This window comes from Pithys albifrons, chromosome 9, assembly GCF_047495875.1.
Source record: "Pithys albifrons albifrons isolate INPA30051 chromosome 9, PitAlb_v1, whole genome shotgun sequence".
Taxonomy (NCBI): domain Eukaryota; kingdom Metazoa; phylum Chordata; class Aves; order Passeriformes; family Thamnophilidae; genus Pithys; species Pithys albifrons.
This window is the reverse complement of record NC_092466.1, coordinates 639297-921979: the sequence shown is the minus strand read 5'-3', so window position 1 is coordinate 921979 and position 282683 is coordinate 639297. Positions and strand designations below refer to the sequence as shown.

Genomic DNA, 282683 nt, shown 5'->3' with positions numbered 1-282683 from the left:
TCCCATACTCAGGAGAAGGGCAGTACAGCCCAGGTGGCCTCTTGGAGTGAGGAGAATATCCTGCAACACACCCAATATGCCCAGTAGAAAAATATCCCAAAGAATTCCAGGTGGTACATGAAGCTCTAAACCATTGTAGTGGCATTGGATTTGTCAGTTATCCATCTTCCCATCAATGGTTTACTGAAATTCATTTTTTCCAGCAAATGCAAACACCATGTGCACTGCAAAGCCTATTTTGTTTTCTCGTTTGAAAAAGAAATCCTCAGTTTTAGGGGAAATTGTATTGTGCAAATGGGGGAAATGAGTATTACTGAAAAGCTTTCCATTCTCACTTCTCTGGTTTTCAACAGCAGCTTCTGGCAGGTGCCCAGGGATCACTCTCAAATCCAAGGTGTTGGCTCAGTCCTGGGAATGCCTCGGGTTCCACCAAAGCTCTAATCACATTGGATGCAAACTGCACATTGGAGCTGCCCAGCCAAGCCCTCAGTGGGGGGAAATATGGGTATTAGCACAGCCTGTGGCATTTCTAAATCCCCATTTGCATGAAGGAGGGCTGATCCCAGGGAGAGGAGGGCACTGATGGGCACAGGCTGGGCAGGGACGGGGGCAGGAGGCTGGAGAGGGAAACCTTGGGATCAGCTCCCACCACTGTCTGGGAGCACCGAGCTTTGCAAGAGGCCAGTTCTGATTTAACTGCCTGGAGCTGGATGGGCCGTGAGGTGCCTCCAAACCAAACCATTCTGGGATTCTCTGGTTCTGTGGAATCCTCCAGAGCTCTGCTAACATCTTTGCAATGCTGTGACCACAACACCAAAGCCACACAGGCTGTTGGAGCCGCTGATGTGCCAAAGCTGTGCCCACCACAGCCCAGGAGCTCTGCTCAGAAGCTTCCCCAGGCAGGACAGATGCAGTAAATGCCCTTCCCAGCTGCGTGTTCGTGTGAGATTCTACAGAAGCAAACCAGCCCATCAGCAAAAACAAACCCAGTGCTGTGGAACAGCAACAGCAGAGACTTTCTGAAAGCCTTTGAATCCTCTTGTTTCCATGGAAACAGAACCCAAACGCTGCCAGAAGCAAAGAAACTAAAGAGAGGGTTCTTTTTGGTCCTTCACCCCCTATCCAATCATGTGAAATAAGTCACAGAATCACAGAATTGCTGAGGCTGGAAAAGCCCTCTCAGACCATCAAGTCCAATCATCCCCAGCACTGCCAAGGCCACCACTGTCCCATGTCCCCAAATGTCACTTCCACAAGGCTTTTAAACCCCTCCAGGGATGGGGACTCCCCCCTGCCCTGGGCAGCTGTGCCAGGAATGGACAATCTTTTCCATACAGGAATTTCCCCAGTGTCCCCCCTGCCCCTGCCCTGGCCCAGCCTGAGGCCGTGCCCTCTCCTCCTGTCCCTGTGCCCTGGGGCACAGCCCGACCCCCTGTCCTAGCTCCCCCCTCCTGGCAGGGCTTGCAGAGCCAGAAGGTGCCCCCTGAGCCTCCTTTTCTCCAGGCTCAGCCCCCCCAGCTCCCTCAGCCCCTCCTGCTGCTCCAGCCCCTTCCCAGCTCTGCTCCCTGCCCTGGGCAGGTTCTCCCTCCCTCTTACATGGGCTCTGCTCTGCCAAGTGGCCACGGGGCTCCTGCTTCAACCACCCAGCAAGTACCACCCACACTCCCCAGTGAACACCAGTGAGACCCCTGGGGTTCCACCACCATCCTTGCCCCAGCAATGTCCTGTGTTCTGCACATGCCTAAGTCGTGGGATGCCTTTTTCTTGGATAAAGTGACTTCTGGGCGGGGAAGGAGAAGAGGAAAAGCCTGAGTAAACCTGGCCTCCAAATGTTGGAAAAAAAGTAAATAATTGTACCTATGAAAGACTAAGGGTAGATTCTGTATCAGCTCTTTGTCTCTGCCACAGGACAGGGCACCTTCTGATTTTTGGTTTTATTCATGGGGTTATTTTCTGTCTGAAGGAGTAACTTCATTTCCAACATGAGAAAAAGGATTTAGAACTTCTGTATTTAAGTAGCCAGCCTGATAAAAACCTTATTTTGCATTTGCAGCGTGTTTTGTTCTACATAAACCAAGTTCAGGAGCAGAGGTTCAGCAGCAGGTGCCCTTCACCTGCCCTTCCCCAGCCCCAGGGGCTTCTTCACAGCCTGCTGAGCAGAGCCCTCCGGGCATGGGTTGGAGGACAAAGCAGCTCAAAGGCTGAGCTGCTTTCTGGTGTCCTCTCTCCTGCTTTTGATGCTCCTGAAGTGGCAGCTGGCACTGACTGCAGGAGCTGGGAGTTCCCAGTCCTGCCAAGCCTGGTGCTCCTCTAGCCAAGGCCATCCAGCTGCCCTTCTTCTGCTCCTGAGGCACCAAGGGGTGAACCCTGAGGGGGTGGGCAGGATCGATGCACTGGGGGCAGACACACCTTCTGGCCCTTCAGTGCGAGGGGGATGTGGGGCCGTGTCCCTTCCCCAGGCCATGCCATGCCCTGCACTCCTCCCAGGAGCTCAGAGCTGCCTGCAGCTCCTCAGGCCAGCCCAGCCCAACCTCCAGCCCGGGGACACACAACTGACTCCTCCCTCACCTGGATACTTTAATCACAGAATCGTGGAATGGTTTGGGTTGGAAGGGACAGTACAGGTCATGCCACTCCAACCCCCTGCCATGGGCACCAACACCTTCCACTAACCCAGGTTGCTCAGAGAACAATTTCACTTCATTTTCATGAACATTTTCTCTCAGTTTATCACCCAGACCTCCTTATTACAGCCTATTATGATCTGAGCTCCTTATAATTAGCAGTGTTTAAGTACAGTTCTGTCTCCTTTCCCCCAGCTCAGACACCGACTGTCCTCCCTGCAGCAGGAGGGGAATGTCCCTGCCCAGACCCGGTGCCCAGCCCAGGCTCAGGGTGCCAGCCCAGGTACAGCCCACAGCCTCCAGACCAGGCCCACGACGTCCTGCTCTCCTCTCCAGAGTGTCACCTCCACCTGGAGCTGCTTTTCTCAGTCCCTCCTCATTTCCAGCCTGTTCACTGTCTCCATCTCAGTCCTGCTCCCTCCCTTGTTTCTCCTCAGAGCAGCTCGATGGACCTTTTTACCACTCCCCAAACTTGCACCTCTTTCCCTCCTTTGGTTCTTCACCTTCACCCACAAACTTCACCCTGTGCACCCCAAAAGGAGCCCCTCAGCCCTTGCAGGTCTGTGCTCCTCCCCTACTCCCCTCCAGCTCCAGCTCCCACAGGGAGAGTTTTGGCCCCCAAAATCTGCCTGTGGCTCCCACTGGCCCCAAACCCTCCACCCCAAAGCAGCAGCAACCTCAGCTCCCATTCCCACATCCAGTGATGGGAGATGCTCAATCCCTGTGATGTCACAGCTCCCTGTGCTGCCCTGTCCAGTTACTTCTGCTTGTTAAATTATAATCCTTTGCTTTTCACACTCATAATTCTACAGACTCTGCAAAAAAGGTTACTGGTGTGGGTAAATTATTTTCCTCAGAAAATAACTGGATCCCACTGTTCCCTGTGCTGCTTTTTCCATCTCCCTCCACAGAGGTTCTCAAGGGCTGCAGCAGATTTGGTCACTTCTTGGCTTGTTCTTCAGTCTGACGTTCTGTACCTTTAAGGGCTTGTACAAACTGAGGTTGGATTGTGCTGATACACAAAGTACACACAACAGTCACAGGAAAACCTGTAAAAGTGGGAGTTCACAAAAGCCAAACAAATACAGCCCGGGCAGAGCAAGGTCAGAATCAGCACTTCAGGTAAACCTGGGAAAAGATGAGATTTGAGATGGATTTTTGAAAAGGGCAAACTCTGAAATGGCAGGAGCTGGTGGAGGGAGGAAATTGTTGTGCTCACTCCCAGCGTCACCTTCCAAAGGAAACAGGGAGGTTTCACTTGAGTTTTTTAACCAAGGGAACCTTTTCCTCCATTCAGCAGTTTAATGCCAACTGTGAAAGCCCAAGAGTCACTCAGGCTTTTCACAGGTTGTGACTCAAAAAGGCAATTGGGATCACAAAACGTGTTTGGAGCTGCTTCAGGATGCAGATTTACTAACACCCGGGGAACAGACACAATTAGGAAGGAATTCCTGGCTGGGAGGGTGGGCAGGCCCTGGCACAGGTGCCCAGAGAAGCTGTGGCTGCCCCAGCCCTGGGAGTGTCCCAGGCCAGGCTGGACAGGGCTTGGAGCAGCCTGGGCTGGTGGGAGGTGTCCCTGCCATGGCAGGGCTGGCACTGGGTGGGCTTTGGGGTCTCTCCAACCCAAACCCTCTGCAATCCTGTGCCCATCACCAGGGAAGCCCTGGCACCACAGCAGGTGCAGTGCCCCATGCCCACCCTGCAGCCTGTCCTGAGCCCCCAGCCCAGTGAGACCCCCAGAATTCCCCACTGAGGTCGGGAGGGACCCTCAGGATCCAAGGACAGATCCCCAGAATCCAAGGACAGACCCCCAAGCTCCCTGGGCAGCTGGGCCAGCAGTGCCACCCCAGCAGCTCCTGCAGGGCACCAGCTGCACTCCGGGTGTGCAGCTCTGCCCTCCCTTCAGAAAACACTCCTGAAATTCCTGACAGCTCCCTCTGGCTCCTCCTCTCTCTCCTCCACCACAGCCACACATTTAATCAAAAGAGGCTTTTTTCATGTGTTCAAACTGTTAAAGCAGCTCTGAATTTTATTCCACTTTTGAAACTGTATGGTAGGATCAGCTTTATTGGCTTGTCTTTGCTATTTTAAAATTAGATTTGTTTTCCACAAACCCTCTGAGCCTTCAGAGTTTGTTCTGAAGTGTAACAAGTTAAACCTTTCAAGAGAAAACCTTCTTGTTACTCAATTCTGTTACCTCTCGTTGCTTTGGTGTTTGGGCACTTTTAATCCACAATGAAGGACCTTAACTCCAATATCCTTATTTCCTCCTCAGTCAATCCTGTTAGCCAGGAGGAAGGGGAGAGCACTGAGTTTCTACATCACCCTGGAAATTGAGCAACCAGTTGGCAGAAATCCCTTGTTAAAAGGCACAGCAAACGGCCCAGGCTGCCCTGCCTTCAGTGCCCCTCCTTCCCCACAGGTACCAGCTCCCTGCACAGCCATCCCAGACCTCCTGGCCACATTCCCCCCACTTTCCACTGTGCAAAGCTGAAATTTCACTTCAAGATCCCTTTTAATGAGCTGATGATCTTTACTAATATTTCTCTGCAAGTTATTTTTGCTGTGAGTTTCAAGACATCTTTTATTTTTAATGCCTCTGCAATTCCCAATCTGTTCCCTGGCATTTAAACTTTGAAAAGCCACTGGGAAAACAAGATGTTCATTCAGTGAGGCAGCTCTGGCCATCTGGGCTTGGGGGTTTGTTTTCAAACAGCAGCTCCCTTGGCTTGGGGTGGTTCAACAACTGCCTGGAGCCAAGAGGAGCCTCGGTGGGGTTTGTTCTGCCCAGCCTGGGGGCAGATACCAGGGGGCAGATCCCCTGGGGGCAATACCCTGGGACAGATCCCCTGGGGCAGATACCAGGGGGCAGGTACCCTGGGACAGATCCCCTGGGGCAGATCCCCTGGGGGCAGGTACTCTGGGGACAGGTACCCTGGGGCAGATCCCCTGGGGGCAGGTCCCCTGGGGCAGATCCCCTGGGGGCAGATACCCTGGGGCAGATACCAGGGGGCAGATCCCCTGGGGGCAGATAACCTGGGGCAGATACCCTGGAGGCAGATACCAGAGGGCAGGTACCCTGGGGCAGATAGCAGGGGGCAGGTACCCTGGGGGCAATACCCTGGGACAGATCCCCTGGGGGCAGATCCCCTGGGGGCAGATCCCCTGGGGGCAGATAACCTGGGGCAGATACCCTGGGGCAGATCCCCTGGGGGCAGATGCCCTGGGACAGATCCCCTGGGGGCAGATCCCCTGGGGGCAGATAACCTGGGGCAGATACCAGGGGGCAGATCCCCTGGGGGCAGATCCCCCGGGGGCAGATACCCTGGGGCGGATACCCTGGGGGCAGATGCCCTGGGGCAGATCCCCCGGGGGCAGATACCCTAAGGCAGATACCCTGGGTGCAGATACTCTGGGGCAGATCCCCTGGGTGCAGATACTCTGGGGCAGATACCATGGGTCAGATACCAGGGGGCAGATCCCCTGGGGGCAGATCCCCCGGGGGCAGATACCCTGGGGCAGATACCCTGGGGCAGATGCCCTGGGGCAGATACCCTGGGTGCAGATACTCTGGGGCAGATCCCCTGGGTGCAGATACTCCGGGGCAGATACCCTGGGGCAGATACCAGGGGGCAGATTCCCTGAGGCAGATACCAGGAGGCAGATACCCTGGGGCAGATACCCTGGGGGCAGATGCCCTGGGGCAGATACACTGGGGCAGATCCCCTGGGTGCAGATACTCTGGGGCAGATACCATGGGTCAGATACCAGGGGGCAGATGCCCTGGGGGCAATACCCTGGAGCCCCTGGCAGTGACAGCAGCAGACAATTCAGACAAATTCAGCTTTAACCAAGTGCTGGCTGGGAACTGTTCCCCAAACCAAGGCCTCAGGTTTGGTCACTCCCTGAGCAAAGGGTCCATCTCAGCCTGCTGGGTCTCTCCAGTCCTTCCCATCATTTTCATCCAGCACCCACAGGTTTTGTGGGTTTTTTTTCAGGTGAATTCCTAATGACCTGAAGAAAATCCAGGGGCATCATCTTGAAGTAGGATTCTAAAATAAATCAGATATCTGCATTTTTTTGGTAGCTTAACACCATCCCTTTCTCCATTCTTCACACTGAACTGTCCAAATATATCACATCATCTATACCAATATATGTCATATAAATATCATATCAATCATATATTCATATTAATATATGCATATATATCAAATATATCATATCAAAATAGCTGATTTGGGCTTTGCTCTCATGAGAGCCATGAAAGGAAAGATGGATTTGGGAAGAAATGGCTGAATCACCTCCAGTGATGTGTGAAAGTCCCAGAGTTTGGCTGAATCAGGAGCTGCTGGAATGAGGCCAGTTTAGAAAAACAAGGAATTTAGGGAGGAAAAGGTCCAACCCCCCTTAAGAGGTTATTCCCTGGCCCCAGTTCCCCTGGCAGAGCTCGGCCCAGCCCAGCAGGGGCACCTGGGCAGGGGGGGCTGAGGATGCCCCATTGTTGTGTCACACGGAGTGATGTCAGATGTGCCAGCTCAGTGAACCCTCAGCTCTTACAATAAAGGAGCAGTTTATTGACCTTTCAGTGATGGAGACAAAACCAAGAGCCAGAAATACCTCAGTAGGCAGGGGGTGAGCCCTCCAAAGTGCCCCTGTGGGGCACAGCCCTGAAGGTCACCAGGAGTAACAGGGGTCACAGGGATTTGTCAGAAACTCCTGCTCAGCACAGCAGAGATTCTGCCCTTACACTCCCTCCACTCCTCACCAGTTTTGTTACAACCATATGGATCTGCTCCTTTGTTCTCTGCAATACACCAAGACTGCAGGAATTTTGGGAGACAAAAACAAAGGCCATGGATTACCTTCCCCTCTTGGTAGTATTTCCATTCTGCTGAATGTCTCAGCTGTGCTCTCTGTTTCGTGCCATCAGAGCTCCTCAGGGTCAGAGCTCCAGAAGGTGAACGGCTGCCCAGGGCACTGGTGGAGTCTCCACCCCTGGAAGTGTTCCAAAAACGTGCAGGTGGCTCTCGAGGACGTGGTTTAGTGGTGAGTGTGGTGGTGCTGCTGGTTGATGGTTGGACTTGGTGATCTGAAAGGTCTTTTCCAACCTTAACAATCCTGTGATTCTGAAGTGCCTAAATCAGAGAGTGAGGAAAACACCAGTGGCAGCACCTTTGGCATTCCCACATCCACATTATGAGCAAATGAGACACAGGGGAAAGAACTGCTTGAAACAGTCCCTTTCTCTGGAGAACAGCTGGGCCCAGGCCAGAACTGTTGGATTCCTGCTGTGCTGGACTGAGTTAGTAGCTGAACACACAAAATGTGTGAATACACCTGGATGTACATTGTGTAACACACATAAGGAGTTTAAGACTGATTCAGAAGCTGCACCAAGACAACACCTGCTGCTTCTTTGGTTTTCACTGAGAGGGAGAGAGAAGCCAAGCTGGAATCCCCTGCTGGCATCAGTGCCCAGCAGAGGAGAAAACCCTGGTCTGCTTTAGTGTGTGAACTCTGCAGAAAACTCCCAACCCACTGGCATCAACTCTCCTGGGAGCTGCTCCACTCACACCATCCATCCCTTGTGTTCAGCCAAAGCACTGACTCCACAGCCCAGGGCTGAGGTTCATGGTGGGTTCCCAGTCCATGTCCTCTCTCCCCACAGACCAGCTCAGTTCTAATTCCTGACTTGGTTTTGGCTCAGGATTCAGATTTTCCACCAGCTGAGCCACCCAGGCTTCAGGGAGCAACACCAGACAGTCTCTCCCTTTGCCCCAGGGAGGCCAGAATGGGGCTCAGGAGGGAAAGTCCTTGCACAAGAGGTGTCTAAATCCTCCCATTCCCAACCACAGCCCCCTGGCTACTGCATTGCCGTAGGTCTTTCCACAAGCAACATCTGTTTTGGATCCAAGGTGCCCCACACCACAGGCAAGACCTTCCAGTCTGAGCTTCTTCCTCGGGCTCTTCCATGAGCTCTGCCTGCTGTAGCCACCTTCAGGAGACCAGAAGGAATTCCCCTTGGAGACCAGAAGGAATTTCCCTTGGGAACCCACATTCCTGGAGTCCAGACACAACTTTTGCCCTTGGAGAGAAAACAGCACTTTGTGTTTCCTCCCTGCCCTCAGGACACCTCACTTTGTGCTTCAGAGCCCCCCAGCTCCTCCTCTGCACTGCCAGGACTTTGGCACTGCCATGGGGAGAGCTCTGCCCCTTGTCCAGGGCCAGAGTGGTTCCAAAGTCCATTCTGAGCACCTGGACAACGTTTCAAGGAGGTGAGGGCAGATGTTGGGCAACCATTAATGCAAATGGGCAAACAAACAATGGTCATTTGTGTCTGATGAACAACAACAGAGAGGAAAATGCTTCATAATTTGTAAATCAAAAATCAAAACAGAAGGGGGAGGGAAGGAAGATAAGGATGTCTCATAAGAGCAGCACAGAAACCAAGTTGTGATAACGACCCTGATTTGCATTCAGGAACACACAGCACTAATCCTGCAATTTAAATATATTAAATCTTATTCATGACCTTGCCCTTACCATAGTTTGGGACTCAACACCTGCTCTCACCCCACGCTCAGGTAACTTTGCAGGAGGGATGGAAACGATTTGCTGTGTGTGACATGAAAATCCCACCTGAGGGTTGGAGTAACTGCTCACCTGGTGACTCAGGTACCTGCCAGGCAAGGTCCTGACCTGCTGCCAGGGGTGCAGAGCTGGAAGGGTTGGTGCTCCAGACTGAGAGGGAACTCAGATGGTGCTCCAGACTGAGAGGGAACTCAGATGGTGTTCCAGACTGAGAGGGAACTCAGATGGTGCTCCAGACTGAGAGGGAACTCAGATGGTGTTCCAGATGTAAAGGGAGCTCAGAGATGGGAAGCTGCAGCAATCCCTGAGGGACCCATGAGGAGCTGCAGCAATCCCTGTGCTCCCTGAGGGATCCATGAAGAGCTGCAGCAATCCCTGTGCTCCCTGAGGGATCCATGAGGAGCTGCAGCAATCCCTGTGCTCCCTGAGGGATCCATGAGGAGCTGCAGCAATCCCTGTGCTCCCTGAGGGATCCATGAGGAGCTGCAGCAATCCCTGAGGGATCCATGAGGAGCTGCAGCAATCCCTGTGCTCCCTGAGGGATCCATGAGGAGCTGCAGCAATCCCTGTGCTCCCTGAGGGATCCATGAGGAGCTGCAGCAATCCCTGTGCTCCCTAAGGGATCCATAAGGAGCTGCAGCAATCCCTGTGCTGCCTGAGGGATCCATGAGGAGCTGCAGCAATCCCTGTGCTCCCTGAGGAATCCATGAGGAGATGCAGGAATCCCTGAGGGAGGGATGAGGAGCTGCAGGAATCCCTCCGTGTGGTTCAGAGTGGCCATTGAAGAGTCTGGGATCACCAGCAGAGGAGTCCATTCCATTTAATGTCTTATACTGCCACCACCTGAGAGCTTCTCCATGAACAAACTCCTCCACCCTCCCACGGCACCGAGGGAATTTGAGACGAGGCAATAAAGGCAAATGCAGAGGAAATAAAGCCAAGGGAAGCAGAAGAGATGAGCTGAATCTGAGCTGCAAAGGGCAGTTCCCTGGAGTGGGACATCAGGACCTGTCACTGGCCCAAGCACCCTTGGGTGTGTTTCCATGGAATCAGAGAATCAACTGAGTTGGAGGGACCTTAAAGCTCATCCAGTGCCAGCCCCCACCAGCCCAGGCTGCTCCAAGCCCTGTCCAGCCTGGCCTGGGACACTCCCAGGGATGGGGCAGCCACAGCTTCTCTGGGCACCTGTGCCAGGGCCTGCCCACCCTCCCAGGGAAGGATTTCCTTCCAAAAGCCAACCCAGATCTCCCCTCCTGCAGCTCAAAGCTGTTCCCTCTTCTCCTGGCCCTGGCTGGCACCCAAACACAGCCCTGAAGGTGCCAGCTTTGCCCCAGCAGTGCCACCTCCCAGCCCACAGTCACTGCTTTGATTGCCAATGTCACCTTAATTTCTTTCCCAACACGAGTCTCTCTTGCTTGGGGATGTTTCAAGATTGCCTTCAATAAATATGAATGCAAATTTATTCATTCATGATTTGTCATTCACTGCATTACCAGTGCCATGGAGCAAGAGAGACCTTCATCTACAAACTCCTTGATAGGGATCTCTCCAAAGACAGATACTTGATTTTCCACTACACCTTTTTGGCTTTTATAAAATAAACACATGAAAGAAAATATCATTCAGGCTTATTTTATGTTCAGGGAGAAGTCACCCACAGCACAGGAAGGTGGGAGCCACCAACCTGCCTCCTTGGTCTCCAGGAGGAATTAAACCCTCATTCCCAGCAATCCTTTCAAAGTTCATTTGCAAACCTGATGCCCTCAGGGCCCTTTCCCCAGTCCCCTGCTCCCATCTTAGAGGCCACAAATCTACACATTTATTCTACTGAATTCCAGCTCTCTGCCCTTCTGAAGGCCCCACTCCAAATCCTGCCCTCAGAGGGGACTCTTACCCACTTTTGGGGCAGCCCAAATGCTCCTTAAACAGGGAACTCACCCAAACCAGGGCAAGTGGCCACAGCCTTGGCTGCCAACACTTACTGGACTGATTCCTCCAAGTTTTTCCACAAATATTGGGAAACATCCATAGTTTATACTAAGCAAAGTCATTGTGTGTTGAGCGTCCAGGATAACACAGAAATTCAGGGTATCAGGAGGTGTCACTTCTGCATCCATCACACTGATTTTCTGAAGATAACCTACTTCCTCTGAGTGGCTGGAGAAGGCCTGAAATTTGGCTGGAGCCGAGGAAGGAGGAAAGCCCAGGAAGGATGGCACATTTGTGCACTACAGCCCTTATGAATATTAATGAGCCCATCACAAAAGAAGCTGCAGCATTAATATGAGGAGCAGATAAAACAGGCCTGAGCTTATGGCATGTTCAGTCGCTCATTTAATTTTTATAGGAGTTGATTAAGATGCCTTTGCTTGAATTTTTATACTGTTTACTATAAAACATTATCATTTTCTTCAAAATCTATCGAGACAGACAAACCACACATTTGCTAAGCTGTTAAATAAATAGTATTAAATCAACAATACCCAGGGTCCCCAAATGCAAGTCATTTCCATGTATATTGATTTTAGTTCCATTTGCTGCAATGAAAGTTTTGTCTCGAAGCAAGAGGAAAAAACAAAAAGCTATTTTATCAAATTGTTTGGGGTTTAGTTCTTGGAATGAAGTAGCTCTGGAGTCACCACACAGGGCAAGCTGGCCCTGAGTGCTCTGAGAGAGAGCCCAGAGCTCAGGGCATTCAGGTGGGGGCACTGCCAGGCTGGAGGGGCTCCTGCCCAGGGACAGCAGGAGAAAGGGGCAGAGCCACAGCAGGGAGGTCCAGGAGGGGATTCTCCTCCTCTGCTCAGACCTCACCTGAGCTCTGCATCCAGGTCTGGTGCCCCCAAAATAAGGACATGGAACTGTTGGGGAGAGTCCAGAGTAGACCCTGAGGTTGGTGAGGGGACTGGAGCACCTCTCTGGGACACACTGAGGGTTGGGAATGGTCAGCCTGGAGAGGAAAAGGCTGAGTGGACATCTCAGAGCACCTTCCAGGTCTGAAGGGGCTACAAGAAACCTGGAGAGAGAGGGAGTGCTGGCCAGGAATGGAGTGACAGGACAGGGAGTGATGGACACAAACTGAGAGGGGAATTTGGGTGGGTTATACAGAACAAACTGTTCCCTGGGAGGGTGGGCAGGCCCTGGCACAGGTGCCCAGAGCAGCTGTGGCTGCCCCAGCCCTGGGAGTGTCCCAGGCCAGGTTGGACAGGGCTTGGAGCAGCCTGGGCTGGTGGGAGGTGTCCCTGCCCATGGCAGGGGTGGCACTGGGTGGGCTTTGGGGTCCCTCCACCCCAGGCCATTCCCAGCTGATTCCAGGACTCCCAGGAGGAGCTGCTGCTGCTGGAGCAGCTGACAGGGACCAGAGTGTTTGCCTCCCCAGGGTGACATTCCAAACTCCACGTTTTAGCAGTTTAATTCTGGCACAGCAAATCTGCAGCATATTTTACAGGAGGAGCAAAGTGTAACTCAATACAGGAACCAGCACCAAAGCTGTGAAAGGGGAAGGAAAGCACAGACTCTGAAAGGATCAACTGGGAAGCAGCTCCTGGGGCTGAGGAGGGGGCAAGAGGCAGAGCCCACCCTGCCCAGCACTAACCACAGTGGATGCCCAGGGGCAGCTGGAGGAATTGTTTTGTTGGGAAATGAAATAATTACACAGAAACGCAGATTCATCATGAATCAGATAAACCAGAAAATCAGATTCAACTATGGAGTCTTTGGTGTGTTCTAAATACAAACAAGTGAGGAAAACCAAAATATTTTTCTTGCATTTTCCCATTTTCACAAGGCAGGTTTTCAAAAAACGTTTGTCTGGGGAAGAAGTAAAATGCCCACCTTCAGATTTACAGCTGAGAGAGAACCCCCCCCCAACTCCATGTGCTTAAGGAGCACACAGGTGTTTTCCAACACGCTGGAGTTCTTGTTTCCAGCCTGGAAATAACACCCAGTGAGAGCAGCCCGGGCGGGAGGGTCCCTGAGGTGATGACCCACACACGGTGCCTTCCAAAGCCTCTCCAGCTCTACTTAATGGGGAGATCCCAATCTAATGAAGGGCGAGCAGCCTCTGGCACAGCTCGGCTCCACCTGCCCAGCTCAGCTCCACCTGGGCACTCACTGCCCCACCCCGGGGGCACAGGCAGAGCCTTTCACCATTAACTCCTCACTTACAGGGTATGGGTTGGGTCGTGCATCACTGTGTGCCCTGGGAGCCACCAACCCCCAGTGAGGGCAAGAGCTGCCAGTGCAGGGCTGGGCTCAGCAGAGGGTTCTCTTTAACCAAACCAAACCTGTGGTGCTTTTACACCTTTGTGTGTGACTGTGATACATGAACGTTGCTGCACACAAAAAGGGAAGAGGGTTTGAGAGAAACAAAGTTTGTCTTGTTAAAACTCCACTCCTCAGAGAGGCTCCCACATCCCCACATCCATCCCTGTGTCAGGCTCAGGCAGGTGGGAGCTCAGCAGTCAGGAGATAGGAGAGAACAGTGGCCCAGACTCCTCCTGTTCAGAGCAAAACTAACCCAGATACATCACCCCGTGAGAGTGCCAGGGATGTGCCCAAGGGAAAGGGCTCCTGCCAGACTCCCCCAGCCTCTGGTTTGGCATCTGTGTCCATGTCCATATCCACACCCACAGGGCATCTCCCTGCCCCTCTCACCCACCTGCTGAGAGCCCCCTGAGCACCCCCAGGGAGCTCCAGCTGCACCTGATTCCAGACTTGATCCAAAATGCCTGTGCCTGCTTCCTGCCACACTCATCCCACTGTATCCCACCAAACCTACCCCAGCCTGGCAGTCCTGACCCAGACATAATCCTCTCTTAGTTCTAGTCTCCCCCCAAAGCCAGACCTTACTACAACCCAGCCCATCGGAGTCTCGCTCCAGCCCCACCCTGAGTGCCTTAAACAGTTCTCCAAACACAATCCAGCTGGAGCAGTGTGGGCACCAGCACCAGCACCAGCACCAGCACCAGCACCAGCACTGGTGAAGGGGCTACTGAGAAATCCTTGAGTCCTTCCCTGCTCATAAAATCACAGAATCATAGAATCGATTGGGTTGGAAAAGACCTCCAAGATCATCGAGTCCAACCCTTGGTCCAACTCCAGTCCCTTTACCAGATCATGGCACTCAGTGCCACAGCCAAGCTCAGCTGAAAAACCTCCAGGGATGGGGAATCCACCCCCTCTCTGGGCAGCCCATTCCAATCCCTGAGCACTCTCTCTGCAAAGAATTTTTTCCTGATCTCCAACTTCAATTTCCCCTGGCAGAGCTTGAGCCCATCGTGCCCCCTTGTCCTATTGCTGAGTGCCTGGGAGGAGAGACCAACCCCCACCTGGCCAGAACTTCCCTTCAGGCAGTTCCAGACAGTGCTGAGGTCACCTCTGAGCCTCCTCTTCTCCAGGCTGAACACCCCCAGCTCCCTCAGCCTCTCCCCACAGCACTTGTGCTCCAGTCCCTTCTCCAGCCTCGTTGCTCTTCTCAGATGGGTTGGAAGAGACCTCCGAGATCATCAAGTCCAACTCTTGATCCAACCCCACTGTGATCACCAGCCCAGGGCACAGAGTGCACAGAGTGCCCTGGGCTGGTGATCACAGTGGGGTTGGATCAAGACATGTTGGATTCTCTTTCCCTGGAGGTGTTTCAGAGGACACTCAGAGCCACATCCAGTCCCTTCTCCAGCCTCGTTGATCTTCTCTGGACTCGCTCCAGCGCCTCAATATCCTTTCTGAACTGAGGGGCCCAGAACTGAACACAACACTCAAGGTACACAGAACTCATAGCCCTGCACAGAGAAGTGTTAAATCCAAGGAGAACATCAGTAATTCCTGCTGGCTGTAACCAAGCCCCTCTAAATCCAGGGGAGCAACCTGCCTCCCCTGGGCCTGGCAATATCTACGTGCCTCTTCTCTGCCATATGGAAGCAAATTGCTGCTATTTTCCATGTCAGCAGTTTGGTTCCCCCTTGTTCTCACCCCTGTCACTGTGGGCCAGGATTTCACATGTCAGGAAGGGGCTCATTATCGAAGGTGCCACCAAGTTCCCTGTTTCTCACCCTGTGACAGTGCCTGGAAGCTTCACAAGTCTTTTCCTCAGTTGCCTTTCACAGATTGTCACAGGCTCTTGTGAAGCTGAGGTGGAGCAGAAAAGCAGCTCCTGGCCTGGCACAAAGGGACAGCCCAAATCCACGTGGCAGTGCCCCCAGAGCTGCACAGCCTGCCCAAAGCTTCCTGGGGGCACAGCCCAGAGTGGGGCAGGTGTTGGGGTGGGAGGGAGGGCACAGGGAGCTGAGGAGGGGTGGCAGTGCCCCTGCCCTGTCCCTGTGCCAGCAGTGCCCCTGCGCTGTCCCTGTGCCAGCAGTGCCACTGCCCTGTCCCTGTGCCAGCCATGCCCCTGCCGTGCCCCTGTGCCAGCAGTGCCCCTGCCGTGCCCCTGTGCCAGCAGTGCCCCTGCTCTGTCTCTGTGCCAGCAGTGCCACTGCCCTGTCCCTGTGCCAGCAGTGCCACCGCCCTGTTCCTGCGCCAGCCGTGCCACTGCCCTGCCCCTGTGCCAGCAGTGCCCCTGCCCTGTCTCTGTGCCAGCCATGCCACCGCTCTGCCCCTGTGCCAGCAGTGCCCCTGCCCTGCCCCTGTGCCAGCAGTGCCACCACCCTGTCCCTGTGCCAGCCATGCCACTGCTCTGCCCCCGTGCCAGCAGTGCAGCCACAAACCATCATTCCCAGCACTGCCAGTGGGGGATGGAAAAGCTTTATTTAAAATCTGGGGGAAACAGCCAAAAAGCAGAAGAGTCCAAGTTCCCAGCAGGTGCAGGAGGTGTGAGCTGCCAGCCCCAGCCACCCCAGGCTCTGCAGGGCTGAGCTGAGCCCAGGCTGAGCTGCAAAGCCCTGCTCAGAGCACGGCAGGAGAGGCCAGTCCTGCCCCATCCCAACACTGCCTGGGGCATCCCCACCCTGCACTGCCTGGACCATTCCCATTCTCACCCTGCACTACCTCAGCATTCCCATTCCCACCCTGCACTGCTTGGGGCATTCCCACCCTGCACTGCTTGGGGCATTCCCACCCTGCACTACCTCAGCATTCCCATTCCCACCCTGCACTGCCTGGGCATTCCCACCCTGCACTGGAGCATTCCCACCCTGCACTGGAGCATTCCCCCCCTGCACTGCCTGGGCATTCCCATACCCACCCTGCACTGCTTGGAGCATCCCCACTCTGCACTGGAGCATCCCCACCCTGCTCTGGAACATTCCCACCCTGCACTGCCTGGGCATTCCCACCCTGCACTGGAGCATTCCCACCCTGCACTGGAGCATTCCCACCCTGCTCTGGAACATTCCCACCCTGCACTGCCTGGGCATTCCCACCCTGCACTGCCTCAGCATTCCCATACCCACCCTGCACTGCCTGGGGCATTCCCACCCTGCACTGCCTCAGCATTCCCATACCCACCCTGCACTGCATGGGGCACTCCCACCCTGCACTGCCTCTGCCCTGGCACAGGGCAGCATCCAGCTCTGCTGGGAGCTCAGGCTGAACTTTGCTCCTAAATTGCATTTCACAGACTCACAGAATTGCTGAGGTTGGAAAAGCCCCCTCAGACCATCAGGTCCAACCATCCCCAGCCCTGCCAAGGCCACCACTGCCCCATGTCCAAGTGCAACATCCACATGGCTTTTAAACCCCTCCAGGGATGGGCACTCCCCCCATGCCCTGGGCAGCTGTGCCAGGGGTGGACAGCCCTTTCCAGGAAGGGATTCTCCCCATTATCCAACCTAAACCTTCGCTGGTGCAACTGGAGGCCATTTCCTCCCATCCTGTCCCTGTTCCCTGGGACAGAGCCCGACCCCCCCCTGCCCACACCCTCCTTTCATTGGTTCTTCCTCACCCCAAATCCAGAGGGTTCCAGCTGGGATGTACAAGGTGTAAAACACAACAGAAACAGCATTTTCTTCTCCACCTACAAGCCATAAAGCTCATCTGCAGCTTTTCAAGGAAAGCACAGGATGGAGATTATGAGGTTTTAAGTAGGGACGGTGGTTTATTACAAATTTATCTTTACCCATAAAATGTCCCACTAGTAATAATCCTGTCTGAAGTAGGGAATGAGATATCAAATTAAGACCCAAATACTTCAGTACAGTGTAACCACTTTGACAAAGTGATCTGATATAATTCATTCCTTTTAATAAAACAAAGTGAATCTTTCAATAACACTGGATCACCCCACCAGGCACGTTGGAGACCCTCAAGGTGCTGTGACAGGTGTGTCGTGACTGAGGTGTGGCACTACTAGAGTTTTGCTATCAATATATAAAGTGTGAGGATGGATTTCCAGTTGCTCTGGGTGACAAGGTGGGGGTCACTTACAGGGTGGGCTCAAAGGTCTTGAAGTTCTTTTCCAACCTAAATGATTCTATGATTCCATATAACTGAAATACAGGAGAAATAAAAGTCAGGTATGAGCAAGACAAGGGACTCCAAATGTCCCAAATCACCCATTCTCTCAGTGGGATCACACAGATGTGGGCCATCCCCCCAGATGTTGGCCAGCACCCTCACACCTCTCTGGGCCACCTGTCCCGTGCCCAGGAGCTCTTTCACTTGGCAGAGAACATTTATTGGCACCTGGAGAGTGCCCCTTCCCTGGGCCTGACCCCTGTGCCCCCCCTGCCCCCAGTGGAAAGGGCTCCTGGACAGTGCCCCTTCCCTGGGCCTGACCCCTGTCCCCCCTGTGGCAAAGGCTCCTGCTCTGGCTGTGCCAGGTGCTCTGCCATCATTAAGGGCCTCCCTGGGGATTCCTGTCTCCTGCACTCCTTCCCCTCATTAACATGGACAGGCATTTCCTGGCACTGTCTGCAATAATCCTGCTCTTCTGCATGGCTGCCTGGGCTATTAAGGGAAGTGTGGAAAGCAGAATTGCTCTCCCAGCACTCCACAAAGCCTTGCAGGGTTAAGCCCTCCCCAGGGTAAATGGTCTTATGAGATGGAGAGTAAATACTACAAGGATTAGACTCAAAATGCCTCTCAACTTTGAAAACTTACAGGAGTCCAAATCAGTCATAGCCATGCTTAGCCTGGGGAAGTCTCCGGGTTTAACCAGGCACTTCCCCACAGGAAATGATTTCCAGGAATAAGGGTTTGTCCAAATGTTCCTCTCTTATGTGAGGAATGAGCTTAAAATTTGAATAAACAGACTTGGTCCTTCCTGAGTATAAGATTATTTTGTGGCACTGTGACAGACCTGAGGGCCTGGAGCTGATCAAACAGGGACCTGGGTCCTGGGCTGGATAAAGGATTCCAGGAAAGGAGGAGGGTGGAGGAGGAGTTTTGTTTCTGTGCAGTCATTGCTTGAGATTTCTCATTGGATGGAAACCCCCTTTGAGTAAATCAAATGATTATCAAATCATAGAACCACAGAATCCCAGACTGGTTTGGGTTGGAAGGGACCCCAAAGCCCACCCAGTGCCACCCCTGCCATGGCAGGGACACCTCCCACCAGCCCAGGGTGCTCCAAGCCCTGTCCAACCTGGCCTGGGACACTCCCAGGGATGGGGCAGCCACAGCTTCTCTGGGCACCTGTGCCAGGGCCTGCCCACCCTCCCAGCCGGGAATTCCTTCCCAGTATCCATCTATCCCTGCCCTCTGGCAGTGGGAAGCCATTCCCTGTGTCCTGTCCCTCCAGGCCCTTGTCCCAAGTCCATCCCCATCTTTCCTGTCAGCTCCTTCAGGTCCTGGAAGGCCACACTTAGTTCCCCTCAAAGCTTCTCCTCTCCAGGCTGGACAATCCCAGCTGTCCCAGCCTTTCCTCCCAGCAGAGCTGCTCCATCCTCTGCCCATCCTGGTGTCCCCTCTGGACTCTCCAGCAGCTCCATGTCCTTGCTGTGCTGGCCCCAAGGCTGGACCAAATTGGTCAAGGTTCCCAAAGAGGACACAGGAACTTTTAAACTGTCTTGTCAAAATGCCTTTTCCCTTCCATGTCCATGAAGTGCCCAAAGCTGACAGTCCCAAACTCTGCACAAATGTCCCAAGCCACAAACCAACCCTGGCAATGGGTGGCTCCAGAGGTGGCTGAGCAGGAGGCAGAGCCTCTGCAGACCTTTCTGGACACCTGATTTCCTTCTGTGCTGGAAATTAGTTTGGGCTCTTCTAAAGCTGTGTCCTGCTTCGTGTCCATGTGCAGATGAGGAGATGGTGGAGCAGCAGCAATTGGACTTCCCTGCTCCATGACCTCACATTCATGGTGTTCATGAACTCACCTGGTTCCCTTTAGCTCCTCCAAGCCTGGGAATTAAAGTGCCACCCCGAGGGGACACGCAGTGCTGACCAACCCCAGCAGCAACAAGAACACTTGACTTTCAGAGCAGAGATTAATGCATGTTCCCCTTAGCTGGAATTGCCCTTCTGACCAATTTTCTCTAGTTATTTTTTCACTCCTGTATTGCCTTTTTCTGAAGATTTAAGAGTCTTTCCTCATTATTCTAAGAAATCTTATAATATATTGATCTGGAGCCACAAGGAATAAAAGCTCCCTGGAATGAATGGCTGTTCCCCTGGGACAGCAGCAAAGAGGAGGGTTTGCCATCCAACAGATGGGAGAATAAAGACAAGTTTTTACACTCTGATTTAGCACACTGTGCTAGAAGGATGCTCAGTGTTATCTTCACTCTGTAGAGTCTTTGTTTTCTTTTTAAGTTTAGTTTTAGAACAAGGAAGAAATGAAAAATTGAATGTTTGCAAAAGAAAATTACATTAATCTAAACACAGGTACTCTGCATGTATTTGCATAATCACCACATTGTGTTGTAAAATGTCTAATCAACAGAACTTCTCTAAATAAAAGAGCAAACCCACCTGTACAAAGATCACAAAGGAAGAAGGGCCTGACCTCAGTTCACCAGACAGGCTGGGTTTATAATCAGCTGAAATTCAGGTTTCCCAGGCACTCAGTGCCCACCTGCCCAGGACCTTCCTCTTCATCACCTCCCAAGGCCTCCCTGTCCCTGAGCAGTGACACAACGACCACAGGACCCTCCACCTTCCAATTCCTGCTCCAGATTGAAATCTCTTACTCTTTTTCAGATGCCCCTGAACTAGAAAAGCAGGAAGGAATTAACAGGGAAAGAAAAGAGTTTCCTCACCTGGGCTGACCCCAACTCAGGCCCTGCCCCAGGAGTCCAACAGAGAAAAGCCTGTTGGTCCCACTGTTCCACCACCCAAACTGCAGAGCCAGCACTCAGCCAGCTCCAAAAAATGCCACACACAAAAATTCCACTCCTGCTCTGAGATGGGAATGATGGAATGACAGAAACATTGAGAATGGAAAAGACCCCCAAGATCCTCCAATTCAGCCATTGCCCCAAGGGACAGACAGAGCCTGACCTGATAAAACTGCACAACATCTCCTGCTGCTCAACGGGGGCAAACTGGCCACACTGGGCAGGTACCAAGGCTGGGAGGGGCAAACCAAGGGGCAAGTCTTGTCTCCATCCAAAGGACCTGTAACACACCTGTGCCCCTGCAGAGACCAGAGACTGCCCCTCTGCTGGGGCTGGGGCTGGGGCTGTCCCAACCAAAGGTGCCTCCAGCAAGACCAGTTCCTGGGGTTTGGAGGCATGTGCAGGGACAGGTGGGGAATAATTGAAGGAGGAAACCTGGCAAAGTCTTCTTTACAAGCCTGTTATCCAGAAATGTGTTTCCCACTTGAAAACCAGCTCTTTCAACTTCTTTTGAAAGTCTTGTCTGTATTTCTTTAATTTCTTTGTTGTTCATTTCTCTGGACTGAACCCTTGTATGGTCCATGTGAACATCCCCTACATTACTGAGCCCTGCTGAGGCCTCACCTGTGATGGGGCTGGGCCTTCCATGGAAAGGTATTTCAGCTTGACACAGGTTTGATGGAGCTCCCAGGGGGACCTTTACCACTCACTTCTCATTTTACAAGAAGGACTTTTTTTTTTGTTTATTTTCAGGACAAAATACCCCACAAGAGCCAGTTTGGTGCAGCCCTATCAGAAGCTGCCACAGCAGGAACAGTGTCTGTGTGTCAGTGCCAGCACTGAGGGCACCCGGGCACGTGGAGGGTTCAAAGCCTCTCTGACTGAGCTGCTCCTCAGCCACTTGGCATCCCTCTGAGATGGAGCTGAACAACCATCTGCAGCACCAACTGCCTGAAAGGGGAACTCGAGTGAGCTGGAGTGACAGCAAATCTGCAAGAAATCTGTGAGGGTTTTACAATGCACCACCACGTGCTGGGTCATCTGAGGATTCATCTGACTGAGGGTGCCCTGTGCCCCTGCCTGGGGGGCCTGCTCTGGGGTCAGACCCCACACAGCATTTTTAGTGTCAGTATTATAACCAAGGAGCAGTTTTGGCAGCTGGACTAGAAACATCCTCCTCCCCCCACAATAAAGGGGCTTTGTGGGGAGACAAGCCCAGCTCTGCAGGGCATGGATTAAACACAGGAAGGTCTGGCTGAACCCAAACCCACCTTTGCACAGTGAGGATGGCTGGGCACAGGGGGTTGTGGGGCTCCATCCTTGGAGATGCTCCACCTGCACAGGTCCCTGTGTGACCTGCTGGAGCAGGTGGGACAGAGGCTCCAGCTCCTGCCAACCCCACCCCCGGGGCTCTGTGGCTCTGGGGGAGGTGCCAGTGGGTTTCACCTGGCCCAGGGTCGCATTCCAGGACAATCCATGCAGCACTTCACTATATAGTTTCGGGAAGAGAAACAGAATCACCAAGGACTCGAGAAGGAAACACCCACATTTTAATTAACAAAAAAATAGGGCAGCCACACTCCCACTGACATTCCTTTTTCAGATCCTTTATCGACCAGCCTTACTCAGCTATTTTTATCCTCAGGATGTAAAGGCAACACTGGAGGTGCAAAGTGGATGGGCAAGGATGGATAATTTATACAAATAACAGGGAAAAAAGAGTGAGTGCTCACACAAAGGAGAAAAATCTTCTCTGTTCCTCTCACAATTACCTTTTTCCCTTCTCCCCCCTGTGACAGAAGTCTCTGCATCTCCTGGAACAAATAGGAGGTGAGGGAAGAGAAGGATGGAGCTGTCAGTGCGGCGGCCCCGGGAGCTGGAGCGCAGGGGGGAGAGGCTCTGCACGGGGAGAGATAAAGTCAGGATGAGGAACAGCCTGGCAGCCAGAGCAGACATTTGCTTTGTGCAGCCTGCAAAAGGATCAGGCAGGGAAGGAGACACTGAGAGTCTTGTGACGGTTTTTTTGTTCAGTTGATGGAAGAGGTGACAAAAGTATTTGTGTGATGTTAGACCCAGGAAGGCTGAGAAGCTGGCCCTGAGTGACAGCAGATCCTGAGATCTCTGGGAAGGGTGAAGGATGGGAACATTACTGCTGCACAGCGGGGCCACAGCACAGCCTCCTTCCCACCTGTGGTATCTGTGGAATGTGCTGGAGTGCTGGTTGTCCATCCCCTCAGCAGGAGCCCTGGGCTAATGTTGGGTTGTGCTGGCAACACAAGAAATGTTCTGTCAGCTCCTCAGACCCCTCAGCAGCACTGCAGGATGCCCTGATGGCTGTGACGTCCCACCTGTGCCACTGGTGATGGTCCCACATCCCTGTGCAAGCACAGAGGGCTGGGAGGGGGGTCCCACAGCCTGGGGGTCTGCAGGAGGCTTTGGCCCAGGGCCCTGGTGGAGCTCAGAGCCCACGGGCACCCCCAGAGCTCAGGACCAAACACTCAGACACTGCTCTGGACAGTCCTACCAATGAGCCAGGCCTGGCAGAGGCACCTGAGCCCAAGAGATTCCTGCCTGTCCCTCAGCAGTGACCAAGGACAGGGGAGGGACAGTGACCATCCAAGTGGCACCTGGGCTGCTGCACTGACATGGTCCTGCCTGTCACCACCTCCCGTTGGGATATGGGACACACCAGAGCAGAACGACCCCAGGGAAGGACCCCTCAGATTTCCAGTGTTCAGGGGAGGCTCAAGCTGGATATTGGGGAAATTCTTTCCTGGAAAAGGCTGTTGGCTGTCCTGCCCTGGCACAGCTGCCCAGGGCAGGGGTGGAGTCCCCATCCCTGGGGGGATTTAAAAGCCATGTGGATGTGGCACCTGGGGACATGGGACAATGGTGGCCTTGGCAGTGCTGGGGGGGCAGGTGGACTGGGGGCTTTTCCATCCAAAATCATTCCATGATTATAACTGTGAGCAGGAAAAAGGTGAGTTTTCTCTGCCACAGCAGCAAAGCACCTGAACAGCATTAAGGACCACGAGCCTGACTCTGATCATGAACTTGGAGCACCTTTGCAGCAACAGAAATCCCCACATTTCAGCCAAGGAATCCATGTCTGAGTCCCCTCACTGCTCCTGGGGGTGACCCACCCCCAGCCTGTGCCTGTCCCCCATGGAGGTCCCACAAACCCTCTGACCAACCAGGTGGCACCTGGGGACGGGCTCCCCTGGGCTGGGCTGCACCCACGGGTGCCACCCCTTCCCTGCCCTCACTCACCTGCCTCAGGTTGGGGCTCTTTCAAACTCTCTTTATGTTTTCTCTCAGCTCCAACTGCACCACAGTCTAAATTAATTGAGATTAAGGACTCAGAGGTATTTCCTGCAGATGTGGCACCATCATCACTCTTTATTTCCAATAAATTCTGCCTCGTATCAGCTGAACCAGAAAACTCTCCAAGTGGATCACAGAAAAACTCCACAACCCCCCAGAAACTGCAATGCCTCATTTCATGCTTTACCTGTGACTCACTGGCAGAGCCTCACACCTGATACTAAAGACTAAACCTGAAAGACTCGTTGCTGAAATTGATTTTTTTAAGTTACAAATTACACTAAACATGGTTTTTAATTGGATGTGCAAGAGAACATTTGCAATAACAACTGAAACTAATAGTGTTTAAAAATAACTTTCCTAAACTGAGCAGTTCCTTTGAAGCAAATTGTCTGAATGTAATGACAGGAATTTTGCATTTATATATTTATTTCTTTATTTGTGTCATGTGCCCCATCCCTGGGAGTGTCCCAGGCCAGCTTGGACAGGGCTTGGAGCAGCCTGGACTGGTGGGAGGTGTCCCTGCCCATGGCAGGGGTGGCACTGGGTGGGCTTTGGGGTCCCTTCCAACCCAAACCATTCCAGGATTCCATGAAACGTGCCCATCCTGCCCACAGGCCAAGCTGAGGGAGATGCCCCGGGCACATCCCCAGGGAAGCTGCTCCATGTAGGACCACGACAGGAATAAAAGGCCCCTGGAGAAGTGGGAATTGCTGATGTTTTGTGTGCAAATATGAATCCCTCTGTCCCTGTCTCTTGGCGGCAGGAGGTGCCGCAGGGACTGGGGGTGACCCTGTCCTGGTCTGAGCTGGCACTGGGCACTCACCGCAGGGATAAGGGCTGGGGAGGAGCAAACCATCCTTCCACAGCTGAAGCAATTAACAGTCGTTAATTAACCATTGAAACTCTCAATCCTGAGGCTCTGTAAGGTTACCTGCAATCAATATTTATCTGATTACTCTAAACAGGGTCAGGAGGCTCAGGGCAGTGTTTGAGGAATTGCCTTGGAAAGAGAAACGGTAAATGCTGGAAAATGCTGGGAGAGGAGAGAGGAGAGGGGAGAGGGGGGGAGAGGGGAGGGGAGGAGAGGAGGGGAGAGGAGGGGAGAGGAGAGGAGAGGAGAGGAGAGGAGAGGAGAGGAGAGGAGAGGAGAGGAGAGGAGAGGAGAGGAGAGGAGAGGAGAGGAGAGGGGAGAGGAGGGGAGAGGGGAGAGGGGGGAGAGGTGGGGGGGGAGAGAAGAGGGGAGGGGAGAGGGGGGAGAGGGGAGGAGAGGGGAGGGGAGGGGAGAGGGGAGGAGAGGAGGGGAGAGGAGAGGGGAGAGGAGGGGAGAGGGGAGAGGGGGGAGAGGTGGGGAGGGGGGGGGGAGAGGAGAGGGGAGGGGAGGGGAGGGGAGGGGAGAAGAGGATTATACAAGTGCACAGTTTTAGCCAAAATACAGTATTTGTACTTTCCATGGCACCCCATCTCAATTTTGCACCACTGGATGAGTTACATTTCCCTCTCCTTTTGGAGGAGTAGAGGTCTCTACACAACACTTGGCATCACAAAAATGAAGATTGTCTCAGAATCCAAAGGGATGTTTAGTCTTTCAATCATTATCACTCCCTTTTAAAAACAAACAAAAACCCCACCTCCCATTTAAGACTGAAATGTGCCTGGACATGGTTTCTACATCATACACAGACACACTGGGGAGTGCTCGGTGTCTCTGAGAACAGGATGGACCGTGGTGAGCAGAGATGATTCTTTCTTCTCAATCAAACCAAACCCAAGCAGCCTGGAAAGGACCTGCTCCACCAAGCTCTGAAGTCAAAAGACAACTCTGCCTGCCTTCAGTGAGGCTGGATCAGGCTCAAAGCCTGCACAGTTCTGCTTTCCTGAGACGTGTAAACTCCATCTGCTCCCAGTCCCTGGGGAAATGCAGCTCTGTGTGCATCTCTGTGTGCATCTCTGTGTGCATCTCTGTGTGCAGGTCTGTGTGCATCTCTGTGTGCATCTCTGTGTGCATCTCTGTGTGCATCTCTGTGTGCATCTCTGTGTGCAGCTCTGTGTGCATCATCTCTGTGTGCATCATCTCTGTGTGCATCTCTGTGTGCATCATCTCTGTGTGCATCATCTCTGTGTGCATCTCTGTGTGCAGCTCTGTGTGCATCTCTGTGTGCATCTCTGTGTGCATCTCTGTGTGCAGCTCTGTGTGCATCATCTCTGTGTGCATCATCTCTGTGTGCATCTCTGTGTGCATCTCTGTGTGCATCATCTCTGTGTGCATCTCTGTGTGCATCTCTGTGTGCAGCTCTGTGTGCATCATCTCTGTGTGCATCATCTCTGTGTGCAGCTCTGTGTGCATCTCTGTGTGCATCTCTGTGTGCAGCTCTGTGTGCATCATCTCTGTGTGCATCTCTGTGTGCATCTCTGTGTGCATCTCTGTGTGCATCTCTGTGTGCAGCTCTGTGTACAGCTCTGTCTGCATCTCTGTGTGCCCTCCCTCCCAGCCTGGAGCAGCTCCAGTGCCACAGAGCAGGAGCCCACCGTGCAGGGCTCAGCTTCCCTCAGAGGCTGCAGGGCCAGGGAGAGCCATGGCTGGCACCAGACCCTTTCTCAGCCACACCAGAGTGCTGGGACAGCACAGCCACCTCCTCTCTGCTGGCTCTGAGGAACCAGAGCCTGGCCAGGGAACACAGCACAGCACAGAGCTCTTGGGATTGCTTTTTCATCTGCTGCCTCCCCACTTTATGCAGGAGACACAGGGATGTGGATTTCCTGGCTCTGGAAGTGTCCCAGGCCAGGTTGGACAGGGCTTAGAGCACCCTGGCACAGTGGGAGGTGTCCCTGCCCATGGCAGGGGTGGCACTGGATGGGTTTAAGGTCCCTTCCAACCCAAACCATTCTGGGACTCCATGCCATGCCCAGGCAGCTCATCTCTCCCTTCCTGCCCCCAGACTGAGCTCAGGGAGGTGTCCCAGGGCACATGCCCATGGAAGCTGTTCCATGTGGGAGCTCTGGTGCCCAGTTGGGGTCCATGCCCACACTGGTGCCTCCACACTCCCCCTCCCAGTGCTCACCAGAATTCCTGCCCAGGGCCACCACAGCAGCTTCTCACCCATCCCCAGATCTCCATACCATGGCCTCAGAAAGCAGGGCTGGATTTGCTCCAGCACCTTTGGAGGAGGGCAGTGAGCACAGCCCTGGGCAGACTGGCAAGGCAAAGCTCCAACAGCTGGAGAACAGCCAAAACCAGAGAATATTGGTGGAGCTGCACCTGGTGTGTGAGAGCTCCAGACAAAACCAGAAAACCCTCACAAGTGACTGTTTGCATCAGTTGTTCCTGGCCAAGATTGATGACAACCGTAACTATGATGAATTGATGCTGTAATTATGGATCTGCGAAGTTCTGTGAGGGGACAACAAATGTGTCACTACTTAGACACAGCTGAACAAGCAGCTCTGTGTTCCCTCAGACTCTGCAGCTCCGAGACCAGCCACTGACACAGCTCTGCCTTTCCAGGACATTCTGCTCCTGCACCTGAAGACCAGCCAGAATTCCTCACTGAAATGAGGTTTAAAGAGCCAAATGTCATTGCAAAGCACCCAAATCCTCTCTCTTGTTTGGTACAAACCATCCTCCAGGAAAAACATCATTCCTATTTTGCAAACTGTTACCTTTGGTTGTGCAGCCCTGAATCTGCCAGGGCTGTAAAGCTGCTCAGAAACACAAATGTGATTTGCTTTTGAAACATGTCCACAACTCAGTAAGAAAGTGCAATGTTTGCTGAGCTGGGGGCTGGGGGCACAGTTTACATACAAATAAATCCTGGGGGTGGTCAGACAGTGCCAGTGCAGATGTTTAAACAGCCCTGCAATTAGGAGGTGTATAAACCCAAGGAACGGGGAGGATCCAAAATTCCTCCCACACCCCAAACTCAGGGACCCTCTGAAGACACCAGGCCTGCCCAGAGCCCCCCAGCAGGGCCTGCCCAGGCAGGGCTGTCATCCCTGGCTTTAACAGATGGCAAGGACACCCTGCAAACAAGGAGCAAACAAATGCTCCCTGACATTCTTTGCAAAGAGAAGTGCCCTTGGGTCAAGTGTTTTAAACCCATTTTTAAACCAGGTGATGAATTTGCTTTGCTCTACAGCCCCATTTCCCTCTCTGTCATGTGCTGTTGACCCAGAGGGGTTGAACTCAGGGCCTCTTTAAGTTGGTTTCTTTAATAAAATCCAGAAAATCAGTAAAAACCAGAATATAAATATCCTTCACAACTTATGGTAATCTCTTTAACTATCCCACCATTCTGTTATTCCTTGAACTTTCACCACCTTGCAGGGAACAACTTGGGAACCAATATTTTATGTTGTTTTCCCTTCCTGATGTTCAGTCCTCCCATATTCAAACTCTGACCCACATTCTCACGGGAACGAGCATCAGTTTGGGAACAGCAGGAATTGTGCCCTGCTCTCTTATCACAGAGCCTCAGAATCCCAGACTGGGTTGGGTTGGAAGGGACCTTAAAGATCATCCTTTTCCACTCCCTGCCATGGGCAGGGACACCTCCCACCAGCCCAGGCTGCTCCAAGCCCTGTCCAACCTGGCCTGGGACACTCCCAGGGATGGGGCAGCCACAGCTTCTCTGGGCACCTGTGCCAGGGCCTGCCCACCCTCCCAGCCAGCAATTCCTTCCCAATATCCCACCTATCCCTGCCCTCTGGCACTGGGAGGCCATTCCCCTTCCTAATGCATATTTCAGCTTATGTACTAATAATTCATTTATAGTTTCAGACAACCAAGTGGATCAGAGAGCAGGGGGGATCAGGAGTTCTGAGCTCTCTCTGCCTTTCAGTTTGCCTTAAGCTTCTACATTTGTCAACATATCCAAGGCTTAATTCCAGCTCTGGTAAATTGGTTCACTAAGCTCTTCTGTAGCTGGTTCACAGGCACAGCCCTCCCTGATGTACAGCGGGGGCAGGCAAAGACTGTCCCCACGTCCCTGCCTGTGGCCACGTGCACAGCGAGCTGGGCACTGAAGTGTGTTCCCAGAGAGGCAGGACGAGCAGGGGCAGGGCAGGACACCGAGGGGCTCTCAGAAATGCTGCACTTCGGGTTTTCCCCAGCAGGGAGGCAGCGAGGAGAGGCTCCAGCAGGGACTCCCGAAGTTAAGACAGAAATGTGCGTTTTTCTGTTCATCAGAAGGACTGATGTAGCTCTGCAAGATAAAGCAGCTCCGGGAAAGTGCTACTGTTTGTCTTTCTTAACCATTTATCAGCAGAGAACAGTTTAATGTTCTGGTAGAAGGCACAAGTGAGTATCTCTTCAGTGATGAAGGAAAATAAGCTTAGTGCTAAGGCAAATAGAAAATATTGATCTATCTTCAGGTACTGCAGCTGAAAATCTTTTGTGAAATTTATCTTGCCTACCCCTCCTGAGCAGTGCTCTTTGTCTCCTACCAACTAATTCTCTCCAGTGAAAGTTTAACCTTGAACACAGAGAAGGGGCAAAAAAGCCAAACCCAAACAAACTGGCACTACAAAGTGTTCAGGTCCTGCAAAGTCACAGCTGGGTTGTGTCCCCATCCCCTCACCCATCCCAGGAAAATTCCTTGGGAAAGCCACATTCTGGGTTTCTCTTCTTGGTCAGATCTCTGAGGCAGTAAAGAAATAAGGGGTAAGGAATAAAAATGAGCTATTAGGTAAAAGCAGCAGGTTCATCAATCTGTCTCTGGGCTCCTGCTTGGCCCTGTCCCCACGGGAGCCGAGTCCCCGTCCTTGGCTCCATCACCCAGCAATGCCAGCCCATCATTCCTGCCCAAAGCCCCAGGGGCTGGTCCTGCCCCAGAGAGCAGAACTCTGCCCAGCCAGGGCTGGCCCCGCTCCTTGTGCCCATCTCAGAGGGCAGTGCCAGCCCTGAGCCCTGGCCCTGCTCCTTGTGCCCATCTCAGAGGGCAGTGCCAGCCCTGAGCCCTGGCCCTGCTCCTTATGCCCATCTCAGAGGGCAGTGCCAGCCCCGAGCCCTGGCCCTGCTCCTTGTGCCCATCTCAGAGGGCAGTGCCAGCCCTGAGCCCTGGCCCTGCTCCTTGTGCCCATCTCAGAGGGCAGTGCCAGCCCCGAGCCCTGGCCCCGCTCCTTGTGCCCATCTCAGAGGGCAGTGCCAGCCCCGAGCCCTGGCCCTGCTCCTTGTGCCCATCTCAGAGGGCAGAGCCAGCCCCGAGCCCTGGCCCTGCTCCTTGTGCCCATCTCAGAGGGCAGTGCCAGCCCCGAGCCCTGCCTGAAGGAGCCCAGGAGAGGTGGGCACACGCTCAGGGGTGGGCTGGTGCTGCTGGGGAACAGCTGGGCTTGGTGGGCCCAGAGGGCTTTGCCAACCTGAACCAGCTGGGATTTTGATTCTGTTGATCCAGATTTCCCTGATCAGTGTGAACACTGACCTGTAAATCACAAAATCACAGAACTGCTTGGGCTGGAGAAGCCTCTTGAGATCATCAAGTCCAGCCATCCCCCAGCACTGCCAAGGCCACCTCTGACCCCGTCCCCAAGTGCCATATCCACGTGGCTTTTAAACCCTTCCAGGGATGGGGACTTCACCTCTGCTCTGGGCAGCTGTGCCAGGCCTGGATAACCCTTTCCATGAAGAAATTTTTCCAGTAGCCAACCTGAGCCTCCCCTGGCACAACCTGAAGCAATTTCTTCTCATTCTGTCCCTTATCACATGGGAGAAGCGTGAGAAGCATGGCTGGTCTCAGTGGGACAATGCCATGAGCCTCCACCTCTTCTAGAATTAAGCCAAGACTAAAATGGAAGGAAAATAAAGGAACTTGAGGGGCCTGCAGACCTCCCCCTGCTGCCAGCACCGTGTCTGGCACTGGGGAGGGTGGGGGTGCTGCAGACCTGCAGAGCCAAGTGTGGCACACACGGGACCATCACCAAAACAGACCCAAAGGGGCACAACAGCCCAAGCAAATGCAACTCTTATTTAAGCAAATGTTCAGTTAGAGCCTGCAGCAGGCAATCAACTCCAATTTAAACCAACACTTGACAAGCTTCCTGTTTATTCCAGCACTCATTATTTGGGATGGGGTTTTCAGGCCAGCCTGTTTGTATCTCCTCTCTGCCTTTATTAAGAGCAGGCCTGTGCCATAATATTATTTTTCGTACTCTCATGCCACTGACAGCACATCCATCATTCCTCATAATTGCATCTAACAAATATTGATTTTGTCTCCAAAAGAGTAAACAGAAATATTAAAGTGCTTTTGCAGAAGGCAAAAACACTCATGGAAAGCACATTTGAACAGGGTGAGGAGGATGAAGCCTGGATGGAGCACATATGGCTGCAGAAAAGCAGCACCAATTTGCACTGGCTTAAAAATGCAGCAAAACAGCCCTGAATTGGGCAGCCGAGCTCTGTGCCAAGGAAGGGCCATCAGTACAAGGGGAACCTTCAGTCCATCCAGTCTCAAACAGAAGTGGCTCCAAACATTCTCCCAGCCCTTCCTGAACAGGAGGAAATGACTGAGCTTGCCCTCAGAGCACTCCCAAGGGCAGTTGGATGCGTTGCTGGCTGTGATTGCTGAGCAGCCACAGCCATGCCCAGCCTGGGCAGCCATGCCAGGGATCCCAACACCCAGGGCTGAGCTGGGAACCACAGCCTGGCCAGGGCTCTGAGCAACCTGCTCTGCTGGAAGGTGTCCCTGCCTGGGGTTCTATGAGCATGTTTGGCTCTACTAATCCTTGGCTTTAATCTTGCCACTGGAAAACCTCTGGGAAGGCACAATTCAGCCAAGGGACACCTCTATGTGTGTGTGTGTGTGTGTGTGTGTGTGTGTGTGTGTGTGTGTGTGTGTGACAGCCTGAGCAGCTGGGGGAGAAGGCAGTGCTAAGGCAAACACCCCACGGGGGGGAGGGAGAGTTTCTGGTGGCTGGACTGGTGTGGGATGGTCCCATCCCTGGGCAGTGCCTGGGAGCAGCTGTGGGAAGGGGCACCTCAGCCCTGATCACACCACTCACACCCAGCTGGGGCACTGGGCAGGCACCTCTGTGTGCCAAAGGGAGCCCAAATCTCCCGTGAGGGCCTGGGCTCAGGACACAAAAAGAGGATTTTCCATAAAAAGAGCTGCTGCCCCAGCAGGGCAGAGCATCTCCAGAGGCTCCTCGGAGCTGCCCCATGGCAGTGCCCAGTGCCCTTGGTTTTCCCAGCCCTGCTCAGTGGATCCACCCTTCCCAGCCCCTCAGGAATACTCAGGTGGCACCCCCTGTCAGGACTGGGCAGGGAGGCATCGTGCTGATCCCTCACCACCAAAGCCACCAGCAAACCCAGCAAGGACAAGGACTGATATTCCTGACCTCACTAAAGGCCAATGTAATTTTTAAAAGAGATGAATCCCAGAAATACTGAGGCCACCTCAATACATCTTCATTAGGGACAAATATGAGATGGAAATTACCACCTCTTACAGTCTCAGGAGCTGAATCCAAGGCAGCTGCCCGTGTTTGTCCCAGCCTTACAACCTCCCTGCTCCCAGGAGAAAGCTCAGGTTATTTCTACATGCCTGTTCCTCTCTCTACTGAAACTGCCACAGAGCAAAAGACCCTCCTAATGAGCCAATGGTTTATTTCTTTTAGGATTTTTCAACACTTCTTCTGCTTAAATTCTCTGGGAGCAGCTCCTTCCAGCAACAGCCCTTTGGGCTACACACTCAGATGTGTATTCAGCAGGGGATGCTCCATTTGGAGAAAAACCCCCAGTCTCTCAGATCAAGCCAGCAGTGTGATGGCATGAAATAAACACCAATTCCTGAGGAAAAAAGTCTTTCTAGAGAAACCTGATCGACTCTCTGACAGCGCTACAGAGCTGGAAGATGAAAAGAAAAATTATACATTGGAGTCGCAGTAAAATATTGGGTTTTGTGTCTTGCTGCATCTTGATTGCAAACAAGGTTTGAATTGTGGTGCATGGAAAACATCAGCACACTGAAGTGAGGAGAGAGTGAAAAAGCAGAGAATGATGGACAAGAATGAATTCCCAGCTCAAGGGTTCCCAGCCACTCGTGATGCCAACAGCAGGGGACAGCCCAGCAAGGCCAGCCCGACCCCTCCCTCCAGCACCCACGGGACAGTCACGACCTGACCACCAAATTAAACCCCAAGTGGGATCTGACCAAGAAATCAAACCCCAGTCACGATCTGACCACAAAATCAAATCCCAATTGCACAAACATTAAGGAGGCAGTGACAGCACGGCAGGAGAACACTGAAGGTTAATACACCCAGTTAATATCAACTAAATTTAAATGTTGGAATGAGATTCTCAACATGAAGCAAATGAACATTAGTAGAAGATTAAAGGAGAAATTCACCAAAAGTCACTCATGAGACAAAAAGTTCCTCCTTAGCAACCAGACCATGGAAAGATCTGACCATGGTTCGCTCAGGCACCTCCAGGAGGGAAGGGCAGTGGGAGGGAGGACTGTCCCTTTTCTGAGCACATCCTCCTTCTCCCAGCAAGGCCAGAGGCTGCAGGCTGAGGAGTACCCGAGGGAAGGGAGCAGAGAGAGGTCTGCAAACACCCAGAGCAGTGGGGAGGGCTGGGGAGGGCAGGGGACACAGAGGGGAGGGCTGGGAGACACAGAAGGGAGGGCTGGGGAGGGCAGGGGGACACAGAGGGGAGGGCAGGGGACACAGAGGGGAGGGCTGGGGGACACAGAGGGGAGGGCAGGGGACACAGAGGGGAGGGCTGGGGGACACAGAGGGGAGGGCAGGGGACACAGAGGGGAGGGCAGGGGGACACAGAGGGGAGGGCTGGGGAGGGCAGGGGGACACAGAGGGGAGGGCAGGGGACACAGAGGGGAGGGCTGGGAGACACAGAAGGGAGGGCTGGGGACACAGAGGGGAGGGCAGGGGGACACAGAGGGGAGGGCTGGGGGACACAGAGGGGAGGGCAGGGGACACAGAGGGGAGGGCTGGGAGACACAGAAGGGAGGGCTGGGGAGGGCAGGGGGACACAGAGGGGAGGGCAGGGGACACAGAGGGGAGGGCTGGGAGACACAGAAGGGAGGGCTGGGGAGGGCAGGGGGACACAGAGGGGAGGGCTGGGGGACACAGAGGGGAGGGCAGGGGACACAGAGGGGAGGGCTGGGGAGGGCAGGGGATACAGTGGGGAGGGCAGGGGGACACAGAGGGGAGGGCAGGGAGACACAGAGGGCTTGGAGCACCCTGGGCTGGTGGGAGGTGTCCCTGCCCATGGCAGGGGGTAGCACTGGATGGGCTTTAAGGTCTCTTCCAACCCAACCCGTTCTCAGATTCCAGGATTTTATGACCTAGAGGTAACTCCTGAACCCTGAGCTGTGCCCCAGCAGAGCTGCAGGCTCTGTGTTGGGCTGTCAGGTCCCAGATGCCCTGAGCACCCCTGGCTCAGCTCGAAGGCAGCTCTGCCCTCGCTGCGAGCTCTGCTGCTGTTATTCTTCAAGTACAGATCCTTCCAGAAAACTCCTAAATTAGAACTGGTGTTTCTCCCCAAGCAGCTCTTACCCCATTAAGAAAACACTGACATAATCCACCTCTCTGAGAGTTGTGAGCTCTCCACCAGTACTGTGGATGCTTTGTGACCTGGAGTGATCCAGAAGGGCTCAAGTTGTAAAGCCAGGGTTAAAACTGCACATGCAGGAACCAAAAGGCTGATTTTCGTGTGTTTCTGTGCTGAAACAAATCAGGAGTGAATTTATGCATTTTTCTGTTGAGAGCAGATGGTACAAAATCCTCCCAAGTTCATTTCATCGTCCAGCACTTCTGCTTTATCACACCCAACCTCTCGCTGATTTGATCTCTCTCCTCTGATTTGTCTTTTGCATTTCCTCTCCTGTTCCACTCCTAATTCTTTCTTAATTCCTCCTATAAATAATGACTGAAGGACCAGTAGGAAATGTCCACAGTGGCACAAAGTCAGGTTCTTATCTGCTCTTACAGAGGCGGGTGAGAACGCTTTCCAGCTATAATATGTTATATTAAAAGGAAAAAAGCTGCTTTAAAAATCTATATTAAAGCTTTTATCCAATTAATATTTCATTACAGCTGCCTGGGAAGACTCGTCACTCCTTGGTCATTTCATTCAAAACAGCTAAAACCTGTTTGTGGAGTTTAAATCTTTATTTTTTAATAAGAAAAAATTTTGTAAGTTTCTAATTAAAAAAATAATTTAGGGAAATGTTTTCCCCTCGTTTGGTTTCTTCTTATTATTGCTTTTTGCAGAGCGAGGAATAAACATTAAACCCACCCCTGCCGGCAGCAGCTCTGGCCGGGGCCGGGCATTTAATGCGCCCCAGACGGTCAGGCAGGAACAGATGGAGGAGAGTCCCGCGCCTTTATTGAAAACCTGAGGAGCACACGATGGCTCAGGAGTGCGGAGGATGCGGGATGTGGGACGCGGGACGTGGGATGTGGGACACGGGATGCAGGTTGTGGGATGCGGGGTGTGGGATGTGGTATGAGGGATGTGGTATGAGGGATGTGGGATACGGGGTGTGGGATGCGGGATGAGGGATGCGGGATGAGGGATGAGGGATGTGGGATGAGGGATGCAGGGTGCGGGATGAGGGATGCAGGGTGCGGGATGCGGAATGCGGGATGCAGGATGTGGGGTGTGGGATGCAGGACGCGGATTCGAAATGCGGGACGCGGGATGCGGGATACGGGACGCGGGATGCGGGACGCGGCTCTCCATCGCTGCGGGAGCACTGCCCTCTGTCGCCGGCACTGCGGGTACCAGTCCCGGCGGGGTGGCACCGACACAGCCCCGCCCCGCCCCCCTGCATCCATTAGCCACAACTTCTGCTGCCCAAATGTACCGAACCGCATTTCCCGGTCACAGCGGAGACGCCGCGCTGGTCCTTCTGTTCCGGGAGCGCAGGATGCGCAGGGAAACCTCCCACTGCCGGCGCTTCCCAAGGGAGGCCGGGCGGGAATGGGGCAGGGACCCCCAAGGCACACAAGGGGCTGCGAACCCCCCACGGTGGCACAGAGGGGCATCACCCCCATCCCCTCGGGGCTGGCCGGGGGCAGCTCCGCAAACAAGCCCAGCGCTCCGCACAGCGCAGCTCAGCTTTGGCTCAGCAAGAAGCAAAACCCCTCTGGAGCGAACAGCCCCAGCCCTGCTCACAAACCCCCGGCCCAGGTGGGAACATCCCCATCCCCTCCTGGGTGGAACGCTGAGGGCCCGGGGGATGGGGGGGGTCACCGCGGGTCGGCCTCTTTCCCCAGGCAACAAGGGACAGGACAAGGAGAAATGGCCTCCAGCTGCACCAGGGCAGGGGCGGGTTGGACCTTGGGAACAAGATTTTCACTAAGTGGTTAAGAATTGAAAGGGGCTGCCCAGGGAGGTTTGGAATGCCCAGTCCTGGAGGTGCCCAAGGCAGGACTGGCTGTGGCACTCAGAGCTCTGGGCTGGGGGACAAGGTGGGCATCGGGCACAGGGTGGGCTCCATGGACTGGCAGGGCTTTGCCAAGGTGGGCATCAGGCACAGGGTGGGCTCCATGGGCTGGGAGGGCTTTGCCAAGGTGGGCATTGGGCACAGGGTGGGCTCCAGGGGCTGGCAGGCCTTTGCCAAGGTGGGCATCGGGCACAGGGTGGGCTCCATGGGCTGGGAGAGCTTTTCCAAGGTGGGCATCGGGCACAGGGTGGGCTCCATGGGCTGGCAGGGCTTGCCAGCCTCAGTGATCCTGGGACTTTGTGGTTGAAAGAGGGAGATGGAAAACTGGGAGAGGGAATACAGTCATAGAACATTCCAAGCCGGAAGGGACCAATAAGATTCATTACGTCCAACTCCTTCTCCTTGCAGGACTACCTAAACCTAAACCACATGGCTGAGAACATCACACAGATGCTCCTGTGCCCTGGGCATGCAGCTGCTTTTCAATCTTTCTACAGCTGGGTCTGTGACTTACGTTTGTCTCCCCAGTGGATGTTCCCAGGCACAGCTCTCCAGGTGCTGTGCCAGGAAGCCCCACAGCCCCTCGGGGCGGGCAAGACAAATACAGTGGGACAGCTGCTGAGAGCACATTGATTCATGCGGTCGATGCTCAGTGTTGAAGGGTCAATCACAGCACGGGGTGGCTCTGGGAAGGATCAGCCCAGTGCTGAACTCATCACCCAGCTCAGTGTCTCCAGCAGCAACAAGTCCTCTGTATCTGTGCAGATCAGACACTTCCCATTCAATACTTAATTAGGGGAGCAAGAACCCAATTTACTCCAGCCAGCTTGGAAGAAAAATGTTAAACTGATGCATTTAAGCAAGATTAACATGTGGGTACCTGCAGCTCCCTACACAGGGTTCCAGAACCAAAGGGATTGATCCCCAGTAACAGGATCCAAGAGAACAGAGCAGTGATTGATCCTGTCCTTGGGCACCTCACCTGAACATCCTCTGTGCCTGTCTGGGACTGTGCACCTTAACCCACCTCACCTCCAGGAAGGGTGATTGGAAAAAGAATCGTCGAATCCTGGGATGGTTTGGGTTGGAAAGGACCCTAAAGCCCACCCAGTGCCACCCCTGCCATGGGCAGGGACACCTCCCACCAGCCCAGGCTGCTCCAAGCCCTGTCCAGCCTGGCCTGGGACACTGCCAGGGATGGGGCAGCCACAGCTGCTCTGGGCAACCTGGTTTGTGCCCACAGAGCACTGAGGGGACAAGGCCTCACTTGGCACACACCGAAACAGGGACACAGGAGAAGGGTCAGGGAGGAAAACAGGAATGTGAATGGATATCGTAGGGAATTTCTGTTTTCAGCCAGCCATGCCTGTCTCCTCTGCCATCCTGTGCTTATTAACCCATCCCTGGATTTTCTGAATTAGCAGGCAGCAATTATGCCTTTACTCTGACAGGGTATCCAAATGAATCCTTTACCTTTCCCTTGTGATGGAGCATTTCCATACGAAACACTCCTCCTCCATCAGTATCCTGCTCACGGACTCAGAGTGTGGGAATGCTTGGAAACGGGTTCAGACACATTTCCCTGTGTTTTACACGTCTTTTGCTTTAAAGAAAGATGAAAAACCATGACCCAGAGCATCTGGTCCAATAGGATGAATCTCCATAATTTTGTAGTCATTTAAAAAAAATCCTACTTGTTCCTCTTTTCGTTCGTGTGTAGAAGATGTTTCTGAGAGACCCCAAAAGTCTGAGCAGTTTCCATTCAAATCCGGTTGTAAGTCTGGGGTAATGAGGAACAACGGTGCCACCAAGTGGGGACGTGCTGCAGGAAAAACGGGATTTCTTTAATTTCCATCTGTCACGGAAGGTCACAGAAAACCAAACCCAGCCATTTCAATGAAGGCCTTACATCGCCTTTCCCCCAGACCTGGAGGGTCTGCATCTGTTATTTATCATTTCAAGCAACAGAGTGTTGAAAAAATAGCAAAAAGTCGAAAGTGTTTGAAAAGATCTTCCCATTCCAAGTGTTTTCTTTCTACACACGGAGCAGCTGTGGCTGCCCCAGCCCTGGGAGTGTCCCAGGCCAGGCTGGACGGGGCTTGGAGCAGCCTGGGCTGGTGGGAGGTGTCCCTGCCCATGGCAGGGGTGGCACTGGGTGGGACGGAGTGTCCCTGTCGCAGTGGTGGCCCAGGCCCGCAGGGAGCGCTGCTCCCACGAGAGCCACCACCGAGGTGTTCCAGCGCTCACAGCCCGGAGACAAGGGCAGCAAACAGGAGAAACCATTCCCGTCTTTTACAAAATAAACAAACAAACAAACCCCCAAACAAACAAAACAAAACCCCCAACAAACTGAAACACTCAATAGTTGAGCACCAACTGTGCCGTGCAATAAAACAAACACTTGCGACACGTTAAAAGTGGCACATCAGGAAAATCCTGTATATTTGAATATTTGAAAGCCCAAGGGCTAAACTTCTCACAAAACTTTGGTGTTTACAGCTACCCTCAGGTCTGACTCCAGAGAGAACAGGGAGCAGGTTGGGTGCAGGAGGCTTTGCTTTAACCAGTGTCCCAGCAGTGCCAAGGGAGCCCCAGAGCTCACAGCCAAAAGTCAGTGGCATACAAATGAAACTACAGCACTGCAAAGAAAAAAAAAAGTTTTTTTAAGCACTGCCTGAGTGTTAAACTTGCTGGATGAACAACAGTGTATTTATGTGAGTTTGTAAGTGTTGAGTAGCTCAAAATAAATCAACATACAAACCTGAAAACTCCAACCAGTATTTAAAACTACCTGACCAGAGCTGTAGGTCTGAGCCGTGTGAGCTTCCCAGATCCCAGAGGGAGCCAGATCTGCCTTATCGGTGTAAACACACAACCTGAAACTCACCGAGTCATTTAGGCTGGAAAAGCCCTCTGAGCCCATCAAGTCCAGCTGCCCCCCAGCACTGCCAAGGCCACCACTGGCCATGTCCCCAGGTGTCACACCCCACGGCTTTTAAATCCCTCCAGGGATGGAGACTCCCCCTCTGCCCTGGGCAGCTGTGCCAGGGATGGACAGCCCTTTCCATTCAGGAATTTCCCCACTATCCCCCCTGCCCTGGCCCAGCCTGAGGCCGTGCCCTCTCCTCCTGTCCCTGTGCCCTGCAGCAGAGCACGACCCCCTGTCCTGGCTCCCCCCTCCTGGCAGGGATTGCAGAGCCAGAAGGTGCCCCCTGAGCCTCCTTTTCTCCAGCTGAGCCCCCCCAGCTCCCTCAGCCCTCCTGCTGCTCCAGCCCCTTCCCAGCTCCGCTCCCTGCCCTGCACACGCTCCAGCCCCTCCGTGTCTCTCCTGTCTGAGGGTCCCAGAACTGCTCCAGCACAGGGACAGTCCCTGCCCTGGGGCTGTGCCCACACTGGGGCTGGCACAGCCCAGGGGCCATTGGCCTCTTGCCCCCCTGGGCACACCTGGGCTTGTGCCCAGCCCCTGTCACAGCCCCCCAGGACCTTTCCCAGCTTTCCAGCCCCTCTGCCCCAGCCTGGAGTGTTCCTGGGGTTGTGGTGACCCAGGGTTTCTGTCCCTCACCCCACTGGCCTTGGCCCATGGACCCACACCAGCAGTGACACACCATCCCCACTGCCCCTGCTCGTGCCACTCTGCAGGGCAAGGTAAGATTTGAGCACGTGGTGCCCACAATTTATCCAGCCTCAGCAATGCTGAATTGATCCAAACTACCCAGACATGCCCCAAACGAGGAGGGATCTGTTGGCATTACCTCCTAATTCCCACAGCCAGCTCCATTTTCCGTGTGGTTGCACACAGGCTCAGGCTGCACATCTCTGCCTGGTCCTGGCAGCATACCCAGCACTTTGGGTATCACCACCACGGCCTCACTGCTGCAGACAAGGACAGGCATAAATCTCCATAGCCACTCCCTGGGAGCTGGGGCAAGGGCAAAGAGCTCAGCAGGATGGGAAAGGTGTGGGGACAAGGTCAGCCCCCTGAGCTGGCAGCAGAACTCAGGCCATCCCAGCAGCACTGACCAGCACATCCACAGTCACAGCCCTCCCCAGGGACAGCCTGGCCCCTCCACACCTCCCCCCAGCAGTGCAGGTATTTGCCAGTTCTGGACATCCTGCTGTGCCCAGACCTGCTCCACTGTCTCCTCCACACCTGTTATCCCTGGGCACCTTCGGGCTGATGAACTAGCAGGGATTTTGTTCTGCCACCTCTACATCTCAGCACACTCTGCTGGCACCCACCAAACAGCCACAGGCTGGAAGGAGCACAGGCAGGAGCTGCTGCTGAGCCATTCCCAGGCAGGTGGCTTCACAGAGAGGCATCAAACTCACCCAGTTTCTCAAAACCAATAAGCTTTCAGTAGCCCAGGTGGGAGATTGCAGCTTTTTCAACCCCCATCCCCCAGTTCCATCTCTCCAGCAGGAACAGGAATTCCCTTCTGATTTCTCAGGCAGAAGCAGCACTGTCAGGTTTGCAGAGAAACCCCTCTCATTCCTGCAAGGTGTCCCTGTAAGCACCCTCTTCCCCAGGTCAGCACATGTTCTGAAATGCATCACATGGCTTCCTATTTCAAAGTTTTCCTTCTCTGACTTTTAAGCAGCTCTACTTCCTATAAAAAATTTTCTGCCATAAAGAGACTTTGGTGTAGGGCTTATTAGTAATCTCAACCCACCCCACTGCCTCCCACGTCTTTAGAATCTCTGGAGAGAACAACTTTCCTTTGATTAGAGGGAAAACACCTTCTCTCTCAGTTTATATCAGAGTGCCTGAAACCCAGTGCTGGATTTGGGATGGGAACTCAGTACTTGTGCACAGAAGTGATTGAGAGGTTTGCAGAGATGGAGAGAAAGCAAAGAGCAACTCCAAATTAAACTGGATTGGCAGCCATCGCTCAGCAACGGGGCTCAGGGCAGGGCTCTCCAGCTCTCCATGGGAAGGTGTTTTCCAGGGCCTTGTAACCGAGATTATTTCCCTGGCTGCTTTTCCCTCCCTCTCTGCTCGCCTGGGGCTGTGCTCAGGGCTGGAGCCCTCCACAGGGATCTGGGGCTTTCTGGGGATGTCTCAAGAATTTATAACATTCCTGAGATAACAAAAGGTTTGTAAACAGAAGATCTGCACAGTGAGGAGTGTGATGGCTGGTTTTGGTGTGCAGAGCAGCTGTGAAGTGCTTGCACACCTTTGCCAGCAGGGCACACCCTGAGCCAGCCCCAGCAGCAGGACAGGGCTGTTTGACACATGCACAGCTCGTCCCACCCCACTGATGGTGCATCAAACACCAAACCAGCCTTCCCTCTCCCTTCACCCCCCAGCCCCTCCACACCAGAGCCCTGGGTGTGCATCAAACACCAAACCAGCCTTCCCCATCCCCTCACCCCACAGCCCCTCCACCCCAGAGCCCTGGGTGTTTGCTTGCCCTTGCCCTTGCCCAAAGGCAAAGGCTCCAGGAGCCCAGACATGAGAAGAGGAGAGTTCTGACAAAACTATGGGCGTGAGGATACAGAGGAAAGGTTAACATTTGGGAACACTGTGGTGCCACACTGCAATAAGTTGAAGGTACAGCTAAAATGTATATCCCATCTGGAGTGTAACCCCATCAGGGTGACAACAAAGCAAACCAGCAAAGAGAGATGAACTGGAACCCAGTGACTCCAGTCACAGCCAAGCTTCAGACTGTGCCTGCCCAGGCAACCAGCCAGGTCTTGTAACACAACTAAACATTGGTAGGGGCTTTTTATGGGTATGCCTGAGCTGGTGGCTTTTATGACACTGAAAGGTAAATGAATCAATGGAAAAGGCTTCACATTGCAATTATGACTTAAAATAGTTTAACAGTAGAGACAACTTGCACTCCTAATAAAACCTGTACTCTTTAGGAGCAGGATGTTCTGTTTCCATCAGTAATCCTAGTTGGGAAGAGGCTGCAAACACTTCATAAGCTTGTGCAAGGAATACAGGGCAGTAGAAATAACTGGCCCAGCCCCTCAGCACACGTGTGTGCTGTTCCCTGCAGTGCTGTTTGCCCTGGCACCCGTCCCAGTGCCAGCCTGTGTGTAACAGCTCGTGCTGTTCCCTGAGGACGCAGCCCCAGCTCCTGCCAGCAGGCAGGACAGGAGCCCATGGACCCTCCTGCAGCTGGGCAGCTCAGGCAGGAACAGGTCAGCAACACTCTCAGTGGCCACCAGGTAACAACACTGCAGTGACAGCCCCCCAGCCCTGCTGAGATTATCGGGGATATTCCCCCTTCTGGCAGATGAACATTTTCGGGCTCCTGCTGTGCAGCTCAGGACCTGTGATGAGCTGTGGGTGTCCTGAGCCAGGACAGCCCCTTCTCCTCCTCCCACCCCTGTGCCTGAGCAGGACACACAGCATTAACTCCTGGGAACACTCCCAGGCTGTCCCACAGCACCTGGAGCCCAGGACACATCTAAAGGCTCGTGAGTTTATTTCCTCTCTTGTTTTGCAGCTCAAATTGTAACTATAAGCAACAACATTCCTGTTCTCTTCTTTCCCAGACACTTGTTTCACATTCTGGAAGACCTGCAGCATGTGTGTGAAGCTCATGGCACACTGCTGCCCAACTGCACACGTATTTGGGATAAAAGGGACTTGTGAGGGCTCCAGGAGGACACACAGCTGTGTCACGACCTCCCTGGCATCACTGGGGGCATTGATGGCTTCAGCTGGTGTGACACCAGCTCACTCACAGGGACAGCAGCTCTCTGTGGGACACGAGACTGGAGCACAAAGCACCCTCAGTGCCACAGCTCTCTGTGTGACAGAACTGTCCCACACAGCCCCCTGCCCCACAGTCTGTCCCACACAGCCCCCTGTCCCACAGCCTGTCCCACAGCCTGTCCCACAGTCTGTCCCACAGCCTGTCCCACACAGCCCCTTGTCCCACAGCCTGTCCCACAGTCTGTCCCACAACCTGTCCCACACAGCCCCCTGTCCCACAGTCTGTCCCACAGTCTGTCCCACACAGCCCCTTGTCCCACAGTCTGTCCCACAGCCTGTCCCACACAGCCCCCTGTCCCACAGTCTGTCCCACAGCCTGTCCCACACAGCCCCCTGTCCCACAGTCTGTCCCACACAGCCCCTTGTCCCACAGTCTGTCCCACAGCCTGTCCCACACAGCCCCCTGTCCCACAGTCTGTCCCACAGTCTGTCCCACACAGCCCCCTGTCCCACACAGCCCCCTGTCCCACACAGCCCCCTGTCCCACAGCCTGTCCCACACAGCCCCCTGTCCCACACAGCCCCCTGTCCCACAGCCTGTCCCACACAGCCCCCTGTCCCACAGTCTGTCCCACAGCCTGTCCCACACAGCCCCCTGTCCCACAGTCTGTCCCACAGCCTGTCCCACACAGCCCCCTGTCCCACAGTCTGTCCCACAGTCTGTCCCACACAGCCCCCTGTCCCACACAGCCCCCTGTCCCACACAGCCCCCCTGTCCCACAGCCTGTCCCACACAGCCCCCTGTCCCACACAGCCCCCTGTCCCACACAGCCCCCTGTCCCACAGTCTGTCCCACACAGCCCGCTGTCCCACAGTCTGTCCCACACAGCCCCCTGTCCCACAGTCTGTCCCACACAGCCCGCTGTCCCACAGTCTGTCCCACACAGCCTGTCCCACACAGTCCCCTGTCCCACACAGCCCCCTGTCCCACAGCCTGTCCCACAGTCTGTCCCACACAGCCCCCTGACCCACAGCCCCTCCCTGTCCCACACAGCCCCCTGTCCCACAGCCTGTCCCACAGTCTGTCCCACACAGCCCCCTGACCCACAGCCCCTCCCTGTCCCACACAGCCCGCTGTCCCACACAGCCCCCTGTCCCACACAGCCCCCTGTCCCACAGTCTGTCCCACACAGCCCCCTGTCCCACACAGCCCCCTGTCCCACACAGCCCCCTGTCCCACAGCCTGTCCCACAGTCTGTCCCACAGCCCCCTGTCCCACACAGCCCCCTGTCCCACACAGCCCCCTGTCCCACAGTCTGTCCCACAGCCCCCTGTCCCACACAGCCCCCTGCCCCACAGCCTGTCCCACACAGCCCCCTGTCCCACAGTCTGTCCCACACAGCCCCCTGTCCCACAGCCTGTCCCACAGCCCCCTGTCCCACAGCCCCCTGTCCCACAGCCTGTCCCACAGTCTGTCCCACAGCCCCCTGTCCCACACAGCCCCCCTGTCCCACACAGCCCCCTGTCCCACACAGCCCCCTGTCCCACACAGCCCCCTGTCCCACAGCCCCTCCCTGTCCATAGCCAATGGTCCTGTCTCCACTGCCCATCCTGGAGTGCCTCAGTGGGGCAATATAAATACCCACAACACAGGCAGTGGCTGCCCCTGGTTTGGAATTCACTCCCCTCACACGCCATTATTGCTACAAGGGGCACAGGTTGGAGATAGAAGTGTTTTACAATCCTTAAAATTTCACTCTATGTGGCCTGTAGTAACATTCTGCTACCAACATCCATCTCAAGGATTCTTTTGGAGCCTTCCAGCCCGATTTAGCTCCACCATATGTTAGTGGTACTTGCTTCAACACTGAGTTTTCTCCATTATTTCACCACAGCCAGAACACTCTTCTGTTATTTCAAATAAACTTTTAAAACTTACTGAAAAAACCCCCAACATTTTAAGAGGATGATGTGTCTGGAATCCAACCAAACTTACCATCCCCCTGCTCAGCAAAGGATAGGGCAGCACACTCACCTGGCTGGGAAAAGGTTTCAACATTTCAGTTATGGAGCCATCAATCCCAGAATGGTTTGGGCTGGAAGGACCACCAAGATCATCCATTTCCACCCCTGCCATGGGCAGGGACACCTCCCACCAGCCCAGGCTGCTCCAAGCCCTGTCCAACCTGGCCTGGGACACTCCCAGGGATGGGGCAGCCACAGCTTCTCTGGGCACCTGTGCCAGGGCCTGCCCACCCTCCCAGCCAGCAATTCCTTCCCAGTATCTACCTAACCCTGCCCTCTTTCAGGCTGAGACATTGCCCCTTGTCCTATTCAGTCCTATCTCCCTTAAACCCTCCCACTGTTTGAGTTCTGCTGAACACTTTTCCCAAGCCAAAGCGTGGCAAGCAGAGCAGCCCAGGGCTCTGCCATGGCCCTGCTGCTGGGACGTGCATTTCCTGCAGCAACCAACAAGAAGGGCTTGTTAATCCTGTTTAGTTTTAAGCCCAGAATCTGGCCCATATGGCCCTTTAGTCCTTTGATGCTGCTGAAATCACAGCCTGCAAGCAGCATGGTAAAACATAGTCTTCACTCAAGCCTTCACTATCTCTAACTAGAAAAGCTGCATCAAGAAAAAATGCCACTTCCCGTGTTGATGTGGATCCCACACACAGGTCTGAGGACCTCTCCAAGCTGAGGGGAGACTCACTGGGGTCTGCAGCTCCTCCCAAGGGGCAGCAGAGGGGCAGCTCCAACCTCTGCTCTGTGTGAGCAGGGACAGCACCCAGGGAATGGCTGGAGCTGTGCCAGGGCAGGGACAGCACCCAGGGAATGGCTAGAGCTGTGCCAGGGCAGGGACAGCACCCAGGGAATGGCAGGAGCTGTGCCAGGGCAGGGACAGCACCCAGGGAATGGCTGGAGCTGTGCCAGGGCAGGGACAGCACCCAGGGAAGGGCTGGAGCTGTGTTGGATCTCAGGGAAAAGTTCCTCCTCCAGAGGGTGGTGGGCACTGACCAGGCTCCCCAGGGCAGAGAGCACAGCCCCAAGGCTGCCAGAGCTCCAGGAGTGCTTGGACAATGGGATAGGGACAGGGTGGGACTGTTGTTGTGTCCTGGGCAGACCCAGGGATTGGACTCGATCCTTGGGGGTCCCTTCAAGCTCTATGAAATAAACAGGTATTTTCCTAACTGGAGTGTTCCCATCAGAATTCAAACATTTCCTTTGCAAAGAGAAGTGTTTCTTTTCCCTTCCATCCCACCTTAGGCACCAACACTGGTTTCAGGCAGGAGGACACAGTGGAGGAACAAGCCCTGGATGCCCACACTGTGCCCGTGGGTGGGTGAGCACAGAGGCAGAGCCCAGGGAGAGCAGTGCCCACACTGTGCCCGTGGGTGAGCAGTGAGGCACAGACCACACTGTGCCCGTGGGTGGGTGAGCACAGAGGCAGAGCCCAGGGAGAGCAGTGCCCACACTGTGCCCGTGGGTGAGCACCGAGGCAGAGACCACACTGTGCCTGTGGGTGGGTGAGGACTTGGGCAGTGCCCACACTGTGCCCATGGGTGAGCACCGAGGCAGAGCCCACACTGTGCCTGTGGGTGGGTGAGCACAGAGGCAGAGCCCAGGGAGAGCAGTGCCCACACTGTGCCCGTGGGTGAGCACCGAGGCAGAGCCCACACTGTGCCTGTGGGTGGGTGAGGACTTGGGCAGTGCCCACACTGTGCCCGTGGGTAACACTGAGGCAGAGCCCAGGGAGCGCAGTGCCCACACTGTGCCCATGGGTGAGCACAGAGGCAGAGCCCACGCTGTGCCCATGGGTGGGTGAGCACCGAGGCAGAGCCCACACTGTGCCCATGGGTGGGTGAGCACAGAGACAGAGCCCACGCTGTGCCCATGGGTGGGTGAGCACAGAAGCAGAGCCCACGCTGTGCCCATGGGTGGGTGAGCACAGAAGCAGAGCCCACACTGTGCCCATGGGTGGGTGAGCACAGAGGCAGAGCCCACACTGTGCCCATGGGTGGGTGAGCACAGAGACAGAGCCCACGCTGTGCCCATGGGTGGGTGAGCACAGAAGCAGAGCCCACGCTGTGCCCATGGGTGGGTGAGGACTCAGGCAGAGCCCACACTGTGCCCGTGGGTGGGTGAGCACCAAGGCAGAGCCCAGGGAGCACAGTGCCCACACCACACCGTGCCAAGGCACTGACTCACAGCTCTGCTGGGACAGGTTTATAACTTTCCTTCTCCAGAGGAAAACGCACAGGTTGCAATTAAAATCTGGGTGAGGCTGGACAAACCCAGAACGTTTGGAATTATTCCGGAGTTTTAATTGAAGTTGGAGAGCAGAGCAGCTGCAGAGGGGTGGGAATGAGACTCTGACATTTAGGGAAGTGTCAGCGAGCAGAAATCTGCTGTCACAGACATGAGTCACCCTCTGCTGTGCCTGACAGCCATTCTGCAGCTCGAGATCGAGATCATGTCACTTTAATCCAAGAGAAGCAGAGGGATGAGCAATTCCATTCATTTATAATACAAGTTTCCTTCAAAGGTAACTGGAAAATGAATCCTTTGGCAAGAGGCTCATAGTTCATCACAGCAAAGGTGTTAAAAAAGCACGAAGGGCTCTCTGGATGGACAGCACGGCACAGAGAAGTGACACTGAGTGTCCCCAAACCAAAGTCTGCTTGGGGAGGAGACACCCGTGTATGGGGGAAGCTGGGAGAAAGTGGGAGAAACCAAAACCAGACAGCACAGCACGTGGCCAGGCACGGAGCTATTGGGGGTCTATTACAGTAACAAGATTGGAAACATTTGACTCCCATTTTAACCTGAAGGATTGCAATGGCACACCTGGTTCCCCCCAATAGCAATTCCCATTGGGAAAGCAGATGGAACCTCTGCAATGCCATGAACCTGCCCTGGGGCAAACTGGCAGGGACTGGGCTGAGCAGGACAACAAACCTGTGAAAAAGGCAGTGATAACCTCAAAGTTGAACTGAGATGAGTCTGGTTGGAAACAAGACAGAATTCCCGGCTTTCAGGCAAGTAAATCACAAACCCCACAGTGCTCAGTAACAGGGAAAGCTGTGCATGGGAAGGGCATGGAGGGGAGCTGTTCTAAGGATGTTACCTGATGGCTTTTCCAACCCAAATGATTCTGTGATTCTATCTCGAGGGTGGCTCTGACTGAAGCCATGACCACCTCAATACATCCAGAGCCAGGCTTCATGTTCTTTATGCCTTAAAATTACTTGTAAAAGCCAAATCAATCAGAAGAAAGAGCAAACCCAGCTGCAAACCCACAAAGAATTGGTGTAAGAAGATGTTGCTAAATGTCCTTGAGTTGTAACCCACCTCCAATGAGAATCCAAAGCAACTGTTGCCCTTCACCATCAACCACAGCATTTCTGTAGAGTCATACTGTGAGCAGGAGCCAGAAAAGAGGATCCAGATGAAGGATTTCATTTTTGAAGGAAGAAGCTGAAAACCAGGTCTCTGTGAAGGGCCCAAACAACCTGTATTGGAGTGATGGGGGAACAGGCAGAGCTTTGACACTGTGGACAGTGGCACGTGGAGAAACCGGGTCATCCACTTTCAGACAAGGGTTTGGCCACCAAGGCACAACCAGAGGCTGTGGGATGAAGGGAGACAGCAGCAGGATTCCATGCAGGAGGAGGAACCTGCTGGAAAGGCAGACTAGGGTGTGCTGGAGGTGGTGCAGAGCTACAGCACACACAGAACAAACAGCCTTGAGCCCACGTGCACGGAAATTACAAGAGAAAGTAAGAAGAGTAAAGCATTAGTTAAAACTCCTGCCAGCAAGGTTGGCAAAGCTGCCTGCAATATGGTAAAGGTGCCCAAGAGAGAAAAGGGAAAGGGAAAGTCACTTGTTATTTTCCCAATCTCCACAAACTGGGTCAAACCAGGAGTAATGTCCAAACTTCACCTCAGTCACCACCAACTCCTGCTGTGTGGAACAGCAACGTACTGCACTGAATGAGATGTGAGCCCTCCCTTGGGCTGAGTGACAGGCCAAACCACTTCCAAACCCACAGCCCTCGTGGCTCCTCAACCAGGCAGATAAAGGGACCATTCCCGAGATCCTCTGCAAGCAGCAACGTTTCTGACACAACTCAAAAAGTGATTTCTACAGAAGTGCTCCCGGAGTGTGGAGAAGTTGCCCGGGGTGTTGGGTGAGCTCAAGATCTTTCCTTATAAAGCCAGAGAGCAATTACTGGATCAGAGTATGGAGAACACAATAGAAGAGACACTTTCTTCAGTCAGGAGGTGATTCAGCTATCAAAGAGTTTCTTTTGTTCCTATTTTGGGAGAAAAAAACCATCACTGCTTTCAGACATCTAAAACTGACGTTCCCATGTTCACCATGGCTGTCAAAGAGCTCTGTGATTCCTCCCTTCCCAAACTCTGGCCTCTCTGACAACTGTGTGGAACACCTGGAAATGCCACCAGGAAAGCAGGACAACAAATGTGTCCAAGAGGGCACTCTGTGCCTCTGCAGCCAGAAATAGAGAGCAGAGCACATGCCCTCATCCCTCCCCCCTGCTCACAGGAGCTCTCCAGAACACACATGGAGAGTGCCAGGAAAAAGGCCCTTCCTGGAAGAGCTCCCTTTCCAGGGTCACGGATCAGCTGGGGCCAGGCTGGCAGAGGTGGCTGCACGTCCCAGGGAGCTCTGCACGGGCCAGGCTGGTGGCAGCCAGGACAGTGACGGCACTGCCAAAGGACTGGCACCTCAGAGAGCAGGGGCCAAGGGAAAAGCTCCACCACGAGGGTAGGGACATTTCTGGGCATGAAAAAGGGATGTTACTGAGGGGCTTGGATGCAAGGAGTCCTTGCTATGGATAAAGGGAGTGTAAAGGACAGTATTCCAGAGGGAGTGGGGTCTGTGCTCTCGGTGCTGGGACAGGTACCACACACCGGGGTGGGGGAAACACAAACTGCAGGGTGTGTTTATGCACCACAGGGCTAAGAACAGGTTACACACCATACAGATCCAATGGCCAAATACAGGGCTAATAAGGCAACCCACTGACTGCCAAACCACAGGTTTTCTCCAAAGTTTGGAAGGCTGACAAAAACTCCATGGGAAAAAAAATCTGTTGCGCTTCTCACTAAGAATAATCAGGTGTTTTGATGTCAATTAGCACGTGATATGCGTGTGATTTGTATCTCTCAATGAAACCTGACTCCGTGTGCCCACCAGCTGTACTTCCCTTCAGGATAAGTGGTATTTCCACTGCTTGCCCCGGGTTTTGCAGCTCCCCTTCCAGCACGCCCTGTTTGCAGAGCAGGAGCAGTGAGAGATCACGGGCAGCGCTCAGGGCTCTGGGAATCCCGAACAGAGAATGCAAAGTGCGCTGAGGAACAAGTGCCGCGGGGCTGGCAGCGCCTCCCCCAGCACAGAGAGGGGCACGGAGCAGCTGCCCGGGGGGATCCTGTGTCCAGGGAACATTGGGAAACTTCGCTCTCGGAACTCTCCTTGCAAAGTGTGGCAAGAGCAGAACGTCACTTTCTTTTAGTGCAACTCCCGAGTACTCAGCACTGACCCACTGAATGAACGGGAACAGCCACTCCGTGCCTCAGTTCTGGGAATTCCAGGAAAGCACCAGACCCATCCCTTGTGCAACACCCTCTCCCTGGGCCCCCCGCGCACCCGGAGCTGAGCAGGGAAAGCTTTGCCAGCATTCCAATGGAAGCTTTCCCAGCACTCCTGTCCCAGAACTCTCCGTGCCCTGGGCTGGTCCCCCAGCGTGGGCAGCAGGGCAGGGGGGGCACTGCCCCTCTGCCGCCCAGGTGAGACCCCCCTGCAGAGCTGCCCCAGCCCTGGGGCCAGCACAGCAAGGACACGGAGCTGCTGGAGCGCCCAGAGGAGGCACCAGGATGGAGCAGAGGATGGAGCAGAGGATGGAGCAGCTCTGCTGGGAGGAAAAGGAAACTGGAACCAGGTTTAGAAACTGCAGAACACCCAGTGGCTTCCACTGGGCTGAATCTTTTTCTATTAACACATTCTTTTGAATTCGAGTTGGAAACCTTAGACAGAATCCCAGACCATTTATCCCAGGCTGCTCCAAGCCCTGTCCAACCTGGCCTGGGACACTCCCAGGGCTGGGGCAGCCACAGCTGCTCTGGGCACCTGTGCCAGGGCCTGCCCACCCTCCCAGCCAGGAATTCCTTCCCAATATCCCATCCAAATACACTAGTTTTTTCACTTTAATTAACCTCTTATTTGAGTATAATCCATGGCAGCAGGTGCATTCTGCATATGAATCCTTTTTTTAAGTGCTTCACAAGAACATAACACTTTAAAAAGATGCTGCTCATAATTGCATATATTACAAAATGCACAAATGCACGTATCCATTTCAAGAGACTAACTTAATTATCAGCTATTTTAATTTCAGGTTCCAAATTAGCAGAATATCCTCAAAACAATTTACCTTTGTCAGCATTTGGATTCTCACTCAGATCATACATGCTCATTCATTTACACGAGTTTATGGCATATAAGGGCATCTGGTTCACTCCAAAAGCACATCAGTGCACAAAAAAAGGAGGAAAAAATCCCTACCCCCAAACCCTCAAAGGTAAGAACTGAGTGTGTATCCCAGACCCCAACCATTCCAGCTGGAGGGACCTGCAGGGCTCAGCTGGCCCTGGCCATGGGCTCACCTGGATGCCCTGGCTGCAGCTCCCATGGACAGACTCCAGCTGTCCCACAGAGCACCAGCTCTGCTCTGCAGCCCCACAGGCACTCCTGGAAGGCTGAAAACACCCAAAACAGACTCAAGAGAGAGACAAGAGTTTTATTTATTTCTCCAACTCTCCCATGACACACAGCTCACCATCACAGCAACACGGCACACACAGAAAAGCTGGTAAGAATATTGGGCTTCCACTGGGTTCTTATTGAACTTGCAAAGTGATGTTTTTGTTAAAGACTCCCTGGAAGTTCCAGGCACAAACCTGATTCACAACCAGGAGCTGTCACCAAAAGTGAAGCCAACACAGGCCACCAGTGTGACACTAAACCTGCCCCTCGTATGGGGACACTGCCAGTGCTGAGCTCAACCCAAATTAAGCTTTCAAGGCACAAGGCCAGGTCTGCAGCTCAGCTACACCTCACAGCACGCATGAACTTAATTATTTTTAATGACTGTCACTAATACAAAGTGATAAAATCTTCAAAAATAAAAACTTCAAGTCTGAGTTCATTTAAAAATAAAATAAATACAGTTTGGATTTCCAGTCGTGAAATACTCTCCATTTTTGGGTCCCCACACAATTATGACACGCATATAACCTGAGGTTTCTAGATGGGTACGGATGGATAATCACTGTGGCTGAATGTGCAAGTCAATCAGATAACAAACAGGACAACTTGCAAGAGGAAAGCTGGAGTTTTCCAAGCACAGAACTTGCTCCTTAAGTTCCCTTAGAAGAGCAGAGAGATGATAACAAATAAAACACAACTGATACCCCCTTGCCTTAAAAGATGTGTAAGAAAGAGGATCTTTTTTGCCCATCTATGTCCAAGACCAGAACTAAGCATGTGTGTTCATCACCCCTCTCCTTGCATTCCCTACAACCAACTCCATTTTGGAACACCTGTACACGGTGTGGGTCTCTGGAACCCCCTTACACACACCTGTACCTGGTGGGGGACCCCCCCGGGACCCCGTTACACACACCTGTACACGGTGTGGGTCTCTGGAACCCCCTTACACACACCTGTACCTGGTGGGGGACCCCCCCGGGACCCCGTTACACACACCTGTACACGGTGTGGGTCTCTGGAACCCCCTTACACACACCTGTACCTGGTGGGGGACCCCCCCCCAGGACCCCGTTACACACACCTGTACCCGGTGTGGGGCCCACAGGACCCTCTTACACACACCTGTACACAGTGTGGGTCCCACAGGACCCCATTACACACACCTGTACCCGGTGTGGGGCCCACAGGACCCCGTTACACACACCTGTACCCGGTGTAGGTCCCTGTTACACACACCTGTACACGGTGTGGGTCCCACAGGACCCCATTACACACACCTGTACATGGTGTGGGTCTCTGGAACCCCCTTACACACACCTGTACCCGGTGTAGGTCCCTGTTACACACACCTGTACACAGTGTGGGTCCCACAGGACCCCATTACACACACCTGTACAAGGTGTGGGTCCCACAGGACCCCCTTACACACACCTGTACCCGGTGGGGGAGCCCCCCAGGACCCCGTTACACACACCTGTACACGGTGTGGGTCTCTGGAACCCCCTTACACACACCTGTACCTGGTGGGGGACCCCCCCCAGGATCCCGTTACACACACCTGTACCCAGTGTGGGGCCCAGAGGACCCCATTACACACACCTGTACACGGTGTGGGTGCCTGTTACACACACCTGTACACGGTGTGGGACCCCATTACACACACCTGTACCCAGTGTAGGTCCCCGTTACACACACCTGTACCCGGGCCGATCCCCCCTCGGTCCCCCCGCCGGTCCCGCCCCGGCCCGGCCCCACCGCCCCGTGTGGAGCTCTCGCTGCCGCCCGGGACGCTCCGCGGCCGCATCGGCACCGCTGCCCCTTCCCGCGGGCGGGACAGCGCGGGGACGGCACCGGACGGCACGGGAACAGCACCGGGACAGCGCAGGGATTGCACCGGGACAGCACCGGGACCCCCTGGGATGGTGTGTGGACAGCCCTGGGACATCACCGGGACAGTGGCAGGGATAGCACCGGGATATCACCGGCACATCGCCGAGACATGGCCGGGACAGCGGCGGGGATAGCACCGGGCCATCGCCGGGATATCACTGGGACAGCCCCGGGATATCGCCAGGCCATCGCCGGGGTATGACGGGGATATCACCGGGACGTCGCCGGGACACGGCCGGGATATCACCGGGCTATCGCCGGGACACGGCCAGGCTGTCGCCGGGCTATCGCCGGGATGTCGCCGGGACACGGCCAGGCTGTCGCCGGGATATCACCGGGCTATCGCCGGGACACGGCCAGGCTGTCGCCGGGCTGTCGCCGGGATGTCGCCGGGATCCCTCCCGTCCATCGCCGCCCCCGCGCTCCCTTCGCTCCCTTCGCTCCCGCCCTCGCGGAGGGCCCGGCGGTGACGTCACGGCGGGGCCGCCCGGCAATGGGCGCCATTTTGAACGCGCGCTGCGCGCCGGGGCTGCGGGCGGTGCTGCCCGACCGGCCCCGCGTCCGGCCCCGCGCCCGGCACCGACATGGCAGGTCCGTGTCCCTGCCCGGGGCCGGGGTTGGTCCCGCCGGCTGCGGCTGCGGGTGCGCTCCGGGCGGGCCGGGCGGCCCCGGGGCGAGGCGGGAGCGCGGCGGCCCTGAGGGCGCCGGGCGGGCCGGGGTCGGCGCGGGCTGCGCTCCCTCCATCCCTCCCTCCCTCCCTCCTCACCGCCATCTCCCCCTTCCCTCCGCAGGGGTGGCGAGAGCTGGAGGCGACGGCGGCGGCAGCAACGAGTTGCAGTGGTGCTTCTCGCAGGTGAAGGGGGCGATCGACGAGGACGTGGCGGAAGGTGAGGGGGGCGCGGACACCCCGAGCGGGCCGGGCCGGGCCGGGCCGTGACTGAGCGAGCCTCCCATCCCACCTGCACAGCATCAAACACAGCTCACGGCCCCTTCCGCCGGGTCTCTGCTGCTAATCCCAGGATAATTAGGGTTGGAAGGGCCCTCTGAGATCCCCCAGTCCGGGCAGGGTCACCTGGGGCAGGTGGCACAGGAGCAGGTCCAGGTGGCGCTGGGATGGCTCCAGGGGACACTCCACTCCCTCCCTGGGCAGCTGTGCCAGGCTCTGGCACCTCCCTGGAAAGAAGTTCTGCCTCGTGCCGAGGTGGAACTTGTTGTGTTTCCCTTTCTGGCCGTTGCTCCTCGTCCTGTCCCTGTCCCTGTCCCTGAGCAGGGCCTGGGCCCACCCTCTGCCACCCCTGGAGACACTTGTGTGCATTGATGGGGTCCCTCTCAGCCTTCCCTGCTCTGCACTGACCAGGCCCAGCTCCCGCAGTCTCTGCTCATCAGGGAGATGCTCCAGAGCCCAAAGCCCCTCTGGGGGCTCTGCTGGACCCTCTGCAGCCCCTCCCTGGCTTTGCTGTCCTGGGGGCCCAGAGCTGGACACAGTTCTGGGCTCAAGAGAGAAGGTACCGACAAAACACGGGGAGAGGAGAGGGGGGAAAAGCCCCAGTGGAGCCTGTCAGGCTTGTCAAGTTCTGCTCTGACGCACAGAGTGCAGCTCTGGCATTTGTGCTGCATTAAAAAGTGCAGTTTAAAGGCCTCCTGCAGCTGTGCAGAGATTTTATTCCCACTTGTTAACGTTTGGGAGCTATAAATAGGGATTTTAAGCAGGGGAGAGGGGCACACCTTCACATTTCTCCAAAACTTTCCAAGCGTGGCATGTTTTGGATGGGGTAGAAAACAAGAAATGTTTTAATTGGGAAAAGCATTTCTCTGTAGTGCTGAACCAAGGTGGAGTTTTGCTTGACTTTGATGAGAAAGTTCCTTTTTGCCCCTGAATTTCCTCTGTTCAGACTGTCCAGGTTGGCTCCTTTCTAAAGAGGGAACAACCTGCAGGGCCGTGTGTGCTCAGCTTGGGGTTTTTTTGTTTCTCTCTTGTTACTGGATGCAGTAAATATTTTTCCCTGCTGTTTGCTACAGGGGAATTCTGCTGACACTGTTTTCACTTTCATTCCACTTGTTTGGCATTCCATTCAAAATAATGGCCATAGGAGGAATTGACTGGAAAACTGCTGGAGAAACTAAACTCACTCAGTTGGTTTCTTCTTTTTTTTCACCCCCAAAGACATCTTGTAGCTTTCACTGTTGGTCTGAAGCTCCCAGAATTCTCATGGGAATGTATGTTAGTAGATTTTCTGTTTGTGAGATGGCCCTTTTTGCTGGGGATGAGTCACCTGTGGGACTGGGAGTGTGTTCTGTGCTGCAGAGGACACCCTGGGGCACACCTGGCTCTGGGGCACTTCCAGGGGCAGTTCCTGAGCAGTTTGTGCAGAGTAGGAGGGCACAGAATTGATACCAGAGTTTGTTTTCCTGTGGGAGTGCCAGAACTATTTACAGTTTTTGTATTCCTTGTTTTTATTTTGGTTTGTGGCCTTTCCCCTCCTTTAACTTTTTGCCTTGAAACTGGAAGTCAGTAATGAAAATACCTGATTTATTTGCTCATAATTGCCTGGGTTGGATCAGCAGGATGCAGTAAGAGTGCAAACACGCTGGTGGAGTTTTGGCCCCAGTTATGCACATGTTTCCTAATGGCTGTTTTTCAGTATTCCCTCACCAAACTGCACCTCCAAACCTGCTTGATGGGAACTGTTGCTGTGAAATAGCCTGGGAATTTCACATAGGTTTTTGTGATAGTGAAACTTGCTATTTCTGTCCCTTTTTTTTAGTTTTTAAACTCCTAGAGGAGAATGGCAGCATGTCCAGCCTGTTCCATGTCGACTCTTCCCACGTTTCCTCGCAGAGGGTTCACTCTGACACCCAGGCAGCTTTGCCCAGACATCCTTCCCTCACACTGCAGCTCTAACATGCTTTACATCGAGTAGTTGTTTTGTTTCTCAGGTGTGTTGCTGGATAAAATCCTGTGACAGGTGGCTGTGTTAGACTGGCAGCTGCCCCCTCCATGCCCGGGGATTGCCTGGCTGGGCCATTAACACAGAAAATCAGCCTCCTCTTTGGCCTCTGTGCATTCCTTTGTTCAGGGGGGGGTCCCTGAGCTCCGGGGGGTCTGTGGCAGGACGGGGTCGGAGCAGGAATGGCCAGCACTTGGTATGGGCTTCCCAAAGTGTTGGCTGAACATTCCAAAGCACAAAAGCTTGGTTGCACTCCAGGAGGAGCACTGGAGGGTGAAACAGATGTTGGGTGAAACGTTTAACGTTGAGGGTGGCAACGAGCATCATTTATAAACAAAGGCAGTTGGAGCTGTGGCAGTGCTGCTGGTGCAGAGCAGTGGCCCCAAAGCCCACACTGGTTGCCTGTGCAGCGTGGGGGCCTTGGGCCACCTCTGTCTGCAGGAAGGGCCTTTCTAAACCCAGAACACAAATGCTGCCTGAGCCCTTATTGCTTTCAGGATTTCAGGGCTGAATTTGGTTTGCATGTTCAAAAATGTTCTGTTTTGGGGGGGGTGTTTGGCAACCAAAAGATAAACCAGTTTATTAAATAATGTACAGGTGTGCCCAAAGTCCCTTGGCCAGATGTGCTGCATCTGATCCATGACCACTTCTGGTTGTGATTCTGTATCTCCAGTTAAAGATGGAAGAAACAGTGGCTGGTAAAGACATCCCTGATCAAGTGGGAGATCCCTGTTACCCCCAGTTCAGCTGAGTCTCCCTCTGCAGCCAGTGTGGGTGGGTTGGGCACCTCAGCCCTTTGCCAGAAAGAGAACACCACGAGCAAAGACAGTCTAACAAAAACTGGCCTGTGATCCTGAACCTGTTCTCAGTGGCAGATACGAGTGGTTTAGAAATGCTCTTAAATTGTCTGTGAAAATCAGTGGTTTGTAATGTTCCCGTGTGTTGTACAGGAATTTCACTGGCCTGTTTCCACTGTTTTTAAAGGAAATTCTGGCATGATGTCTGGCTTTTAGAAAAACTATTCCAATAGAGGTACAGCTCTGTGAGATCTGGGTCTGAGCAGCTTAAACATTTTCCTTTTTCTGTAGGACCTGAAAAGTTTGGGACTGATGACTCCACTCGTGAGCCCTGTTAGTGTTTCCTTTCCCTGTAAATAACTGGTTATCCCTGGAGGTGTCACTGCTGGGGTGGGGCTGAAGGTGGGCAGGGAGCTGTGCTTTGGGGTTGGTTTTTTCCCTGAAAACCAGAGGTTTGCCCTGAGCAGGACTTGAGATGCCTCTTTGCCCTCCCCTTTGCCCTTCCCTCGTGCCCAGAGCAGCTGTGGCTGCCCCATCCCTGCAGTGTCCCAGGCCAGGCTGGACAGGGCTTGGAGCACCCTGGGCTGGTGGGAGGTGTCCCTGCCCATGGCAGGGGTGGCACTGGGTGGGCTTTGGGGTCCCTCCAACCCAGACCTTTCCATGCAGGTGTTTCACAGACTGTTCTGCCCTGAGCAAGTCAGGTCCCAGCTGGAGAGGGCAGGCCCAGGGTTCAGGCAGGCCACGTTATTCCTGTGGTTTCATACAACTCATGGAGCAAGGGTTTGCCTTCACCCCGTGTTCCACAGCACCCTGTTACCCAAAAATGTGCTCAGCCTGGAGTTAATGAGTGTTTAAGAGGAGTTCTTGGGAGTTCCAGCTGTGTCAGAGAACAGGGACCCCGGGGTGCTGTGGCACTGGAGGGTGAATTCCACTGCCTTGCTGTACAACGACATGTCAGTAACTGGGAGTTGTCAGACAGGGTGTTTTTGTGAGCAATGCAACAGGAGGGACCTTTGGGAAGTTTCTGTCCCAGATCTACAAGTGAATAGCTGTGCTGTAAAGAAAAGCTCCAGGTGATCTTCAGGACTTGCAGAAGTGGCCATGTAAGTGCTGTCAGTTTTGTCTGAGGCACCGAGTGTGTCCTGCTGCTCATGGGCAGGGGATTGTCACCGTGAGCTCTGCCCTGGGGTCACAGTTGGGTGTTACTGTTTGTGGTTGTTCTGGCAGGAGGGCCAGGGGGTGGGCACAGGAATGCTCAGCCTGCTGGCAGGTGCAGCCTGTCCCTTTGTAAAGGGAAGAAGGAGGTTGTGGCCCAGGGGAGACCTTGAAGGGTTCAGAAGTGCCTTGTTGGGCTGGTGACTGACACAGTAAAGAGTTAGGACCTTGTCAGAAAAATACACAGTTGGAGGTTTATGGGAATTAAGGGGAAAAAGTCCTCAACACCAGTGGAAGATGGGAGGTGAGACATTAAAGAACAGAGTAAAAGGTGTTTTCAAAGACTGAGCAACCACTGGGCTACGAGAGGAGTGAAATTACTTGACCTTAAACTGACGGAGAGAGTGGGTTTAGATGGGATATTGGGAAGGAATTGCTGGCTGGGAGGGTGGGCAGGCCCTGGCACAGGTGCCCAGAGAAGCTGTGGCTGCCCCATCCCTGGGAGTGTCCCAGGCCAGGCTGGACAGGGCTTGGAGCACCTGGGCTGGTGGGAGGTGTCCCTGCCCATGGCAGGGGGTGGAAATGGGTGATCTTTGAGGTCCCTTCCAACCCAACCCCATCTGTGATTCCATGATTATGTTCTGATGGAAATGCAGAGCCTCAGAACACAGGACTGATGAACACTTGGCAGCAGGATGGGGCCCTGTGCACCCAGGAAATCCTGGATACAGTTCTCATGGCCATCCTCATTCCTGGGACATTTATGGAGTGTTTTAACATCTGAGCAAAAGCTTAATCCAAAAAGACAAGCAGCTTTTTTTAAAGGACAGGAAGGTGGGAAAGCTGCAAGTAGAAGGAAAATTTGATTCTCCCCTCACCTTTCTGAACTCCTACCAGGAGTGCAATGAACAGCATGACAATGAGCTGCTTAGGAAAAACTAACAATAGCATGAATTAATTAAATACACTTCCAGTAGGAGAAAGCTTACTGGAATTGCTATTCCAAAGGTTAAAAAATTATACTGAGGCAACAGAATTGCACAGAGAGTACTGGGTTATGTCATGAATGTTAGAAACAGGCTCCCTAATTTCTCGTGGTTTGTGAGGAAGGCACATCAAGCTCTGCAGGCAGGAAGGGAACACTCCCATGTGTCCCACTGAACTCTGGCTTTCCTGCTGCCTTCCCTTGCTGTGCCACCTTTGTGCTCTCCCTGCTGTCTCTGCACTGACACGTCCGGGCGACTCTGGGCACTCCAGACTCAGGGGAGATGGTGTTTGAGGATAGAAGGGAAAGGAGTTCAGTATCCAGTCCCAGGCTGGTTCCAGGGACAAGAGAACACAAATGTAACTATTGAGGGAGGGGCACTGATTGTCTTTTCCAAGATGGAGCTCTGAGGTTGATGCTCCATCCCCAGAGGAGGGTTTGGGGGGGATATAATGGAAAGGACTTGCAGTGTGAAGTCACAGTCTGGTTCCAGTGACAAGAGAACACAAATATAACTAATGAGGGAGGGGCACTGATTGTCTTTTCCAAGATGGAGCTCTGAGGTTGATGCTCCATCCCCAGAGGAGGGTTTGGGGGGGTTGCTGGGCAGGCTCTGGGCCAGCCCTGGGCACAGTTTGGCTCCTCCTGTGCTCTTTCCCTGTGTGCTCCAGCACTCGGAGCAGAGTGGCCTATGCCCTCCTCGGAGCCAGGTGGCTCTGCTCGGACACCCAGGACACACAGGAGCTGGCAGGCTGTCCCAGAGAGCTCCAGACAAGATATTTGGAGTTTGCCACAGCAGCTCTGCCCTCGGGCAGCTCCAGCCCCCAGGCGGGCTGTGCTGAGGTGCAGCCAGGGGGCCTGCCCTGGCCTGACCCGAGGTCTGTTCAGGGATTTAAGGTAGTTCCAAACCCAGTTATTTTGGACTCAGTTAAACCCTGCCAGGTTCTTAAAGGCAGTTCAAGCCATTTTGTAAGTGCATTGCCTACTAGGGCATAAAACATTGTTAGACCTTATGGATATTTTAGGTTGGCAGAGTGTTTAGTGGTGTAAGTTGGGAGAGGTTTGGTCTGGCAGGAGCCGTGTTTGCTGAGGGCTTTGTTGGCTTTGTTGCCATCTGCCCCAGCCCCGGGACAGGCATTGCAGCTCCTTCTCCTGCCCCTTGCCTGGGGGTTGATTAATGGCCATTAGTGCTTTATTGGCACCTTCTGATTGGCACTGTGGCTGTGGTGGGACAAGCACTGGGTGCTCTCAGGGCCCAGAGCAGGTGGGTAGGGCTGGGGGGCCTGGGGGCTTTGGCTTTGCTCTCCTGGTATCCCTCCTGATGCTCCTGCTGGAGCTGCTTCAGGAGGCTCCTCTGGAAGAATTTTCCATTTCCCACCTGTGAGCTGCCCATTCCAGACCCCCAAAGCTGATTCCCTGCACAGTCAGCTCAGGAGTGCCCCAGCCTTGCCTGGATCAGTGCAGGGACCCCCACACAGCTCCCATTCCAGCCCCCTGAGCTGATTCCTTGCACAGTCAGCCCAGGAGTGCCCCAGCCTTGCCTGGATCAGTGCAGGGACCCCCACACAGGTCCCATTCCAGCCTCCTGAGCTGATTCCCTGCACAGTCAGCCCAGGAGTGCCCCAGCCTTGCCTGGATCAGTGCAGGGACCCCCACACAGGTCCCATTCCAGCCCCCTGAGCACCCAGCTCAGGAGTGCCCCAGCCTTGCCTGGGTCAGTGCAGGGACCCCCACACAGGTCCCATTCCAGCCCCCTGAGCTGATTCCCTGAGCAGTCAGCTCAGGAGTGCCCCAGCCTTGCCTGGATCAGTGCAGGGACCCACACACAGGTCCCATTCCAGCCCCCTGAGCTGATTCCCTGCACAGTCAGCTCAGGAGTGCCCCAGCCTTGCCTGGGTCAGTGCAGGGACCCCCACACAGGTCCCATTCCAGCCCCCTGAGCTGATTCCCTGCACAGTCAGCTCAGGAGTGCCCCAGCCTTGCCTGGGTCAGTGCAGGGACCCCCACCCAGGTTCCACTCTGGAGAGGATTCCCGTTTGGGGAGCTTGGAGCAGGCGTGTGGCCGTGGATGCAGCCGCGTTCCTGTCCGCAGCGGGACACACAGGTCGGGTTCCTGAGCCAGTGGGGAACTGGAGGCCCCAGAGCTTACACTGAGACAGGAGCCAGTGTTTCAGCTTGTCAATAAAATAATGTTTGCAATATGGCTTAATTTAGGGATGTAAATGAAGAATTGTGTCATTGCATTAATAGAAGTTGTAGTTTTGTTTTGTGTTCAAGTCTTGAAACTCCCTGACGTGCTTTCCACATTACAGTGCTGTTCTATTTCTGTTCTCTTTACAGCTGATATAATTTCAACAGTTGAATTTAATTACTCTGGTGATCTTCTTGCAACAGGAGACAAAGGTGGCAGAGTGGTTATATTTCAAAGGGAACAAGAGGTCAGTGACTCAAAAAACAAAAGTGCTGTTACTACACTGTTCTTGAGTTGCACAGTCTCACTTCACCTGTTCATGCCCTGGGGCATAAAGGCTTTAAGTGGAGAGTTTTCTCAGAAAACCCCAAGTTAGCCAAGTTTCTGTGTGCCCTGTGCTGCACTCAGTGGGTTTGTTTGGTGAGGGTTCCCCTCCTTCCTTTGGGAAAAAAAGTCCCAAAATTGCAGGTGGTTCTGTGTATGTGCCTGGTGTGCTCAGTGTCACTGCAGAATTGCCTGTGCACTTTCCCTGAACCTTCCACTGGGTCTGGCTGAGCTGAGATAAATCACAGTGCTTTGGAGAGGATGTAAGAAAAGTTTATAAAATGAGCAGCAAGGACAACAGGAGAAGGTGGTTGAGAATTGTTTAGTGTACTGTGACTGAAACCCAGTGGGAACAGCCACTTCTCCAGAAACACTTGGGCATTTCCCATTGGGAGGATTGTCCCTCCTGCTGTTCCAGCTCCTCGACTGGTCCCTGCATGGGACTGAGCTGTGTGACAGGGCTGTGACATCCCTGTGCCTCCATGCTGCAGCCACATCCTGAGCTGGGATACCCAGAGCAACAGGGGGGTTGGCACATGCACTGAGTGCTGGAAAAGGATTGTTGTGTCTGGGACTGTGCTCCTTAAAGAGTCAGTGTTCAGGTGGCATGGCCAGAGAGCAGGGTTATCCTGACCTCTGATGAGTTGGAGCCTTCGCTTTTGAGCCTTCTCCTGGGCCAGAAATACCAGCATGGATTGTGGGATGTTCCTCAGCCTGTTGGTGCATGAATATTACACACCTTCAGGTGCTGTGGCTTCTCCCAGCAGGATCCCTCTGCCTTCCTTGTGTGGCTCAGGGGATGCTCAGCTCAGGGACACCTGGCCAGTGTTCTGCCTGTCCCGCTCCCTGTGGTGCTGCTCACAGCCCTTTGCCAGAGGAGCTGCACTGGTTGTACTGGGAGGGCTGTGGAGGTGTGAAATGCAAACTGCTGAAACGTGACCCGCTGCCCCAGACAGCTCATCCATCATTTACTGTGGGCACAGGCTCAGCCACGGCCCAGGGGGAGGTCAGGGTGCCCCTGCCCAGGGCTGGTGCTGTGGGGTGGGATATTGCTCTGCTGTTCCACAAAGCAAACCCCACCTGCCACAGCACTTCTCAGAGGGTGGGGACACCCAGAGCCCAGGGCACACAGGGATACTCAGCTGTCCCTTGGGAGCACGTGGAGACTGAGGGGAGAGTGAGGCCTGAAGGACATTGCCCTGGTCATGGGCAAAACTGCAGGAAAAATCTAAAGTAAGTGCATAATTGTTGAATGTAACAACAGTATTACCCAGTGTGGATTTAAGACTGGGTTAACCAGGTTAGTGACACCTTAGTGTGGTTATACAGTTGCCCAGACACTTGGATTTGGGAAGCACACTGGAATGCTGTGCATCATGCCCTGGGCTCACATTACTTGATTTCCCTTGCAAGCAGCCAATTATTGCACCCTGATGTGTGAGCAGAGGGAAGGCACCAGTGCCAGGCAGGGAACTGCTGGGTGGGGTCAGCTGGGACGATCCTGCCCAACATTCTTACAAGTTAAATGGCCTGTAGAAGGTAAAATCACATAAAGTCTCAGAATTAACTGGAACTCCACACTGAAGGAGTGTGGGAACTCCATTCTCATGAGACATTGCAGGGGAAATCTTGGCACTGCTGGGGCTGTTCTCCAGCAGGAACCACTAACGAGCAGTGACTTACCTGAAAAGCCTGATGACAGTTGCCTCAAATCTGATAATGCAAATCTGTGGACACTTGGAACTTTGCTCTCTGTTCTTGCTCCCACATCCACAGACAAGGATAACAGAGCCTGAGGGGTGCACAGATATTCATAGATAAAGCTGCATTTGGAAGAGGAAGGCTGTGTGCACTGTAGTGATGCTAAACTGGCACAGCACCACAGAGTGAGGGTGTCAAATCCATGCTCTGTGTGACAGTGGCCTTTCTGATGGACCGTCTGCAGTCCCCAGCGTGGGGGCAGTTCCTGGTGCAGCAGTGCCAACATCAGCCTCAAGGAGTGCTCTGTTCTCTTGCAGAATAAAGGCCGTCCTCTCTCTCGGGGAGAATACAATGTTTACAGTACCTTCCAGAGTCACGAGCCCGAGTTTGACTACTTGAAAAGTCTAGAAATTGAGGAAAAAATCAATAAAATCAGGTGGTTACCACAACAGAATGCTGCTCACTTCCTGCTGTCCACAAATGGTAAGGACCCTTTCTTTTTGCACAAGGGACTTTGTCATTGGAGTGTTGTCTCACCTGTGATCCACGTGAGGTTTTTCTGAAGTGTTTTGGGGTTGTTTTAATGTTTTTATGAGCAAAATACGGTTTGATGTAATGCTGGGTGTGAGGTCTGTGTAGTGTCAGGTCTGTTTGTTTTGGTGCCTCATGGAGCACCTGTAAATGGAAATGCACAGCTGGGGTCAGGGGGTAGGGCTGGGGGAACAGGTGGACTCCGTGATCTTAAAGGTTTTTCCAACCTAAACTACACCATGGACAAACTTGCTCCTGTTGTCAGAGGAATTTGCCTGTTCCTCGGAGTCCAGGTCCTTTTTTGCCCTGTGTGTAAATGACTTTATGTCAGGTCATGATGAAATTTTAAAACCAGGAGCAACTTCGTTGTGCTGGACTTTGAAATTAAAACCATTTACTTTGATACAAGTCTTCATAAACTCAAACCATTCCTTGAACTTCATCATCTGAAATGCTTCAAAGCTCTGCAGGAGTTTGGGGAGGAGAGATTTGGTTCCAGTTAGCCCAGGATCTCACTCATGGGTGTGCTCACTGCCTGCACTTGGAACTCTTCCCTTAGTAAGGCCTGGGAATACATTCCTTGGGAACCCTCAGTGATGGGGCAGGTCCTGTTCTCTGCCCTTGGCTGGCTCTGAGCAGGCACCTGGGACAAGCTGGGTTTCCTTTAGGACAGTTGGTGTGAGGAGTGCATGGATTTGTTGGATTCTGTCCCTAGCACTGGTCTGTTAATGCACTTTAGATAATCCTACAGGGCTCAGTGGGGCATTAAGGGTAATTGGTGTGTGAAACCCCCTGTGAGGGCCCTTGGGGTGAGTGGGAGGCACAGGCAGAACTCTGGGTTTTATTCAAGCTGCACATCCCATTGGGATAAAGAATCCATCAGGGTAAAGAACTGTCAGGGTCCTTTCTGCTGCCAGCAGTGCAAACCCAGACAGTCAGTTACGTCCACTCTGCTCACTCCCTGTAGGGATTTCATTTTGAATTGAATTCATTCTCAAGCATGTGAATTTTTGGTTTTAGATAAAACTATTAAATTATGGAAAATAAGTGAAAGGGATAAAAGAGCCGAAGGTTATAATTTAAAAGATGAAGATGGAAGACTTAGGGATCCTGTCAGAATCAAAGAACTACGGGTATGTCTCTGACTTTACATATCTCTTTGCATGTACCTCTCTACCTTTGTGCTCCCAAACTGAAATGTGCAGGTTGAAAATGATGTCTGGGTCAGGGTCCTTCAAAACTTTAGGAAAAATGGAGAGACTTCATTTTTTATATATAAAAACAAATAAGGTTCCTCTGCAAAGCTTGAGGGAAACTTTCATGATTATAAAATTGTATTTTGAGGAAAACTCAAGAGTTGGAACAGGGTGCTGGGTATGCTGTGGTTGGGTAGAAGGTGTGTTTGTTAGAGGCAAAGTCAGAGTGTTTGGATAACCTAAAGGGCACTGGAATAGTCTTGGACATGGAGCTGAGGTGGTCAGGGCTCCAGACTTGGGATCCCTTGAGCAGGAGCTCAGGAGGTGAAACATGGGAGTCAGGGTTTATGTTGCTGTCCCCATGAGCAGCACAGACCTGAGGCTCTCACTGCCCTCAGAGCCACCCCTGCACCAGAGTCTGTTCTGGAATTGCTGCTTCCCTGGGACAGAAGGATGGGCTGAGCTGAGCCCTGGGAGAAGGGATGGGGCAGTGAGCACAGGAGGGGTGGGCTGAGCTGAGCCCTGAGAGAAGGGATGGGGCAGTGAGCACAGGAGGGGTGGGCTGAGCTGCAGCCCTGGGAGAAGGGATGGGGCAGTGAGCACAGGAGGGGTGGGCTGAGCTGAGCCCTGAGAGAAGGGATGGGGCAGTGAGCACAGGAGGGGTGGGCTGAGCTGCAGCCCTGGGAGAAGGGATGGGGCAGTGAGCACAGGAGGGGTGGGCTGAGCTGAGCCCTGAGAGAAGGGATGGGGCAGTGAGCACAGGAGGGGTGGGCTGAGCTGCAGCCCTGGGAGAAGGGATGGGGCAGTGAGCACAGGAGGGGTGGGCTGAGCTGAGCCCTGGGAGAAGGGATGGGGCAGTGAGCACAGGAGGGGTGGGCTGAGCTGAGCCCTGGGAGAAGGGATGGGGCAGTGAGCACAGGAGGGGTGGGCTGAGCTGAGCCCTGGGAGAAGGGATGGGGCAGTGAGCACAGGAGGGGTGGGCTGAGCTGCAGCCCTGGCCTGGCACTGCAGCCTGGGAGAAGGGATGGGGCAGTGAGCCAGACCTGAGCAGCAGCTGGGAGAGGAGGAAAAGCTTCACCTAGAGCTGCCTCCAGGGATAAACGCTCAGGATTTAAAGAGCCAGAGTGTCCCTTTTCTTTTTGGGGCTTTGATGGCATGTTTTGTTCCAGAAATACAGTCCCCATATTTTGTGAAGGGGATGTGGAGGAGAAGCAGCACTTTGCCCAGAGACCATGGCATTTCCAAGTACCATCCCTGGGTTTTCCCATTAGTGCCCCTGTGATGTCACAGCCAGGCTGGGAGGTGAGATAGGGACACGGCCTGATAAAGAGGAATGGATTAATTGTAATCATTACTTGTATGTAAACAGCCTGGGAGATACAGACCCAGGGAGAGCAGTGAGGGAGCTCTGGGGTGAATTGGTTCCTTGCTCCAGGAAGACAGGCTGTGCTGGGCACAGTCAGACCTGGTCCTTAGCTGTGTGATGCCAGCTGTGCCACCTTCCCTTGCCCAGTGCTGGGCACTGAGGAGCAGCTCGAGGGCAGCTCAGGCCTGGCCCTGCCAGACCCTGCACCGTGAGCCCAGCTGGCTGTGACAGCAGGACACCCACGTGTCCCTGAATTCCTGCTGACTGCTCAGGAGCAAAGTGGGGATTTCTGTGGGGACTGGTGTTTCCCGGGCACCCCTCTGAGATCTGGGGACATTTCTAAGGGTTTGTTTCTCTCACCTCAGGTGTTGTTACAAACACACCCCATGCCCTGTGGGTGAGGCACACAGGGCTGGGTCTGACAGGTGACTGAGGCAGGAGGCAGTGCCTCAGTTTTCTCTCTGGCAGTGTCCAAGGCAGCATCCACACACTCTTTCATTATTTGTCTCGCTCAGTGGATTTCAAAAGTGTTTAGTCACTAAATCAATACAGAAATCTGGTGTGTGCAATTAACTAATTGCCATCAATTAATTAAACACACCTGTGGGGTTCACAGGGCTCAGTGTTGGGGCCAGTTGTGTTTCAGATCTTTATTGATGATCTGAACAAGGAGATTGAGTGCACTGTCAGTTCAGGGAAGGGCCCGGGGCGGGGGGCTGTGACAGGGGCTGGGCACAAGCCCAGGTGTGCCCAGGGGGGCAAAAGGCCAATGGCCCCTGGGCTGTGCCAGCCCCAGTGTGGGCACAGCCCCAGGGCAGGGACTGTCCCTGTGCTGGGGCAGTTCTGGGACCCTCAGACAGGAGAGACAGGGAGGGGCTGGAGGGTGTGCAGGGCAGGGAGTGGAGCTGGGAAGGGACTGGAGCAGCAGGAGGGGCTGAGGGAGCTGGGGGGGCTCAGCTGGAGAAAAGGAGGCTCAGGGGGCACCTTCTGGCTCTGCAATCCCTGCCAGGAGGGGGGAGCCAGGACAGGGGGTTGGGCTGTGCCCAAGGGCACAGGGACAGGAGGAGAGGGCACGGCCTCAGGCTGGGCCAGGGGAAGGGGGATAGTGGGGAAATTCCTGAGTGGAAAGGGCTGTCCATCCCTGGCACAGCTGCCCAGGGCAGGGGTGGAGTCTGCATCCCTGGAGGGGTTTAAAAGCCCTGTGCATGTGACACCTGGGGACATGGTCAGTGGTGGCCTTGGCAGTGCTGGGGGAATGGACTAAAGATCTTCTCTAACCTGACCGATTCTGTGCCTCTCATTAATCTCCTGAGGAATGAGTTCCTTGCCCAGAGTGAGTGCCCTTGTCCCGTGCAGGTGCCCACCCTGAAGCCCATGGACCTGATGGTGGAGGCGAGCCCGCGCCGCATCTTCGCCAACGCGCACACGTACCACATCAACTCCATCTCGGTCAACAGCGACTGCGCCACGTACCTGTCTGCCGACGACCTCCGCATCAACCTCTGGCACCTGGAGGTCACCAACAGGAGCTTCAGTATCCTTTGTGCAGCTGGGGGGATCACTCTGATGGCACTGATTAGGGTGGGTGTTTGAACCCAGGGATTCAAACAGAGCGTTGTGGAGTGTGGGGGTGCAATGCAGTGCCAGCAGCCCTTGGGGTGCTCTGTCATTCCTGAGGGAAAGCAGCTTCCAATCACTGAAATACCACAGACTGCTTGCAAAGGAGAAGTTAAGGAACTGTGGGAGCATCCTTAATTTGAGATCTGTCAACTTAAATCAGAGTGGCCAGATTTGAAAGGCAGATCTTTGTTCCTGTGTTACTTCCTCCCAAAGCTTAAGGCCTCTTAAACAAGAGACACTTCTCTTAAAGAAACTAAATTTCAAATTTTTTTCTTGTCACATGATCTCATCTGCAGAATTTTCAGATCGTTTTGCAGACCTGTGTATCCAGAACTAACAGTGTGTCCTACATAGACAAACCTGCAGTAAAACAGGGGTTGCAGAAGTACTGACTCCTAAACAGGTCAAGTTTTCTGAAGTTTTAGGTAAATAGTTGAGGCATGTTTGGTGTTCAACAGGAAGCATTAAGGAGGCTTGAGAGGTCTTGTCAGACTTCAGTGATCCTTGTGGGATATTCTGTGATTTCAAGAGCCTAAAGTTGTTCAGCATTTGTAGATTCCAGATGGAGAAGGACAGAGAGGGACTTTTTACAGGAATGTGTAGTGACAGACACAAGGGGAATGGCTTCCCACTGCCAGAGGGCAGGAATAAATGGGATACTGGGAGGAGATTCTCCCCTATGAGGGTGGGGAGACCCATCCCTGGAAGTGTTCACAGCCAGCTTGGACAGGGCTTGGAGTAACGTGGTCCCCCTTCCAAACCAAACCATTCTGGGATTCTGAGGTTTGTCAAATCCAGACTTCTTTAGGCTCCACTTTACTCTGTGTGCCTTGCCCAGGGCAGAAATCAGAGCTCCTACTCTGGATTTCCACATGGCATTTCTAACACGTGCCAGTTGTTCCCTGCCAGAAGGGGTCAAACACGAGCCGTTCCCTGCCAGAAGGAGTCAAACATGGCATTTCTAACACGTGCCAGCCGTTCCCTGCGGGAGGGGGCCCAACAGGAGCCGTTCCCTGCGGGAGGGGGCCCAACAGGAGCCGTTCCCTGCGGGAGGGGGCCCAACAGGAGCCGTTCCCTGCGGGAGGGGGCCCAACAGGAGCCGTTCCCTGCGGGAGGGGGCCCAACAGGAGCCGTTCCCTGCGGGAGGGGGCCCAACAGGAGCCGTTCCCTGCGGGAGGGGGCCCAACAGGAGCCGTTCCCTGCGGGAGGGGGCCCAACAGGAGCCGTTCCCTGCGGGAGGGGGCCCAACAGGAGCCGTTCCCTGCGGGAGGGGGCCCAACAGGAGCCGTTGGCTGCGGGAGGGGGCCCAACAGGAGCCGTTCCCTGCGGGAAGGGGCCCAGCACTGCCGTTGCCTGCCTTTACCAGCCGTGCAGACATCGTGGACATCAAGCCTGCCAACATGGAGGAGCTGACGGAGGTGATCACGGCGGCCGAGTTCCACCCTCAGCAGTGCAATGTGTTCGTGTACAGCAGCAGCAAGGGCACCATCCGCCTGTGCGACATGCGCTCCTCAGCACTGTGTGACCGCCACTCCAAGTGTGAGTGCCAGGGACACTGCCCTGCTGTTCTGGGGGTGGGAGCACAGTCACTGTGCCCTGTGTGCTCCTCAGCACTGTGTGACCGCCACTCCAAGTGTGAGTGCCAGGGTGGGGACACTGCCCTGCTGTTCTGGGGGTGGGAGCACAGTCACTGTGCCCTGTGTGCTCCTCGGCGCTGTGCGACCGCCACTCCAAGTGTGAGTGCCAGGGTGGGGACACTGCCCTGCTGTTCTGGGGGTGGGAGCACAGTCACTGTGCCCTGTGTGCTCCTCGGCGCTGTGTGACCGCCACTCCAAGTGTGAGTGCCAGGGTGGGGACACTGCCCTGCTGTTCTGGGGGTGGGAGCACAGTCACTGCCCCTCTGTGCCCATTGGTGCCCCATAAACTGATGGCAACAAGTGCCATGGGCAGCAGTGGCACCTCCCTGCTGGCCACACCCGGGCTTGGTGCCTCTCAGGGTGTCTGCTCATCGTGGGCTGGTTCAGGGCTGTTCATGCACTTTGTGTGTTAGAAACTGGGCCCATGCCACCAGAATCCTTTCCCTTGAGGGCAGTGCAGCTCCTGGGGCAGGATTAGTCCTTAGGAATACGCTCTGCAGGTGTCCAGGGGTGCAAGGTGAATGCTCCATGAAACGCTCCATGAAAACTCATGTAGGTGAGGAAGGACAGTGTTGGTGTGAAGTCCTGAGGATCCCTGTGCCCTGCTCTGTGCCCAGCTATGTGTGCCCTGTGCCCTGCTCTGTGCCCAGCTGTGTGTGCCCTGCCCTGTGCCCAGCTGTGTGTTCCCAGTTCCCTGCCCTGTGCCCAGCTGTGTGTTCCCAGTTCCCTGCCCTGTGCCCAGCTGTGTGTTCCCAGTTCCCTGCCCTGTGCCCAGCTGTGTGTTCCCAGTTCCCTGCCCTGTGCCCAGCTGTGTGTTCCCTGTTCCCTGCCCTGTGCCCAGCTGTGTGTTCCCTGTTCCCTGCCCTGTGCCCAGCTGTGTGTTCCCTGTTCCCTGCCCTGTGCCCAGCTGTGTGTTCCCTGTTCCCTGCCCTGTGCCCAGCTCTGTATGCCCTGTTCCCTGCCCTAGGAGCTGTGCTCTATCAGTGTTCCCAGCCCTGTGCCCACCTGCCACACTGACAGTTCCAGGGCAGCTTCCTGCAGTGCAGAGCGGGGTTTCTTGGTGCTGGAAGGGAATATTTGTGCAATGGGAAGTGGAGAATGTGAGGCCACTTCATTGATTTGGTTCAGTGTTGCGTTAAATCACTTAAAAGTACTTTATTTTTAGCTGCTGGTGACTGAGTCACCTCCTGTTACAAGGGGTCTGTTAAAGAGGACGAGTTCTGGGTAGTCTGGGTCAGGAAATGCTGGTTCTAGAGGTTGACTCTTGGGTTCAAATAACACGTCTTGATCTGGTGTCTAAACCCACACAAACTGTATTCCAGGCATAGCTGCTCACAGTTCAGTGGGGTGTTTAGTACAGCATTGATTCAGATACAGAGAGAACATTTGTCCATGCTCTCCCTGTGTTTGGGATGCTGCAGTTCCATCTGCCACCTTCCATGGGTGTGCAGGTCAGGTGTGGTGTTTACTGGACCCACATGCTGGTTTTAACTTTTTCCTCTGACTGATCCCCAAGACATGTGATTGTGCTTTGCTGGGGCTGTGCTCCAGTTGGGTGTTGGAGATGGACATCTGCTGAGCACAGCACTGCTGAAAGAAAGATTATTTCTGAAAAGTATCCAACAGCAACTTCCTTCAGAAAGAAACTAGTTACTCATTGAAAATTTTCCAATACTGAAGAACGTTGGAAGCTCTAAGCCCTGGTGTTGGTTTCACCTGGAACTGTGTCTTCTCTCTGCAGTTTTTGAGGAACCTGAAGATCCTAGCAGCAGGTCATTTTTTTCAGAAATAATATCTTCGATATCTGATGTGAAATTCAGCCACAACGGGCGATACATGATGACAAGGGACTACCTGTCTGTCAAGGTGTGGGACCTCAACATGGAGAACAGGCCCGTGGAGACCTACCAGGTAGGAGCCCCCCCCTCTCAGCCAGCCCTTTCTTTGCCCTGTGCCCTCTCCGTGTCCGACGCGGTGTCCGTGTCCGCAGGTGCACGAGTACCTGCGCAGCAAGCTGTGCTCCCTCTACGAGAACGACTGCATCTTCGACAAGTTCGAGTGCTGCTGGAACGGCCTGGACAGGTGAGGGCAGCACCTGGGGCTCCACGGGGGCTTCCTCTGAGCAGGAGCTGCAGGTGGCTCCGGGTTACTGAGGGCACACAGCCCACCCGAGCACTTGGTTCACACAGACAGAGTGGGCAGTGGGATTCTGCCCCCCAGGTGACACCCTCCTGCAGAGCTCCAGCCCTGGGGGCAGCACAGCAAGGACATGGAGCTGCTGGAGAGTCCAGAGGGGACACCAGGATGGGCAGAGGATGGAGCAGCTCTGCTGGGAGGAAAGGCTGGGACAGCTGGGATTGTCCAGTCTGGAGAGGAGAAGCTTTGGGGTGACCTCATTGTGGCCTTCCAGGACCTGAAGGAGCTGACAGGAAAGATGGAGAGGGACTTGGGACAAGGGGTGGAGGGACAGGACAGAGGGAATGGCTTCCCACTGCCAGAGGGCAGGGTTAGATGGATATTGGGAAGGAATTGCTGGCTGGGAGGGTGGGCAGGCCCTGGCACAGGTGCCCAGAGAAGCTGTGGCTGCCCCATCTCTGGGAGTGTCCCAGGCCAGGTTGGACAGGGCTTGGAGCAGCCTGGGCTGGTGGGAGGTGTCCCTGCCCATGGCAGGGGTGGCACTGGGTGGGCTTTGAGGTCCCTTCCAGCCCAAACCAGTCTGTGGCTTTTGTTGCCACAGGATAAAGTAGCACCAGGAAAAGCTGCTTTGCTCCTGTAGAGATGAACAAAGCATTAAACTGCAACCAAGTTCCAGAGGGGCAGGATGGGGGACCAGGAGGACACCTGGAAGAAGAAGTGGTGCAGTGGGAGCAGTCCCAGGGGAGCTGAGCCAAGGTGTCCATCAGGGAGGAATGGAGTGTCATGGACTGGTCCTGAGCATGGCCTGGCAGTCACCTCGTGTGTGAGAGAGAGGAGAGGAGGGGGGTTATTTCTGGAGACCTAACGAGATCTGCTTTCTCTGCCCTTCCCCAGTACAATCATGACTGGATCTTACAACAACTTCTTCAGGATGTTTGAGCGGAACACGCGCCGGGACACCACTCTGGAGGCGTCCAGGGAGAGCAGCAAATCCCGTGCCATCCTAAAGCCACGCAAGGTGTGCACAGGGGGCAAGAGGAAGAAGGACGAGATCAGCGTTGACAGTCTGGACTTCAACAAGAAGATCCTGCACACAGCATGGCACCCCACGGAGAACTTCATCGCTGTAGCTGCCACCAATAACTTGTATTTATTCCAGGACAAGGTTAACTAGGGAAGGCTGCCCGTGGACAGAGTCTCGTCTCGCATAGTTCAGCTCAGTTGTTTATCTGTAACAGAAGGCCTTGTTGTCCTACCAGTGAAGAACATTGATGCACTTACTTCCCTTGAGCTAACGGAGAGGATCTGGCCTGGCCTTGAGTCCCTGGAGCGGTTCTGCTTCGGCGGGGGGAGCACCCCCAGGCAGCATTGATGGACAGTGCTCAGAGAGGCCAACACTCAAATGTATTTATTGACGTCTGAGCCTTCCTTTCCAGTTTATAGACCAAAAAGTTTAACACCTGAGAAGAAAAGGTTGTCATAAAAGTGTAATTTCTCTCTCTCGCTCTCTCTGCTGTAATATTTGGGCCTTTCAGAACATTTCTTGTGCTTGATGCCTGTACACATTCCTCAGGCCTGGAGCCAGCGCAGGGCCTGACCTTGGAGCACACTTAGGTAGGGCTTGAGTTGGGTTCTAGGCAGGTGTCCGTGACTATTTACTCACCAACTGTATCTATAACCACACCTTCTGGTGTAAACCACTTAATAAATAACAGCCTATCAAACGTGTTTTTAAAGCTGAAGGGATGTATTCAGTCTTCTTTTTGTACTGCATGTCTTGAGCTGGTGCAGAGCAGTCCTGCTGGCACCTCTCACAGGGTTTGCCCCAAAACACCCACTTTTTGGCAGACCAATACGAACTTTTTTGTGTAGTATTTCAGATTCTAAATTTAGTTTCCATGGCATTGTCATAGAGTTGGAGTTGCACTGGATTTGTTGTCAAAGGCTCTCTGTGTGCTGAGTAGATGGAAAGGGTCCTAGAAACATCCACAGCCTTAACCAAGTGTCGGCCTTGCACGGAGGGAACCAAAACAGCGGCACCTTCTCTGCCCTGAGGACAAAACTGCAGCTTCTGTGGTGCATCTGCCCCTCAGCCAGAGGAGACCTGACGTGCATTACGGTTTTTAACCTTTTTAGTACTTGTCACGAAGGGAACAGTTTGTTTTGTGTTTGGCACAGTCCCTTGTCTGTCCCTGCAGTCCCAGACTGAGCCCTGGGTTGTGCCCGGGGAGCTGTTGGACACCCCGAGCCACAGCAGCTGCTGGGGCTCCTGTCTGACTTGTTTTAAGCCTTAGGTACTTTCTTTTTTTTGTTTTCTTTCTTCCAAAGAGGCCTAAATCACATCCCCCTGCAGCAGCCCCCAGGGGCCAGAGCCTGCCCTCGCCATGTGCCTGCAGCCTGGGAATGCCTGCCCGGAGCCCCGGCTGCCCCCGGGAGCCCCAGGGCGGGTCACACTCCCGTGTCCTGAACGAAGGGGTGTGACGCTCCCGGAGTGAACAGTGGCCGTCCCGCCCCTCCCGGTGCCGCCCCCAGCTGGGGGGCCCGGGAAGGTTCCACAGAGAGAGGTTCAGTTCGTTCATCCTAAACTGTGTTTGGTTGTGACGCTTTGGAACTCCTGGGATGTGGAACTGGGGGCTGAGCTGGTACCCAACGCGTTCCCAGCGCCTGCTCGAGCCGATCCGTGGGGTTGTACATAATTGTTCAGTTCTTTTGACCAAAAAGTTTAATAAATTTTAAATGTTTACCTGGCCATGCTCCCTGTGTTTGGCACCAGGGGAGGGAATGGGCCACACGAGGGTGTGTTTCCAGTTGGGGGGGTGGGTGTGGAGGGGCTGGGGCTGCTCCCCCTGCTCAGGACACAGCAGGGCTGGGCTGGGTCCGTTTCTCAGCAAGTAGAAGTGGAACATGAGTAAAGGGAAGGAGGATAGGATGGAATCTCCTATTTCAATTCTATTTGCTTGAGACACTTCCAATTAAATAGTTTTTGACTGTTCATGGAAGTTTTATCCTTTTCATTTTACCTTAAGCCAGATTTCAGTGTCAGTTTGATAAGACTTTTGCTGCCCAGTGAGCAGTGGGTCCAGTGAAGGTGTCCCTGCCCAGGGCAGAGATGGGAAGTGGATGGGCTTTAAGGTCCCTTCCAGCCCAGGCTGGGGTTGTGGCACAGCCCCACACCAAGGCCCTTGGAACTACACGGGGTTAGGGGTGCAGGATGGGGGCTCAGCCTCTCAGTGCCAATTGTGCCATGAAATCCCCAATTAAAATCAAGCTAAAATGAAGGATGAGTGAGCACAAAATGTGTAAGTGCCACTGAGCTCTGTGCCTGAGCAGGGGGGAGCCCACCTGGGGGGGTCTGGGGGTCCCAAGTGCCCGCTGCCAGCAGGGCCTCCTGTGCCACTGCTTTGGGGCTGTTCCTACAGAAACTTCTGGGGTTTGGGTCAGTTGTGAAGTGACCACTGTGAAACGTGTCTGGGGGCCACGAGCCTCCTCAGCCCCTTTCAACCACTGCTAGATAAAAAGGAAAGAGGAAACTCTGAGTTCACCAGGAACCTTTTTATTTAAATATATAAAACATGGTATTTTGGCAAACATTCATTTTCTCATTAAATACAGTAAAATCACTGAAGGAAAAGGCATTGCATCAGTAAAAACCAAGGAGAAGCCACCCTGGGAACATCAGCCCAGGGCTGGGTGTCGGGTGCAATTTGCTACTTGACAGATAAAGCCCGTGCAGTGGGTACAGCTGAGAACTAGTGATGGGGTTAAATAAATGTCCTGGCAAAAGCAGCTCTGAATTAGGCACTAAATCCAAATTCTACCTCTGAACTAGGACAAACTGATGGAGTTTTACCCATGTGCTCATCTCTTCCCTCTGTGTCTCAACATGTCACACCTCACAGCAAAGTGAACTAACTAAGCAACACCTACCTGAGGAGAGGCTGCCCCAGGGCAGGAACAGCTCCCCGGAATTCCCGTATCAGTCCATAAGGCCACACGTTGTTTGGGCTGATCCCTCCCCGTCAGGACTGCAGGAGCAGTGACAACATTCCCACCTACGGGCACGGGATGGGCGGGACGGACACTCGCCCCTCACAAGGGCTGGTTAAAGCTGGGATTGATTTAAACACTGAGTAGCTCTAATTCTCAGGTACTTCACTACAAAGCACTAAGGGACGTTACAGCATCTGCCACGTGCTGGAGGGATTGATCCAGAAGGGATTGATCCAGGCGGCTCTATGTGACACGGGAGCCCTTCCCACTCGTTAGACTAAACTAAACAGACACGGACAGGACACACACGGCGGCGGCGCCGCGACCAGCTCCCCCTCCCGGCTCTGCACCTCCTGCGCTCCAGGTGAGTCTGCTCCGCTCCGATCCCAGCATCCCGCCGGCCCTGAAGCCTAAAACGTGCTGCTGGAAGCCGTGGTGGTCAGGCGCCTCCCGATGTAAATCCTGCGGGACGGACACGGGGAGCTCAGACCGACAGCACAGCACAGCACAGCAGGGACACTCCTCACCAGGGGCCTGGCCCGGAATTCCCACAGGGCAGCCCTGCCAGCCGTGGTTAGGCAGGAAAATCAACTGCTCTGGAGCTCAGTGCCCTGTGCCCTGGCACCACTGCCCAGCACTGGGCACTGACCCCACTCCGGTGCTGGAAAGGAAACCCGTCAGGCTCTCACTGTCTCCAGCAGTTACACACTCATTTTGGAGGACTGAGTGAGTTTGGTGTTACTTTTACAGGATTATCTGGCCAAGATCTTGACTTTGTGCAGGAAGAGAACCTGTGCCCTCCCCTCTCCTGAATGATTCCAGAGACATTGCAGGAACCACGGGAGATTCGGGCAGAGCCCCTTGGAAAGGGTCAGTCTGTGTGTCCTGGAGCTGTTTCTAACCCCACAGGAGATCTGGGCAGAGCCCCTTGGAAAGGGTCACTCTCTGTGTCCTGGGGCTGTTTCTAACCCCACAGGAGATCTGGGCAGAGCCCCTTGGAAAGGGTCACTCTCTGTGTCCTGGGGCTGTTTCTAACCCCACAGGAGATCTGGGCAGAGCCCCTTGGAAAGGGTCACTCTCTGTGTCCTGGGGCTGTTTCTAACCCCTAAATCACCAAAAGAAATTCTTCCAGTTTTTTGTGTCTCTCATCCCTTCCAGGAGAGAATTTTAGAATCTATTAAATAAATTAAATTAATACGAAATATTTTAAAACAGATGCCAGTGGAATTTTAAAATCAATTAAATACTATTTTTGCCCCTTGCAATTAGTCTCATCTCCAGCAGAGTTAAGTGTTGAGTAAGCACAGTTCCAATGTACAGAACTCATTTCAGTGGCTCTTAATTGTGTTGAGAAATTCCCAACTAGTGAGGAAAGCACCAAAGGAAAACTTGAAGTACCCAGCAAGACCACAGGCAGGAAGCACTTCCTGAATAACCATCTGTCCCCCTTCATGGAGAAAAGTTACTCCTCTCTTGGACAAAGGGGGATTTAGAATCGGAATTAACCCTGAGAGAAAATAGGTAAAAAAACATTCCTTTTTTTGGTAGCTGAACCTTACCCCAGTCCAATGGCCAGCAGGTGAGAGAGCAGCAGGGATGGCAGGAACACCTTCAGGAATTCAGCAGAGAAGATGCCCCCCTTCTTCATGACACTGGTGTTCCTCATGCTGAGGGTGGCTGCACGCCGGGGGTGCTTGAAGAGGAACTCCCTGGGGTGGGGAGGAAGGCCCAGGCCCAGCAGTGAGGGCTGTGCTGAGGCCTGGGCAGGGCAGAGCTGCAGGGGCTGGGCAGGGGTTTGGGCAGGGCAGGGGCTCATTCAGGGGCTGGGCAGGGCAGGGGCTTATTCAGGGGCTGGGCAGGGGCTGGGCAGGGCAGGGGCTCATTCAGGGGCTGGGCAGGGGCTGGGCACGGGCTGGGCAGGGCAGGGGCTCATTCGGGGGCTGAGCAGGGGCAGGGCAGGGCAGGGACTGGGTAGGACAGGGGCTGGGCAAGACAGGGGCTGGGCAGGGGCAGGGCAGGGCAGCGACTGGGTAGGACAGGGACTGGGCAGGGGCTCATTCAGGGGCTGGGCACGGGCTGGGCAGGGCAGGGGCTCATTCGGGGGCTGGGCAGGGGCTGGGCAGGGCAGGGGCTCATTCGGGGGCTGAGCAGGGGCTGGGCAGGGCAGGGGCTCATTCAGGGGCTGGGCAGGGGTTTGGGCAGGGGCTCATTCAGGGGCTGGGCAGGGCAGGGGCTCATTCAGGGGCTGGGCAGGGGCTGGGCAGGGCAGGGGCTCATTCAGGGGCTGGGCAGGGGTTTGGGCAGGGGCTCATTCAGGGGCTGGGCAGGGCAGGGGCTCATTCAGGGGCTGGGCAGGGGCTGGGCAGGGCAGGGGCTCATTCAGGGGCTGGGCAGGGGCTGGGCAGGGCAGGGGCTCATTCAGGGGCTGGGCAGGGGCTGTGCCACACTCACTTGGGGGGGATGTTCTCGGGCCGGCTGGACCAGTCCCAGATCCAGTCCGCGTTCCGCCGCAGCAGCCGCTCCACCTCCCTCCTCCGCTCCAGGAAATCCTCCTCGGACTGGGACAGGGACAGGGACAGGGACAGGGACAGCATCACACAGCGCTCCCAGCAGGGCAGGGCAGCTGCCAGGGCTCCTGCTCTGCCTCCAGGACCATTCCTCAGCCAGCTCTGCCACTCACCCCTCCCACCCCTCCCCACCCCAGGTCTGTAGCACCGCCCAGATTCCACATCAAGCTGGGGAGCAGCGAGATCCACCTCCAGAGTGGGATGTGAATGGCAAAGACCACGTTCCATTTCCAAATCCCATATCTGCCCAAGTAAAGGCTGCCTGGGCAGTGACATGCCAGAGCCCTGTGTTTAATCCTCACACAGGATCCGAGATATGCCCAGGTCTGAGGGACACTGGGCAGGCATGTCCTGCTTTATCCCACGTCTGAGGGACACTGGGCAGGGGGATGTTTATCCCAGGGCTGAGGGACACTGGGCAGGGGGATGTTTATCCCAGGGCTGAGGGACACTGGGCAGGGGGATGTTTATCCCAGCTCCCAGGGCTGAGGGACACTGGGCAGGGGGTTTCCTGCCTGTGCTCAGAGCTGGGCAGATGCCACTGAAGCTCCTTGTCAAGCTCCTCCAAGGGAGTAATTCCAGCCCTGTGAATCTCCCTGGCTTTTGGGCCATCCTGGGCACCAGCTGACCCCACCCCAGGCTGTGCTCACACCTGTGCAGGGAATAAACCCCAAACCCCAGGGCTTTGGTGTCAGGTGAATCCCAGCAGAAACGCTGAGTAAGAGCAGAGCTCCTGGCTCAGCACAGCTCCATTCCATGCAGCCAAGGCCTGGGATAAAAATAGACCCTGCTCCCAGAATTCCAACAGCTCATGATGCACATACACACAGGATGGAAATAAAACTGCCCAGGCAGCTGGAATTCTGATGGCTTTCTAAGCTGGGATTATTTGTTCTCAATCTAAATAATGATCTTGAAACAGCTGAGAGGTGTTTCTGAAAATATAAAATAAAACCACTGATGTCCAACACCATTTTAGCTACCTAAAGGTGGATCCTTGGAGTCCTGCAGGAGTCCCAGGCATGATGGGGAAATTCACTTCCCTTAAATACCTCCCTCCTCAAAATGTTTTGTAATTATTTTTTCATATTAAAAGCTAATTTATTACAGTGAAGATTTCAGATTTCAGGCTGTCATCCTGCAATGAGCTCTGCAGTGATAAAACATGGTCCATGTACAGCAATTCTTTCCCCCACTCTTGTCTCAAATGTATTTACTCACTCTCATTGCAAATATGTAAACCAATCTACAAAATGAAATTAGAAATAACTGAGTTTTCCAAAGCAGCCTTCTGGTTAAGGACCAGCTGTCAAAAAACCTGGAATCCTGTGGCAGGGCTTGGAAGTTGCCTGTTACTGGATGCCACATTTAAATGGCTCGAGAAATTCTTGTTGTTGTCAAATTCCCTTTTCCTTTCCTAATAAACTGGTGGAGGTGAATTTAAATGCAATTTCTTTGTGAGGAATGCAGGAAATGTACCCAGTTGGCAGATAAAAGGGGAGGGGAAATCCTTCTGAAAAGTCTCAGGTACAGATTGAAAAAACACAACCCAAACCCCCCATCCAAGTCAGGAACAAACAGGCCCAGCCTGGATCTCCCCGGGTTATCTGAGTTATGGAAGTCTCTGCTCCAGCAGCTCCCCCTGTTCCTCCCCACACCCTCAGAGAGTGAGAACCTCCCTCTCCCAAAGCAAGGGGAGGGGTTTACCTGGAAGCTGTTCTTTTCCCCACTGCTGTGACTCTCTATCTCCAGAGCTCTGTGACTGTCCTGGGGGGTCTGGGAACGGGGAGGGCTTGAGGAAAGCAGAAGCACAGGGAAGGAAGGATCATTACGTTTCCATGACACAGTTCCTGCAGTTCCAGGGCAGAGATGTGTGCCCTGACCATGACCATGGGATGGATCTGCCAGTGGGGGCCACAGCCCAGCATGGACCATTATCCCTGATTTCCAACCCTCTGCCCAGAGCACTCCCACCCTAACAACGGGCAGCAAATGAGGGGTATCAGAGTGGCCTGGATCCAAGGGAACCTGGTCAGACCAGGCAGTTCTGCATCCCACTGCTTGGTTTGAGTCCTGGAGTTCCCACCCAAAGGCAATACATGGATTACTGACACTGCCTGAGCAGCTGCCCCAGGGGTGAGGTGGGGGGTGACACTCCTGGAAATCTGTTTTGTACCCTCTGTCCCCTGTCCCTCCTGCCCCAGGCACCTTCTGCGTCCTGAAAGACAGCACTGGCACTGCCCAGGCTGATCCTCAGCTGCCTGTGCCTCTGGAGGGGTTTGTTCCCTGGCAGGAGGCACCTGTGGCAGGTGCAGCTGCTGCTGGACTTGTTGGGAGACACCAAACCCTGGGATGGCACCCCCAGGCCATGGGAGGAGCTCTCTGCAGTCAGGTCCCCTCAGCTCCCTCCTGGAGTCAGGACAGGCCATACCCCAGCACTGCCCAGAACTGAAATACCAGGCTGGGCAAGGACACTGCTGTCTGTGCACACAAGTGTGGATACACACACGTGTAAATACACACACACATGTGCACATGTAAACACACCCCCATGGCCATCCTGGGCCTGGCCCTGCCTGGGAGCCCCCCGTGCCCCTGGCCATGCCCCCCGTGCCCCTGGCCATGCCCCCCGTGCCCCAGCCCAGCCGGGCTCACCTGTCGCAGTGGGAGCTCTCCCTGGAGCTGCTCCTGCCCGACTCGTGCTGGGCGTCCAGCAGGATCTTCTCCATGTCCCCGTTGTGGATGGAGAGGGAGGCGGGCCCGGGCTCCTGACTGCCCGAGGACACGGAGCTGGCACTGCCATGCCCGTTGCTGCTGAAGTGCAGCTCCACCCAGGACCCTGCGGGGCAGAGGGAAAGCCCAGAGTGACACAGGGTTTGGTGGAGGCTGGGAGTGACAGTCCCAGGGACCCTGCCCGGGGTGGCAGCACAGGGACTGGGCAGTGACAGTCCCAGGGACCCTGCCCGGGGTGGCAGCACAGGGACTGGGCAGTGACAGTCCCAGGGACCCTGCCCGGGGTGGCAGCACAGGGACTGGGCAGTGACAGTCCCAGGGACCCTGCCCGGGGTGGCAGCACAGGGACTGGGCAGTGCCATTCCCTGCTCTCAAACAGCACAGGGACACACAGTGCCATTCCTGCCTCCCTGCTCTCAAACAGCACAGGGACACACAGTGCCATTCCCTGCTCTCAAACAGCACAGGGACACACAGTGCCATTCCCTGCTCTCAAACAGCACAGGGACACACAGTGCCATTCCCTGCTCTCAAACAGCACAGGGACACAAAGTGCCATTCCTGCCTCCCTGCTCACAAACAGCACGGAATGCCGGAGTGCAGCAGGGCTGGGAAGGCTCACAGGGCTGGGAGCAGCTGCTCAGTACATTGTGTCTCTCTCTGCAGCAGCACATCTTTTATTTTGTGTTATATTTCACTTTTATTGTTTACCATAGGTGGCAGCCAATCAAAATAATCTCGAGGCCTTTATTCACTTATCCAAACTACTCTGGGCTGCAGCACCCAGGACTGTTTGGTTCAGCCCTTTGCAGAGCTGTTCGCAGGTGTTGCTGTGAGGCAGCAGCGGGTGTGTGGCAAGGCCTGGCTTGTGTCTGCTCCTCCCGGGATATTTAACACTGTCACGTGGGCTGTGTTTTCCTCAGGGAGGGAATAACAACTCCCTGCCAGGCAGGGCCTGGGGCTGCTCCTGCTCTTACACAATCGCACACTGGGTTGGGTTGGAGGGACCTCAAAGATCATCCATTTCCACCCACCCCCTGCCATGGGCAGGGACACCTCCCACCAGCCCAGGCTGCTCCAAGCCCTGTCCAGCCTGGCCTGGGACACTCCCAGGGATGGGGCAGCCACAGCTTCTCTGGGCACCTGTGCCAGGGCCTGCCCACCCTCCCAGGGAAGAATTCCTTCCCAATATCCCATCTGACTCCCTGGGCAGTTTGAAGCCGTTTCCCCTTGTCCTGTCCCTCCATCCCCTTATGAATGAGCTCAGGGAACAGAAAACACTGGAATTACACACATGCCAGTGGAATTCCATTGTGGAACACACCTGGCCGAGGCACAGCAGAGCACAGGGAGCAGCAGTAGGGACAGGAGGGCAGGGGAAACTCCCTGAATTCTGGGGAGCAGAAGGGCATGTCAAAGGAACTTGCAAGGAAAGGGAGACAGGGACAGTGGGGTTTGGGCTGTTCTGTCCACTGGGACAGAGCTCAGGAGCAAAGCCACAGCAGGAACAGCTGGAACTGGGTGTCTCCAAGGCCCCTTCCCACCCAACCATCCTGTGGTTCCATGGCTAAGGGAGCAGAGGTACAGCAATGCAGGGATTAGTGTGGAACAGGGACACCAGAGGGGCAAAGCTTCCCCAGCTATCCCGGCTGTGAGAGGGCTCAGGAATTAGGTGGGAACAGCACAAAGCCAAAGGGACTCATCTCCACGAACAAGGTGGGGATCTCCATTCCGAGAGCGGGACCATCCCTGCACAGCCAGAACACCAAAACACGCTGAGTGAAAACATTCCTGCCCGCCCAGATTGGAGCAAACGTTTGTCTCCAAAGCCCCTTTGCTGCTGGGTGGGTGTGCCAGGGCCTGGCACGGCGCTGGGAGCGTGTCCGGAGCCAAACCCTTCCCTGCCCTTTGCCCTGGAACTCGTGGAGTTGTTCCCAAAGAACGGCCACAACCACTGGAGCTCAAACCAGCGCTGCCGAATCTTACTGGGACAGTGCTGGGAATGGGGGAGGAAACTCGGGAAGCACCGGGATTGGGACGGCGGGAGCACAGCGGGGGTGCTGGGCACATTCCCTGTTCCCCTGGAGCCTCCCAGGGCAGGGCTGTGTGTGCACATTCCCTGTTTCCCTGGAGCCTCCCCAGCCCGATCCCGGGGCTTGTTCCCAGCTCTGTCCAGGGGTTCGTTCCCAGCCCGATCCAAGGGTTTGTTCCCAGCCCTATCCAAGGGTTTGTTCCCAGCCCGATCCCGGGGCTTGTTCCCAGCCCTATCCAGGGGTTTGTTCCCAGTTCTATCCAGGGGCTTGTTCCCAGCTCTATCCAGGGGTTCGTTCCCAGCCCGATCCCGGGGTTTGTTCCCAGCCCGATCCCGGGGCTTGTTCCCAGCTCTATCCAGGGGTTCGTTCCCAGCTCTATCCAGGGGCTTGTTCCCAGCTCTATCCAGGGGTTCGTTCCCAGCCCGATCCCGGGGCTTGTTCCCAGCCCTATCCAGGGGTTTGTTCCCAGCCCTATCCAGGGGTTTGTTCCCAGCCCGATCCAGGGGTTCGTTCCCAGCTCTATCCAGGGGTTCGTTCCCAGCTCTATCCAGGGGTTCGTTCCCAGCCCGATCCCGGGGTTTCTTCCCAGCCCTATCCAGGGGTTTGTTCCCAGCCCTATCCAGGGGTTCGTTCCCAGCTCTATCCAGGGGTTCGTTCCCAACCCGATCCCGGGGTTTGTTCCCAGCCCGATCCAGGGGTTTGTTCCCAGCCCTATCCAGGGGCTTGTTCCCAGCCCTATCCAGGGGTTCGTTCCCAGCCCTATCCAGGGGCTTGTTCCCAGCTCTATCCAGGGGTTCGTTCCCAGCCCTATCCAGGGGTTTGTTCCCAGCCCGATCCCGGGGTTTGTTCCCGGCCCTATCCAGGGGTTTGTTCCCAGCCCTATCCAGGGGTTCGTTCCCAGCCCTATCCAGGGGTTTGTTCCCAGCTCTATCCAGGGGTTCGTTCCCAGCCCGATCCAGGGGTTTGTTCCCAGCCCGATCCAGGGGTTTGTTCCCGGCCCTATCCAGGGGTTTGTTCCCAGCCCTATCCAGGGGTTTGTTCCCAGCCCGATCCCGGGGTTTGTTCCCGGCCCTATCCAGGGGTTTGTTCCCAGCCCTATCCAGGGGTTCGTTCCCAGCCCTATCCAGGGGTTTGTTCCCAGCTCTATCCAGGGGTTCGTTCCCAGCCCGATCCAGGGGTTCGTTCCCAACAAACCCTGACCATGGGACGCGCCCGATTCCCCCAGCCCTGGCCGGTGACCCGGCCGGCTCCCCCGGCGGGGGCTGTACCGCACAGCATCCACACACCTCAGCTCACCATCACCGCATATCGCGAATATCGCGACCTTGAAGGGACGCGCGCAGACCCGACTCGCAGTGCCCGGCCGTGACCGGCAGAGCAGCGTTCCCCCGCCGCGGCCTTGCGCGTTCCCGCCGCCCCAGCCCCTGTCCGGCCCGGCCCTTACCCTGCAGGTTCTCCTCCTGCGGGCTCTGTCGCGACATGGCTGCGGGCGAGGCGGAGCGACACGCGCGGCTCTGGCTGTGCTGCGGCCCCGGCGGACGGACACGCTCTGAGCGCCGCACCGCTCCGCCCGGTGACGTCAGCGCCGCGCTCCCATTGGCCGGCGCCGAGGGGCGGGGCGGGCGCCTCTCTGGCCGCCATGATGGCGGGGGCGGCCCGGGCGGGGAACGGGCGGGGAACGAGGGGCAGAACGGGGCGAAACGGGGCGAAACGGGGCAGAACGGGGCGAAATGGGGCAGAACGGGGCGAAACGGGGCAGAACGGGGCGAAATGGGGCAGAACGGGGCGGAACGGGGCAGAACGGGGCGAAACGGGGCAGAACGGGGCGAAATGGGGCAGAACGGGGCGAAATGGGGCAGAACGGGGCGAAACGGGGCGAAACGGGGCAGAACGGGGCAGAATGGGGCGAAACGGGGCAGAACGGGGTGAAATGGGGCAGAACGGGGCGAAACGGGGCGAAACGGGGCAGAACGGGGTGAAACGGGGCAGAAAGGGGCAAAACGGGGTGAAACGGCGCAGAATGGGGTGAAACGGGGCAGAATGGGGTGAAACGGGGCGAAACGGGGCAGAACGGGGCGAAATGGGGCAGAATGGGGCGAAACGGGGCAGAATGGGGCAGAACGGGGCGAAATGGGGCGGAACGGGGCGAAATGGGGCAGAACGGGGTGAAATGGGGCAGAACGGGGTGAAATGGGGCAGAACGGGGTGAAACGGGGCAGAACGGGGTGAAATGGGGCAGAACGGGGTGAAACGGGGCAGAATGGGGTGAAACGGGGCAGAACGGGGCGAAATGGGGGAGAAACGGGGCGGAACGGGGCGAAAAGGGGCAGAACGGGCACGGCAGGTCCCGCTGAACGCCGCCCCCCCCCGCGGCCGGGCCCGCTCGGCGCCTCAGGCCGGGCCCGGGGACACGGGTGGGATTTCATGGAGACACCTCTGGGTGCCACATCACAACTTGTGGCCGCTAAACCGACAGCACATGGCGCGAGGCCTTACATGGATGATACTCACATAAACACTGATTTAAGGAAACAGCCAAATCCAATAGGAGAGAACAGAATTGTTCCTTTCATTGAGCGCTGGGACCACGGGGGTGATTCCACCAGACATGTTCAACCAGACCTTTGTGTTTCCAGGTTTCTATGCTCAGTTACAACTGATAACCCCGCCCCAAAGTTAAGCAGCACATTTAGGGTGACTCTTAACAGATCTAATGGTCTGCTCTTATCTCTGCAGGTCTATATTTCCTTTGAACTAAACAAGCCTCAACCTGTACAGGGTTTCTGATTTATTTTTTACAGCTCAGCCTTTAATCTAAACAAGGTTTGGGGTTATTTCTTAAACTTCAGTTTACAGGTTTAAATTCCTCTTTGTCTAAAACTCTGCATGGTCAACATCACTGACAAACTTGGGTGCCAGCTGAAATAAAACATTAATGTTAGTACAGTTCTGATTAAAAATTAGTAAAGACCAAATGGCTTTATGGAGAGGGGATAAAATCCGTTTTCTTGAGGGGTCCCTGGATCAGACAATCACAGAATATCCCGAGTTGGAGCCGACCCAGGGAGACCATCAGGGCAAACACAGCCCTGAGCAGGACAACCTTAGATAATTACTAATTAATGACAAGGAGAATTATCCTTTTGTCCTTTCCCAAGGTGGGCATCGGGCACAGGGTGGGCTGCATGGGCTGGCAGGGCTGTGCCAAGGTGGGCATCGGGCACAGGGTGGGCTCCATGGGCTGGGAGGGCTTTGCCAAGGTGGGTACTGGGCACAGGGTGGGCTCCAGGGGCTGGGAGGGCTTTTCCAAGGTGGGCATCGGGCACAGGGTGGGCTCTGTGCGCTGGGAGGGCTGTGCCACGGTGGGCATCAGGCACAGGGTGGGTTCCAGGGGCTGGGAGGGCTTTGCCAAGGTGGGCATTGGGCACAGGGTGGGTTCCAGGGGCTGGGAGGGCTTTGCCAAGGTGGGCATTGGGCACAGGGTGGGCTCCATGATCCTGGAGGGCTTTTCCAAGGTGGGCATCGGGCACAGGGTGGGTTCCAGGGGCTGGGAGGGCTGTGCCAAGGTGGGCATTGGGCACAGGGTGGGCTCCAGGGGCTGGCAGGGCTGTGCCAAGGTTGGCATCGGGCACAGGGTGGGCTCTGTGGGCTGGGAGGGCTTTGCCAAGGTGGGCATTGGGCACAGGGTGGGCTCCAGGGGCTGGCAGGGCTTTGCCAAGGTGGGCATCGGGCACAGGGTGGGCTCCAGGGGCTGGCAGGGCTTTGCCGAGGTGGGCACTGGGCACAGGGTGGGCTCCAGGGGCTGGCAGGGCTGTGCCAACCCCAGTGGCTCTGGATTCTTGCTCAGCTGTGCAGACACAGGCCCCAGAGCCTGCTGCAGTGTGAGAGTCCCTGTGCCCACCTGCTTTCCCTGCCTCCAGGGGGTTCGTCATTAACCTTCCTGTGCCTCTGGGTGTTTCCTGCTCTGGTCCCTCCCGGTGCAGTTCATCATTAACCACCAGCGGCTCCCCAGCCCTGCCCGAGCTGCTCCCGCTGTTGGTGTGAGGAGCAGCCTGGGCTGGTGGGAGGTGTCCCTGCCCACGGAGGGGGTGGGACGAGATGAGCTTTAAGGTCCCTTCCAGCTCAAACCAGTCTGGGATTCTGTGATTCCAAGATTTTGTTCCGTTTGGAGAGTTAAAAAAGAAAACCAACCCCAGAGGTGCCTGTGGTGTAACTGCTGCCCTGCCAGGGCTCTGCCGTGTCCTGTGCAGGGTCTGTCGCATTTGCCTCAGCAATTCCTGAGCAAGAGGCTGAGGAGACACTTCACGCCCTGTTTCTGTGGGAAGTGCAGAGGTAGAATCCCTGCAGGATCCCCTGCAGAATGCCCTGGCTGCCCTGCAGCTCGGTGTCACAGGACAGCTGGCACAGCTGGAGGGGCACCCAGCTGGGTGGAGCAGTGCTGCTGCTTTGCCCTGCAGCCTCTGCACCGAGGAACTCTGACAGCATCTAGAGGGAATCAGAGAAGTGGAGCATGAAATTATTTCAGCTCTTCTTTACTTCCGAAGTTCAGGTTTTCAAAGCCCACTCCCATTTCTGCACAGCTCAGCCCATGGAAGTTGCCAGAGGAATGTTTTCCCTGAGCTCTTGCCAGCTGAGAAACAGACCCCAATTCTCTGAGTGATGCAAAGCACTGTCAGCCTCTCGCTGTGCGTCGCTTACAGCACTGCCTGCAACGTGACTTGTTGTGCTTACAAACTGCCACAGAGTGTTGCAATTCAGCTCTAAAAATAGAAAAGAGTTTTATTTATCTCGCTATTTATCCCAAAGCTGTTGTTGTCCCAGCTCTCAGAGCCACAGCCAGTCCTGTTGTCTCCAAGTGCTGCTGCTTGTCCCTTTGGCAAAGGGTAATGGAACCACAGAGCAGGGGAAGCAGCAGGAGAAACACAGCAGTGGTTATCCACACAAATAGGATCAGGTTTCTAGGAATCTGGTTGGCAGTCACAGATGTTTCTTGGCTTTGCATTCTGGTGCTGTGGAGAGTCAGAGCCTTTGGACTTGGCAAAAAACAGGTTTTTAGATGGAAAGTTCCAGATGGCTGGGTACTGTTTAAAGGGGGAAAAAAACCCCTGAGCCTCCTTTCTGAAACTGAGACTCTGCTCCAAGGCAGGTTTCTGCTTCCCAGCCCTGGGCTTGGGTCACTGTCATTCCTGTCAGCAGTTCATGGACATGCCCTGGGAATGGTTCCCAGTCTTCTTTCCAGCCGTTCCTTGTACTTGTCAGGATGCCAAAACCCAAACAAATAGTCCCCATTTCTACAGAACTTTGTGGAGTGGGGCTCTTCTAAGTATCTTGTACCCAAACCCAGTTATTTTATGTGCTTTTGTTATTCATTTCTGATGGAGAGGGGAACTCCCAGGGTGCTGTGACCATTGACAGTGGTTGTTTTCTCAGTTATGAGGAGCAGTGAGACACAGCACAGTGGGGGTTCCAGACCTGCTTTATATCCACATGTTTTAGTCCTCAAATCACACCTTGGAACGGGGCCTTGGAACGTCTTGACCCTGCTTTTTCCCCCCATATTCCCATGTAACTATAGAGCATGGCATTACTTGGGAATGCCATTCCTATAAGAGAAATGCTCCAGTGCCTGGCCCTGCACTTTCACAGATAGGGATTTCCATGGGACATGGAGCTGCTGGAGTGAGTCCAGAGGAGGCCACGGAGATGCTCCAGGGCTGGATCCCTCTGCTCTGGAGCCAGGCTGGGAGAGCTGGGGGGGTCACCTGGAGAAGAGAAGGCTCCAGGGACACCTGAGAGCCCCTGGCAGGGCCTAAAGGGGCTCCAGGAGAGCTGGAGAGGGACTGGGGACAAGGGATGGAGGGACAGGACACAGGGAATGGCTTCTCACTGCCAGAGGGCAGGGATAGGTGGGATATTGGGAAGGAATTCCTGGCTGGGAGGGTGGGCAGGCCCTGGCATAGGTTGGGCAGAGAAGCTGTGGCTGCCCCATCTCTGGAAGTGTCCGAGGCCAGGCTGGACAGGGCTTGGAGAGCCCTGGGATAGGGGAAGGTGCCCCTGCCCATGGCAGGGGGTGCAATGAGACCGACTTTAATGTCCCTCCCAACACAAACCGGTGTGTGATTCCGTGATTCTATAACTTGATCCCATCCCTTTTGCTGGGAACAAGTGCAAGGGCTGCCGGCTGTTTTTAACCCGAATGTCCTTCCCTCCCTGCCGGCCCTCTGCAGTAACTCAGCGCTGCTCCGGGAGCAGCTCCCTGCGGTTGCAGCGGGAAGGACGCGAAGCTTTGGCCGCATAACTGAGCTGGAGATGCCGATCTGTGCGGGCGCACCGCGGTTCCCGCAGCATCCCCGGCTGTGGCCGCGGCGAGGGAAGGGATGGGAAAGGATGGGAAGGGAAGGGAAGGGACGGGAAGGGAGGGCTCAGAGCCGGGCGGTGCTGACGTGCAGCCGGAGGGAGCTGCAGTGCCTCCGCAATGGCTGAGGCTGCGGGCACGGAGCGCGCCCCGCAGCCCGCCCGGCGCACCTGCCCCTAACCCCGCACCGCCCGGACCGCGCCGGGGGAGCACGTTCCGATCCAGGGTTGGTGTGCACTGTTATCTTTCATTTTATTTTATTTCCTTCTCCGTGCTCCCAGGGCTTCCCGGACCGAGGGATGCATCACTCCTCATCAGCTGTTCAGAGGATGGAGAGGGAAAATAGAATCGTATGCAGCGGGGTTGGATTAATTTTTGTAGCCTTTTGCAGCGTGAACAGTAAAAATCCCCTTAAATGTGTGTGCTGGGAGCAGCCTACAGGCTTTATCTGAAGTGCACTGCAGGCAGGGACTGGTGCTCCCTCTGTGCAGTAGGATGGAGTGAGGTTAGTGCCTACCTGTGTTCATTAATTAGTGCCTACCTGTGTTCATTAATTAGTGCCTACTTGTGTTTATTAATCAGTGCCTACCTGTGTTTACTAATTAATGCCTGTGTGTGTTTGTCAGTGCCTGTACAAGTTTATCAGTGCCTGTGTGTGTTTGTCAGTGCCTGTGTGTGTTTGTCAGTGCCTGTTTGTGTTTGTCAGTGCCTGTGTGTGTTTGTCAGTGCCTGTTTGTGTTTGTCAGTGCCTGTACAAGTTTATCAGTGCCTGTGTGTGTTTGTCAGTGCCTGTTTGTGTTTGTCAGTGCCTGTACAAGTTTATCAGTGCCTGTGTGTGTTTGTCAGTGCCTGTTTGTGTTTGTCAGTGCCTGTTTGTGTTTATGCATCTGTAAATATGGACACGTGTGTCAGGTACATATGTAGGAATATAGACACATAAATCTATAGATGTGTTACATGTGACCCATCTGCTGCCTAAAGGCTTTGTAGGATCCATATTCAAACGTGCTGGTTTTCATTCTGTATTTGGGGTTATTCCCCCCCTTCCCTTCGGGGTGGTCAGAGCCGTGGCTCTGGTTTGCCCTCAGATGCCAGGGAGGGGCTGGCTCTGCCTGGCACCGGGGCCGCCTGTGCCCTCCTGCTCTGTTTATTCCTGGGGATCTCACAGAAGCTCTGTCAAGTGTGATGGAGCTGAAATGCCAGGGCCTGTGATTGCTGATACATCTCCTCTGCAGCTGGAGATGGTGTTTGCAGCAATACATGTGATGATGAATTGCTGTAGCAAATTCTGCTCTCGGTGCTCACCGAGGAACTGATTCGGGCATTTCCTGTTTGCTGAACTCCATCGACTGCATGTCTTGGAACTGCTTCCCATTACAAGCCTGTCCCTGTCAGGAAATCAGTCCCCATCCCTGGAAGTGTTCCAGGCCAGGTTGGACAGGGCTTGGAGCAGCCTGGGCTGGTGGGAGGTGTCCCTGCCCATGGCAGGGGTGGGATGAGATGAACTTCAAGGTCCCTCACGACCCAGACCAGGCTGGGATTGTGATTCTATTCTGTGTTGTTTAACTTATTAGATTAAAAAAAGAAAACCCTTTTATTTTTTCTTCCCAGCTGCTCACTCCCTCAGTGGTTTTAAATGTCATTTATTCATCTCCATTCCTTTTCCATGCAGTTCATGTGATGCCTCTACTGACACTGTTTAAAATGCAGACAGAAATTAGAAAGCACATTGGAGTCAGGTTGGCTTTTCCCTGTTATTTCTCACATTCTGATACTTCCAGAGAAATGTGTGTAGTACAAAATAATAATTTCCTGCCAGAACACAGTCAGAGCTTCAGCCTGGGCTCTCAGCTGATGTGCAGCACCCTGGACCTGCCCCTGTTCTGCACTCAGCTCCTCCCTGTGCATGGAACTGCTGGGTGGCTGCTTAAAACATGCTCAGAAATGGAGAGTTTCACAGGGACTGTCTAAATACTTGACTTCTGCAGTGGAATTTCTGCCTGGTTTGTGTTGGCTCTTGGCAGCTTTCTGATTTGTAACCTGCAAGTATCAGACTGGTAGGAATTTTAGTGTTTGTAGTGATTAAAGGCCACAAGAAGACCCTTAACAGAGGAAGGTGCATTTGTCACCAGGGCCCTGATGGAGAAAACAAGACCCTCATTTTAATAAGGCTTTAAAGAATGTGCTGAAGGCCCATTGGTTGTCTTGACAAATACCAGTCTGGGATATATTTGTGGCACTGTGTGCCTGTAAATCCTTCACTTATTACAAGTTTAGTTGTCAACACCTCCCACATGGTGAAGTTTCACCGAGTTTCTCAGAGCACTGTCAGTTTACATGAAGAGTAAAACTTTGATTCGCTGCTTTTTTGTTAATTTTTGCTTCCAAAGTGCATCTCTAAAATACAACTTTTTATTGCAGATGGCTCAAATTTAAAGTAGCATCAGCAAATGAATGTTATCAAGTGAAAGCCTTTAAATAAGGATCTTTGTTAACATTTTCCCTTAAAACGTGTTCTTGTCATCTGCAGTGCAGCTCTTCATGTATGAGCAGCAGCAGAGGTTCAGCTTAAATGAAAAAATTAAAAAAAAGCAAATTCTAAAAATTTTCCATGTGCCAGTTGACTGTGATGTAGGATTTGAACCCCTCCAGCTTCTCTGGGAGGGAGGCTCTAACAGGACTGGGCAATTTTCAGACACACAGCAGCACTTGTACTAATGTGGCCAAGGTAAAAGCAGCCAAAGATGAGCCAAGGTGTCAGAATTCCAAATGAAATCCCTGCTGTGCTCCTGTCCTTATTTGCCACAGCTGGCCAGGAGTGTGTACCTTCATACACACTTGTTGTGTCTGAAGGAGCTCGAGGGAGCTCTAAGGAGCTTGTCCCTACAGCATCAAGTGTTGGAAACTATTAGTGACAAAATATTGATCTATTTCTACCATTCATTTAACCTGGAAAAGTAGTTCTGGTTTTCCTTTGGCAATTACAGCCAAGTGTGCTGCAGTCAAAGAAACCCCAGAAGATCTCCAGAATTCAATATAGTTCTGTAGAAATGATTCTAATGGAGAAGGACATGCTGGTAGAATTGTTAGAATCTCTTCAGTTCAGTGCAGATCCACGGATGGTTTTCTCCAGGCACAGTGATCAGGGGTTTGTTATTCACTGCTGGGGCAGAACTGAGAGGAGGGTCAATAGATTTCACCTGTGGAGCTTCCTGTAATCCCCCAGAGGGACCCTCATAAAGGCAATGCCTGAGGAGAGAGGGCTGGCAAAGGCTTGGGGAGATGCTTGGAGGGCAGAAGGAGTTTCTCAAACACACAGGCCAGCAGCAGAGTGGGGAGTGTTGGCTGCCCTTAAACCCAAGGGCTCTCCTGGGTTTGAGTTATCACACTGTGCTCTGCTCATTCAGCCCTGACAGGGTCATGTGCAAATGGGACTCCTCAGAAGAGTCAGTTTAAGCTCAGAGAGTGTTTTCTATTTGTTTAACTAATGTTTCTTGTTTTCCCCTGGTTCCAGCTCAGCTTTCCTGCCCTGGAGACCTGGCTGGTCACTGGGGGCTGTGGGCTGGGCCCCTCAGCTTTCCCAGCTCAATGGGATGGGAACACAGAACCACAGAGTTATGGGATGGTTTGGATTGGGAGGGACCCTTTCCATCCCCTGCCATGGGCAGGGTCACCTTCTGCTACCCCAGGTTGGTCCAAGCCCTGTCCAGCCTGGCCTGGAACACCTTCAGGGATGGGGCAGCCACAGCTTCTCTGGGCAGGCTGATGTCCCAGGACTAGCTGAGAGCTGCAGCTGGTCTGGAGAGCTGCTGCCCAATGCTGGGCATTGTGCATGACCTGGTCCCAGTTCCCAGCCAGAATGTCTGCCCTGGGAGCAGCTGGCAGGGCTGTGAGCAGTGCAGGGCTGGGATGGGAGGCTGCTCAGACCAGCCATCACTCTGTTCCTCTGTTCCTGGCTCCTCTAGTTGAGCCCTTCAGGAATCAGTACAGGTGCAATGGGTTCAACTCGGGCTTTTCACACTAAAACCCATCTCCTCTTTTGGCTCTTGTGTCTCCCACGACCCTGGGCTGTGTCATCCCTGTGTCCCCTGGCACATCCTGGGGGTAGGGACAGCATTAATGGACTCCAGATGGCACAGACAATATTTACTGGATGTAAATCTGCACCAAACTCCCTGTTAACAGGGTTTAATTAAACAGAAATGGCAGACAAAGCTCTAATTCTGATGCCACTGAGACACTGTCAGAAATCCTACTGACTGCAGGGCCTGGGGATGTGCCCAGAGGGAGAACTGCCAAAGACCTGAAGTGGCAGAAAATTTCCTGATTCACACCAACTTCTGCAGAACTCTGACACTCACATTCCCATGGCCCTCCTGACATGTGTTGGCTGCATTTTAACTAATTTACACTAAAATAAAGATTCTGTTCACTTGGTATTGGATTGCCTTTCCAGCTGCTCCCATAACAGATGAATTCCAGCCATGGTCTGTAATGAGAACGTGTCTGGTTTGGGTGAGGGTGGTGCTGCTAAAGCAAATCTCTTGCTAATGCCCATTTGCACTTTGCTTTGAGAGTTGGTGCAGTCTCAGTATCCACAATCTGGATTCCTTTTGGGTAAAACTCAATCAGGAGGTGTTTTCCAACCAGTAACTGCTGCTCACACTGCAGGACAACCTTAGATTTTGAAGTTCCATCTAAATGCTCCATAATGTTTGTGTTCTGTAGCGACAGGGTTTGTTCTTGGATGTGGGATTTTCTTGCTTTATCTGGAGAGAAATAACAGCAAAGAAAGTTAACAAGAAGCTTGAAGGCAGAGTAAAATGTGGCATCCAGAGCACAGATTTTTTTTACCTCCAAGGCTGAGTTTCAGATTTTCCCACAAATTGGAACAAAACATTCCCCAAATACAGTTGATGTGGTCATGTCTGTGTGTCAAAGCAGACGGTAATTTAGAGCCCCAGCCTTGTCCCTGTGGGGAACTGCAGAGATGTGTGTGCCACGATGTGATATCTGGATTTTGTCCTGGTTCAAGGGCAGAGCAGTGAGTCCTGAGGGTTTGGTCCATCCCAGTAAACATCCAGTCGTTTACAGGGCACTTGCTGGCATTTTTATCTTTACATGTTGCTTGTGTTGTTAGCAAAAGGAAATGAGGAATAACTGTGCATTGTTTTTGTTATTGCCTAATATCATAACTCCTTCTTGCCTGCTGGTAATGCCAGGTTATCCTGACAGTGTTCCTTGGGAAACACTGGGTGGGAAGGCCAGTTATGGTTCAGCTCAACAAAAGCCACTGGAGCACCAGTGATGACTCAGGAGAAGGAGCAGGACATGCAGGAGGTGGCTGTGACCACACAGGTGCCCACACTCACTGCTCAGCTCTTCCACCCTCTGTCCAAAGCCTGTCCCTGCCTGGAAAACTGGGGATACCCCAAGCATGTTGGAGATTGCTGCCAGGAATGTTGGGTGAGAGGGACCCAGGTCTGGCTGCCAGGACTGGTGTGGTGGTCCTGGAAGGGTCACGACCTCTGGTTTGCATTGAGAGTCAGGGGAAGCTGCAGACAAAGGGAGTGTTTGCATGAAGTCAGTGAAGTGTCCTGGCTTGGGCTGGGGCAGAGTTCATTTTGTGCCTGAGAGCTGGGACAGGGCTGTGTTTGGCTTCAGTGTGGGAATAACGTTGATAACACACTGATGTGTTGGTGGTTGCTCAGCACTGATTACCCTGGGCAAGGACTTCTCAGTGAATGCTGCTCTGCCAGCGAGGAGGGGCTCAAGGAGCAGGAGGGGACAAGGCCAGGACAGCTGATCCACACTGGCCAGAGAGACATTCCACAGCACAGAATGGCATGTCCAGGGTACAAACTGGGGAGGGTGGGTCGGGAGCCCCTGGTTCCTGCTGGGACAGCTGGGCGTGGGTCAGGGGGTGGCATTGCCATTCTTGGGGTTTATTCCTCTTTCTCAGTTTCCTTCTCATCATCAACATTATTGCTCTTGTTTTTATTACTGTTTACTGTATTTGTCTATAATGCACAGGTTTTACCTCTACCCAATTCCCATCCAGAGGGAGGGAGCAAGGACTGCTTGGGAAGGTGTTCCCAACTGGAGTTAAAGCACAACAGGCATTTTGATGCCCAGCATGGGGCACAAAGGGTTGAGATTGCAGCAGATCTGACCAGAGGGTGTTAAAACAAGTTGGTTATAACCATTCATTGGCTTAGTTTAGCAGTCACTGGTCACAGGGTTGATTTGTTTGCCCTCAGGGTGGTTGTGTCCGTTCCCAGCCATGTCCCCTGTTGTGCTGGTTGTCACATCTGAGCTCAGGGTGTCACAACGGCCTCAAGCTGTGCCAGGGAGGGTCAGGTTGAACATTAGGGAAAAAAATTTCTTGGAAAGGGCTGTCCAGAGCAGGCACAGCTGCCCAGGGCAGTGGTGGAGTCCCCACCCCTGGAAGTGTTCAAATAATATGTGGATGTGGCACTTGAGGACATGGTCGGTGGTGGCCTTGGCAGTGCTGGGGATGGTTGGACTCCATGGACTCAAAGGGCTTTTCCAACCATAACAATTCCATGATTCTGTGATTTGGCAGCACAGTTAGAGACAAATAAAAACAAGGCTTTGGAACAAAGGGATACATTTGGCTTTAGCTTTTTCTCCTTTTCCCAAGCTTTCCTGAACACCTGGATAGTTCTGGATTTGCACATGTAGAAATTCCAATTCCATGTTTTGCCAATCCCAGTTTATAGGGACAAAACCACTCCTGCCAAAGCTCTGGACTTGGCTGGTTTGCAGAGTTGCAGGGGAAAGGAATGTCATTAGGGCTGATTCCCTTGGGACACGCTCAGGCTGAGCAGGAGTTAAAGGGGCTGAGTGCTGGCAGGTGCCCCTTGTTTCCTGTCAGTCACTCAGCAGGCCCAGCAGCCTGACCTGCTTCCAGGCTGAGAGAGCTCTGCCAGCAGCACTTCCTGAACAAAGGCAATTTTGTGCTTTTTTTGGTCTGGGAATTGCTTTTTAATTCCCTTCTTACCAAAATATCAGTGTGTCACCAAAAAGTGGCTTATGGTTTGGCCTGATAAAGTTGTATAACCACAAATGAAGCAAGAAAACGAAGTGGAGAAGCAAGAAACCCAGAAAGTGGGATATGTCTTGGATTTGAAGAAGAATGGGAAAGAAAGGAATGCTTGATGTCCTCCTGGAGTTGTGCTGGAGGTGAGAGGTGGGTACAGATGGCTGAGATGGGGCAAGCAGAGAGCACAGGGATGGGGGGAGTCACTGAGGTTGGTGCCAGGGTTACCACTGAGAGCAGACAACTATAACTGTGCTCTTTTCCCCTCAAAGTTGTTTTTTAGAGGTGTTTTATTATTTTGGTTGTTCAAAGGGAAAATGTGAACTGGGAGTGTGTGAAACGAGTTTCTGCAGCAGTGCCCAATAATAACAGGATCCCACACTGGGGGGATTGGAAGTAAACTTGAAGACCCTGCAGTGCCACCCCCTGCCATGGGCAGGGACAGCTTCCTCCAGCCCAGGTTGCTCCAAGCCCTGTCCAACCTGGCCTTGGATGGCAGGAGATGGTCAGACTGAATCTGGTACAGCCCAACCCTGAGTGGGAGGGGGAATGAACCCCTTGGAGCAACCACAGGGAGCTGGAGAGAGCTCTGGTGCTGAGTGGGCTTTTTCCCTTGAAAGCTGAGCTGAGGTTTGGATGTGTGTGACTGGAAGGGCAGTAACAGTTGTGTGAGGGGAAACAAGTTGTTGGTTAACTTGGTGTTCTGCATAAACGTGTGAAACTACAGAGAAATGGGTGCTCTGCTAAAAATATCATTGCTGTCACTTCCAAACCAGCCACTCAACAACTGCCTTTGGCACTGCAGGTATTACAGAGGCAGCAGCGTTTGTTCCTCTGGCCGTGTCTCCGTGTCAGCCAGCACGGGGTACCGGGGAGTGTCAGCAGAGCAGCTGTAGCTCCTGGGAAGGACTGTCTGCTCAGACAGGGATGTACATGGACATCCCAAATCAGGAGTGAAAGGCAGGGAGCAGAGGTCCAAGGGGTTGTTGGAACAACAGCTGCATCTTTAGGATGGAGTTTGTAGATATTATTGTACACCAGCACTAAACGACTCCAGGTAACTCAGTTACTGATGAACCTGCCCTGGGAATGTGAAACTGCTCCAGCCTCCAGCCAGCCCTGGGGCAAACACCTCAGCTTTCCCAGCATCCATTAGCTCCTCAGCACTCCTTGGAATTCCCTGTTTCTAGGAATGCTTGCAGTTTCTCTGGGTGGGATGTAAGAGCACTGTGAGCAGTTTCTGCCTGGTCAGCATCAATTTAAGCCCCGTGTTGCAGCCTCTGTCAGTGCCCCACCCCAGGCACATGGAGTCAAACCTGCACGGAGCAGGTCCAGGGCTGGGGCAGGTTTGGCAGTGGCACTGCACATCTAAACACATACCAAACAGCCACCTCAGTGTCCCCTGAGACCAGTAACTCCAGTGCCCCAGGGCTGGGCTGTGCCTGTTTTGCTGGTGCCACAAACTCACTGAGTGCCTGTGGTGAAGATGCAGAGCAGCTGTTCAGCATCAGCCTCTTGCCTCTGCTCTCCTGGGAAGGGGCTGGAGCAGCAGGAGGGGCTGAGGGAGCTGGGGGGGCTCAGCCTGGAGAAAAGGAGGCTCAGGGGGCACCTTCTGGCTCTGCAATCCCTGCCAGGAGGGGGAGTCGGGACGGGGGGACGGGCTGTGCTCCAGGGCACAGGAGGAGAGGGCACGGCCTCAGGCTGGGCCAGGGCAGGGGCAGGGGGCACAGCCTCAGGCTGGGCCAAGGCAGGGGCAGGGGGGATATTGGGGCAGAACCCACTCATGGGTGGGTAAACAAATGCAGAAGTAGCCCCAGGCATCATTCCCTGAGTACCTGGGTGGATTTTGCCCTTTGAGATGACTTAGTGCGTGGATATTGCACCGAGGTGGGTGGTGCTGCCTGTGACCCCCCTGTGTCAGATTTACTGAGGAGTGCTGGACTTGTGGCATTGAGACCATCATTTCATATTAATGAGACTCGTCTATTTAGAGTAAGGTGCGTGTGAGCTCAGGTCCCTCCAGTTTCCCTGGAGTTCTGCATTCCAAGCCTGCTTGACTCACTTGGAGTCAAAATTTTGATACATTATTTTATGCTATTTACAGGACAAATAGCTTTTATTACCTCTAAATTTGGGCCATCACCAGGCAGGCAGGATTGGTAGGAGTCATTTTTACACCAGTGTCGTTGTTTCCTTGCTCTTCCACCTTCATATGGATTTTCAAACATGTTTGTGAGTTTGGGGTTTGTCCTGCCCACTGCTGACTGTAGAGAGGTACTGAGCATCAGAAATGTGAAGGGAAACCTGAATGGCCCAGACTTTCCCCTGGGGATGAGAATATTGTTCCATTTCCTCTCCAGCATTAACAGGTTTCTGTGGCTGTTTCCCACACGTGCCTCTGTGCACTGAATGCTGAGCACTTGCTGGGAGCCTGCTCAGAAATGTGGCACTGTCTCAAGTGCTGTCTCTGCGAGCAGAGGGCTGGGAGGGAGCTCAGAGAGAAAAGCTGGTGTGAAAAGTCACATTTGGCAGCCCTACAGCACCTCTTCAGAAAGTTTGGATCCTGAAATGTTTGTAATATTCTCGCTGGGATAAAGGATTTGGGGTTTTTTAAACATTGCGCCACATCGACTTTGAAGATGAAGCATGAAAAAGTATTTTTAGCATTTGCTGCTAAGTCATCAGAGATGAGAAAGGACAAAGAAGAACAACAGTTATAGCTCCCTTCCCTTTGGCAATAGCAGAAAAACCCCATCCTGCTTCCTGGCTGAGTAACCCTTCAAGTTGACCCCAAAGCCCCCCCAGTGCCACCCCTGCCATGGGCAGGGACACCTCCCACCAGCCCAGGCTGCTTCAAGCCCTGTCCAGCCTGGCCTGGGACACTCCCAGGGATGGGGCAGTCACAGCTTCTCTGGGCACCTGTGCCAGGGCCTGCCCACCCTCCCAGCCAGCAATTCCTTCCCAATATCCCACCTATCCCTGCCCTCTGGCAGTGGGAAGCCATTCCCTGTGTCCTGTCCCTCCATCCCTTGTCCCCAGTCCCTCTCCAGCTCTCCTGGAGCCCCTTTAGCCCTGCCAGGGGCTCTCAGGTGTCCCCAGAGCCTTCTCTTCTCCAGGTGAGCCCCCCAGCTCTCCCAGCCTGGCTCCAGGGCAGAGAGGCTCCAATTTCAAACTAGGGCTTTAAAACTCTTGATTTTATCTAAGTATAAGCACTTCTAAAAATTCAGGTGTCATTCTAAAGCATTTCACTTCAATTTTTGACATTATTTCAATTCTTTATCTTAATATTTTGACTAAAATGGGGGAGAGAGGAATCCACCACAAAGACCCTCCAGGCAGCCAAGTTCCCTCAGCAGCTGTGTGTGTGTCAGATACTGCCTGGTGCCTGTGGCCTGTGAGAGCTCCCTGTAAATCTGTGCTACTGATCTGCAGCAGTTACTGCCCTTTTTTTTTAAAAAAAAAGAAAATAAGAGCAGCGGGCACAGCCTCCATGGCAACGGCAGCGGCTGCCAGAGCTGCGGAGCTGCTGCCTGGGGAAGGTGCTCCTGAGGATGCATTTGTGTTCAGAGCTCTTTGGCTACAAGCCCATTTGCCAGCAAGGAAAGTCGTCTTCTCCTTAATCCAGTTAGCAGAGGGTGGTACTGAGGGAGTCCTGCTCGGGTCTGGTGGGGCTGCAGCTCCCAGAGACCCCCCCGGGGAGGAGCCTCACCCTGTGTGGGAAGGGGAGCAGGAGGGGGAGCAGAGCAGGGTGAGACAAGGTCAGCTCTGATCACAGAAAATGTCTCTTTAGCTCCCAACAGGAGATTTCATTCCCATTTTCTGCAGCTTAATCCCTGCTCCAGTGGAAGGTGTCCCTGCCCTTGGCATGGGTTGGGAGTGTCCAAGGCCAGGCTGGACAGGGCTTGGAGCAGCCTGGGCTGGTGGGAGATGTCCCTGCCCAGGGCAGGGGTGGCACTGGGTGGGCTTTGGGGTCCCTTCCAGCCAAAACCAGCCTGGGATTTTAAGGGTGTTATGACTTAAACAAGAGCCAGACTGCTTAAAAAAATCCAAGAGGAAGAGATGCTACAGCCTTTCCTCTGGTCTGTCTCCCCCTCCCAGAGACATGTCCATGTCTGGTGTGTAATTAGGGGGAATCTGGTGGGATTCTCTCCTTGGAGGGGGATCCAGGCTGGTGCCTTCCTTCCCTTTGAAGACAGGTCAGATATTGAGCCAGCCAGCCAGCCCTGGTCTCCATGGAGGTTGGGAAGCTGGTTTAAATTGGGATTCTGGAGTGCTGCAGGCTAATATTGATTTTTTTCATTTTTAGTATTTTTTATTCAAGGATTCACCTCATGTCTCCTGCATGCCATGAAAATTTCATTCTGCTTTCTTACTCATCCACTCTGATTCCATTCTAAAACTCTCAACTGCACCTTGAATTTCTCATTTCACAGAGGTGGCTGTTCACTCCCACCCACCTGAAAACTGCACCTGTAGTATTTTAGTGTTTTAAACAGATTTATGGCTGCAGAGAGATGTCCAAATTCTATATGGATCTTTTCTGCCCCAATTTATGGCTGCTGCTGGAGCACCCTGTATCTCAAAACCTGATGGTCAGGAGCTTTGTAACCCTGAGAACTTTGTTAAATCCATGGGAATTTGCAGGATGTGACTGGGATTGTCATGCCAGCACTGCAAGGAAAGCAAGACAATCCTTGTATGTAAATGGCATCCACATCCTTGCTTCTAATTAAAAAAAAATGAAGGGAAAGGCTTTCTTTAATTAAAGGATATGTTTGCTAACTTGTCACAGGCTGAACTCGGGAGCACCTCTGGCTGGAAGTTTCTGGAAGTAACCTCCAGCTTTCCTTCTGCATAGGAATGGGCTGATCATTCACCTGAATGGGTTTTAATGCCAAGGGCCAGGGCAGGGCGTGGGCAGGGCCAGGGCAGGGCGTGGGCAGGGCCAGGGCTCCCCTGGGAGCAGGGAAGGCTCCCCTGGGAGCAGGGAAAGCTCCCCTGGGGCTGCAGCACCACTGACTCCTGGCAGCCCTCCCTGTGCTGAGCATCATTCCCAACCCCTGGCAGTGCCCGCTGTGCCCACGGGCTGGGCCCGGAGCCTGTGTGTGCCCTCTGGCTTTGTGAGTGATTGGCAAATGGAGCTTGTGATGGCAGTGACAGCTTCCTTGTCTTTGTTTTAAAGTGGGATAGTAACAAACTCATTGGAAAATAACCCTGGGGCAAAACCATCCTCTATTATTTGAGATGGTTTGGAAGGGACCTTAAATATCATCTTGTTCCACCCCCTGCCATGGGCAGGGACACCTCCCACCAGCCCAGGCTGCTCCAAGCCCTGTCCAGCCTGGCCTTGGACACTCCCAGGGTTGGGGCAGCCACAGCTTCTTTGGGCACCTGTGCCAGTGAAGTGGGGAATGGGACATCTTGAACAAGGAAAATAACCACTTAGGGACAATACAATGGTGCTGGGAGCACCCAGATTGTTCCCAGGAGCTGCCAAGGCTCCAAGGGCTCAGAGGAGCCCTGTGCCTCCCTCCTGGCAGGGGCACAGAGGACAAGCAGGAGCTGGGTGGGTGCCATGTGTGTTCTGGACCCGCTACATGCTGGCACTGGGGCTGTGGGTTCACCAGAACACCTGTGGCCATGGGGGGGTGTGAGAGGTTGGGGTTTACATGGGAAAGACTTGGGATTTTATGGTGTGGCTCAGCCTTGTGTTGTTGAGCTGTTGGAGCTTGTTTGCCAGCAGCTTGCCCAGCCAAGTTTGTGCCCCTGTGGTTCTGCCCCCTCAGGTGGGCTCAGCCTGACAGGGCAGGAGCTCTGCCCTCCACAGTTCTCCTGGAAACCCAGAGACTCCATGAGCTGTTTCTCCATGCCTTGGGCAGGGCAGGGTGGAAGGGGGCAGTGGGGTCAGGCCTGGGACCCCAAGGGCTGTGGCTGGGGGGTCAGAAGCTCTTTCTCTGGGGGTGCCCCGGGGTCCAGGGGCATCCTTCAGCCTGTGGAAGGGATCCTTCAGAGACAGCAGGGCAGCTGCCTCACTCCTGGGGCACTGCCCACACGGCTGCCAGCCTGGGGGCTCCTGGGGCAAGAGCCTCTCCTTCCCGAGCTCCAGCTCATCCCAAACTCGCAGATCCAGTGTCTGACCAGGGGCAGCAGAACTCCCAGGCTAACACTGACACGTCACCTTTTCTGTTAAATCCGCCGTAGGTTGAGCTTGGCAGCCTTTTCTCCCCCGCCCAGCCCGATTCCCAGAGAGATTCGCATTGGATTTTTTCCCCTCAGAGCAATTGTTTCCTGTTGGCTCAAGGTGAGCAGCTGGGGCGGGTTCGGTGGGATACCTCGGGAGAGGCTGGCAGCGCAGAGCAGCCAGGAAGCAGATCCTCCCCGGAATATTGGCACGGCTTGGTAAGTTCCATCGGAAAAATAAGAAGCTGCTGCCTTTGCTGAGTCACAGCCCCGGAGCTGGAGCCGTGACAAGCGGGAGCTGCCGCCGGAGGTGAGGCAGAGGTGAGCAAAGGATGCCCGGGAGCCTTCGCCGTTGCTTTGCTTGCCTGAGATGCTGTTTTAAATCTCCTTGAAGTGCACTGTGAGTTGAATTCAGCCCGAGGGTGGGAGCAGCCGCATCCCTGGCGTGCAGGGCGGGGGTCGCGCGGCTGCGCTGGGGCACATCCCGGGGGTAGCCCCTGTCCTGCCCGAGGGCAGGGAGCGGTGCTGCGGCGGGACAGGGCGCTGGGACCTGCTCGGGGTCAGCTGCCGCTCCGCGGGTCCCTGGCGTGGGCACGGGCAGCCCTGCCCGCGGGGTGGGCAGCACACGGGCCGGGCTATGGGACGGAGCGGCCGCGGGGCTGTGCCCCTGGGAGGGGAGGGCAGGGCAGGGCAGGGCGGGTCTGCCCCCGGCCTGGGCCGTGTGTCCAGGTGTGCTGCTCCCTCCCCGCTCTCAGGGCTGCGTTCCGCGGCGGATGCTGTGCCGGAGCCTGTCCTCGTTCCCGGGTGGATGCGCTGTCCGTGCCCGCACCGAGCCCGGGATGGGCCCCCACAGAGCCTGGGATGCTCCGGGTGGATGCGCTGTCCGTGCCCGCACCGAGCCCGGGATGCTCCGGGTGGATGCGCTGTCCGTGCCCGCACAGAGCCCGGGATGCTCCGGGTGGATGCGCTGTCCGTGCCCGCACAGAGCCCGGGATGCTCCGGGTGGATGCGCTGTCCGTGCCCGCACAGAGCGCGGGATGCTCCGGGTGGATGCGCTGTCCGTGCCCGCACAGAGACCGGGATGGGCCCCCACAGAGCCCGGGATTCTCCGGGTGGATGCGCTGTCCGTGCCCGCACAGAGCCCGGGATGCTCCGGGTGGATGCGCTGTCCGTGCCCGCACCGAGCCCGGGATGCTCCGGGTGGATGCGCTGTCCGTGCCCGCACAGAGCCCGGGATGCTCCGGGTGGATGCGCTGTCCGTGCCCGCACCGAGCCCGGGATGCTCCGGGCGGATGAGCCGTCCGTGCCCGCACAGAGACCGGGATGCTCCGGGCCCTGTGCTCGGAGCTGCAGCCGCTTGGGTGGTCCCCGGGGCTCAGGGCACGGCCCCAGGTTGTTTGCTTTCCAAAGCCTTTCAGTCTCGTCCACAGAACTGGGTGTCAAATCCGGGGGAGTTATACAGGGAGGAGGGATTTGGGCTCCCCGAAGGAAGGCCAGGTGGGTTCCCCTGAGCAGGGAGGCTGCAGGTAGGACAGGGACAGGGGAGAGTTCACTCAGCACCATTCAAATACAGCATTCGACAGCTGAAAGCAATTCTGGTTCTGCTGCCAAGATACGGATTATCGAGATAGGAAAATGCTCTTGGGCGGTTATTTCAAATGTATCCATGGTTGTTTACATTGTAGATTTGGGTTTTAACGTCAATCCAAAGTTGCTGTGACTGCATAGATGTTTTCCCTGTACTTTTTAACAGCCTTTGAAGCCTTAGAAAAGCCTGGCAGCACCTTTAGGGCTGTGATGCTGCTGATGGGTGGGTGATCAGCCCAGCTCCACCTGCCTGAGCCCTGCCCAGGGCACTGTGGCCTGTGCTGCCATCCCCGAGGGATGGGCAGAATCAGGGAATCAGAATCACAGAACTGTTAAGGTTGGAAAAGGCCTTTCAGGTCATCAAGGCCAATCATCAACCCACACCACTAAGCCATGTCCCCAAGTGCCACATCCACATGTTTTAACTCTCCCAGGCATGGTGACTCCACCCCACTGCCCTGGGCAGCTGTGCCAGGGCTGGACAACACTTTCCATGAAGAAATTGTCCCTAACATCCAACCTAAACTCCCCTGGCCTAACTTTGGGCTGTTTCCTGCCATCCTGAGGAATTCAGCTGGGGCCTCTCCCCGTGCCCCCCTGCCCTCATTCCTGAGCCCTGGGCCCCTCTCCTCCTTGCCCAGCAGCTCCAGCCCTAGGCTGTCTCTCTGGGATTCTGTCCCACTCCACTGGCTTTGCACAGAGCAAGGTGAGGGAAGGAACTGTGATTTCAGTACAGAAACAAAAGAAGTAAACAAGAAAGGCAAATGTTCTCCTTAAATGGAAGAGCCAAGACACTTCAGAGTTTCAGTTCCAGCTCCTGGCCTTGCCCTGCACACTCATGGAATGATGGAATGGTTTGGGTGGGAGGAGAGTGCTGTGCTGGTGGTGTTGGGGCTGGGTTGGTCCTGCCACTGTCCCCAGCACGTGGGGACTCAGCACCAGCTTTTCCCCTGCTGTTGTACTTGGCTGCTGGTGGTCTGACCCAGCAGGATGGAGGACTGTCCCCAGGGTTTGCAGTGTGCCCCAAAGTGGAAGATTCATCTTTCCACTGAAAAAATAATTTCCTGCCAGTGCCCACAGGGTGGTTTCTTGTTCTTGCATTAGTGTGAAAAAGGAACTGAAACATCCTTTTTGTCTACACTATAGAAATCTTTTTATAGCTGTGTGTGCAGTGTCTCTTGCAAAAAATCACAGATCCTGAATCTTTTATTACCTGGTCACACCTATTATGTTTGTTTTAGATGAATTTGAGTGGATTAATGAGTACCTACCACTTACCTTTCTGCAGCATCATAATGCTTTGCACCCTATTTCCCATCTCATGCCATTATAATACCTTATTTACCTCACTGTGGGCACAACAGACATCCTTAGTGATGTCTTGATCTTTCCTCCTAAACCTCTGTGTGCAGGATATGTCAAATTGTATTTTTAAATACAGATTATCTTGTACTTTCTTGAATTTCATGTTGCTTAGTTACCTGTCTTTTCTACTTTGAGGTTATTGTTTCATATTTTCTTCCTTTTGCTTGCTTTGCAGTCCTCTTCCTCTTGATTGACCTACATAATCCTCTGTTATCAGCAGGTTTCTGTGTCCTGCCCTTTACTCTTCACCTGGTCACCAGAATATCAAACACTGTGTTTGCTCCTGTGCCTTGGAGCTCCCAGCTGGGAATCTGCTCCCTGTGGCAGCACCTCCTGCTTTGCTGGGATCCCCCACCTGTGAGTGTCACATCACAGGACAGTCTCCATGCAGGCACATGGTGGGATTGGGGTGTCCTGAGCAGGGCCAGGAGTTGAACTCAGTGGTCCTGGGGGTCCCTTCCAGCTCAGCATATTCTGTGATTCTTGAGCAGTTCATTATGGACGTGTCCAGCCCTGAGTGTACCTGTGAACCTGAGATCAGATTTCTGTTCTCTCCTCCTTCACACCTTTGGGTGCCAGGATCCATCGAGGTCACTCTGCTGCCCCACTCACAGCTCGTGTTTCTGAGCCCCTGTGCCTGGTGGGTCACTGTCTGTGTGGCCAGGGGGCACAGGAGCACCAGCAGGGCTTTCTGGGCCTGGGCTTCTCTGGGGGCTCTAATCAGTGATATGAATTTGCATATTTGTCATTAAAATTCACAAATTCCAGCTACCCTGGAGCAGCCACAGCTATTGCTGTTGTTAGTCCTGGCCCTCTGCAGCCTCCCAGAGCTTTGCAGACCTGCAGCTCCACCCTTGCTGCCTTGGAGAGTGTGCCTGGCTGTGATGGCAGGAGCTGGTGGGACACAGGGCCCTGCAGGAAGCATTCCTGGTGCCCCTGGGCATCCTGGCTGTGAGCAGGACCTGGTGCCGCCCTGCTCTGAGAGCAGTGAGCAGCCAGATGGGCACATCCTCTTAGGAGGGGATCAGAACCCTGTGAGAAGCCACTTTCCCTGAAGGAGTGAGTGCAGAAGGCTGAAAGATTGGGAAATCTGGAACTCAAATCCCAGCTTACCCAGCTGCCACACTAACCCAGTAGCTGGGGAGGAGCTGCTCTGGAGCTTGTCCCATCTGCACGGGGTGGGAACGTTTCCCCAGTTCATAGATAGCACATTTCACACTGCAAAGCAAGGGCAGCACTTCTCCTGCTGCTTGAGAGGGACATCCCTGCACAGGGGTGTTCTCCAGAGAGGAGCCAGCCACGAGATGCCACTTGGGAATGAATCCCTTGGCCTCAGTGGCCTCAGCAAGTCAGTTTTGGTGGCCCCATAGAGAGAGGAGCAGAGGCAGCTGCTGAGATTCCCTTTCTTTTGATGTTTTTCCCCTTTTTTCCCTTCAGTAGCTAAATGAGAGACTTTTCCTTACACTTGCATATCCTGAGGTTGCCCCAGTTTTTTCCCTGAGCAGAACCAACAAACTGACCTGCAATTCAGTGCTGTGGGCACCAGCTGATCCTGGTGCCAGTGGGCTGCCCAGGGGCCGTGTCCTTTGGCACCTCCCAGCTGGAAGATCAGGCGGGTTGCAAAGCTGCTGTTCAGCTCTGGTCAGCCACATGAACTCTTGTGGTGGCAGTTGTGCTGTTGCTGTTGTGGTAGAGGTTAAAAATGGTTTGGGTTTTGTCCCTGGGTGTCTGTTGGAGGCAGATAGAGGCACATGGAGCTGTTGGAGATTTAGTCCTCTGTGTAGGTTTGTCATTCTTGGTCCTGGTGGCAGGAGGCTCTAGAACGTGGTCTGACCTCTGTTAATTACTCATTGCATGCACAGACACACATGCACAGTTTGCATGGGCCATCTTTGAGTTGCTCATTGAAATTATGTTTTTAATTAAAAAAAATTTCTATTTGTTCATGTTCAATGTGATGCTTATTGCATTTGGTGTAGATTGGGAGGGTCAGGCCATATTATGTTTGTTTGTGACTGGAATATTCAGGATATGTTTTGACTGTGATCATGTGCACAAACTGAATGTGGCTCTCCACGGCTGTTAGTCCTGGTTACAAAAAGTTACAGAGCTCTTCTGTTGAAAATAAGGTTTTCTTAGAGGAGTGGATCACAAAGTCACAGAATTGTGGAATGTTTTGGGTTGGGAGAAACCTTAAAGTCCCCCCAGTGCCACCCCTGCCATGGGCAGGGACACCTCCCACCAGCCCAGGCTGCTCCAAGCCCTGTCCAGCCTGGCCTGGGACACTCCCAGGGATGGGGCAGCCACAGCTGCTCTGGACACCCTGTTGAACCTGAGATCCTTTGATTTCAAATGTTAAAATGAGGTTGAAACAGCCCTTTCCCTTTTATTCCCCCTAAAAGCCTGAAATATTCCCTTGGCCTTGGGTTTGCTTTGGTACAAGGGAGCCTTAAACCCCCTTAGTGATCTGTTCTGTGAAACTGCAGGGAAGGGTATCCACATGCCTGGCAAATTGACTGTGAGGGCTGATGCAGCATCTCAATGAAATCAGCTTTAAACAATCAGATTAGAACAGAGAGCTCCTGTGCCTGCACATCTGGTGGGTGCTGCCCTGGCACAGCTCAGCTGGCCAAGGGCACAGCACTGACCCACCTCTGTGTGTCCCCCCATGGCACAGGCCTGGCTGGGGTCACCCAGCCCTGCTCACTCCCCATGTGCCTGCAGGCTCTTCCTTCCCACCTGCTGCTCTGGCTCCCTTTGGGAAACACGAGCTTGGCTCCTGCAGGGCTGCTCAGGGTTTCTGGCTCATCATTTGCTTTTGGGATCTTATTCAATCATCTGGAGGGGGCTGGTTTGGTTTTAAAAGCATTTTTATGATGGATCTTTTCTTTGCAGTTGGAAATAAGTATTTAACCAAGACCTAAAGGGCACAAGAAGGCTGGGTAGGGACTTGCACAGAGGAGTGCCAGGACAAGGGGGAATGGCTTTCCAGTGCCAGGTTAGGTGGGATATTGAAGGAATCCTTCCCTGTGAGGGTGTGCAGGCCCTGGCACAGGTTGCCCAGAGGAGCTGTGGCTGCCCCATCATCCCACTTTAAGTCTCTCTGCTCTGAACTCTTTGCCCTCTCAGCGTTGGGTCCTCCCTTTACCTTCTCTAACAATGTTCCTGCCAGAAGGTGACCAGGTGAAAGCAGTACATGGTCTCAGTTGTTCTTATGCCAAAGATCTCCTGTCTCCAGGAGATCTGGTACCTGATGCTCTCTTGGTCTTTCCCAGGGACCATCTTCCCAGCTGAGCCCATGCTGGAGGCCTCACACCTGATTCCATGAGATTCTGGCCCTGCTGCCCCCCCAGGACTGCCCAGCTCCAGCAGATGGGGGTGGGAGAGGAATGGTGTTAATCCCTGGCACTGCTGCCTGTGGTGGGTACCAAACCAACCCCCCTCACAACTCACCTCCAACCAGTCTGGTTCTCTGGGCATGTTTTTGTTTTCTTTCTAAATTAATATTTATTATTTTGTCTATTTATGCTTATGAGACAAGGGGTGTGTTGCTGCTCTTCCAACTCTGGGCAGAGATGGGCTGACATGAGGGAGGGGAGTCACAGCCACTGGCAAGAAAAGGTTATTTAGATTAGGATATTTAGTAATGAAAAATCAGATTTGAAATAATCTGATCCTCAGATTTTGGGGCTGAAGGAGCAGCTTTTCAGCAGAGCCTGATGGGCATCTGGCAACTTGCAGCTGTTTGCATTTGGGAGGTTAATTGACTTTCATTTACATTCTTGTCTGTTGCTGTTAATTGTACATTTTTATCTTGATTTAGAGCTGGGCAAACACCTACTGAGTTGTAAAACACTGTCAATAGAAATGTAATTTTTGGGTAGCCATGATCAGCCTAAAGAAAATTCCTCCTCCATCAGAGCCCTTTTCTGCTGCCCAGTTCCTCACAGCTGAATCTGATGGTGATGAGTCAGTCTGGAAATGAATCCTGATTCTGAACTCCAAACCACAATGTTTTTGTTGCCACTGTCAAGTCTGTTATTTTCAAGCTCATTTATAAATTGAATAAATCCGAGAACTGAAAATCTTTTCTAAGAGTGGAGCAGTTAAATGCTGCCTTTTCCACCCTCAAATCCAGCTGTGTTGCATGTTGGTGCCGAAGGGGGTTGGAGGGGTGGCACTAAATAGTTATTTAGGGATGTTAATAACATGCTTAAAATGTTTCCATCAAGTGCTTTTGGATGGTGTGATGCCATCTGTGTTACAGCTGATTTAGTTAATTACACAGGCCTGAATTCCTTGGGAAAAGGGATGGCACTGCTCTACCAGTTTGTTTGTGAGCAAGATAACAGTGCCACAATATTGAACTGATGGAATTAAATCTGAAGGATATTCCTCACTACTAATCCTCCCCAAAGCACTGAGTTCTGCTGAGCTGCTGCATTTTAGCAGAGAATTTGGATAGGTGTGTATTGCAGTTTATTGCCATAACTCTACAGGATTTTTGTACCTCAAATGTTGGGGATTATCTGTGAAAAAAGAAAAATTATCTTCCTACATACTCATCTCTGGTTTTAATTAATTATTGCTCGTTCTGCAAATTAGCCACGGGAGTTACAAAATCAAACAGGTGTCACGCTCCAAAATGTACCTGCTGGGATTGAGCACCAATTGTGTCTGTCAGTGCTGAATGGTGGAATATCCTGAGCTGGGAGGGACCAACAGGGACCATCCAGTCCAACCCTCAGCCCTGCCCAGACACCCCAACAATCCCACCCTGTCCCATCATCCAAACCCTCCTGGAGCTCTGGCAGCCTTGGGGCTGTGCCCACTGCCCTGGGGAGCCTGGGCAGTGCCCACCACCCTCTGGGGGAAGGACCTTTCCCCGAGATCCAACCTGACCCTGCCCTGGCACAGCTCCAGCCATTCCCTGGGTGCTGTCCCTGCCCTGGCACAGCTCCAGCCATTCCCTGGGTGCTGTCCCTGCCCTGGCACAGCTCCAGCCATTCCCTGGGTGCTGTCCCTGCCCTGGCACAGCTCCAGCCATTCCCTGTGCCCTGACCCTGCCCTGGCACAGCTCCAGCCATTCCCTGGGTGCTGTCCCTGCCCTGGCACAGCTCCAGCCATTCCCTGTGCCCTGTCCCTGCCCTGGCACAGCTCCAGCCATTCCCTGTGCCCTGTCCCTGCCCTGGCACAGCTCCAGCCCTTCCCTGTGCCCTGTCCCTGCCCTGGCACAGCTCCAGCCCTTCCCTGTGCCCTGTCCCTGCCCTGACACAGCTCCAGCCATTCCCTGGGCCCTGTCCCTGCCCTGGCACAGCTCCAGCCATTCCCTATAAACCAATAAATGTTCCCGTAATTGACACCCAGCCGAGGTGAGTCTGCATAAAGGACTCTGTGTGAGCTACAAATGTAGAGCTTACAAAGGGCAGGGGTTTGCTTGGGGTTTGTAAACATGATCCATCCATTGATGACTTAAAACCAACAACAGCTGAAGGATTAATCTTTGAGGAAAAATCCAGGTCAGTCAGGATTTGACATGTCTGTTCCAGCTGCTGCTGGAATTGGTCTAATCCTTGCAGAACTTTGGCTGGACTTCCATCTGCAGAGGTGGGGGGGGTGTCAGGGTTTGGGAGGCAGAGGGGCATTATTTTTAATTTTAAGCAGATATTATTTCTAGGGTAAGTTTCAGAGCTTATTTCACACTGGGAAATGTTGATGGTTGGTTTTTTCCTTATGGAAGTGGAGATTTGATTTAGAGCAAGCAGCTGTGGGTGATGGAGAACATCAGCTGGGCAGGGTGGGGAGCCTGAAGCTGTCTCAGCATGAGCATGGACAAGGCAGATGTGGGTCTTCAGGATCTGAGTTGAGTTACCAACAGTGATTGCATTTAAAAAAAAAAACAAACACGGTTTTATCAAACCAATCTCAATCATTGTCTAAACATCAAAGAAAAAAATCCTGATGGGATATCCAGGGCAGGGAATGGAGCTGGGAAGGGGCTGGAGCAGCTGGAGGGGCTGAGGGAGCTGGGGGGGCTCAGCCTGGAGCAAAGGAGGCTCAGGGGGCACCTTCTGGCTCTGCAATCCCTGCCAGGAGGGGGGAGCCAGGACAGGGTGTCGGGCTGTGCCCCAGGGCACAGGGACAGGAGGAGAGGGCATGGCCTCAGGCTGGGCCAGGGCGGGGGCAGGGGGCACAGCAGCAGGAATTTCTGCCTGGAAAGGGTGGGCAGGCACTGGCAGGGGCTGCCCAGGGAGGGTTGGAGTGCCCTGGAGGTGCCCAAGGCAGGACTGGCCGTGGCACTGAGTGCTCTGGGCTGGGGGACAAGGTGGGCATTGGGCACAGGGTGGGCTCCATGGGCTGGGAGGGCTTTTCCAAGGTGGGCATCGGGCACAGGGTGGGCTCCATGGGCTGGGAGGGCTTTTCCAAGGTGGGCATCGGGCACAGGGTGGGCTCCAGGGGCTGGCAGGGCTTTGCCAAGGTGGGCATGGGGCACAGGGTGGCCTCCATGGGCTGGGAGGGCTTTTCCAAGGTGGGCATGGGGCACAGGGTGGGCTCCATGGGCTGGGAGGTCTTTGCCAAGGTGGGCATCGGGCACAGGGTGGGCTCCATGGGCTGGGAGGGCTTTGCCAAGGTGGGCATCGGGCACAGGGTGGGCTCCATGGGCTGGGAGGTCTTTGCCAAGGTGGGCATCGGGCACAGGGTGGGCTCTGTGGGCTGGCAGGGCTTTGCCAAGGTGGGCCTTGGGCACAGGGTGGGCTCCATGGGCTGGCAGGGCTTTGCCAGCCTCTGATCCTGGGATTCTGCGATTCTGTGCCTGCAGGAAATGCACCATATCCCTGGCTACAGGACAATACAGGCCTTGGCAATTGTTTCTTGATCTCAGCTACCAATTTACTCCATTTTCTATGTATTTTCCAGCAGGTTTTCTCCTCACGTTGCAACTGAGTGAATGACACACAGTTTGTGACAAACGTTGGTACAAAGAACCCCGAGGCACAAATCCATCACGGGAGGTGATTGCATTGGCTTAACATGGAATTTCTTTTCAGAGGAAAACTCATTTTCTTGCATTCAGATCTAAAGGCTGCTGCAATCCTAAATGGAACAGGGAGATTGCTCATAGGAGGAAGTGGGAACTCAGCCATAGACAATATTACATTTTCTTTCTATTACTGTATTTTGAGGTGCACCAGAGGCTGAACAAGGTTTGTCTAAAGTAATTAATTAGAACAGTTTGTCAGAAATAGAGAACACCAGTGCTCAGGGGCTGTGGCAGACACTGGAAATGTTCAGTATTTGTGAGAACAGTGTGTTGCTTGAGCTGTGTTTTGTTTAAAATATTGGTACCCTGGGTAGGGATTTATTCATTTATTGTTAAGTGCAGTGAAACATTGATTTCAGAAACTACTACCTAGAAAACACATTTTCCAATTAGCCTTGATGTCTGAATTGCAAGTCAGGAGGCAAAGGGAGCTCTGAGCCCAGCTCCAGGCAGCTCTGCTGCATTATTGATGCTGTTTTCAATATCAAACGTGCCAGGAAGCAGATGCATAATCTCTTCTCCCAGAACCAAAACTATGAGCACCTTTCTGTTCTGTTAAGGTGATGTGTCTGACAGATGCCCCTTCTCTGTAACTCATTGGAAAAATAAAGGGAAAGTACAAAGGCAGGTGGCAGTTTTTCCAGGGAGTGTCTTCTCTGCCCAGTGTGTGGTGAGGGGTCCCAGGGGCTGTTCTGCTCCCTGTAGGGTCTGGGTTTGCTGAGGGTCTGGGCTCTGTTGTGGTCCCTCAGCCTCCTGTGCTCCCCTTGTGTCCCCTGGTGGCTCTGCCCTGAACCCCCTCCTTGCTGCCCCTGGATCAGCACAACGAGGGCAGCTGGGGACTATTCCTGTGGCATGTTCTTCTCCCAGCATTTGGGAGAAATGTTCTTTTAAGCCTGGAGTTTGTCCACTGGTCCCCAATGGCTGCTCCAAGGGGCATCCCCAGCAGGCACAGCAGCCCTGGCCACAGGGCTGGCACTGCTGGGAGGGCAGACAGGCACTGTGGTAGTGCCCAGCCATGGCACTTGTCCCACTGCACACACAGAAGGTCCTGGGTGTCACCAGAACCTGCCTGTCCAGTGCTGTTTCCCATCACTGTCCCTGGGAATAACAGCCCTGGATGCACTGAATGGGTCAATGACTCCAAGCCATGTAAGTTATAGAATCACAGAATGTCCTGAGTTCTCTGGGAAAATCCTGTTAAGGCTTCAGCATTCCCACCTGGGAGACATTTCCAGTGTCGGTTCCCAGAGCAGCTGTGGCTGCCCCTGGATCCCTGAAAGTGTTCCAGGCCAGGTTGGACAGGGCTTGGAGCAACCTGGGACAGTGGAAGGTGTCCCTGCCATGGCAGGGGGTGAAATGGGATGCGCTTTATGGTCCCTTCCAACTCAAACCAGTGTGGGACTCTATGACCTTCTTGATAATATTTCAGTGCTTCTTCAAAGGTTTTGTGGAGCAAATGGTTCTGTACAAACCTTTCTGCCTTGAAATTAGCCAACCACTTCTGCCCTTTTCCTTTCAGTACAGAAGAATGGGCTTTAGGCAGCTGCTTGACACGAAGTGGTGGTACCAAGTCATACAATCAGGCCTTGGTGACATTTAAACAAGACTAAATCCTTAAAAACATGAAAGATGAGGACACATGGTTCCACAGATTAGCCTCAGACAGGATTCCCACCAAGTGTCCCAAGCTCCACACTGTCAGTTCCTCAGTTTCATTTTCTGTAAGCCAACAAACAAGAGTTCTCCCAGCCCTTGTCTGTCAAGAGGAATCCTGAGTGCAATTGCTCTCACCAATTCCTGTGCCATTCACGTTGGGCTGTGCCTGCCATTCAAGTGGAAGCAGCTGAAGCTCCTGGGGAGCTGCCTCTGTCTCCTCAGGCTCTGGGCTACCCTGGCTCCCCACTGCCCCTGCCATTGGAGATCATTGAAGAAAACAATTGTGGAGTGCACAAAGGCCTCGTGGGTCGCAGCAGGTGGAGCCCTGTGCCTGTGGCTACAGCCGGCCCCATTTTCAGAGCAGTAAAGGAGGAGGTTTTAAAGCTCCTTTGTAGATCACTGGTGCCTTGTGTCTCCCTGCACAAAGCAGCAAGAATTTTAAATGCAAGGAATATCTGCTCCTGTTACAGGGTTTTCAGGCAATATCTTTAAAGTTGAATTTATTTCTATTTCTTTGCCTAACCAAACATGTTTCTTTTTGTAGAAACTTCCAGGCTACAAAGCCAAGCAGCAGAACTGAGACTGTACCACTTTGGTTTGGGCAATTAACATCAGGAATGTTATTTAATTCTCTAAGTCTCAGCCTCCCCACAGTCCCTCTGACCTGGCAGAGCTGTGTAGTGACTGCTTGTCCTTTGTGATTTCTCTGGCTCTCAGCAGCTTTGCCCTGTTCCTCCCAGGCTGAGCCCCTCTCCCCGGTGCCCTCAGCCCTCTCCTGGCTCTGTATCCCATTGGTGTATCCCTGGAGCCTTCCTTGGCTCTTTCCTTCCCAACAGATTCAGGATCTTGCTCTTAGGTACCAAATCAGGCTGTGTGTTATTGTTACTATTGTTATGTTGTTGCTGCTATTTTACTATTACTGATTGTTTTTTCTCATTCCAGCTGCCCTGGCCTGTTGAGCCCCTTCCTTCGTGCCCGGACAGGGAACGGGGCAGCTCCATTGTGGTTTTCACTGTGGGTCATGAGGAATAAACCAAAGCACTGAAGGTCATCGTCCAAGGAGATTGTTGTCCACATTGACAAGATTAGTATTAAAAAGGTTGGAAATATTCTCCCAGATCTGAGCTGCTTTTTTGTGGAATTTTATAATATGACTGTCCGGTGATTCCATGATTTTATGATCCTGTGAAAATGGTTTTCCCAGTGGTTGCTGTCTCTGGGCCATGGTGGAGCTGAGGGATGGTGTGTGGACCTCCCTCAGGAACATTCCACATCCTCTGCCTATGTGAATTCCAGATCTTCTGCACTGTGTGAATTGCAGATCCTTTGTGAATTCCAGTGCAGATGAAGGGATGGGACACTCCCTGACAGGAGGGTTGAGCCAGGATGGGCTCAGTCTCTTCTCCCAAGTAACAAGCGACAGGACAAAAAGAAACAGCCTCAGCTTGTGCCAGGGGAGGTTCAAGTTGGATATTGGGAAAATTTTGTCAGCAAAAGGACTGTCCAGCCCTGGCACATCTGCCCAGGGCAGGTGTGGAGTCCCCATGCCTGGAGGGATTTAAAAGCAGTGTGGTTGTGGCACTTGAGGATGGATATGGGTTAGTGGTGGCCTTGGCCTTGGGGAACGGTTGGACTCCATGGGCCCAGAAGACTTTCCAAGCTGAACAATCTGCAGTTCACACTCAGTGGAGGGGAGAGCCCCTCCAGGTGGCTGCCTGTGCTCTGTGGGCAGCAGTGCCCTGTGTGTGGTGGGTGTCCATGGCTGCCTGTGCTCTGTGGGCAGCAATGCCCTGTGTGTGGTGGGTGTCCATGGCTGCCTGTGCTCTGTGGGCAGCAGTGCCCTGTGCGTGGAGGGTGTCCATGGCTGCCTGTGCTCTGTGGGCAGCAGTGCCCTGTGCGTGGAGGGTGTCCATGGCTGCCTGTGCTCTGTGGGCAGCAGTGCCCTGTGCATGGAGGGTGTCCATGGCTGCCTGTGCTCTGTGGGCAGCAATGCCCTGTGCGTGGAGGGTGTCCATGGCTGCCTGTGCTCTGTGAGCAGCAGTGCCCTGTGCATGGAGGGTGTCCATGGCTGCCTGTGCTCTGTGGGCAGCAGTGCCCTGTGCATGGTGGGTGTCCATGGCTGCCTGTACTGCACGTATCAGTGCCCTGTGCATGGTGGGTGTCCCTCCCTGCCCACCCTGTGCCCTGGCAGTGCTGTGTGACTGTGTGTGTGGCTGTGTGTGTGACTGTGTGGCTGTGTGACTGTGTGTGTCACTGTGTCACTGTGTTACTGTGTGTGTGACTGTGTGGCTGTGTCACTGTGTCACTGTGTTACTGTGTGTGCGACTGTGTGTGTGGCTGTGTTACTGTGTGACTGTGTGTGTGGCTGTGTTACTGTGTGACTGTGTGTGTGGCTGTGTGACTGTGTGGCTGTGTTACTGTGTCACTGTGTGTGTGACTGTGTCGCTGTGTCACTGTGTGTGTTACTGTGTGACTGTGTGTTACTGTGTCACTGTGTGACTGTGTGTGTGGCTGTCACTGTGTCCCTGTGTGTGTGACTGTGTGTGTGGCTGTGTGGCTGTGTCACTGTGTCCCTGTGTGTGCGACTGTGTGTGTGGCTGCGTCACTGTGTCGCTCTGTGTGTGGCTGTGTTACTGTGTGACTGTGTGTGTGTCTGTGTGACTGTGTGGCTGTGTCACTGTGTCACTATGTGACTGTGTGTGTGACTGTGTGGCTCTGTGTGTGGCTGTGTCACTGTGTCCCTGTGTGTGTGGCTGTGTGTGTAGCTGTTTGGCCATGTCACTGTGTGACTGTGTGTGTGTCTGTGTGGCTGTGTCACTGTGTCACTGTGTGACTGTGTGTGTGACTGTGTGGCTGTGTGTGTGGCTGTGTCACTGTGTCCCTGTGTGTGTGGCTGTGTGTGTAGCTGTGTGGCCATGTCACTGTGTGACTGTGTGTGTGACTGTGTGACTGTGTGGCTGTGTCACTGTGTCACTCTGTGTGTGACTGTGTCACTGTGTGACTGTGTGTGTGGCTGTGTCACTGTGTCCCTGTGTGTGTGACTGTGTGTGTGGCTGTGTGGCTGTGTCCCTGTGTCCCTGTGTGTGCGACTGTGTGTGTGGCTGTGTCACTGTGTGACTGTGTGTGTGGTTGTGTCACTGTGTGACTGTGTGTGTGACTGTGTGGCTGTGTCACTGTGTCACTCTGTGTGTGACTGTGTCACTGTGTGGCTGTGTGTGTGGCTGTGTCACTGTGTGGCTGTGTCACAGTGTCACTGTCTGACTGTGCTCTCCCCTGCAGGCACAGAAGATGTAGAGTTCCGCGGCGCCGGAGGAGCCGAGCGCGCTGCCCCGGGGGCTCCGGGTGGCACTGCCCTCCCTGGCACTGCCCTCCCTGCCCCTGCCACGGCCTCACCATGTCCAAGAAGGGCTCCAGCAGCAGGGCCAGGGGGGACAAGCCCGACGCCTTGGCCGCTCTGCAGGCTGCCAACGAGGAGCTCAGGGCCAAGCTCACCGACATCCAGATAGAGCTCCAGCAAGAAAAGAGTAAGGTGTGTGTCTTCCCTTTGCTTCCACCGGGAATTGCAGAGAGGTCTGTGGTTTCTGAGCACCCTCTGCCCCACCTCGTGGCTGCCTGGAACATGATTTGGAATTAAATCCGAGTGCAGCCCCCAGTGCTGGTCTGGGAACAAGAGGGAGCATCGTTTCTGTAGATCTTTAAATTGTTCTTCTTGTAGCCAGTTGTGTCCAGGGCTCATTCCCAGCAGGGAAAACAGGGGACTCTCCCCCTCTACTCTGAGAACTCCCTTGGGGCTCTGCCTCTAGCCCTGGGACCACCAGCACAAGAAAGACATTGAGCTGCTGGTGGAGTCCAGAGGAGGCCCCAGAGATGCTCCAGGGCTGGAGAGCCTTTGCAGCCAGGCTGGGAGAGCTGGGGGGCTCACCTGGAGAAGAGAAGGCTCCAGGGACACCTGAGAGCCCCTGGCAGGGCTTAAAGGGGCTCCAGGAGAGCTGGAGAGGGACTGGGGACAAGGGATGGAGGGACAGGACATGGGGAATGGCTTCCCACTGCCAGAGGGCAGGGATGGGTGGGGTATTGGAGAGGGACTCTTGATTGGGAGGGTGGGCAGGCCCACCTGCTTCTCCTGGTTCTCTCCTTCTTGCATAAATTTGTGCTAATTATTTGTATTGTGTTACCATGTGCTTTCTAGAGCACTGCATCAGGTGAATTAAGATTGCAAGGGACAATTCTTTAATCATGAAGATAGACTATGATGCTCAAATCACTGGATTTGGGGCTTTCAGCCTCAGTATCAATAATTTGGGAAATGATAATGATACATTTTAGTTTCTTTTTCTAAATATGCAGATATTTCTGCTTATTCTGATTTGCAGTGAAAGGAAGGGCTTTGCTGCCAGTTTGTAGACACAGACATACAGCACTGAGTCTAACATTGTACAGGGATCTGTGCCATTTTTAGCAATATAATTTGCATTGGTCATTTTGCTGATTGTCAACAGAGCACTTTGTGATTTCCCTTCCAGGTCAGCAAATTGGAAAGGGAGAAGAACCAGGAGGTGAAGCAGATCAAGGAGCACGAACAGCACAAAAGTACCGTGGTGGTCACAGAGCTCAAAGTCAAACTTCATGAGGACAAAATGAAGGAGCTCCAAGCTGTCAGGGAAGCACTCCTGAGGCAGCACGAGGCTGAACTGCTGAGGGTGATCAAAATTAAGGACAATGAGATCCAGAGGCTGCAGACCCTGCTCAACGCCGTGCGCGACGGGGGCCCCGACAAGGTGAAAACGGTGCTGCTCTCAGAGGCCAAGGAGGAGGCCAAGAGGGGCTTCGAGGTGGAGAAAATCAAGATGCAGCAGGAAATTTCTGAGCTGAAGGGGGCTAAGAAACAAGTGGAGGAGGCTCTAACTATGGTGATCCAAGCTGACAAAATCAAAGCAGCAGAGATCAGGAGTGTGTATCACCTGCACCAGGAGGAGATCACCCGGATCAAGAGGGAGTGCGAGAGGGAGATTCGTAGGCTGGTACGTGCTGCTCTTTGCATCTGTGGTTTGACTTGTGTTATTGATGGTCAGTTCAGTGCTGGACTCAGCTGAGGGGGTAAGGGTGGGTGCTGGAACTTGCTTCAAACCTGTTTTGCATTTCCTAGTAGAGATGTCAAACTGTATTTTAAAACCATTGGAATGTTTCGTATGGAACTTCTTTATCCGTGTCAGTGCCTTAATGTTGCTCATGTTTCAGACATCAGGAAGAGCTCTCAGGTTCCTGACTGCTTAGGGCAATGTTCTGTTTCTTGACCTGGGCCTGTTTCCTCACTGAGGGTCCACCTTGGTCCCTCCCTTTCCTGCCTTTGCTAGTTCCCATGAACATCCCATAATGAGCCTTCATAAACCCAAAATGCTCTTCTTCTGCATCCCTGTGTCCTACCTGCCCAGCAGGGCATTGAGGGGGAATCCCTCTCCACAGCCACCTTGGTGGCTTTGCCCTGAGCAGGTGCTGGTTCTCCTGCCTGACTCCACAGCTCCTGATCCCAGCAGATCCCTGGGATCCTCACCTGTCCCTGCCCCCTGATCCTCCTGGGCCCTTTGTGTGGGGCTGCTCAGCCTGTTCTCACCTCATCCACCAGCTGAGCCTCAGGTGCAGCAGCTCCAGTCTCAAAGGCAAGAGCTGCGCTCTTGTGGCTTTGGAGTGTTGGGGACTGGCTGGGGAGGTTGAGATGGATGATGGTCCTTGGAAAAGGGGGAGCTGCCTGCAGGAGTGAGCTCCCTCCGAGGGGAGCCTGTGCACGAGAGCCTGGCAGGCACCAGCACCTCCTGGGCTTTGGGAGGGGTTGTTCTCCACTGCTGCCTCAGACTCTTGCCTTGTGCTCCACACTCTTGGGAGTGCCCAGGGAGTGTATCCCTGAACTGCCTCTGCCTCTCCCAGTGGGAACACAGCCGTGCTCCCATGGTGTGTGTTTTGGGTCTTGTCTCAGTATTCCTGTGATGTCACCACTGGTCTGTGTTTGCAGTGTCCTGGTGCAAACTCATCCGTGTCTCTGCTAAGACATTGTCCCTTGGCTGTCATCCAGATCCTAAAAATACTCTAAAATGCCCAAATTACTTGCAGCTTGGCCCCAGATCAAAGCCTGGCAGTGTGGCCATGCTGCAGTGACCACCTGGCAGAACCTCCCACCCCTCCCAGGGCTGGCACAGCTCCACCTGTGTCCTCAGGACCCAAAGGGCCTGGCAGGGACTGACACACCAGTTAGGGAGTGTTCCCTACCTTTATTTAGCCACTCTTCTCTCAGAGTTTAGATTGTTAAGATTTTTTCATAGATAATTTTATTTTTACCAAGAGAGGATGTTAAAATAATTTCTAACCAGCTGATCTGTTGATGCTGTTCAAATACCCTGCAGTGTAAGTCCCTTCCTCCCTAACCATTCCTCACTGACACATTGATTTCATACAACTCAGTGAAGGAGTGGCTAATGGGCATCCTAAACAAACTTGCTGTGTCACATGGAAAGTCCCCACTAATGGCCTTTAATGTAGAAGCTGTAAAATAAATGTGGTTTTAGTTATAAGGAATAGAGTGGTTTGATGGTATGTGTTCTAAATTGCCTTTGAAAATCAAACTTTTTTTTAATTCTTGCTGTAAAGATTGAGATTAGCTGAACTACCCTAATGAAATTACCTGATGCCATGTTTTCACTGAGCCCTGAGTGCTCCCTGCATGGGCTCAAGTCCTCTCAGCTCCATTGACTCAACCAGAAATTATTTCAGAGAGGGCTGGTGGCTCCTGGCACCTCGCAGGGACAGCCCTGATGTTTGGGGGAAAGGCTGGTGGCACCTCATGTGATAAAAGCTCTCTGTGGAAATGAGGCAGTTCCCAAAATGCTTTAGCTGCCCCTGGAAACCTGTTTTTCACACTTTTTGGACAGACAGCCATGAAGTGCAGTCCTTGGGCCACACTGGGGTCGCAGTGAGGCAGAGACACAGAGAGCAGCCCAATGCAGGCAGGTCCCTCCATCCCCCAGAGCCGTGGGATCCCCCCAGCATCCCAGGGCAGGGGCAGCAGCCCTGAGCTGTGCAAGGGCTCAGCTCGGGGTTTGAAAGCTCCATGGGTCATGCACAGTGCATTATTCAGTTGTTTTAGCCAAGGGGGAGTAGCCTTTGAGCAAATTTTAGTCTCATGCCTAGAAAATGAGCTATTCTTTAGTTTTGTCAGAATAGAGAAAGGTGAGTCGTGCTCACCTGGGTTTGGCTCTGCAAGGGTGTGATTGAAGCCCTTTAGCACCAGGTTGGTTTTGGAGCAATTTATCTCTGGTAAGTTCAGTTCTTCATTTCCAAGTCAGAGAATCACAGAATACTTAAGGTTGGAGAAGACTTCCAAGATCATGGAGTCCAACCTTTGACCAAGGAGACCTTCTGGCTCTGCAATCCCTGCCAGGGGGGGGAAGCCGAGGGGGTGTTGGGCTCTGCCCCAGGGCACAGGGACAGGAGGAGAGGGCACGGCCTCAGGCTGGGACAGGGCAGGGGCAGGGGGCACAGCAGCAGGAATTTCTGCCTGGAAAGGGTGGGCAGGCACTGGCAGAGGCTGCCCAGGGAGGTTTGGAGTGCCCAGCCCTGCAGGTGCCCAAGGCAGGACTGGCCGTGGCACTCAGTGCTCTGGGCTGGGGGACAAGGTGGGCATGGGGCACAGGGTGGGCTCCATGGGCTGGGAGGGCTTTGCCAAGGTGGGCATTGGGCACAGGGTGGGCTCCATGGGCTGGGAGGGCTTTGCCAAGGTGGGCATTGGGCACAGGGTGGGCTCCATGGGCTGGGAGGGCTTTGCCAAGGTGGGCATCGGGCACAGGGTGGCCTCCATGGGCTGGCAGGGCTTTGCCAACCTCAGTGATTCTGGGATTCCATGTATTTGCCAAGTACAAATTCCTGCTCTTTATTGTAGTTATTTTCAGGTTCAGGGTGACCACTGCTCATGGATCCAGAGGCTTTGGCCCAGTGCTGTGGAGCAGGACTGGGCATCTCCCAGTACTGTGGGCAGCACAGGAGAGGGAATAATGTGTTTTTCAGAGTGTGTGCCCAGGCTGCTCTGGCTCCTGTGTTGTGTTTGCACACATGGCTCGTGCTGTGTGTCTGTGCAGTCTGAGACTCCCCAGGGACATTCAGCTGACCCAGTTCAGCTGTCCCTGGCTCAGAACCTCAGAATGGTGCTGCAAGAGCTGAAATTCCCTTGCAGATGGTAACCAGGACGTGTGGCAACGATTTCCTTTGGAGAGAATTTCTAATTTTGGTAAACCGGGTTTAAATTTTGATTTGTGCATTTTAAACCAGCTTAAAATTCTACAGGGATGTATTTAATTACACTGGTGTGGTCAGGGGCACTCCCTGAGTCAGTGTGAGCACACCAGGCAGGCAGCTTTCAGTCAGGAGAGTTCCCCGAGATCAACTGGTCTCAAGTTTGCTCAGTGGGGACCAGAAATCAAAGTGGTGAAGAGTATTTAAATTTGCATTGGCTGCAGATCAGTCAGGAAGGAGAAGTGCTGCCCAGCCATGGCCACTGCAGCCTCCTTCCTCCTGGCTCCCATATCAGGGGGCTGAGAAATCAGAGAAATGAGTGAATTAGATTTATTAGAGGCTGGGGAGTGGTTATTTTCAATGTAGATAAACTTTAGCTGTTGATGACTGCAAAAAGCTTTAATAAAGAAATAACCTGCTCCAATACCTCTGTCAGGCCATGGGTGCTGACACCCTCACGGGTTCCTCATGGTAATGCCACCCCATAGCCAAAGAGAAGGTGGAGGTTTTCTGCTCTGTTCTGAACCTCTGTGTTCTCAGACAGAGACCCTGAGCTGCCTGTCAGACAGTGGTAAATTAGTGAAGATGTCTGGTTTAAAGGGTGGGATCAGATGAAAGGGTAGGAAGCTGACTTTTTAAATATTAATTTTATCGGTGATTGATTTAGTCTTTATCTTCTCCTTTTGATTCCCTGAAGTGGTGAGAAATCCCCATATTTGGTGTTACAGGGGAGGCTCAGCACCCACCCCACACTGAAAGGCACACTCAGCATTCAAGGGGAGTTGTTCCTGCTGCCAGCTGGGCATTGTTTAGTCATTTGTCATTTGACCCTCATTTACAACAGCATTTTTTCCAACTGAACCTGGACTGGAGGATTTTGTTGTATATTAAAAGCCAGACAACATTATTCCTACACCTAACAGGGTCAGTAAACCTCCTGGATCTGAGTCATTCCTTTGGTGTCTCACGGGTCAGGGTTTAAAAACATTTCCCTCTGTGGTCCTAAAGAAGAAGTTACTCTCTCCTGGGCTGTGACTTGTGCTGCAGCACACCTGGCACAGGGGCTGGGGCCTCTGGAAGAGCTGGCACTGGAGGTGGGGCTTCTGCCTCCAGCAGAGGGTCTGGGACAGCCCATCCTTCATTCCTGGCATTGACCAGCAGCACTGGATGGCTCTGCTGGGGCTTGGGCTGAGATGGCTCCAGGTTCCTCCCAGCCCAAGCCATGGTTCTCAGTGAGTGATGCTGCTGCTGGGTGCCAGGTGCCACCAGGACAGCAGGGCACTGGGATTTATCTCTAGGGACAGAAGGTGGATGGGCAGGGCATGTGTCACCAGGCTGGGGACAGGTGTCCTCACATGCCCAGCTGTGAGCCCGTGTCCCCTGGGACATCCCTGTCGTGGAGCATCCCAGCCGGACAGGGATCCTCCTCTGTGCCCCTGCCCCGCAGGACTGGCTTTGATCCCAGGCACTTGGAGCTTCCAAGGCCATTTCTGACAGTGTCTGTCAGTTTGCAGAGGCCCCAGGAACGTTGCAGGGAGAAATTCCCCAGCCAGGACCCCGCAGGTTGGCTTTGAATCAGGATGGAAATGATACCCTGGAAGGAGCCGTGCGGAGGTCGGGCTGTGCCCCGGGGAGTAAGGGGGGAACAGCAGATTGCACCTTGCAGGGGCTGTGCTGGTGTAATTGGCACCAGCTGCACTCAGGGCGGGGTAGGAATTAGCATAGAGCATAAATATTCATCCCAGCCTCTGGAATAAAGTGGGAATATCCGCAGCACGGGGTGTCTCGCAGGTGGTTGGATGCTCCGCACGCTGACGCCCCTTTTCCCAAGCCCTTCCCAACCCTTTCCAAGCCCTTCCCAAACCTTTGCCAGGCACCCAAGCACCAGGCAGGGGAGGGAGCAGGGAGAGGAGCCCGCAGTGCCCCGGTGCAGCACCAGCGCAGGATGAGGCCGGGCTGGGTGCCCACCCCGGGCAGCTGGCACCGATTCCAGTGAGTTCCGAGGGGTCTCCTCTGTGCGTGTCCTTCATTGTATTAATGGCTGAGTGACGTTCTCCAGGGAGATGCTTCCTTCCATTTGTGCTGTTTCTGCAATGTTTGTGTTCGGAACGGGCTGCAAACACAAAATTGTGCATGTTTCAGGGTCGGGAGTGTGATGATATGAAGGAAAATGTGAATGTTGATGTTTCCTTGTGGTTTTATGAAGGTTTTCTAGCATTTGTGTGGGGGGTTTTCTAGAAAATGAACCATTATTGAAATGCTGTGAATTGTTTTGTGTTTTCTCCAGTTTCTTTGTTCCTCCCAATTTCATGTCTTGCCTTTGTTGTAACGTGTCTTTGTTTTCATATAAATAGGGATCAACTCCCTGACATTCTGCTTATTTTAGACAAATAACCATTTGATGATGTGTTACCCTGTCATTTGTACATCGAATTAGATTTCCCCCTGATTAGGGATTTAGCAGAAGGACCTTTGGTGCTCTTTGTCTCATTCAAAGTTGGCAGGCGCTGCCTCCATGGACCTTGTCGAAAGCACCTTTAGTCCATGGCACCCAAAATACATTCCATGTGTTCCACTGGACTCTCCTGATGCCAGTGGGACCTGCCAGCACCTGCTTTTCCCTTGGATGGGCCACGTTGGCATCAACTGGAAACAAAGTCCTTGCAGTGACTGTTGATCCCCAATGTCATTTTTTCCAGGTTTACAGACAAGGCAGAGATAAAACCATTAACACAGTTCTCACAGGGCAAGATGTTCTTATTTCAACCAGGCTAGGCTTAAAAACTGATCATTGAAATTAAACCTCTGAAGTCTCAAAAAGTGATGCCAAAAGTCTTGTATTTGTCTGGAACCAGCTCACAGGCACCTGAGGGCAGGGATATGGTTTCTTTCTTTCCACAGTCGTGTCTGTAAGACACGTGGTGTGTGAGTGTAATTAATCCTTCCCCTCCATGTATAATGGATGTGTCTGTGATCCAGCTGGAAGAGCCAGAGGTCCTGCTGCAGGGGGTGCACAGCACAGGCACCCAAGGCCATTGGGGCTGGGATTAGGGATTTTCATAATTAGGCAGGGCCCAACCACCCTTCCCAAGGGCTGGATCCTGGCTGATCCCATGGGATGTGCACAGCCCCTCAGCACAGGCAAACGGGGAAAAGAGAATGAGAGGCCACTGGACATTTGTCATTTAAGCACTTGATGATTTGCATAATGTTTATTATGTGTAAGCAAAACCTCTCATGGGAAGGGAATAATTAAATTGCTCACGAGAGACTTCTTGCAAAAAATATTTTAAAATTTACATTACTTCTATATTTTGCAAATTAAAAGGATATTCACATTTTAATATTTTTCTTTAAAAATTATGAATGCAAAATTTCCAAAGGTGATGCCCAAGGAAAATGCTGTAAAGTCATTAAGATGTTTCAGTAACTAACCAAATTGTGATGTGGATGTTAAGTTTTAATTATTTTGTAAAGAAATTCTGAAATGGTGATAAGACCATGGGGCGTTTCCCAATAATTTCAATGACAGAATTCCTGCTGAGAAAGAGGTTTGATTCTGGGTGGCCCCAGGAGAAGGGCGATGTTCCTGAAGTGGTTCAGCCCAGTGTTCGTGGTCCAGGGGCCCCGGAGCAGAGCTGTGTCTCCATGGGCAGGGGCTCTCTGGGGGCTGTTGTGGGGCTGTGTCTCCATGGGCAGGGGCTCTCTGGGGGCTGTTGTGGAGCTGAGCTGTGTCTCCATGGGCAGGAGTTGTCACTGAGCTGTTGTGGAGCTGAGCTGTGTCTCCATGGGCAGAGGCTGTTGTGGGGCTGTTGTGGAGCTGAGCTGTGTCTCCATGGGCAGGGGCTGCCTGGGGGCTGTCACTGAGCTGTGTCTCCATGGGCAGGAGTTGTCACTGAGCTGTTGTGGAGCTGAGCTGTGTCTCCATGGGCAGAGGCTGTTGTGGGGCTGTTGTGGAGCTGAGCTGTGTCTCCATGGGCAGGGGCTGTCTGGGGGCTGTCACTGAGCTGTGTCTCCATGGGCAGAGGCTGTTGTGGGGCTGTTGTGGAGCTGAGCTGTGTCTCCATGGGCAGGGGCTGCCTGGGGGCTGTCACTGAGCTGTGTCTCCATGGGCAGGGGCTGTTGTGGGGCTGTTGTGGAGCTGAGCTGTGTCTCCATGGGCAGGGGCTGTTGTGGGGCTGTGTCTCCATGGGCAGGGGCTGTTGTGGGGCTGTGTCTCCATGGGCAGGGGCTCTCTGGGGGCTGTCACTGAGCTGTGTCTCCATGGGCAGGGGCTGTTGTGGGGCTGTGTCTCCATGGGCAGGGGCTGTCTGGGGGCTGTTGTGGGGCTGTGTCTCCATGGGCAGAGGCTGTTGTGGGGCTATGTCTCCATGGGCAGGGGCTGTCTGGGGGCTGTTGTGGGGCTGTGTCTCCATGGGCAGGGGTTCTCTGGGGGCTGTCACTGAGCTGTGTCTCCATGGGCAGGGGCTCTCTGGGGGCTGTTGTGGAGCTGCTGCTCCTGTGTGATTCTGTTCTCTTCTCCTTGTAGATGGAGGAGATTAAGTTTAAGGACAGAGCAGTCTTCGTGCTGGAGAGAGAGTTAGGGGTGCGAGCCGGGCACGCTCAGAGACTGCAGCTCCAAAAGGAGGCTTTAGATGAACAACTGTCGCAGCTCAAGGAGTCTGACCGGCACCTGAGCAGCCCCAAGCGGGAACTTCCTTATGCAAGTGGTGCAGGAGACGCTTCAGATCATTCAGGAAGCCCCGTAAGCACTTTCACGTGGTTTCACCTCAGCGGGGCCCAAAGGGCACCAAGTGGCAGAATCTTGAGGAGCCCCTGGAGCAAGAGCTCTCCCATGGCCGAGCTGGGCAGCCCGAGGTGCCCACTCCATGCTCCCATTCTGCCCAAACATTGAGTTTTCCAATCAGACCCTGGCATGGGAGAGCTGTTGCTTTCTGTGGCTGTTTCCCGGTTGGTTTGGTTTGGTTTGGTTTTGTCAGCGGGGGAACTTTCTCTGTCCTTTCTCTCCTCTCCTCACCACACCATGCTCAGCCACCCGCCTCAGTCGGACAGTCTGACACGATTCTGCCAACAAACGATGCAAATGCATTTCTCACCCAGTGATGTGTGTGTGCAGCTCTGGGGCCACGAGCAGGGGCTCGGGAGCAGAAGGACGAGGCCAGTTACAGAGGGAGTGGGGAAGGCAGTCCTGGTGGGAGCAGCCAAGCCCCCCAGCCCCTGGGACAGCCCTGCCAGGGGCTCTCCCTGCCAGTGAATCTCAGACCTCCTAACCTACTCTTTTCTACTTATTTTCTGCAATATCCAGACCATTCAATTTTAGCCACCATGGCTTTCTCAGTGTAACTGTGGCCCCTTTCTGCTTTGGCATTTCTTGGTTCAGATAAACCCCTCAGGTAACTGATCTCGTTCCTCTGATGTGTGCAGGTCGTCCTCATTGCTGCTCCTCATCAAGATTTCTTTTGCAAGAGCCTCGATTTTCTTAGTACAAGTGTAAAATTTATACATGAGCAAACCAATCTGTTTTATTCTATGGCCCAAGCCTCTCCTGCACCTGTTGAATGAGGAATCCTAGACCCCCCAAAAGTGCCACCAGCACTGTGGACACTAATTTGCCTCTCTGAGTTGTACTCAACTTCTGCCAAAGACCAGAATAAGTCCTAGAGAAGGGGGAAAGTCTGTCATGTTTGTCAACAGCTGTAACTTCTCTGAACAAGACAACATCTATCTATATTACCTTCTAATTTGATTTAAGCCTTTTCATTCAAATAAAGGGCTACCCCTGTGGCTTTACAAGTGACTTTTAGAACCCCATAAGGGTGACAGTTTTGTGGAAGAAGAGCTTTTACAGTGGCACAATTTCATGGATTTTCCCCATTTATACTTGATTAATTTTAATAATATCATTTTCTTACGGCCAAGTCCTCAGAGTGGGCGATGTGTCTGAAGCTCTCAGTTCAACAGTGGCATCACTGGAACATGGCCTTCAGTTTGGACATTTTCTGTTTCCAAGTTACCATTTGTGACTCTGTATTGCCAATGCATATCCATACTCCTGCATTTGCATTCTTTGTTACATTTCCACTCCTGACTTCCCACTGGTCTCATCCTGCAGCTTTCCATAGTCACTTGGGCTCCACGGGTTACACTCTGCCTGCTAACGCTGTGAAATGCTTGGATTTGGGATAAGAAAGAGCTTTGCAGACGTGCTGTGGCAAGCGCACTTATGAACAGTTATTTGCAGTTGATCTTTGTTTTAGGAACAGCAGTTGGATGAAAAGGACGCGCGGCGCTTCCAGCTGAAAATCGCGGAGCTGAGCGGCATCATCCGGAAACTGGAGGACAGGAACGCGCTGCTGTCGGAGGAGAGGAACGAGCTGGTGAGGGCTGGGGGGAGAGGAACGAGCTGGTGAGGGCTGGGAGGGGAGGAACGAGCTGGTGAGGGCTGGGGAGGAGAGGAACGAGCTGGTGAGGGCTGGGGGGAGAGGAACGAGCTGGTGAGGGCTGGGGAGGAGAGGAATGAGCTGGTGAGGGCTGGTGAGGGCTGGGGGGAGAGGAATGAGCTGGTGAGGGCTGGGGGGAGAGGAACGAGCTGGTGAGGGCTGGGGGGAGAGGAACGAGCTGGTGAGGGCTGGGGGGAGAGGAATGAGCTGGTGAGGGCCGGGGGGAGAGGAACGAGCTGGGGAGGGCTGGGGGGAGAGGAACGAGCTGGTGAGGGCTGGGGGGAGAGGAATGAGCTGGTGAGGGCTGGGGCAGGGGAGGAATGAGCTGGTGAGGGCTGGGGCAGGGGAGGAACAAGCTGGTGAGGGCTGGGGCAGGGGAGGAACGAGCTGGTGAGGGCTGGGGGGAGAGGAACGAGCTGGTGAGGGCTGGGGCAGGGGAGGAACAAGCTGGTGAGGGCTGGGGCAGGGGAGGAATGAGCTGGTGAGGGCTGGGGGGAGAGGAACGAGCTGGTGAGGGCTGGGGGGAGAGGAACGAGCTGGTGAGGGCTGGGGCAGGGGCTGTGCTGCTGGGGCACTGCCTTGGCACAGAAACACCAGAGGGTTCCTCCTGTGCCTTTTGGAAATCCTGGCTGCCCCTCTGTGCTGGTTTAAAGGTAAACTGGCAGGAGAAATGAACCCAATATGAAGGAGACTATAAGTCAGAGTTACAATTTAATAACAATATTACAATAAATGCAATGGCACAAAGAGAAAATCGTTTTAACCCCCAAACCCCAGCAGTACAACCCAGCCCAGGGCACAAACACAGTGGCGTTTGGTGGCCTCTGTGCTGAGCCCCACGTGGTTCCCACGAGTCCAAAGGAAAAGGAGGTGAAAAAACCCACCTGCATCAGAAGAAAATACTGCTAGTGGGATTGTTAAGAAAATTATTAATATATTCACTGAAAAAGCTCCAGAGGTGGTAATTCTCTCTCTGTCTTTCAGTTAAAGCGTCTCAGAGAAGCAGAGAGTCAGTATAAGCCCATTCTGGACAAAAACAAACGCCTCAGCAGGAAGAATGAGGAGTTGTCACATGCCTTACGTCGAATGGAAAATAAATTAAAATTTGTGACCCAGGAAAATATCGCAATGGTGAGTGTCTGTGTGCTCCTGGGAGGGTGGGGTTTGGGGCTGAGGGCTCAGACATTGTCCCAAACCTGCAGGCTCCTCAGGAGACTGTGCCCATTCCAGCCCTTGCTGTGCCATTCAGTGGAGTGTCCTGTGCCTTGGACGTGTCTGGTTTTACACAAACATGTAAAATGTGAGAAAACACAATGCAAATGTATTTTAGCCTTGAAAACAGAGCTCTGAAGGAAAGGAATGGTGTGAGCTTTGCACATGTTGATCAGGCAGCTGCTCCCTCAGGGGCTGCTCATCCTTCACAGGGGCACAGATCTCCCCTCTTTCTGCCCCATCCCTGGAAATGTCCAAGGTTGGACAGGGCTTGGAGCACCCTGGGCTGGTGGGAGGTGTCCCTGCCCATGGCAGGGGGTGGCACTGGGTGGGTTTAAGGTCCCTTCCGACCCAAACCAATCTGCGGTTTTATGAATTATCTTCGATTTTCCTGCTGGAATCACCTCATAGTCCCTGGGAAAGCTGCATTTGTGACTCTGCCCTTTTTTCCAGTGAGAGCAACAAACTATTCAGCATGTTTGCAGCCTGGATATGAGGCTCAGCAAAAGGGAGCAGGAGAGCTGCCAGTACAGCCATTAGAGAGATGCACCACTCACTGTACAGGGAAGGGTTAGACAAGTCCTTTGGCAAAGCTCCTGATGTTTTTCTCTTCTGCTCTGTGGTTTTTGGTTTTTAGAGGCAAAGAACTGGAGCAATACGGAGACCAAGCTCCTTAAATGACCTTGACCACAGCCAGGAAGAAAGAGAAGTGGATTTCCTGAGACTGCAAGTCATTGAGCAGCAGAACATCATTGATGAACTCTCCAAGGTAAGATGTGACAGTCACAGGACAGTGACTGAGGGCCCAGGCCAGGGGTGCTCGGGGTCCTGGGAGCTGACGGGCACAGTGGGCAGCAGTGGGACCTGGCAGGCATTTCTTACTAGTAATAAAATTAATCTGTGGTTTGCTGTCTAGAGAAAGCCTTTCCACCTGCAGTGCACTGGCAGGACAGAGCCATGTCTGGCACATATGCTGGTGGCCACATCCAGCACCTGGGAGGGAAAGTGTCTGAGCTCCTTCACCTGGAGACACCACTGGGGCCAAAGATTCCTGTGTGCACAGGGTGGTCTGCAGACTGGGTTCCTTCTCAGTCTCTGGAAACAGGGAACACTAAAATCCTAATATTCCTCTTCCAGAAAAGAACTTTTATTTCTTTCCTTTCTTCTTAAGCCTGTCCACTTACTGACATTATTTCATTCTTTCTCATCAGACCCTGGAGACTGCTGGCTATGTGAAGAGTGTCATGGTAAGAATGGCATTAACTTCATCCCCATGTTTGTGCACTTGGAATTGCTGCCTATGGAAAGCAGCCAGGGTGCAATAGTGTTTATTCTCCCTCCCATCTCTGTTCAGCAGGGAGCTGACACACTGTTTTCTCAGTGTAGGAGTATCAGCAGTTGTTCACCAGAGAAGCCCCAGTGAGAGTGGAGAGGAAAGCTTTAATCCCACCACCTGCCCCAGTGGTGTCCCCATCTCTGGGACAGCTCTGCCACATGGGAATTGCACCTGCTTTGCTCTGGTTCCCCCTGGCTTTGTGTCCCCCACACTGCCCTGTGCCCAGCCCCTGCCCTTGCCCGACCCGTCCTGTTGTGATCAGCACAGACCTCGTGGGGCTGAGCACTAATAGCTATTGATGGGCTGTCCTGTTCCCCATGGCCAAACGAGTGTTTGATTGGCCTCTGGCACTGCTGCTGACAGTGGCATTTGCCATTGGCCTCATGGCAGTGGCACATTGTCAGTGTCCCACAATGTCATCACATCCTTCTACCAAGTGGTTAAAAAGAAAGATCAAAGGGTTTTTCCTTTAGAACTTCCCTCTCTGCAATCCTGGGCTTTGCCTGGTTTGAGGTCCAGAACAGAGACCTTTTTCCCAGTTCTGTAAAAGGTTATCCTGACTCAATGAAGAGGAGAAATTCCTGGCTGGGAGGGTGGGCAGGCCCTGGCACAGGTGCCCAGATCAGCTGTGGCTGCCCCATCCCTGGGAGTGTCCCAGGCCAGGTTGGACAGGGCTTGGAGCAGCCTGGGCTGGTGGGAGGTGTCCCTGCCCAGGGCAGGGGGTTGGAACAAGGTGATTTTTAAGTTCCCTTCCAACCCAAACCAGTCTGGGATTTGATAATCCTATGATTTCTTCTGATTGGAAAAAATTCTTGGCAGTAATAAATGCTCAAATCTTTTCCAAGAGGTCCTGGGAACCTGCAGATCCTTAGAGAAGGAGCTGAGTCTCAAAGTGCTGAGTTCAGACAGCCCCTGAATTTTGTGCAGTGGGGCTGGTACGTGTGTGCACCTTCCAGAGGCACCAACAGCCACCAGAGCCAAGGGCAGGACCAGGCTCTGCATCTCCCCCTGGGCAGGGAGAGCAGAGCCAGGGCATGGGCTGCAGTGCCACAGTCACCCACAGAGCAGCTCCAAGGTGACACCAAGCTCTCAGTGCATTGTGTGGCTTATAATCAGCTCTATTTTAGTTTGATTTTCAAAAATATCAAGAGCAATTGCTGCTTGTGTATGCAAACCTGAAAGATGTTGGAGCAAACTAACCCGTGCCTGGTGACAGTGGCCAGCAGTGGTTCTTGTTTCTTGCCCAGTGGCTCCCAGTGCTGAGGTGGTTAATTTAAACAGCAGCTCTCTGCAAACAGCTAACACATGTCTCTGGTTCTTGCAGGAACGTGATAAGTTGTTAAGGTTCAGGAAGCAAAGGAAAAAAATGACAAGAATTCCTAAGGTAAAATCACTCCCTGGGATGGTGACATGGTGAGGGGCAGTGCTGGCTCTGGGGCTTCAGGAGAATGTTCCCTGAGGAGTCTGCAAATGGGTCCTAAGCTTAAATGTGGGTGACATGGTTCAAGGACATTCACAGACTGTTTGGGGATATTCAGGAAAAATCTGGGAGAGGCAAAGGACCCCTTTGATTGCACATTCTGAGCCTTTCCATGCTCTGCACTTACCCTGTGGGACTTTGGTGGGATGTGGTTGTCTTTAGAGGAGGCAGATTTTATGAATTAACACATCTCAAAATGATCTTGTAATGGTGCTGCCTGAAAACACGTGTATGTTGTGAATAATTCATGCTGGTGTTTAGTAACATGTAGAAATTGCCCACTTGGAGAAGACACAGTTGGAGCTCAGGGAAAAGGGAGTGTTAGTTAATGAGAGCTTGGCAGGGTGTTGATGTACATATTAACACTGTAGTGGCACAGAAAGGTTTAATGTCAGGGACTGCAAACACTCTGTGATCTACAGATGAGGAATTAGGGTGGGTCTGGAGCTAAAGAACCTGTTAATAACTAATTGAGGTTGATGGAAGATCATTCCTGTCATCCTGCACATGGCAGACCTTCCAGAGGGAGGCACGTTCTGTCTCTGCCTGAGAGCTGGATGGGGCTTTGGCCAAGGGCCTGGAGGGACAGGACACAGGGAATGGCTTCCCACTGCCAGAGGGCAGGGACAGATGGGATACTGAAGGAATCCTTCCCTGGGAGGGTGGGCAGGCCCTGGCACAGGTGCCCAGAGAAGCTGTGGCTGCCCCATCCCTGGGAGTGTCCCAGGCCAGGCTGGACAGGGCTTGGAGCAGCCTGGGCTGGTGGGAGGTGTCCCTGCCCATGGCAGGGGGTGGCACTGGGTGGGCTTTAAGGTCTTTCCAACCCAAACTTGTTTGGGATTCTGTGATTCTCCTTCAAAAGTTACTCACTGCAAACTAAAACAAAAAGCCAAAATCCAGCTATATTGTTGTAAATCATCAGTTAAAAATATCTTTCAATCTATGAAATGTTGTCTTTGGTTTTCAAGCATTTACAGTAAATTTTTCTTTACCACCACTCCCCTCATTCTTTTAAACTAAAAGCAATTTCGAGTGGAAAACTGGATTTCTTCAAACCATAAACTTATTGCTGTGGTGATTAAATTAAGTTAGAATATTTGTTGAAAATCTTAACTTTCCATGTGACAGTTGTGATGTTGACAGAGGGGATGTTGTGGTGAGATGGATTAAAAGGTATTTCACTGCACAGGTCCAGCCTCACACTGAGGTGAACACTCAGTGAAAAGAGTCCTTGGCCTGAGAGAAACTGTGAGGAAAATACATTTAAAAGGGAAGGGCTGTGAGGTCACACACTGTGATACCTGATGACAGATATGACAGTCCAGTGATTTAAATCATTTTCACTGTTGTCAGTGGCATGGGGTGAAAACACCTCTGTGTGTTCACATGTGCAGAGATGGGCCAGTTCCCAGAGAGCAGCAGAGTGAGAATTCCATCAGCCTGGACCTGGGGTTCCTGCCAGGTGTCCATGCTCAGATGCCACAAGGACACAGTTTATCCAGGTGTCCAGGGCTGTGCCCAGGCCAGGGGCTGGCAGGGCCAGGGCTCTGCCACCCTCCCTGACCTCTGTCTCTGCCAGAAGCCAGTTGTGGAGACGTTTTATGGCTACGACGAAGAAGCTTCCCTGGAGTCAGATGGTTCCTCCATCTCCTACCAAACTGACCGGACAGACCAGACCCCCTGCACTCCTGAGGACGACTTGGAGGAGGTACTTATCAAACCCCCACGTTATTTTGGTTTGTAACCTTGGCAATAATTCCTGATGGGAGTCCTGGTGTGTTCTGTCATTTCTGTCTCACCTCAGATCAGAAAATTGGCCATTTATGTTAAATTTGATGCTGTGCATGTTGGTTGGTATCTCTGGGTCTCAGGTCTTCAGTAATTTCACAGCTTTTAGCCAAGCTGGAAATATTACATCCTAAGAATATTATTATTACAGAAGTTTTGTAGGTCAGAGGTCTAAAAAGGCTGAGAAGTTGGACAGCCCTTGGGAGATCTGTTCACTCTGAGCTTGGCTGCAGGTTTGGGCACGTGTAGTTTGGGTCAGATCTTTCTGTTTGCCATTCTGATCTCAGCACAGGGAGTGAGGTCGGTGTGTGGGGAAGGAGCAGGAAATATCCCCCTAAAGCTCCAGGAAAAGGCTCATTCCTCACTGGGTTATGGAGGTTGGGCTTTTCTGGAGGCTCTGAGTGCAGAGAACACAAAGGTAATACAAATTAAAAGGATTATTTTTCCTGGTGTTCTGCAGAGCTTCCCTACAAACATGTTCCCCAGTGTGTGTCAGATCACTGGACCATTACACAGTTCTGGGATTAACAAGAAGCTTGTAACAAACAGAGCACTGGCTGCAGGTTCTCTGCTGCCCCTTCACCCCTGCCCTGGGCTGGAGTTAGAGCTGTCAGAGGCAGCCTGGGGAATGCCTGTCCCCATCACAGGAGATCCGTGCTGGTTCCCAGGCATGTGCTGCACTGCAGGAAAGCTGAGTGCATTTGTGGGACCTGTTTGCTTTTCCTTCCTCTGTGTTTTCCCTTGTTGGGCTGGGGGGAGTTGGTGCCTGCCCCCAGCACTGTAATTCCATTTCATGTTGGGTGAACCATTCCAGGCAGCCTGACATGAAAGCATTCCATGCTGGGTGTTGTAAGGAGCATGAAGAAGATGAAGGACTCCTTTCATGTTGCTGTCACCACTTCTACAAGCATTAGCTCTGGATTCCTGTTTTAATAATTGAGTGAGGCTGTCAGGCTTGGCTTCCTCCCCTCACTGGAAACCTTTTTTTGTTCAAAAGAAGTTGGATTTTTACCCCTAATGTGATGATTTTCCCTGTTACAGTAGGAAAGGGTGATGCATCATTAGTGTGTTACATGAATGGCAAGTTTTCATCTTTCCAAGGCAGGGGATTATCTTTTTATTTCTATATTGCATTTTCTGGAAGGAAATGTTTAGAGAACAGAAGAGAAATAGTCTGAGGGCACATAAACAAGATCCTAGTGCTGTGCTTCCCAAACTGCACTTCCAAAGTGATAGTTCTGGCCCTAACAGAGCTCATGCCCTCTCCTTCTGCTTGCAGGGCATGGGCATTTCAGAAGTGATAGTTCTGGCCCTAACAGAGCTCATGCCCTCTGGTTCTGTTGCAGGGCATGGGCATTTCAGAAGTGATAGTTTGGCACTAACAGAGCTCATGCCCTCTCCTTCTGGTTGCAGGGCATGGGCATTTCAGAAGTGATAGTTTGGCACTAACAGAGCTCATGCCCTCTGGTTTTGTCCCAGGGCATGGGCATTTCAGAAGTGATAGTTTGGCCCTAACAGAGCTCATGCCCTCTGGTTTTGTCCCAGGGCATGGGCATTTCAGAAGTGATAGTTTGGCACTAACAGAGCTCATGCCCTCTGGTTCTGTTGCAGGGCATGGCCAAGGAGGAGACGGAGCTGCGGTTCCGGCAGCTCACCATGGAGTACCAGGCGCTGCAGAGAGCCTATGCCCTGCTGCAGGAGCAGGTCGGGGGCACCCTGGATGCAGAGCGAGAAGTTAAGGTCCACATGGCTTCTATTACATGGACATCAAGGGCTGGGATAGAGGGGGAGGGTGGGGGGTTCAGCTGTACCTGCTCAGGTTGTTCTCAGGCTCCTCTGGGCAGCCAGGCTGGAGTTCAGGGCAGGAGCTGCCGAGGGCTCCAGGTCTGACTCCAACCAGGCTGCCCTGGAAGGGTTTGCTGAGGATCCACCATTGCTGCAGCTCAGTCTTTTCACCTTTGATCAGTTTAAGGGAAATCCAGGGAGAATTTTGTATGAGAATCCTTGAAATTAAGCTCTTTTTCTACAAAGAACTAGGACAGATAGCCTTAAATGTATAATGCGTGGTGTTTAATTCCCTCTGGGATCTGAGAGATTACATGGTTCCTCATAAAATGTTTAGAAGGCTTATAGCTGAGATTTCTTTCTCTTAATTAAATTGCAGAGTGCCCTGTGCTGCTCTGCCTGCCCCTGTGCTCACACAGCCCCTGGGGCTCCAGACAGCTGGGCTAAAATAGTGCATTTATTCTGAGTTTGTGGTATGGTACAAGGAGTTGGGAAGGAATTCCTGGCTGGGAGGGTGGGCAGGCCCTGGCACAGGTGCCCAGAGAAGCTGTGGCTGCCCCATCCCTGGGAGTGTCCCAGGCCAGGCTGGACAGGGCTTGGAGCAGCCTGGGCTGGTGGGAGGTGTCCCTGCCCATGGCAGGGGTGGAATAAGATGAACTTTAAGGTCCCTTCCAACCCAAACCATTCCATGGCTCTGTGAAGGAGTAGGCAGGACTTGCCATGCCCAGAAAGTGAGGGTGAAACAGTCAGTAAAGGGGCTAAATCCTGCTCTGAGCAAAGATCTGAAGTTTAAATGAGAAATGCACCTGCAGAGCCCTGACTTGGCCCCACATCTGTTGTGTGAGGGGTTGTCCAGGAGCACTCCCAGTAGATCAAGGTGAAATGCATGAAGAGTGACAGAAGCATTCCCAGGCCTGATGTCTGCTCTGAGGTGGTAGGGATTGCACTGGGAAAGAAAACCACACTGAACCAAGACATCCCAGCAGGAAAAGTGACTTGATTTTAATTTTTCCATACTGAGCAAAAAGAGAAACCAGTGCAGGTTGTGCAAACAAGATAATTTTCAGTGTAAATAATGGGATAAATAGCAGAGAAATAGTTTGAGGAAAGAAAATGTTCTATAAAACTGTTTAATGAATAAGGCAGCTGGTAATTATTAGACTTATTCTCCAGAAAACACGTGTAGGAAGATGGTGTCTATTTAACTAAGCAAGAGGTTCCAAGTGCAGTAAAAGATGTCACACAGGTACTAAATAGACAAGGCAGTAAATCCCAGGAAAGGTACCAAAGGCACAGCAACCAATGGAATTTGCCATTCTCTACTGTTATCTATGTGGAGTCTGCTCTGAGCTTTTGAACTTGCCCCAGATTTGAGGCCCCCAGGTGTGCTCAGAATTGTGCCATAGTAGTTTTGTTTTCCTGAGGAAAGGGCTTTCTGCACTCCCTGTTCCAGAGCAGGGCTCTGCTGGCTGCAGCCTGGTGTGACCAGCTGTGAGGAGCCACCTCTGCTTCGCTGCTTTGTTAAGCTGGATTTGAATCTCGGAATCATTATCCCACCTCCCAGACTTCTTTGATTCCTGTCTGATGCTGTGTGCTCAAATTCATTCTGCCAAAGAGCTTTAGAAATCACTTGTTGAAGTGCTTGGTGTTTTAAGTATTTTCTGTACCTGCGTCAGCTTTGGCCTTTTGGAGAAAGCAGGATTTATTTTTATTTTTGCTGTGTTGTTTATCAGTTCACTGTTTTTCCCTGTGTATCCCACAGACACGTGAGCAGCTCCAGGCAGAAATCCACCGGTCCCAGGCTCAGATAGAAGACCTGGAGAAGGCCCTGGCTGAGCAGGGACAGGTAACTCTGCAGCCCCCCCCAGCCCCTGCCCCACCTCCCTGTGGGGAACCAGGAACTTCCCAGGCAATCCCAGCTTGGGCAGTACTTTTCCAGACAAGCAAACAAACAAAAAGCAAAAAAGCAAAACTAAAAAATAGACAGAAAATGATTTTGAGAACTTTAAAATAATATGAAATCATTTCATCATTACCTTTGCAGCATAACCCCCTACTGGTTATGCCCATGGTGATAAACAGTGCTCTGGGCTTTCTGGGGTTTATGTATCCCTCAGACTAAGAGATTAGTTTCCAAATAAGGTTTATTATTACTGATCTTCAGAAATGCATAATTTGTATTTATCAGAATAGAAATTTAATAGTAGACACATCCCTTTTAATACAAACCAGTTTTTTACCTTGAAAGAGTTTTTATTCACTGGAGTATTTCTCTTTTATTTGTGCACTACAGACTCTGTTGTAAGATGGACAAGTTTGGCTTAGGAAGTTATTTTAGAAAAGAATAGAATTACAGTTTCATATGCAGTATTGCTCTGTCCCTGTTTCTGTGAGATTTAGTGAAATAGCTGCTGCTGTGTTGGTGCTAAACTTTGCCAGCTTCACCTGCAGTGTTGGTGCTTTCCTTGCCCAGGACATGAAGTGGATTGAGGAGAAGCAAGCGCTGTACAGAAGAAATCAGGAACTGGTAGAAAAGGTGTTCTATTGTTGCTTCTATTTGTATTACTCAGAAAATATTTGTAGCTGAAGGGATGCAGAAGGGGCAATATTTTAATCTGTATCACACAGCTCTGTGAAAATAATTAATGTATAACATGTGCTCTCCATGGCTGGGCTCCTGTGTCCCTGCTCCTGGTGGGTTTGGGGTGGGCTGGGACCCCCAGTGCTCCCAGTGCCTCTGGGGTGGGCTGGGACCCCCAGTGCTCCCAGTGCCTCTGGGGTGAGCTGGGACCCCCAGTGCTCCCAGTGCCCCTGGGGTGAGCTGGGACCCCCAGTGCTCCCAGTGCCCCTGGGGTGAGCTGGGACCCCCAGTGCTCCCAGTGCCCCTGGGGTGAGCTGGGACCCCCAGTGCTCCCAGTGCCCCTGGGGTAAGTTGGGACCCCCAGTGCTCCCAGTGCCTCTGGGGTGAGCTGGGACCCCCAGTGCTCCCAGTGCCTCTGGGGTGGGCTGGGACCCCCAGTGCTCCCAGTGCCCCTGGGGTGAGCTGGGACCCCCAGTGCTCCCAGTGCCCATGGCATGGGCTGGGACCCCCAGTGCTCCCAGTGCCCCTGGGGTAAGTTGGGACCCCCAGTGCCCCTGGGGTGGGCTCAGTCCCCAGTGCTCCCACTGCCCTGGGAAGGGACCCCCGGTGCTCCCAGTGCCCAAGGGATGGGATGGGACCCCCAGTGCTCCCACTGCCCTGAGGTGGGCTCAGCCCCCAGTGCTCCCAGTGCCCCTGGGGTGGGCTGGGACCCCCACTGCCCCTGAGGTGGGCTGGGACCCCCACTGCCCCTGGAGTGGACTGGGACCCCCACTGTCCCTGGGGTGGGCTCAGCCCCCAGTGCTCCCAGTGCCCCTGGGGTGGGCTGGGACCCCCACTGTCCCTGGGGTGGGCTCAGCCCCCAGTGCTCCCAGTGCCCCTGGGGTGGGCTCAGCCTCCAGTGCTCGCAGTGCCCCCAGCCCTGTTCCAGCATGGTCAGCATGTGGCAGATCAGGAGTGACTGTGCCAACAGTGCTGAGGATGAGTTGCTTTGTTTATTTTGCAGATCAAACAGATGGAAGCTGAGGAAGCTCGTCTGAAACATGATGTCCAGGATGTGAAGGACCAAAATGAGCTGCTGGAGTTCAGGATCTTGGAGCTGGAAGTGAGCAAATGTGACAGCCACGGTCCTGCCCTGGGCTGTGCCACCCAGGGCCGGGGGCACTGTGGGTTTGGGAACAGTGAGAGCTGGAGAGGCACACATGGCACTGAGTGAGACCAAAGGGCTTGCTCCAAAGTGCTAAAAAAAGGGGGAACAATCCCCAAACAGCCAGGGATCAACACTGATATTCTCCATAGATTGTTCTGTCAGTGTTACTGCTCAAGTAGTTTTAAGATCCTAAAGGCTGTCTCTTGCTGTAGGGGTACATTTTACTGTTCTCCTTCTGTCCTGAAAAGGCAAAGAGGTAAAACCAGAACAGATCATCCCTGGAAAAGAAAAATAAAAAGGAACCTTTTTTTATTGCCGAAAATGATCACAGTGTTTCACCTCTTACTAAACCTGCAGGGGAGGAATCATGTGGCAAATGCAGTCACTCCCCTGAGCCTTCTGTTTTGTGTATCCCTGCCTGTACAGACAGAGCCTGGGAGCTCTTGGAAGCTGGTTCTGAAACTCTCCAAGGAGGCATTAACAAAGGAGCCACTTACAGCCCAAATTTCAGTGCTGTCTGCATTGTGTGTATATGTTGTGGGTATGGTTTTGTTGAAATCTCTTACTGCCCACAGCAGCTGTGGCTGCCCCATCCCTGGAACTGTCCCAGACCAGGCTGGACAGGGCTTGGAGCAACCTGGAAGAGTAGAAGGTGTTCCTGCCCATGGCAGGGGTGGGACTAGATTGTCTTTATTGTCTTTAAGGTCCCTTCCAAGCCAAAGCATTCTGTGACTGTGTGATGTGACTGACACACCAGAGTGGGTAACCAAGGGATTATTGTCCTTTCAGGAGAGAGAGAGACGTTCCCCTGCCATCAACTTCCTGCACGGCCCCTTCACGGAGGGGAAGAGCCCCCTCCAGGTGTACTGCGAGGCAGAAGGTGTCACAGTAAGGCATTCTCCTCTCCTCTCCTCCTCTCCCTAAACAAAAGCAGGTGCTCTGGGCTGACTCCTGGTTCTCCATTTCTCTCTTGTCAGGACATAGTAGTAGCAGAGCTGATGAAAAAATTGGACATTTTAGGGGATAACGCCGTAAGTGTATGTTCCTTTAATCAATTGTGCATGCTTTGGGGAACACCTGTCCTCGTGTCAAGTGAGCAAGGCTGCCTTGGCTTGGTGCTGCACAGCCTCTCCTGCCTCTGCTTTGGGCTACAAGTGAAGCATTTTCTGGCTTTTTAAGGATTTGTTACTTCTGAAGTGCCACCCAGGGGCTCAATGTCACCATATTGCTTTTAATCTTTCTGTTATTTGGAAAATGATGTTGATGTTCAGTGTTTTCTGGCCACTGGTCACATGGTTTCTTGATTTGCTTGCTCTGCATTTCCCTTCCTTTTGCATTTCAGCAGCTGTGTGCTTGAATTTTTTCTAATAATCTGTGAACTCTTCATAGTAAACAGGTTATTAAACAAAAAGTTACACCAGCAGCATGAAAAGGAGAAGCAAACACTAAGAACTTTGCCAGTGTTTCTGCTTCAGCAAGTGGCAGTGCCTGATCACAGCCACGTGCATGGGAGCTCCATGTGCCCTGTGTGTTCTCTGCTGTGCTCTCCTCTCTCAGCAGAACCCTCAGGCTCCAGCCCAGGGTCTCAAAGAGCCCTCATCACTCTGGGGTGCTCCTGGGAGACCCCACCACCTGCCCTGGGGCTGCAGAAGGGTCCCCACCGTTCTCAGCTCTGCACCTGGGCTGCCCCAGCTCTCCCTGTGCCTTTGGGCAGGTTGGATACCAGGAAAACGCCATTCCCAGGACCACAGGGCAGCCTGGAAGTAGCAGAACTATAAGTACCTGAGAAGAGTGAGGGTCTGACACAGGTGCCCAGAGAAGCTGTGGCTGCCCCTGGATCCCTGGGAGTGTCCCAGGCCAGGTTGGACAGGGCTTGGAGCAACCTGGGCTGGTGGGAGGTGTCCCTGACCATGGCAGGGGGTGGAATAAGGTGAACTTTAAGGTGCCTTCCAACCCAAACCATTTTGGGATTCCATGATTCTCTCCCTGCTGCCCAGCACTGTCCCTGTCCCCAGGCTGTGCCTGAAATGGCAGCTCAGCACAGTCCCCCTGGCCACCTCCTTGGCCCTGCCCTGAGGCTGATGCTGTGCTGGGTCTGGACACAAGAGAGGCCCAGCCCAGGGGGTTCCCTTCTCCTGCTGTGTCTGTGCTCAGAATGAAGGTTGGGATGAAATGCAAAACCCAGGTTCAGTACTTTGGTTTTATAAGAAAAGCAGCAAAGATGGATGGAATAGCCAACATCTCACTAAATGCTGCCCAAAATGATGGCTTGGCTGGCACAGTGAGGACTGTGCATGGGGTGAGCACTGTGTCTTCTCTCAGTGGCACTTTGTGCTGAGCTTGGTCCTGTCCTGTGTAGCCTTGTGGTTATTCTCTTTGGGGTAAAAATAGATCCTGTGTCACCTTTTTTTATTTGGTAAATATGAGAGTTTTGAAGAATTAACTCTTATGTATGGTAGGATTTGGTATGAATATTGACAAGAGGTTTTACAACAATGTTGCATTACAATACTAATTTTCTCTGGCTTAGTTTACTGTTTCTCAAATGTATTTAATTTCAGATTTATTTAATACAGCAGTGACCCAAGTAGTGGGTTGATAACCAGACACTGGGATTTGTTGTAATTGTATTTTGTTTTGATGCAGAATCTGACCAATGAAGAGCAAGTGGTCATCATACAAGCGAGGACTGTCCTCACGCTGGCTGAAAAGGTAATGGCCAGGGCATCACTCCAGCACGTGTGTCAGGGCAGACACTGGGATGGGGGGTGGCTCCAGCACAAAATGCCACCATGCTTGATGTGGAATTACACCAGTTTTGTCAAGGTAAAGGTAACAGGCAGGCAATGCAGACAGACATTGCTTCATTTAAAGTGGTGTTGAACTAACAAAGCAATGTCAGAAGGTAATGGCCACCCTTTGACACAGCCCTTTTCTCCATTGCCATATACAGAAAATACAAACATAATGATATAGTTAATTTTGCTCTGTTGTTTGACTCAGTGCTGGCTGTGTGCTGGCACACCCTGAGTGCCAGGGAGCCAGGCCAGAGGTGTGCCCTGCTCAGGCTTGGCTCTGCTCTCTGTCTGTGCAGTGGCTCCAGCAGATTGAGGTGACGGAGTCGGCGCTGCAGCAGAAGATGCTGGACCTGGAGAACGAGAAGGTACCGGGGAAGGAGCAGCAGGGAGAGGCTGCAGGGGCTGTGGTGGCACATGGGGGTCACTGACAGCCCCTTCTTGGCCCCCAGGAGCTGTTCAGCAAGCAAAAGGGCTACCTGGACGATGAGCTGGACTTCAGGAAGCAGTCCCTGGACCAGGCTCACAAGGTGAGGGATGTCAGTCTTGACTGAGCTGTGACACCTCAAGTAACTCACCCTGGGTGACGTGTGTGGCCTCTGTGCAAACTCTCTGCTCATGGAGTGTGACAGGCTGAGTGTTAACCAAACCCTCTACACCCTGAGCTGGCAGTGAGTTCCTCATGAACAGAATTCCCTGGGTTTGGGTGGCCCTTGCAGGTTTAGGACCTGAACATTAACTTATTCAACATAAGTTCTGATTCACCAGAGGTTTCAGTAAAGGACTGATAAGGAAATGATGTTTTCAGTAACTTGTCTTTTCTTTCCAAAATAGATATTTGAGCCTAGACATTTCCTTGGATCTCTGTACCCAAAGCAGCTGGAGGGATTCTGGGATTCTGTAAATTTGAAATGTAACTGCTGTTAGGTCAGGTTCATCATTAGCTGATTCTAAGGCATTTCACCCATCCCTTCAAACATCAGCTGTTTTGTTTCCTTCACTGAGGGAAAACTTTAATATATATTCACAAAGGACATGATTGCATAAATTTTCATCTTGATTTCATTTATTCAGCTCTGTGCAAACCTTGAGCACAGTTACACTTTCTGAGAAGCAATGAGTAGTTAGGCCTGTTTCTGGATCCTGTTGTCTATTTGTATCTCAAGCCATTTGGGGGAGCTTTTGCTCCATACACTTTCTGTCCTGCAAGGGGGATTTTTACGACTGATTTTGCCAAATGCTGAGCTGTATCTGGAGCCAGAGCACAGTGGGAGCCACATCAGCCCCCTCTACCTGCAGTCTCAGCCTTAGCACCTTACAGTGGATGTTCCCTGCCTGTGGCACAGAGTGGAACAAAATGGTTTTTAAGGTCCCTTCCAACCCAAACCAGACTGGGATTCTGTGATTCCATCTCCTGCAGCCCTGAGCTGTCCTGAGAGGCAGTTTGGTGCAGCTGAAGGCTGAGCCTGAAGGTTCATCCTCACAGTTAAACCTCGAGTGCAGAAATCTGCTGGGTCTTGGTGAGTTCTGAACAGAGCCAGAAACTGTGTGTGGAGACTCACAACAGCAGCAGAGTGGGAAAAGCATATGACATCACTTGAAACTCCTGGGAATGTCCTGGAGTGCTCAGACATGGAGCCATGGCTGTGGATTCTGGTGTCCCTCAGCATCCCTGTGGCTCACGGCCATGAGATGGATCGGCCAGTTCAGGATCCCAGACTTACCAAAGGGTCCAAAACCAATTCAGCTCCTCAGCTCTGCTGCTCCTGGGGAAGCAGGGAATGCAATGACTCTGTGCAGCCCATGCAGGGGGAGCTGAGGGTTCTTTGGGTTTCCTGTTTTGTGAAGGCATCACACACGTGTCCCAGGCACAGTGCTGGGCTCTGCTCCGGGGCACAAATGCAGCCTGAAAGCAGCAGAAAACTTTGTTCTGCCCCACAACTGGAGTGGCAAAAGCTCTTTGCTTGGTAACAGTTGCTTCCCTTCCGTGTTTCCTTTGTGCCCCTGGAGATGGGAAGCTGCTAATCACCATCCCTCCTGAGCTGGAGCCAACAGGATTATCATCTGGAACCACTAATCTGTCTGCACAGCTCTCACTGCCTGTGGCTGCTGGAGGGGATTCTGCTCCAGGGAGCACTTGGGTCCCTCTGCAGCTGCTCTGGAGACTGGGAATCTCCCCACTCCCCCTTCACAGGTCAATACAATCAGAGAAGGATGATGGTTGTGAATGTGAGTCCATGTCTCAACAGTGTTTGTTGGTACAAGGTTAGTGAGGATGTTGGTGTTGTTTTAGAAAGGGAAAGCAGAGTCTTCTCCTGAGATCTGATGTGATCTTCCCGTGGAGCTGGGTTATCCTCAGTACTGCAACTCCTGCAACTGCCACAGTGTCACTGTCCTTGTGAGTCTGTCCTGCTGTCCTGGCTCTGCTAAGCCATAGTGAGGAGACACCACCAGCAGCCTCAGGTGGAGAAATGTGACTCTGAATTGAGCTGAATTGTCACAGCAGGGCCTGGAGCAATTTAAAAGCTGTGTTAATGTGGCACTTGGGGACATGTGTTAGTGGTGGCCTTGGCAGTGCTGGACTTGATGGACCTTGAGGACTTCCAGCCTCAGTGCAATTCCATTGCACTGGAGTTCTCCTGAGGCCAGGGAGAGCTCTGCAAGGTGCCACCAGCTCTGGAGAGGGTGTGCAGAGGTGCCACCAATTGCTGCCTTTTCTCTTGTCCTGTATCAAACTTGTTGAAAAATATTTCAGCTCCCTTTTGGCTTGAGGGAAAAGCATTTGTCTTGGATTCCAAAGCAGGAGACACTGTCTGGCAAGGCATCTGCCCTAGGAAGGTGCCAGGCTCAGCAATCCCAGGGAAATGTTGCCATCCTACTTCCTACACACTTCTCCATCCCAGTGGATCCGGAGGGTTCATCTGTCTGCATGTGAGGGGCCTTTTCTGACACAGTGAAGGCTCTGCAGGCTGAGATTGGAGAAGCAGAGCCCAGCTCCCTGACAGGCTCATTTCCTTGAGCATGGAGCCTCTTAGAGCTGCCAGCTGTGCCAGAGGAAGGGCTGGGAATGCCTTCCCACGATGCATTTTAGCTGGTTGGCACAAACTGTGCACACACAGAGCAGGGAGTTGTTCTTCCTGGCAGGAGCATGGACTGGTCCTGCTGTGTCCTCTTCTGCTGTGAGCTGGAGTGCTGGAAAAGGGGAACTGAGGGACTGAAAACTACATGTAAAAATTATCTGTAACTCACGAAATTAGTCGTCTTTGAGCATCCCTTTTCCCTTCTTCCTTTCTGCCTTGCTTTCCCTTTTTCCCTGTCCCTTCTCTCCCCATGACCATCTCCCATCCCCAGGAAGGAGATGACTCCCACCTGTTTGAGGAGCAGCCTGGGCTGGGCCCAAGGGCTGTCCCAGTCCCAGTGCTGCTCAGACCCCCAGCAGCCTGCAGTGTTTTCCCTCTGGATGGAGTTTCCCCGCCGTGCTGTGCGGGAGGCTCCGCACACCAACCCCGCTCTGCTCCTGCTGCCTCGCTGGGGTCGGATGTTCAGCTCCTCACAAACTCCTCTCCCCACCAGCGACAAGGTCGAGCTGACAGCCTTATATTGTTTTTGATTAGCAAATTCTGGAATTAGAAGCCATGCTCTATGATGCCCTGCAGCAAGAAGCTGGAGCCAAAATTTCCGAACTTCTTTCAGAAGAGGAGAAGGAGAAGCTGAAGAGCGCCGTGGAGCAGTGGAAGCGGCAGGTGATGAGTGAGCTGCGGGAGAGGGACGCCCAAATCCTGCGGGAGAGGATGGAGCTCATCCAGCACGCACAGCAGGTGGGCACAGGGCAGGGCCTGGCAGGGGCAGGGTGGGTGGTCCCTGGGAGCACCAGCCTCTCCTCCTAGAGCCACCCCACAGCTGGCTGGTCCTGGGGCAGGCTGGCCTTGCACACCCCTGCACATGGGGCATTTCGGTTTCCTGCCTTTGTGACATTCACTGAGGACTCACCTATGGCTTAATACCTGATTTATTTTTGGTAGAAGCACAGCACATCCAGTTTATATCCCCCAAACTAATGAATCTTCTGGGTACATCTGTATTTGATTGGTTAATAAATATTTTTTTATTTGAAATCTGACAGAGAATTAAAGAGCTAGAAGAAAGAATTGAAGGCCAAAAAAGACAAATAAAAGAGTTAGAGGAAAAGGTAAGGTCATGCAGCTGGGACAGCTGCTGTGTGTGCACATGACCATTATCCATTTCACCTGGGCCAAAGAAATGTCCTCCTGGAGCTCGTGTGTGCAGTGCAGAGAGAGAGTGGGAGAGCTCCAGAACACCAGTTTACACTGGCACCAGTCTCTCTGGGAAGGAAAGGCTGACTGGTTAAACTGAGTCTTTGCCTCTGTTGCCTCTCAATGGAGTCCAAAACACAGGACTCGGCAGGAATGGGGGTCCATCTGCCCTGGGAATGGACACGGTGAGGCCTGAGGTCGGCAGGTACTCTGGGAAGGGGCCAGGATCTGTGATCCTCCCTCCAGCTCCAGCATCTCCCTGTGCAGCTGCCAAGGACCAGCAGCAAAACTGAGGGGCTCGCTCTGCTCCCCTCGCTGCACTGTCACTGCCACACAGCTCATGTCACTGGGCTCTGCACTGTCACTGCCACACAGCTCATGTCACTGGGCTCTGCACTGTCACTGCCACACAGCTCATGTCACTGGGCTCTGCACTGTCACTGCCACCACGGCTCATGTCACTGGGCTCTGCACTGTCACTGCCACACAGCTCATGTCACTGGGCTCTGCATTGTCACTGCCACCACGGCTCATGTCACTGGGCTCTGCACTGTCACTGCCACACAGCTCATGTCACTGGGCTCTGCACTGTCACTGCCACCACGGCTCATGTCACTGGGCTCTGCACTGTCACTGCCACCACGGCTCATGTCACTGGGCTCTGCACTGTCACTGCCACACAGCTCATGTCACTGGGCTCTGCACTGTCACTGCCACCACGGCTCATGTCACTGGGCTCTGCACTGTCACTGCCACCACGGCTCATGTCACTGGGCTCTGCACTGTCACTGCCACCACGGCTCATGTCACTGGGCTCTGCACTGTCACTGCCACACAGCTCGTGTCACTGGGCTCTGCACTGTCACTGCCACCACGGCTCATGTCACTGGGCTCTGCACTGTCACTGCCACACAGCTCATGTCACTGGGCTCTGCATTGTCACTGCCACACAGCTCATGTCACTGGGCTCTGCACTGTCACTGCCACCACGGCTCATGTCACTGGGCTCTGCACTGTCACTGCCACACAGCTCATGTCACTGGGCTCTGCACTGTCACTGCCACCATGGCTCATGTCACTGGGCTCTGCACTGTCACTGCCACACAGCTCATGTCACTGGGCTCTGCACTGTCACTGCCACACAGCTCATGTCACTGGGCTCTGCACTGTCACTGCCACACAGCTCATGTCACTGGGCTCTGCACTGTCACTGCCACCACACAGCTCATGTCACTGGGCTCTGCACTGTCACTGCCACACAGCTCATGTCACTGGGCTCTGCACTGTCACTGCCACCACACAGCTCATGTCACTGGGCTCTGCACTGTCACTGCCACACAGCTCATGTCACTGGGCTCTGCACTGTCACTGCCACCACGGCTCATGTCACTGGGCTCTGCACTGTCACTGCCACCACACAGCTCATGTCACTGGGCTCTGCACTGTCACTACCACCACGGCTCATGTCACTGGGCTCTGCATTGTCACTGCCACACAGCTCATGTCACTGGGCTCTGCACTGTCACTGCCACACAGCTCATGTCACTGGGCTCTGCACTGTCACTGCCACACAGCTCATGTCACTGGGCTCTGCATTGTCACTGCCACACAGCTCATGTCACTGGGCTCTGCACAGTCACTGCCACACAGCTCATGTCACTGGGCTCTGCACTGTCACTGCCACACAGCTCATGTCACTGGGCTCTGCACTGTCACTGCCACACAGCTCATGTCACTGGGCTCTGCATTGTCACTGCCACACAGCTCATGTCACTGGGCTCTGCACTGTCACTGCCACCACGGCTCATGTCACTGGGCTCTGCACTGTCACTGCCACCACACAGCTCATGTCACTGGGCTCTGCACTGTCACTGCCACACAGCTCATGTCACTGGGCTTTCTCCAGTCACAACTGGTGTATTTGACCCAAAATTGCCCTCAGCAAACACCCCCATTTCCAGTGACATGGCCATGGGAGAGCTTGGTCAGGCACAGCAGGGGCTGAGCTGGACTTGCACCTGAGACTGAACCCAAACCTCAGCAGGGTTGACTTTGGGGTGTTTGGAGGTGTCAGAAGAACTCAGCTGATATTTTCCCTCCCTGTTTTCCCTGAGCCTGTGGCTGTGACTGGGCTGGGCTCAGAGGGGCAGGGATTGACTGTCATCAGTCCAAGGGACACAGAGGCTCTGGTGAGATGAGCTGATCCCCAAGCCTTTGGAACCAACTTCACACTCCATATTTCCTCTCACCTGAGAGTTTTGTTGCACTCTGTCTGTAACCACAGCTTTTTTCTCAGCTAAACACACTGTAAACTCTTAATCTCTTTCTTCTCTTCCATTTTTTTCCTCTCTTCCCTCCCCTTTTCAGTTTTTATTTTTGTTTTTATTTTTCTCTCTAGCTTTCATTCTTTGGTCATAGTCCTTCAGGCCACATGCACAAGGTAAGTCCTCGGGTCTCCTCTGGTGTCTCCTCCTCTTCCCATGAAACATCAGAGCCTTCCCCTTGCTGTATCAGTAGGACTGAGGGGTCTCCTGGGCACCCCAAAGAACCCAAATATGGAAATCTCTAAAGCCTTTAAAACCACAAAATCTGGGCACCAGCAGGCAAACACTTGTCCAACAGGATTTCCTTCTTTGGAGGGAAGGAAAAGGGAAAATAAAGCTGGCTTAAAAGCAAGAAAACTTTAGTAAACCAGGGAGAACACAGTCTGGGCCTATTCCCCTGCCTGCATCAGGGGTTGTTGCAGCTGATCCTTGCTGGGAATCTGTGGCAGCCTCAGCCCCTCTGCCTGCATGGCCAGGGGCTGACCCACTTGAGCTTGTCCTGCCTCCAGGACAGCAACAGAGGGGTTTGGGAGAACTTGGCATTTATGAGGGGGTGTTCCTCCAAGCATTGTGCCATAGGGGCTGGAATACTCCCTGAATCCCCCTTTTTCCCATGGAAATAGGGGATAAATTGCCCTATTTCTGTTTGTGCTGCCAGAAATGACCATGGCATAGATGGCATTGAGGAAAATGCTCCCCATGTAAATGGAATATAACACAAACCCTTTTTAATCAGTTGTACAATTCAAGATGTAATTGTAAATAGAACCTTACAGAAGTTTCATGCATGTGGGTTTTGCCCAGATGGGCTTTTCTTTAATCTGTGTTTCTGTATCTTGTTCCAGGCTGCTGAGGGAGCTCCAGCTGCTCCTGCTGTTGTTCCCAGGAAGACAGCGCTGCTTCCCGAGCCCGAAACAGAGACATTGCCCTTTCCACCCCCCCAGATCTGTCTCATACTTTGCTACTGGTGATGGGAGGTGCAGTCCCTGTGACCCTGCCAGAGTGGGGCTGCACCAGGGCGGGTGGAGATCCCTGCCCACACCACTGACATCCCTGAGGAAGCCTTTGGAAAAGACAGAACTGAGCTGACCAAGAAAGCCAAACCTCTCCTCCTCCCTCTCCTCCAGCCACAGGCTCCTTCCCAGGGTCCTGGCTCTGCTGCTTGGCCTGACCTCCCTGCAGTCCTGGCTCTGCTGCTGGACACAGCTCGGCTCTGTCAGGAGCACCAGAACTAATTCAGATCCACTGAATTACTTCGTTCCCTGCTAAGCAGGTGGCCCATTGCTTCTGGTGGAAGTGCCCGTGTCCTCTTTGTGTGTCACACATTTATATTTGTTACCCAGAGTTCTGTAAAAACCTCTCTGGAAAGAAGATTTTAGGAAGAGTTCCAGAGGAATAACGCATGAAAAGGTGAATATGAGTGAAAATGAAGTGGTTTGTTCTTCGTAACAGGGGGTGTGCCCCATGGCTGGAACGAGCCCAGTTGCAGGGAAAAACATGAAGCTTCATTCAAGAAATCAAGATGTTATTTTAATTTTTCTTGAGTTTTCGGTAAACTGTGATGAGAAAAATTACACAATAGTTTATAATTTGCTGTCCCTGAATGATGACAAAAGGCTAAACATCATCCCATCAAAAAGTTCAACATGGAAGGGAATGAACTAAGACAATTATCCCTGATCTAAACATGCTGGGCTGGGGGAGGCAGCAAGAGGGAGCAGAAGATGTTGTCACCTGAAAGATGTTGTCACCTGGAAAATGTCCTCACCTTGGGGAAAGGAAGCACAAGTCCCACAGATCCTGAGCCCAGGAAAACAAGTGAAGAGGGAAAATCCAGAAGAAATTCCAGACTGAGCACGTGGGATCTGCAGCTGAGCACAGACCTTGGGGCTGTGGGGCAGGCCAGGAACAAGCTCCTGTGCACAGCCACGGCAAAGGTCCATCCCTGGGAGCACGAGGCAGGAAGGAGATGGAGCTCTGGGCAGGTAAGATGGGCTGATCAATTGGAAACTCCCTTATTCTGGGAGCTCTGGAACTCCCTCACCTGCTGGTCTGTCTCACTTGGGTTAAAATGCTTCAGATGATAAGAGAGAACATACTGGATTTGGTATTAAATTACCAAAGTCCTTATTTAAGCAATATTCCCTGTGCCTGGGGAAGGAGCCATCACTGCCACACAGTATCTTCTGTAAATAAATTCCTTCTGATAAATGCACATGAGGTGCCACCTCCTGCTACCCTGCACTGACTGACACAGATAGAATTGGAAAGACCACCCTGGGTCCTGTGCCCACCCTTAAACACTCCCCCCACTGAGAAGGGTCACCCCTGGGTGGGATCCACCTGGACTCGTGGATGTAAAGGTTTCCTGTTGGTAACTGATGTTGCTGTAATTTACAGTTTAATTACTTCATTTTGAATTAAAACATTGAAAATACTAATATTAAAATATCATTTTCAGTGTTTTCAGGGATAGAAGGAGAAGACCATGGCAGGGGTCTGGAACTAGATGGTTTTAAGGACCCTTCCAGCCCAAGCCAGTCTATATTCCATGTTTTTAACACAGGTGGCAGGTGCAGTGGGATGGGGGCATTTCCCCACCAGGAGCCCACAGAGCTCCAGGGGAGTCACCTCCTTCAGCACCTGTGCAGGGTCTGTCTCTGTGAGCCTCTCTGTTTTATAGAAAATTCCTTTTCTTTAAATCACTTTATATCTTGATCTGCTGAACAATAATCAAATCATTCTGTGTTCCTGGTGTACTCCAGCTGTCTGCAGAGGTTGGGGTTTTTAGGAGGTCACCAGCACGTCCTTCCAGGGAGGATCCACAAGGGAAATGAGGAGCTACTGGAGCTGGAATTCCCTGTAAGGTTCCACCAGAGGCCTGTGTGTGTGAGCCTGTGTGTTCTGGAAGGGGCTGGAAATGACTTCCCTCACAAGGCCACTAATGAGCCGCATCATTAGAATGCTAATTGGCAAATCTTTGCTGTGCAGGGTGACCCCAAACATCTTTGTTTGAAGTGAAGTGTAGGGGAAATTCAGGCCATGAAGGGACTGTCACTGAGCAAAGGCATTCCTGAGAAGGCACAGAGGAATTGGCTCAAATTACTCCCTTTTACTGTGCTGTGAATCTTGTGGGTTTCCTTTCTCCATGAAGAGCTGGATTGGGCTCAGCACTAATGGAGACATTTCCAGTGGGTTAATAATTGTCAATTTATATGAAAGCTTAGGGTGTCTCCCTGCCTGGCGTTTCTGCTTCGCTGTCTCAGGGGCTGTTCCAGACTGAAATGCACAGAAATGACAGTGTCAGTCTGAATTTATGGATGAGATGGGTGAGATGGAGGCCCTGGGGCAGGAGGAACGTCGCTGGTGCTGAAGGACAGCCAAGCCAGGTCTGAGGCACGGCTGGAGCTCGTCCTGGAGCTCATCCTGGAGCAGAGCTGCTCCTTGCTGCTTTGCCAAATCCCACGGGAAAACACTGGCACAGATCTGCTGAGATTTTGCTTCTAAGCCAAACATGTGGTTTATTCCAGCAGGAGCTCTTGGTTGTGCTTCCTGGGCAGAGTCAGAGAGGGCAGGACCTGGGACAGCCTTTTTTATCATCCCTATGACCAAGCACCCCCATTCCTGTGCTGGGATATCACACACAGCACAGAACCCCAGAATGGTTTGGGTGGGAAGGGACCTTAAGGACCACCTCATTCCACCCCCTGCCATGGGCAGGGACACCTCCCACTGTCCCAGGTTGCTCCAAGCCCTTCCAGTCTGTCCTGAATCATCCACAGGGTGTTCCTGTGTCTGTGGGGAGCAGACAAGAGCTTTGGCAGAGTGCAGACCTCTGTAAGTTTGTGCCCAGCAGCAGCAGTTTGGTGCCTTGCTCTCAGGAGGGAAGCTCAGCCTGGCTGTGCAGAGCTGGGACTGGCAGGGTGAGAGCCTGGCCCACAAAGCTGGTTTAGAGACAATCATTTATTTTACCCTTCGTTCCCCAAGCAGAGCAGGTTCAGTTCTCATCACGTCTGAGTCCTCCCCCTTAATTTGGATCTTGCTGAGTGCTCATAAATAATAAGGACATGTATTTTTGAAAGTATCAAACTCAGTGCTAGCCTGAAGAATTAATTAGCTGGAAAATCTATTATAAAGGAGCTTTATTTGAAAAATGTGTTATGTTTTTAAATGAGAGTGTTTGTTTCTACCCTCCCTGTGTATTTATACAATGACATTTTCCTGGGCACAGTGTTAACTTGCCAGACTTGCAGAGGTCAAAGCCTTTGGGAAGTTGTTGTACTGATATGAAATGTAACAGGAATTAGAAATGTACCTTTCTGAGCATCCTGTAACAAGTTACCAGGAACCTTTTCTTGGCTCCTGTCAGGGATCTCCTCCTTTCACTTCAGATAGAGCCTCAATGCACAACAAAACACCTAAATATTATCTGGAGGAGCAAATTTGGAGCAGAAATGCAAATTAACCAGAAGAAACAATTTTTTTAATGAATTCACTGTGCTGCTGGCCCAAATTTTTGTATATTCATAATCTTTATTCCTAAACATTTCATATAATAGGCCTAAAGAAGTGCTTCAGCTGTTTGATAGGGAGCTCCCCAACCCCAACCAGTAACTGTGCCAAGTCATTCCAGTAAGTTACTGAATCCTGTGGAATGAAGAGGGACAGGTGGCAGGGGGAGCACATTCCCCTGTGGTTCCCTGGAGTCACTGGCCAAGTGCAATAAGGTGTAAGACAGAGGTTGTAGGTCAGGCCAACTCCTGGGGGAAACCCTTGCAGCAGCTCCTCCTGCTGGGTCAGATCTGGGGTTCTTGGGGTGCAGGGAGGGTGCCAGGGGGGGACAGCCTGGCTGGAGGTGGCCTGGGGGCAGGATAAGTCCATCCTGCCCACACTGGAGAGGGTCATGCACAGGTGGCCATGCCTGCCACAAACCTGTGCCATGTGGAAGGTTTGAGTGTTGTTCTGCTCCACTAAAATCAATGTTTTTCCATGGAGCTGCTCTTCAGTGCAGACAGGGAGGGAGCTGCAGTGCCCTTCCAGGTCAGCAGAGATCCCAGAGAAACCTCTCCCAGGAAAGGAGAACATGTCCAAGTAACTAAGACTGTACTGGCCTCATGCAGATCTGTAGAGGCAGACTGAGGAAATTCTGTTCTGTCAATGGCTCTTTCTGAAGACACATTGCCCCGGGGGGGCACTTTCCTCCTTGTTATAAACAAGAATGTTATAAACAGCCCGGGGATACAGGAGATGGGTGAGAGGAGTGTCAGGACAGCTGGCACAGAGAGCCCAGCCTGTGCTGGCAGTGCTGGGATGCCATGGAAGTGAAGGGATTGGACAAAACTCACCCTGTGCTAATTGTACCTAGAGAGCCATGATAGGACTCTGGGGGCTGAAAATCCAAATTGTACCTGATCTCTGGGAGGGTTAACTGCAGCTGTGTCTCCTAAGCCCTCCATGGTAAGGTCATCTGGGCAAGAGAAGGATGTTCCAGTGGGATGGAGCAGTGCCATCACCTGGAGGCAAGGGGCTCCTGTGGGGGTGGCATCAGGGCTGACACCCCCCAGATCCCACCCTTGGGATGCCTTTCCCCCAGGAGCAGGTGACAGGGAGGCCCAGGTGTCATCCTGCATTTCCTGCCTCAGTGCCACGTTTTCAGCCTGAGTGGGTGCTGTCCTGCTGAGCTGCCCTGTGCCAGCACTGCCACCTCTCCCTCCCTGTGCCAGGGGGCTGTGCCAGGGAGCAGGGCTGGGAGAGTCCCATCTCCACGGGGTGTGATGATTTGTTCTTTCTCAGAGCCGTTTCTGTGTTTGTTTCTGTTGCCCTTCACAGCTGATGTGCAGGACAGTTGAAGCAGGGGGTGGTTCATTCCCTGCTGTGCTGTGTGATTATGGCCTCGCACTGTAGGGAAGACCTGGCCATGGATTTATCCTTGGAGCACATGCTCTGGAAGGAATCAGAAATCATGGGAAGGGCAGTGGGCATGGCCCCAAGAGTGCCAGAGCTTCAGGAGGGTTGGGACAATGCTCTCATGAACAGGGTGGGATTGTTGGGGTGTCTGTGCGGGGTCAGGGGTTGGACTGGATGGTCCCTGGGGGTCCCTTCCAGCTCAGGATATTCCATGATTCTGTGATTGTGTGACAGCTGCAGGTGAGCAGGTCTGGACAGGGAGGGCTGCTGGAGCTGAGCCTGGCAGGTGACACCCCACCATCCCACCCCCCCTGCCCCAGGAGTGCCCGAGCTCCGGCAGTGCCAGCTGTGCCACCAACCCACTCCTGTTCCTGCAGATCCACTGGGAAAGGACACAAAATCCATCCCTGCCTGCCCAGACTGGGTGCAGCTGAATGGCTGCTTTGTCTGCAGGTCTCCCAGGAGCCCCTCAGACACCACATTCCTGATCCCAGCTGCCCCTGCAGACCCTCCCAGCCCGAGGATTGATGTCCTCAGTGGCACTGCAGCCCCTCCAGCTGGGGCAGGTGCTCTGAGGGGTTCCAGCCATGGACTCACTGCCTGGGCCTCACAGACAGAGCTTCCAAGGGTAACTGCCAGTGGCATTTATAAAAATCCTGTTATTGCAAATGTAGAAGATAAATATTTTAAATTAGAATTCCAGAATGATTTGGGTTGGAAGGGACCTTACAACTCATCTCATTCTACCCCCTGCCATGGGCAGGGAAACCTTCCACTGGACCAGGTTCCTCCCAGCCCTGGCCAGCCTGGCCTTGGGCACTTCCAGGGGTGGGGCAGCCACAGCTTCTCTTTCTTCTCTTATTTTCTTTAGTTGGAAAACAGATCAATGCTATTTATGTGTGTAAAAATAGTGATATTGCCTAATATTTGATATATTACACAACATGTAAATATGTTTTATAGTTGTTGTACCATATTTTCCATCAACATACTGTCTGTCTTCTGACAGATTTGTCTTTTTAAAAAGGATTCCAATATCATTTGTAAATCACTTGAAAAGTATGTATAAATTTATTGCATTTACTCATACACACCATGGACCCAAATGAAATACCCCAAATAATTAGGGAATGATACCAGCAATTAACCTAAACCAGGTTTCTAAAGGACTAAAGTAACAGTTTTCATTGCAGAATCAGCCACTTTGGTAATAACAATGCAGGGTTAAAATAGATAAATTTAATCTGTTCTGGTGGGTGCACAAGAAACGAGACTGTGCTGCCACGTGCTGCATTCTGGGTGGGTAGAGTCATTAAATAGTTTTAATTATAAATATTCTGCTCATTCTTTGTTACATGGTGCTTCAAAATCCAACATGAAAAGAAAATGCTGTCGGCTCCTGTGCACATACACATTTGTGTGTGTAAAATGAGCAGTATCAAGATTTTATCATAAATAAATGATTTGTACTGGAAAGAATCAGCTTTTTAACCCCCTGCTATTAAGCCCCAAGGGACCAGCACTATTTTATCCTGTAGCAGAAGCAGTTTGTAGCGTGTCTGTGTCAGAATTCCTCCTGTCTCTGTTGGGAAAAGACAGGTAAAGCCTAATTGTGGTGGCAGAGCCCCTGGCATTCCGATTCCAGCACAGGAGGTGATGCCAGAAACCCAGCCCTGCCCCACATGGGGGTTGTTTGTGGCATGAAACTGTGTGGAAAAGTGACCAGAAACGGTTAAAATTCAGCTGTGCTGGTTGTTCCTGTCGGTCCCGACCTGGCAGAGCAGGGCTGGAGGTGACGGGCACAGGCTGTGGCAGTGCCCCACATCCCCAGCCCAGCCCCAGCACCCCCAGCCCTGGACATGTGCGAAGCTTCAGGGAGCCCAGGAAGGCGTTTCAGATTGCAGGACATCAATATTAATGAGGTGAAGTGTTTTCCTGCTCGTGGGCAGTTCCTGTGCGCTGCCTGTGCTCACAGGGTTTGTCAGCATGAATCGATCAGGTCGGTAATTTTCCTTCTGTTGGGAGATTTGACAGTCTGATGGCAGGAAACCCCCAAAAGTCTCCAAATCAGTACAGCTGGGAGCAAAAGATACCATGGATATGTTCACTGGGACGTCCTGAAAAACAGTGCTCTTAATTCTTAAGTAGAAATTAAGAATTTAGTAACAAAGTGACCAGTCTGGGAGTCTCTGATTCCTTTCCAGATGAAGTCTGACCCACAGTCTCTGAGGAACTGCACTCCTGCATTGTTCTATTCAGCCAAGCTGCTCTTTCCTGCAAGCTGTGAACGCTCAGATGCACAAATATTAGCGCTTCACCCATTACCCGTTTTGAAAAGCTTTTGTCCCATTTTTACAGCTTTCTATTAAAAAAATCCCCCTTCGGCAGGAGATTGCGGGGTGAGAGAGTGGTAACTGTGCCTTTTGTCTGAGGCTCCGCCAGCCCCGGGCGCGCTGAGGGACATTGGAAGTGGCAGCGCAGGCACCGCGTCCGCCGCCACCAAACGCGATGTGACAGCCCCGACCCGCCCGGCGGTGCCACCGCGGCCGCACACAGCGGGGCAGGGGGCACAGTGGCATCGGGGAAAGCCGGGGCTGGTTATTCCGGGTTTCTCTGAAGTTCCGTGTCTTTTTAGGAATTGCTTCTGCAAATTCTTGGGGTGTCACTGCCCACCTGTGAGCAGTGTACCCCTGTCTCAAAGCCTCAGGGAGGGGCAGAAGGGCCACCTGACCTCCAGGACCTGGTGTGGTGAGAGGAGTCCCTGCCCATGGCAAGGGCTGGAATGAGATGAGCTTTGAGGTCCCTTCCAGCCCAAACCAATCTGGGATTCTCTGACCTGCTGGCGAGTGGATAGGGAAGGGTTAATTCATTCCCTGCACAGTGCAAGGGCTGTGCTGGGGAGGGGGGATTCAGCTGCTGGTGAGGTCTGGGGGGAGAAGAGACAGGGGCTGGGGGATGGAGAAGGGATGGGGAACGGGGAGTGGAGGAGAGACAGAGACTGGGGGGGTCTCTCCTTTTCCAGACATTGCCTGAACTGTTCTGCTTCCCATGTGTGTCTGCCCCAGAAATCCCCTTCCATCTGGCACTGGTCTCATAGCTGAGTGGGAAATGGTGAACACAGAGACAGGTCCAGGGAGGGCACACAGGGAAGGGAAGGGCAGGGCAGCTGCAGGACCCCCTCCCACCTATGGCACCATGTCCTTCGTGCTGTCCCTCTTCACCTGAGGAGGTGAATAACCCTGGTTATTGACTCATCCTCTCAGAGTCTGCAAGATGAGGCACTTTAAATTCCTCATTCATCACTATCATCACAATATTCTGAGTGTTGCCCAAAGCTGTTAGGGGAGTACTGCTTAAGGAAAGTGACTGACTGATATGATGTGTGGTACAGCCTAGAGAAAACACTACATTTAACGTTTAATAAATGACCTTTTTTCTTTCAGTGAAAACCCAGCAATTGGTTAAGCCTACTCGAACTTGGACTTAACTGAGATCTGCTTAACACAACCCAGTAGGGCCCATGGAATGGAACTGAAAATCCTGTCGGGGGAGAGGAGCCCAGTTATAGTTAATGCCTGTGTTTGTTCTGTTCTGTAGGTACCTGCACAGCTCCCAGTGCTTGGGTGGAGTTTATAAAGCTACGAAGAAAACCCCTTGATGCTGAAATTCTAAAACCCTCTCCCCACACTTGTACATTGACCATCTGTTTTAACCCAGCCCAGGGAGCTCAGCTGCAGAAGCAGAAGGAAGTGACTTGGTCAGATGTGATATTTGTACTGAAGGGATGCAACATTTTAAGGCAAAGGTTGTGGATTTTGATATCAGCAAATGATTATATTATGGAATTAATTAAAAAAACTCCAGTTCTACCAGATCCTGATACCAGTGCTGGGATTCCAGGATGAGCTTCATTTTTGCATCTGCATTTCTCACCTAAACAGATCCATTTTGAGCTCTACTGAAACACTTCCTGTCTTAAAAAGTTGTATTTACTGGAAGCCCTGTGGGTGGTGGTTGAGGTGTGTGTTCGGAAGTGGCTCAGGTCCATCTCATGGCTCTTCACTCAGGCCATGCTCTTGCCTGTTGTGTGTCTCTGTCTCAAGTATAGTTGTTTTCCCATTGATTCAACTTCCTCAGTGCTGGGGGTTTTAATTACAAAGCCAACTGTACAGGACAGGTCTGTGTGTAAATAAGGGATTGTGCTTATCTACATGTCAATATAAATATGTAAGAAGTTTTGTACATAGGAAAGAAAAAATGGCTCAGAGAATGGTTTCAGAATTGTTTCCTCTGTATAGATGCACAGATGGGGTTGACATCTCTGACTGCAGGGGAAGGGATTCCGCTGGGCTCTGTGGTGGGTGGGTTGGATTTGCTGGATCAGTCCTCGGCTGTGGCTCTGGCCAGGCTGGGGCCGGTGCTGTCCATGAGATGAGCTGTGTCGGGTCTCGGCTGTTCCCTCCTCGCCTCTGGCTCTCGTGCATCTTTTAAAACGTGGTCTCCAAACCCCAGGAGTGCTGTGGGGGGACAGTGCCATCCCCCGGGGGGTTCCTGCAGCCCCTCAGAGCGGGTGCACAGGAGGAGGGGGTGCCACTCCTCACCCTAAACCCGCCGCCCATCAGGCCCGGACTTCTTGTTCAAACTGTTGAAGAACGTGGCTGTTGATTCCAGTGTTCTGCTCTACAATATCTGTAGCCTTCAGTGATCCCTTGAGTGCCTTACACGGCTTGTGAACTGAATTCCTGACCAGGAGCAGACAATGCCCCTGGACGGAGGCGGCTCCTCGGCACCCGCACAGCGTGTGTGTGCACGGGAACGGCTTTGGCTTCGACTCAGGAAATCGCCCTGTGAATACGTGTATTAAACCCTGTATTATGTGTTGTACAGTTTAATAAAAGGGATTATTGTAAACTTATGCAAAACATTAACCTGGAGAAAATGGAGTTTTTTGGTGCCCTGGCTGGTGTGCCGTGCCCCGTGTCCTCTGATGCAGCCCCAGAATCATATCCCAAATGCAGAACGGTGGTTCAGTGCAGCGACAGCCCCAGACCAGGGGCTGCAGCGAGCGAGGGCAGAATTTTACACATATTTTTGTATTGTGATTCCTATGATATATATCGAGAGACTTTCTATTCCTTTGTAAAATACATAAATTATTGTCAACTTTTAATAAAAAGATCTGTTTTAAACCTTCCAATTGGATGAATTGTTTTGGGGCTGAAGGGATGGGTGAGCTGGACCACGAGACGTCCGGGGGGGCATTCAGGGGCCAACCGCGCTGTCTCTGCCGTCACTGGCGCTGGGAGATGTCACCTCCCGGTCGTGCGTGGGGACGGGCACGGGTGGATGGGCACCGGGAGGGGCGGGGGGTTCTTGGGCGGCTCTTAACGCGGCGCTGGGCTCTTCTCCCCAGGGTGAGGCGGCTGCGGGAGCGCAGCGGCAGCGGCAGGGGCGGAGTGCGGCGGTCCCGGGCCCATGTCGGGGCGGCAGGAGGAGGCTCTGCCCGCCTGCTTTGCGGGGCTGGGGGCGGGCAGCCCGCGGCCGCGGCAGAAGCGCGGCGGGATGTTCTGCAGCGTGGAGGACGCCTTCGACAACAAGACGCTGAACTTCGCCTCGCTCGCTGCCTCCGGACCTGGGACACCTGTCGGGGGGCACCGCCGCGACACCGACCCGAGACCCAGTCCCGAGCCGGGACCCAGCCCGGACAGGAGACCCAGCCCGGACACCGAGCCCGGACCCGCCGCGGCCGCGCCGCCCCCGAGAGCTGCCGCCCCCGCGGAGCTGCGCGACGGCTGCCGGCAGGTACGGGGGTTGCGCCGGCACCGGGACCGGGACAGGGGCACCTCCCAGAGCCGGCCCGGCCCAGACTCCTCAGGGAGGGCGAGCGGAATCCCCGTCCCGTCCCGTTCCCTCCTGTTCCATCTCATTCCTTGCTATCCCATCCCGTCCCATCCCATCCTATCTATCCCGTCTCAACCAGTCCCGTTCCGTCTCGTCTCTTCCCATCCCATTTCTTCCCTTCCCTTCCCATTCCGTCCCGTCCCGTCCCGTCTCTTCCCATCCCGTTTCTTCTCATCCCGTTTCTTCCCATCCCATCCCATCCCGTCCCATCCCATCCCGTCCCGCCCCAGCCCCGCGGGAGCCCCGCGCGGGGACGAGCCCGGCGGAGCGGGTGTGTGCAGGGGCCGGGCCGCGGGATCCGAGCGGCCGCTTCTCCCTGGGGGGACAGAGCAGTCCCGGCCCCGGGCCCCGCTCGGCCCCGCAGTCCCCGCTCCGCCCGCGGCCCCGGGAGGGCGGGCGGGGGGCGCGCACGCAGGCGGGCACGCGCAGCCGCGGCCACGCGCACCAGCCCCGCACACGCTCGGCGGCGGCGGCGGCGGCGGCGGCGGAGATGTCGCACCAGGGCAAGAAGAGCGCGACCCGCACCACGGTGAGCGGCTCCCGTGCGGGGCAGGGGCGGCGGGACCCCCGCGGGCCGGGCCGGGGGTCGCTCCGGCGAGCGGAGATGGAGAGGGGCGGGCGGTCCCCGCGGTCCCGCCGCCCCGGGATGGGTCCCGGCGGGGCCGGCCCGGGCTGGGGTCGCACCTTGCGGACCCCCCGCCCCGCCGCTCCTTCGCTGCGGCCCGGCCGGACCCGGCGCTTTGTCCGGGGCCGCCCCGGGGGGACAAAGGCGGGACGGCCCCACCGGCGCCACGGCCGCCCCTCGGCGGGCCGGGGAATGGCCGGGAGATGCTTTGATCGCGGAACCCGCCGGGCTGGGAGCAGCTCCCCGCCCGCTCCCGCACCCGCTCCCCGCCCGCACCGCCGCCCCCGGCACGGCGCTGGGACGGGATTCCCTCCTCCCAGCGCTTCCCAGCAGGAGACGGGACAAATCCCTCGATAGCGGCGCCTTGTGTTTTGTTTTTAACTCTCCTTTTGCCGGCTGGTGGCCAGAGCTGCCTGGGGAAGGAACATCCCCGGGGTGCGGGAGCCCCGGACCAGCAGCGCAGCTGGGCTGGGCTGGGCAGCGCATCCCGGGTGTGGGGCTGGAGCGGGGCTGAAGCCGGGGCAGTGTGTGTGGGTGGGCATGGGGGAGGACGAGGATGGGGGAGGATGAGGGATGGAGTGAGGAAGGGACTGGGGGTGGGCATGGGGGAGGACGAGGATGGGGGAGGATGAGGGATGGAGTGAGGAAGGGACTGGGGGTGGGCATGGGGTGAGGATGGGGGAGGATGAGGGATGGAGTGAGGAAGGGATTGGGGGTGGGCATGGGGGAGGATGAGGGATGGAGTGAGGAAGGGACTGGGGGTGGGCATGGGGGAGGACGAGGATGGGGGAGGATGAGGGATGGAGTGAGGAAGGGACTGGGGGTGGGCATGGGGTGAAGATGGGCCCCACAACGGGAGGGGCCGTCGGGCTCTCCCGTGGAGCAGCAACACAGACTTCTTTTGATTGATGTTATGGGACAAGGGAAAACAATAAAGACACGATAAATCCTTGAGACTTCAAAAAAACCAGAATGCAATTCTTTGTTTTTTCTTTTTTATATGCCGGTGATGCTCTTTTAAACAAGCTCCAGAATGTTTCCAGGCAGTTTTTGTCAGCTGTGTGGTGCAGCATCTCTGGGTTGTGATGCCACGTGCTCGGGATTCCCTCGGCTGGTTTTGTGCCCAGGCCATGCTCTTTGTGTTGCCTGTTTCAGCCTTGTTGATATTTTTTTAGCAACAGCAGAGAGCAGGAAAGGAATCCTCTGAAATTAGGTCACAGCTTCATATTCACATTAGTGCTGCTGCTTCCCAAATTTTCTACTTAAAGATTCCGGGTAAAGATTCTGCAAATCTGACAACTGGGCCAGTGTCTGGCTTTGAAGTGAGGGGAGTCCTTCAGGCTTTATCTGCATCCAGCCAGACTGTGCAAACTAATGAATGGCAATAAATTACCAGGTTAATGAGATGCACCGAGAAGTCTCCATAGCCAGAGCTGAGGGAGGAGGCAGGAACACAGCTTGGAGACACAGCTCAGCCCATGGAGCTGAGGGTGCTGGTGCTCCCCTGGCTGCTGCTGCCCATCAGGGATCTGTGCTCCTCTAAATGACAATTTTATATGGTTCCCTTGCCAAATGCAGTTGTAGAATAGTCTGGATGGTCACTAAATTTGTGTGATTGGAGGGAAAATATTAAGTCCTAGATTTTATAAGCTCAGAATGAGTAAAGTAGCATCTAAATAAAGGAATCTTTAAAAAATTTTTATTTTTTTCCCATTAGAGTGACCCACTTCTAATCAAAGGAGGAAAAATTGTCAACGATGATCAGTCATTTTATGCAGACATTTATGTGGAAGATGGTCTAATAAAGTAAGTTAAAAATTTATATTTGGTAATGTAATTTTTTAGAATGAGACAGTGCCGTGGGGTTTGAACAAGGTTGCTTCCTGTCATTTTTCTTGGAAATCCATTCCCTTTTTGAAGAACAAGGGCAGTGTTTTAGAGAAGTGCCAGACCTACACTGGGGTAGTTCTGCAGCTGGAAAAGCTTCCAAAGCACCGGCAGCCCGGGGAGAACCCGGCCCTGCAGACACAGCTTATTGTGGCATCTTCACTTCAAAGTTGTTGCCAGTTAATAGGAGATCTTGGTTTCCTTTTCAGACAAATTGGAGCAAACCTGATTGTCCCTGGTGGCACGAGGACAGTGGATGCCCACGGGCAGCTGGTGATGCCGGGGGGCATTGACGTGCACACGCGGCTGGAGGCGCCGGCGCTGGGGCTGAGCTCGGCCGACGGCTTCGCCCAGGGCACCAGGGCAGCGCTGGCAGGAGGCACCACCATGATCAGTAAGGGCAGCAGATTCCAACAGGCTCTGAGTAGCTGTCTAGCAACACACACCAGGCCTTGAGTCACTGCAGAGATATTTACCCTTGTAGCACAGAAATGTTAATTTCTGCTGGAGAAATCAAAGCACTACAAACCTAATTAAAGGTGTTACGTGCCTTGCAGATCTCCTTCCCTTGCTACACACATATATTAAAAATATATGGCTGCTCCTGCTTCATCTCATCAGAGGACAAAACAGAAGAGCACTTTAAGCACCTTTCAATATGTTTTGAACAGCTTTGCAAATGTGGGGGTTTGAGTTTCTCAGCTCTGAGTACGGGTTCTTTTTTTGTGTTAGTGCAAAATAATTTTGACCTCTGTTTTGTTCTGTTTTGGTCCCAAGGACCACTGTCGTATGTGACTGCAGGACCAGTCCCAACAGCCCTGGCATAGCTCCCTGCTGACCCCACAGCCACTGCTGCAGGGAATGGGAGCAGAGCTGCTGGGCAGTGGGTGCTGCCCATGGGAAATGCCCCGGAGCACAAGTGTGTGAGGACATGGGCTGGCCATCAGCCACTCCAGCACTGTGCTGGGTGGAAAGAAGGCAGAACAGTCATAACTTGGAGTTTGCTTGTTCCATTTGTATCCCTTTATCCTGGAGATTCATTATCCACCATTTTTAACCAGTGCTATAAAAGGAGCTGAGGTTTGGTGGCCCCTTTTCACCGCAGTGGGTCCCCCACGGGGACTTGGTGCCTGCAGTGCCCCACCTGTCCCTAATGCTGTGCAGTGTCTCCCCAGTTGTGCCCAGATGCTGGGACCACCACCCGTCCCTAATGCTGTGCAGTGTCTCCCCAGCTGTGCCCAGATGCTGGGACCACCACCTGTCCCTAATGCTGTGCAGTGTCTCCCCAGCTGTGCCCAGGTGCTGGGACCACCACCTGTCCCTAATGCTGTGCAGTGTCTCCCCAGCTGTGCCCAGGTGCTGGGACCACCACCCGTCCCTAATGCTGTGCAGTGTCTCCCCAGCTGTGCCCAGGTGCTGGGACCACCACCTGTCCCTAATGCTGTGCAGTGTCTCCCCAGCTGTGCCCAGGTGCTGGGACCACCACCTGTCCCTAATGCTGTGCAGTGTCTCCCCAGTTGTGCCAGGACTCGGTGCCCCACCTGTCCCTAACTCTGTGCAGTGTTTCCCCAGCTGACCACATGTGCCCAGACACCAGCAGCACCGCCTGTCCCTAACTCTGTGCAGTGTTTCCCCAGTTGACCACATGTGCCCAGACACCAGCAGCACCGCCTGTCCCTGACTCTGTGCAGTGTTTCCCCAGTTGACCACATGTGCCCAGACACCAGCAGCACCGCCTGTCCCTGACTCTGTGCAGTGTCTCCCCAGTTGTGCCAGGACTCGGTGCCCCACCTGTCCCTAGCTCTGTGCAGTGTCTCCCCAGTTGACCACGTGTGCCCAGACACCAGCAGCACCGCCTGTCCCTGACTCTGTGCAGTGTCTCCCCAGTTGACCACATGTGCCCAGACACCAGCAGCACCGCCTGTCCCTGACTCTGTGCAGTGTTTCCCCAGTTGACCACGTGTGCCCAGACACCAGCAGCACCGCCTGTCCCTGACTCTGTGCAGTGTCTCCCCAGTTGACCACGTGTGCCCCGACGCTGGCAGCAGCCTGGTGGCCGCCGTGGAGCAGCGGCGCGGCCGCGCAGACAGCGAGGTGTGCTGCGACTACAGCCTGCACGTGGACATCCCGCGCTGGCACGAGGGCCTGAGGGAGGAGCTGGAGGCCCTGGTGAAGGACAAGGGTAAGGGCAGGGCAGCCGTGGCCTGGCAGTGAGTGGTTCAAAGGAATCCTTATTCAGTCTGTGAACCAGAAACACACCTTTGTTACAGCCAGGGCTGTGCAGGGGCTGTGCCCGGAGACTGTGTGTCCACTGAGTGCTGAAAATTCAGTAAGTTTTATTCAGTTTGCTTTGGGTATTATCTATCACAGACACTCTTTGGGTTTACACTGAGTATAAATTCTGTTGCTTATTCTCTATTTTTTCTACTATAAGGATGTTATATAACATAATACCATTGCAAACACTGCCCCTCTCCACCCCTCACCACCCAGGTTTCTGCCCTCCAGCTGAAAGCACTTCCCTTATCAGCCGTTATTCAGGCAAGCCCTTAATTCCCCCTTAGTCTCTTTTACTTTGCCTGCTGGCAAGCAGGTACTTTTTACAAAGTCACAATGAACATAGTAAAAAATCTTTATGCTGTATTTTTTTTTGTCCCTGTTTCAGCAGGAGCCCCCAAACCCACCATGGTGTGGGCACAGGGGCGCGGGTGCATCGTGGTGTCACTGCTGCTCCTGGTATCCAGTGGTGTGGGGCACAGGGAGGGCACCATCCCTTGTGCCACGATGGGACTGCCCCATCCTTGGCCCCCCAGGAGAGGGAAATTGGCCACAGGTTCCTGCAGTAACATCTGGGTTGTGTGCCCTCACCTTTGTGCAATTGGCAGCCCAGTCCTGGAAAGGGATTTTGGAACCAAAGGGATGGGGTCAGGCAGCCCAGTCTGGACAGTTTGAGGTACAGACACAAATTTAAATAAAGAGCTCCAGGACGGGGCTTGCAGAACAAAACTCAGCCTTGGGTTTATGTGGAGTCTCTGCTGTGCCTGTAATTCCTGCTCATCCCGAAGTCTCTGTGGGATGTGGCTGGCTGGAAAGCAGGACACACGGGGTGGGGGGATTCATGCATTCATTAATACACACTGCCATGCTCTGCACTGCATTTTCCCTCACATATGCTAATGTGGAGCTAAATGACTTCAGTGTAATTTCTAGTCTTGCAAGCAAGAGTTTAATTGCCCAATTACCATAGAAATTTGCAGCGAATTTCGTATTAAAATGCAGAGTGGCTGAAGTAATGGAGCTATTCCGAGCTTGGAATGCACATGAAATACATTTTATTTGTAATTGGATCATAGTTTTGTATTGCTTGTTGTCTTGATCCATGTAAAATACAGCAGGAATTCATAGAATCCTGGGATGGTTTGAGTTGGAAGGGGCCTCAAAGCCCACCCAGTGCCACCCGTGCCATGGGCAGGGACACCTCCCACCAGCCCAGGCTGCTCCAAGCCCTGTCCAGCCTGGCCTGGGACACTCCCAGGGATGGGGCAGCCACAGCTGCTCTGGGCACCTGTGCCAGGGCCTGCCCACCCTCCCAGCCAGGAATTCCTTCCCAATATTCCATCTAACTCTGCCTCTGGCAGTGGGAAGCCATTCCCTGTGTCCTGTCCCTCCATCCCTTGCCCAGTGTTGAGGATAAACCACAGACTGAAACCATCACTGGAGGAACACCCAGCCTGGGAGTGAGGCAGCTGACTGTGCATTTGGATCCAGTCACAGAGAACACATAAACCCAGACATGGACTGTGGGGTTTTCTTTTTCTGGTTCAGGTCCCCCCTAAGATAGGGGTTTATTTTCTTTCACAGCTCCCAAGCTTTGGGGTCAGTTCCTTTGGGAACACTTCTCACTTCAGCCCCTGGCCTTGCTTTGCTTCCAGTCTCATCCTCTCCAGCACAACCTCCTGGTTTGATCACCCTTGTTCAGCCCAGAGCAGGTCAATGAGTTCTCTGTGGGACAACAACCACACATGTCATTGTCTTTCCTCTAGGTGTGAACTCCTTCCTGGTGTTCATGGCTTACAAGGACAAGCTGCAGTGCACCGATGCCCAGGTAGGACAGCAGCACCCAGGGAAAGCCACCACCCTAACCCTGAATGTGGGCAGGGATGGGTCTGATGCTGAGAACCTGCTTGTCTTGGCAGATGTACGAGATCTTCTGCATCATTCGAGACCTGGGGGCCATCGCCCAAGTGCATGCAGAGAACGGGGACATCATTGAGGAGGTACTGTGTGTGTGTCCCCTGAGCCTGGAGGGGCACCAGGGGGGAGAATCTCTGTCCCTGCCCCTGCCCCTGCCCCTGCTGTGTCAGCTGGTGCCCCAAAGCCTTGCAGGGAAGGGCTGATGGGACCCTGTGTGGCAGCGTGTGCAGGCAGAGGAATGTGCAGGAGGATCAGGGTTTCCTGTGGAATCACCAGTGCCCTCAGAGACCCTCACACACGTGTGGGTTCCAGCACAGGAATCTGTACAGTTCCCAGCAGGTGGTTTGGTGGTTCCTAAGACATGACTGACTGCCCTAAGTGATGCTTTATTACATTGTCTGTGCTGTTTAGATATCTGGGGCCCTTGGGAAGATCAGGCAGTTTGTCTATTTTGCGATAATGCCCATGAGACTTGGTGGTGTTTAAGTCCACCATGGGCACTTGGGATCTCCTTGGTGTTGCAGCCTCTGCTCACAGGCATTATTTTTCTTTTTGCCCATAGAAAGGACAATCCTGGCTCCAGCCTGCAGTCAGATACATGAGGAGGAGTTAGACTGGCAGTCCCCTCAGCTCACATTCATGCCAGTGTTCAGTCTGGTGTGGGAGGAAGGTTAAACTGAAATCCGAATCCAATCCTTCAAATGGGCTTATTTGACCAAACAGGATAGAGGCTAATTCCCATCTCCTGGGATTTTATCTGAGAAACCTGTTCCTCAGCTGCCTGTGGAGCATAATGTGACCCCAGGCAGCTCAGTATCTGCAGCAGCATTTCTGTAAAGTGCCAGCATGGTGACTCTGGAGCCCTGAGGACAAGCTGGGAGGAGATCTGTGACAGGAAAACAGAGAAATGAACATCCTCTAAGAGCAGGGTCCTTTAAAGGATCCTGTGGGATCTGCTCCATGGGGTTGGATAACAGCCTTGCATTAGTGCCAGCTGAGTGGGAGGTTACTTGATACACAGCAGCAGAGGGACGGGGTGAGGGGTGTGCTGGACATCTGCATTCAGGTGCCACGTGACTGACCTGGGACATCCCAGAGCTCATCCCAGCATCTGTCACCACGGGTGCCCTTTCCTCTGTGCCGTGTGGTGAAGTGCACAGGGACAGGGAATGCTCAGGACAGGTGGCACTTGCTGCACCCCACTGACAGTCTCATGAGCACTGTGCCCATCTCTGCTCCCTCCATGTGCTCCTGAGCTGCTCCAGGCAGGCCCAGGTGTGCAGGGAGCACCTCTCCCTTTGCTGTAGCTGTTCCTCAGGGCTGGAACAGCCTCAGGGTGAGCAGTGATTGGTGTGAATCCCTGCACCCCAGAACTGTGGGTTTGAGGGGTGGGAAGATCCAAAGGTGCTGTTGGGACACAGCAGTTCCCATCCAGGAATGTTTCCCCGTAACAAAACTGGTCTCTGGGAATGGTGTGTGGAGTGTCCCAAGCCACACTGAGCCACCTGGGCAGACTCATGAATCTCCCTCAGCCCTCAGGTGCCTCTGAACGAGGTGTGTTGTGTCCTGTGGTCCATCACTGACTGCTCTCTCCTCCCTCCTTGCCCACCCAGGAGCAGAAGAGGCTGCTGGATCTGGGCATCACGGGGCCGGAGGGGCACGTGCTGAGCCGCCCCGAGGAGGTAACGCCGCCAGCCCTCCCGCCCAGCTCCTGCTCCCGCCCTGCAGCGGCCCTGGGACACCCTGCCCTGTTCTTGTCTCCACAGGTGGAGGCAGAGGCCGTGTACCGAGCCATCACCATCGCCAGGCAGGCCAACTGCCCCCTCTACGTCACCAAAGTCATGAGCAGGGGCGCTGCCGATGTCCTGGCCCAGGCAAAGAGGAAAGGTAAAGCTGGTCCATGTCTGCCAACTGAGCCTCTAAATCCAGCCAGGAGTCTCATTGTAACTGCAAGGGCTGAGCACTCTCTGCCACCCAAACTCTCTCATGCCCTGGGGACTGAAGCTCAGAGCTGCTTTCCTTGGCAGGGTGTGCCAGAGCTAATTCCTTGGAGCTGGGAAGATTGGAGGGGATGAGCTTGGAACTGTGACACCTGAGAAACAGAATAATTCATTTGTGATCATTTGTCATGAACTGAATGAAGAGCAGATCTGGAGCAAGCTCCAAATTTTGACTTGGGGGGACACGAGTTTGGTTTAAAGGAAGGCTTGTAGGAATGTGTGTCTGGTGTAAGGAAAGAACAGACAGCTCCAGACCTTGCTTTGACAGCATTTCCCAGTCAGCTGAGATAATCTAAAGGATTAATGTGATTCTGAAACACTGGGAATGCTGAAATAAGTGAAACTGTCGGGTGTTGTTACCGTGTCCGTGTCTGTGCTGTGTGAGGGGCCCGTGGGGCATGGTGTGACTGCCCTCATTCCCACTGGATTGCTCCACAGGCACGGTGGTGTTCGGGGAGCCCATCACTGCCAGCCTGGGCACCGATGGATCCCACTACTGGAGCAAAAACTGGGCCAAAGCCGCTGCCTTTGTCACGTCCCCCCCCATCAGCCCCGACCCCACCACGCCAGATCACCTCACCACTCTCCTGTCCAGGTGAGTGCCATGTCACACGGGTCCCTGAACGCTCTGCCCTGTCTGTATCCCGTCTGGACCCATCCTGGGGCCATTTCCAGCAGTGGCATTGCCTGTGGAGCCCACAGGGCCGTGGGTGCCCCCCCAGTCTGCTGGGAGAGGGGGGGATGTCCTGTCCAGGGAGGTGGCATTGGCACTGACAGTGCCCCCATGACCCTGCCCTGTCCTTTCCCCAGCGGGGACCTGCAGGTCACTGGCAGTGCCCACTGCACCTTCAGCACTGCACAGAAGGCTGTGGGCAAGGACAACTTCACCCTCATCCCCGAGGGCACCAACGGCATCGAGGAGCGGATGTCCATCATCTGGGAGAAGTGTGTGGTAGGTGCTGAGGGGGACATGGGTGTGAGCTGTGCCCGAGACCAGCCAGGAGGGGGGACACTGTCTAGACACTGCCAGAGCTTCAGAGAGCTGCAGCTGAGAGGCTGCCACACAAATGCCTTCACAGTGTCTACCTTACATTTCATGAAAAATGAGACGTGTCTCTTGTACCCTTCAGCCCACAGGGACAAGCTCAGCCCTTGTTTCCCTTTCTGCTGTAACCACACCAGTGGCAGTTCAGACCCTCACACTACGTGGGCACATGGGTGGGTCCAGCTGTTGCTGCAGCCATGGGGAGGGACTTGTGATGGGCACAGGGCTGTCTCCATGTGTGATCCTTCCTCCCTGCCCCTTCCCAGGTCCCTGGGAAGATGGATGAGAACGATTTCGTGGCGGTGACCAGCACCAATGCTGCCAAGATCTTCAACTGCTACCCCAGGAAGGGGCGTGTGGCTGTGGGTGCCGATGCAGACTTGGTTGTGTGGAACCCTAAGGCTACTAAAATCATCTCAGCAAAGACCCACAACGTGGTAAAATATTTTTAAATCATTTCTTGGAGCTGGGTTTAGAATCAGAAGAGAGCTGGAAAGCAATGCATGTCCTCAGAAAGGCCAGATCATTCAGCAAGGGAGGAGCTCTCTGTGTGGGTAAAGTGATGAAGGACCTTGCTTTAAAATAAAAGAAAAATATCCTTTGGTTGCTGTAGAGGATGGGGTTGGGACTGAGTGAGCACTGTGAGGCAGTCTGCAGCCAGGATGGAAACTTCAGGTCGGTGTATTCTCTGTGGATTAGGAAAATGTACCTGCTGAACTTGTTTGAAGTGTTAAACTATTGCTATAGTTTGAGTGGTTTTACAGTTTAGTTTCTCCATTCCAGTTTGTTTCAGCTCATCCCATTGGAACCTTTTTATTTGAAATCTGAAGGGTTAGTAGTTCCCACTGATGGTGCATGAGGAGCAGTGTACAAAATTGGGGGGATTATTGGCTGTCACCTCCTCCTCTTAAATCCTGCAGGACTGAGTATCACATTTTGCTTCTTCCAGAACGTGGAGTACAACATATTTGAAGGCACCGAGTGCCACGGGGTCCCAGCTGTGGTCATCAGCCAGGGGAGAGTTGTCCTTGAAGATGGAAACCTGAGTGTCACCCAGGGCTCAGGCCGCTTCATTCCTAGGAAGACCTTCCCAGATTTTGTTTATAAAAGGATAAAGGCCAGAAACAGGGTAAGGAGAGTTTTATTTGCCATAATCCTGTATTCTCACCACAGTCTTTCTGCATTAGTGCATTTGGGTCACTCTGATGGCAAACCTGCAACAGGAATAGCTTTAATGTTTTTTCTTTCTAGGCTTTGGAAGTCTGAGTGGGTGTGGGGCCTGGCACTTCAATCAGTAATTCCTAGTGTAGTGTTAGAGCTCATAATGCCAGTTTTATTAGTATTGTTTGCCTATTTTAAGGTTATAAAGCAAGAAAACGACTTCTAGCAAAGTTTTCTTTTTATTGTTTTGAGGTAGGGGTTGGAATTCCTCTCCTACCTGTGCTAGAGAAGTTTATGTTACTGTGTTTCCAGCTGTTGGAAGGTGAGGGATGTACATTCCAGTGGTACTGGAAATACAGTAGGATAAATCCTTCTGTGTGTTGGCACAGCTTTTGAAGGAGACACAAAGACATGTAAATATGCAAAAAGCTTCTTAACAGCTTTGCCCTCCTTCCCTTTTCCCTCTCCTGTTGCAGAGACTTCTGTGCTGCATCCTAGATGAAGGCAGAGCAGGAATCAGTAACTCCACTCACTTGCCAAGACAGGATCCCCAGTTTTGGGGTGCCTTGGGGTGTCCAGGGTGCCTTGGGGTGCCTGGAATCAGGGCAGGATGGGGATGGGGCCATGCCAGCTCCCTGCAGGGCTGGAATGGAACCCAGAGAAGCTGTGGCTGCCCCATCCCTGGAAGTGTCCAAGGCCAGGTTGAAAGTCCCTTTAAGACCTTCAAGTCCAACCGTTCCCCCAGCACTGCCAAGGCCACACTAACTCATGTCCTCAAGAGCCACATCCACACAGTTTTTAAATCCCCCCAGGAATGGGGACTCCACCTGTGCCCTGAGCAGCTGTGCCAGGCAAGGAGTTTTCTGGGAAGGAATTTTCCCAATATCCCACCAGGCCCTGCCCTGGCACAGCTTGAGGCCATTCCCTCCTGCCCTGTCACCTGTCCCTACCTGTGCCTGACTCCCCTGCTCACTCTCCCCAGCTGGCCGAGGTCCATGGCGTTCCCAGAGGGATGTACGACGGGCCAGTCCACGAGGTCCCGGCGAGCGTCAGGGCGGCAGCGCCCACGGCCACGACGCGGCTCACGCCTGGCACCGGCAAAGCCCCGAGTGCCCCCGTGCGCAACCTGCACCAGTCGGGGTTCAGCCTCTCGGGTACGTGGGGCTGGGGCTGCTGGGTGGGTGTGAGTGTGAGTGCACAACCTGCACCAGTCGGGGTTCAGCCTCTCGGGTACGTGGGGCTGGGGCTGCTGGGTGGGTGTGAGTGCACAACCTGCACCAGTCGGGGTTCAGCCTCTCGGGTACGTGGGGCTGGGGCTGCTGGGTGGGTGTGAGTGCACAACCTGCACCAGTCGGGGTTCAGCCTCTCGGGTACGTGGGGCTGGGGCTGCTGGGTGGGTGTGAGTGCACAACCTGCACCAGTCGGGGTTCAGCCTCTCGGGTACGTGGGGCTGGGGCTGCTGGGTGGGTGTGAGTGCACAACCTGCACCAGTCGGGGTTCAGCCTCTCGGGTACGTGGGGCTGGGGCTGCTGGGTGGGTGTGAGTGCACAACCTGCACCAGTCGGGGTTCAGCCTCTCGGGTACGTGGGGCTGGGGCTGCTGGGTGGGTGTGAGTGCACAACCTGCACCAGTCGGGGTTCAGCCTCTCGGGTACGTGGGGCTGGGGCTGCTGGGTGGGTGTGAGGGGCAGGGCAGGGCAACAGAAATTGCCTCTTGGGTACGTGGGGCTGGGGCTGCCCTGCCTGGGTGGGTGTGAGGGGCTGGGCAGGGCTGGGGAATACAAACTACCTTTGGGTACGTGGGGCTGGGGCTGCCCTGCCTGGGTGGGTGCAAGAGGCAGGGCAGAACTGGGAAACAGAAACTGCCTCTCTGCTCAGTGACGAGCAGTTTGTCCTGTGGCAGCAGCCGAGGGACCAAGTGCAGCACAGGCAGATCCAGAGTGTTTGACAGTATCTGTGGCAAGGCACAAAGCCTGAGGGGGCTGTGGGGTGGCTCCATGGAGGGTGGGAGCTGAAACCACGGGGAGGGGGAGGAGGAGGACACTGAAGGTGATGGTGTCCCCACAGCCCTGCCTGGGTCCATGGGATGCTGCCGTGGCTGTGGATGTGTTGGGACTTCAGCCCCAGCTACGAGTCAGGGTTTGGAAGTGGTTGGACTTGTAGAGATTGGCCAAACAACTTAATTTCCAGGAACTGGAAGGATAATCCCCCCAGACTTTCCGTGTGAGCAGACAGTGAGTCAGCATCATTTATCCTGCAGAAACCTGGCCAGCAGCTGTCAGGAGCTCGGAAAGCCAATGCTCTGCCCTAAAATTACTTCCATAATGTTTTTAGCTGATTGGATCAGATGGATCCTGTATTGTCTGATGTATATACAAGGCCCTACATTTTATTATATACAGACTTTATTTACAGGAAAGCCATTTATAAAGTTTCCCAGAAAGATGCAGTAAAGCATGAAGAAGTTCAGGCAAATACAGCCATTCCAACCTGCACTGTTATAGCAGAGTATCCAAAGGGATGCACAGTGAAATGCCTGGTGTTTGTCCCGAGGAAACACTGTGTGGTGTGTGCACTTAAAGCAGTGGCTCTCCCCTTTGCTGTCCCCAGGCTCGCAGGCAGATGACCACATTGCACGGCGCACGGCACAGAAGATCATGGCCCCTCCGGGCGGGAGGTCCAACATCACCTCGCTGTCCTGATGCTGTCCCCGTGCTGCCACCGTGCCGGTCCCTGCCACTGCCACCACCACCACCACGGGGTCCTGCAGGGGCCGGGTCAGCAGGAGGGGACAGTGGGTGCCCCCCATGCAGGGTGACCGTGAGCGAGCGCCCGTCGCTGCCCCAGCCCTTCCCTCGTAGGTAGAAAGTAGAGTGACCCCCGGTAGCACTCCCAGCCTGGATTCTCCCGTCAGTATTCCTTCAGTAGCTGCTTGGAAAGCCCTTCCCTGTGCATGTGGCCCCGTGATGCCCCCAGGACAGTGGGCTCAGCCCTGCCGGGGCTGGTGGGGGCCAGGGCGGGAATGAAGGCACGTCCTGGCTGGATCACGCTCCTTTCCAGCAGCACCCCCTGCCCCTCCTCATCGAAGGACTTCCAGCTGAAGAGCACTTCCATGGTTTCCATACAGTCAGTCACATCCCAGCTGTCTGCAGTGCTCCTGAGCAGCCCTCCCGTGCTCCCAGAGCCATGGCCACCATGCCCCCAAGCCACCCTGTCCATCTGTCTGCCTGTCCCTTGGCAGCCACAGCTCCAGGGGGGCACAGCGGGAATGGCTCTGCAGGACCTGGCCTTGCTGCGGGCCCATGTCCTTCTGTCAGCCTTGTTTTTACAGATCATTTATACAGTTTTCCAAGAACTGAGTGTGGGTCCTGTACCCAGTCCCAGGGCTCGTTTGCAGGCTGGGTGCATGTGACACACTCTTTTTTAAAGGCTGTTATAGCCCAGTTACTATATTTAAAGGTGTGTACACAGAGTGAGCCTCTGGCCACAGAGCCGTGCATGTACCTCCAGGAACAGCTTGCTGCTCCTGTCTGCTCCTTGCTTGGAATAAAGTTGGTTGGAAACCATAAAAGGTGGAAGTGGCTGATCCTCCAAGTCTGTTTTTGCATTTTCTCCCTTTTCTGTGTGAGGGTTGTACAATCCAGTCTTGACCTGCAGGTTACTGTGTTCCCCTTGGACAAGGGGAGGGGCTCCTCCTCTGCTGTGTGTGCCCAAGGCAGAATCCCACCCTCCTGCTCAGCTGTGCCCCCTGGCTCTGGGCACCTGGCTGAACTCGGGGCTCTGCAGCCCCCTGACCCCAAAGCCCCTCGGTCTGCAGATAAACCCACAGCACCAGGAGCAGGGGCTGGTGTGTCCCACCAGGTCAGTGTCACTCCTGGTGCCAGTGAGATGCCGTGGCACGTCCCTGAGATGCCCATTTCCCTTGGGCAGTGTCGGGCTTTGGTCTCCAGCTCTGTGTGAGCAGGGAATGAGAAAGGGAAAAGGGTTGTGGAAGCACAAGCACACATGTGCTCCCATGGGTGGGAGCTGGAATCACACGTACAGCAGCTCCAGATACACGAATCCATGAGCCAGGTAGGAATGAAGGTATTGCCTGAACCCACAAACGTAAGCAAGGGAGGGATTTGGGTTTTGGGGGGGAAGGTGTTTGATTATCTGATCTGACCTACATCTCACAGCTTAATACTGCAATAATCAAACACATAGGAATGCATTTGTTCAGGTTTTATATTTGGCTTCAACTTACTTAATTTAATTTTGTTGGTTTTCTGATTTTTCCTGCAATTGCACCAAGACAATTAACATTTTGTGGAAGATGTCCTGGCCCTGGCAGGAGGTGGGACTAGATAAGCTTTAAAGTCTGTTTCAACCCAATTAGAACTTAAAATTATGTCAGTAGGAACTCCATAAAGAATGAGAAAGACAGAAGCCAAAGTCTGCAGGCAGTGACCTCCCCGCCACCCCAATATTCAGGGGATGAGAGGGACACCCCAGCACCCTCAGCTTGGTAGCACTTAATAAAGGAGTTCTGTGTTCTGTGTCCTGGAAATATCCCTTTTCCCACAGCTGGGCTGGTTAGTGCCAGAACCCAGAGATGCCATCCCCACTCCCACATAGGCCAGTTTTTGTCCCTCCACCTACTGCACCAATCCAGGGCTCAAATCCCACCACCCCTTCCCTTTGGAGGGAGAGTTTGCATTTATTCCCCCTGTCAGGGAGCTGTTGGAGCTGGCACAGCTGCCCCAGCCTCCTCCTAGTGCAGGGACTGGGGGCAGGAGCATCTCTGCAGCCCTCCCAGAGCCAGGAGAGGCTGAGCCCCACAGCCCCTGCTGATGGAGCCAGAGCCTGCGGGAAACAAACCCTGCGTGGCAGCTCCGTGATCTGTGCCCTAATTCCTTTGGACAGCTCCCCTGCAGGCTCTGGGTCAGGGGCACAGGGACACGCTCCGTGCCCTCGACCGAGGGCCCATCCCCAGCTCTGTGGCACCGCGGCCACAACGGGGGAGCCCCCGGTCCCGGTGCTTGTGCCTGGAGTGGGGATGGACCCCTGGATTCCTGCAGGACAGCAGAGCTCCTAAGGCAGGGAATCAGCTGGTAGAGGCACCAAACTATTCCTGCACTTAGCCCAAATTATCCCTGCCTTTCCATGCTCACTGCAGCTTTTTATTTATTTTTATTTTACATGGAGTGCCAGGACAAGGGGGAATGGCTTCCCCCTGCCAGAGGGCAGGGTTAGATAGATACTAGGAAGGAATTCTTCCCTGTGAGGGTGGGGAGGTGCTGATACAGGTTGCCCAGAGTAATTGTGGCTGCCCCATCCCTGGAAGTGTTAGATGGGGCTTGGAGCAACTTGGTCTGGTGGAAGATGTCCCTGCCCATGGCAGGGGGTGGGATGAGATGCTTGTCCCTGGCAAACACTGGTTCCCATGTCTTAGGCACAGTGATAAGGGCACAGGGCAAGTAGACACTGGGCAACCCTGGTCTCAGTCCTGGAGGTCTGAGTCCATCAGCTTTTCCACCCACTGTATTTCAGGGCTGTACATGGGAAGCTGCCCTCACACTGTGACCTTTGCCTTTTGCCCCCTGCAGTGAAGGACCAGGCCTGACCAGCGTCCTCGGTCCTTGGGGACACCAGGGACAGCTGGGAATGCCGTCCCAGAGGCATCAAAGTGGAGGTGCCAGGCTCTGCAGAGAGGGAGGAGCTCAGGCTCAGACATCGGTCTCGTTCTTTCACGGCTCCTTTGAAGTCAGGAGGAGCCTTTGTAGCTGCTGCCTGCGCTGCCCCCCAGCAGGAGCACACCGAGCTAGAGGAGTGATTCCTGCCCTGGGGAGGGGGGAAAGGGGGAAAGCAGAGACCTCCTGGCACTTCTGGGGCCCGAGATTGACACAAAATCCAGGGCTGTGCAAGGGGAAATACCAAAGCACAGTGAGACACAGCTGGTGCACCCTCCCTGCCACAGCAATGCCAGGGTCCTACCACCATCCCCTCCTACTCTGCCCTCTGAGTACCCTCAGCCCCTTCTACTGCTCCCAAACCTCCAACCACCCCTCCTACTCTGCCCTCTCAGCATCCCTAGCCCATCCTGCTGCTCCCAAACCTCCAACCATCCCCTCCTACTCTGCCCCCTGAGCATCCCCAGCCCCTCCTGCTGCTCCCAAACCTCCAACCATCCCCTCCTACTCTGCCCTCTCAGCATCCCCATCCCATCCTGCTGCTCCCAAACCTCCAACCATCCCCTCCTACTCTGCCCTCTCAGCATCCCCAGTCCCTCCTGCTGCTCCCAAACCTCCAACCATCCCCTCCTACTCTGCCCTCTCAGCATCCCCAGTCCCTCCTGCTGCTCCCAAACCTCCAACCATCCCCTCCTACTCTGCCCTCTCAGCATCCCCAGCCCCTCCTGCTGCTCCCAAACCTCCAACCATCCCCTCCTACTCTGCCCCCTGAGCATCCCCAGCCCCTCCTGCTGCTCCCAAACCTCCAACCATCCCCTCCTACTCTGCCCTCTCAGCATCCCCAGCCCCTCCTGCTGCTCCCAAACCTCCAACCATCCCCTCCTACTCTGCCCTCTCAGCATCCCCAGCCCATCCTGCTGCTCCCAAACCTCCCACCAGCCCCTCCTGGAAAGTGGGACATTAGCACACCTGGATCCAGCTGTTCCTCTTCCAGCACCTCTTTCAGCTTTCCTCCCACCTGGCTCCACACCAGCAGGGTGTTCCAGCAGCCCAGGGCTCTGGCTGGGCTCCAGAATTCCAGCATTCAGATGCTTCCAAGGTTTCATGGATCTACAGCTCAATACCCTGTAAATAACACCAAATCCTTGGCAATGTTAAAAATACACATTTATTACTGCACATGTGCAATGGTTTCCAGCAGTATCTGCAAAAACACAAACTCATCATAACTTAAATATTCCGTGACATGGTAAAATTGTCATGCAAGAAAATTACAGGGATGTATTAACATAAAATACAAAGATATATTTACATATATATGCACTGCAATAATTAAAAAAAATACCCTATCAAGGCAACAGGATTTCAGCACTGTCCAGGGTCAAGTCCATATTATTGGCATTTTTGCTATTATTTTATTACTCTACTCTGTTTCTGGCAAGCTTTGGAGTAATAAAGAATTGGCAACAGAAGAAACATCAGGACCTGACCTAACATTTGTCTTCTGCACAAAATTCCCAGTGAAGGCTGTGGAATTCAATGGAAACACTTAAAAATAAGCAACTTTGCAAAACTTCATAACACAACAGAGATAAGAAAACAATCTCCTGGCAAGTGATTAAAGGAGAATAATTTAGAGGTGCTGTAGATTTTTCACAGCGGAAAATGGCACACGCTGTATAAATCTGTCATACAAAAAATACAGGTATTTAAATATTTATACCCAGAAAACTTCTGGGTTCTGGTTGGAGAGGAGGTGGAACCCAGAGCTGCCAGTGATGCCTTCCAGGCTGCGATTTGGGACTAGGGATGTCACTGGGAGGTTTGCTCAACATTCGGCATCAGGGCTTGTCCAACACCAAAGCTACAGCCGGCACCGGCACCGGCACCGGCACCGGCACCGGCACAGGCACCGGCACAGGCACCGGCGATGGTGGTAACCCTGACACAGCCCCAGACAGACCCAGACCTCCCTCCCCATCCCCAGCCTGGGCTGTGCCAGTGGCCAGGGACAGGGAACCCCTGAGGGAGCAACACAGGTTAGAGAGAGGATCCAACACCAGGAATCCATTGCAGATGGGTTGGGCTGGACACAGGACACCCTGGAAGGAGCCACAAAGACATTTGGGGCCAACAGGACCAGGCTCAGCTCAAGCAGCACCAGCCCATTGCCAGGACACAGCAATGGGGACATGACACAACAGGGGCCCAGAGCACTGAAACCCACCATGGGGCTCTGGCAATGAAGAAACACTGACCTGTTTCCCATCACTTTTCCCTTTTCCAATTGCTCTTTCCTTGCCATTTCTTCTCCAGGGACTGGGCAGAAACAAGAGTCAATGAAACCCAGTCCCTGCCAGGCTCTGGTGAGGTTGTACCCAGGTATTACCTCAGATCAACACTGAGCACTTCAGGGATGTGTTTACAGTGTCTTTCCCACTCGGTGCAGTGATCCCAGAGCTCTGTGTCCTGGTACTGTTCTCAGGGATTCAGGTTCAGCAATGCCTGAGGCACAAGCAGAGTGTCCCCAGCACATTCCTGGAGATGCACTGGGGGATTTCAGGGGCAGTCAGGATCTACCCAGCGTGTTCCCCCCGGGAAGGAGCCATTCCCTGGCTTCTCCCCAGAAGTTATCCTGGTTTCTGCCAAGTGCTGCTGAGATGTTTTGCACAATTCACTCAGGGTGCTGCAAAGGGAGCAGGTGACTGACACAGAGAGGGCTTGGGCTGAGAAGCGAGTTGGGCTCCCCCCACACACACCAACCCCACCTCAGGGGCCACTTGTACCTTGTCCTAAGGAAAGTGATGGAAGTGTCAGTTAGACATGTCTTGTACCTGCCAACACCCCTCCTGGCCTGAGAGCTTCTGGCTGAATGGCATCTATCTGCACCTCTCACTTACGGGATGTTTTGGTCAAAAAATCAGTGACTCTCCTCAGCATTCTGCCAGTCCCAACTTTTGTCATTATTTACAGAAAGTTGCTAAATAGTGCAGTGGAATTCACTGAGAAAAACCATGCATACCAGTGGAGTAATCACCTGGAATTCTTCACTTCTGAATAAATCCATGGTTCAACCCTCACGTGCTCAGGCTGAGGGATGTGGATGAGGGACATGAGGTGTGTGCAGGGAGCCCCTGGGTGAGGAACAGGATTCCCCTGTGCAGAGCAGCAGCTGCTCAGCACAGAACAGCCCAGAGCACACACAGGTGTGCTCTGAGGGGCAGGAGAAGGTGATTAGGCCACCCTGGGATCCAGTAGCCAGACTGGAAGTTACTGGGGGAAGAGAGGGCAGGTCCCCTCTGCACAGCCGAGGATCAGAGCTGGTGGGTGCCCCCCTGCAGCTGGGAAAAGGAGCAGGGGAACACATTTGTTTGAGCCCTCGCTCACTGAACAGCCACAGCCCCCCTGAGCTGTCATTAACACAGCTCCTAACGAGGCACGGGGTGTGCAGGGACCCGTGGGGGACACCAGGGTGCAACCCTGGCCCCTCACCAGGCACAGCGAGGGGGGGATGTTCATCCCCCCAGGTCTGACAGCACCTGCCTGGCTCTGTCCTGAAAACACCTGTGCAACTGGACCCAGAGCTCCAGCTCCCCTCCTCCTGCACACCTTTAAAGACTTCCACGAAAATGTGCTTCTGCACAACCCCTGCCATGCACTAATTCCCACATACAACTGTGGAAGCTGCACACGCTGTCACTGCCTATGTCACATTGTTTCGTACCCTTAACACCCTTCTGGTTTATTCCTGGGAATGAGAACTGCAACAAAACTTGCCCTGAAAGAATCTGCATCTGTTAAAAACATTTTCCATCCATTTTTGCATTAGGAATTATCCAGTAAGGATGCAAACACTGCAACCCCCCAGTGTCTGGCAGCAAAAGGCCCCTGATGGTTTGGGGGTGCCTGCGGTCCCACCACAGCCCTGGGTGCCCCAGCACCTGCAGGGCTTGGCTTCAGCAACAGCAACCAAAATCCACTCTACAGCAGATTAAACAACATGGTCAAGGCTCCTGAAACAAGAAAGGCAACATCAGAGCTGGAGCAGGGGAAGAAGACCTTATCTTATTGAGAGGTTAAGACAGGTATTGGTAAATTATATACAGTACTTGTACTCTACACTGAAAATAACGTAAATTGAAGGGTGAAATAAGAGATTCCTCTCTTTCATAACTGAGCAGCCTTGCAAGGCCACCCACTCTGTCTCCAACCAAACCTGAGCCCACGATTAACTGTGTCCTCCAAACCCAGGCAGACAGAGCCAGACCCTCCAGTCCATCCCATGGCTCCTCACTGCCCGCAGCAGCCACGTGAAGGAAGCAAATATTTTAAACACATTCTGCATCTCAAATACACATTGAATCCATCACACATTACCCAGCCTCTGCAGAATCTACAGAGTGCACAACAAACATTTATTTGTCCAGACTCGGAAAGGAACTGACAGGTGACAAAAGGACAAGGAGGTGCCTGGGACATCCTCGTGCTGCAGGACCCCAACAGCTGGAGCTCCCAGGAGCTGGTGGCACCCACCATGGCCCGGAGGGGCCTCGGGGCTGCTCTGCTTTGCACAGGGATTGCTGGCCCTACATAGCCTTTGTGAACAGGGAACGCCAAAGTCAAGCTTGAACCACCTCTTCAGCCTTCTCCCTGCTCTGTGTCTTCCTTGTGGCACCCAAGGATGGGGCTCCTCTCCTTGTCCACTCACTGCATTATAAACGTGCAATCAGCAGCCTGACATTAAACAGAGCAAGTGAAGGAGTCGCTCTCCCTGGACAAGTTGCATAGGCTGAGTGTTCCCCCTCGACATGCCGGGCTGGCACTGCACAGCCCAGGAGGGCAGTTCTGTGTGAGCTCTCTGATCTCCAGCTCTGCAGGACGAGCTGTCAGTGCTCAGGGTGGCAGCTCGGGTGCTGGGCACCGGAGGGGTGAGCAGCGTGGGCACAGACCCTGCCCAGGGCTCCAGCCTAAGTGCTGCCCGCGGAGCACACGGAGCTGCACATGTGCAGGGGGGAGGGCTCGGCATCGCCCTCCGCATCGGCGTCCTCAGCAGCCTCCGAGGGGCACACCGACCCGCTCAGCTGCTCTGGGCTCTTCTTTAGCCTGTGGGAGCAGAGAACCAGGAGTTATCAGGCACCCCCAGACCAAGCATCCCCCAGAGGGAGTGGGGTGAGGGTGGTCTGCAGGGTGAGTGCAGCCCAGGTTGCCCACGCACCACTTGAGAGGGGCTCACGGTGAACCAGAGAGGGCTTCCCAGGGCACACAGGAAGGTGATGGCAGAGGCCAGTGTATCAACAAACCACACTGAACTGCCCTGAAACACCCCAAAATGGCCTGAAAGGCTTCAGCCCGCCCAGACCGTGGCCACAGGCACCTGCACCTTGGCCAGGCTCCCACCCACCTCCTTCTCGGAGCCTCCTGCTCTGCTCACAGAAAAGCCCTTCCCAAACTCAGGGAAGCAGCAGCTTTAACCCAGCACTTTCACTGCCTGCTCACGTCCACCAGAGACTTTAACACCTTCATAGAATAGTTAAGGTTCAAGAGATCATCAAGTCCAACCTTCTTTGCCTTCATTTCCCAAAACATCACCTTCTAAAAGCAGGATGGGCGAGGAGAGGCCATGGGGGAACTGAAGCAGTGCCACATACATATGTTAAATCCCAGCAGGCTCTTGGCAGCATACTTCATTTAATGGCAGTGATTAATAATCCCTGATCTTGCCTCCATTTTGGTCAGAACCATTTTTCATACACAGGCAGCACCTGAGCCCCTCAGCTGACAGCAGTCACCTGGGGCTCAGCCAGGACAGAGGTGCTCCCAGCTGTCAGGCACTGCAACTCTGATTCCTAAAGGAGATCAAGAAAAGGAGTATTTTTCTCAACAAAACCCCACCCAACACACTCACTTCTCTCTATTGAAGATGACAAAGTCCTGCTGGATAGCTTCAAGGCATTCCTGGAGATAGTCATTTTCCTGTTGAAGCAAAACAAGACATGCATAAGCAGCCACATTTGCATCTCACTGCTGCCTGCAGCACCCCAGCGCTCCCAGCTGTGTGAGGAGGCTCCAGATGTGTGCAGGAGACCCTCCACCTCCCCAGCCTCAGCCCAACAGCTGGAGGCAGCAGGGCTGGCTGCCATGTGGCTTTCACCAGGGACTTGGGTCATCCATAAAACAGAGACTACACTGTTCCCCACACAAACGCAACCCATTTATCCCTTCTCCTGTATTTTGGGAGTGCTGTCAGCCCAAAGGAAGGCCAGGCAGCGTGGGGAGAGCCCAGCACACAGCCCACATGTGTGAGTGCTGCAAACACACACAGGGAGCTGCTGCCTTGTCCCCAGGCTGTGTGGGGACACAGGGATGCTGACTGCACACACACCTCAGTGCCCAAACCTCTGCTGCTCATTCCATTTTCCAAAGTACAGATTACTGTGAAAGGCTTTGATCAAACTTCCATAAAAAGGATTCTTGGATGTCAGAAAGACTCCACTGAAGAAACATTTTTATCCAAACAAACCCACAGCTCCCGCAGCGTGGCAGTAATGGCTGTGCTACATCCCAAATCCAGCTGCTCAGCCCTCTCCCAACTGGATGCCAGCCCAGGGAGCACGTACAGACTGGGAACTGTCTTTGCTGTTATCTCTCGACTTGTTCTTCGCAAGCCTCTTCTTCTTCTTGTGCAGGGGCCTCGACTCCAGAATCATCTCCTCCAGCTCGAAGGTGGGGTCGCAGTGCAGGCGGCCCTTCTGCAACACGACAGCGTGTCAGGCTCAGGGGACACTCAGGAACCACCTCCCTGCCAGAAACCCTCTGCTGCCACAGAGGTTCCTGTAACAGCAGAAGTGCCCCTGGTGCAGGTCAGTCCTACTCACGTTGGGAACAAAGCCCGGCTCCACTCGCTTCGCACAGACGTCGCTCCACACCACGCCCGACAGGTACGTGGAGGCCTGGATGTCACCCAGGCAGGAGAAACGGTGCTCAGGGTTCACTGTCAGCAGCTGCAGAGGGAAAAACATCAAAGACAAAAGCATTGGAGGGAAGAGCATCAGAGGGAAGAGTCTTACAGGGAAGAGCATTGGTGTCAAAGACAAGGCACCCAGCACCATCCTGCCTGGGACAACTCACATGGGGCAGTCATGCAGGAGCCTTTCTGTTATGGGAAATACACAACTTTCTATAGCAAAAAAACCTTAGAAAACATTCTACAGGTTGTGAAAGGAGGTATCATGAGCTCCTGGACCAGCGTGGGTTTGCTCCCCCAGGCATCCTACAGTGCATGACCTGTCCCTGCAGCACCTGGCACTGCCACCCTGCATGCTCCTCCCCATGCCAGGGACACATCAATCCCTCCAGAGGCTCATCATTTCAGCCTCAGCCTCCCATGTCCTACTTCACCTCGTCTGTGACACCAGGGACACCCCTGTTCATAACACACACTGATGGCTGAACACAGAGAACAGAATTCTTAGTGCTGGCTTGATCCACTGAGACACCAGTCTGAGGGCAGAGCTGTTTCCAAAGGGTTCAGCACCGTGTCCTGCTGCTGGAGGGATGTCCAAATAACATCGAGGTGCATCTGGGACTGTTTTCTCACAAAGCTGTGGAAGTCCTGGACATGCTGATTCCAGGTGGTTACAACTTTTTCCAGAAAACACAGCCAGCACTGGGTGTTGTTCCAGCACTGCAGGTGACGGTGCACGGGGCAGGTGATGGTGGCTGTACCTGCAGCCCCCAAGCAGGGATGCTGTGAAGGGGCAGGTGATGGTGGCTGTACCTGCAGCCCCCAAGCAGGGATGCTGTGAAGGGGCAGGTGACAGTGGCTGTACCTGCAGCCCCCACGCAGGGATGCTGTGAAGGGGCAGGTGATGGGGGCTGTACCTGCAGCCCCCAAGCAGGGGTGCTGTGAAGGGGCAGGTGATGGGGGCTGTACCTGCAGCCCCCAAGCAGGGGTGCTGTGAAGGGGCAGGTGACAGGGCACGGGGCAGGTGACAGTGGCTGTACCTGCAGCCCCCACGCAGGGATGCTGTGAAGGGGCAGGTGACAGGGCACGGGGCAGGTGACAGTGGCTGTACCTGCAGACCCCACGCAGGGATGCTGTGAAGGGGCAGGTGACAGGGCACGGGGCAGGTGACAGTGGCTGTACCTGCAGCCCCCACGCAGGGATGCTGTGAAGGGGCAAGTGACAGGGCACGGGGCAGGTGACAGTGGCTGTACCTGCAGCCCCCACACAGGGATGCTGTGAAGGGGCAGGTGACAGGGCACGGGGCAGGTGATGGGGGCTGTACCTGCAGCCCCCAAGCAGGGATGCTGTGAAGGGTGAGTGGGCAGGATGCAGGGCAGGGCCACCCCCGCACTTTGGGGGCACATGGGGGTCCTTTCCAGCTGAGTGGCTGCTGGCACGTTCCCGGGGAGAGGATTCCCTGGATTCCCTGGCAGCCCAGCAGATGGCACTGCGAACCTGCCCAATGCGCCGCCGCTGCCTCACTCGGAACGCTGCTCCTCATTAAACCGAGGTCAATTATACAAATTGCCCACCCAGCATTAACTCACATTAGAGGCACTTATTTGCTGCCAGCACAGGGTGTACCTTTTCTACGGCAAATTCCCCAGCTACTTTCCTCCAGCTGTGGCACGGGGAGAGCAGCAGAACATCCCACAGACCTGCAGCCCCCTGACAGCTCTCCCAACCCCACCAGACCCTTCAGTGCTAAAGAACAGGTGAGAGGGAGCAGCCACTGCTGCAGTGCTGCTTTTTTATCTCACCTGCCATCCCAGCCAGCACCGCTGCCTTTACAGGTTACACAGGTCATGGAGAGGGTGGGATGCTGGAAGACACAGTTCTAGCCCAGCTGGGAATCTGATTGTCATACCAAAACCAGCCTTTTTGCTTCCCTTGCTATCAGACATAGTGCATCTCACTACAGGGGTAATAAACACAACACATATGACTACTCATGGAATCCCAGGATGGTTTGTGTCAGAACAGACCATAAAGATCATCTAGTTCTAACCCCCTGCCATGGACACGAGCCCAGATTGCTCCAAGCCCTGTCCAGCCTGGCCTTGGACACTCCCAGGGCTGGGGCAGCCACAGCTTCTCTGGGCACCTGTGCCAGGGCCTGCCCACCCTCCCAGCCAGGAATTCCTTCCCAATATCCCACCTATCCCTGCCCTCTGGCAGTGGGAAGCCATTCCCTGTGTCCTGTCCCTCCATCCCTTGTTCCCACTCCCTCTCCAGCTCTCCTGGAGCCCCTTTAGGCACTGGAAGTGGCTCTCAGGTCTCCCCAAAGCCTTTTCTTCTCCAGGTGAACACCTTCAGCTCTCTCAGCTTGTCTTTTTTTGAATTATTATTCTAGTGGCAGCAGCAATAGTGGTAGCAGTGGTAGTTTCCAGCCAGTCCTGCCTGCCCAGCACGTCCCATCCCACCCAACACCACAGCCCCAGCAGGAGGGTTCACCTTCCGCAGCAGCGCGACCATCTCCTTGGACCAGGACGAGGAGTACTGAACACTGACCGTGCTGAAGAGCTGCACCAGGGACTCCACGGGGTTGCTGGAGTGGATGTCATAGGGCCTCTGGGGAAAGAGCAGGGAGATGAGAAGGCATCCCTGTCCCCCCAGGGCTGGTCAGACACACGTCCGAGGCCAGCACGGCCACAGCCCTACCCAGCCACGGAGCAGCTCAAACGCCATCACTCCCAGAGACCACCAGTCCACCTCGAAGGAATAACCCGTCCCACCACTCAGGAAGGAATGGAAGATCTCTGGGGCTGCACACAGAGGGCAAAATGCAACAGGTTAATCATTGTTTCTATGAGGGTATTTCAGGTAAGTCAGAGCAGAAAGCTTTTCATCCTTGACTACCCGAGGGAGGCTGAGTGAGGCAGGGAGAGCAGTGACAGCAGCATCTGTGCCTGCCCCCCATGGCAGCTGGGCTATCCCACCCAGGGACAGCAGAAATCTGGAGCCCACTGGGATGAACCATGCCCAAGGCCGGGGCCAGTGGGAAGAGCAGAAAGGGCTGCAGAGGGCAGGGTGGGACCAACAGTGACACCTCTCAAACAATCAGGCTCTGCTGAAGCCCTTGGGCACGTGCATTAGTGCCCTAAATTAACCCAGCGCCTCTGCCCCAGCCAGGGCCCCTCAGGCAGCGTGTGCTGAACCTTCTCAAAATGTGAAACACTTTGAGTCAGAGCAAAGAGGTGAGAGCAGCAATTGCTTCTTACCCATGTAGGGCTTTGTCCCAGCCAACGCAGTCGCTCTTTCACCGTCCCTAATTATTGTTGCAATATTAAAATCTGTTAAATGGGCATGACCTTAAATAAAGACACATTTTAAGAAGGAATTAATGGCAGTGCAGTGGCAATGCAGACTCAGAATACATTTGATTCGTAAGCTTCTACCCTCAGACCCAGCAGCACAGGCAGGGGCAGGGCAGGGGCAGACCCCATGGAATGGCTATATCAGATCCCAGAGATTTCCCAGGATCTGGGGTGGCCAGGTGATTAAAGGGGAGGGAGCTTTCAGTCTTGATTTTAAAAACTTGGAACAAAGCAGTAACCCCCAGCAGCTCCAGCACTTGGCCAAACTGCTCTGCCCAGAAGCTACAGGAGTGAAAACAATAGGGAAACACTACCACAGAACCACAGAATGGTTTGAGTTGGAAAGAACCTTAAAGACCATCTAGTTCCAAACCCCTGCCATGGGCAGGGACACCAGTGAGGGAGGAGGTCAAATGGGGGCAGAGAGAGGGGGCAACCAGGAAAGGGGCTGCCCTTGGGGGACCCTCCCAGGCATTACAATGCACATGGACATTCAGCCAGACATCAATCAAGTAAAAGAAGGGGTGCTTTTCCCACACTTTCCCCAGTTAAAAAGATGCCCAGTACTCAGGACTGCAAAGGATCTTCCCCTGGAATGAATGAGCAAGCAAAGAGGGGCAGAGTGATCGTACCTTGCTCATCAAGGAGGATGTTGTCTGGCTTTACATCTCTGGGAAAAGAATGAAGGTTACAGCAGATGGAGTCTCAGTCAGTCAACAAAACTCTGTAACTTTTTATCTACCAAACATTAGGAACAAATAAAAAAATACTCTAACATGAGGTAAGTCCCCTTATGATGGACTAGAAATATGCTTTCCCTGAGTAACTGGGTGAAAAAGTGGGAGTGTGGGATTGGCTCAGATGTCATTCCCAAGGAAAATTAGAAACACAATACTGAGGATATTTGTGTGAAGCCCTGGATGGCTTTGACACCCACCCTGGAAGGTTCAAGCCCCCAGTGGAGCATCGGCTCCCTCTGAGTGATGGGGGCAGGACCAGCAGCCAGAGGGTGCCCAGGAACAGCAAAGGCAGCATGACCCACTCCCACGCACCAGGGCAGGTCCCACCTGACAGCAAGGCCTCAGTGTTACCTGTGGATGATGTGCTGGCTCCGCAGGTAGTCGAGAGCCAGAGCCATCTCACAGATGTACAGTTTGACTGTTTCCTCAGTGAACTGAACGTTCTGCTGCAGGTGATAGCGCAGGTCCCCACCCAGAAGCAGGTCCACCACCATGAACATGTCCTCCTCATCCTGGAAGGAGTACCTGCAGGACAGGCAGTGGGTGAGCAGGGCTCACAAACCAGGTCAGGCTTTCCCCTCTCATAGAATCATAGAATCGATTGGGTTGGAAAAGACCTCCGAGATCATCAAGTCCAACCCTTGATCCAACTCCCAGATCATGGCACTCAGTGCCATGGCCAATCTCAGTTTAAAAATCTCCAGGGATACACAGCACCTGTGAGAGCTGCAAACAGTCCCACTACAGGCATAGAATCAGAGAATCACAGAGTTGTTCAGCTTGGAAAAATCCTCTGAAACCACCGTATCCAGCTGCTCCCCCAGCACTGCCAAGGCCACCACCAACCCATGTCCCCAAGTGCCAGAAGCCTCTCCAGAGATGGGGACTCTGCCCCTGCCCTGGACAGCTGTTCCAGGGCTGGACAGCCCTTTCCAGGAAGGATTATTTTATAATATGCAACCTAAATGTCTGCTGGTGCAATTTGAGGCCATTTCTTCTCACCCTGTCCCTTGTTCCCTGGGAGTACAGCCTCCACCTCCCTGTCAAGGAGTTGTAGAGAGGGACAAGTTCCCTCCTGAGCCTCCTTTTCTCCAGGCTGAGCCCCCCCAGCCCCCTCAGCCCCTCCTGCTGCTCCAGCCCCTGCCCAGCTCTGTTCCCTTCCCTGCACACGCTCCAGCCCCTCAATGTCTCTCTTGCCATGAGGGGCCAGAACTGAATATGCTACTTCATATTTGAATATTTGCACCTTCCCAACTAAGCAAGCCCAGCACTAGACACAGATTTGTTTTTTAACCCATAGCTACACTAAGCAAGACTTCCTTGGAAGACAGAAGTATCCCAGCTAAGGTTCCCCCTCTGGCCCTGTCAGTGTCACCGAGCGAGTGGTGCCGTGTCACCAGCACAGAGCTCGGGCTTTGCCAGCACACACTTCAGGGAAACTTCACATTCTCAACTGCAAATAATCTCATAAACCTACTTAAAATATCTCTGCCTCTCCTGAAGATGAATTGGAAAACACAACTGCTAATTTAACCAGAAAAAGAGGTTTATATTTACTGCAGAGTAAACGCCTCTCTAAATGTGCCGCGGGTCCCACGGGAGACTGACAGCAGGGGATACACCACAGCAATGCTCATTGTTATATTTGGTGGCTGCAGTTCCAGGGAAGGAGTATGTGGGATTGTATAATGCTAGTGAATCACTCACTTCTACTCCCATCTTAAATGTAGGTTTATTCTGAAAGTATGAGCCAAAAGGGAAAGATTTGCTACAAGAGCAAGTTTTCCCCAGAATTTCACTACTTGTTGGGAAAAAAACATCTGCAATTGCTAAAATGCTGAAGAAATCAGTATTAACCTAATTGGCTATTCTGGAGCAATGGATCAACAAAACAAATGTGAATATTGCCCACTTCCAGCACTTTGGGTACAAAACTTCCTGAATTTTTGTAAGCCTGCCCTCTGAGCACCCTGCTGTGCATCTGGCACTGCCAGAGTGGGAGGGGATGGCAGGGGCTGCCCCAGGCTCAGCAGGTACAGCCACCTGAGGGTGCAGCTTCCCAGGAAAAACTGCCACTCCTTCTCCTCCCTGTGGAATCAGGGAGCCCTCCACAGGCACTGATTCCAGACTTCACAACACATCCCAGCAGAAATGGGATATGAGCAGTTTTCCACCACCTCTCACTGCTTCACTAGGAGGAAAAAAGAACAAATCACCCAGAGTACCCAGCAGTGGGTCCCAAGGCTGACTGCCAAGGACTCATCTCAAACTAATCAGTGACTTTAGGGCATATTACTCTACATTCTAAACTTATAAATTAATTTTTCCTGCAGAATTTGAAAATGAGTTATCTGAACTCTAAAGGAAATGTATTTTTATTTCCCCAGTGAATGTGCTGCAAAGCAGACCGAGGGTGCTGGTGGGCTGAGGGCTCTGTGTGGCTGTGGGGAAGCCAAGCAAACACACTGCAGGTCCTTTTTTACTGGACTACCTGGACAGGATGCATTTCACAGGTATTACCAGCTCAAGCTATTTATTAGATTTCAGCCTGATTTGAGGAGGTTTTTTTTTAAATTAGGTGCTAAAACATTTCTTAGTAACAAGGACACTCCCGCCAGTGCACACACAGTTATTACCGAGCAACTTGGAATGTCACTTTTTGTAGTGATCTGCTGCTGAGGGAGAGTCATGAAATCCCTTCACATGCTCAGGGGTGTGGCTGTGCGAGGGCTGGAGGCCCCTGAGGCAGAGGGCAGGGAGCTGCTCACCAGAGGTTCACCAGGAACACGTGCTCGATCTCCTGCAGGATCTCCAGCTCCCTGAACACGTTGCGCACCTCGTCCCTCTCGATGCACTGCTGCTTGTTCATGTACTTCATGGCGTACATCTTCTCCGTGTCCCTCTTCTGCACGATGCACACCTGCAAGAAGGGTCAGGGACGTGCTCAGCATCTCCTTTGCTGCTTTATGGGTTGAGATTCCCACTGCCCAGCACGTGACCCTCTGCCAAACCTCCCTGATCCCTGGGCTGTGACCTGGCACTCACGGACAGCAGCAGCCCTGCTCCCAGTGCCACACCTGAACTGGGAGAGTGCGGGCTCTGCTCCAGCCCACCAGCACCTGGTGCCTGCAGCCACTCCAGAGCTGCCTCCAGGGTGGGATGGCCAGCTCTGGAGGGCTTTCCAAAGGGAGTGGTGTCTGGGAGCTGTGGCAGAGAGCTTTGGGCTCACTGCCTGTGGATGGAGACCAGCTCTGGGCACCACGGTGCCCCCTCCCGCTCACACCCACTGCTGCCCAGCTCAGTAGCTTGGGCTCAACCTGCTGCACACACTGCTCTGCTCTGAAAGGGCAAAATAATCCCATTGAGGTTGGCAGAAAGCAGTTAAAATGCAAATTTGTTACACCAGCACCAAACACCTGGCCCAGAGGAACAGCCCAGTGCCTGTCCCTGGAGCCCCACTCTGCCAGCGGGCACAGAGCCCGCTCTGCTGGCACCACTTCCCAGGGCACAGCCTGGATCCTCCAGGGACACCTGAATTACCCAGGTGTCTGTGTTTAAAACAGCTAATTAGCTACCAAAGTGACTATTTTTAAATGAGCTAATGGAATGTCTACATCTGCTATAATTACATCTGCCCTCTTATAATTATCAGGCACGTTCATAACCAGGATGGGCTGGATGTATTTCCTGTGGCATTTATTTGGGCCATCACCTCGGGAGCAGCGTGGGGTGGCTGGCTCGGGCTGGCTCCAGGCAGAGAGCAGGTCCTGTTCACACCGTGTGGGAGCCAGGAAAGGGAATTTCTGTGGATGGCAGGAACCACAGACACGTGGGAGCCGCCAAACTCTGGAACGCTGCCACTAATAACCACTTGCGAGTGCTAATGGTGCTCAGTGTAATATCATCAAGGACAGGCTGCACTGAGGAGGTGACACAATAATAGGTGGTTATCGTTAGCCTGAAAAGCCCCCAATTAGTGATGCTCAGGAATTAACGGGATTATTTGGCCCTCATAGTAACAATTACAGTTAAGAGCTGAAAATCAGGTGTTGCAATAATCCCCTGCACACCTCAGACCTCACATTAGGCACTTCACACACAGAGTAACAGGAACTTTTCCTCTGGTGCCCATGGGCAAGCAGAGCCCATCAGCCCCAGCTGCCAGGGACTGTTCAGGCACAAAACATAAGGAAAAACCTCCTTCAAGCAAAGTTAGTAATATTAATGAATGAGGTCCACAATGCACAGCCCCTGCCCAGAGCAGGCTGAACGGGTTGTACACTCAGTAAACCAGGCAAAAATAACTTTATATTTTATGAATTCTTTGAGCAGCAAAGCCCTAGAAATATCCCTGTAAAACATGGTCATTGCTGTAGAACTGCTCTGAAAACTGACCTCTGGATGGGTAACAGCCATCCAGCCCCTGAGCAGTGTTCTCTCCTAAAGCCACTTTATTCCACATTATGGCTGGAAACTCCTTAGTTTCTGGGTGGTTTGTTTTTCAGGTTCCCAGGGCCCAGAGAGCTGATAAATACTGGGGATGGATCTTGATCTCAGCTGCACAGAGACATTTTGCTTTCTGCACATGCAGATGTCACCTGCAGTGACCCTGTCCTCTGAGGGACATCACCAAGGCACAAACCCACAGCTCACCCAGGGATCTGCCTTTGGGGTCCCAACCAGGAGCAATGGCTTTTCTTCTTGAATTTCTCCTTCTTTGATTTCTGCCTTTGGAAGACAATGCCTGGTGATCCTTCCACACACAGACACTCTCTTGACTTTGGCTCAGAGCCACTGGGACGTGTCAGCATTGCACTCTCTGTGCTCCCAGAGCAGAGCCCAGGCTCAGTGTCAGCCAGCACTGCCCACACCACACACCTCAACCCTGCCTGGCTCTGCTCCTCGGCCAAACACTGCTCTGGACTATAACAATGCCTGTTTGCAGTGGCTGCATCACGTGTATTGATTTATCCTCCAGCTTCTGCCCACTCCCCTTGGGGATTTCTCCTTCCCCATTTCCCCCCATATCTGTAGAGTCACCATTTTACTGGAGGTTGAAACTGGAAATGTGAGGCATAAACACAAAATTGCCTGTGGCAACCAAAAGCCTCTGTAGGTTTTGGAGCTACCTGGGCAAAGGAGTCTCTGCTGCAGGAGAAGCAGAGCAGCAGCCTCAGGAAGAATGCTGAGGAAAGGGGAGATTTGCAGCCTCCAGAGGAGGAAGAACTAAGGCCTTCGTTCTGAAGGACCAGGAGCAGTGAGGAGGCACTTGCCATGATGTATAAAGAGCTCTAGATTTTGGGGAACTCAGTTCAGTTTTGAACACTGAATTTTACTGCAGAAATGGAGAGAAAAGAGAAAAATCACCGTAACTTGTGACAGGAGCCACATAAGCACGTGACTACTGGGCCTCTCCTGAGACCTCCCTGCCTGCTGGGCTCATGGGGAATGTCTGGGGTAAATCCCAGTCACCCCAGTACAGCTGGAGACCACCTGCAGGAGACCACCTCAGCGAGGCTCTGACTTTGGAGACAGACTGCAAAGGCAGGGAAGAGCAGGAAGATTCCAGTCACTGCTTTCCTGAGCTTGGTCAGCAAAGAGTAAAACAGGCAAGAAAGTTTTACTGTACCTGTGAATTGCTGAAAGAATAACCTCAATATTGACTGCTAAGAAGCTCATCTCCTTCAGCCAAGCTCTCCTTGGATGGCTCAGCATTTACACCAAGAGATCACTCACTTCTCCCAGAATTTTCATCCTTTAGAGTGGCTGTAGAGAAATCCCTGTCACCCAGTGTTCCCAGGATCCCTCTGCTCCACTCTTGTACTGAGAGCTGCAGCCAGAATCTCACTAATTATATACAAAAGAAAATTATATCATTTAAATTCCCAGCTGTTGTCAGGAAAACAGCAAATAGGGATCATGCTGTTCTGGTCATGGTGTCACAGCTGCACAGGACATTGAGCCACCACCCCTGGCATCTGAAAGCATCTTTATATCCATCCTGTATTATGATGGCACTGATGGCAATTGAAACACAATCCTTCCCTGGTAATTAGCATTTGTGTAATACTGGTAATTAAAAAGTTCATAAACTTGTTCTATAGTTCTCACAAACACAAAGATAAAACCAGCTAATAGATATCTATTTTTTTAAGCACAGCCAAGACACCAAAGTTGAAACTGCCTGCCAGGTGTATCTGCAGGGATGTAATTAGTGTCAGGGATTCATTAAGCACACGAACCACGGGGAGCAGCCAGATGAAGCTCTGCTGGAAACACCCCCCACAGGTACCTCCCAGGAGCAGCTCCCCTACAAGGGCAGGCCCAGGATGGGCACACAGCACCCCCAGGATGCTGGTCCCTCCAAGGGGCTCCCCCTCCATGGGTGCTGACCCTGAGCTCGGTGCCACGAGCACGAGGGTCTGGAAACACTGAGGGCAGGCAGCACAGGCAGGACCCTCTGCAGCCCCTCCTGGACCCTTCAGGGCTGGGCATGGGCAAGGGAGGTCTGGGCAAGGCAGCCCACTTTTATCCTTAGTGGGCAATGGGTCTGGTGGACTTCAGAAGGATCTCATGGCACCACAAAATGTCCTGGTGTGGGGCTGCACAACACACAACCTGCCCCTGACACCCCACGCTCAGCAGGGACACAAAACTATAGCTCTGTCTGATCCTGCATACAAACATACTTTGAACCAATCAAACCCCTTCCCTGCTTGACTATGCAGCTCATTTACCAGGACTCTGTCCTGGGAACAGTTCTGACAGAGTGTCTCTGGCAGTGTTTCTCCCAACCATTATCTCCAGCACACAAAGACCCATCTGAGAGAATGGCACATCTGCTGTGCTGGTCCCCATGCTGTTCCCAGGGCCACCTTCCTGTTGTGCCCTGGGGATGGACCAGCCTGGGTGGCACAAACACGTGACAGCTGCTGGCTGTGATGGCAGTGCTCCTCAACCTTTCCATGGTTCAGAGAATCATGGGATCTCAGAGGGATTAGGGCTGGAAGGAACCTGAAAGCCCATCCTTTTCCACCCCCTGCCATGGGCAGGGACACCTCCCACAGCCCAGGCTGCTCCAAGCCCTGTCCAACCTGGCCTGGGACACTCCCAGGGATGGGGCAGCCACAGCTTCTCTGGGCACCTGTGCCAGGGCCTGCCCACCCTCTCAGGGAAGAATTTCATCCTAATCTCAATCTCTAAAATTGCAGTGATTGGCAAACAAGTGCAACTCTCAGGAGCTGTGCCCTAAATATGAGGTTACCAGCTCAACAAATCTGCCTTCACATATTTAAGTGCTGATTTTGTTTCCTATTCCAAGCACCTTTCCACATTTCCCTCCTGAAGATATTTCTCATGGAGTCTAACAACTTTGCTTTTTCCCTGCTGAAAAGCTGTGCTTTTCGACAAGATTGATGGACTGGCTTGTCAGAACAACATAAATCATTAAAATCTCTTTTATGTGGCACTGCTGTTTGCTGCAGCCAAGTTGTAACAGCAGCTGATGAAACTTTTATTCACAGCAAGCCCGTTGGTGTTTCCAGGTCGTGTCAACACTTCCATTAAAAATCCCTTTCTCAGTTGCTTATGCCAGAGCCAGAACTCTCCTCTGACCCAAAATAAAGCCTGCTGTTCACAATAGCACCCCAGAGTGACATATATCACAGAATCCCAGACTGGTTTGGGTTGGAGGAGACTTTAAAGCCCACCCAGTGCCACCCCTGCCCTGGGCAGGGACACCTCCCACCAGCCCAGGCTGCTCCAAGCCCTGTCCAACCTGGCCTGGGACACTCCCAGGGATGGGGCAGCCACAGCTCCTCTGGGGAACATCAATAGCTTCAATCTGGAATTTTAAGAATGTGTTCACCTCCTTGAAGCTCAGCAGACCCCCAGATCTGTATCACCTACAGGTGTGGCCAACCTTCTGCATTCCAGCAGAGGAAACCACAGGTGCAGGTACAACTGGGAGTGGCTCAAAGCATGGGCAAAGCCAGGCTTGCTCATATTTTATACTTTTTTCCAGAAAGAAGCTTATTTTTGTTGTGCTGTTGACATGAATGGCACAACCAGCATCCTGGAACCATGTCAAGAGAAGCTCTTCTCATTAGCCCCCTGCACGCAGCAAACAGGGAGCTGGGATCTCCCAGCTGGGGTCTGTTGGGGAATATTTCCTAACTTCACTGCAAGAAAGCATGGGAGGGGGATGCAGAACACTGTCTACCAGCTCTGAACCCTGTGATTTAACACGATTTTAGATAGTTCAGAGTAAGCATTTCCTTTTAATGTCACGCTGAGAAAATAAGGTCCCATCAGACATTAAGCAGATGTTTCTGTAATTGAGTTTGGATATGGGGGATTATTTGACTTGCAGCTCCAAAACATGCACAGACTTTTTTACCTCAGGAGAGATACTAATCCAAACAAACAAGGAGAAACTGAAGAAGTGACAGCAGAAAAATCTTAAGGAACAGAAAGGAAAGGAGAGGAATTTGCTTTGCTTTTGCCTGCCCTGGTTTTGCACCTGTCCCTGCTCACACCTGTCCCTGCTGTACCACCCCTTTGCCAGCCAGACACCCCAAACCTTTATTCTCAATAAAAACTGTGGGCACTTTGGATCATCCTTTGGTCTCAGCCTGGATCACACATGTCTCCAGTGGATTTTCTGACCTCAGGGACATGGAGCAGCAGACCCCCCTGGGGAGGGTCCCAAGGGGATGGATCTGTGACCACACCGTGCAGTCGGCTCTGCCGAGAGCAGGGAGGAGCAGAGCCCAGGAGATGAGCTCTGGAGCTGTCACACTTCCCACAGAAAGGCTGTTAGGCATCTACATTTTTGTCTGGCTTTAATCACATGCTCAGAGATCTCTGCTGGGCTTTTTCAATAATTAAAGAAGAATGAGGAAAACTCAGACCAACCTGCAGAGGTCCCTGAAGACACTGTGACCCATCTTATTTCTTCCTTTTGGATGGATCCAAACCTGGATCCACCATTTATTCCAGTTCAGCAGCACTCCACAGGTTTAGAGAGGGACCTGGACCCCTGTGCACACCCACAGCTCACAAGGGTTTTCTGAACAAACCATGCAATGTCTCCCTGTGGGTGACACATTTTGAGTTACATCTTCTGTTTGGAGCCATGTCTCCTTATGGCCATACATTCTGTTCTGGTTCACACACTGGCCAAAGAGGCAGAATGAATTTTTTACCTATATATTGGATAAAAGTTGGAGAGCAATGTAATTACTTCCAATGAAGAATGGAGGGCCTTATTTAGTGTCTGAACATAAACTGATGTTGAAGCTTTCCCTGATCCCAAGGCGAGTACTCGCTGTGTTATTTTGAAAAGGCTCATCACTCCTCACATCCTGGTGCCACTGGCACTGCCATCAAGACCCAAGTGGCCTCAATGCCCTGACTTGTGCTGCTGCCACAATGTACCCCCAAGCACCAAAGTTTCCCTTCTGTGCTGAAGGAAATAAACACAGGCCTGACTTTTCAGCCAAGAAAGAAGGAGATACTCGTGTCTCACAGTGCAAAGCCTTCAGGAGGAATTCATGCCACTTGCAGCCAAATGCTGAATTTCCCCTTGGCAGAAGCTTGCTCCATTGAGCTGGTGTTTCCCACCAGATTGCACATAGGGATAGGCCCTGGAAAAGCAGCTGCAGAGGGTGGAGAGGTGGAGATCCCTCCCAGAGGGCAGGCACGGGGGCTGTGATGAGCCTCTGCACAGACAAAGCCCCTGCTCCTCCTGGCTGGGCCATTCCCGTGTCACTGCAGCCACCCCACCAGCCAAGCCCAAGTGGAGAGGTCCCCATCAGGCAGGGGCTGCCTCCACCCTGTCCCCAGGGAGCCTTCACAAGCTTTTCTATCACATCTACCCAACACCACTTAATTCCATTGTGTTACCAGGATGAAGAAATACCCTTCTGATTTCCCCAGCTGGAGAGCTCTGCCCAGGCACACCCTGCAAATCACAGAATCATGGAATGGTTTGGGAGGGAACTTGCAGATCATCTCACTCCATCCCCTGCATGGGCAAGGACATCTTCCACTATGCCAGGTTTCTCCAAGCCCTGTCCAACCTGGCCTTGGACACTTCCAGGGATGGGGCAGCCACGGCTGCTCTGGGCAACAATCTTCATCTCCCAGACAAGCCTAAGAATAGTAACAGGGGCTAAAATCGAGTTTTAGAGCAGGGCAGAGCTGAGCTCAGAAATGCAGCAGCTGCCCAGACATCTAAGAGGGACACACGTGGGGCACAATCCCATCGTGGGATGGGTGGTGGCCGGAGCTCCTGCATCCTGGCAAACAGCACTGTCCACCTGGAGCTGGGACGAATGGGATGGTGTTAGTTCACCTTCAGTGTGGTTTGGTTTAATTGCACCACTTGCTGAAGACAAACAGATAAGTATTTTATACTGCATTGCCCTTTATTGAGAGGAATTTTTAGCACTTACTTTTAAAAAGAATTTTTAGATCAAAAGTAATAACGTGGCACAACAATCTCACTGCAACTCTGTGAGCAAACGACAGGAACAGAAGGATTCTCGATGGATTTTGGACATAAATAGTAACTAAACAGGAGGTGAGAGTGGAAAACAGAGACACAAAAGGCTTCTGTTTAATAAATACTGTTTCTTTCCATGCTTTTCTTTCTTTAAAAAAGATCTCATGTACTTCCAGTCCAGACTGTTTTCTGATGGGAGGTACAATTTCTTACCATACACATAAGATACAGTTCATCACAACTGTGGTGGGTCAGCAAGAATAAAATAGTATAAAACATTAGAAAAGCCAATTTGCAAATGTCAAAGTGATCCTCTAGTTACAGTTTTATTTTAGAGAACAAAATGGCCAGTTGGTATGAAAATGGAAAGCACTAAATTTAGAATTCATCAACATTTCACTCCTAATATTTTAATTTTATGGAACTCTTAAAGCAGATGGGATTTTGCTATTCACACCACACAAGTAACCATGTCCAGGAGCTCTCAGCAGATGACCCTCACCAGACTGCACCTCAGGGCCCATCACCCACACTCTGGGCTTGGCCAACAGCCTGACTAATGGAAAAGGTTGGGGAAAGGGATCCAAACCCACCAAAAATCCCACCCAAGCTGCTCACAAGCTGTGTTGGATTTCCTGGCCATTTTCTCAGGAGCCCTTTGCAGTGACTGAGCAGCTCGACCTTTCCCTCAGCCTGTTCTCCACTGCCCTGTTTCCCCAGTGCCAAGAGCAGTGTTGAGCAGAGACACATCAACAGAGACAAAACAGAGCAGGGACCATGAGAATTAGTCATTTCTGTCTCTTCTCTCTCCAAACCCATCAATCCTGGGCACAGCAGGCAGAGCAGAGCAGTCCCAGGGCACAGCTCACGGTGTTAGGGAGCAGGTTGGGTTTCTGAGGAGCAGGAGCTCTCCAGGATGCCCTGCCCTGCTCCCAAACAGAGCCTGTCCCACTGCATGGCCAAACCCCATGCTGGGTGACATGGGGTGCCCCATGGAACAGACCCCACCAGCTGCAGAGACACCCAATCCCCCACACAGCCTTTCTGACCCACCTCTAAAGGTCTGTCCCACAACAACTTTCCCCACATCCTCTTTTTGCTCATCTCTGGAGTCCACCAATATCAGCTGGAAAATAGGGAAACCACCATGTAATTCTCAGAAGACAGGAAAAGAGGCAACTTCAAAGGAGAAAGGCAAGCAGGCAGGAAGTCTGGGAGGAATAAAAGCACACCATGTGCCCATCACAGGGCAAGACACTTCTAGCAAGCCTGGCTCACTCTGAGGCTCTGCCCTGTGGCAGGTCCTGCCCCAGTACTTGCACTGACTCAGGTGCCCCACACAGGCTGCAGGTGCCTCTGACTGCAGCAAAGTTGTGTCAAATCCATCACCACAACACTCGTTCCTGTTGTCAGCTGTGCACCAGTTGCAGCAGTTTGTCTTTCCATTGTGCCATCTTTAATTCATTGCTGAGACACAGGAAATCTCAATGGCCTAACAGTGGCTTGTGGGCAGCTCCTGCCTCACCACAGAAAAACCAGAGCAGAACAGTATCCAGCCTGAAGGAGCTGTGTCCGTGCAACTCCCATGAGATCCAGATCTGTTTCTAAGCAGGGCACAGACACTTCAACAGCAACTCATGTGAACTTCAGACCCATGAGAAAAAATCTATCATGAGAAGAAAAGGAGAGTGTCTCCTTCCATGAACACCCCTGACTGATGGTGCTGCTCAGAGTGACAACAGGGGCACACCCCATAATGCTCTGGTCAAACCAGGCAGTATTTACCTTAATAAACTCCATTTGCTGTATCATGCTGATGTATTCATAATTTCATAAAAGCAGCGGACATTGTTCTTGTCATTTATGACATTAAGTGGTTTGCAATTGAATTTCCAACCCTGATGATTTACAGAACTTCCCAAACTCACAAGCTGCAGCTTCCAAGGACCTGTAGATGACCCTGATGTCCAACTGGGCTCCAGTTTTATTGTTGCCAGAAGCTGCATCTGACACTGGACTCTCTCATCTCTGGGTTCCACGGCCGAGCTGGTGGGGGTGTGTGCTATGATGGCTTGTCAGAGCAACAAGATCCAAATGCTGGTCACATTTCAGCCACTGAGACCTTTACAATTATCATTAGCAATGAAGGGTCCTCTTTTTTTTTTTTTTACTTTAAAAGTGAGATTTTTAATATTGTCCATGTGAGAGCCTCAGGCTGGCACCGAGGGCAGGAGAAGTCCCTGCCCAAAACAGAGGCAGCAGAACAGCAAGTTCTCCTAAGGGCAGTGCTAACACAACAATAATCAGATTTCCAATTACCAGTCTGATCAATGCCAAAATATTCTGTTCTTTGTCCTCACAGATGGATGATCAATTCTGGAATTTAGTAATGCATTTAGGTTGGGTTTGTTCACAGCCAGGCACCTGACCCAGCTCTGTCCTCCCCTGCTCACACAGAAGCTCCCCCTCTCCCAAAACCTGAGCTCCCCATCCCTTACCCCACCACGACCAGGGCCCTTCTGACACAAGGGTCAGGGCTGCATTGAGAGACATCTGCCACTCCACAGGCAGCATATGTTGATCCATAAAAAGGTTTCCTTAACCAAAGACCTCAAAATGAGATCCCGTTTGGGCTCTGACAGGGATGGGGAGTGAGGATTTTGTTGTAGAATCTAATATTGAAAAAACTCCCCTGTAAGAGCAGCCAACAGCTACTGAGCCTTGATGCACACACGGGAATTCCTGTAAAAAATTCCTGCTGCCACCAGCCCCAGTGAGCTCTCACTGCACCCACAGCAGGAGCCATCCTGTGGTCCAGCTCCAGACCCGTTTGTGCTTCCAGACTGAGTGGAGCCACTGCCAGATGCTGAGGGTGCCAAGCCAGGCACTGCAGGGACATCCACCAGTGTGCCACGGGCACAGCAGCCACTGCAGGGCCACCAATCACCTCTGCTCCACCTGCCCCAGCACCATGGCCATGCCCCACCTGTCCCGCTCCCAGCAGTGCCAGCCCTGGGCACAGAGACCTGCAGGGGTGGCCCAGGGCCATCAGGGGGGTTTGGGTGGAGGATGATGCTTCTGCCCCCTGCTCTCTCACCCCTCTTTGCTGTCCACAGGCCCCCAGAGGCTGGTGTGAGGGTCCATCCCACCTCCCATCCCACCTCCTGTCCCACCCCAGCATGACTCATCCACAGGGAATGATGGGGGCTGAAACAAACCCCAGGCAGTTTCTAATGCAAATGTTAATAAGGCACTGGGTGTACAGTAATAACAGAAGTGGGCAGCTTGTACAATAAATCACTGTGTTATGAAGTCTGATCCTTCAGAAACCCCAAACAGGCCCCCAGTGGGAGATGCAGGATCACATCCCAGGCTCTGTCCATCTGAGGTCATGGCTCACTCTGTCACTCTGGACCATTCAGTGGCACTTCCACTGTAATTTTCCTGCAGCTGCCCCCACAACCCAAGATGCAGACAGTGAGGTGGTGCTGGGCCCCATCACCACTCTGGCTTTCCATGCTCTGCCATTCCCTCTCCTGTGGCTTCTACCAATGACACACTCTCAGCTCGGCAACATCCAAGAACAAAACCCACTGGGTACTCCCTGGGATATCAGAGGCAGGATCTCCTCCCTCTGTGCTTTCTCACACGTCCCTGTGCACACTCAGGGGCCAGGCAGGATGGTGCCTGACCAGCACTGATGGGCCAACACCAGATGCTCTGTGGCACCCCAGGACCCACAGACACCTCTCACCTGGCTGTCCTGTCCCAGCAACCACACAGCCCCTTGACAAAGCCAAGGCATCCTCATCTCTGGAGCCTCTGATGACCTGGCACGAGATGGAGTGACAGGGACAACGTCCAGCAGGGATGTGTGTCCCTGCCTGCCTGCAGTCCCTGCCTGCAGCTCTGGCAAACTCTCAGCCTTATGAGAGCTTTGGGACAGCAAAGGAAAAATCAAGGGCAAAAAATATCTGTGGCAGTTTAATACCAAGGGATTAAATTTCCAGTCTTTCTTTTGGGGGAAAAATCCAACATTTATAGAGCTGAAAAAAAGAAAACAGATCAAGCTTGTGTTGATGTCAAAGACGGATTCAGCTGAGAATAGACTTGAAGGGAATTTTATTTATGATGCAGCTCCTGGGTGGGTTTTTGTGACCTTTAGAAAATGGATTAAAGCCTTTCTATACCCAGCTCTGGGCTGTGTGAATTATTAAAGCAACAAAATCATGAAGTTGAAGTACCTGTGCAAAGCAACCCACGGCACAGCCAAAGCCAGACCTCCAGCCCCCAGGGGCCACCAGCACCCAGCCCAAGTGTGCAGTTCCCTCTGGAAAATTCCATTTCCTGCTGCTGCTCATTTCAGCCCTGTCCCTGGTTTAATCCCCTATTTCCAATGGCACACAAAGACATAAATCGGTGCTGAAAAACTTCAGATGGGTTCTTGTTTCTTCACAGCAGTACAGTGGAAATAATGAATTCCCACAACCCCATCCAGCTTTTTATGCCTTGGAAAAGGCAGCTGGGGCTGATGTGTTGGAGATTTGAGAGGGAAGCCCAGGTAGGAGGAGGAGCTCAGGAGCAAACACCTTCAGATCCCTCACTGTTCCAATGGCTGGAGGCTGAAGCCAGAGGGGCCACTTTTCACTCAGGGAGATGTCACGATACTGCAACACCAACACCTTCACAGGTTTCTGCATCTCATCGTGTCTCTTACAAAGCACAGCAAATCTCAGAGCACGTTTCCCATTAAAATAGGGTCACAAACTGCCCCCCATCCTGGAAACCCTCTCCTGGCTGCTGTTCCTTGGGAAATGGCACCAGAGCAGCTGAAACCTGAGCAAGTGCTGCTGCTGGGAAAGGAGGCTGTGCTGCAGGGGACACTGGGCTGTGATGGAAGCACTGAAAATCAAGTCATATCACCTCTAATATGTGTGGAAAATATTACACACTTGCTAATTGGAGTAAACATGGAATTGAGCATGACTTTCATTTGATTAATGATAGCTTAAAGCTGATTAAACCCATCTCTAGCAAACAGAAATTGGCCATTTATCACAGATACACCAGAGCCACAGCTCAGGGGCTCTCAGGCTCGTCCAAAGGGATTTCTGAGTTCCTTTTTCCTTCCTTTCTTGTAGTTCCTGTACTGAGGGCCACACAGTCTGTCCTGAGAGGTGCCCAGTGTGAGTGGGAAGGAATTGCTGTGCCCAAAGCCACGGTGGGTGCTGCTCCTGGGGTCCGTCACCTCAGGATCCCACAGTGTCACACTCCACAGGTCTGAGGGTCTACACCCACACCTGGAGATGGATGGGACTCCGACTCCTAAATACCTTCCTGAACATGGGCAGAGACTGGTTAAATGAACCAAAGCAACTAAATTACTCCCATATTTCAAATACCACTTTCCAGGTAGGTAGTTCTGTGTTCTCTGCAAATAAATGCGAGCTGTAAATTACTTGATAAATGAAAAAGGCTTTTCTTGGTGTCAGAGGAAATTCAGCATATTGACATAATTATCCAGAAAATGACAGATGAATCACTTCAGCATTTTGTTGAAAGTGTATGTACAGTTTTGGTGCCTGATAGACTGCTATGTGCTAGACTTAACCTTTCTGCAATGTAAACAGAGCAGTGAGCAGCCATGGGGAGCAGCTCTTTTCAAAGTGTTCTTATCCTGCACTGGGATAAGCAATTTTTTTTCTCCATTTCATGTTCTCAGCAGAATTAATTTTCCAAGTGCTGCTGCTGAAAAGAATAAAACCTCCTCCTCTGGAAAGTTTACTTTTGGAAATACGAGTCTCCTCATATCAGTTTGGAAAAAAAAAAGTGAGCTGCTCTTCTGGAGATTTTGAGTTAGTGTTTGGTCTTTGGCAGTGAGATGAGGTCAGAAGACCATGAGAGTTCCAGTTCTCACCACGAGTGTCTGGGGAGACTTTGTTCTGCTCTCTGTCTTACTGTCACAGTGCTGCCCCACAGAAGATCCTGAGCTGGTATTTAATCATTCACCATCACCTAAGAGAAGCCCAGAAATGTGACAGCTCTGCTGCCAGCTCTCCCCCCTCCTTGCTCAGGGGATGTGGCTGCAAACACGGGTGACTATTTCCAAGCACCCCCTCAGCGCCTTGCAATGGCAATCCATTGTCATTAGCCCTGAAGTCCCCCGTGGACTTCCATGGAAGCCCAGCAGGAACTCCTGGGGGTGGATTGTGCCAGAGCAGAGCAGAGTAACAGCTCCCCAGCGTTCCTCAGCTCCCTGAGGCTGTAAGGAAGTGCCTTGGGTAGCAACCAGCCCCAACAGCAGCACTGCCTGACTGCCCTCGCTCCTCCCTCTCGGGAAACCTGCACTCTGCCCACCCAGACCAGGGCTGGATTTGTGCTGCTGCTGTTACTCAATACTGACACTACTCCTCACATTTCAAGTATTTAAAGAGATTTCCAGTCATCAGTAAAAATGTGGGCTCTTCTGGCCAAACAGGTCTCAGATCTGCTGAGCACTTTCTGCTTTTGCAGTCTCTGGTTTCCAGCCATCCCAGCACAGCAGCCAGGCTGCTCCGGGGCCATGGCCAGGGGGACACTGCCTTGCCAGGCTGCACTGGGCACAGGGACACGGCAGAGGACACGGCACAGGACAGGGCAGGTCACCTCCAGAGCCAGATTCAGATTTTGTCACCCTTGTGGCATCAGCTTGTGATCAAAGCACTGTGGGGAAAACTGGCCAGGATGACACAACCAGCAGGAAGCATGAGCAGGTCCAGCTTCCCCGACCATGCAGCTTGTCCTGTTTCTCTTACCAGTGTCTGGGGACACTCGTGTCACAACCTGAGCTGAGCTGGGCTATTCCACAGGTTTGATTTCCACGTTTCACATGATTTCCAAGGCCATATCCCTGCTGGAAACCCCAGTCCTGCACACAGCCCTGCTCCACACAACCATCACCTGAGAAGGTGACAACCCACCTCAGTGTGCTCAGACATCACCCCTGAGGCTGCTGCTCCCACAGCTCCTGCCCATGGGGCACAGGTGACTCAGAGGGACAGAGCCACTGCCAGGGCACAGTGACACACAGGGTACAACAGTGCAAAGAAGCCTGGTGTGTGCACACACCCCCTGAACGTCACGCTGGCAGTGCCAGCTCAGGGTGGAAATGCCATGACAGGAGCAGCAGAGTCACCTACACAGACCCCAAGTGAGAGTCAGTGAGAAAGGGAATGAAAAAGGACTAACACCAGGAAATCCACCAGTAACTGCTTTCCAGAGCTATCCAGCTTTTTGATCATCACCTCCCACCTCCTCCCACAAGCTTGGCATAAAAGAACTTGTTAAAAATAAACAATAAAACCTTTTCAGCATAACTCATTTCTGATTGGGAAAACAGACCAGGACTTCAGAGAACCCATTTGACCACAGTGTGCCAGCTCAGTCCATCACCCAGGACGACTTCCAGCACCCTCCTGACTTACTGCCCCCCTCACAACCCAGATATGCCCACAGGAAACAAAGGAACGTTTGCCATGAACTGGTCACAATTGTGCTGGTAGTTTAAACACACCTGTTTCACCAAGATGCCTGGAAATGAAGGAATGTCAAATGGCAACAAGATATTTTCCTCAACATATATCACAAAAAACATTAAAATAGCCTCTTTCAGCCCTGTTACTGTTTCAGTAACCCATAAGCACCAACAGCAGACACCTGATAAGCCACAAGAACCGAGTGTTTGAGCCTACCTTGCCAAAGCTTCCCTTGCCAATCGCCCGGAGAATCTGGAAGTGGTCAAAGTTCACTACAAGGTAAAGAAAAATAATTTAAATTTGTAAATGCTTTACTGCAATGAGCTTGCATTTAAAAGAAGACAAGGAGACAACTAAGAGCACTGGCCAAGCTTTTATTTAAAGTGCCTCTGGGGAAGGTGCAGGACAGCAGTTGTTCTGTCAAGTCTTTCCACCTGTTTGAGGGAGGAGCTGGCTGAGGGCTGAATGAGGGTATGAAGTTAGTGGTTTGACACAAGTTCAAATACAGCTTGGACTTGTGTGGATACAGGAGGGATCTCAGAGAGCTCATGGGCAAACTCCAAGCGTGGCAGAGCAGGGAGTACCACGAGCCCTTGTGCCACTCCTGACACCCCCCACATGCCCACCCCGAGCCACCCATCCATACTCAACACAGGGGGGGCTGGTGGTGCTGCTGCTCCAGGGCAGCATTTGGAGGACAGGGAGGGTGTTCCACTCCCTTCATGTGCAAACCCATCGGGACCAGACCCATTGTTTTTTCCAGAGCCAGGGTGAAATGCAATGACAAGAAAGGACTGTGCAGCTCTAACACCTCACCACTGTCTCAACTGGCAGCTGCTGCAAACAAAATTATTTTTATAGTCAAGTACTGCTGTGATATAATTGAGTATTGCTTTTAAATAAAGAAGACAAGGTAAGGAGGAGCTCACCAGTGGACTGAGCTGCACTCTCTCAGGTACATCTGTCAGTCCTTTACAGTTCTACTGTGAGACTCCAACCACGTAGGGGACCCTCAGCATTCCTCACCAGATGTCTGGAGGAAGGGAAATGCTTGGCATGGGCTTAAGGGCTTGCAGTGTGAATGATGCATGAGATGGTCAATAGTGAGCTCTGAGCCCATGTTTGACCAATAGCAGAGACCAAAATCACACAGGAAGAGTGGGAGCAAAGCATTCATGATAAATATTACCAGTCCCACTCCCAGATCTTAAATAAATACACATCTGCCATCTCTGAGGATGAATCAAGAGCCCACGCATGCCCATGGAGTTCCTATTACCCTTCTGTGCTAGGCTTATATCCAAAATATTGTTATTGTCACTTCTGTGGGACATTTTCTACAGGAGAGCTCAGAAAACTTTGCCAAATGAAATTGAAAACAGAATCTGGGCCGGCTCCTACTCCTTATCTCCCCACACTCCCAGTCCCCTCCACCAGTGATCTGAAGGGCAGATGCACCAGGAACCAGCACACACTTAGTTGGTTTAGTTGACATTGTGGTGTTTGGTCAAAGGTGGGACTCAGCATCTTGGAGATCTTTTCCAACCTTAATGATTCTACAATCTCCCACAGATTTCTCCAGGAGTCCCCACGACAGACTGCATGGGGACACCAGTGCTCCCTGTCCTTCTGGTGGCCTCCCACAGCTCTGGAGCAAAGGCTCAGCTCCATGGGTGCTGGGCCAGCTCCTCACCACTTCCCTTCTCCTGAAAGCTTTTTATTTAAGCAGTGGTTTGCTGAGGGTTTGCCTACCACCCCAGTTAGAGGGGCTGCAGTGGGCAATGCAAAGCTTCATAAATATTCTGTTTGAAATCTTCTGGCTGAAGCATTTGGGGCAACAGATCAAATGCTGTCCACATACAATCCAACCCATTGATTGACCTTTCTCTCTAAGAAGCACTCCAAGAGGACACCCAGTTCCAGGGAGCCCCTTTGAAGGGCAGCATTTCCTTGGCAATTAAACCACATGCAAGTGCTCATGATCTGCCATCGCTCCAGGACAGCTTTTGACAACTCTTTATTATAATGTTTGGAATATTGTGTAGAAAAGCATTGCCACTGAGAAAACAAACCCCAAAGTGTCATTTCCATGTATCCATGGCTACAACCGATCTGGGAAGCCTGCTCAAGTCAGCAAGCAGGGAACAAACCTAGAGATGAATATTCACCAGGCCCTTGAACCTATCAGCAGAGATGTCACTTTTAATAAATTAGCACACAGTTCTGCTGATGGGAAGTTCAGATGATGTTAGTGACTGATCTGGTTCCAGTATTTTCTGCAGAATGCAGTCAGCAATCTGACAACTCTATGTCAGTGAGCAATTCCACAATTCCACGATCCTGTTAAAGAAAAAGCAAACCTCAACATTTGGGGAAGAAAATGATAGTAACAGCGTGTTGCTTTTTGTGCACAACACACTGGATTTCTAAAAATGACAGCTTATCGCTACAGAATATGTGATTATTCTTAAAATAGAGCCCCTGAACCTGAGTGAACAGTGGCACGTGCTGCAGAGGCTCCACTCCCTGTGCTGACAGCAGAGCTGCCGCTCACCCGCAGCCAGAGCGCTGAGCAGCTGGGGGGGACGGGGACCAGCCTGAGTCACAGGCACCAGTGGAGGCTTTCGTGGCAGCAAGCAGGAGGTGACAGCAAGCAGGGGGTGACAGCAAGCAGGGGGTGACAGCAAGCAGGAGGTGACAGCTGTTGCCTGCTCACAGGCCCTGCTCACCCGCTGCTGTGACTTCACATGGCACAGCTCTGGCAACTGCAGTCGGGAGGTACAGAAATGGATCTGGCTTGGGGACAAAGCAGAGGAACTCACAGGAGTGGGAGAGGGACCTGAAAACCTGGGATGCTTTAGGAACTGCTTCTTTACAGAGAGGGTGTCCAAACCCTGGAGCAGGCCTCCTGGAGATATGGTCCTGCCCCAAGCTTGTCAGTGGTCAGGAGGTGTTTGGACAATGCCCCTAGCAGTGTGCTTTAGCTTTTGGGCAGCCCTGGAGGGTCGGGCACTGGGGACCAGATGACCCCTGTAGGTTCCTTATAACTGAAAATATTCTATTCTTCTGTTCCATTCCATTCCAAATCCATCCACAATGTGCAAATGGGAGATTACCCTGATGCCAGGCCAATGGTCACACCCCAGCCCATGCCATCTGCTGTGCTGTGATGTCCCCGGGGTATCTCCTTAGGTTCTCATGAGAACACGACACTAATTGCTCCCAAATTATTCCCATGGACTCCTCCAGCAGCTCATTATCAATGTAGCACCTTCGCAGAAGAGGAGAACTGTGGGACACAAGAACAAGAGACACACCTGCCTCTTCCTGTCTCCCCCTGGCACTGAGTGACAAACCCTGAATCACAAATAAAGACAAATAGCATGACCTGGCTTTGCTCAGTGTGGCATGGCTTTGTTCTCCAGCTCCAGGAACACAGGACAAGTGGGATGGCAGCGTTCCAAGTGCCTGCAGGACCTCCCCAGACCTCACACAGCCCAGCCCTGCCTACTGCACAACAGTGCCAGGTGCTGCACTGACATCTCTGTAATTAAGATCTCATTGTAGTCACAAGATGTACTGGGGGACAAAGCAGGCTGGATGCACAGCTTCCATTTGCCAGTGAAAGAAAGAGAATGAGGAGTGCATTGCTCTTGCTTTGTACAGAAAGATGAAAGATGCAAAAAAATAAGGGGTTTGTCTTTACTATTTTAAAGCAATTAATGTTTTCATTATTGTTGCTGGTTATTCTGCATTTATTTAGAAGATATCTAAAATCAGAGCAGGAAAAAAACTACCATAAAACTGCTGATACACAGTGGACACCCAGTGAGAGTTCAACATCAGGACCTGGTTTTAATGTCCAACAGCAGAAGAACAATGTAGTGGGATGCAGTTGGTAAACCCAGGCTCCAATAGCCTCAAATCTGGGGAAACCAGCAAACTAAAAATCATGTTTTAAGGATCAAGTCAGCCTTTCACTCTTAATGTGCATATTTTCCAGACTCATCAATAACAACAGGGACATTTAACTCCAAAACTGATTCTCTGCAACACTAATGACCTTAAGAAATTACTTTTTGAGTTTTTTAACAGCAAATGTGGTGGTGTAGTACGACAATGATCTACTTTCTATCCATGTTTTTCTGTATTTTGGCATAATTAATAGCATTTGTCTACCTATTGTATTGCTGCAATGTAGCTTGGAGGAAGCACCCCAGTAACTGATGCAGAAACATTAAATTGTGGCCACAGAAACCACAAGTTTGCTGCCACAAAACGCCAAGTTCCACGTGGCAGGAAGGAGAGTTCCAGCTTCAGTCCAAAGCCATGGAGTGATGCAGGGAGGTGGGGGCACCCCTGTGAGCCCCCGGGTGGGCACGGAGGGGACACGGGCACGGGTCCTGCACCAGGGCAGTGGTGGGGAAATGTGGGAATGAGGAGCAGCTTTGGAGCCACAGAGAGGACTGAGAAGGGAGATTGGGCAGAGAGGGGAAGGATGGCAGAGAGTCTGTACATGAAACAGAGGCACCACTGCCAATGGAGACCTCCAAATGTCCCTAAACAATGGGTGAGCCTGCCAGAAACAGCGTGGGAGGGAGGGGTGGGACAGCAGGAGGGTTGGGGGCACTCTGTGTGAAAAGCTTCCAAAGTGGAGGATGAACCTGCGAAGACCAAACGTGGTATTTGTGGTTGGAGTTGAGGTAAAGCACCGGGGGGGAAGTGCAGAAATATCTGATGGAGAGAGGGAGCAAAGGGCAATGGGGTGGATGTCAGCAGTCCTTCAGCAGCCTGAAACCCTGAGAACAGAAGGCATCCCATTTTCCATAACCAGGGGGCTCAGTGAGGTGCAGGAAACCACTGCTCTCCTTTCTATCCCTGGAGAAAGTCCAGGCAGCATGTTCAGTCTCCAGTGTCTGGGGCTGGTCTGTTTTGCCTATTCACATCCACAGAGAAGATTAAGAGAAGGAAAAGGTTAATACAGTTTAATATGACTGACAGAAACCTCAAGTGAGCATTAACTCCCCAGGAATCCAGTGAATGCTGGTAGATAATGAAAGAAATTAAAGGTACAATGCCAGCCCAGTGCTATAAATGAACCCCTTTGAAACCATGGATTCAAACATACTATTAGGAAACACCTCTGAAGTGGTGTAAAAACAGCAAGTTATTGTACAATTAAAAATGAATCCTCACGACTCCACAAGGAATCAAATGCACCATGCAAAGCAACTGCTAAGTCAGTTTAGGAATAGTGGGTTATTGATATTTGGTACAAAAACGTTTGGATTGGCCAGAAACCATTCCTAATTAGTGAAAAAAATACCACGTTGGCCAGGAGCCTCTCCAAAGGAGAACGAGTGTGTTCTGTTCATCTGATCTCCACCAGCTCAGGAGGCACCAGAGAAAGAAAATCCAGCCCCCCGTGCCTTGTGCCCTGTGTGCCCAAGTGCTATTTCTGCTGAAAAATACATGTAACTGTGCAACAACGACCCAGGGAGGCCAACAGGTCACTCGTTAACCACTCACTGAGCCCTTGCTGGTGCAGATTAACCAGCACTAAATGAGTTCACAGTGTCAGAAGCCCCAGAGATGAGGATGTGCCCACACACAGAAGCTGCTGCCCAGCCAGGGCAGTTCCCCACACACACTCAGCCTCCCAGAGCTCAGGGTGAGCCCTGGCTGTGGGGCTGGCTGTGGGGCAGCCCATGAGTGCCCCCCAGAGCCCCCCAGCCACCCGACACGAGGAACCAATGCTGCACACCAGCTCCAAGGACAGTTCTGGTCCCCTGTGCTCCCATGTGTCCAGCTGGTGTTTCCAGGAGGGCACTGCCTCTCAGCAGAACTCCCTGCTAAAGGGTCTGTCTCATGGTGGCACCGTTTGTTCAGCAGCTTCCCATCAAATTCCAGAGTGGTGGTGCTGGAGAAGCAAAGGGCACACAGACATTTACCCCTCACTCCCACCAATGCTCCCAGGTCAGCTGTGGGAGTGTCCATGTGGCCCCACCAGGGCAGTGCTCAGGGACCAGCACACCCCCTCCCACAGCAGGACATGGCTCTGTGCTGGCAGGGGACAGGGGCACCCTCCATCCCACCCTCCTGCCCCAGGGAGGCTCCAGAGCCGCTGCCTGGACACCAGCACACAGCACACCTGGGCACACCTTCCCCTGGTCCAGGAGCAGCTTCCTGGGGCACAACCAACCCGGGGTGGCAAATTCCATATGCAGCTGGAATAAGACCTCCCTGGCAAATCGTGAAACTCCTGCAGTGCCCTGAGGCTGAGGCAGAGCTGAAGCTGTTTGATCACAGGACTGTGGGATCTGGGCTGAAGGGACTGATAATTCAGAACCCTCCCAGGAGTAACAGGAACACACTGGTTTGATCCCAGTTCCTGCTGTGACAAAGCCCAGGCTGTTTCCCAGGGCAGACCCACACAGAGGTACAGGCACAGGAACCCACAGGGAAGGGCTGATGTGGAAGGACAATCAGCTTCTGCCCCACAGCAGCAACCCCAGAGCCAGCCTTTACTTGGGGTTTTGCCTTTTCCCCCCACTTCTACAGCCTACAAAGTTTTATTTCGAGGAATTAAAATGGATTTACAAAATAAAAGCCTTTATAGCACATGTTTATAGTAGCACAAGGTTAGCAATAAACAGCTGCTGGATGTTACTTAATGTTTCTGCAGCATATGTTAGAGATGATAAATGAGTAAGTTTAGGTGCCTCATGAAAGATTGAGGCTCTGCTGTGCTCAGGGCTTGGCTGGGACTGCTGAAACCCCCAAAGTGAACAGAAAGCACCTTGGTAAAGCTGAGCAGTTTTAGACAAATTGATTCCAACAAGGATTGTCAAGCAGGCTGGACCAGGACACTGAAGTAATTTCCCCTGTTCATTTGTTTACAACATGTAAAAGTGTCTCTTCTGGAATGTTTTCAAAACTGGTCATGCCAACACCTTTTGGCACAGTAAGGCCTCTTTGCAGTTTAATTTTAAAAGGTAAAAAGAATAAATAATTACACCAAATCAAATGTTTGACCTCAAATGAAGTTTTCATTTCTCTTCTGAAATATCTGAATTTCAGGTAAAACACCCAAACTGAGATAATTTGTGTGTGTTGGAAAACAGCTTACAGATTTCTGGGGATTGTGAAATACCCTGCTTAGAAAAGCACCTAATTTTCAATTTGGATTGTTTATTGTTATTTTGCAAAATCCAGATGTACTCAGTATTTCACAGAATTATGGAATTGGCTTGGAGGGACCCCAAAGCCCACCCAGTGCCACCCCTGCCATGGGCAGGGACACCTCCCACCAGCCCAGGGTGCTCCAAGCCCTGTCCAGCCTGGCCTGGGACACTCCCAGGGATGGGGCAGCCACAGCTGCTCTGGGCACCTGTGCCAGGGCCTGCCCACCCTCCCAGCCAGGAATTCCTTCCCAATATCCAATTTAAATCTAACCACTGTCAGTTTAGTCTTTTAAAACCAAAGAAAGTGATTTAATCAGGAGTCACTGTGATGAAGGATTTTTCCCCCTTTCTGGGGTGTGTGCAGAGTCTTGTGGGACCCAGTCCAACAGCTCATGTCCTTAAACTTAACTGCAATAAATGCTTTTTAGCAAGAGAGGGTTTATGCCACTGCAGCCCGTTCAGAGAAGTCCTTCCTGAACTCCAAGCAGAACCTCCTTGTGTTTCAGTATCAGCCAGAACACTCCTGAGGGCTGGGAAAGCACCGAGTCCTCAGCGCTCCGCTCCCAGCCGGGGCTCTGCAGAGCCATCCCATCCCATCCCACCCCATCCCCTGCTGCAGAGGCTGCTCCTCCAGCCCAGCTGTCCTCACCAGACCTGCTGCCTCATAAAAAATGGATACTGCAGCATTCCTCAGCCTCCCCACCAGGGAAGGAAACCTGCACTGCACCCTCGAGCTGCAGCTGAACTGTGAAATATTTAAGTCCATGGGTGAATTCTGGAAGCAGGACACCAGCAGGGCTGGAAGCTGAGCTTATGCAAACCCAAATTTAAGTGGAAGGAGGATGTGTCTGAAGGCCAGCTGGAGAGCCAGAGCCTCTGGATTCCCATCCTGAGGACACCACCACTGCCATTCTCCTGCCTCCATGGCCAGGAGGACCAGACAAGCTGGTCCTACAGAGCCTCTCCAACAGCCAGTGTCCTGTTTGGCCTTTCCCGTGGCAGCCACTGTGGTGTGATGTGGGATGGATTCCCCAAGAGAGGAGGGAAAGATCAGCATCCCACAGCCTGTGCTCCAGGGGCAAAAGCTACAGCAGGGAGTGCCAGGCAGCGGGTCCAGCTTACCCTGGGCACACACAGCAGGGAGCTCTGCTGCCTTGTCTCAGAAAGACAAGGAGGGAAATAATTAATGACAGGTTTTACTGCTCTGTGGGGAAGCAGCCCCACCAACCAAACCTCATTGCCTGGTTTGCAGTTTCCAGAGGGCAGTCACTGGGAGGCAGCAGCACAGGCCCCTCTGTCTGTCTGTCTGTCTGTCTGTCTGTCCAAGCCACCAGGCTCTGTGCTGCCCAGGCAGGGAAGGCCCTGCTGTGGTGTTCTGTATAAGCTTCAGTACTGTCTGTGCTCATCAAACACACTCACCTGGGCAAGGAGCAGGCTGAGCTGAGCCCCTCTGGCTCTGTTTCAAAGCATTAACCACAGTTCAGCCCCATCTAATACAAGGATAGATTTTTTACAAATTTATGCCACAGTAATAGTTCCACTGAGCATCTCCAACTTGCAGTGCAATAAATGCAGGGTTTGTATCAGAAATAATGAGCTTGGTTCACCCTGTGGTCCTGACTGTACCTGGCAAACCACGAAACAACAACTTAATTCTTTAAATCATTTCAATCCACAATCTAAAAGAAAACTGATCTGTGACAAAGTCACCTCTGAGGGTGTGACACTACAAAGTGCTCCCCATCCTCAGCTCTTCAGTTCACCTGAGCCCTGAGCATGAGACAAGCCTGAATCTTGGATCTTCTCTCAGCAGGAGCCTTCGTGGAGTGAATTCCCAGGACTTAAAGGATAAGAAGGGTTCCTGGTGTCGTCCTGCCCATGAGCACATTTCCCTCTAAAAGCACAATACCTTCCATGCTCCAGCCTCTCCTCTATGTTAATCACTTCAAAGTTGCTAAATTATTCACTGCTCAGAAAATACATTTTCATTTCTTAGAGCTGGCAGCCGAGGATGACTTACAGAAATAGGTCATGCTCATCCCATAGAAGAATTACCATACACTTCATGTGCTCCCCTCCCCAGTTTCCATTTTTAAGCTCTGCTCCACGTGAGGATGGGCCAAATTTAAACTGTCTGCATCTTTCATGGTGCTCCCACAGTCTGCACCGTGGGCCCCACTTTCCTTTTCTAATAAACTGCACCCAGTGACTACATTAACAGACCAACTTCTGCCTGGTGTTCCTGCAGACCTGAGCAAGCTTTAATGATAACTGCAAAGGGAACAACCCTGGTTTTCCAACACCACTGGCCTGGCCTGGGAAAACTCTGTCCAGAGTGGAGCCCAAACTCCACTGCCCTTGGCCTCGAGGGTTCACACCTGCCTTGAAGGGGGAAGCAGGTTGTAGTTTTCCTTCTTTCCATCTTTTTTACCCCAATACCTCCAAAATAAACAGATTTTAACATGAGGTTTAAAAAAAGAGCTCCACATCTTTTTGCTGACACATTTAATTTTCTGTTTTACCACATTCCCAAATGAAACACAATTTGCTGAGGCCTTTTCCCAGCGAGCTGTGAGCCAGAAAACGGAATATGCCCAGGCTGCTGCTGTCTGTTGGGTCCACAGCACGTTTTCCTCACTGGGAAGCACAGAACAAGGGCCCTGCTCAAGCCTTGTGCTCCCTGTTTTGCACAGCAGAGGTGGCACATGCCAGTGTTGGATTACACAGAGACCACCCTGGAGCCTCCAGCCTCTGGGAACGGGATTCAGCCCAGGGAAAACACGTGGCACACAAAACCAAAGTACAAAGCAAGAGACCTTTAACAGAATCATAGAATTCCAGACTGGTTTGGGTTGGAAGGGACCTTAAAGCTCATCCAGTCGTATCCCCTGCCATGGGTAGAAACATCTTACACTACCCCAAGTGGCTCCAAGCCCTGTCCAGCCTGGCCTTGGACACTGCCAGGGATGGAAACGTTCAATATGATCACCAGAACTGATGTAAAAGAGTGAAATCAAGATCTAAGCCCAGCCTGCAGGCAGAGGAGGGAGGGGGCATGGCAGGTGCAAGGGAGGGTGGAGGGGCCACAGCACCTGTCCAGTGTCCCCAAGGACACAGCCAGCCACCAGCCCCGTGCTCTGCTCCCGGCACGATCTCTGACCCAGAGTGAATCGCACTGACAGTCTCTCTGTGCTGCCTGATGAACAGCACATTCTGCAGCCCCAAACACCCTCGGGCTGTGCCCCCACAGGAGCAGCACAGGGGCTCTTGGGAGGCTTTCCTGACTGACTCTAATGAGGCAAGGATCCTCCCAGGAAGGCTCTGGGAGGCACCACCAGCAGGGTGCTCTGCTTGGTTAAGCACCAGGGACCTGCCCTAAGCCAGGCCCAGTGTCACAGCTCAGCACCCCCTCAGTGGCTCCACAGCCCTCGATGGCAGAGTCCCCAGCACACCCCGGTCCCTTGTCGTGACTCTGCGCTCCAGGCTCCTGTTTGTTTGTGATTCATGCCAAGTGAGAGGGATGCTGCTCACGGAATGCAGCTGCCCTGCCATATGCAGAGGATTAATTACCGCATCGTTTGTTCCCGTGGCAGGTCGAGGCAATCATTACCAGCTCAGGAACACGAGTGCTAAGAATAGTATTGCTCCCAATCGTATTCCAGCGTTCAGCTCGTTCCCATTGTTCGGCTCAATAACAGCTTACACTAATTCCTACCAACTTTTAACACCCATGTACTGAGAAATACACTGAGAAATGCAGAGTTCACACTGAAATGGCACAAATTCTAATTCACAGCAGGATTAACTCTTCATGCTTTAAACTTAATTATGTGCAGTCAGGTGGCTTTTGATGTTCCTTCCTCCTTAGCTAGACCCAACCACACACATTTAATGATACCAGTGCACATTCACTGATGGAGTTAATTAAGACTCCTGGGGGGGCCAAGGGCAACTTTTTCAGTGTTGTCTAAACTGAAAACAAAATGTTCCAGGAGCCACACTGTGCAGCACAGGCTCTGAGAGACAACCCGCTCCTCTGAGTCTGCAGCAACCCCATAATGTTTGCTGGGGAAAAGGAAAATAGCTCAGAAAAGTGTTGCTCAGAGAATCACGGAGTAATTAGGGTTGGAAAAGCCCCCAGAGACCACTGAGTCAAATCACACCCTCAAAGCCTCCACTAATCCATGTCCCCAAATGCCAAATCCACACGGCTTTTAAATCCCTCCAGGGATGGGGACTCCACCTCTGCCCCGGGCAGCTGTGCCAGGGCAGGACAAGAGTTTCTGTGAAGAAATGTTCCCTGACCCACTGTGAAATCTCCACACTGATGTTAACACACCACACAGTGTTCCCGTGGGCCCTTCTGATCCAGCCAGAGGATGCAGGAGCACAGCAGCAGGTGCCCTGCAGGGCAGGCACAGCTGGCAAGGGCTGGGCTGGGCTCTGAGCACCCTGTGCCAGTGCCCGGACAGTGTGTCCCACTGGGGCACACGGGACACGACACAGACAGTGGGCACATGGGACACGACACAGACAGTGGGCACATGGGACAGGACACAGCAGGGGGCACACGGGACAAGACACAGACAGTGGGCACACGGGGCACGACACAGACAGTGGGCACACGGGACAAGACACAGAGTGGGCACACGGGACAGGACACGGACAGTGGGCACATGGGACACGACACTGACAGTGGGCACATGGGACACGACACAGACAGTGGGCACATGGGACAGGACACAGCAGGGGGCACACGGGACAAGACACAGACAGTGGGCACACGGGGCACGACACAGACAGTGGGCACACGGGACAAGACACAGAGTGGGCACACGGGACAGGACACGGACAGTGGGCACACGGGACAGGACACGGACAGTGGGCACACGGGACACGACACAGTGGACACACGGGACACGACACAGACAGTGGGCACACGGGACAGGACACGGACAGTGGGCACATGGGACACGACACAGACAGTGGGCACATGGGACAAGACACAGACAGTGGGCACACGGGACAAGACACAGAGTGGGCACACGGGACAGGACACGGACAGTGGGCACACGGGACAGGACACGGACAGTGGGCACACGGGACACGACACAGTGGACACACGGGACACGACACAGACAGTGGGCACACGGGACAGGACACGGACAGTGGGCACATGGGACACGACACAGACAGTGGGCACATGGGACAAGACACAGACAGTGGGCACACGGGACAGGACACAGACAGTGGGCACACGGGACACGACACAGACAGTGGGCACATGGGACACGACACAGACAGTGGGCACATGGGACACAACACAGACAGTGGGCACATGGGACACGACACAGCAGGGGGCACACGGGACAAGACACAGACAGTGGGCACATGGGACACGACACAGACAGTGGGCACACGGGGCACGACACAGACAGTGGGCACATGGGACAAGACACCGATAGTGGGCACATGGGACACGACACAGACAGTGGGCACATGGGACACGACACAGACAGTGGGCACACGGGACAGGACACAGACAGTGGGCACATGGGACAGGACACAGACAGTGGGCACATGGGACATGACACAGACAGTGGGCACATGGGACACGACACAGACAGTGGGCAGGCACATGGGACAGGACACGGACAGTGGGCACATGGGACACGACACAGACAGTGGGCACACAGTCCCCCACCCCCCAGAGCCACCTCTGCTCCTGGAGGCTCAGCAGACACATCTGCCTGACCATGGACTGACAGCCCCTGTGAACAAACATCTGCAAGGCTGGAGCTACTGAGAGAAGCAAGGCAGGACCTGCATGGGCCCAAGAGCTGGGGAAGTTGTTTGTTGAACCCTGGGCTGTGTGATTATGGTACCAACAATGCCCATTTGGGAATGGCCTTAGGGAATCCTGCTCTGAGGAACTGCAAAAAGAAATACTTTAAATCAATAACTTTGCATCAAGACATGCATGACTCCACACTCAGGGGACCACCCAGCAGCTGTGCACCCACCGGCATCCTGGCCACAGTCCCAGCTTTCTGCTCCTGTGCAGGGGCAGAGGAGCACCCACAGACTGCTGTGCTGCCCCTCAGCCAGCCCAGCCCTCTCCTCCTCCTGGCAGCCAAACCTGCTGCCCAGCATTTGTGCCAACAGGATTTTCCATTTTTATCACCCCCCACATTTTTATCACCCCCCACTTTTTGATAAGTGCTATCAAAATCCCTTATGATAACACTTAGGAGAAAGAAAATAAATGCCCCATAACAAGGCCTCTGATTCTGAGGTATGAACCCCAGAACCCCTCCTGCCAGCTGACATGGACCTCTCAGCAGGGATCCCACAGGATCCCATCCAATGGGACACCCAGATTTTGGGGAGATCTGTGTTTCTGTCATTTCTCAAAGCAGAGAATTCACATCATGTGGAATTATTAGATGACATGACCACAGAATCACACACAAAAGGAGAACACAGGTTATGCCAGATCCTGAAGTTGAACTCTCCTGTCCCTCCTTCCCCATCGCCCACCTGTACTTATTCCTCCTCTCCTGTTTTGTTTCACTTACAAATTCACATTTCTTTCCTCCCACTCAACTACTATGACAAACTGGCACTCAGCTCCTGCTGGAAACATCCTGATTGAGATGGATTAATCCATGTAAACCTCTTTCCACTTTTCTACACTAGCAAGGCAAAGTTGGAAAATGTAACATGTCAAGCTGCAAAAGGATCGAGTGTTCTTAGAGAAATGGCTCTGCCACAGCAGGTGACACTGCCACATCCCTGCACAGAGCCAGCCAAACTATTCATTATCATATTAGCCCCCTTCTTGTTTAATAATTATTTAAGGCTCACTCCTGCTTCCCACAAAGGTGTTGGCCCCTGCCAGCGACAGCTGGTCTGGCACAGAATGTGCCCAGGGCTCTGCCATCACCACTGGGTGTTACAGGGAAAACCAAGCCAGGGGCACTCGATCATCTCAGAACTGGCACAATGAAACGTCCTGGCAATAACACTCAAATGGAAAATAAGGATCTTCTTAATGCTCAGAATGTATATGTGAATATATGATGTTAATCCCTGTAAACAGAGTTGTGCAATTTTATTTCTGGGGAAAAAAAGGAACTACTTCTATGCCCAGGGTCACCATGTCCGGAGGAGCATGGCCATGTGTGAGGGAGGAGATGCCCAGGATTGCTCTGTGTGTGAGGGAGATGCCCAGGGTCACCATGCCCAGGGGCAGCATGGCTGTGTGTGAGGGAGGAGATGCCCAGGATTGCTCTCTGTGTGAGGGAGATGCCCAGGGTCACCATGTCCGGAGGAGCATGGCCATGTATGAGGGAGGAGATGCCCAGGATTGCTCTGTGTGTGAGGGAGATGCCCAGGATCACCATGCCCAGGGGGAGCATGGCCGTGTGTGAGGGAGGAGATGCCCAGCATCCCTGTGGCCAGGTGGGAGGGCTGCCCCAAGACACCACATCCCAGGGGAGAGGAGCCAACTCCAAGCAGAGCCTGGTGCCAGCAGAGCAGGGCAGGGAGGCTGTGGCCCCTTTCCCAGCCCTCATGGCATGGAGGCCACGGCAAAGCCAAAAGGCAGATTTATCAGGAAACAGCCACCATGGGTGTAGCAATGACAGACAAGCAGCTTGTGCCATCTGGAGCTGATGTGATCCCAGCTCCGTGTCACCGTGACTTATCTTCCAGATTATGTGTCTGCTGATGTGCTGGATTTCCAGCAGCTCCTCACATGACCACGTCCCTCTGAGGCAGCTGCACACAAACCACCTGCACACTGTCATTTAAAGGTACCCCCAAAAGCCAGGGCAGCCCAGGCAGGGGGCTGGTGTCCCTCTCCCAGCACAGGCTGCCCCATCCTCATTATAAGCCAACAAGACTGATTAAACACAACACCACTGTCAACTTCTGAGTTCTCACTGTCACCCAGCAGCCACTCCAGCCTGGAGGCAGGAACCATGTTTGTCTGGGGGACAGTGCACAGTGAGACTCACACCCAAAGACAGAAAAACCCCAAACCCAGCACCTAACTGATGCCAAAAGCACCCAAGTAGATAAAGGATTAATCTCCTATGAAGTGTCATAAATATAACTAAAATACCCAAAATGAAGTCCTGCCTTTGCTCAAACTAGTACAAATACCCAGAAGGGAAACAAGGAGAGGGGGAGACAATCTCGAAGAGCTGGTGGGGCAGTACTGGGGGCTGTTCCTACCAATAAAATCTTCTTCACTGAGGAGAGGTGATGCACCATCCAGTTTGCTCACCTTCCTGGGACACTGCCACAAATCCCTCCTCCAATTCCTCATACTCCGTCTGCTTTCCCTGAGGCTTGGCCACATCTTCTGTCGTGCATCTCACTATGAACAGCACTGAGAATTATCAAATTCAGCAAATTTCTGATAAACTGTACAGTCAATTGAATAAAATCAAAACCTTTCCCTTCTCTCAGCCTCTTTTTTCACATTTGACATCTCGAGCACTTTCCAGTTACACTTAATGAACAGAAAGTGTTCTCTCCTTATTCCCTAAAGGCAAATACTACTTTTCTATCTCCTGGGGGAAAAGAAACTGCTCAAAATCTGCTTCCTTCTGATCGAGAAACAGAGAGAGGAAGATTAAATGTTTCCTAAATTAGCTTACTAGTATCCAGGAATAGTCAAAAAGTCACTATAATGGATATATATATCTCCATGCAGTGGAGAATATGTACATTCACACCATAATTGATCACCAGGAGAAAGGGATTCGTTGCCAGGGGAGGGGCCAAATCTCCTGCCTGTGGTAATGGAGATTCAGTGTCTGACAGGCACGTACAAACACCCCACTGGAAAAGCTGTGAGCTCACAGCCTGCTTTGCCCTTCCAGCTCTAAAACCAGTGTCCTGCCACAGCTTCATCCCAGCACAAACGAGACTCATGGGGGGGGGGAAAAGAACTCCTGAATTTCCAGAAATTCCCTGCTTTTTCTTGCTTTTTCATCCTCTTCATGTGCTGCTTTTCCAGAAGGTATTTAAGCTGTTATCCCTCAAGCTGTGCTTATCCCAGCCCAGGATGAAGCCTGTCAGTGCCTGGTGCTGGGGATCACAACCTGCTGCACACTGAGCAAATCCTGCCTCTCCCTCCCACCCCTCCCTGTGCTGCACCCTCCACCATCCAGCTGCACCATTCCACGGCTTAGAAAGTGAGGAGAAATTCCAGAGGAAACCAAAACACCCTATGAAATCAGAGTCTGGTCTCAACATTGCTCCAAGAAGAGGAGAATCTCAGTGCCTTAAGTGATTCCTCCTCTTCTCCGACCCAGCCCGTGCTGGCTCCTGACCACACACCTGCCCAGCAAAGAGCTGCCTCATCCCCACAGAGAGGCCCAAAGCCCACCCAGCATCCCAGCAGAGCAACATTCCAGCCTTCTGGAAACAGTATGGATGTCTCAGCTACCTGCTTGGAATTCCTACAGAGCATCTCCAAGGGTAACGGAACCAAGTGCTGACACTGAATCATCCCCAGACAGGAACCTCTCCCCGAAAGGCCCTTCCCAGCTGCTCTGAGCAAACCAAGGCTGACTTTGCATATACGTAGGCATTTGTTTTTCCTTTTAGAATTGCTGTGTTAATTGCTGGCTGACTCCACTGGCTCCAGCAGGAGTGGGGGAGCCCAGATGCAGCTGTGCCACACTCCTGGTGCCGGAGGAGACGCTGGTCCAGTTAGTGCCTGCTTCTTTTTTTAAATAAATATGCAATTTACAGTATCAAACAAAATATGGAATAAATACCACTTGTCACTATCCAATGCTACAATTTCCCTTAAGCCTGTAATTACTCACAAAAGCCTTTCAGTACTGCACAGATCTCCCACAGATTTTCCCTCAGTGAGTCCAGGATGAAGCTGATGACTGTCAGCTGCGAGACGGGATTGATTTCAGCCTATTTATCTTCCAGGTTTGATCCATCCCACAGTGAAAGTCCTCCAAAAGTCCGGGCCAGGCTGGTGTGGCTGTGCAGGTCACACTGACCACGGTCCCCTCCCACAATGGCTCCAGAGGAGGTGTTGGTGGCCAGTGAGGAGAAGGGGATGAAAAGGGCACAACTCATCTCCCAGGTCAAAAATGGGCAATGGTACCTGAGGCAGGTGCCCACAGAGCCCCATCCTGCCCAGGAACCCTGTCCCCAGGTGTCCCCAAGTGTCCCCAGGTGTCCCCAAGTGTCCCCAGCCACACATCCCTCACAGCATCCAGAATCTCTACTGTGGTGGCCCTGGCACTGCCTGAAGCACACCCTGCATTTCCTTCCTCGTGCCCAAGGTGTGCAAAGCCCAGACAACACGAGGGGGGTTCCAGCACCGTCCCAGCAGTGCCACCCACCCCCCATGTGCCACCAGCTGCAGAGCTGCAGGGTGGGACACCAGCTCTGCCACTGCTTGGAACAGATTCCAGTCTGCATCTTTAGACATAAGGTGTTTTTTTATGTCTTTTGGGCAAGAAGAACTCAAAACACATTAATGTCTTGCTCTGTTAACAAAGAAACTATGGCAACACACACAGAGCTGCCAAGAGAATTACTGAAACAAGGTTTAATAGTTAATAAGCAGCCAGATGATGTCAGACTCATCTATAAAGACCAGTTTATATCTGCCCATTAGAACTTAATGTCCCAGAAAGTTGGGTTGTCCAGGATTAAACAGCCTTCCTTTTAGCCTAATTATCAGTAATAAAACCAATTTTCTAAAGAATAGGGTAGAATTATCCAAAATGTGGCCAGACCAAGCCTGCATTTCATAGCAGGACTATAATGTTCCTTTTGTTAGGAGCAATTTTGTAGATGTCAGAGACATGAATCAAAGTTTAATGTGTGTGTGTGTGTGTGTGTGTTACGGAAATGGCAATTGCAGCAGTTGCTGGGAGCACATGTCCCACCAGGCAGCACAGAGCAAACCAAAGGCTTTTATTCCTGTTTATGCTATGCATTTCTAAGTGTGCTGAAATTGTTTTTCTAATTGAGATGATCAAGAATTCTTAAAAAATAATTTTTCAGTAACATTAGTTTCCGAAATGGAATAATAAATATTTTATAGACAAGCATTAAGTTGCAGATGTACCTGCAGAGGTTTTTGCTTTCCTAGCTGGGCATGTCTATCAGGAGGAGACCCTGTGGTCTCACAGCTCTGCATGGCCAGAAGCCCTACTAATTACAGTGCAGGGGGTTAGGAACTGCTGGTGATGCCTCCTGAGCCCAAAGGGAAACCCAACGATACGGGGAGTCTGTAACCCAGCACTGTGGAAGACCTGGAGATGTGAAGCAACACGTCTCACCATCAACCCAACCCAAGGGCTTTGGCCAGCATCACCTCAAAACCAGTACAGAATAGGAATGTTCATATGGAAAGAATGTGCCATGCAGTCAACACAAACTAATTCAAAAAATATTAACAGATTGTCAGTCAGTGCAAGCTCCAAAAATTCCCTAAGTCTGTGTCAGTGAATCCCCGACTCTATCCCCAGGGTATCAGAATAATGGTTATTGGAGTTTCAAAACCAGGGAAGTTCCCTGCCAAGTGCAGAGATGAAAGGGGTTGAGGCTACGGAGTGATCTCAGCCCCCCACGGGGCAGCTGTTCCTGTGTCCCCCCTGGCACTGTGGGCACCACTCCCCACCTTGGTGGGTCAGCACCACGCTCTCCAGAGACACCAGCCTCGTCCCCCAGATGGAAAAGTGTTCCCTCCCTCCCTCTGGTACTGTCCCATGGCTCCTGACCACCTTCCTGGGCACTGGGCAGGATCCAGCTCGAGTGCCTCCCCAAGCAGACACCATGTCAAGGTTTCACTGTGCATCCAACCCCTCACAGTTCCAGGCACACCTTCTACTCTTGCAGAGCTGCTCCCTAAGTAGTTTCCTCCCAGTCCCCCAGCACTGCTGCTGCTGCCATGGCCAGAGATGCCCCATGGGCAGGAGCACCCCCCAGACTGCCTGACACTGTGCTCTGTCTCTGTCTCATCTATTCTTAGCAACTCTCAGCTCACCAGTGCTTTAAACTATCTCATCTCTGACCTACTGCATCTTCTGCGACTTCCTTCATTTCACTCTCCAGTGCTGCTTCCCCTGAAATCAATCAGAAACTCTCAATGCTTTCAGAGGGAAAGATGGGACGATATTTCTGAACAGTTCCTGTCTCTCTCCTGAGTGTGTCTGACTCCTTTCACTTCCCTTAGGCTCAATGCAAAATTAAAGTCTCTGGCAAACTCCTCCTCCACTTCCTAAAGCTTTTTCTGCCATCCAGCTCTAACCACGGTGTCCGAACTTCAGCTGAGCCCAGAGGAGCTGCCAGGCATTCAGAGGGTGGCACAGCCCACCGAGGAGACAGCAGGGAACAGCTTCAGACCCCCTGGCATCGCCTGGGATCAGCCACCACCTTCCCAGGGAGCTGGTGGGAGCAGCAATGGCACGCACAGCCACCCTGAGCCCAACCCCGCTCACAGCACGATGATCTGCCCCATTTTACCCAATTTCAACACATCTGGCAACTTCCCACTACAACACAGTGAGTGGAAGAGAGGTGTTGAACTGGTGCTCCCACCGGAGCAGTGGGAACAGTGGGAGAGGGAGCTCCACTGAGCCCCCACGGCCCACAGACAGCACAGGCAGCTCAGGTGAGCCCCAGCCAGACCCAGCACCCTGGCACACCCTGGCACACCCTGGGGTTCTGGGAACACACAGCACATGCTTTAAAGGGATTTCTCATGTATAAGCAACCCCTCTGCAAAGAAAAACATTAAACAGCTTTAAAAAGGCTCAGCTCTTCATGTGAACATCACGGGAGAGACCCAGAAACGTTCTCTTCTCTGTGAAGTGAACAGCTGAGTAACTCGTACCAGATGGACCATATTTGGATCTCTCTCTCATAAATACAATATTCACCATTTGGAATAAAACGAGTGGAGCAGCTGTCCATTGTCCCCACTTGGAGGGGGGTTGTTCATTAAATAAGCAGAACCCAAGTGGCTGTGGAAGGAGAATCACAGAATCACTGAGGCTGGAAAATACCTCCAAGATCTCCAACCTGTCACTGATTCCTGCCTTGTCAACTAGACCAGAACCCTGAGTGCCACATCCAGTCATTCCTTGGACACTTCCAGGCTCGGAGACTCCAGCACCTCCCTGGGCAACCCCTTCCAATGTCTGACAACTCTTTCCATAAAGAAATTCTTCCAGTGTCCAACCTGACCCTCTCCTGAGGGGTGAATAGCTCTTTTCCAGAAGATATTGCGACCTTGGAGGCAGTTTTCGCTAAGGAAGTTTTCCTGCCTGAACGAGGCTCTGGGGCTGGTCCTGCCATACAGCACCAGGGGATCTGTGAGTCTGCAGCATCCTCACCTCTGAAATAAACCTCTGAATCCTTTCCACTGCTTTGCTGTCCTTTGGGGGAATAGCTGCATGGATCCTGTTTTACACCTGGCACAAGTGGAGGCTCTGTCCTCCTGCCCTGGCACAGATCACCAGTCAATGCAAGCACAAGAAATGCCATAAATCTGTGTTAGTGAATCCCTGAGTCTCTGTTACCGGGGTATCAGAATAGTAATTATTGGCATTTCAAAACCAGACAAGGCTCCTACTAAGCCCTGAGTCCTGTTATTTTCTGCTGTGAGCAGCACCATTGGAGGGGGTACAGTTGTTACCTTAATCCACTGTGCACCAGAAGGGTTGGATTTAGGGAAGGTTCCTCTTCCTGTCTGTATTTTGCTACACAAACCCCACAACAGCAACAAAAATAAGCAATAATTAAATTGCAACCTAATCTATTGTCTTTATTCATGATAAATTATGAATTACTGTTTTATGGACACTCATTAAAAGCAGAAGGCTGCTAAGTAAAATATATCAATATTCATAACTCCTCAACCCAGTGCCCATATAATTTAATGCCAGACTAGCATGACTCCAGTGAGGCCAGAGCAGGCTGTGCTGGGAGGATCCAGGTCCTGCTGGAGTGGGTGTAGAAGGAGCATAAATCTAAACTAGGGATGAGATGACTCAGCTGAGACCGTTCGAATGAGGAAGATGATAAAAATACCCAAAAGACATAAGGCAAATCTCAAAAACACTCCCTTGGTTCTAAACCAGGGAGACTGGGCCATGTTTTCTCACTCATTGCTAAACCAGGCTCTGCAGTGAGGTGGGATTAGGGCTGGGATGAGCCATGGACCAGCTGATGGAGCTCAAACCTGCACAGCTCCCCCAGCCCAGGTCTGCAGCCTCCCACCATCAGCCTCCTCACACCTCTCTGGTGGCACAGCTCATTTCCAGGCCCATTGGAAAACACTGGGAAATGCTCTGAATGGCTGGGGATGAGCAGCAAACCCCCAGCAAGGGCTGGGGCACTGCCACCAATGGCTGGGGATGAACAGCCCATGGAGTCCATGCCACGATGGGGAGAAGCCACGACAGCCAGTTCTGTGGTGGGGTTGCTCTCACAGCACACACGGGCACAGAGACACCACCAGTGCCTTTCTCTTGCCAAATTAAACCCCTCCAAAGACAGACTCATTTCTTTCAGGCTTCAGTTCTGGAGTAGAATAAGCCATCTTTGCCTTATTATTTTAAAAAGCAAATTGTCCTTAGGAAACTGGAACTTTGCCTCTCTCAGAAGAAAGGATTTTCTCTCCATAACTGCCACTAAGTAATGGACACTCATTTAATTAAAAGCTCCCTGTCATTTGACAAGAATCTCCAAAAATAATTTCTCCCTCGAATTACCTCCTTGAGAGATTTTCTAACAAGACTTAATTGAGGGAGCAACCTTCACCAGGAGTGGGGGAAGCCCACAGAGTCCTGGCTGGGAGCCTTAGGGATGAGGGCTGATGGATCTGAAACACACTCGATGGGCTCTTATGCCCCCCTGAATCACCCTGGAGTCCCAAAGCATTTTTCAGAAAGAAATTCAAACCCTTGCCTTAATGCACCCTTATCCCTGTCAATGGCCCAACAGAGTGAGGGGAAATAGGAACTGTTGCACAAGAGCATTTGAAGTTCCTGTTTTTAATTAATAATGTCAAATGTGTGCTGCACATTTCAGTGGGGTTTGAGAGACATGCACATTGTAAGTGACTCCTTGTTGACTACTTATGAAATGCAAAGTCATTGCCAATTTACCATTACCAGACAATGCTACAGCTGCTTTCACATGACACAATAGGCTTAGGCTTTAAGACAGATCCTTCAAAGGCAGTAAGTGATGAGCAGGAAAATCGGGCCCTTTTCACAGTGACAATTGAGGATCACCACTGTTTTGAACAGAGAACTCACTTTGAGACTGAAATATTGTATTCCTGCTGACACCTGAAGCTGCTGCCTCAAAATAATTGAAGGCACAGTGGTGGGTTTCTCACTTTTCCTACTTTTCTGTTTCCTTATTCACTTCCCCACAGTTCCCCCAGTCGCTCTCGGTGATGTCTCTGCTCAGCACCTGCCTCATCCTCAGGGGCAGCACATGGAGACAAGAACACAGGTGCTGGAAGCTGGGGCTCCAGCTGACTGGCTGGGAGATGAGGCTGCAGCCTGACGGCGTGTCTTTAATAACCACATCTCACATTAGCAGAACATCTTTGTTTACACCCAAGACACCACGTGACGTTCAGCAGCACATGCGGAAGAAGGAGCGTAATTAAATCTGTACTGTAATTGTCAAAACAAACAAGCAACATTTATTTTGCTCATTTGCTGATATAGATTTGCAGCGGAAACAGAATAGATGTGGTGGGTGGTGGATGTGGTGGCTGGAGGGATGGCAGAGGAGGGTGGCGAGGCTGGGTGATGAATGACCACGGCCGGGCACCGGGAGCGGCTGCCGGCGCCTCGGGCACATCACGAGTTCCCTCGGGGATGGGAGAGCCAGAGTGCAGACAGGGGGGTTACAGACAGAACAGGCAACAAGAGCATCAGAGGAAGCCACCCCACACCCCCACTCGTGTCCCTCAGAGCTGTCCTCGAATTGCTTTTTAAGTAACTGCCAGTAATTAGTGTCACCCAAGCAGCCTCCAGTGCCACTTAACGGTGTCTCGCTGCCCACCAAACAGGGTGCTTTAATTAGGGGCAGGTCTCAGCCAGGTCACCAGGTCTGTGCATCCCTGGCACCCAAACCACCTCCCTGGTGCTGACTCGCTGGTCATGCTGTGCCATGGAGGCCACTGGGCTCCAGAGGGAAAAACCAGGAGGATTTGTGTGTGTCACCCACCTCAGGGCACACTGATCCCAAACACCACCCGAGGCAACTCCGACTGCTGAGGCTGGACACACACAGGTTTGGGGCCTGGTGGGCAGCCATGGCACTGCACTGGGACAGCCTCGGTGTCAGGGGCACCAACAGGAAAGGGATGAGTTTCAAACGATATTAAGTGATAACTCCAAAAGAAGCAGAAGCTCCAGCAGAAGAATCAGGTACCTTTTTTGCATCCCATCTGTCTCTTTCCCCATTTCATGTCCAGCACCCAGAGGGCACCCATGAGGACACCCCTGGTGCTCCTGGTGCCAGTGTGGGGAGCACAAGTCCAGCACAGGGCACAGCCCAGCCTGGAGCCTCCCAGTCCAATGCAGTGTGTCCCTCCTGTGCAGTCCAAAGGGTCACTCCTTGGACCCCACCTCATCAGTCAAACCAGTGACTGTAACACCTGGACATTCATGTGCCTATAGAGAAGGACTGTGTGACCCAAGGGACATTCCCCATCAAGGACAAACCAACACACTCTAAGCAAGAACATCACTACTGGATGGTGCTGGGGCCACCTGGGCAAACACCTCCATGCGCTCAGAGCCAACACACCAACTAAGAGCTTACCTGCAGGCAGGTGTGTACCACATCCTGAGGTACCAAACGAGCCCCTCAGAATCAGCTCCAGGAAGGAATCCAGGTATGTAGGACATGGATCTGACAGTTCCATATGGCTCTGCTTGAGCTCAACGCCTGAAAACGTGGCTGCATCGAGACCTACTTTGCAGCAAACCTGATGCTGAATTTGCATCGTGTCAGGACACAAAGAACTTGCAAGCACTGGGGCTTCCCAAAAAGGCTCAAAGACAAACCCAGGGAACCGAGCTGCCATTTAGGTCATACACAGGAAATCTGATCTTGGGTCTGTCAGAACAAGCCAAATCACACTCCCAACAGCAGATCCACGTGAGCAACACCAGTTGAGAGAAGCTGGGGGATACCTGGGGGTGTAAGGAGAAGCTGTCCAGATAGTTTACATCCATTTTACAGCCCTATCCTACTGAGAAGAATTACATTTTTTGCAAATGCGCCTGTAATTATGGCATCATAGATAATTTCTTACATTTAATGGTTATTCTTGAAGGCAGTTACAGATCTGGCCTTACCCTGCCCTGTGAGAAGGTTATTGCTGGTGGCAGAGAAGAAGCTCTCTGACAGCACCAGGCAGACAGACATACGACTCTGGGCAGACCAACGCCTGTATCCAGATTTTGCAAAGGTTTGCAAACTGCTCACAGGAGACTGACAACAGCCTGTGTGCTAATGAAAGCTGAGGGAGGCCTCCCTGACACCTGGAAGGAGCTTCCACCCCCATAAGCCCACCTGCCTATGGAAAGGCCACATCCTGCACTCCACTGCAAGCTCCCTGCACTGCTCCACTGCCCTTCTTGGTGCTTCAAAAGTTCTGACAAGGTCAGAGCCTGAGCCAGCTGCCAGGTCCCCGGGGCAGGGGTACCTGTGGGGCAGACACACACAGGTGTCCCGACAGCCTTGGGAATTAAACAGAGAGAGGAGCAAACACGGAGCACCAGCCAGCCAGGCATGGCCACCCTGCACCACTCCCACATCACTGCTGCCCAAAATGCCAGTGCACTGTTGCTGGTTTTCCTTATGCTCTGTGACATTAACAGGGTAAATTTAGAAACAACAGACTATCTCTTTATATAGCAACAGGCAACCTGTGGAAAGCAGTGCCCCGAGCCTGCAGGAGAACAGATTCTCCAGTGGGGTTTTTAAGGGTTGTCAGGTTGTGTTACCACTCACAGGCTGACGAGCTCGGGGAGCAATAGGGACACTCACACTTTGTCAAGGTGTGCAGGGAAGGGCAGGACACGCTCCTGCCCAGCTGCACTGGGCTCCCTGGCTCTGGCAGTGCCTGCTGGTGTGACCACACGGGGCTGGTATGGCTCGGGGATCTCCTCTGGAGGAGATGCAGTACAGAAAGTTAAGGAGTGCTGATGAGAGAATATGAGAACAAAACAAGTCAGTAGCTTTTCACAAGATGGGCACAGCTTCTGCTAAGGCAGAGACCAGCCCTGCTCCCCATTTGAAGCAGCCCTGGCCCCGGGGCTCTGGTGGCAGAGGGCACCCTGCCCTGGCTCCCATGCCAGCAACACATGCAGCAGCCCTGGATCCAGGGCCAGACCTTCCCGTTGCCATGGAAACACAGATAATAACCAGCAGCAAGAGCCACTGTAGGGATGGACCAGTTGCTAACGTGGAATCCAATGCACTTTATCACACTGTAACAGTATCCCACCCTCCTGCTACCCACAACCGAGTCCTGGGGAGATGGAGCCGCTCGGGAGAAGGAAAAACAACCAGGTTTTGTATTAAAAGATCAGGGAAATGGCTTACAAGGAGATCCAAAGCAAACAGACCATGCCTAAGCCCAGTACCACATCACTTGGGAAGGCCCTGACACAGTATTTGGATGATTTTAAATGTTAATTAATAGGAAAGTTAGCAATATTGATAATTACCAGTGGTTTTCCAAGAAAGAGCGACATGAAATCCAATCACTGCAGGTAATTGAAATCCTCAGACCTGGTGTATTTTTTCTGTGCACCTAAAGAGAGCCACAAAGGCTGCTCAGGGCAGAGAGGAGAAGGAGTTGCCCACTTCTTGTTCAACTTCATGTTCTCTGCACCAACAAACAGGGAAGCATCGTGACAAAATTGCTGGGCTCACAGTGGAAACTGGTGTGTGAGGATCACACAGGAGCATTGTGAAGTGAGAATCTAAAAAGAGCTGAGAACAAGACAGAATTCAGAACTGCCTTTTTTTTTTCTGTTTTATTAAATGACAGTGTTTAAGAGGTCTGAGCCTGAAAAACTGGTCTTTTGTGGAACAACCTTCCTCATTCTATTCAGTCACACATTCTGCCATTTATTGCACATCTCCTGATTATCCCTGCTTTTCCCAAATCTATCCAGATGCACTGGAGCTTCCTGCAGGCTCAGTGTGTAACAGTCCTGGGACAAGAACTCTTTGTAACATCAAGGCCCCAAGAATATTTTTTACAATCAGCTGCTTCTGGTTTTCAATCAAAAGGGGCTTTTACTACTTGCCACACCAGCAAATCCATTGTGGGGCATGAAAGACACTCTTGTTCCTCCTGCTGTGGCACTGGGGCTGGTGACAACTCTCAGAACGCTGGGAAAATACACCAAAAAAAGTCAGTTGTGCACCAGCCAGATCAGTCTGTCAACTGTTCTACTGCAGCACTGAGTCCATGGGGATCAGACCATGGCAGTGGGGCTGGAACAAGATAATCCTCAAGGCCCCTTCCAACTCAAACCAGTTTGGGATTCTGTGAGCACAAACCATTTGAATTCTACACAAAGGGAAACCAACACTAACTCAGCAGTAGCTCAGCAGAGACACTTCTGTCCCTGCTTCTCATCTGTGGGTGTCTGAGCAGCACCTCAGCTGCAAGAGATGCAACAGAGCAGATATTCCAAAATGGAATGACCTTTATTTGCCTTCCAACACTCCAGCACTGCTGCACACACCACAGTTACAGCAGGGAAGGTGGTCCCTGCTGCAGCATTTCACCCCACTGGAGCACCACAAAGAAAATCGAGAAGAATAGAAAAAAAATCTCCTGAAAAAGGGCAGGACTGGCAGCTGTGCTCATTTCTTGGCAACTGGATGGATCAGGACCATAGAAATACAGTGATGTCTGGTTTGGGGTTGGGGGTTTCATATTAATGAACACACAGGCACCCAGCATGAACCCCTCCCTGGCTCAGGGGCAGAGCAGTGGGGCTCTGCTCCCAGGGAAGGTCTCCTCACCACGGCTGCCCCGAGCACATCCACCACCACCACAGTGCCCACAGCCATGATTGGTGCCCTCACACACAGGGGGCCAAAGGAGCCCCCTCAGCCAACAGCTCTAAAAGGGGGTTGGCACTGAACCACAACAGAAAAACCTTGACCCCCACAACAGATAGTTGAGGCAGCTCGGCAGCTTTTCTCCCTCAACAGGCTTCACCTGAGGAGGTTACGGTTGGACATCAGGAAGAATTTCTTCACATAAAAGGTTGTCAGGCATTGGAAGGGGCTGCCCAGGGAGGTGGTGGAGTCTCCATCCCTGGAGGTGTCCAAGGAATGACTGGACGTGGCACTCGGTGCTCTGGGCTGGGTGACAAGTGGGGGATCAGCCACAGGTTGGACTGGATGGGCTGGGAGGTCTTTTCCACTCACTGATTCTGTGTGATACATCTATTTAAAAATCCAGCAAGTCCTTTCCTCGCTCAGGCTGGGTGGTGAGCAGGGAGTGCTGTCTGCATGTGCATACACTGCTCTTGGAGTTAATTCAGACATTCCAGTCGAGAGCGTTTTCCCAACGACAGCCTTGTCAACACAGCAATGATGACTTGAAAACAAACTCTGGATTTCCCTCCCAAGAGCAGCCACTGGTGGGGTGTGCAGGCTCCAGGGCGCTATTTTGGGTGCGTGGTCCTATCTTTGTCCCAGAGGCTCGTGAGCAGCAGAGACGCTCCCAAAATACCCTTGGCTGGGATGGGTGGATGTGCTGCTCGGCACAACTGCGGCCGCAGCTTCCCCACGCCTGTGGCAACGCTGCCTCTGCACTGCCCCTCACCTCTGGCACACTCGGCTGAAGAGGGGACACACGGCCCAGCAGCACTGTTGGCTCACACAGGGTGCAGGAGGGAAGGCACCTGCCCCGGCAGGCTGGGCACCGGCACCGGCACCAGGGCCAGCAGTGGCACCGCTCGCACCAGCACCTCCAAGGCTGGTGAACACCAACACCAAGAAGGGCTTTGGTCCCTCTGCAACTGCCAGTGTTCCTGCACAGGGGTCTGTGTTCTGCCACACACTGAGCTGGGCAGGCATTTCCCACAGGCCTGGCAAGGGAAGGAGCTCTTCCTCACACAGAAGGAGCAACACAGTATAAACGAGTGGCACACGTGCTGGTGATGTCAGTTAATCTGGGAAGGAAAAAAAGAGCCACAAGAGAGTGATGAATACCTGAAGATACTTTTGCTTGACTCCCTTCAGTGCTCTCTGAAGTCAAGAAGTCTGTTCTTTCTTTTGGAGGTGTCAGGACAGACCACAGTGATGGATCCAAGCACCTGAGCATTGCCAGATGGCCCACCCAGTACCTGCATGAGCATGGAAGAGATGGCCACAACCACTCGGGATTGATTTCAGCTCCGTAAGAAGAGAGCAGACCCAAATTCACAACAGGATGTCAAACAGAATTATTCACCAAGTTCAAATCCTCTGGGGAAAGCAGGCATCCTACTTCTGTGATAAGAAACTCTCTGGAGCACAGTCATGTACCAACTCTCACTGGAAAGACAGCTCCTGACAGACTCCAGCCACAGGGAGGAGGGAGGCCAGGTCTGCAGTGACCCAGCACAGAGGGCATCGCTCTCCCCTGCAGCTGGTACCACCATGGGCTGCAGGGGCTGAGGAGACCCTGGGGACAGCACCCCCCACACTGCACAGCACCTCGGGGCACTGGTGTCCAAGTGTGGGTGGCTTGTGGGGCCTCAGCACATCCCTGGGGATGCACCACCAGCACCCACCACCCTCCAGAGGCACCACAGCCACCCACCTGCCCACTGCCAGCTACACTGGGATACCCTGGGGAGCAAACCCCACGGGATAACCCCTGTGCAGCCTCGGTGAGAGAGCAAGAGGAAGGCCAGCGATGGAAATCCCTCACTTCAGCACAGAGTGGAGTAGGAGGAGGAGGAGGACAGTGGCCTCTGGGGAGAGCAGGGTGGGAAGCAGGAGTGCCTCTGGAGATGCCAAACTAAGAGCATGGAAAAATCCAAACCAAGGCCAGAGGAAACACTAACCAAAATGATTTCTTAAGTAGTGCTGAGGGGCAACCAATGACTGAATTGTTTGTTGATGTTACTCAGCATTTTGATAAACAGAAGCAATTTGTTCTGGTGAAAAGAAACCTGCTATTTTTTAAATAAATTCACACATTGATCTTTGCATCAGAAAGCCATGTAGGGAAACACACAACAGGCTGAAACTATTCATTAATCAATCCCTGAGTTCGCCCCGCTGCAGCTGTGCTTGTTGTGACACCTGCTTGTGATGCTCCTGCTGTGGCATTTAACATGGAGTAGAACCCGATGGAGCAGAGGAGCAGTGAGTGACAGTGCCCCCGGCCCTGCTCATGGCACACACTGCAACAGGGCAGCCACAGAGATGCTGGGCTGCCACTGCCTTTAAAGGTGTTACCAAGGGTCATTGCAAAGCCCCAGCAGCCAAGCAGGAACTGGCATCCCCAGGCAGCTGTCACACTGCCTGTGAGTCTGGCTACCAAAGGGCCACAGGCGGAGGACGGGGATCTGTGCCCAGCCAGGATGCCCAAGCACCACAGTACAGTGCTGCCATCACCACCCTGACATGAGCACCTCTTTGCCCTTCAGCTGCACCCACAGCTCCTGCCTGTCTTGCCTGTACACACTCGGCACTCCCCAGTTACTCCAAAACTCCTGGGATGAAGCCGATGGGAGGTACCTGTTGGAGGGGTGAGTCAGACACACTCACACACCAGAGCAGAGACCCCAAGTCAATGCCTGCCCCCAGCTCCCTGTGATTGCCCACCACTGCTGCTGCATCCACAGCCCAGCTTCACTCCCTGAACAGGCACTGTCTGCCCTTGGGGGAACAGGGAGCTCTGTGCTGAGCTCACAGCAGCAGCTCAGACCAGGCCAGCTCTCCCAGCAGTGTTTGGTACCCCTTACAAGACCAATGAAAGTAAACCCAACAGGTCAAGGTCAGGCCAAGGAGGCACTCCAAGTGTGACGCTCTGGACACTGTCAGAGCCATGGGCCAGTCCATGGAGAGGGGATGAGGGGGAAGCTCCCAGCCCTTACAGGGACACACAACTGGCACTGCTGGGAGAGGGCATCGTTTCATCCCTGCACTGAAGGTCCTGCCCAGCTGCTTCTGTGCTGGAGGAGCCTCTCATCAGTGCCAGTTCAAAGTTCTGAGCAAATCCAGAATCACGCTGGAGTATGAAATCATGGGGCCTGTTTGCATGTGTATGAATTATTCATGTGCTTACCACATGCAGCATAGAGCCTTTAAAGTGCAAATTATTTGGGACCAAGCTTTAGCCCTATTTTCTGTGAGCATAAAGCACGTTTTCCAACAGTGCAAACAATCCAGGCTTAATGTGTATCATTTGCTGTGTTCCCTGCTTGCTGGTCTTGCCTGCCAGTTCCCATTAAGGCTGGGAACCAGTAACACCCCAAGCAAATGTGCAGTGTGCAGCTTTCCCGTGGACTCCGTGACATTTGTTTCACAAGGCAGTCTGACATTCTGCATCCCTTCCACAGGAGATGATCTATATCCTTCTGACAGTGAAATGCCCTGAGCCATGAGGGAAAGTATCCAGCCAACACCAGGGGCAAGAGGAGATTCACCCAAAGTGTTTCTCCTAATCCTCAACAAGAGCTGCCTGCTCAGAGGAGGAGCCTGAGCTTCAGCCCAAGCCCTTCCCAGCCCTTCCTTCTGACCTTTGTCAGGGACCAGAAGTGAAAACACATGGGAATTCTTCAGGTGACCATTCAAACACCATTCAGTGCCTGCATCTCCTCAGCAGCCCCAGGTACTGGGAGAGCCCCTGAACACCACCTGAGATGTAAATGAGCACATCAACATTCACACACTGTCACATCTCCTTGCCTGGCAGTGCTCAGAGCCAGCTGTTCCCACACATTCGAAGCACTTTTAATTTTCCGTAACTGTCACCTAAAGCAATTTAATTCCTGAAGAACTGGGAGAGGGAAAAAGGATACGGACACTTACTGTCTCATATGTGCAGAAGCTGAGCTGCTCCCAGGCTGCCCCAGCACTCTGTACTTTGGGACATAGACACCAAAGCAGGGCACAGCCACCACAGATCCTCTCCCTGGGGCACACCTATGAGGTGCTGGCACACATCACGTCTCGGGGGCACATTCCATCCACCACCCCTCCCTCAGGCACTGCCACTGCTCCCTGTGGCACTTCTCTATGACTTGAGGCCACAGAAGTGGTTAGTGCTGATTAAATGGGTGGCTCACTCCAGGATGTCAGGGTGAGGTGGTAGAAACTGCCCATTAACAACCACCACAGCCACGAGAGGCTCCACAGCCTTCTGAGGAACAAAGTGTTTGGAACTGGAGAGTAGCTCCATGGAAAAGAGTGGGAAAAGTTGAACCTGTTTTCACCCCCCAGGCTGCCCACGAACAATGGGCTCAGCAACGTCCCTTGCCTGAGTATGTCCAGCCAGGCCACGCTCATGAGACCCACCTGTGGCCACGGTGAGTGGAAAGCCAAGTCCTGACCCAGAAGCAGAACACCACTGCAGGTGGGCAACCCTCAACTCCAGGCATTCCCACAAGAAATAAGGCAATATTTAAAAGGAAACACGGGCTGTCCCCTTCCCTGCATGGCCACAGGCACACACCACGCTCCTCCCACCAGTGCACTGCATGGAGAACCCACACAGCTGTTTAACCACCTCAGCACCCCAGTCTCACAGGGTGTACCAAGCTGCCAAAAGAACAGCTTTCTCCATTTCTGGGAAGGTTTTCCTTGTCAAGTGTCTCTGGCTGACCTTCCACCAGGCACAGCACGAGGTGACCTTGCGCTGCCTCCACAGCGGCACCGCCGGCACAGCGTTCCCGGCAGCCGGCGCTGGGCTCTGCCGGAGCCCTGGCACCATCAGCCCCACATCCTGGGCCCTGTGCCCCAGGAGGCACAGCTGCAGGCAGGGGGGAAATGCCAACCGTGCCAGGAAAGGACCACACCAGCACCTGGGACATGGGAAGAACGGCATGTAGATCCTTGGCCCCAAACCACATAGAGCCCATTCCAAGCTGGTTGTAAGGACTGTGACCTCCATAGAATACAGAGAGATTAATTTGGTCTAACATTTCACTTGAACAGTTCTTCCAATAACTTATCCTTGATTGCCTTTGTTCCTCCCTATCTATCAAATGTCCCTCAAATTGCTGCTGTGTTTAAGTTTTTTCTTACTCCAGCTCCATGAGAACAGCCCCAGCAGCCCTCAGGGCTCACTGTACCCTGATCTCCTCTCCTCAGACCTCCCACAGCCATATGAGCCCCCCTGAGAACAGCTTTTCATAGATCTCTGTCAGCTCTGCTGCAAAGGGCCCACGGCCACCAGTGGACAGAGGGACAGCACAGGTATCACCACTGCAGCAGAAAGAGCCAGGGCTCCCAACACTGCACATGGTACCACACACCTCCATGGCCTGGATTGCTGAATGCCCAGGGTTTTACCTATTTCTGCACTACACAACACACTGCAAAGCTTCACACGTGGAAAAGTTTTCCACCCTTAGCCAGAACAAGGGGCACTGGCTCTGGCAGGAGGGGCAGTGATCCCACGGAGGGAGCACAGCCCAGGCACCACCCTACAGATCCAGGCACAGCAGAAACAAAGCCCTGCTGACAATGCTAAACACAGCTTTGCTGACACCTCCTTGCAATTCCCACTCTCTCCTCCCCCCACTTACTTACTTAGCTACCACTCTGATAATACAGAAAGGCTTTTTTCTCTTGTTTTTAAATAACAGGGAAAGGCATCTGTGCTCCCAACCCACAGCCAGGCAAGAGTCAGGCTATGGAAAAAGTTCCCCTTGCAATCTGAGCAGGGACTACTTTAGTCAGTGGTTTGCAGGGCATGGAAGCTTAACACACCTCTATCAGACCCTATATAAGTCATATTTGGGATTTTATAACTGCCTTACAGGGCATTTGTCTGTAGGTATCAAACCAAAAGAGCAATATTTCCTGCCCAGGGCTTGAAATCCCTGCCAAGCTGAGGCAGTGGAGACAGGTGCCCTGAGGAACAGCCAAGGCAGGAGGAGCACAGCCACAAGCAGTGGGAGCAGGGATGATGCTGAGGGGCAGCCCTGGCCCCCAGGGACCAGAGGACCTGGCCAGGCAATGCTGCTGCCCTGAGAAAGAGCAGCATGTGGTTTATGGCCACTGATCTCCTCAGGAGAGGCAGAGAAACTTCTCCTGGACCCTGGGTCCATCTCCCAGGTCCCTCTCCCAGCACAGCAGGATGCCCTCAGATCTGGGGCAAACTTGGCTAGAAGAGTTTGTGTCACTGCAAAGGTAAAGGGACACAGGACCAAGCAGGTCAGGCTTCACTCCCTATCCTTTCATGTCTCTGCTGCTCTGACACCTCCGACTGTCCAGCAGCATGATCTTGTTTCCCTGAAGATTCCAACCCCTGGAACAAACAGTTATAGGGAAGAATCCCACTCTAAAAAATTAACCCCAAGGTCTGTGGAGAAAGCTGGACACGTTGCTCCCATCAGAGGGACAGAGGAAGGAAAAGGAGGAATGCAAAGAGCTTGCCAAGCTGTGACAACTGAATGCCTGAATTCCAAGGGATGTGGATGACAAGGACAGGTGATCCAAGAACCTGCCCAAAGCTGCAGCTGGAGGCACCCACACCCAGCAGCTCTGGGCCAGCAGGCTGAGGAGGTGGCTGCAGGTGCCAGAGGCAGGTGGGCCCCACACCTGCAGTTCACTCTCTGTACACCAACAGCCCCACAGACACAGTGCTCCCACTCCCACTCCTGCTCCAGGAGGGATGCCCACCCTGCTCCTGGGTGTGTGACCCACCAACACACAGCCTGAAATGAGAATGGGGATTATTTTCAGCACGTTCCCCCAGGTTGTGCAGCTTCTCGCCCGTTGCCATGGGGACGGTGCCATGGCTGCCAGGCGCTGGCTCTCCCGCGCCGGCCCCGCCAGGAGGAGCCTTCAGAGCCCCCCAGACCCAGCACGTCCCTGTGCTGGACCCTTCAGCAAACAGCACAGCCAGAGAAGCAGCACCGGGCTGTGTAAGAGTTCCCTGCTCTTCCACAGACCATTTTCTCTGCTCGGAAGCTCCAGTGGGCATGCACAGAGAGACTCCTGCAAACCTTTTAGAGCCACGGGCAGACTGACCACGGCACCCCCACCCTGCACACCCCAAACGCTGCCAGCTGCCCCTGCAGGTGGAGTTTCAGCCCCAAATCCCAGCCTGGTGCCTCCCCCTTGGTATCACCTGAGCTTGTTCCCTGAAAGGGAAACACCTCGGACGCTGCACCTGACCCAGACTCAGCCCGAGCACACACTTCTCACAGTCAGGCTGTTCTACTGGGAGAGCTGCACACAGGGGCTGCCAAACTGGCAGTTTGTGTTCAGAAGATTATTTTGATTCAAGAAGGATAAACCCAGAAGCCTGCACCTGACCCCCTTAGGAAAAACCATCTGCACTCTGACAGTGAGAGTCAAACAAGGGATGGGGAAAAAGTGGCCGAGACAAACATTAATCACAATGAAAGTCACTGGGCTGCAGCCTGAAAACCTTGTACATCAGCTGGAAAACGAATTCAGCCCCAGGACATGAGCAGGAGCCCTCAGCCCACTGGCCTCTGTCAGTGAAGGGAGGCACAGCCCAGCAGGGAGCAGCAGATGCTTCACAGATTCTCATGTATATTTACACACAGGTTTTTTAGTAGGCCACTTTGATTCAGGAGAAACCAAACCCAAAATGCACTATTGAAATTCCTCTTCAGACATAATTGCACAGAGAGATACATCATGCTGTGGTTTTCCCCTCTGTCTCACAACACAACTGTGGGCAATGCTAATAGCACAAAGTGTGCCCTGTTTCCTCCTGCTCAGCACAGCTGCCCAAGTCCAGCAACTCTGCTAAACACTTTTAAAATATCTGGCTTGAAACACTCCCATTGGCTGCATAATGACATGTTTTCTTCACTTAGTATAAAACATCATTTAAAAAAATTTAAAAAAGGAGTGGGGTGTCAATAAAACTTGCTTGGCTGTTTCCCAGAATGAAAACAGAAAATAATTCCTGCCCACATGACATGTCTATGAGACACCCCCGTGCCCTGTGCCCTGTTCAGAGACACAACACCTCACACCTGGCAGACAGACAGTGACCACCCAGCCTGGGCTTTCTGTGGGGCTGGAGAATAAACCCACTCACAGGGGGAGGAGTTTTTAAAGATTCTTACAGGTATAAAAACAAAGTCTGAACAGCCCCTACAGACAAAGGCCAGTTTTTCCCAATGGAAAACAGCACACAGTGACAATGCTGGGCCCACAAGCCCACTACAACTCCCCTGAGCTTACTGAGCCCACTGTAACTCCAAGTGCTCAATCCTGCAGCCCTTTGTTCTTTTGCCTTGTCTTCTTCCTGCATTTTCCCTTACTTTGTTTTTCCTCCTTGCCCCTCCCCATTCATTAACTTTCTCTGTTCAGGAATAGGATTCAACACAATTCCCTAAAACTGAGCTGGCAGAAAGGCCTCACTAGGCAGCATCTCCAGCTGGCCAGGCTGGAGTTCAAGCCCAGCTGATGCACGTGCAGCCTGCCAGGTTTTCTGTGGGACTGAAACCAGCTGGAGCCCCGGCTCCCACAGTCAGGGAAGCCCATCTCCCTCATACCAGCATTCCCTGGAAACAATCATAAACATGCACTGTCCTTCCACAGTCAGGTTTCTAGTAGTCAAATCCCAACCTGAAATGCCCAAAAATATTTCCAAGGCTGTATGTGCAAACCTGGAGCAGCAGAGTGTGCACGGTGTGCACAGTGTACCAGGCAGGGCACCCAAGGGGGGTCAGACACATGAGTGTGCTCAGCACACAGGACTGGGCACTCCTGGCCAGCACCAGCTCCACAGCCCAGGGAATTCACCTCAACTGGGGGAGACCTGCAGGGCTGGGGACACCACAACACACAGGACCAGGCACTCCTGGCCAGCACCAGCTCCACAGCCCAGGGAATTCACCTCAACTGGGGGAGACCTGCAGGGCTGGGGACACCACAACACACAGGACCAGGCACTCCTGGCCAGCACCAGCTCCACAGCCCAGGGAATTCACCTCAGCTGGGGGAGACCTGCAGGGCTGGGGACACCACAACACACAGGACCAGGCACTCCTGGCCAGGACCAGCTCCACAGCCCAGGGAATTCACCTGAACTGGGGGAGACCTGCAGGGCTGGAGACACCACAACTCACAGGAAGGGTCACAAGCAGGGAGCAGCACAGCTGTTCCTCAGGCACAGCTCCACAGGGACCTGGTCATGGCTGGACACAGAGCCAGCCCTGCACCAGCACCCGCCAGCCCGGCCTCAGCCCTGCTGAAAACCAGCCCAGGCCCAGCACTAACAAAAGAGATGCTGATGAAATGGAGAGAGTCAGGGAAGAGCCACAGGACAGACTCTGGAATATGAAGTTTATCCTTGGAGTCACAGACTCGGAGAGCTCATCTCATGTCCCAGCAGTGAGGACATCAGGCAGCCACAGCCCTGAGAGCAAGGACAGGGTGTGACACAGGAGCTCCTCTGCTGGTCCAGGTGGGATCCAGCAGCAGGCAGCTGGGGTTGGAGAGATGCAGGCTGGGGAAGAAGGGTGATTGCTAACAGTGAGGCTGACGGCAGGTAACTCTCCAGGACTGGGTGTTTTACACACAGAGAGAGCAAACACATTACTGCCCAGCCCCAGGAAACCCCCTGTGTGCTGGCTCAGCCACACCAGTGGGACAGGAGGCAGAGAGGCAGAAAAGTCCAAAAGTCGGAGCCCAGGAAGTCAGGAAAGAAGACTGTAAAGGTTTGAAGTTGGATTTATCTCAGGGAAAAAACTGGGCCTTGTGCTACTGCTCACTAGAACAAATGTTAACCAATTTACATACACCCTGCCCAATTCCCAGGGATCATCCACTGGATTTCAGCAACTGGGCTCATCCTTGTGCAGAGATCAACACCAGGAACCACATATGGGCAGAATTTCACACACCAACCTGTCTTTTTTCTTTCTATTTTTTAATGGATTTCACATTAAATTGTCATCCCTAGTAAGTCTTTCACATTATGCCACACACAAACCCTAAGTATTAACTGTCTTCTTTATCTGTGGAAGTTATTGGGATGTCTTAAGAGATCACCATAGCAACTGTGCCGTGCCAGTAAATATGAGTTCACCAGAACAACACTGTAATTGCTCCAAGCACACACCAACAAGGAATGATGGCAAAGCAGGAGCTATCAAGAAAGTAATGTCTCAATAACTGGGGCATATTACAAAGCACTGCCTGAAAGTACCTGATGAGGAGTTCCCAGGCTCCTGCCAGTGGCCATTCACCTGCAGAGCTCAGGTCCCCTGGTTGGCTGCACACGGGCTCCGGGCACAATGAAACGTTTCAGAACAAAACTGCAGTGAAACCTCCAATGTGAGCACTCTCACTGTGCTCACTCACTGTGAAAGGCTCATAAAAACATCTTGGGGAAATGAACCAGCTCCTGTGCCTGGCAAAGTCTGCCTGGTTTAACCCCCACCGGCTGCCAGAGCAGCACAGCCCGGTCTGGTCCCTCTCAAGGGGATGCCAGCAGACCCTGACCCTCACACCACTGGGCTCACAGACTCGAGAGAACACATCTGACTCTGGGTTTACCCAGTGCATAATTCCAGCACCCTGTGCACCCAGGGATTCTTGCCCATGTTCCCTTGGTGCCCCAGGGCCAGCACAGCGTTGAGCTGCCCTGGGCATCCAGTACCCATCTGCTGGCCCTCCAGCTCTCCAAACTCTTCCTCCACCTGCAATCAAAGTTTCCTTCCTTTGCTCCTCTGCAATCTCCCCCTGCACTCAAAAAGTCTAATGCAATGGTGGCATTCCGTGGTGTATTTCTACAAAAAAACCCCACAACTTGTATGTTGGGAAAACCCCGAAGCGGCCGCTCTGCCCCGACAGCAGCGTTTGGGCATTGATGGCCGGGGCACTTGGTCCTTCCTCCTTAAAATCGGAGCTGTCCCAGCACAGACTGAAACTTCCCCGCTGAACTGTCCCCTCGCCGCGCTCTTCTCAGTCCCTCCGGGTTTCACCAATTGCCCTGTGCCCGTGGGGTGCCCGTGGGAGAGTCCTGGTGCCCTATGGGGAGGTAAAGCCCGCCCGACACCCGCGCTGGCGGCGGTGCTGCGGGACCCCCGTGCCGGGCGGGAGGGGCTCGGCACTCCGGGGCAGGGCACCGGGGGCTGGGCAGGGCAGGGCAGGGCATCCCGGGCATGGCAGAGCATCCCGCACCGGGTAGAACAGCCTGAACGGGCCAGAGCACCCCGCACCGGGCAGGGCATCCTGCACCGGTCAGAGCATCCCGCACAGGGTAGAGCAGCCCGGTCCGCACTCACCGTCCTCCCGCTCGTCGAAGACGGGTCTCTTGGAGGAGGAGGCGCTCGCTCCCATCCTCTTCTTCCACTTGCTCCAGGGAAACATCGGGGCAGGCGGCTGGCATGCCCTGCGGCCGCTCGGCGCCGGCCCGGCGGCTCCCGCGGGCGGCCCCGCCGCTGCCTCAGCCGCCCCGCGCCCCGGCACCGCCCGCCCGCATGGCTGCGGGAGGGGGACGGGAGGGTGCGGGAGGGGGGGACGGGAGAGTGCGGGAGGGGGGGACAGGAGAGTGCGGGATGGGGAGGGACCGGAGGGATGCGGGAGGGGAGGGGGACCGGAGGGATGCGGGAGGGGGGGGGGACCGGAGGGATGCGGGAGGGGGGGGGAACCGGAGAGTGCGGAAGGGGGTGGACCGGAGGGTGCGGAGGGGTCGGACCGGAGGGTGCGGAGCGGTGCCGCCGGAGGGGTGCGGGCAGAGCGAAGCGGGACCGAGTGGATGCGGGCGGCGCGGAGGGGGGAGCCGGGAGCGGGGCGGGTCCGAGGGGATGCGGGCGGGGCGGAGCGGGACCGAAGGGATGCGGGTGGAGCGAAGCGGCCCCGGGGGATGCGGGCGGAGCGGCGGGGAGAGCCAGGAGCGGAGCGGGCCCGGGGGATGCGGGCAGAGTGGAGCGGGTCCGAGGGGATGCGGGCGGAGCGGCGAGAGGAGCCGGGAGCGCGGAGGGACCGAGGGATGCGGGCCGGGCGGAGCGGCCCAGGGGGATGCGGACGGGGTTGGGCGCGGGAAGCCGGAGCGGGGCGGGCCCGGGTGATGCGGGCGGGGCAGGGCGGGCCCCGGGGGCGGGAGCGGGGCCGGAGGGATGGGGGCGGTGGGTGGAGCCGGGCCGGGCCGGGGGCGGGACCTGGGGGGCTCCGCCCGCATCCCGCCGGGCGCGGGGCTGTGCCGAGGGGCGGTCCCGGCACGCCGAGCCCCGCCCGGGCGGTACCCCCGGCCCCGCCGCATCTCTCCCTGCGGATCCTCTCAGCGCAGCATCTGCCGCACCAGCCCCGCTGTTTGTCACCGCGTACGTGAAGATCGCCCCGATCGGACGCTCACCCGGCGGCGGAGCCCCCCAGCCTGTCCCCGGCGGAGCAGCCCAGCCTGTCCCCGGCGGTGCCACCCACCCTGACCCCGGCGGTGCCACCCACCCTGTCCCCGGCGGAGCAGCCCAGCCTGTCCCCGGCGGTGCCACCCACCCTGTCCCCGGCGGTGCCACCCACCCTGACCCCGGCGGTGCCACCCACCCTGTCCCCGGCGGAGCAGCCCAGCCTGTCCCCGGCGGTGCCACCCACCCTGACCCCGGCGGTGCCACCCACCCTGTCCCCGGCGGAGCAGCCCAGCCTGTCCCCGGCGGTGCCACCCACCCTGTCCCCGGCGGAGCAGCCCAGCCTGTCCCCGGCGGTGCCACCCACCCTGTCCCCGGCGGAGCAGCCCAGCCTGTCCCCGGCGCTCGGCGCTGGCTGTGGCCGCGCACATCGCACACCTTGCACCGGTCACTAGTGCTCACTGCGATACCGATAGCCACTAGAAGCCATTCCCCCTTCTCCTGACACTCCGGGACCTTGTAAATAGTCTCTCTCCGTTCTTCTTGTCGGCTCTTTCAGGCACTGGAAGGCTGCAGTTGTGTCGGTGCAAAGCCTTCTGTGCTTCAGGCTGAACAATCCCAGCTCTCCCAGCCTCTCCTCACAGCAGAGCTGCTCCAGCCCTTTAAACATCTGCGTGGCCTCCTCTGGGCTCTCCAGCACCTCCCTGTCCTTGCTGTGCTGGCCCCAGGGCTGGGGCAGCTCTGCAGGTGGGGCTCACCTGAATTCCCCCTGCCCTGCTGCCCACTCAGGGGGATCAGTCCTGAGCACGGGGGTGTTTTGGGCTGGGGCATGTCCAGCCTCTCACCCACCAGCACTCTCAAGTCCTTCTCCCAGAGCTGCTTCATCTGTTCATCCCCAGCCTGGACCAAACCTGGGGGTTGTCCCAACCCAGGTACAGCACCAGAACCTGGTCTTGTTAAACCTCACGAGAATGCTGGGCTGGAACCTGCTTGTGACACTGGGTTTCATGTCTTGATGAACTGACATGTCTTGTGGAGTGGCTGATGAAATGTGTCTCTCAGAAATAACTTGTGTGACATGTCAGAAATGTCAGGGTGGGGGGCAGCCCTTGAGCCAGCAGGTCACAGCTCTTACTCCAGCAGTACCTTCATGGTTCCTGAGAGGCTGTTTCCCAAGTTTTCATTTAAAACTGACGCTGTTTTCTTTCACAGCACGTTTTGAAACGGATACATCAGTTACTGTGCTCCTCCCAGGAGGAGGCAATCATTATTCCAAAGAGCCTGGAAGTTGTAAAAGGAGTACAATGGAAAGGTGTCATTTAAGAACAGTTTTCCAAAGGCAAAGAATAGTTCTCAAAGAATACTTATTTGAGAAATCAGATAGAATTTGCTCTCACATAAAAAGATAGAACACTTTTATACAAGGCAGTAATTTTGGCTTTGTTTAGGTTTAGGTTTGTGTTTAAATACACTGTGAATCTCTGAGCTATCAGCTTCCCTCCCTCCATTCTCCTGCCTTTACAATCTGTAGGAAAAGTATGAAAGATTCCATGAAACATCCACAGTCGGTTGTCATTTCTCTCTCATTCTCTGCTGATATTTGGACAATCAAACCCAGAGCACAGAATCAGAGGTTTTTTCCAACAGATTTTCAAGATGTAATGTAGGAAAAAGATTGGGACATAAAGAGGAAAATCTTGTTCCACCCCATCTCCTGATTCCTTTCCCTGCCAAGTGGTAGAAGGTGCAGCACAGGGTTTGTTCACTCTTTAGTTCATGAGCAGAGCAGTAATTGGTTTCACCTTCCCAAAGAGGAGTCAAATAGGAGACAAATAAAAGACCTTGCAAGTTGGTTTGGGGTTTCTTTAGTTCTGTGTTACTTCTGCAGCAGAGTTTTATTAATGTTTTACTTCTAGAACTTGAAAAGGGGCTTCCTTTCTGCTCAGTGAGCACTTGTGTCTGACACCACTGATAACCCAGGGAGTAACACTGAATGAGAGATGCTGAGCCCCACAGCAAACACCTGCACGTCAGGGGCCTCAGCACAGGTCACCCACCTCAGTGACACAACTACAGCCACCTGAGGAAAATGCCCACTCAGTAATTAGTGCTGGTCCTACAGGAGGGAAAAAAGAAAATCTGCTCTACAAGAGTCCAGTGTAGGAAAGGGAAATGGAGAAAAAATTCAGCCTTACATATCCCGTCTCCAGGGAAACAGAGAGCCACTTGTGTCTGAAATGAGGGAGCTTAAATAAAAGCTGACTTTCACGGTAATTTATTCCTCAAAGATCTTTGGCTGGAGCTCTGACTGCACCTCTAAGGGGCAAACATGTGAGCTGGGGGGCCAAAAGGGGCATTGGGAACAGGCTGTCCTTGAAAACACTAAGAATTTGTTACTCCTTTTTGTTCATTTTTTCTTCTTTGTTTTCCAGTCTTTTTCTATGTTTTATATTCTTTGAAGAGATGATCAGGCATTTTACCAGTGACAGTCTTGAAAATACTCTGTGCCTTTCTGCCTGTCCTAGAAATTGTGAACGTGGAGCAGACTGGACAGTTTGCTTCAACCACAAGAGACAAAAAGGCTGCAGGAGGGTTCTGTTCTTTCTAAGGAAAGCGGGAGAAAATCCATAATAAAGCCAGGACTGCTGTGGTGAGCAGAGTGTGCAGTGCCCCCAGCCTGCCCTGCCCGAGGGCACTGCCCCGTGCCAGGCGCTGCAGGGAGGGGACAGTGCAGCCTCCAGAGCTGTCACTGCAGGCTGGGCCTCGTCCTTCGCCCTTGCTGAGGCCATGGGGCCACACCTGGGGACTCCAAGGCATTTGATGGTGGAAGATGTGCTGGCCAAGGCTTGTGTGGCTGCTGAGCAGACCATGGCCAGGAGCTGCCTGGCAGCCTCTCTGCAGCCTGGGAGGGCGAGGTGGCACCGTGGGCTTTCACCTGGCTGAGACTTGCAAGGGGCAGAGCCACCACCCAGACCTTGGGGAGAGTTTGTCTTTTCCCATCTGCGTCTATTTTTGTGTGTTCCCTCTTTTATCACATTCCAAGAGACTGGAGTTTTCTTTCATTTCCCCAGGCATGAAATCCCATCTTATGGAATTGCATGTGCTGAACCAAACCCCTCAGGTTTTCCTCCAGTCAGTACTGCCATCAAGATCCATGGACATTCAACAGGCAAACCCAATGTGCATTCATTTACCTGGCAGAGGCAATACTTGTTCTAATCTAGGACAGGTCAAATAAATGATTTATGAAATTCCTGGATTATTATTTTAATCAAAATATTTGTATCAGGAATTATTTTCTCCAACTTTCTCGAACCCCTCAGTTCTGCAAGTGAACAAGTCCCATTTGAGGAATGACTGATAATTCTCTTTCCCAAGCACTGTGAGCTGTGTATTTTATATCCTGTCAAAATTAGTGTGAGGGAAACTGAAGATAATATTTAAACTTTTGCTGTTAATCTCAGGCTTCAATTGAGCACACACATCCTGCACTTCACCTTGTTATGCTGTACCCAGCTGGGAGCTGTTGTGGTTCCCATTCTCTTGTACAGAATGGTGACAATTTGCTTCTTTCGTCACTGAAAATCAGGTTTGGGTTCCCCACTACCAGCGAAGTTTCCCTGAATAAAACCAGTGTAAATAGAAACAGATCTCTCTGAAGCAGCATTACATTCTTCATGGTTATCTGGTCTCAGGCAGCTGGTGAAGCTGTTTCTAAACAAAATCCCCACCAATTATCACAAAACTGCAAAGGAGGCAAATATTGTAAGACACTCCTAATTTAGGCATAGAAACAAGGGGGGCAAGATATCATATTATATTCATTAAAAAGCCCTTTCCTGAATATAATGGCTGTAATTGCAACGTGTGTAAGATGATGAAAGGAATGTTACTGTGATTCTTAACTTCCACATGCCTCCTTCATCAAGAAGAAAGCCTACAGAGAAAAGCCTATGTTTATTTTTAAAAGTTCTTCTAACAGAACACACAATTCTTTCAATAAACATTACATAGGGGGGAAATTTCACATATTTTCCTATCATTAGTGTTTCTGTAAATCCTGCCAATTCTATTTTTAAAGATGCTAATAGTAAAGAGCCAGCTGTTCAAAGTCTTTAAGCACCACCCCAGTTAACTCCTAAATCCAGTTAGGAGGCAGGGATTGGAGGGATGAACCCCTCAGTGGATCAGGAATTGTCTGGATGATCCCATGCAGCGAGTTGTGGTCAAGGCTCAGTGTCCAAGGGGAGCCCAGTGAGGAGGGGTGTCCTCCCTCTCCCACACTGCTGAGGGGAGTGGAGCTACTGCACTGACTTGTTTGTTCAGCCTTTTGCAGTATCAAATATGGATCCTCGGGATTTTCTCTATGCTACAATGATTTCTCCTGCCCAATCCTGTGATTGTATTTCTGATACTATTTGAGTAACTGAGCACTTTCAATTTTTTGTGACTTCTGTCTCCTTCAGGGGTTTTGTTTTGCTTCATTTTGTTTTCCCTTCATTTACATTGGTTTGGTTTTCTGCTTCTGCCATTCATGGATTTGTGTTAACCAAACGTTTCACTAAGAAAGTAACATATGTTGCTATATTTTAATAAGATACACTCTTAGAATTCATTCATTAGTTATTTCAGTTATGTATTTAAAAATCCACCTAAAGCTACAGAGAGCTGCTTTATACAGAAAGCAATGACATTTCTTGTATTAGAGGAGAACACAGGCCAGGAATGGAAAGGCTTTGGAGGGAAAGCTCAGGAGCAGCTCAGCACCCAAACACAGTGACCAGCCTGACAGTGGGTTGTGCAGAGAAAGATGTGCTGGCAGCTCTTTGGGGCTGGAGCTTGTGACTCTGCCTTGCTGAAAGTCAAAGGAAGCTGGGGGGGGTGGATTTATTGGCTTTTGATCTATGATTTCTTTCTGCCTTCTCAGTAGGACAAAACCTTCCTAGACAGTGTCATGTCAAGGAAATGGTGCTGTGGGACTGTGCTGATGCTGCACAGAGAACTTGGGCTTCAGTCAGGAGAGTGAACTGCAAAGCAAGATGTGAAAAAGGAACACTGCAAGTCCTGTTACGAGGTGATTTACTCAAGGTGGGGACCTTTCCCAAGCCACTTTCTCTGTCTGAAATGCCCACAAACCTGTTTCCCCATTACTACTGTATTATGGTGATGCCTTAGGATTCTAAAACCATGCTGAGACAATTCTAAAAACAATTCTAAACATGATTCTGAGATAAAAACTAGCTTAAATAATCCCCTCTTTAATTAATGGAAGGATGTCACTGCTTTCAATCCTAACGTATTTTCTCATGTAATCTCAAATAAAATTATCCTCAAATATTTCTTGTTTTGCATAAACAAATGCAAAGCAGTATTTTTTCAGCACTGCCTTGGCTTTGATCCATTTTTAATTGTCATAAATGTTGCCCTCTGGTTTATAAATGTTGTTCATAGTTAGGACTGAATCACCTAAGTAGTCTCAAAGAAAACCTATTCCAGAGGAAACACAATACAATGACTAATCAAACCTGCTTTTTCTTCAAATCAGGTAACAGCCTGTTGAGCAGCATCTGGCTGTCCCAGGTGGAGCAGCAGCCAGGCTGGGGAGGGGGGGCTTTGCCACACCCAGCCCAGGTAATGGGAGTTTTCCGGAGCTTGTGGCCCTTAACAAAACAAATGTGAAGATTTAGGCTGATTTAGTGGTGCATTGAAGGCAATTCCTCCAGGAAACAGCAGCATTGGATGTCACTGCAGGACCACAGGATGGGGTTTGTCTGAGGTCTTTTTTCCAGAATGCAGAGAATTCCTATAAAATGGAAGTATCCAGGGTTCAACTTGCTCCAGTACCCAGTGGGCTCCTGTCTGGAGAGTCTGTGGGGTCAGAACCACCCAAGGAGGGGGTTGTTCAGGGAGCCAAGCTGGGAGCAGGGAGGGCTGCCTGAAACCCGAGCCCTGCACTGAGGCAGCACCTTGGGGTGCTCAGGTTCCAGCTGTGTGTGCAGGGGGTCTGACAAGAACTTCACCTGTTTGCCCAAAAGGTATTGCCCAGGCCACCCATTTTGGCATGTGATGGTTCTCATGGTTAACAAAATGCTCTTGCCTGTGGGGCACAATGTGCATCCAAGGTCCAGACTACAATAAAATGTATCAGTTTCTTTCCTACAAATTAAAAATCCCAATTAAAATAGCTACTGTAAGGAAATAGCTTTGAGAGAAATGCCATCAAAATAGGTTTGTTTCCTCATTCAGTTTAATAAACATTGTATAAGTCAACAAGAAAATAAATATGTATCCAAACTCCAAATTAATTCCCTGAGTTTGAAACCCTGCTAGTGCTACTGATCGAACTTGGGAGCGTAATTATCTGGATTTGTGGGATTAAGAGCTCCTCGTGTCCCAGCAATGGATTTCTAATGTCATGCTAATTAAGAACACTTTATTTCAAACCAGTACAACCCCTGGCTCATCTTTGGGTAACTCACCCCACTGCAGGGAGAAACTGCCTCAGCCCCAGCTGGTGCCAGTCCCAGGGAGGGGCTCCTGCCCTGGGGCTGGGGGTCCTTCCAAGGCTCCTGCCCCTCGCTCTGGGTGCTCCCACCCTGTGAGTGCCTCCAACAGAGGAACCTGCAAACTGCTAATTGGGTGAGGGATGTGGTGGATAAGGGCCTGGAAGGCAAGTAAAGACTGACAATAATTGGAAATGGGGTAAAAGAATTTAAAAGCAGACCATGAGAGAATCAGGAATGGTGTGGGTTGGAAGCAAACCTAAAGCCCACCCAGTGCCACCCCTGCCATGGGCAGGGACACCTCCCACCAGCCCAGGCTGCTCCAAGCCCTGACCAGCCTGGCCTGGGACACTCCCAGGGCTGGGGCAGCCACAGCTGCTCTGGGCAACCACAGAGTTTTAACTCTGGTCTTCAATACCTGATTTGGGCTTTTTTTAGGTGAAAGTCCTTGAATAAATCCCTTCCCTTTGTAATTGATAGAGTTGTGTATCCTTTAGCTCCCTTTAACATTGTTCTTCCCACAGAAACACAGAGCAGTTTATGGTGTTCTCATGCAACACTTTCCATACTAAGGAATACCAGTCCCTCTTTCTGGGTTTGAAACATGTTTGTGTTTTTCTCTCTGAGTACTTGCATCTGGAAGGAAATGTCCTATCAATGATTCCTGATGATTTAATTCAGAATCTGCCTCATCTGCTTTGGCTGGATCTCTGGTCTAACAAGATTAAAACTTCCCTCTGAAACCAGTTACCACAGGTAAGATCACTGGTCATACAGGTAATTTAATAACAATTCTATTTGTCTTCCACTCGCCTGACTGTAATTTCATTGCAATAATCAGACTTTGAGATATTTTTTGGGCATTGACTTTGTTGCAGGGGAGCTGTAAATAAACTTAATGTTGTTTCCCAAAGCTCAGGTGAACCGAAAGGTCCAACTGATATTATAGAGTGAATCTTCAAACTCTTTAACTTCAGGAAAGTAAAACCTGTTGCTCTTTTCAGGTGAGTTTTCACCATTCCATTTGTTTTTATGGTGTTGTAGGGGAGGAGGAAACCAAGACCCACAGTTACAAACCTCGTGTCTCTCCTCAGTGACAGTAAAGGACAGTCCAGTCAGAGAACATTCCCCATTAATCTGCTTCTGGGGTCTGACAGGGCATTTCTCACCTGCTGGAGGGATAAACTGGCTGTCCCTGCCTGGGGTGGAGTGTGCAAGGAGGGGGATTCACCATGTCCCTGTCCCCTGAGAAGTGGCACTTGCTCTCACTTTGCTGTGGTCACCAGAACTTCTCCAGGTTTGTGAATGTCCTCAGGCAGTTCCTCACTTCTCACTCCAGAAGGGGAAGACAGCAAATCCCAATATATAGTAATTAACTGGAACAAACACATTATTGTTTCCACTGGAAGGAAAGAAAAGACCAGCACAGGCCAGTTTGCTGGCAGTTGTGGTGACAAAATAAACCTTTCTGAGAGGAAGGGTGAGGAGGAAAAGGAGGCAGCCCCTGGTCAGGACATGCTGCAGCATTTCCAAAGTAAAAAACCACAAACAATAATATCATGGTGCCTTTATGGAAACTTTGTGGAAATCTGTTCATAGAAGTCCTTCTCTGGGAGGGTGGGCAGGCCCTGGCACAGGTGCCCAGAGCAGCTGTGGCTGCCCCAGCCCTGGGAGTGTCCCAGGCCAGGCTGGACAGGGCTTGGAGCAGCCTGGGCTGGTGGGAGGTGTCCCTGCCCAGGGCAGGGGTGGCACTGGGTGGGCTTTGGGATCCCTCCAACCCAACCCATTCCAGTCTGTGATTCTACCTTGTGACTGAAACAAAGTGCTTGAAGGTATTTTAGGATCACTTGTTTGTGAATCATTACATATTCTACTTGTGATTAGAAAAATGCAGCAAATGAAGGTTATGCTTCTAAAAACAGCAGGAAAATGTCAAGTTTAATGATGTGTTGAAATCTTTTAATTACAGCTCTCATGAAATATTTTTAAATGGGACAGACAGACAGTATTTTAATATAGCTTGTAAATTGTGTGATCATCATTGTGCATGGGGTTCAGATCCTTTGAGGCTGACACTCTTTGGGTGCATCTTCCTCCAGACTAATGTCTGTTTAGTCCCACCACGTGTTGTGCTGTGTCTTGTTTGTGTTTCTGCACTGACTGCAACCAGCAGCTCAGCTTTCAGGAAATGCCCATCAGAAATATCCACTGAAATATTCCTCAGTTGCATTTTGTCCTTATTGTTCCTATTTGTCCGTAGGTGCTGGAGCACAAGCTGCATTCCAGGCTGTGAGGAAATTCTGGGGTATGGTTTTCCCTTCAGTTTTTACTTTAAAAGCCACTTCCAAAAAGCAAATATGAGCACAGCTCTTTCAGGTTTTGACTGAATTGAAATGTCTTAAAATATTGCCACAAATGTTAATCCTGTGTTGAACAGCTGCCAAAATGTTTGTTTTTCTTTGCTAGAGGTAAGGAAATATTATGACAGAAACCACTGAGCTTTCTTCATGTTTGGGGTTTTTTGGATTTTGAACAGTAAACAAGTCAAATTGCAATGCTTGGAAATGGAAGCAGCCCTGTAGAATCTCATTTAGGCTGATCTGCTGCTGGGTATTAAAAGCTCTTTCAGAGAATGTTACTGAAATGGCAGAATGGAAGCCGTGAGAAATTAGGAAATAGGTAAAGTCTGGTTTCTGTCTGGTCTCCTTTGGTGGTCACCAGGGGCTGTGGCCACCAGGGGCTGTGGCAGAGGGTCCCACTGGAGATGCTCCCCACAGCAGCAGCTCCACCACCCTGGGCATTTCCTGCTGCACAGCAGCTCCTGCTCGCTGAGCCCGGGCTTGCTGACCTTTTCCACAAGCTTACACTTTGCCTGAACGTTTACAGGTTTTCAGATAGATCAAAAATATTATCTAATATGTGACACAAATGTCATAAGTGCCCTGTGCCAAGCTCTCAGGCTGCTCCCCAAAACAGGAACATCAGGGGTTTTCAAATAAGAAGCTGATGAAATTATATACAAATAGGGCATATTTCTTTCTAATCTCATTATCAGAAATGGCTGAGCAGTTTCAGCTCTGATTTAGCCCAAGGAACGTGCTCTGCAACCCAAACAGCTGAAGCTCAGCAAAATCATAAACAACAGCAAATGATGTGTTTGTAACAGGCACAGTCAGTATCAGACTTGAAAGTGATGAGCAGGATTTGCAAAGAAAGATCAAATGCTAAATATTGGAGCAGTGCATAATGTATGGGCATAAATGCCAACTCCAGGTTGCCATGCTGGAAAGCTTTGGGGGTGCTGCTTTCCAGCACTGATGTCAGAGATGGAAAAGTCTGGATTTGCCTTGTGGAGTCCTTTCTGTCATAGGAAACAAAGGCAAGAAAAAAACAAGAAGGAAAAATATTCTTTCTGCTTAATTCAATGAACTTCCCTCTTACAGTTGCTGCTCTTTTCTGTTTTATTGAAAAGGCAATTGAAACTCTGCTTTCAGAAAGGAATCTGTAAATGAGCTCCCGCAGAGCTTGGTGAGTGCTCACTTCTGGTTTGAAAATATCAAAGACTTTTTGGGCTCTCAGTGTTTAATTCCATGGTTAAACTTTGATATTTCTCCAATGAATGGTTTTAATTTATTGCAACCATATGCTATGAAAAGGGGGAAATTACTTCTATTACTTGTAATGACAGAATCTCACAGTGGTTTCGATGGAAGGGACCCCAAAGCCCACCCAGTGCCACCCCTGCCATGGGCAGGGACACCTCCCACCAGCCCAGGCTGCTCCAAGCCCTGTCCAACCTGGCCTGGGACACTCCCAGGGCTGGGGCAGCCACAGCTGCTCTGGGCACCTGTGCCAGGGCCTGCCCACCCTCCCAGACACCAATTCCTTCCCAATATCCATCTATCCCTGCCCTCTGGCAGTGGAAGCCATTCCCCCTCCGGCCTCCCCAGGCTCTGGGCCAGGAGCCCTCAGAGCCGCCGTGCCCAGGGTGCAGGTGACCTGTGCAGGTGACCTGTGCAGGTCCCTGGGGTGTGTTGGTGCCTGTTGGGCAGAGAACAGACCGGCCCCACAGTCATGGTGCTGTTTGCTCGGGCACAGCTCCCACACTCCCAGCTCTGCTGGGCCAGTTGCCCTGGGAGCTTCCCGAATCAGGGCTTATTCCTGTGGAGTCTGCTTTGAGAAGGATCATTTGAAGGAGACCTTTGAACAGAGGATCAAAGCACATCAGAGAGCAGGGAGGTGGCCTCTGGCTGGAGCTGGCCCTGGTGGCCTCTGCAGTCCTGCTGTTGCCCATCAGGTGCCAGAGCAGCACAGCTGCTGCCCAGACAAGGGAAGGGCAGGATATCAGTCCTTCCATTCCTGCTTCACATGAGCAGAGTGTTCCTGGAGCAACTCAGCTCTTTCTACCTGCAGCTGAGCAGTGACAAATAAAAAAGTGGTATTTGCAGGTTTAAGCATCTCTGTGTCCCTCAGAGCAGCACGAGCCACAGCTCTGCTGCCCTCCTGCAGTGGGACTGGCCCTGTGCACTGCTGTGTTCTGGCCAGATCCCAGACCAGGACCTTCTCCCTGTAATGCTTTGATCATTGCAGGTGTCCAGGTTGTTGCTGAGATGAGGGAATTCCTGCCATATGTGGCACTTCTCCATTTCTGCTGGCTCTGTGGGTGAGAGGCACTAAAATAGGATGCAGCATTCCTGCTGCTCCGGAGCTTTGTTCATTCGCAGTGCAGGGGAAGGAGGGAGTGCTGCAGGAATTCAGGGCAGGCTTTGGGCAGCAGTGCCACAGTGACAGATGGTGCAGGCACTGAGGCTTCCCAAGCTGTGCCTGTTCTCCTGGCTCAGCGACTCCTGGCTGTGCAGAGGTGCCCACTGTCAGCAGCATTTGCCCCGACCCCTCTCTCAGGTCTATTTTGGTGTTCTGACAGTCACAGAGACCCTGGGAGAGGCTGGTGGGATGGCTGGGCTGGGGTGCTGCTGTCCTACCACATGCCTTGCTCTGGATGATCTGCTCCCTTGGCAGAGGCTGCATGGCCGTGGCATTGCCACCCAGGAGTGGCACAGGCCACAGCTGCCACCACAGAAATGTGAGAGTGAGTGTATTTATGCACACATGACATGCAGAGCCCTGTCCCTCTGCCCCACAGCACCTGAGCTGCTCCAGACCCAGCTCTCCTGTGGTGGGCATAGTGAGACCTGGGCCAGCAGAGTGGTCTGAACCTCGGCTAAAGGACAGCAGAGGGAGTGCAAGGATTGGCCTTAGCCCACAGCACTGAAGGCATTTCCTCGTGGTGGAGCTGTGCCAGTCAGAGCCCCCAAGGCCCTGCACATCCCTGGCAGCACACAGCACAGTCTGCAGGCACAGGGACCTGGCACTGCCAGGCTGTCCACCTTACCTGGGAGAACACCTGGGAATTCTGCCCATCACATAGAGAAGCACTGACAAAATCAAGTATATTTTTACAAAACACTCCTGTTTTGACAAGACAGCCCTTTCTGGCAAAATCCTGTTTCATGAGCCAATCCCCAGCCCACTCCTCCTCCTCTGGTCCCCATTGCTCCCTCCATCAGAACCACCTGGGGACAGGGGAAGGAGCAGCAGTGGCACCAACCCAGGCTGGAGAAACTGCCTGCAGGGGATGGTCTGTGACCTGCTCTCTTCTCTTCCAGTGAGTAGAACAACAGGTTTGTGACACTGGTGCCATCAATACCAAATAAAAAGTCTGTAATGTGAACTGAGGAGAGTTTAGAGGCTGATCCACAGCTCTGCCTCAGCTATTAGTCCTGGGCACATTTTCCTCCAGAGCTGGAATGAATTTGCAGCGTTCACCTTCGTTCACTGAACTTTGAGTTTTTGTTGTTGTTAAAAGCTGCCTGTTCAGTGACTGTGAAACCTTTGGAAGGGGAGCAGAAGTCTGAACAGTGACAATGCAGTTTTGTTATTCCCCCGTGGCTGTTCCTTGAATTTGTACTGGTTCACCTGATTTGTGTAGAATTATCATTGATTAGCAGAGATGAAACGTTCATTGCCAGCCAACATGTTCCAAAACCAGACCTCACACTCCAGTGCAGTGTGCTCTGGTTGGGCAGTGCCATGGAATTTGGGATTCATGCCCTCTGTTCCCAGGGCTGCCAGGGGCCTGCAGGAGGAGGCAGGAGGGTTTGCTGGATTTGGGTAAGTCAGGGACTGCCCAGGGCTCAGTTTGCTCTGCTGTAAAAGGGCATGAGAACACAGTTATAAACTCTTCAGCCCATCAAAGGAAGGACAGGAGCTGCAGAATTGTGTGGCTGCTTCTACACAGGAGTTCTGTAGTGATTTAGGAACAGTCCCAAGGCCTGAAGCTTCTCAGTAGGTGATGTGGTTAAACTGTGACTGATTCTGTAAGGGATGCTGAGGGTGCCAGTCTGCCACCCCCAGGCACACCAGTGCAGCCAGAGCTGCAGCTGCATGGCCTGGGCAACCTCCCCCTGCATTCACATCAGAGGGTTCAAACCTCAGTGCCTGTCAGCAAGATAAAAAGAAACTTTGTTTTTTCAATAGGGAAGTCATCTGTGACTCATTTTGATCATTCTGTTTAAAAATAGATGCAGTTTCTTCATAATAAACTATTTTAAATCTAATTGTATTCCCAAATAGTCCTTTACAAGATGCATTTCAAAGCCATTTCTGCTTGTTATTAACACAAATCTTCCATCTCCACGTTTGTATTTTATGATTATTTGAAGTAATTTTCTAATTTGTGACTCACAGCTGTATGAAAAGGTGTTCTGGTAATTGTAGCTCTCTTGGCAGACTTTTGGGTTTAGCTTGTGAGAGTGAATTCAGTTTGCTGGGTGCCCAAGGTGAGCATTGCCCATGCCCAGTGTGTGCTGGCAGCAGCTGGGTGGGTTGGGCATGGGGCACACTCACTGCTGTGACAGACACACAGTCCTGTATGAGCATTGCCCATGCCCAGTGTGTGCTGGCAGCAGCTGGGTGGGTTTGGGCATGGGGCACACTCACTGCTGTGACAGACACACAGTCCTGTATGAGCATTGCCCATGCCCAGTGTGTGCTGGCAGCAGCTGGGTGGGTTGGGCACGGGGCACACTCACTGCTGTGACAGACACACTGTCCTGTACCAGCTCTGCCCATGCCCAGTGTGTGCTGGCAGCAGCTGGGTGGGTTGGGCATGGGGCACACTCACTGCTGTGACAGACACACAGCCCTGTATGAGCATTGCCCATGCCCAGTGTGTGCTGGCAGCAGCTGGGTGGGTTTGGGCATGGGGCACACTGACTGCTGTGACAGACACACTGTCCTGTACCAGCTCTGCCCATGCCCAGTGTGTGCTGGCAGCAGCTGGGTGGGTTTGGGCACGGGGCACACTCACTGCTGTGACAGACACACTGTCCTGTACCAGCTCTGCCCATGCCCAGTGTGTGCTGGCAGCAGCTGGGTGGGTTTGGGCACGGGGCACACTCACTGCTGTGACAGACACACAGTCCTGTACCAGCTCTGCCCATGCCCAGTGTGTGCTGGCAGCAGCTGGGTGGGTTTGGGCACGGGGCACACTCACTGCTGTGACAGACACAGTCCTGTACCAGCTCTGCCCATGCCCAGTGTGTGCTGGCAGCAGCTGGGTGGGTTGGGCATGGGGCACACTCACTGCTGTGACAGACACACAGCCCTGTATGAGCATTGCCCATGCCCGGTGTGTGCTGGCAGCAGCTGGGTGGGTTGGGCACGGGGCACACTCACTGCTGTGACAGACACACTGTCCTGTGCCAGCTCTGCCCATGCCCAGTGTGTGCTGGCAGCAGCTGGGTGGGTTTGGGCATGGGGCACACACTGCTGTGACAGACACACTGTCCTGTGCCAGCTCTGCCCATGTGTCCATGCACAAACCCGGCAGCAGGAATTGCACAACAGCATCTTCAGGCTGTGTCATACACGTGGCTTTTCTATTTTACCCCTTTTGCCACCCTGTGCATTGATTACAGGTGTGGCACTGCTGGGCTGGCAGATCTCTGGTGTGTGGGCAAACTCTCCCTTTAGACACTTTTGGGCCAGTTTGCCTGGCTGGGATATTTCCATTGCTTTGTGATCCCAGGTCATTCCTCTTTCCTGACTTCTCAGAGCTCCTGGACTTATTCCAAGAGCATGGAGTGACAGGACACAGGGAATGGCTTCCCACTGCCAGAGGGCAGGAATAGATGGGATAATGGGAAGGAATTCCTGGCTGGGAGGGTGGGCAGGCCCTGGCACAGGTGCCCAGAGCAGCTGTGGCTGCCCCATCCCTGGAAATGTCCCAGGCCAGGTAGGACAGGGCTTGGAGCAGCCTGGGATAGGAGTTGCACTGGAGCAACCATGGCAGGGGGTGGCACTGGATGGGCTTTAAGGTCCTTTCCAACCCAGGCCATTTTGTGATTCTGTGAGACATTGGAGGCTGATTCCATGTTGCTCCTTCCTAAACCTAATGTAGAGTAAAATAAAATGCCAGTTCTGCAGCCAGCATGTGGTACAGCTAAACTTTCTCCAAGTGTTTCCCAGACATTTCAACAAGTCATTTTCCAGTCCAGTTCCTGTTTTTCTCTGCATCACCTGAGCTGCAATTCATGTGCAATTTCAGGATCATGACTCAGCCATTTCTGGGTTTTGCCACTTCTCAGGTTGAGTTCAACTTTAGCAGACTTCAAAGTAATAATTCTGATTAAAAATTAAGAGTTCTGGTTCTGGTTCTGGCCTGTGAGGACATAAGTTTTGAATGGATGTGAGGTTTGAGCTGGATTTTTCTTAAGTAATTCCACTGGTGGGGGGATGCAAAACTCGGGTTTTCTGACAGCACCAGGAGGTTGCCAGTCAGCTCTTACCCTGGGGCTGATAAAAATCCCCAACCAGGTAAACAATGAGAAATCAGATTGTTTCTGATTTCAAATGAATTTTAGGTGCATTTGTTGTCCATTGCAATGAAACTGGGACAAACCCACATCCCAGGGTCGTGACAGGACGTCCCAGCACGTTCCTGGTGTGGCTGTGGTGCAGCTTTCCCTGCAGCAGGTGGTACTCAGGAATCCACCTGCACTCGGGTCTCAGGTCTCTCTTCCAAGAGAACTGTCCAGGAGGATCCAGCAGCAGTTCCCATTGGGGTGCCTTGAGAAACTCCTTCCCTGTGTTATCCCAGAGCCCCCAGTCCCCCCTGGCTGCTCCTGGCCTGGAGCTCCTCCTGTGCTGGGTCTCACTCCTCCTTTCCCAGTGTGCCTGGGCAATATTGCCAGAGCTGACATTCCTGGGGAAGAAGCATCAAATGGAGCTGCTAATCACGCTGGAAGGTTTGTTTTGTAACACTCCTTTCAGCTTTAATTACTGGTAATTTCGAACCACGGGGCTGTGCCATTAGCAGTGTGTTTGTCACTTTGTCGAGTGAGGTTTTACAGAAACACAGAGAGCAAGTACAGTATTTTCTGCTGGGATGGGGATGGCAGACACAGGCAGGGCTGTGAGCAGCCAGCCTTGGAAGGTGGGGCTGGGAATGGACATTTACAGTGACTCCAGCACTGCAGCATGAAAATATATCCTGATTAACTGGATTTAGTGCTGTGTGTCCAAAATACATCGTTATAAACCCACCTGAAATAAATGTCAGGCCAAAGGATGATATTACCTTTCTCTTAGAGGCTTGGTAAATTTATTTTCTTGAAGATTTACCAGATTTCAGCTGTTGTGCTTTTGTTTGAACCAAACCTGATGGAAAGTATTCATTCTGCAAATCGAGTTAGGGTGAGAAAATTACTACTTCTATGAAACATAATTTATAAATGTTTAGAAATAGTCAGCGGAAATCTGGTTTCTGAAATGGATTGTGCCCCTTGGCACTGTGTCCCCATCTCACCAGGCAGTGAACAGGACACCACAGGTGACAGCCACCCACCTGTCCCCTCCTCTTTACTGGGTCACCTGGGCTGCACTTCTGCCTATGAGGTGCTGGTGGCTCTTTGTTTCCTTGGGTAAGAACAGCTGTGGGTGATGCTGGGACTGAGAAGCAAAACAGACCCAAGCATTTCAGCAGCAGTACAAAGTCAGAACAATGAACTAGAAAGAGAAGATGGAAAACTTGAATTTAAAACTTTAGCTCCTTTTCTTTCATATGAAAAATTTAATACAGCATAAAAAACTGATTTATCAACAGATTCCATTCACTTATGAGTTGGGGGTTGCACTGATTAGCTGAGCTGTGGTGACCATGTTCATTTTGTCTGGATTGTGTTTGAATGGAGCAAATCATTTGCCCAGAGAAACACTCAGAAATTTTAAAAATCAAATTAAAAAACATATGGAAAGACTGAAGGCTGGGGAAAAATGAGAGAAGAGAAACATCCCAATGTCGTGGTAAAAAATCAACCTGTGAATCTCAAAGCCCTGAGTGGAGAAGGAGAGGTTGTGATTTTGTGGTTTTAATTCCATGGCATGTGGTTAGAGAGAAAGAAGACAAAGATTTCAGCAAAGTCAGCAGAGAAGACACACGAGCAGAAGGCTGGACTGTTTTACTGGCATGAGGAGTGGCTGTGGTGGGATGGGGAGTGGCTGTGGTGGGATGGGGAGTGGCTGTGGTGGGATGGGGGATCACTGTGGTGGGATGGGGAGTGGCTGTGGTGGGATGGGGAATGGCTGTGGTGGGATGGGGGATCACTGTGGTGGGATGGGGAATGGCTGTGGTGGGATGGGGGATCACCGTGGTGGGATGGGGGATCACTGTGGTGGGATGGGGGTCACTGTGGTGGGATGGGGAGTGGCTGTGGTGGGGTGGGGAGTGGCTGTGGTGGGGTGGGGGATCACTGTGGTGGGATGAGGAATCACTGTGGTGGGATGGGGAGTGGCTGTGGTGGGATGGGGGTCACTGTGGTGGGATGGGGAGTGGCTGTGGTGGGATGGGGATCACTGTGGTGGGATGGGGGATCCCTGTGGTGGGATGGGGGATCACTGTGGTGGGATGAGGGATCACTGTGGTGGGATGAGGGATCACTGTGGTGGGATGGGGGATCACTGTGGTGGGATGAGGGATCACTGTGGTGGGATGGGGGTCACTGTGGTGGGATGAGGAGTGGCTGTGGTGGGATGAGGGATCACTGTGGTGGGATGGGGATCACTATGGTGGGATGGGGAGTGGCTGTGGTGGGATGGGGGATCACTGTGGTGGGATGAGGAATCACTGTGGTGGGATGGGGGATCACTGTGGTGGGATGAGGGATCACTGTGGTGGGATGGGGGATCACTGTGGTGGGATGGGGGATCACTGTGGTGGGATGGGGGATCACTGCGGTGGGATGGAGGATCACTGTGGTGGGATGAGGAATCACTGTGGTGGGATGGGGAGTGGTTGTGATGGGATGGGGGATCACTGTGGTGGGATGAGGGATCACTGTGGTGGGATGGGGGATCACTGTGGTGGGATGAGGAATCACTGTGGTGGGATGGGGAGTGGCTGTGGTGGGATGAGGAATCACTGTGGTGGGATGGGGGATCACTGTGGTGGGATGAGGAATCACTGTGGTGGGATGGGGAATCACTGTGGTGGGATGGGGAATGGCTGTGGTGGGATGGGGAGTGGCTGTGGTGGGATGGGGGATCACTGTGGTGGGATGGGGGTCACTGTGGTGGGATGGGGAGTGGCTGTGGTGGGATGAGGAATCACTGTGGTGGGATGAGGAATCACTGTGGTGGGATGGGGAGTGGTTGTGATGGGATGGTGGATCACTGTGGTGGGATGGGGGATCACTGTGGTGGGATGAGGGATCACTGTGGTGGGATGGGGGTCACTGTGGTGGGATGGGGAGTGGCTGTGGTGGGATGGGGAGTGGCTGTGGTGGGATGAGGAATCACTGTGGTGGGATGGGGGATCACTGTGGTGGGATGAGGAATCACTGTGGTGGGATGAGGGATCACTGTGGTGGGATGGGGATCACTGTGGTGGGATGGGGGATCACTGTGGTGGGATGGGGGATCACTGTGGTGGGATGGGGGTCACTGTGGTGGGATGGGGGTCACTGTGGTGGGATGAGGGATCACTGTGGTGGGATGGGGATCACTGTGGTGGGATGGGGGATCACTGTGGTGGGATGAGGAATCACTGTGGTGGGATGGGGGATCACTGTGGTGGGATGAGGAATCACTGTGGTGGGATGAGGGATCACTGTGTGCATGGCAGGCTCCTCACCCGAGCAGCAGAGAGGAGGAATGTGTGCAGGTAGTAGACATTTCACAGGGGATATGGGGGAAACTGGGATATTAGGGAATGACAGAAGACACTTAATTAGCAGAAGACCAGGGGGAAAATGTAACTACAATACCTGTCTGATACATATGAAGGAAATGATTTCTCTCTGCCCGTGTGTCATGGGACACAATCCTCACATTTGTGTGCAACCTGATGCACAACCTACTTTCAAATAGTTTCAAATAATGTAAATACACCATCACTAATTTTTCCAAGCTTCTCAATGCTGTTCATCCACACGGGAGAAGTTTTGTGTTTTCATGTGGTGTTTGAGCTCATATTCTTCAGACAAGCACAATTTGCTCTTTCTCACACTTTCTTTTTTTCCCCACAGTATTGCAGTTATAAATTTACATTAGGAGGGTAAAATTAAGAAGTTGTCAGCAGAGAGGGAAAGTTGCATTATTTATGGTCTGATGAATTCCAGAAGTCATTAATAATAGAAACACTGGGCACATTCCCACAGAATGCCTCTTCTCATACTTAAGCTTTCCTGTAATGAAGGCTAATTACTGTGGGTACCATTAGCATCAGACTGGAATTAGGGGTGTTAAAATGTGATATCATTAAAGGGAACACAGTAAATTCAGGATATAAATGAGCCACTTAAAATGCTAAGCAGTATGGTGAAATATTATATTATAAAAATATCAGCTCAAATACCATGAGACTGAAAATGAGGTCAAATAGTGATGTACAGAAGTCTCTTTTTAATAAATCTGAGGTCCATGTGTGGTCTCATTAAAGGGAACCATGTGCATTCCCAGCATGTCACATGATTGTTGTCTTTGTGTTTTAAGACCTTGGTTTTAATTCTTGTTCTGAGACAAATTATGTCCCATATTGTTGCTGAATGATCTCTGTTTACCTTCAAATTTCACCACATTTTACCATGACCTGAGAGTGAGCAGTGCATTTTTCTATGGAGACCTTTTTATCTGCCTCACTTGTGCTTAATGTTTCTATATTTTTTCTGTATTAGTGGACATTAATGTGGGCATGCACAGTATGCAAAAACCTGCTCACTTGACATTTAATTTATCAAGATCTCAAGTGGAGTTCCAGACCCAGATCCCACCTGTATGACCCTCCTGGCTTGGCTTTTCACTTGCAGGAGGTGGATGAGACCTGCAGACAGATTACACACCATATGAGAGGATTAAGTAGTTCAGGGGGCTGGCAAATTAAACTGTTTTCTCAGAAGGTCTAACTCAAGGCTTTTCAGACCCAGTTTTGTGACACAGACATTGACACCTCCCTCATCAAGGCTCCTGAGATGGGAACTGCTGCAGGTCCAACTGGAGGGGACTGGCAGAGCAGGGATGCCAGCCCAGCACTTGGTGCAGGAGGTTTTGCTCATTCTTGTCTCCAGCCACAGCAGAATTAGTGGGAATTCACTGTCTGGAAACACTGACACAGGGTTTTCCAGGAAGGAAACCACTGATATATTAAATAGGCCTTTCAAGACCTGCTATTGTGCCTCTTTTAGAAGTCCAGTTATAGTTTAATTTTTAATGTAGTATTAAGGATAGGTCTAGAACTTCAAAGTTCTTTATTTCACAGAACTGTCCATGTACCAGTGCCCAAAGGGGCTCCAGGAGAGCTGGAGAGGGACTGGGGACAAGGATGGAGGGACAGGACACAGGGGAATGGCTCCCACTGCCAGAGGACAGGGATGGGTGGGATATTGGGAAGGAATTGCTGGCTGGGAGGGTGGGCAGGCCCTGGCACAGGTGCCCAGAGCAGCTGTGACTGCCCCATCCCTGGGAGTGTCCCAGGCCAGGTTGGACAGGGCTTGGAGCAGCCTGGGCTGGTGGGAGGTGTCCCTGCCCATGGCAGGGGTGGCACTGGGTGGGCTTTAAAGTAACTTCCAACTCAAACCAGTCCATGATTCTGTGAATCAGCACAGGCCACTGTTAATCATTATGGATAAAAATCAGAGGTTCCTCTCCCTGGGAGTCACTCAGTGTTTGAGGAGAGAGGGAGTTTCATCGAGTGTTTCAGGGGTTTTGGTAAATATTGGCATTTCAGTATTGGAACTTACACAAGACTTTTAACTTCTTTTCTGTGGTACCTTCTGCAGAACCTGCCATGATTCCTGGTGCAGCCACAGCCATGTACAAGGAATGCCCAAATAAAGGAGAAAGGAACTCTTGGTTTCACTTGTGTTTAAAGTAGCTGAGGTGATGTTTGTTTCCCAGGCCCTAAAGCCAAGGGCAGGTGTGCCCTTGGTCTTTCCAGCAACTGCAGGATAATGGTTAGGATCAAAATAAGGAAAACATTTGGGACTGGGAATAAAATGCCAAACTTTTGATTTTCAGTGAGAACTTGTGTGGCTCATGGATGTTCAGAATTATGCCTTTTGTAGGCTCTCAAAGTGTTTTGGTAACAAATTCTCATATGAATCTTGAGTCCAGTTAAACTGAACTTTGTCTTCTGTGCCAGTGGAGTTTTAATGAGCAAATGATGCAAAACTGAAGCAAAACTGCCCAGCAGAGTACCCATTGCCACTGCTCTTACTGAGACTAATTCTCCTCTTTGCAATTAGGAAAGTGATTTACCTTTGAACACTGTTAATTGTTACAAAAAGTTAAAAATTAGGATAGTAGCAAAGGCATGTCTGGCTTATGTTAGTGTGTGGAGGGGAAGTTTGGTTTGGGAATGAGCAGAGTTGACAAGTGTGCATCACTTGTGTAGTGAAGGGCCCTATTCCAGCTGTTCCCCCAAGCTCCCTTACCATTTGTTACGTCCACCCTTTCCAAGTAAACACATAACATACCTGAAACACTCTAGTTAATGATTTTAGGGTTTAACTCCCCTTCAGTGGTACACAGCCCTGAAATGTTGAGGATTTGGTTAGAATTCTTCAAAACAGCAAATCCAAAGTGTTGTTCCCGCTGAGTTTTGTCTGCACAAGAAGGTGGGGGCACATTCTGTTCTGTTTAACTCAAACCCAGTGGACTGGAGTGGCAAACCAGGTGCAAATGATGCTCTGGAGCAGTGTTGTAACTTAGTTCTGTGTTCACATGTAATGGTAGTTTATTTAATGGGGATATATTTAAAGAGAAATAATCCCATGGTCTTAATATTTAGAATCTGTGGGCATGCACATGAGGTTTGGGAACCTTCTGTAACAGGCAAGAGTTTTCTGCTCCCTCCCACGTGGCCCATCTGTTCCTGTTGGATGGGAGCTGGGAAGGAGTAGCAGCTACACATGGTGTGCAGGGAGGGTGACTGGATGTGCCTGGGAATGCTGCTCCAAATGGGAGCAGAGCAGGGAGGTGGGATCCACTGTGTTTCTCCTCCAGGATTCAAGGAGCCTCCCGAGTCTGTAGTTTGGATGGAGCCAAACCTTTGTGTACCTTGTGCTCCCTGGACACCTCCTGGGTGAGCTGGGCCAGGTCCAGCTGCTGGTGGGGCAGCAGCAGGTTTGGGGCACAGACCTACCCAAAGGTGGGTGAGTTCTGTGGGGGTCAGCCCTGGATGAGCTGGGCCCTGCTCTGGGTGCCTGAGAATCCTGTGCACAAACACAGCTCCCAGTGGGTAAAAGTCAGCCTTTGGAGCACAGTGTAGATGTACCCTAGAGTTAATCAGAAGCAGATATGGAAAAACACCAAGGGAGCTCAGTTGTGTGTGAAGATTAGCACCTACAAAGGTGTAATTTGAGATAAAACTAAAAATCTGAGGTGCCAGCTGGGATGAAATGCAAGGTGTGCATCAGTACCTTGGTTGTCATCATCACATTAAATTTCATCAGATATTTAGAGTCACAGACTGACAGAAGGGCTTGGGTTGGGAGGGGCCTCAAAGCTCCTCTCATTCCTGCGTGGGCAGGGACAACCAGACCAGGCTGCTCCAAGCCCTGTCCAGCCCAGGAATTTGAGTTGGTTGTGTTAAAAGATCTCTCTTGTTTTGACTCACAGATGGCATTTGGGCTCTCGTAGTATGTTAATGATCATTGTAGCTGTTTGCTTTGCCTTTTTGCTTCCTCTGATACATGGAACTTATTTTTAACTCTATTCATCATGCAGAGAACTCTGTCTTTAACTCAGTCATACACAGCTCATGTAATGCTTATTTATACCCCAGTCTGCACTGGCAGGCTATAAATGCTGCAGGCAAATGAAGTGAGAGAAGAAGTTATGGTTATACCCAGCCCTAACTCAGTCCTTACATGCACATGCATTACATCAGTCTTACCTTCCAGTCTATTCTTAGCCCAAAGTAGAGTTTCCAGCACAGAACTGGGATTTTCTGCTGTCATGTCCTGCTGTGTTTCAGAATTCCATCGTTTTACAGTGAAGGTGACACATTTGAGCCTTGCTGGGAGCTGTGGTGGACTCTCCATCAGCTGTAGGGTTTGGGTGAGCTCTGCTGGAGCAGGACTCTGTCAGCAGTGTGGGGTCCTGTCCATGGTCAGGGACCCAGGGACCCTCAGCAGGGCTGGGGACAGCTCTGAGGGACCCAGGGACCCCCAGCAGGGCTGGGGACACAGCTCTGAGGGACCCAGGGACCCTCAGCAGGGCTGGGGACAGCTCTGAGGGACCCAGGGACCCCCAGCAGGGCTGGGGACAGCTCTGAGGGACCCAGGGACCCTGATCAGGGCTGGGGACACAGCTCTGAGGGACCCAGGGACCCTGATCAGGGCTGGGGACACAGCTCTGAGGGACCCAGGGACCCTCAGCAGGATTATGGACACAGCTCTGAGGGACCCAGGGACCCCCAGCAGGGCTGGGGACACAGCTCTGAGGACCCAGGGACCCCCAGCAGGGCTGGGGACAGCTCTGAGGGACCCAGGGACCCTCAGCAGGGCTGGGGACACAACTCTGAGGGACCCAGGGACCCTGATCAGGGCTGGGACCACAACTCTGAGGGACCCAGGGACCCCCAGCAGGGCTGGGGACACAGCTCTGAGGGACCCAGGGACCCTCACAGGACTGTGCACACAACTCTGAGAGCTTCCCTTCTGCAGGGTGTGGAGGACACAGGGCTCCCAGACTCGGTGTGAGTCAGGAGGACTGAGCACTTAATGAAAATGATTGTAAATTGGATCAGCTTCTGCGTCGTGGGATGGATAAAATCCAGGTGAAGGGTTTGCCGAACGATGAGATCCATTAATGATGAGATCCATTAATTAGCAGTCAGAAGGAAGGCACTGCTCTGCTCACATGCATCAATAGATTGCTGATTCCTTCCAGAACACAGATTGCTTTGTGAAAAATCCTTGAGATTAAAATAAGTAGTTAAAGCAAACAGACCAGTGAATCCCATCTCTGTTGGACTGACTGACTCTATAAACATTGTGTTTTCCTTAAAACCCAGCAATGGAATTGGTACCCAGGACTGCAGCAATGCCCCTCCCATCCTGTGGAAATGCCTCCTGGAGAGAAGGTGAATTTGAGTGAACTGTCTGAGTCCAGCGTGGGTGGATCTGCCAGGAGAGTGGCCTAAGGATGGGGACAAGCCAAAAGTTCAGAAGCTGAAAAAAGGAATGATAAAAGATGAAAAGATGGAAAAGCAGAATTTCTTTCTGGTGGTCATGTAGGTGCAGCCCAGGATTTGACTGGAATAGGGAAGAACAGTCTGCTCCGAGGCAGCTCCTCCAGCAGGTGACCAAAACTCAGGGGGGTGAGAAGGATTGTGCAAGTGTTGGAAAACTCCACTTTTCTACTGGAAAACATAAAATCAGTTTAATGTGCATCTTTCTCAAGTCTGTATTTGATGAATAAATGGTATTTTTGACAGAAGGATATGGAATACAAAATAACTCTTGCATTTTCTATTACTGAAAATATTTTTATCCAAAATAAAAAGCACTATCAAACTTTTATATTTTCTTATTTACTGCCTTTTGAATTATTATTTTTGTAATTGTGCCCTTGAATGTCCAGATTCTTTCTACTGAAGAGCAATAGGATTTTATAATACAGAGTAACAACAGACTGTAGAATCCTTCAGGTGACTTAATTTTTAATTTCTAGTATATGCAGTATGATAAATAACTGTGTGTAAATACACATCCTATTCCTTTGCAATTGCATACAAACATTTAATAAATGCTTTAATTGTCGTATTTTACAATATGTAAATAATGCAAACCCTATTGGGGACAATTTATTGGCAAATCCTTTCTACAACAGGGAAGTACCTGGTTGCATGAAGAAGAGAATAAACACGCTGGAGATGTTCTTAATTTTATTTTTAGTCACTAATTGCCACGGTGTCTATGGGGGTTTTCCCTCCAAAATTCGTGAACATTTTGGGGTAATGCCTGTAATTCTGCATCTTGTAGATCCTGCTCTGTACACCCACTTAGGACAGTTCTGTGCCGCTCTTTGGTACCTGGCTCAGTATCTCAGGCAGTCGGTCCCTCCTTTCTGCGAGCATCTGTTTCGGGCACGGCTCTCCCCGCGCCCCCGAACCCCGCCCCGCTCCCCGGGGGCTCCCTCAGCGCTCCAGCAAAGGGCAATGCTGGCCCCTGGCGTTCCCCGACGGGATGGGCACTGCCGGCCGGCACTGGGGCACTGGGGGCACTGGGGGCCGGGACTGGGGCACTGGGGGCACTGCCGGCCGGGACTGGGACACTGGGGGCACTGGGGGCACTGGGGGCACCGCCGGCCGGGACTGGGGCACTGGGGGCACTGGGGGCCGGGACTGGGGCACTGGGGGCACTGGGGGCACTGGGGGCACTGGGGGCACTGCCGGCCGGGACTGGGGCACTGGGGGCACTGGGGGCACTGGGAACACCGCCGGCCGGGACTGGGGGCACTGGGAACACCGCCGGCCGGGACTGGGGGCACTGGGGGCACTGCCGGCCGGGACTGGGGGCACTGGGGGCACTGGGGGCACTGGGGGCACTGGGGGCACTGGGAACACCGCCGGCCGGGACTGGGGGCACTGGGGGCACTGCCGGCCGGGACTGGGGGCACTGGGGGCACTGGGGGCACTGGGGGCACTGGGAACACCGCCGGCCGGGACTGGGGCACTGGGGGCACTGGGGGCACTGCCGGCCGGGACTGGGGCACTGGGGGCACTGGGGGCACTGCCCAGCCGGCACTGGGGGCACTGGGGGCACGACTGGCTGTACAGGCAGGTTCCAGCTGATCCTCTCAGGACACGACTCCTGAACGGTGTCTGTAAACCAAGGGGAGTTTTCATCAGCTCCAAGGGAAAATACACGACATTACACTCAGTTGTAACACGGCAGGGAGGTGGTTCCAGGTCCCACAGCTGTGGCCAGACAGGTCCGAGGAGCACATAAAGCAAAGTACACCAAATAAAGCAACTGAAATAATCATTTTACCATTTACTCAGATCCCTCAGAGAAAATAAACTGGGGCAGCATGTCAAACAGCACACGGGAATGATGAAAGCAGGAGGCAAAAATGCAAAGAAACGTCCCATCAAAGCCCATTCGATTCACTCTGACAAGGTCTGTCACGTGTGGTTGTGTCTGTCACCGTGTCCAGACTGGCAGGCGGGCACTGATTTACCCACTGTATTCCTGTGTATTCCAATTGCTGTCTGCACCAGCAGAGGCGAGGCAGAGCAGTGCTGGGCATGGCACTGAGGGTCCGTGAGCCCCCCGGCAGGTCTCCGCTGGACACGGCTGGGTCTCAGCCCCCTGAACAGGAGACCTTGGCTTCAGTCACAGCACAGACACTGCACTGACTCCACAGGGATCGGGGGTGCTTCACTCCGGCAGCCAGGCCGGCTCCTGCCAGACAGGATTGGGAAAATACACCACGTATTGCAGCCGAGGATTCCCGCTGCCCGCCCCGGGAAAGGCGGGATGTGGCGGGAAGATGGCCCCGCCCCCGGGATGGCCCCGCCCCCGGGATGGCGCACCCCGGAGTGGCCCCGCCCTTGGGCTGGCCCCGCCCCCGGGATGGCGCGCCCCGGAATGGTCCCGCCCCCGAATGGCCCCGCCCCCGGGATGGCCCCGCCCCGGAGTGGCCCCGCCCCCGGGATGGCCCCGCCCCCGGAATGGCCCCGCCCCGGAATGGTTCCGCCCCCGGAATGGCCCCGCCCTTGGGAAGGCCGCCCCGGAGTGGCCCCGCCCCGAAAGGCCCCGCCCATTTATGGCTCCGCCCCCACGTGGCCCCGCCCCCGCTCTCCCCGCCCTGCGCGCGCCGGTCGCAGTTCGGCCGCCAGGTGGCGCCAGGCGCTGGCCCCGCCCTCTTCGCGCACGTGCCCCGGCGCGGGGCGGGGCTGTGACGTCACGCGGGCGGCGGGGCGGGGCTGTGACGTCACACCGGCGCGGGGCGGCCCGTGAGGTCACGGCCCGGCCCGGCCCGGCCCAGCGGCCCCGCCGGCGGCAGCGGCGGCAGCATGGCCGAGGCCCGGGGGGCGCAGGGGGAGCCGGCGGGGGCGCCGCCGCCGCGGGTGGGCGCGTGGGTGCCGGTGCTGGTGGAGCAGATGGTGAACGACACGCTGGTGGTGACCCTGAGCTGCGGCGAGCGGCGCTTCACCGGAGTGCTGCTGGACTGCTCCAAGAGGTACGGCCTTTGTGCGCCCCGAGAGGCACGGCGGGGGCCGGCCCGGGAACGGCGGGGTCCCCCGGGGTGTCCCTAGGGCGATATCCCCCGGGGTGTCCCCAGGTCGGTGTCCCCGGGCTGTGTCCCCGGGGGTGTCCCCGGGCCGTGTTCCCAGGTCGGTGTCCCCAGGGGTGTCCCCGGGCCGTGTCCCCGGGGATGTCCCCGGGCTGTGTCCCCGTGCCGGTGTCCCCCGGGGTGTCCCTAGGCCGATATCCCCCGGGGTGTCCCCAGGTGGTTGTCCCCGGGCTGTGTCCCCGGGGGTGTCCCCGGGCCGTGTCCCCAGGTCGGTGTCCCCCGGGGTGTCCCCAGGTCGGTGCCCCCGGGCCGTGTCCCCAGGTCGGTGTCCCCCGGGGTGTCCCCAGGGCCGCCGCGGTCCCACACGTGGCGCCGTGAGCGTGTCCCGGGCCCGTCGCTGGCCCCGCAGCTCCGCCCTCGCCCGCAGCCCCCGGCAGAGTTCCGGGGGTCCCGCAGTGTCCCCTGGCCCCGCTGGGCTGTGGCGGCAGCAGCTCCGGGCCCGGCACAGCCCGGGGACCCGAGGGGGGCATCGCTCCAAACGGGGCACCCCTGCGGTGGGTCCCCCCAGCCCCGGGGCCGGGCCTTAGTGCTGCGCGGGGCAGGTTCGGTGTCTGTGCTGGGGAAGGGACGTGCCGGGCCAGCCCTGCAGGGAGCACGGCGGCCTCACCGCCCGGGCTGTGCCTGGAAGGTGTGTGGGGCAGGACTGCTGAGCTTCGTTTTCACTGTTCAGTTTCACGTGGCTATCCTGGAAAACTGGAGCAGCATTTTCGAAAGTGCTGCCGGGAGCCCATAAAGCTGCCCGGGGTCTGTCCCAGCCAGAGCCATTGGTGTCTCTCCAGCCTCCCAAACCAGCTGTTTCTGGCCTGGCACATTCCACTTCCCTTGCAGTGACACTTTTTTAGCTGTTTTTTTCACCCTAACCTTTCTCCATTATTATTTTTCCTCTTTCTCGCCGCCCCCCTCTGCCCCCAGCGGATCCAGGAAACAACCAGCTGGGTGTTTTTCCCAGGCTTTAAGGCAGTGATGGAGCCGGGTGCTGCCCCACCCCGCACTGGTAGCACTGGTGTGTAGTGGTGGGAGGGCCACTGGTGGCCAGCTGAGCAGTGGGGCTGTGGCCAAGAGGCAGTGCTGGTCCTGCCCGTGGGGTGCTGAGTGCTGCCTGTGCTGTGCTGTGCTGGGGCTGTGTGTGGTGGGGGCCACGGCTCCTGCGCCTGGCTGGGAGCAGGAGGGGAGCAGGGGGTGTGTGGCAGGGCCTCCTCCTGGGGAGCCCTGGAGACCTGTATGACCAGGGGCAGTGGGCTCAAAGCGCCTCTGCCTCTGCAGCCACCCCAGTCTGGGGTGTGGAGGGCAGGAGAGGGCTTGTTCATTCCACAGCAGAACACTGGAGCCGGTCTGGCAGTGCTGGGAAGGTGAAGGTCAGGATGTGTCCCAAAGGCAGCAGCAGTTTATCAGCTTGGTGCTGAGCTTGGAGTGCCTCAAAGAGAGAGGTGGCAGAGATGTTTTGGCTCCTGCTGTGCCCACGTCCCACCGACCTGTCCCTGTGTGTGGGCACTGGGCAGTGGGGTGGGACTGGCAGGAGAGGAGCCACCAGAGCAGGTTGTTTTACCTGCACACAAAGAGGAGAATACCCCCAAAGAGGGGAAGGCCTGTATGGTGGCTCTTCAGCTTTCTTTTGTGGTTTAAAGAGGGTTTAGCATTACATAGAGGAAGAGTCTGTTTTACTTAGTTGTGGCTGCCCCATCCCTGCAAATGTTCAAGGTCAGCTTGGATGGGCCTTGGAGCAGCCTGGTCTAGTGGGAGGTGTCCCTGCCCATGGCAGGGGAGTTGGAACTGAATGAGCTTTAAGGTCCCTTCCAACCCAAGCCATTCTATGATTCCATGGTTATTTCTCCTAAGATGTAGGGAGTGTCACGGGGGGCTGAGGAGGCCACCCTGAGCACCCAGGGGATCCCTGTCCATCCAGGTCCCACCAGACAACTAATTCCATTATTTTAGCCACAAAAGGCAGGCACAGGTGTGAACCTCAAACCACCTGCCCAGGTTTGGGGGTGTCAGCCTGTAGACAGAGTGTGGGCAGCAGGGCTGCCTGCACCCTGCCTTCTGCCCTGTGCCTTTAGGAATGGGGGTGTAGGGCACAGTCATGCCTGACTTTCCAGCCAGTGTCCCTTTTCCTGCCACAGCCTGGGTGGTACAGCAGCTCCAGGGCCTGCCCAGTGACTGCCACTTACTTGCTTCTGATAAATTAGCTGTGCTCCAAGTGAGCTCCACAGTGTCCACGCTTGAGCGGAGATTTAAATGCATTTTGACTGCAGTTACACTGGTTTTGATAATAAAACTTGGCAGTTTTGTTGCAGCTGAACTTACAATTAGTTGCCCTCTGATCTATTCTTGTGCATAATTAAAAAACAGCATCTCCTGTGCTAAGCAGAGGCTGGATTGAGGTAACTGAGTCTATTTGGCTGCAGCTGCCCCAGAAAGGGGGATTACAAGCAGAGTGAAATCCCATCACACAGTATTTCCTGCTGCTTTAATCACAGAATCACAAACTGGTTTGGGGTGGAGGGACCTTAAAGCCCACCCAGTCCCTCCCCCTGCCATGGGCAGGGACACCTTCCAGCAGACCAGGCTGCTCCAAGCCCTGTCCAACCTGGCCTGGGACACTGGCACACACTGCCCCTGCACAGCATTCCTGCCCTCCCCCTCTGGCACCTTCTTGCTGGCTGGGTGGGCTCAGGTCTGCAACAGGTCTCCAACAGTGACAGTGAGGGTTTGCACAGAAAAGGTGGGGGGAAATGGGGAAAGGTGGTGAACTTGGTGTTCCTTCCTGTGGGAAAAGTGAGCATCTCTTGGAAAGCCAAGTGTGTCAGATGGAGCATTCCCTATTCTGCAGTGGGTGGAAAGGCACCAGCAGTAAATCCTCTTAGGAGGAGCTCTGCCTACGTGGAGGGGCAGCTTCAGGCTGGGGGCAGTGCTGGGGGCTGCAGGCGTGGCAGCTGGGACAGCTCTCTGGGGTAGGACACAACCACCTGCAGCTGTCCTTCCTGGGGCTGGAGGAGCCCAGGGAGCTCAGGCTGTCAGTGCATCCCCATCTGGAGTGTGCAGGGGGGAGGGATAGAGAGATCCCTCTGGAGTGTGTAGTGTGGGGGGATAGGAAAACCCCTCTGGAGCATCTGGGGGGATAGGGAAACCCCTGCAGAGTGTGTGCAGGGGAGGGGTAGGGAAGGCAAACACAGCCTGTGTTGTTGGCAGGGGCTCAGTCCTGCTGCAGGGGCACTGCTGGCGCTGGCAGTGCAGGGACAGGGCAGGAGGACTGGCCTGGCTGCAGCTGTTTGCCTTCCTCCTGTGCCCGAGATGGCAGGCTGGGGGGCACAGTGTCTCGGGGAGGGCAGGCAGGACAGCAGAGCTCCTCTTACCTCTGCCTGGGGCTGGCAGGGAAGTCATGGGAAAAGCACAATTCCTCAGCAGAACTGCCCTCTTGGCCTTCAGAGACTCTTCAGTACAGGAGCAGTCCTTCCACACCACGTGCTGCAGCAGGATGTGCAGAGCTCCTCTGTCCCCACCTGGCCATGGCCCTCCTGACAGAGCCACGGCCTGGCCACGTGGAAGGTGCTGCCACTGAGGATTAATCTGAAGATGCTTTGTTGTCCAACATGGCATTTTGTGTAATCCCTCAGGCAAGGCAGGCTGTGTCCTCTCTCAGAACACTTGCACTGCTGCATAGAGTCATGGAATTGTGGAATGGTTTGGATCAGAAGGGACCTTTAAAGGGTTATTGAGTTCCAACCCCTACCAGCCCAGGTTGTTCCAAGCCCTGTCCAACCTGGCCTTGGACACTTTCAGGGATGGGGCAGCCACAGTTTCTCTGGGCAGCTGTGCCAGGGCCTCACCCTCCTCACAGAGAAGAATTTCTTCCCAATATCCCATCTAACTCTGCCCTCTGTCAGTGTGAAACTATCACCCTTTGTCCTGTTCCTGGCAGGTCCTGCAGAGAAGTTTGTCCCCATGTTTCTTGCAGGCCTCTCTGCTGAGCTGGTGCCCTGGCACAGGGTGACAGTGGGGGCAGGCAGTGCCTGTGGAGCACGTGCCATGGCACTGAGGCCATGTCCAACCCAGCAGGATTACAGGGTGCTGGTAGGTTAATGTTACAGGGGTAAACTGTCATGTGAGTTATCCTCTGGGTGCTCCACTTGTGCTAAGCAAGCAGCTCCCTGCCAGGCTGGATGCCAGGGCAGCACGTGGATTTGGTGACCTGCCTGCTCAGAGCCAGGGGACGGGCTGGCTGGCCTGTAGGAGCAGGGGCAGTGGGCTCAGTCCACACAGGGAGCAGTGGTGTGGAGTGACCAAGCCATGCAGCCTCACTGCATAACATAAGTTACAGTCATGGCATTTAGCAATGCCCTCACTTTGGGTTGGTTTATGAACGGTGCCGACGTCTCTGCCGGGCTGTGCAAACTGTCCTGCCTTCCTGGGCTGTTGTGTGAACACACCTACATTCTTGGTTGTCTTGTTTTAAAAAAAGCCTCTTAGAACAAAAAATATTTTGTTCCGATTATGTGATTCAACACCTTAATCCTTTCCCAGTTAAACTAAACTGTCATTCAACAGCAAGTTCTTGCATTCTTTCTGTAATGGGAAAGGGCTCTCCGGGCCCCTCTGCACTGGTGAACGCTCAGCAGTGGTGTTGTGCTTCTCTTGGTGAGAGGTGTGGGACTGAGGGGACACCACCTGCTAATGCTTGCCAAAGTGTCCCCTCTCTGTAACACCACCAAGGAACTTCCCCTTTGCTTCAGAAGAGTCCTTCCTTCCTGGGGATTGGAAAGAAAGCAGTGTCTGGCAAGGAGGGGAGTGGGAATGTAGCATCTGAAACTCAGACTGGTGTTTGGTCTGTACCTGTTCTCCATCTGTTTGTGTCTCCTTCGTGGCCCCCCAGTACAGCATTTTGTTGTTATTTAAGAAGCCCCCACACTTCACTGATAGTGTGTCCTCTACAGAAGTGTCTCTGGAGAGCCAAGACAGCGAGTGCAGGTTGGAATTGATGTTTGAGGGCAGATATCTGCCCCAGTGCTGTGTTAGCTCAATATTTCTAATGTCAGGCCAAGGGCATAAAATTCATAAGACATGAAATGCAGTTGCAAGTTTCAACATTTCAGGGGACCTGCTTTTGTCAATATCCAGGCAGGATATCATATCCAGACTTTGGTGGCCTGGATGAGACTTGCCCTTGACTGGCAGAACATCATGGTTGTGAATCTTGCTGTTCTGAAGCAGGAGTGGATTCCTTACTTGAAGAAACACAGCTGTGTACAGAGAGACCAGGGCAGGGAAGCAGAGCCGTGTCCTGGTGAACCTGTGGCTCAAAAGTGCAAATGATCCACCCAGGCCAAGGTGTTCAGGTTTGGAATGAGAAGCTGGAAGATGAGCTGTGTGGGTACAGTGTGAGGAAGGGCAGGTTCACAGCTCCCTGAAAGCTCATCTTATCGCAGCCCTCCTCAGCCTTACCAGCCTGCTGGTGCAGGAAAGTGCTTTGCAGGGTAAAACCTACAACTTCTTAGAGCAGAACTTTGTGCTAAGCGTTCATGAAAAGGGAAGTTTTGATCTTTGTGCCTTTCTTGGCAGAAGAGTAGGACACGTTGCTGATACTTTGCACTGCTGTTATTTTTTGCAGTGGCAGAATTGGCTGCATGGTCCTGTAAGTCAAGGGACAACGTTGTGTTCTTAGCACTGAAGTTGTGGGAGGGTTGGGGTTCTTTGGTTTGCCCTTCTCAAAGCTCCTGACTCTGTTTCTTCCCTCACTGCCCGTGTCGCCCCGTTTTAGGTCCGGGCTGTTCTGCCTCCCGTCGTCCTTCCCGAAGCACGAGGACCCTCCGCCCGGAGCCTGCGCTAACGGAGCCGCTGCCGGCGGGGATGGCGCCCAGGCCGAGCCGGAGGCGGCGCCCGCGGCCGAGGATGCTCCCAGGGGGGACGGCGAGGAGCAGGTGCCCCCGCTGCTGCCGCCCCCGCCCCCGGGCCTGCCCCCCTACCCGCCCTACTTCGAGGGGGCCCCCTTCCCCCGGCCCCTCTGGCTGCGCCACACGTACCACCAGTGGGTCCCGCAGCCGCCACCACGGACTGTAAAGAGGACGAGGAGGCGTCTGTCGAGGAACAGGGACCCCGGGAGGCTCATCATGAGCACGATCAGACTGAGGCCCAGGCAGGTGCTCTGCGAGAAGTGCAAGAACACCCTGAACCCCGAGGACGCGGCGCCGCGGCCGAACACCAAAACCAGGAGGAAGCTGAGCATCCAGGACAAGGAGCAGAAAAAGCACAGCGACTCTGACCACGTGGAGAAAAGGAACAAAAGAGAGAAGAGGGAGGACGACAAGTTTTCTGGGGAGCTGGTACATCGAACACCAGTTATAAAAATATCCTACAGTACTCCACAGGGGAAAGGCGAAGTGGTGAAAATCCCTTCCCGGGTGCATGGCTCGGTCAAACCCTTCTGTCCAGAGCCAGTATTGCAGAACGGAGCAGGGGACCAAGAGGAGACCAGGGACTCTGAACGGTGCCGAGAAACCAAATGTTTAATGGACAAGTCAGCAGGCAGCCAGCTTGCTTCCATTCCAAAACTGAAGCTGACACGGCCAGTGCATTCCAGTGTGGATGTCCCACCCCCAAAGATACGGCTGAAGCCCCATCGCATCAACGATGGGCAGAGTGTTTCAATTTATAAGGCAGAACTGATTGATGAAATCAATGTCCTTCAGAACAGCAGGGAGTCCAATCCTGGAGCGTTTTACAATGATGAATCCACTGACAGAAGTTTGGCTGAGATGTCTTCAGGGAGCTCAGGTGAAGATGATGACTTTAAAAGGTTTCCCCAGGGTAAAGATGGACATGATAACCTGGCTTTCCTCATGAATTATCGTAAAAGAAAAGCAGATTCTTCTAGTTTATCAGTGTGTAGCAATGACAGTCTAGACGAATCCAAGTCTTCCAGTTCAGAAGTGACATCACCAGAACTGTGTGACTTTTTGCCTGGTGATGATGCCTCTGTCTCTTCATCTTCAAAAGATGAGCGTAAAATTGTGCCACCCCTGACAGTCAGACTGCACACCCAGAGTGTGTCTAAATGTGTCACAGAAGACGGAAGGACTGTTTCAGTGGGGGATATTGTCTGGGGTAAAATTCATGGGTTTCCATGGTGGCCAGCACGTGTTCTCGACATAAACCTCAGCCAGAAGGAAAACGGGGAGCCCTCGTGGCGGGAAGCTAAAGTGTCGTGGTTTGGTTCTCCAACGACTTCCTTCTTATCTGTTTCAAAACTCTCTCCTTTCTCGGAATTTTTCAAACTGAGGTTTAATCGCAAGAAGAAAGGGATGTACCGGAAAGCGATCACAGAAGCGGCAAAGGCAGTCGAGCACCTGACTCCAGAAATAAGAGATCTCTTAACACAGTTTGAGACATAACTTTGCCTCCAGTTTCAGGTGAGTGCTTGCTGGGCTAATGCTTCCCATCAATGCTTCCCTTCCTTGTGCTTTTTAGACCTGTTTTGTTTGCGTTTATTTCTCCATAAAATCCGAGGTTGACAATTGAGTAACTTTAACACCCGGCTGTTAGTTGGTGGTGGTAATTTCAGAGGTGGTGAGGAGCTTTAATGATAAATTTTTGGGGGGACTATGGGAGTTGGAGCCCCTGTTCCCAGAGGGAAGTGCAGGGTAGCTGACCCCGTGAGGAAGCAGCACTGCCTGTGCAAAGAACCGATAAACTTGTACCTCTGTATCAGCACCATTTACAGGAGGTGCTTCCTCAGCATCAGAATTAACCCTGTGTGCCTGGAGGATTTTCAGTTCCTAGGCTTTCAATTTCTTAGGAATATTTTCGGTTCAAAGAAGTAAAACTTCCATTGAGATTGAGATGGTGTTTATCATGTGTAGGTGCAGGTGCCCAGCAGTTACCTGGACAGTTCAGGGCCCCCCAGGGCCCTTTTCTCCCTCTGGTTTTGGGTTTCTTGGAAAGGCCCTTTATGGTTCTTCAGAATGATTGTACCAAAACCTGTCCTTAACT

At 53.0% G+C, this 282683-nt stretch overlaps 6 protein-coding genes across 19 annotated transcripts in view; 4 read left to right on the top strand and 2 right to left on the bottom strand.

Moving 5' to 3' along the window:
- The first annotated feature begins 53994 nt into the window (after window positions 1-53994).
- On the top strand, window positions 53995-74847 carry PPP2R2D (protein phosphatase 2 regulatory subunit Bdelta). 2 transcript variants are annotated; one of them, XM_071564154.1, is made up of 10 exons: window positions 53995-54103; window positions 54304-54399; window positions 61738-61835; window positions 63931-64096; window positions 65165-65277; window positions 68063-68240; window positions 69701-69865; window positions 71705-71874; window positions 71954-72045; window positions 72994-74847. In XM_071564154.1, exons 1-10 carry the CDS (start codon window positions 54097-54099, stop codon window positions 73271-73273), a joined length of 1365 nt encoding a protein of 454 aa, XP_071420255.1. In that variant the 5' UTR covers window positions 53995-54096; the 3' UTR covers window positions 73274-74847. The 2 variants fall into 2 exon arrangements, with proteins under 2 accessions (XP_071420255.1, XP_071420256.1); XM_071564155.1 differs by lacking the exons at window positions 53995-54103; window positions 54304-54399; window positions 61738-61835; window positions 65165-65277 and having other exon boundaries at window positions 63971-64096.
- Window positions 74848-75636: 789 nt separating this feature from the next.
- Window positions 75637-84981, bottom strand: BNIP3 (BCL2 interacting protein 3). Its single transcript, XM_071564158.1, has 6 exons — window positions 84867-84981; window positions 81312-81495; window positions 80364-80448; window positions 78541-78647; window positions 77649-77798; window positions 75637-76551 (listed from the first exon to the last, which is right to left on the bottom strand). The coding sequence occupies exons 1-6, from the start codon at window positions 84901-84903 to the stop codon at window positions 76500-76502; spliced, it is 615 nt and encodes a 204-aa protein (XP_071420259.1). The 5' UTR covers window positions 84904-84981; the 3' UTR covers window positions 75637-76499.
- Window positions 84982-90204: 5223 nt separating this feature from the next.
- JAKMIP3 (Janus kinase and microtubule interacting protein 3) lies at window positions 90205-161184 on the top strand. 12 transcript variants are annotated; one of them, XM_071564139.1, is made up of 25 exons: window positions 90205-90282; window positions 115613-115769; window positions 117950-118199; window positions 119194-119691; window positions 127476-127691; window positions 129205-129324; window positions 130372-130518; window positions 131237-131368; window positions 131811-131846; window positions 133260-133319; window positions 134995-135123; window positions 136815-136943; window positions 138751-138834; window positions 139462-139524; window positions 140573-140671; window positions 141506-141604; window positions 141694-141747; window positions 143363-143428; window positions 143811-143879; window positions 143964-144041; window positions 147126-147329; window positions 147635-147700; window positions 150184-150225; window positions 150955-152094; window positions 159614-161184. In XM_071564139.1, exons 3-24 carry the CDS (start codon window positions 118065-118067, stop codon window positions 151078-151080), a joined length of 2652 nt encoding a protein of 883 aa, XP_071420240.1. In that variant the 5' UTR covers window positions 90205-90282; window positions 115613-115769; window positions 117950-118064; the 3' UTR covers window positions 151081-152094; window positions 159614-161184. The 12 variants fall into 12 exon arrangements, with proteins under 12 accessions (XP_071420240.1, XP_071420241.1, XP_071420244.1 ...); XM_071564140.1 differs by lacking the exon at window positions 150184-150225 and having other exon boundaries at window positions 141694-141753; XM_071564143.1 differs by lacking the exon at window positions 159614-161184 and having other exon boundaries at window positions 134998-135123; window positions 150153-150225; window positions 150955-151020.
- Window positions 161185-162359: 1175 nt separating this feature from the next.
- Window positions 162360-176328, top strand: DPYSL4 (dihydropyrimidinase like 4). Its single transcript, XM_071564153.1, has 14 exons — window positions 162360-162446; window positions 164260-164348; window positions 164639-164823; window positions 166447-166611; window positions 168473-168534; window positions 168626-168706; window positions 170237-170305; window positions 170390-170510; window positions 171062-171218; window positions 171434-171575; window positions 171935-172105; window positions 172618-172797; window positions 173812-173983; window positions 175439-176328. The coding sequence occupies exons 1-14, from the start codon at window positions 162408-162410 to the stop codon at window positions 175528-175530; spliced, it is 1725 nt and encodes a 574-aa protein (XP_071420254.1). The 5' UTR covers window positions 162360-162407; the 3' UTR covers window positions 175531-176328.
- Window positions 176329-179649: 3321 nt separating this feature from the next.
- On the bottom strand, window positions 179650-246542 carry STK32C (serine/threonine kinase 32C). 2 transcript variants are annotated; one of them, XM_071564156.1, is made up of 12 exons: window positions 246277-246542; window positions 207801-207856; window positions 192332-192483; window positions 189915-190088; window positions 189456-189493; window positions 188728-188817; window positions 188168-188271; window positions 187961-188077; window positions 185376-185501; window positions 185118-185249; window positions 184406-184473; window positions 179650-183603 (listed from the first exon to the last, which is right to left on the bottom strand). In XM_071564156.1, the coding sequence occupies exons 1-12, from the start codon at window positions 246359-246361 to the stop codon at window positions 183468-183470; spliced, it is 1278 nt and encodes a 425-aa protein (XP_071420257.1). In that variant the 5' UTR covers window positions 246362-246542; the 3' UTR covers window positions 179650-183467. The 2 variants fall into 2 exon arrangements, with proteins under 2 accessions (XP_071420257.1, XP_071420258.1); XM_071564157.1 differs by lacking the exon at window positions 246277-246542 and adding an exon at window positions 233533-233551.
- Window positions 246543-274349: 27807 nt separating this feature from the next.
- PWWP2B (PWWP domain containing 2B) overlaps window positions 274350-282683 on the top strand; it is a 17881-nt gene continuing 9547 nt past the window's right edge. The window contains exons 1-2 of the mRNA XM_071564152.1: window positions 274350-274586; window positions 280456-282103. Of these exons, the coding sequence (XP_071420253.1) occupies window positions 274420-274586; window positions 280456-282085 (1797 nt within the window). The 5' untranslated portion in view covers window positions 274350-274419 and the 3' untranslated portion in view covers window positions 282086-282103. The remainder of the gene's footprint in view (window positions 274587-280455; window positions 282104-282683) is intronic.

Bases quoted from the DNA above. Each gene is read 5' to 3' on its own strand.
- PPP2R2D (XM_071564154.1), top strand. The intron at 64,097-65,164 runs GTAAGGACCCTT...TTTTGGTTTTAG, and splicing joins CTTCCTGCTGTCCACAAATG to ATAAAACTATTAAATTATGG. The intron at 69,866-71,704 runs GTGAGTGCCAGG...TTCTCTCTGCAG, and splicing joins GTGTGACCGCCACTCCAAGT to TTTTTGAGGAACCTGAAGAT.
- STK32C (XM_071564156.1), bottom strand. From the start codon at position 246,361: ATGTTTCCCTGGAGCAAGTGGAAGAAGAGGATGGGAGCGAGCGCCTCC. The intron at 192,484-207,800 runs GTAGGCTCAAAC...CCCTTCTTGCAG, and splicing joins GCAAGGGAAGCTTTGGCAAG to GTGTGCATCGTGCAGAAGAG. The intron at 189,494-189,914 runs GTAACACTGAGG...TTCTTTTCCCAG, and splicing joins AGCCAGCACATCATCCACAG to AGATGTAAAGCCAGACAACA.
- DPYSL4 (XM_071564153.1), top strand. From the start codon at position 162,408: ATGTCGCACCAGGGCAAGAAGAGCGCGACCCGCACCACG. The intron at 166,612-168,472 runs GTAAGGGCAGGG...TCTTTCCTCTAG, and splicing joins GGCCCTGGTGAAGGACAAGG to GTGTGAACTCCTTCCTGGTG. The intron at 172,798-173,811 runs GTAAGGAGAGTT...CACTCTCCCCAG, and splicing joins GGATAAAGGCCAGAAACAGG to CTGGCCGAGGTCCATGGCGT.
- JAKMIP3 (XM_071564139.1), top strand. From the start codon at position 118,065: ATGTCCAAGAAGGGCTCCAGCAGCAGGGCCAGGGGGGACAAGCCCGAC. The intron at 130,519-131,236 runs GTGAGTGTCTGT...TTTGGTTTTTAG, and splicing joins CCCAGGAAAATATCGCAATG to AGGCAAAGAACTGGAGCAAT. The intron at 141,605-141,693 runs GTAAGGCATTCT...CTCTCTTGTCAG, and splicing joins GCGAGGCAGAAGGTGTCACA to GACATAGTAGTAGCAGAGCT.
- BNIP3 (XM_071564158.1), bottom strand. From the start codon at position 84,903: ATGTCGCGACAGAGCCCGCAGGAGGAGAACCTGCAGG. The intron at 78,648-80,363 runs GTAAACCCCTCC...TCCCTGTCCCAG, and splicing joins GGGAAAAGAACAGCTTCCAG to TCCGAGGAGGATTTCCTGGA. The intron at 76,552-77,648 runs GTAAGGTTCAGC...TCCGTCCCGCAG, and splicing joins CTGCTGGCCATTGGACTGGG to GATTTACATCGGGAGGCGCC.